The 288,358-nt window shown below is 35.5% G+C and overlaps 3 long non-coding RNA genes across 6 annotated transcripts; 1 reads left to right on the top strand and 2 right to left on the bottom strand.

Moving 5' to 3' along the window:
* Window positions 1–86,796: 86,796 nt before the first annotated feature.
* LOC105472827 (uncharacterized) lies at window positions 86,797–135,976 on the bottom strand. Its single transcript, XR_981844.2, has 3 exons — window positions 135,888–135,976; window positions 107,262–107,553; window positions 86,797–87,025 (listed from the first exon to the last, which is right to left on the bottom strand). It is a non-coding gene; the product is annotated as an uncharacterized lncRNA (long non-coding RNA).
* A 14,275-nt stretch (window positions 135,977–150,251) lies between these two features.
* On the bottom strand, window positions 150,252–225,663 carry LOC105472828 (uncharacterized). Of its 4 annotated transcripts, none has more exons than XR_011621759.1 (5): window positions 225,507–225,663; window positions 167,922–167,978; window positions 161,984–162,254; window positions 160,070–160,203; window positions 150,252–150,377 (listed from the first exon to the last, which is right to left on the bottom strand). It is a non-coding gene; the product is annotated as an uncharacterized lncRNA (long non-coding RNA). The 4 variants fall into 4 exon arrangements; XR_011621761.1 differs by lacking the exon at window positions 150,252–150,377 and adding an exon at window positions 150,780–150,974; XR_011621758.1 differs by lacking the exon at window positions 150,252–150,377 and adding an exon at window positions 154,393–154,545.
* A 15,518-nt stretch (window positions 225,664–241,181) lies between these two features.
* Window positions 241,182–287,178, top strand: LOC139362597 (uncharacterized). The gene is made up of 4 exons (XR_011621757.1): window positions 241,182–241,258; window positions 246,846–246,941; window positions 262,889–263,004; window positions 287,094–287,178. It is a non-coding gene; the product is annotated as an uncharacterized lncRNA (long non-coding RNA).
* The last annotated feature ends 1,180 nt before the right edge of the window (window positions 287,179–288,358 follow it).

The following is a 288,358-nucleotide window of genomic DNA, read 5'->3' as shown; positions in this document are numbered from 1 at the left end:
ACATCAATTATATTTTCAGAATACTCTAAGATATAGTTTGAATGTGAAATGAGAAAGCACATATTATATCTTCCATATTTTATCATATATAATATGATATATGATATATCATATCATCCATAGAATAAATTATGAAAAATTTAAACAGTGGATAGTTAATATAGTAACTGTGAAGTGCAAATCTGATATGCAATAAATCAAGTAATCTCAATCTAAAAGTTGATTTTTACATGCATATTAGTCCATTTGTCTTTCTTTTGGTACTATGACTAGCAAACACTTCCTAAGCTCTTCTTAGGTGGAGAACACTGGGCATGATGAAAATCTATTATGCATTTTGCAATATAAGAATCTCAAATAATAAAGTTTACTTCAGCATCCCTAGTAGACACGGAAGGGACTGCAAGCAGGGGCTGAACTTCATTTGACAATTTTCAGGGTAGGAAGGAAATGAAATGTCAAGGCTAAAGGAAAATAATTATTCTTGCAACTTCCAGAAAAATATTGTTTCTTCTTATCAATTCTTATTTCCTTATTTCTAATTACATATGAAGTGTGTACACAAACTAATGTTTACCAAAGAAAACCCTTAAGTATAAGGCCAGTTTCATGTTTTTTTATTTTGTTAATTATTTTTTGATAATCTATTTAATCTACTTTTATGAGTGCTCCCTTGAAAAACAGGATATCTCATCCCACCCCTTTTATATTCATGTTCTTTTCATAAAGTGATGTTAGGTGATTTCTACTTCATTTCACAGCAACAGTCTTAGTTTCAGTTTTCAAAGGTTTTTTTTTTTTTTTTTTTTTTTTTTTTTAATTTGGTACCATTAATCCTCATAGCATCCGCCTTTTTTTTTTTTTTTTTCTTTTTTTTAGACATAATTTCACTCTGTCACCAGGCTGGAGTGCAGTGGCTCAATCTTGGCTCACTGCAATCTCTGCCTCCTGGGTTCAAGCGATTCTCTTGCCTCAGCTTCCCGAGTAGCTGGGATTACAGGCATGCACCACCATGCCAGGCTAATTTTCCTATTTTTAGTAGAGACAGTGTTTCACCATGTTGGCCAGGCTGGTCTCAATCTCCTGACCTCGTGATCTGCCCGCCTTGGTCTCCCAAAGTGCTGGGATTACAGGCATGAGCCACCGCGCTCTGCCCATAAGCATCCACTTCTATGACACATAATTTGAACATTTAGAAGTCAGTCATGATATTAAAGACTTTACATTATCTCACAATCTATACTTTACATTATCTATTTCTGTTTTGTTAAAGTAATTAGAATGTTGTTGCCTATTTTAAAGGCATGGTATGATTTTTTTTTCATAAAATTTTGTAACCTCTTTAAACCACATTTTGGTTGACAAATTACTCTAGGGAGCACAGGGTCTGAGTGAATAGAAAATATCAATTAGCAAAAGTTGTAACTCATTTGTTATCCTTATATTTCAACTAAGCAATTATACTTCATTGAATTATTGTCTATTCACTTAGAATACGACTAAATGATATAGGTGCCACATTTTGAAGCAAATTCTGGTTCAACTTGTACCGAAGTTTTATTTTTGAGACAGGAGTTTCTGTTTAAATAAAAATACACTTTGCATAGTTCAAGCATCTATGTCTTATTCAAATCTCTTATAGTTAACAGGTATCCATTTCTAAACAATAGTTTTACAAAATAAATGCTCTTCAGGTGACACCATTTCATTTCAGGATCTTCACTAATGAATTTGTCAGTTGTTGTTTGTAATTATTTATGAGCCATTAGCTCAATGTTGTTATTACATCCTGACAATAGTGTCATTTTAAAGAGCTTTGGATAATAAAATACACTTCTTGTATACAATGCAATGTATTCTCCATTATCTTTATAAAAACATGTCTCTAAAAACCAGAATTTCCAGTGTCTCCCAATAAAATCGTTTGCCATGAAGCAGTGGTTCTTTCTCAAAGTGTTGTGCCCCAACCAGTAGCACCAGCATAACCTGGGAAATTGCTAAAAATAAAACATTATCAGACACCCCTTTTACTGAATTAATCAGAAGCATTGGCAATGGAGCTCAGCAATCCATATTTTAATACTTCGTCCAGATGACTATGATGCACATGGCAATTTAATAGCTATTGTTATATATTTAAAAGAGAGGTGAATAGTGTTTAATTATTATGTTATAAATGTAAGCTTTATGAGATACTCAAAGTTTTCACTTTAAATTACAAAGGATCTATTAAGTCTATGAATAATTAACCTGTAGGTTCAACTGTCCAGTATTAGCCCAAATGCTCAAATGTAGACAATAATAGCGCAGGGGGTGTCACCATACTGCTTCTTCCAGAAACACAGCACATAGTTGATGCATGTAATAGAGACATATGTTTGAATTTCAGTTTTTTATTAAATGAGAAACATTCTAGGGTTTTCTAGAAAACCATTCAGAGTAGATTAATTTTTTTTTCCCCAAGACAGCTATGCCTGAAGACATTCATAAGTAAAAGCAATAACCTTCTGATAATGATTTACCAGGTTCTCCTTGGCAGGGCAGTCTGTTGGCCACATTTCAATGAGGACTTGGTGGTATAGTCACAATGTATCTTTAAGGAGATCATTGACTTAAGGAGAAATAAATGTCACCTGTAGCCTTACCAGTCCTCACTTCCAAATAGCCTCAATTCTTACTATCTAAGTAAGATAGTCTGCCTTCCATCAATGGCAGTCTTCTAACAGCCTTCATTCTTTCCAGGGGTGCCCAATCTTTTGGCTTTCCTGGGCCACCTTGGAAGAAGAATTGTCTTGGGCTACACATAAAATACACTAACACTAATGATAGGTGATAAGCAAAAGAAAAATGCAGACTAATTTCATAATGTTTTAAGAAAGTTTACGAATTTGTGTTGGGCTGCATTCAAAGCCCTCACGAGCCGCATGTGGTCTGTGGGTCACGGGTTGGACAAGCTTGTTTTAAATCTTCCTCAAGCTGTTTACTTGGTGTTTTCAAAGGTACTGGACTGTCCCTCAAAGAATGCATTACTTCTCTATATGCGCATATTTCTAAAGTTGTTAAGGCTCCTTAATGATTCACGATCACATAACCAGGGAAAAAAGATGACAACATGTTTTGTTTTAGTATTAAAAACCTGTTGTATCTTGACCCCTCTTAGTGTGAAAGAACAAAGCTTCTACCGTATGAAAGGGCACCTGAACATGCTGCTGCTGCCTGGGGTGGCCAGCTTTTATTCCTTTGTTTGTTCCTGCCCACATCTTACTGATTGGTCCATTTTACAGAGCGCTGATTGGTCCATTTTACAGAGTGCTGATTGATGCATTTACAATCGTTTAGCTAGACACAGAAAAGTTCTCCAAGTCCCCACTAGACCCAGGAAGTCCAGCTGGCTTTACCTCTCATTAGGATTTATAGAACACTGAAATCTAAATAATTATATATGTTTAAAATGGAAGTTAGAGACTTAGAAATCTAGTTATTGACCATGTGATGATTTTGTAACAGTTTACAGAACAATATTTAACTTTGATCAGTAGAAAGATTTCTACCTGTAAAATTAGAGTACTCACAATAGTTTCTACTGAAGAGCAGGCTATCCCATGGGGAAAATTTCTATATATCTGGAGACAGTTCTGTCAAAACTACTGCAAGTGATTCTCTTTCTTTCTCTTCTTCTCTCAAAATAACAGTCAACAAATAACTGAGCCATAAATCAGATCGCTCTATTTGTTAAATCATCTGAAGCAAGCTGGGTGACTGCTTTGTGAACCATTTATTTTAGTGGAATTCTACTCAGTTCTTCATATGCCCTAAATTTCACATGTGTAATGGGTTAGTGGAGTTTTTGGAGTGTTCTGACAAGAGATCTAAATATATATGTTTGTTAAAATTCAAAGATGCGTGCTAATATGTAAAATATTTTGATGACCTTACTGCTTAGAAAAAAAACTTACTTGCTCATAATTTATTTAACAACCAGTCAGTATTATAGTATGGCATAAATAGTTGTTCTTTACAATGCACTGTGGTACAAGAGCCTTAAAGATAAGGTATACAAAATCCTTTCTTTCCATGCATTTAAGTAGAGGCATAAACATGATAATACCATGTGAGAGATGACAAGAACCTTAAGATATTAGAGTGAGCAAAGAACTGAGAAAATATCTATAAACATGCAGAGGTAAAATACGTAGAGGTAAAATATTGTAGAAGTTTTCTTCTACAATATCCTGCTAGAGGCTGGAGTCTAGAACTTGTAACACTACTGAAACACTATGAAAGTATTCTGAACTACATTGCAATTCACATGTCTTTCCTGAAGTTGTTGAAGTTATTTCCAGAGTAGCCATGAGGTAGTACAAATAACACAATTTGAAGTGATATCTGAAGGTAGAGTTGCTGGATATACATTTCTTACACCATGCTATATTACTGAGGTAGGGAGGGGCACTGATATTCGTAAGCATAATGAGCAGGGCATTTTTTTTTTTTTGGTCACAAAAAATAGTCTGATTTTCTTTGAAGTGAAATAGAAGTAGGAAGTAGGATGAGATCTGTGAAAAACATACCTAATAACTGGAAATAAGGGAAGAAATGTTCATAGGAATCTAGTCTCCAAGTAATTGAGGGAATGTTTACAGTTATCTCTTTAGATATCAAACCTTATTTTACTCATAAAATTAAATTGTGGTAATAGGGAGAGGGCATAGGTGAATGGAACAATATTCAGTATAACCACTTTTCTTTTCGTCCTCGCTTGAAGGTCTTACTAAAAATACCTCAAGTCTGTGAGTATAGATAAAAATAATATGTCACAAGCATGCAGAATAAAATTTATGGCCGGCCGCAGTGGCTCACACCTGTAATCCCGGCACTTTGGGAGGCCAAGGCGGGAGGATCACGAGCTCAGGAAATCAAGACCATCCTGGCTAACATGGTGAAACCCTGTCTCTACTAAAAAATAAAGAAATTAGCTGGGCATGGTGGTGGGCACCTGTAATCCCAACTACTGGGGAGGTTGAGGCAGGAGAATGGCCTGAACCCGGGGTACAGAGCTTGCAGTGAGCCGAGATGGCACCACTGCACTTCAGCCTGGGCAACAGAGTGAGACTCCATCTCAAAAAAACATAAATAAAATAAAATTTATGTATCAATGAGAAAGTACCACTGCCAGGATGAAGAACAAAAAATAATTCAGAATAAAATGATGTATTAAGTAGACAAATTTAATCTCAGCAAGATGTCTATCTTGGGTTTCACAGCTTTTACTATCCTAATTAGGTGATAGAGTTGAAAGGATTAGGTAGAAACTCAATATAAACTTTAAAAACTCAACTCTACTAGCAGAATAATGACCCTCCAATGATGTTCACATCCAAATCCTCAGAACTGGTGAATATGTTACCCTATATGGCAAAAGGACTATAAATATGTGATTCAGTTAAGGAAATTGGGATACAGAGACTTTTCTGGATTTTCTGTGTAGGCCTGATGTGATCAAAAGAGTGCTTTTAAGAGGACTTAGCCAAGAGCCCAGTCAGGAAACAACTCCCATTCACAATGCCACAAAAAGAATAAAATATCTAGGAATACAGCTAATTAGGGAGGTGAAAGATCTCTATGAAAAGAACCACTAAACAATACTCAAAGAAATCAGAGATGACACAAACAAATGGAAAACCATCCCATGCTCATAGATAGGAAGAATCAACATCATTAAAATGACCATACTGCCCGATGCAATTTATGGATTCAATGCTATTCCTATTAAAATACCTTTGAGATTCTTCATGGCACTAGAAAAAACTATTTTAAAACTCATATGGAAGCAAAAAGAGCCTGAATAGATGAGGCAATCTTAAGTGAAAAGAACAAAGCTGGAGATATCATGTTACCTGACGTTAAACTATACTACAGGGATACAATAATCAAAACAACATGATACTGGTATAAGAACAGACACGTAGACCAGTGCAACAGAATAGAGAACCCAGAAATAAGACCACACACCAACAACTATCTGATCTTTGACAACCTTGACAAAAAACAAGCAATGGGGAAAGGATTCACTATTTAATAAATGGTGTTGGAATAACTGGCTAGCCACATGAGAGAAATTGAAACTGGACCTCTTCCTTACACCACATACAAAAATTAACTCAAGATGGATTAAAGACTTAAATGTAAAACCCAAAGTATAAAAACCCTGGAAGACAACCTAGGCAATACCATCCAAGACATAACCGTGGACAAAAATATCATAACACAAATGCCGAAAGCAATTGCAGCAAAAGCAAAAATTGACAATTGGGATCTAATTAAACTAAAGAGCTTCTGCACAGCAAAATAAACTATCAAAAGAAGAAACAGACAACCTACAGAATGGGACAATTTTTTTTGCAAACTATGCATCTAACAAAGATCTAATATTCAGCATCTATAAGAAACTGAAACAAATTCACAAGAAAAAAATCAACTTGATTTAAAAGTGGGTAAAGGATATGAACAGACACTTTTATTTTATTTTATTTTATTTTATTTTATTTTTGAGACAGAGTCTCGCTCTGTCCCCCAGGCTGGAATGCAGTGGCGCAATCTCAGCTCACTGCAAGCTCCGCCTCCTGGGTTCACGTCATTCTCCTGCCTCAGCCTCCTGAGCAGCTGGGACTACAGGCGCCCACCACCAAGCCCCGCTAATTTTTGGTATTTTTAGTAGAGACAGGGTTTCACCGTGGTCTCGATTTCCTGACCTTATGATCTGCCCGCCTCCGCCTCCCAAAGTGCTGGGATTACAGGCGTGAGCCACCATGCCCGGCCGAGCAGACACTTTTTAAAAGAAGATATTCATGTAGCCAACAAACATGAAAAAAAGCTCAACATCACTGATCATTAAAGAAATGCAAATGAAAATCACAATGAGATACCATCTCACACCAGTCAGAATGGCTATTACTAAAATGTCAAAAAATAACAGATGCTGGTGAGATTGTGGAGAAAAAGGAACACTTATACATTGTTGGTGGGGTTGTAAATTAGTTCAACCATTCTGGAAGACAGTATGGCAATTCTTCAAAGACCTAAAGACAGAAATACCATGGAACTGGAGGCCATTATCCTTAGCAAAATAATGTGGTAATAGAAAACCAAACACCACATATTTTCACTTAAAAGTGGGAAGTTAATGATGAGAACACATGGATACATATAAGGGAGCAACACATATTGGGGCATACTGGAGGGTTAAGGATGGGAAAAGGGAGAGGATTATGACAAAGAACTAATGGGTACTATGTTTAATATCTTGGTTATGAAAATCTGTACAACAAACCCTCATGACACAAGTTTATCTATGTAACAAACTTGTGCACATACCCCTGAACAAAAAAAATAAGAATTAATAAACAAGAACAAAACAAGAAAAAAAGACTGAGGCAGGAGACAGAGTTAGAGAAGGAGATGAGACCATGGAAAAGTGGTCAGAATGATGGCACTGCTGGAAGGGGGCCACAAGCCAAGGAGTATGAACAATCTGTAGAAGCTGGAAAAGACCCTAGAATCTTTCTAAAAAAAAAAAAAAAAAAAAACAACTCTGCAGACATCTTGATTTTAACCCTGTAAAACCCAATTTTGAATTCTGACCAAAAAGTACTATAATAAATTTGCATTGTTTTAAGGCCCTAAGTGTTTGGCAATTTGTTACAGCATCAGGAATCTAATATATCTGCTTCAAAATAAGTGTAATAAAAATCTCCATAGAATTTTAGAAGGAATCAGAATCTCATAACAATATACTGAGGATAAAAACCAAATTAATCTGGCATATAAGGAACCAGGAAAATGTCAACTTGCATGGTAGAAGAAATCAATAAGATATAAAGCCTAGACGGATGCGTGGCTGACGCCTGTAATCCCAGCACTTTGGGAAGCCAAGGCAGGTGGATCACGAGGTCAGGAGATCAAGACCATCCTGGCTAACACGGTGAAACTCTGTCTCTACTAAAAATACAAAAAAAGTATCTAGGCATGGTGGCGGGCGCCTGTAGTCCCAGCTACTTGGGAGGCTGAGGCAGGAGAATGGCGCGAACCCAGGAGGTGGAGCTTGCAGTGAGCCGAGACAGCACCACTGCACTCCAGCCTGGGTGACAGAGACAAACAAACAAACAAACAAACAACAACAACAACAAAAAGATATAAAGCCAAGATGTAACAAATTGACTTATCAGAAATTAGATTAAAACCTATTACTCAAATGTTCCAAGGAATAAGAGCAGTTCTTCTTGAAATAAATGAACACCTAGAAAGACTAAGGAAAGAAATATAAGTTATTAAGACAAAACAACCAAAAAAAAAAAAAAAAGACAACTGAAAAATGTAACAAAAATTAGAAATTCAAATGGTATGCATAGCAGAATAAAGATAAGTCACTGAATTTGAAGACACATTTAAACAAACTACAACTATCAATTTAAATAATAGAGGACAAAAGATTGGAAAAATATTGGCAAAACATCAAGAACCTGTGTGACAATTACAACATATCTAATATCCATGTCATCAGAATCATCGAAATAGAGAGGAAAGTGTGAGATGCATAAATACTATTTGAATAAATAGTGGATGAAAATTCCTAAATGTATTGAAATATATGTAACTAAAGAATCAGGAAACTCCATTATCCCCAAACAATATAAGCACACACACACAAAATCTATTCTCAGACACTTAAAAATCAAACTTAAAAGGAAAAAGTCTCGAAAACAGCCAGAACACAATGATTCATTGCTTTGGGGGGGCAATAATTTTAAATACTGAGCATATCTCATAAGGAACTATGGAAGCAAGCAAGACATGGAACCTCGTTTAAATATTGAAAGAACTGTCGACCCAGAAATTGATATCCACCAACAATATATTTTAGGAATGAATGTAGAATATAGACATTCTATGGTAAAAAAAAAAAAAAAGCTAAGATAATTTTTCTCCAGCAGTTCTGCTCTAAAAAATTCTATAGAAACTTCTCCTGACAGGAAGGGAATGATATCAGAAGGAAACAAAGAGCATCAGAATTAAGAAAAAAAAATCATAAATAATAGTTACCTGAAAAAATATAATTGACCATTCTTCCTCTCTTAAGTTCTTTAAGATATGCTTTATAGTTGAAAATAGAATCATAAACCTGTCTGATGGGATTTTCAACATATGTAGAGTCAATGTGTAAAGAGGCAACTACATCCTGAACATCATGAAGAAGAGAAGTAGGCATGCCAGTATGGTGATAAAGTTTCCATGTTACCTAAATAAAGCGATAAAACATTGATTCTAATTAGAATGTAAACCTTAGCTGTGTATATTTTAATTTTCAGAAAAACCACTAAAAATAAAACTAAAATATAGGTGAAATAAAAAGAAACAAAATAGACAAAACAAAAAGGAGACAATAAAATATGCACAAATAATCTCAAAATAGGATATATTGAGAATTAAAAAGCAGAGAAAACTGACAGCATAACAAATAATAATATGGTAGACATGAATTCAAACATATATATAATTGCATTACATTTAAATAGTTTTGATACTACTAAGAAGATATTGAGATTGACAGAACTGACAAAAAAGACACAATTATATACTGTCTACCAGAAATTCATTTAAAAAATAAAATAATTAAAATTAAAGAAATGGAGATACATGATATAAAACCTAGTTTTAAAAATGTCTATAATGGTGATACTAATATCAAAGTAGAATTCAGAGCAAAGTACTAGGAATAAAGAGAAACATTAGATAATTATAATATTGTCTATTTACAAAGGACACCTAGTAATCCTAAATAGGTAGTAGGGTGCCTTAAGTTATATGAAGCAAAAACGTTAAAACTGAAAATAGACATGAAAAATCCAGAATTTTAGAAATAACCAGTGAACAGAAAAGTCAGTGAGAAGATGAGAAAATTGAACAACTTGGTCAAAATAAATCCAATTAATATATAGAACACTTATAAAAAAATAGTAGATGCAAATTATTTTCAGATACACATAAAACATTAACCAAAATGGACCCTACCATTAATTATAAGTAAGCAGAAATATGGATGCATACATACATACCATACATAGATATACCATACATATATACATGAATATATAAACAAGCAAGAAAACAAATAAACATTTTTAATAAATCTTCAATTTAAAATACTTAAAGCATATAAAGTATGTACTCTGGCCACTCAAATAGAAATTAATACAAGAAAGATTACAGAAAAATCTACAAGCACTTGGAAATTAAACATTACAATTCTAAATAATCTATGAAAGTATTAAAAGAAAATACGGTCTTGAGGGAGATTGTAAATTATTTTTAACAGACCACAAAATACAATGAAATGCATTAAGTCTCTGTGATACAACTAAAGCAGCTCTTGAAGGGGAATTTATGCTGCTGAATCTGTATCTTAGAAAAGAAATCTTAAATCATTCACCTAAACTTCAATTTGAAGAAACTAAAAAAGACCCCCACACACAAAGAAGAAAATAGCACAACATATGCAGAGGAAAATAAATAAATACAGAAGGAGAAATTAATGAAATGTAAAACTGAAAATCAACAGAAAGTCAATGATACTAAAACCGGTTCCTTGAAAAGATCGAGAATTTTGGTAAACTCTAGCAATAATGACAGAGATAAAAAGGGACACACACAGTGACAATATCAGGAAAGAAACAAAAGATATTAATACAAATCCAACCAGTAATAAAATGATAACAAGCTAAGGCTACAACTGAGCGCCTAAATAAGACAACTTAGATGGAATGGACCAATTCCTAGAAAACCACATTGTCAAACCAGTGTCAAAATTTAACCAAAATGAAAAAGTTACCTTGTGTATACCTGCACTTTAAAAGCTTGAATTTGTAGTTTAAAATTTTCTAATGATTAAATATCTAGTCTCAGCTGGTTTTATGATGAGTTATATCAACCTTTTAAAGCACAAATGACACAAATAAACACAGGTGGGGTGCAGTGGCCCACACCTGTAGTCCTAGTACTTTGGGAGGACTAGGCGGGTGGATCACTTGAGGTCAGGAGTTCAAGACCAGCATGGCCAATATGGTGAAACCCCATCTCTGCTAAAAATACAAAAATTAGCCCAGTATGATGGCACACACCTGTAATCCCAGCTATTCAAGAGGCTGAGGCAGGAGAATCACTTGAACCCAGAAGGTGGAGGTTGCAGTGAGCCGAGATTGTGCCACTGCACTCCAGCCTGGGTGACAGTGTGAGACTCTGTCAGAAAGAAAAAGAAAAGAAAAAGAGGAAGGAAGGAAGGAAGGAAGGAAGGAAGGAAGGAAGGAAGGAAGGAAGGAAGAAAGAAAGAAAGAAAGAAAGAAAGAAAGAAAGAAAGAAAGAAAGAAAGAAAGAAAGAAAGAAAGAGAAAGGAAGGAAGGAAAGAAGGAAGGAAGGAAGAAAGAAAGAAAAAGAGAAAGGAAGGAAGGAAGGAAGCAAGCAAGCAAGCAAGAAAGAAAGAAAGAAAGAAAGAAGGAAAGAAAGAAGGAAAGAAAGAAAGAGAAAGAAAGGAAGGAAGGAAGGAAGAAAGGAAAGAAGGAAGGAAGGAGGGAGGGAAAGAAGGAAAGAGAGAGAGATAGAAAGAGAGAAAGAAAGAAGGAAAAGAAAGGGAAAGGAAGGAAGAAAGTGGGAAGTGAAGGAAGGAAGGAAGGCAAGAGAAAGGAAAGAAGGAAGGAAGGAAGGAAAGAAGGAAAGAAAGAAGGAAGGGAAAGCTCTTCCGAAACATAAAAGAGGTGGACATATTTCTCAACTTATCGACCTATTTCTCAACTTATTTTAGGAGGCCAGAGTTACTCTCATATAAAAAACAAACACATATAGCTCGTGATAATAAAAATACAGACCAACTGCCCTCATGTAATAGACATAAAAATCCATAACAAAATATCCAAAATACGACAGCAATGTACTATTGAAGTGATATTTATCCTGCAAGTGCAACACTGTTTCAGTACTTTCAAATCAATCAAAGTAACAAATAATATTAAGAGCCTAAACAAGAAATAATCACGTGATTATATCAATTAATTCAGTTTAAGTGTTTGATAAAAATCAAATTCACAATCTGTGTGCTGAAAATGACAACATAACACAGATAAAATAATTAAGAGAAGATGTATAAATGAAAATATATATCACAATCATTTATTGAAAAAATAAACATGGTAAAAATGTCAAATCTCCTAAAATTAATCTACAAATTCAGGATGTTTCACTGAAGTTTCCAGTGTATAAGCAATCCCTATTCTGCACAGCCTTGCCAGCATCTGCTATATTTTGTCTTTTTACTAATAGCCATTCTGACTAGTATGAGATGGTATCGCAATCATAGTTTTGATTTTCATTTCTCTGATAATTAGTGATGTTGAGCATGTTTTGTTGACTGCTTGTATGTCTTCTTTCTAGAAGAGTCTCTTCATGTCTTTTGCCTACTTTTTAATGGGGTTCTTTGTTTCTTGCTTGTTGAATTAAGGCGTGAACCACTGTACCCAGGTAAAAGCTCTTTAGTTTAATTAGGTCTTACTTGTCATTTGTTGTTGTTGTTACAGTTGCTTTTGGGGAATTAATCATAAATTTTTTCCCAAGGCTGATGTCTGGCAATCCGATTATTGGATAAATATTCAAAAGAAAATAAATTGTTCTACCAAAAAGATACATGCACGTGTATGTTCATTGCAGCACTATCCACAATGGCAAAGACATGTAATCAATCTAGGTGCCCATCAGTGGTGGACTGAATAAAGAAACTGTGGTACATATACACCATAGAATACTACACAGACATAAAAAATAATAAAATCATGTTCTTTGCAGCAACATGGGTGCTGCTGGAGACCATCATCTAAGCAAACTTACAAGGGAACAGAAAACCAAATACTGCATAGTCTTTTTTTTTTTTTTTTTTTGAGATGGAGTCTCACTCTGTCAACAGGCTGGAGTGCAGTGGCGCCGCCTCGGCTCACTGCAACCTCTGCCTCCTGGGTCCAAGAGATTCTCCTGCCTCAGCCTCCTGAGTAGCTGGGACTACAGATGCATGCCACCATGCCCAGCTAATTTTTGTGTTTTTGGTAGAGATGAGACTTCACCATGTTGGCCAGGATGGTCTTGATCTCTTGACCTCATGATCTGCCCACCTCCGCCTCCTAATGTGCTGGGATTACAAGTGCAAGCCACCATGCCCGGCCTGCATATTCTTATTTAGAAGTGAGTACTAAACATTGGGCAGTCATGGACATAAAGACAGCAATGATAGATACTGGGGACTATTAGAGGGGAGTGGGAGGAATGAAAGCAAGGGTTGAAAAACTACTGGGTTCTATGCTCAATACCTGAGTGACAGGATCACCTATACCCCAAACCTCAGCATCATGGAATATACCCATGTAACATACGCCCATACGTACCCCCACATCTAAAGTAGAAGTTGAAATTATGAAAAAGGTAAATGCAGAAAATGAAAATTGTATTATAAAATAAAGAATACAGCTACTTGGGAGGCTGAGGCAGGAGAATCGCTTGAACCCAGTAGGCAGAGGTTGCAGTGAGCTGAGATCACGCCACTGCAGTCCAGCCTGGGCAACAGAGCGAGACTCCATTTGAAAATAATAATAATAATAATAATAATAAAATAAATAAATAAATAAACATCTACAGACTCTTGAGGAGCTTAGATATTTAGTGTGCTTTATCAGCTTCACCCTTTTGAAGCTGTTTTTCCTCTTTCATGGAATATTTTGATTTTAGAATTATAGGACTAATGAGAAAATTGATAAAACTATGCTAGAATTCAAAATGTAATTAGCAGAAGACAGAGCAAAGAAAATTGAGTAGGGATGGGGAGGAATAGTGTAGTAGAGGCATAGAGAAGAGATGGTCACTATTGAAAAAACACAAAATTATCTCACATGGTAATTCAATACTCTTTTTTAAAAAATTGGAAGATAATTACATGAAAATTTAAAAAATAGAGAATTTTTGTTTTTGTATATTCTTCATTGAATTTTCCTTAATATTAATATTTGATATATGAGACACTATTGAAAAATCTTAACTAAATAAGCACTGGAATAGTACTATTAATTAGACAGATTTATTTACAATTTGCCAATTTTTTCATCTTGTCCTTTTTCTGTCCCAGGTTTAATTCCTGGATATCATACTGCAGTTAGGCACATGATAATTTTAATCATATACATGAGATATCTTCCCCACATCTTAGTTTTATAGAATTCATAAATTAAATTCAACTAAGTGAAAACTTTTTTTTTTTTGAGACGGAGTCTTGCTCTGTCACCCAGGCTGGAGTGCAGTGGTGCGATATTTGCTCACTGCAAGCTCCGCCTCCTGGGTTCACACCATTCTCCTGCCTCAGCCTCCTAAGTAGCTGGGACTACAGGTGCCCGCCACCACGCCAGGCTAATTTTTTTTTGTATTTTTATTAGAGACGGGGTTTCACCGTGTTAACCAGGATGGTCTTGATCTCCTGACCTCGTGATCTGCCCGCCTCGGCCTCCCAAAGTACTGGGATTACAGGCGTGAGCCACCACACCTGGCCCAGTGCAAACTTTTAATTAAGAAGTGATGGCAATTTCCTTTTATGTTAATCTTAGGAACTAACCTGATTCCCAAAAGCTTCCTCAGAGATTATGTCAATGAGCAAATTTATACAACTGGATTCAGGTACAACTAACCAAAGATAAAAAAATAATAATAATTTACATCTGATTTCCATTTATCACAATCTAATAAGATACATTTTTTGCAGAAAACCCCACATTTATTATGTTTCTATAATAAATATGACAAAGAGATTCTATTTGGTTATACATTTTATTTTCTAAATATTTATTCAGATTATTGTAATTAATTTTGGAAAACCTGTTTAGAAGTCAGTAGACTAGACAGATAACCATGCGAGAAGCCTTGGTGGGCATTTGAATAACATTACAAATTTTTTTTTTAAGTTATATAGCTCTTAAAATTCATACAATTTTCTTTTTAGCGCTTACTGGAAAATAGAAAGTGGCTGAAGTCATTGGTTACATTCTGCTTTTATGAAAACAGTGACATCCAATTTTTCTGTGGGCTATATGCAATAAAATTGATTTCAATTATATTGACGAGTTTATGGATAGTGATCTGCTCATTGATGCATAATCTAAACCATCGTATAGAATTTAATTTGGAATGGGTATCAAAATAAAATGCGTATTGAACTACTTTGAAACTTGGATCTCCTAATGTTAAACTATTTTTATTAATCAAAACTCTTAGAAAATAGCTGGAAGTGGTGGTATGCACATGTAGTCCTAGCTGCTCAACAGGCTGAGTTGGGAGTATCGCTGGAGCACAGGAGTTCAAGGCTAAAAGGAGGTATTTTCACATCACTGCACTCCAGCCTGGGTGACAAAGCAAGACTCTGCCTTTAAGTATAGATAGATAGATAGATAGATAGATAGATAGATAGATAGATAGATAAGATATATATATATAAAAGATATATCTTCCCCACACCTTAGTCTTATATATATATGTAATAGATACACATATGTATATACATATGTATATATATTTAATATATATTTAGTATAATTATTAATTAATCATTATGTCATGCCAACATTCTCACATCAAAAGTAAGATCTTTAATGTAGTGGTGAAGTTAGAAGCATAAAGTCGTGATTTGACAAGAGTTTCAAGCTAGCAAGCTCACCTGCCACCGTTTCCTATACAACATACACTGACAGAAAACACAGGACCCTTCCTTAAGAGACAGAGACTGTTCATTAGCCATGATAAAAGCCAGCAGCCACAACAGTATGTTGTGCTGATTCTGTGAGTCCCAATTCCCACAGGGCTACGCAGTAAAGGTCGGAGTTATTTTTCAATTTCTTCGAGAAAATATTTCTAAAACAGCAAAGCACAGTTCAGTAAAACATTATTTTAATTTATAAACGAGGTCTAGAGGTACTTGAGTTCCTCAGAAAAATAAAGAGCTATTCCTGCAATGCTTTGCATTTGTAACTTGTTTTCTTTTTATGAAAGACATGCTTGGGTCTCTAAATACTAAGTGTTTTCAAAAGTTAAGGCCTACTAATGCTTAGCATTTAATAGTATTTTCTTACAGTGCGATGAAGAAATTGATCAAGAAAAGACAGCCTGGAGAGCAGAATTTAAGTTCCCAGATAGGAAAAACAAGATGAATAGAAAATATGAAGAAGTTCAAATGTATACTCATGTCTGATTGTGCGTGTTCTGACCCCTTAGAACATTACTAAGGTATTCTCTTATTCAGTGTATTTACCACATTCTACTACAAATTAGAATATTATGAACTAAAGTATTATACATTTAGCAATTAAAAATCATACAATACCAATATTAATGTATGTGAGAAACGGTTTCCTCATGCCTGGACTCCTGCTTGGTTTTCAAAGAGCATTCTGTTAGTGTAATTTAATCCCTTTTCCTTCCAAACATCTCGCTTCCATTTTTTCTCCCCCTTACTTTCTATTTATTTGCCATTAATATGCTGCTTACAAATGAGCAGGTAAAACCTTTCAAAATTGGCATCTTTTTATGTTTGAAGCATTTTGACGCACTGCTTATTGGGCCTTTCTTAATCTCTATTAGAAAAGCCTAAATCCATCTCAAGATAACTTGTGCATTCTATTTGTATATTTTCAACTACTTTTCAGTTTGCCTTCTAGATAACATAAAAACGTGCATAATCCAAATTGTCATTGTCTTGTTTTCTCAGTCAAACCTCCTGATTTGATTCTATAATCCATTGGTTCTGTCTTTCCAGTCACCAGAACTGCAACTTTCAAGTACCTCCTTTCTTCTTATTTGCCTTTACAGTAAATCTATAATCAAGGTTTAATATTTTGTCATTTTGTTTACATGTTCCTGTCTAGCATACATATCCAGCAACATAATCTGGGGCAATTTTTATCTCATAACTGCATTAGAGAAATTAACTGTAATTTATATATTCTAAATATCCTCTCATTGCCACCTGCAAAAACAACTAGGTTAATTTTCCTGAAGGACTGATTTTATTAAAAAATCCCAAACTCAAAATCTTCTGTAGAAAATAAAGACTAACTGCTGTAATCTGATTTGAGAGTCCTTTATAGCTAGGGTTCCACATTACTATCAAATTTATTTCATCTAAATATAGTATATAAATTTCAATTGACATAGTAATTTTTAAACAGTGAAACAACATCATTTTCTCTAGTTTTTCCTAACTCAAGTTTTTATTCTACGTGAGTGTCAGAACACTCGGAGTAGGTTTGAAATTCCATGCTGCCAGCATCTGTCCTGGAGTTGGAATTAGTTTTAAGTGGCTTATTTACTGCCAAAGCAGAAATGTGGAGGTGGACAAGCCCACAGTCTCAGACACCTGATTGCATTTTTCAACAAAGATACTTCAACTTTTCTTCTCGAGTCTCAGTTATTAGTCCATGTACATTTCTGCTGAGATAACTCTGATTCCCAAGAAGATGTTCCCTTCTGGTCCAGTGGCAATCTCTGTGCCTCATTTTAGTGTGTGAACTGCAGGTCCAATGTCTCACTAAAGCACGGGAATCACTGAAGTTTGTTCAAATATGTGTGTGCTTCGATCGAATGTACAGCCTTTCTTTATTGGACTTCTTGAACTGTTCGGAGTTCGTCTCCTCTCCAATTTTGCAAATTTCTTTTGAGTGCTACCATTTCACTCAAGCCAAGACTAGAAACACCATATATTTTTCCTCCATATATGGTTCGATATATTTAAACTTCTTTGTCATTCCTTCTGTCTTCTTCTCCTGCCCTAGAAATATCTATACTTCTATATCTGTATCTGTATATTATGTTGCTTTTTTATTATTTAGGGAAGGGAAGGTCAAATCTAATCAAACCATATGTTAGCAAACCATTTGTTTAAACTTCTTTATTTCCTTAAGGATATCTACTCATAGAGTTCCAGGGAAAAAATATTTTTGTGATAATCCTTGAAGCAATGAACATAGAATAGCCCTCTTTGTCTATGGGAAATGAGAGAAACACAAAGAAAAGAAATACATGAGGAAACTGAATAAGTAAAAATATATTCCAACATCAATTAATGTACAAGAACCTAGTGCACATTAAATATTTTTCAACTTGACAAACCAGTATATATGATGGTCCACGTAACCTGCATTTAATTTTCCCATTTCTCATTTGTGCTTATGCAAATCCTTTTACCTGTCAGTCTCCTTCAAATTTAAATTATTCTGTAAAAATTTTCATGGCTCCGTCAGACGAAAGTGGTTTCTTTTTGTGGTTGATCCGTGCAATAAGAATGGACACCCAACCAAACATTTAGTTAAGTTGTCGAGACTAATAATACCATACACAGACATCAAGAGGGTATGAAGCAGTTTATTACTCACATAATGAGGCTTTGTGGGATGAACATGGCTAGTTCTTAAGCAGGAAGAAAACAGTTTGAGGTCGCAGAGTTTGGGATGGGGATGTAGCCAGCGGCTTGACTTTTCTTATGGTTAGGGAGAGGAATTAGAGTGAGGGGTCGCACATGCAGGCCTGAATTTGGATCTGCATTTGCCAACAACCAATGTCAAGAGGATGAAACAGACTCACTTATAAGCTCCCACTTTGCACTAAAATATTCCGTAGCATGCGTGGATGATATAACCCCAGAAATAATATATTAAAATAAAATTAAATGTTTGGCACTTAAAATCAGCTTCACAGAACTGGACCTCCTGGGTTTTCCCCTCTGGTCAAAATACTTAATATGGCCACATACAAAGTTAAACAGCGCCTTCAAAGATCAAAACACATCATACAAGAACTATTTAGAGAAGGGGTAATTATCCCCATGGTTTCTCTTTATTTAATAACTGCATTTGGTCTATTCTTAAAACTGGAAATAATGAATAACACTTAATGATGGATTATTGCAACCTTAATGTCATAATCTCACCCATTAAGTCTTCTATACCCGATATTACTTAAATTACTGACTCCATTCAATCCAATCAGCAACGGGTAAGTACTTTGCAGTCACAGATGCAGCTAATCAATTCTGTTCATTGCCTATTTCAACAGCTTCTTAGCTGCAGTTTTTCTTCACCTTCAAAAGACAGTGCATCCTTACGCAAAAACCCAGGGGCATCTCAACATATTTACTGTTGCACGCAGCCTTTGAAGGTAAAAACCTTAATCACATTAACTTTTTTCTAGGAACATATGTATGACATTATATTGATGTCATCCTCCTCCTAGGAGACGCTATTTACACGTTCATTCAGGACAACCAAACATTCACAACAGAGCTCACCAAAATTAGTGGACTATTGACTCACACAAAGCAAAAGGCCTCACCACCTCAGTAAAATTTCTCACTATCATTTAATTAGATAGAGGGTGTTCTGTTCCTGACATTGTAAAGAAACAGTTGTTCACTCTGTCATCACCCAAAATGTTAAAAAAAATTCAACATCTTTTGGATCTTTTGGATGCTGGAAGAAACATACTCCTTATTTACATTTATTTAAGCTCATTTATGTTGTTGCTCACAAATTGACTTACCATGAATGGGTCACCCTGCAACAAAAGACTCTAGAATCTATCAATATTGCAATACAACAGAGACTTAAGTTAGTGTCCCCCAAAGATTGTTCACTGTAGAAGCTTTGGCAACCTCCTCTTATGTCTTTCAGAGGTTTCAGACTACCCATGTGATATGGTTAGGCTGTGTCCCCACCCACTTCTTTTCTTGTAGTTCCCATAATCCCCACATATCTTGGGAGGACTGGTGGGAGGTAACTGAATCATGGGTTTGGGCTTTTCCCACGGTGTTCTTGTGATAGTGAATAAGTCTCACTAGATCTGATCGTTTTATAAAGGGCAGCTCCCCGGCACACTCTCTCTTGCCTGCCACCACGTAAGACGTGCCTTTGCTCCTCCTCTGACTTCTGCCATGACTGTGAGACCTCCCCAGCCATGTGGAAATGTGAGTCCATTAATACACCATGATGGGTGGAAGCACTGCCATTACACACAATAGAGCCCACTGCATAACAGCCACTTTCTGTTGCTTAAACAGAATGTCCCTAATCAAGAATGAGACCCAAGGCTCAGCACAACTGGCCAAACATCATACAGTAATCTTAACAATAAATGCTCTGGCCAAGAATCAGCCACATCTGCATAACTTTACTGAATATTTATCTGTGGACAGTGGTCTGGCCATTTGGGCAGGCCAATAGTAGCAACAAAATTTTCATGTCCAACATTCTCCCGTTTGCAAAAAAATAACTCTGAAATTTTGTGAATTACAAGTACCCACTATATCACCAGGGTTGCATGTCTTTTTATATAATGATGCCACAGTACAAATCTTTATCAAATTATTCCTTTTCCCTTCAGAGTTCTAGACATTAATGATAATGAGCAATTGATTGTGAGCAACAAACACATTTTACTTGACAAAATACACAATGCTGGGCTCATGTACTAGTTGGAGTTTTCCAGAAAAAAATAACAGAACTGAGAGAGGGAGAGAGAGAGAGAGAGAAAGAAAGAGTGAATGAGATTTATTAAGGAAATTAGTAATATCATGGAAGTTCATGGAGGCCAGCAAGTCCCAAGGTTTACAGGACAAGTCACAAAACTGGAGACCCAGGAGAACCAATGAGGTAGTTCCAGTCCAAAGGCTGGCAGGCTCAAATATCAAAAAGAGCTGATCTTTCAGTTTGAGTCTGAAGTCAAAAAAAGAAGCCAATGTCACAGTTCAAAAAGCGTTAGGTAGGAGGATTCTTTCTTACTCTAGGGCGATTCAGACTTTATGTTTTATTCAGATTTCCAGCTGATTAGGTAAGGTCCAACCACTATACGGCAGAGAATCTTCTCTACTCAGTCTACTGATATAAATGTTAATTGCATCCCAAATACCCTCACAGAAACACCCAGAATAATGTTTAAGCAAACACTAGGACATTCCATCACCCAGTTAAATTGACAAATAAAATTAACCATCACATCTGCTAACCAAGGTATTCAATGGAAATTTTATTTCCTTACCATTCTCACGCTGTGAGCCTCATAGGTAACCATAATGGCTTACTATAACAACTTCAAATGCAATTAAATAAATCATAGCACATGTCAATCCTCAAACATTGGAGTGAATTCTAATAAAGAGTCTGGATTGATTTTTATTGTCTTATTGTCAATAATTTTTATGTCTTACCACCTGCCCTTCTCTTTTGTTCTACATCTTGGCAAACCAGTTACATATTTAGATCTCTACCCAGGTGCCAGTGGAAAGTTCAAACCGTGTAAACTTCATCCCAAATGCACAACTCCCAACCCCAAGCAAAATAACAGGCAAGCTACTCATCCCTCCATATTATCTTAAGCCATTTTCAGACCTGTTTTGGAGCTTGCCATGATCTGTCCAGAAAGTCTCATTATGCGAGACATAAATCTTTTCATACTCTCCTGGTGTATGTGTGATATAATCAGCTTTAATATCCCAATTAATTTTGGGTCACAGGTGTATTCTTCCTTCACATAGTACTCACAAATTCTCCCTTTCTTCTGTCTTCCTGTAAAATCACATATATCACTTTCTAATCTAGAATTCTTGCCTTGATATCCCTACCTTTGCAATCAGCGATTAAGGTATGACCTTATAAAATTGGCATGAAGATGCTGTAATGTACCTGAAACCCATGATTCCCAGAGAAAATGAGGTTACCAAAAATGTGATTATTAAGAAATTAAATATGAAGCATATTGAATATGGTATTTGTTTTTTCTGAGAGATATAGTGAAAAGTGTTATATGTGTTATCCAGGTAGGCAGCTTTTTTTGGTGCTACCTGTTAATCAAATTGTCTTGGTGGAAAATGTGTGTCATTGTGCTGTAAACTAATGGTGATTAGTATTTTCCTTATTGCCCACTTTTCTGCCATATTACTAAATTGTATAAAGAAAAAAGCAGAAAAATATAATGGAGCTTATTAAAGAGTATATATAATAGTTATGGTTAATAGTAAAATGGCTCCAGATGAAGCCCTTAAAATATAAAATAACCAAAGATTATAGAGCAGAGCAGTATTGTAGCATTCATTATCAAGTTCAAAAATGTGTTCAAAAGTAGACCACTTATTTTCTTTCCTTAAGAAGCACAGACTGTATAGGTCAGGTAGTCAAGCAAAATCTCCACAGCAGGATACATAAATTTGAAATCTTTCAAAAGGCAATGTTTTTATTCCTTATAATTAGGCAATTAATTCTATTGGCATTTATAGGCTGCCTGTGGTGAGAGAAAAAGAGATAAAGAAAAGTAGTAAAATTAAATATTTCAATTTTACTTTAAAGGTCACTGAATTATATGACCCACCTTAGGAGTATTTAACTTGGAATAAAGAAGTCAGAAAACAAATGAGCTGAAAAACTCAAGTTGTGAAGTTTGCTACTTTAATTAGAACATAAAAGATTTTCTTTTTAAAGAACTCACTGGTGTGTTAGAATACATGATTTCTTTGTGTCTTGAACTAAATCTTATATACTCCCCATTGTTTTACTCTACATATGCATATTCTGTATTCCATATCTCGTTTCTCTTTTATGATACAAAATACAGAATTAAAATAATAGAATTTTATTTCTCTCATATGGCAGAAAAGCATATTTCCACAGAGTATTAATGAGCTAGTGGAAGTTTTGATGTCATGCTCTTGGAGCAGAATGACTTTATCTGCTAATAAATCATCAATATTTACCAAATTTATTTATTATCATTCTTAAAAGTTCAGATAATAGCGTTAATAAATTTGCCTCTTTATTAATGATTTCTCCTTTACTGGAAAAAAGTAAATATTTCCGAAATATAAACTTTGACTCATAAAATAATTCAAGAGAGATATCTACAAAGGTTTTGAATATGATGCCTAATAGTTCTACGTGAAAAACCTTTTCTAAAAGAGATAATATGTTTTCTTTGAAAGTCCCAAGAGGACACACAGAAAATATACATTTATTATGTATTAGGCCATAGTAAAATCTGAATAAATTTTTGAAAGGGAAAAAATATAGTGACAACAAATAACTAATCTTTCATGAGTAATAGTTTATGCGGTAATTACAAATTAGTGCATTTAAAAAATACTTTCCTTTTTCTTGTTTTTTTTTTAAATATAGAGTGTCTATTTATACACAAGAATATAAGGATGCAGCAATCTTTATCCCAGAGATAATACACATAAGTTCTCAATAACTTGATTATCCACATGAGGTGCTCTTTAAATGCTGTCTGTTATTATCATTATTATATTACAAGCTTTAATTTAATGCGCTGAAATTTTACTGAATTAATTTAAAGTAATAACAATAAAAATTCTCACTTTAAATTAGTTCATTTGTTTGGAAAATTATTTAACTGCAAAATAAAAAAATTTAAGAAAATAACTGAAGACTTATGAAGACTCTTTCAAAAATGCTATTATTATAAAGCAATTAAATAGTGATATATGAGAACAAACTGAAAGACTAGCTATAATAAGGACTGTAGTAACAACTCTTATAAGGAATTTAATATATACAAATTTATTGATGGCATTTAAACACTAGACAGCATGTGAACAAAATAAAGTTAAAACTCCTACTTCATTCAATGTTTGCAACTTATGAGATTCACTCAGGAATAAAATTTTCAATAAAAAAGATTTAGAAAAGAAAAATCTATAAGAAAAAATAAGCAATTGGTAAAATATTTTTAAGAGACATACGCCTATGTATCACAAAAGATGAAATCAAATGTTCAATTACACTAATAATCAAGGCAATATAAACAGAAATACTAGATTAATACTTTTCAAGCTACTAGGGGTTTCCTAATACATTATTAGACAGCATCTGGGATTAGGGTGGGATTACCTGAATCAACATTTTCTAATGCAGTTGGGAGACCCCTGTTTGACGCAAGGGGTTGGGGAAAGTTTGCTTTTCCTACATTTTCAATAAAACTCAATTTTTATGTAATAATAATACAGTAGGGCACTCAAGTTTAAACTCCATTTTTAACATTAATTTTATGAAAAAATCGACTTGTCAATTAGTTTCTGCATTTAATTTACTCAAATTCATGGTGTATATGACATCCTTAACATTTGCTGCCAATGTCAATGCTATGTTAAAAAAGTGAAGTGGCTTATCTATGTAGTATTGCTTTAAATGGAACTGATGCTGGCTTGTATTTATTTTCACTTTCTTGACAAAAACTCTACAATTATTTTTAAATTATCCACTCAACAACAATTGAGTAATCTCAAGGTTATTATGCCTTATAACATAGAATTATCATTTTGCCATTTTAAAAGGAAAATAGACAGGACATTACAAACAAAACCCCAAACAGAACACAACCGGATCTGATAAAGTCTTTGACCTTTTGTCTAGATGATAATATGAGCTGCTAAAAATAAATGGAGATGACTAAAAAAGAAGTGAATAGGAACTGACATAATGGGGAATGTGAAAAGGATTGGAGAAGATATATGCAAAGTGGTTGAGAAGTAGATTCAGGACTCTTCTGGCTCTAAAGGGTGTTACTTTGTGAAGCATGCCTAGTTTAGCTGAAGATTCTGATGCTACATGAAATTTAATAAATAAATATCTTTATTTTGGGTTTTGGTTTTTGGACTTTGTTTTAGAGACAAGGTTTCACTCTGTGGGCCAGGGTGGAGTGCAGTAACACGATCGATTGTAGCTCACTGAAACCATGAACTGCTGGGCTAAAGGGATCTTCCCCCCTCAGTCTCCAGAGTAGCTAGGACTATAGGCATGTGCCACCATGCCCAGCTTTTATATATATATATAAAACACACACACATACATACACACACATACACACATACTAGAAATGGGGGTCTCACTATGTTGCTCAGGCTGGTCTCCCACTCCTGGCTTCAAGTGATCTTCCTGCCTTGGCCTCCCAACATTTTGGGATTACAAGGGTGAGCCACCACACCTGGCCTTTTTGTTTGTATTGACCAACTATTTCTATTTAATGCTGCACAAAAATCTACGTTTATAAGTGTGTTCTACATTCTAAGACTATCCTTGTCACATTTGTGTATTTAGGTTACTCTAGCTTCAGAAAATAATTGAAGTAGTATTCTTTTTTTTCATACAGTAGAATAATTTGTACTATATTAGAGTTATTTATCAATAGGACTATCCTATGAATTGATCTATTCTATTCTCATTTCCAATATATTATTAAGTTCATTGCATTGTTGATAATTGTTGTTTTTATGATATACATATAGATTGATATAGATATAGATATAAATATGTAGATATATTTTATGGTATATAAACGGCATATTATGGTATATATGCTTTTGATTCTCATTTTCATGAATTGCTTATTGGCAAATGCACTTACTTGCTAAAATTTGTTTGCAGCTTGAAAATCACTTTCTGTGCTTTCATGGTCATTTATGGATATCTGCATAGAGCCAAAAATACAAGTTGCACAATGCATACATTCCCAAGTGAGGTTAAGATTAAACACAGCAACACTTTGCCTTTCTGTTTCAGCTCACTTACTGCAAGCAAATGTCCTTTCTGTGCTTTATTTAGAGCTGTGTTTTTCACATTTTTGTGCTTTGTTGAAAATTTCACTGTTTAAAATGGCCCCCAAATGTAGTGCTTAAAGTGCTAGCTAATGTCCCTAAGTGCAAAAGGTGGTAATGAGACTTAAAGTAAAATTATGTGTGTTAGATAAGCTGTGTCTAGGTATGAGTTGCAGTGCTGTTGGCTATGAGTTCAATGTTAATGAATCAACAAAATACATTAAATAGGTTGTATTTAAATGGAGGCATATAAAACAAAGGTATGTGTTGATGGATTAACAGAATAATGTGAACAAAGGGTCACAAATCTAACTGTATTTTTGTCTGAGTTCAGTATTAGCTAATTCAGTGTCTGTGGGGACTTACAAAACATAAATACTGCAAATAATAAGAATAAACTATAGGTATGTGTAGCTATATTTTACCTATAAATACAGGGACATAGAGATAGAGATGCAAATAGAGATGTGTGTTGTATGATATATAGTGTGTTTATATTTATATAATTAAATGTATACATATTTTTATGTGTCCAACTTTGATATTCATGTTTCTAGTCTCTGCGCTTTCTTTCTGCATTTATGTTATTATTATTATTTTTTTGTAGAGATGGACTCTTGCTCTGTCACGCAGTCTGCAGTACAATGCCACAATCGTGACTCATTGCAGCCTTGAACTCTGGGCTCAAATAAGCCTCCTGAGAAGCTGGGACTATGGGTGTGTGTCACCATGCCTAGCTAATTTTTTATAGCTATTATCGTAGAGACAGGGTCTCTCTATGTTTCAGAGGCTAGTCTGGAACTCCATGCTTCAAGTGATCCTCCCGCCTTGGCTTCCCAAAATACTGGGAGTATAGGTGTGAGCAACCACACCAAGCCTCTATTCTTAACAATGTGTATTTATGGGTTTTCTTTTTCCCATATGATTCTCACTAAAGATTTATCAGTTTTCTCTCTTCAAAAATTATCTTTTGCTCTTTCTTAATTATATTTCAGATTTATTATATATAAATAATTTCTGATGATAATAAATAGTTTTGTTTGTATTGTGTATTATGTCAATAGTCTTTTTTTTTTTTTTTTTTTTTTGAGACGGAGTCTGTTGCCCAGGCTGGAGTGCAGTGGCGTGATCTTGGCTCACTGCAAGCTCCGCCTCCCAGGTTCATGCCATTCTCCTGCCTCAACCTCCAGAGTAGCTGGTACTATAGGCACCCGCCACCACGCCTGGCTAATTTTTGTATTTTTACTAGAGACAGGGTTTCACTGAGTCTTTCTTTTTTATAGTGTTACCAATTAAATATGTTTTATTTAGGTGCTAGTTTTGATATGTAATATTTATATTTTGCACAATTTTGTGTGTTTTCTGATTATTGTTACAGTAACTTTGGCCCATAAGATGTTTAGAAGTGTCAGGATTTTTTCATAATTTCTACTTATAACGGTTTTTTTTTCTCACTGTTTAACATCTAACTTAATTTTATTGGAATTTTAGAATATATGACCTACATTACATCAATGTTTAAAATTTGAGATTCAATTTCTGATCAATTTTTAGTCAGTTTCCATACATTTTTTAAATAAAAGTAATCAGCAACAAAATCTCTATGAAGTGTTGTTGAATATGGTATTCCATTTATTTCTCTTTAATCACCTAGCTAGTCTTCTACATTCTTACAATAGAGTCTGGTTGATTTATCAATTTTGAAGATAAGCAATTTACATTATATCTCTTAAAATGATAGTGAGTTTTTCCCTTTTTTATTTAATTGTACCAATTTTTCTTTATCTATTTTAACCTAGATTATTAGATACATACAAGTTTATTAGATGCATACAAGTTTTGATGTAATTTTATCAATTACATTCATCATCTACATAGATAGATAGATAGATAGATAGATAGATAGATAGATAGATAGATAGACAGATAGATAGATAGAGGAAGTAGGTAAATCTTAGTAAGATAGAATTATTTAGCATCAGACATTTTTCTCTTACATTAATTTATAGATTTAATAGGAAAAAGGTAGCTATTTAGTTGCCAAAGGAATAACATGTGTATGATAACATTGATGCTTCTTGTTTTTGTTCCTTTTTTCATTATTTTTACTATTTTATTTTATCTTAGAGATGGAGTTTTGCTCTTGTTACCTGGGATGGAGTGCAATGGCACAGTCTCTGCTCACTGCAACCTCCACCTCCTGGATTCAAGCAATTCTCCTGCCTCAGCCTCCTGAGTAGCTGGGATTTCAGGCACACACCACCACGCCTGGCTAATTTTTGCGTTTTTAGTAGAGACAGGCTTTCACCATGTTGGCCAGGCTGGTCTCGAATTCCTGACCTCAGGTGATCCACCCACCTTGGCCTCCCAAAGTGTTGGGATTATAGGCGTGAGCTACTGCACCCAGCCTGTTGCATTATTTTTAAAGGTCAAGAATAGACTGTGTTTCAGAAATGAAGAGAAAGTTACCAGATGAATTTCTGGAGATAAGTAGATACAATTAAGAACAGGAATATAAGTATTGGGTTCGAAATCATTTGTACCAACACATCCATTGCAAATAAGGGATGAAAGGAAAGAGTACTTGCTAATCCAGCTATGTTAGCAGTTCATTTTTCAAAGATAAGATGAATACTCTACATTTTGTTTGTAAAGTCAAAGTGACAATGTAAACTTTGACTTAGATGGGAGAAGGGTAGCAAGTTTAAGAAGAGTAACAAGAGTGACGATAGAAAAGTAAGAAATAGACTGGGCTCGGTGGCTCATGCCTGTAATCTCAGCACTTTGGGAGACCAAGGCAAGCGGATCACCAGGTCAGGAGTTCAAGACCATCCTGGCCAACATGGTGAAACCTCGTCTCTACTAAAAATACAAAAAATTAGCTGGGCATGGTGACGCACAGCTGTAATCCCAGCTACTTGGGAGGCTGAGACAAGAGAATTGCTTGAGCCCAGGAGGCGGAGGCTGCAGTGAGCTGAGATTGCGTCACTGCACTCCAGCCTAGGTGACAGAGCAAGACTCTGTCTCCAAAAAAAAAAAAAAAGTTGAGCTTAAAAAAGGAAAATCTCAAACAGTTGAGGAATTAAGGATGGTCACTTAGTTTAAATAAAAAGGTTCAGGTCACACTGGAAAAAGTCCTTCTGAAAACAAAATAAAGGTTCAGGGAATAGATATGTTTGCATAAAATACAGGTATAGTTATATAATTATAAAAACATGTAGAAGATGATGGTCAAATAATAGGATATCTCAGTGTAATATTGCACATGCTGAAGGTGAAACCTACTAGTAAATTCATGAGGTATGGAGAAACTTCAGTTTGAAGTAGAGGTGAAATTAAAGTATCTGAAAATGTGAGGTAAGGAACTTATCTGGAGCAGTGTTTCTGTAGAAAGAGGAAAAGGAGATTTTTCCTAATTTCAAATTTTTTTCACAGCAGTGCTTTTATCTAAAACTAAACCAATGAATTTGGCAAATTATTATATGCAGGGAAGCTGTGGTTTTAAGGTTTCTAATGTCTTGCTTTCAATTTCTGTGCTTATCTCATAGTGGATGAATTACAGTTTTGTTTTTTTTTTTTTAACTGGAAATCATACTTTCAGTAATACTAAATAGTTAGTTGGAATATCAACATGAAAGATTAGACTAATTGGAATCAAAAGAAAACAAAAATTAAACGCAAAACTCCATTCAGTTGGGCACAAAACTCCATTCAATGGGGCATGAAAATGTTGGTTGAAAACCAGAGGAGAAACAGGGGAAACATGGTAAAGCCAAGATTTTCAAGAGTAAGCATATTTTCTGGAGGTTAGCAAGGTAGCAATGTAACTTATAGGATAACGGACATAGTATAGGATGCAAGAGAGATGATATAATGGAAACACAGTTAGTTTTTAGTTATTTAAAAGCCTCTAAAAATGTTTACGTTTTGTTGATGCTTAAACAAACAAAGTGAAAACAAACAAGTGTTCCAGCAAGAGAACTCGGTATCAAGCTGGTAAGAGGAGAAAACTAATGGAACAGTCGGGGGTGGAGTACAGCGGATGGTTACCCAGAGGGGAAGCAAATACGAGGATGACCAAAGACATGGTTGTACTGATGGGGTTACTTGATGCTACATCGTCACAAGAATTTTGATTGAGCTGATGAATGACTCGGGAAGGAGGGGCAGGCAGGGTTTAGGGTAACTCTGGTAAAACCCTATTACATGGCCTTGTTTCAAAGAGTGCCAGGAAAATGTTCTTTTCTTACTAAGATATTATTTTTCTGCATTTTAAAATTTTATTGTTCTTTCATTTTTTTCTCCCCTGGTCTCTTAATGCAGACTTATGCTAAAACTGATTATAAATGAGATCAGATCAATGACCTACAAAATTAAAATTAAATATTATACCGTTGTTGAATGGATTAATTCTATTTAATGTTAATGAAAGATTATTAACTCTTTTGTAAGGTAGAACAAAAATGTGTAGAGTAAATAATATCTAAAAATGTAGCTGATGAATTACTTGGTTATCTTAGTATCTACTTTTGATTCCTGTTTCACTAAAATGTATTTTTTTTGGGAGATAGGTTTCTAGGTCAATGTTCAAATTAAAGAGTTTATTGTTATATTTGCTTACAAAATGTACCCGGTTTAGCTCCGAATTCTAACTTTGCAAGTGATTCTGAATTACTATTGCCACTAATAATCATGTCTATTTTTAAGGTGACAGATTTCTTCACGAGATCTTTATCTTTCAGTTTTTATTTTAGATTTCTTTTATGTAAAAGGTATTGGAAATTTTTGATTGTGTAGGGAGGAATAGAGGATTGGCAAGAAAACTGCATACAATAAAGTTTATAAACATTCAGCATGCAAAAATCTTCCTGGCTAACGCAGTGAAAACCCATCTCTACTAAAAATACAAAAAAATTAGCTGGGCGTGGTGATGGGCGCCTGTAGTCCCAGCTACTCGGGAGGCTGAGGCAGGAGAATGGCGTGAACCTGGGGGGCAGAGCTTGCAGTGAGCCGAGATCGTGCCACTGCACTCCAGCCTGGGTGACAGAGCAAGACTCCGTCTCAAAAAAAAAAAAAAAAAAATAAAATAAAATAAAACAAAAATCTGTTTCTGGAGTGCATGCTTGTGTTATTTCCATGTGAAAATTACTCTGGGTGGGGGAAAATAAGCTTTTGTTTTTATACATCTCAGGAAATGTGATTGGTGAAGATAAAAGTGTTGTATGATTGATAAACAAAAAACTCCACACACTTAATATATACTATTTGGTGAGTTTTGACATATACATATACCCATGAAACTATCATTAAAATCAAGATGATAGACATATCCAAAACATAACATATTCAGCACCTCCAAAATTGCATGCTTCGTGTGTGTGTGCATGTGTGTGCATTTTGTGGTAAAAACACGTAATATGACATCCACTCTCATAATACATTTTTAAGCACACAGTATAGCATTGTTAACTGTAGGCACTATGTTGCAGGGCAGATCTCAGGAACTTATTCATCTCACATAAATGAAACTTTATACTCATTAAACAGCTTCCCATTTTCCCCTCTCCCCAATTCCTGGCAGCCACCATTCCTCTTTCTGCTTTTATGAGCTTAACTCTTTTAGATACTTTGGTAAGTAGGATCATGTAATATTTGTCCTTCTGTGACTGACTTATTTCACCTACACAATGTCCTCCAGGTTCATCATGTTGTCCCATATGGCAGGATTTTCTTCTTTTTTAAGGTTGAATAATATTCCATCAGATGCATATACTGCATTTTTAAATCTATTTTTTCATGGGTGGATATTTAGGTTAGTTCCATATCTTAGCTATGGTGGATAATTTAAATTCTTTAAACAATCATAAATGCTGATGGCTTAGAGTGTGTTATTTAATGTTAATTGAAGATTACAAAACAGAAAAATAGTAATGAAGAGCTTCATTAAAAGCTACCACATTTTCAACTAAGAAAACTCGACTGAAATTTATTGTTTTGCATCAGTTAAATGATGATGATTTTACATGGCAGAAATAGTCCATACTTTTAAATGTTATCCATTAATAATATTTTATTTATATAATAAAATGAGAAAAAATATAACTATCGTTCAAAATTTCCTATAATTCATTGGCTTGATATATACCAAAAGAAAAACCTGGTTTTAATTGTTAGTAGGCACTGACTGGGTTGGCTATTTTCCCTTATCTCTCAGTTCCATACTAACCTTTCTCTGCTCAATCACAACATTTGCAGATTACACTTTTCAGGCTCTTTTTTACAATACATATAATTTCTGTTTTATTCTGTCAGTAGGATGTGTGTAGGCATACAGAAGATAATATCTCTGTAATTCTGGCTTGAACACCCAGGCGGTTACTGGTAGTTGCTGAAGGTTGAAGAAGGAGTAGCAGTTAGGTGATTCTGGAATCCAGCAGCCCAGCAAATGTAATATTATTTTGACAGTTCTAGCTTTGGTTGAAAAAGCACCTCTTCTTCATCTCTATATAAAATGCAGCAGCTGGTGTAGGCTTATGACTTCCAAACTGGGGGCTTTAGATGCTTCAAATCTCCGATATTAAAACATTTTTCCTTTTGTTCCTCCATTTCTTTTCACATAAACGATTCCCTGTTTCTCTTTTAACTAACTGCTTTGTAAGATTACTCTACATTAAATTGTCTCTATTTGAAAAAAAAGAAATTCTGTATTCTATTTTTTAAAAAAGAAAAATGAGAATATATTTTCTTAAAACATATTTTAGAGCATTTTCTATAGTATTTCTTCCATACAAAATAATATTGAGATATATACCTCATATGTTCCAGAAATTATTTGATGCCCTTAGGAGATTAAAACATCAACAAATAAGAAACAGAAGGGTCTTTTCAATGATAGTGCTTGAATTATAGCAGCACAAAATAAACAATAAATATGAGAAGCATGTTATCTAATATATCAGGTATTAAATGTTATTCATACAATGAAAACACAGAGATGGCTCAAGGAAATGGGAGGGCTAACTAGAAAGAGAAACCTAATGATTATCATTGGACATCCAAGAAAGAGACCTCATTGTGAAGGTGACATTTGAGCAGATTTCAAGGAAATGTGAGTGAATACTGGGAAGAACCAGTGCAAATGCTGCAATGCCGGATGGTGCTTGGTTCACTGATATCTGGAAGGATCTCATGTGGCTGTAGTGTGGTGTGAAGGGAAAAGCAATACAGAGATGAGCTCACTGACAAAGTGAGTGGAGAACAAATCACAGAGAGTGAAACTGTGTAAAGACTTTGTCTTATCTCTGATAAAATGCAGGACTACTTTTGGATGATGAGCTGGGTATTGATGTGATCATATATTCACTTTAAAAGGATCTTTCTATATAAGAGAGCACATGAAGAGGTGGAGAAACTTAGGAGGCTTTTGCAGTAATACCAGTGAAGGTAGCGAAAGAGGCTGCAATAGAGATGGGAGCAATGGATGTAATCTAAAGCAATCAATTTTTGAATATATTTTGATGAAATCAAAAAGAGAGTATTCTATTCCTCAGTCATGGTAGTAAAGACCTGGAGTTCCTCCTAATTTTAAAGATATATCCAACTTTGATCTGATGAGTATAACAAAAACAAGGTCCAAGGATAAAAAGAGTGCCTCTCATTTTGCATATTTTCTTTTTTTTTTTTTTTTAAATTATACTTTAAGTTCTAGGGTACATGTGCACAACGTGTAGGTTTGTTACATATGTATACATGTGACGTGTTCGTTTGCTGCACCTATGAACTCATCATTTACATTAGCTATATCTCTTAATGCTATCCCTCCCCCATCTCCCCACCCCAGGACAGGCCCCAGAGTGATGCTCCCTGCCCTGTGTCCAAGTGTTCTCATTTTTCAATTCCCACCTATGAGTGAGAACATGAGGTGTTTGGTTTTCTGTCCTTGCAATAGTTTGCTCAGAATGATGGTTTCCAGCTTCATTCATGCTGCTACAAAGGACGTGAACTCATGCTTTTTTATGGCTGCATAGTATTCCATGGTGTATATATGCCACATTTTCTTAATCCAGTCTATCATTGATGGACATTTGGGTTGGTTCCAAGTCTTTGCTATTGTGAATAGTGCCACAATAAACATACATGTGCATGTGTCTTTATAGCAGCATGATTTATATTCCTTTGGGTATATACCCAGTAATGAGATCGCTGGGTCAAGTGGTATTTCTAGTTCTAGATCCTTGAGGAATCGCCACACTGTCTTCCTCAATGGTTGAACTAGTTTACACTCCCACCAACAGTGTAAAAGCGTTCCTATTTCTCCACATCCTCTCCAGCACCTGTTGTTTCCTGACTTTCTAATGATTGCCATTCTAACTGGTGTGAGATGGTATCTCATTGTGGTTTTGATTTGCATTTCTCTGATGACCAGTGATGATGAGCATGTTTTCATGTGTCTGTTGGCTGCACAAATGTCTTCTTTTGAAAAGAGTCTGTTCATATCCTTTGCCCACTTTTTGATGGGGTTGTTTCATTTTTTCTTGTAAATTTGTTTAAGTTCTTTGTAGATTCTGGATAATAGCCCTTTGTCAGATGAGTAGATTGCAAAAATTTTCTCCCATTCTGTAGTTTGCCTATTCACTCTGATGGTAGTTTCTTTAGCTGTGCAGAAGTTCTTTAATTTAATTAGGTCCCATTTGTCAATTTTGGCTTTTGTTGCCATTGCTTTTGGTGTTTTAGTCATGAAGTCCTTGTCCATGCCTATGTCCTGAATGGTATTGCCTAAGTTTTCTTCTAGGGTTTTTATGGTTTTAGGCCTAATATTTAAGTTTTTAATCCATCTTGAATTAATTTTTGTATAAGGTGTAAGAAAGGGGTCCAGTTTCAGCTTTCTACATATGGCTAGCCAGTTTTCCCAGCACCATTAATTAAATAGTAAATCCTTTCCCCATTTCTTGTTTTTGTCAGGTTTGTCAAAGATCAGATGGTTGTAGATGTGTGGTGTTATTTCTGAGGCCTCTGTTCTGTTCCATTGGTCTATATCTCTGTTTTGGTACCAGTACCATGCTGTTTTGGTTACTGTAGCCTTGTAGTATAGTTTGAAGTCAGGTAGCATGATGCCTCCAGCTTTGTTCTTTTTGCTTAGGATTGTCTTGGCAATGTGGGGTCTTTTTTGGTTCCATATGAAATTTAGTTTTTTCCACTTCTGTGAAGAAAGTCATTGGTAGCTTGATGGGGATGGCATTGAATCTATAAATTACCTTGGGCAATATGGCCTTTATCATGATAATTGATTCTTCCTATCCATGAGCATGGAATGTTCTTCCATTTGTTTGTGTCCTCTTTTATTTCATTGAGCAGTGGTTTGTAGTTCTCCTTGAAGAGGCCCTTCACATCCCTTGTAAGTTGGATTCCTAGATATTTTATTCTCTTTGCAGCAGTTATGAATGTGAGTTCACTCATCATTTGACTCTCTGTTTGCCTGTTATTGGTGTATAAGAATTCTTGTGATTTTTGCAGATTGATTTTGTATCCTGAGACTTTGCTGAAGTTGCTTATCTGCTTAAGGAGATTTTGGGCTGAGACAATGGGGTTTTCTAAATATACAATCATGTCATCTGCAAACAGGGACAATTTGACTTCCTCTTTTCCTAATTGAATACTTTTATTTATTTCTCTTGCCCGATTGCCCTGGCCAGAACTTCCAACACTATGTTGAATAGGAGTGGTGAGAGAGGGTATCCCTGTCTTGTGCCAGTTTTCAAAGGGAATGCTTCCAGTTTGCATATTTTCTATAGATCACTAACCCTGCTTGGATCCTTCTTTCAGAGCACTTTAACTCAACTTACTCAACACTTCAATGCATTTAAATTGACACATTGATTACATTTGACAGCACTTTTTCTTGGCAATTGTGTTTTTAAATATGTAAAGTTATAGTAGACTGTATGTATAAGTAATATAAACTGTAGCTTTGGGAAAGTGGATTACATATTTTAAAGAAGACATTTTGTAGAGTATATTCTAGTCTATTGTTTGTATAAGTAAAGTAACATGGACAATCTTCTATTATGAGTCACTACTATCACATTTATGACTAACTGTGATTAGCTGAAGGAATCCAACATGTTCTAATGTTTATTCTAAGTAAAATAATGGCTAATGTAATTGAGTTTTGCATGTAAAAATTTAATAAAAAATACTTGAGCATAACAGACTTTTCTGATTACAATATATAATGCTTTACATTTCAAATGCCAAATTTATGAGAATTGTAAAGGGACGACTGAAAGAAATAAAACTAGAAAAATTATGTCAATAATTTAACATTTTCTACCTCAAAGAAGAAGATTGGTGTAAAAATTAAATGGTTTTATGTGTCACACATAATTCAGTAGAAATAAACTGCCATCTGTTTCATTTAAGATCATTATAAAACATAAGGCATAGAGTGCATCTCGTTTTGTGATCTTACTTAGACGATTGAGAAGAATTTGTTCCCAATACTTCATAGATTGAACAGTCTGCATAAATAGCAGCCCTCTTCATTCCTTATTTAAAATAAATGGAGCCATTTAAGTAAGATGAAAAAGATTACGGAGCGAACTAGTTTGATTTAATAATATATATTAGCATCCAAATGTAATGTTTCTTAGTATTGTTCTAAGCTATGAAATGGTGCGTATTTATATCATTTTTCTTGCATACATTTTAAAGCATTTATTCTTCATTAGTTATGAAAGTGCAAAATCAAAATAAAGCACACCTCTAACAATTTATGTAAGAAACCCACACATCCATATGCACACACACACATACTCATATATTAAAGGGCGTCTGTATAGTATATTCATATTTTAAATAAACTGTTCAGGCATACATATGATTATATCCGAGTACACACATGCATATGCAATGAAAAAAAATATTCCCTTGAAGTCCTACATTAAGAATGTACAGCCAGGGTTAGCCAGGGCATGAGTACCTATTCTGCTCAAGAGAAAGATAATTTTAAAATAAGTTGAGCAGAGTGATCAGAAATGCAAATGACCTAAGTAAATGCAAAGTCTGGATAACAGGTGGCACATCTTTAAATTCCAAGGGGCACTCAGACTGATGAGGTGGTGAAGTATGTCAAATTAAGTAAAGTACATTTTAAGTGTGGAGGGAGGTTGTGTGGTGTGTTTTTCTAGACAGCGGTCTATGGCAGGCCAGATTTGCCTGTAAACTTAAGACCTGGTATCTCTGATTCCACATTTGGCATAATCCGAATCTTTACACCCTGCCAGATATTAGTCCAAGCCTGTGTGGTTTAGCCAAGGCAAGCTTAAAAACAAGCTTGACTGGATAAATAGCTAAGTCATTTAGCAAAAGAATGAAAACATGGTGGAGACTTAGCTCCAGGACCCTGAATCTTTATAGCTGTTTTTATTACAAGTTTAGATTCTAAAATCAGGTGAAAACAAAGCTATGCAGCATAACATTTTTCAAAGGCATTGTCAATTATAAGCAGTTAATTTCTATTTAATGATAGAAATGCATCATTAGACTTACTATTAATTCATCTGTTGATTATGCAATTAGCAGTATTCTTCATACTTTGCAAAGATAGTCACTCTTTTCAGCCTTCTATAATGTCATAAATTATGTTCCCAAGTTAATGAAGAACTGTCATTTATTAGAAATAGATAACTAAAAAAGTACAACATTATTACAAGGTATCACTTCCTATAGTTAGAGGGTACACATTCAATTTTTGTTCTTTCATTTGAGTGCTGCAAAAATATTTAGTCTTGAAACTTATTCTGAGTTCTGAAACTTAGAAATTTAGCATTCTTCAGCTGCTTACATTAGGTTATAGCAGGTTATCTAGAAACAATCCTGGAGCAACACATTTATTTGAAAATATTTATTCCATTCCCATTAAAAGAAGTATTTTATATAAATATCCAAAGCAAATAAACTTCTTTAAGGTGAAATTTAATGTTTGCATCTTATAAGAAAAAAATATATTTGAAATAATTACACCTGGCACACGCAATCTTTACATTCATTTTCTTAATCATTTGTCATTATATAAATAGAATTTGATGGCACCTAAAAACATAAATACTAATAATGTATAAAACAGTTATTAAATGATGTATTTCAAAGGCAGTGACATAATAAGATTTCTGTGAATTATCATTTAGTATAGCTATCTTATATAACTACCTTATAAAATCATCATTTACCTGAAATAATGAAATCAAACCTTTCCCAAAATATCATGACAGAAATGTTACTGTGAAGACTGATATTAGTTGATGTTTAGATTTTCTGGTTAATCCAGATATTGAATAAAATAACAATTTCACATTTGAATTTAAAAGATAAAATGTTCCTTTAATGTGTTATGCATGATTGCTTAACAAGCTGATTTTTAAATCCATCTCACACCAATCAGAATGGCCATTAATAAAAAGTTTAAAAAAAAAAAACGGTTGTTAGCTGATAGGAATGTATATTAGTTCAGCAACTTTGGAAAGTAGTTTGGAGATTTCTCAAAGAACTTAAAACAGAATTGACCCAGCAATCTCATTACTAAGTATCTACCCAAAGGAGTATAAGTTATTCCACCAAAAAGATACAGGCACTTCTACGTTCATAGCAGTACTATTCACAAGAACAAAGACTGGAATCAACCTAGATGCCCATCATGGTGAACCGGATTAAGAAAATGTGGTACATGTTCACCACGGAATTCTATGCATCCATTTAAAAGAAAAGAAATCATGTCCTTTGTAGCAACATGAATAGAGCTGGAGGCCACTATCTTAAGCAAATGAATACACAAACAGAAAACCAAATACTGTGTGTTCTCACTTATAAGTGGGAGCTAAACACTGAGTACACATGGATATAAAGGTAGGAACAATAGACATGGGGTCTACTTGAAGGCAGAGGGCTGGAGAAGTGGGAGAGTAGAAAAACTACCTATCAGGTACTATGCTCACTACCTGGGTGATGGGACCATTTGTACATCAACCTCCAGGGACAGACAATTTATCCCAGTAACAAATCTGCACATGTAACCCTCTAGACTTAAAAGTTAAAAAAAAAAAAAAAATCCAGTTTTTAGAGATAGCTAAATCGTCATTGGATCTAACAAATTACAGATGTTTAAAATCAAAATCTCTGATTTTAATATTATGTAGTTGAATAATTTGGATCTAAACTCATTTTACATTGTCCTAAGCTTCTATAAGTCACCTTGATAGGTGAAGGGGAGAACAAAGGTTGATTTTCTAGTTCTCCAAACCATGCTTCCTTCTCTTTTCCTGGTCAGAGGAACCTAAAGAGAATGTTAAGAGGAATCGATTTTAAATAATAAATGAATCAACAGCAAAACTGGAGGAAAATCAAAGATTGCTAGCTTCATCCCTTGTATTATAAACACCTGATGTCTTTCTCAAAAAGCCTCTTAATATTCTCTTGGACTTAATTTGAGATCCCTTGAAGCCCAGTTATTTCTGTCTTAGTTGCTACTCTTTGCCCTAAATCCATCCATGACTTCACATGGCACATACAGGTTTTTCAAATTCTTTTACTTAACCAATTCTCTTATTTCACTCAAAACACAAGCTAGCTGTTATATCAGCAAATAATGTTGAGATTAATACTTTTTATTGATCGTGACAACAGGTTTACAAAGAACACAGAGCTTAGAGTTTGTTCAAAAGCTTCGTAGAACAATAAATAGAATTCAGCAAAAATTTACCACACAGTCTTAGATTGTGTGGTTATAATTCACCAGTAGGTTCAAATACTAGCCTATTTGACCAGGTAATCATGCCAATACAATAATATATATTATTAATATTCATTAGTCACACTCGAATTCATCAAATATCAAAAAATTGATCCTGTGCATTTAATACACAAGATTGGAAGAGTTGATAAGCTGAAAATAATTAAAAGTAGAAATTGCACAAAAGACGTGAAAAGAAATAAATAAGAAGAGATATCATATGCCAAATTATAGAACAGTAAAATTTAGAAAATGACATTTTTCAGCTAACAACTTGGAAAAAATGTTCACCATCTTCATTACAAGCTTTTTGCAGTATTGGGGGAGAGGCAGGTGTAAAGTGAAGTTGTTTTTTGTGGCCTCAATGGCTTCCTGAGTGCCAGCACCTGCCATTCTTGCTTTGAACTATTACACACTTATTGCCCATTTCTGGGTACCCATCTCCAACATGTGCCTTCAAGTGCCAAGCCTCATGATGACTTCCCCATTTTATCAGTTCCTCCTTTCCATGTTGACCCAGCTACATTCAAATTACTCACATACAGTGCCCGCCATGTGCCATAAACTACCCCTGCTATGAGCCTCGATAAGGGAACTAGCTCAGGGGTCCTTACTCCATTTTCTCTCTGCTTGCTGTGGTTTTGTGTGTCCCCCTGGACTTGCCGTGCTGCCCTCCCTCGGACCGGTGAGTATAATAAATCCTTCAATTTCATATGCCTCTTGGAGTGTAATTTCTGCAGTTACATTGAAGTGATTCTTAAAGACCCTGCAAGACAGACTAGCTCTCCCACTGACAACACAGTGGGCAAGTATAAATGCTACACTATTTACAGGAATATGAAATAACTAATAAATGACATAGCTGATAACACAATTGTTAAAAATTTTTGGAGGAAAATGTGAGTGTTAATTTAAAAGGTTATGCACACGTTACGTTTCTTTCACAAATTCCAACCTTAGGACTCTTCAGGAGGACTTGAGAAAAATTTAGGTTATAGGTATAATGTATTTACTATTGGTTACATTTGAAATAAAATAGTAGGAAATGTCATTTATATTCATTAGTAGGAAATTATTTTAATATGTGGTTATTCATCCACAAGATGAAATAATTTGTAGCCATTAAAAATGAATGAAATACACTGGCATGCCATACATGGAAAGTTCTCCAACACATATTTTTAAGTTAATTAAAGCAAAATTCAAAGAAAATATATGTGAAGCCTCTGAAGAAGGACTGTCTGAAATTGATATCCTCTTTTTTGAGGGTTATGTTACACTATCTCTATATCTATTACACAAAAAAGTTTCAAGACAGTTCTCATAGAGTTATTTCTGATCGTTCTCTAATGATACTTTATTTTCCTTCTATTCACTACAATTAATGTAAATATTTGGTGAAATTATTGTTTAGTAAATTCTATATTTTCATTTATATTGGTTTCCAACTTTGGACTTTTTGGGAGAATGGATCTGAATCACAGAAAACATTGTTCTTTGAAGTAGTAAATCTGTTAGTTCTCAGAGTTCTCACAAATTACATTTTATTCTGAAATTTATCTATGAACATTTGTTAGATCAATAAAATAAACAGTGTTTCAAATATCTACACCATCATTTTTAGCAAAATGTACCATGAATTTACATGTAAATCAAATTTTTTGATGGTGGCATTTTTTTCCCACACATTGTCCATAAAATGTAGTTTCAGCCCCCACCTACTTGTCATTCAAGAGACTTTTTTCCAAAATTCCCACAGTTTTCATTTCCACGGGCAATATATTAAAGGTCCTTATTTTTCACATCCTCACCAATATTTGTTATTTCTGATTTCTGTGTGTTTTTTTTTTAACTATTAATACTATTAAGTTGGTGCAAAAGTGATTGCGGTTTTTACCATTGAAAGTAATGGCAAAAAAACCTCAATTACTTTTGCACCAACCTAAGAGTATGTATGAAATGGTATCCGTGTTTGAAATTTGCATTTCCTTGATGACTAAAGATGCTTTCACTGGTAATATAACTATCTTGTTAGTAATTTATATATCTTGATTAATAAAATGTCTACTTTTATATTTGTCCATTCTAAACTTAGGTTGGTTATTTTCTCATGGAGTTGCAAGAGTTTGTTTTATATCCTAGATAAAAGTCCTTTGTCAGATATATATATCTCTGTACTTCACAAACGTAGTCTCCTAGCCTTTTGCTTATAGTTTTATTTTCTTAACACTGTCTTTCGAGATGGGAAGGTTTTCAATTTTGATAAGGTCCAAATTATGTTTTGTTTAATGGATCACGTTCTCAGTAACAGATTTAAGAAATGATTACCTAGCCCAAATCTGAAAGATGTCTTTCCACATTTTCTCCTAAAATTTTTAGTTTAAGCTCTCACATTTAAATGTATCACCCATTTTGGGTTAGTTTCTGTGTGTTGTGTGAGATAAGGGTTTAAGTTCATCTTTCCGCATGCAGATAATCAAATGTCCCAACACCATTTATCAAAAATGACATTAAACGTGAACGCTCACATATCCTGATTTTGTGACTGTGAGCAGGTTACTCAAGTTCCTTTGTTCCTGCAATTTTTTTTTTTTTTTTGATGGAGTCTTGTTCTGTCACCCAGGCTGGGGTGCAGTAGCAAGATCTCGACTCACTGCAACCTTCATCTCCCCGTTTCAAGCAATTCTCCTGTCTCAGCCTCCTGAGTAGCTGGGATTACAGGTGCCCACCACCACGTATGGCTAATTTTTTGTATTTTTAGTAGCGATGGGGTTTCAGTAGGTTGGGAAGGCTGGTCTCTTAACTCCTAACCTCAAATGATCTGCTGCCTTGGCCTCCCAAAGTGCTGGGATTACGGGTGTGAGTTACCAAACCCGGCCCTTTTTTCTTAATGAAAGGGTTGAAAAACCCCAAATATACTCTGGAAGCACACACATGTGAAAGCACATGTGAAGAATCTTACTGGGTACTGACTAAAAAATGGTGATATTTTGCTGTTTTAACAGAGCCCTGATAAATATAATCCAGTTTTGTAATCAAAAATTAAATATTCTTCAGACTTGTATATATGTTGGTAGACAGATAAAACATTTTCTCCTAGAATAAAAAGCCCACTAGTAACTATGATTAATCTGGGGAAGAAAAATTTGGAGATAGGGCTGAGAAGAGCTTTTAATTTTATTTTATATTTTCATCTACATTTTGAATTTTTAATTAAGTTTTTTATCCTCAGCACTTTTGTAGTTTGAGTTTTTTACCCATTTCTCTATTTTTTTATATGTTACTGTGTTTTTACAGTGTACCAATCAAATTTTAAAAAGTATATTTAAATATGTACCTTGTTAAAAGGTGAATCAGTTATTTCTAGACTGTTAATAACTTAATGTATGATTTCTCATGAATTATGCTAATTTTGATTTTAAATGGCATAATGGTAATTTTAATATCAGCCTAAGTGTAAATCAGCTATTTGTTTATACTTTGTGATCTGCATATAAAACACAATACTCACACATTCAACAAGCCTTCTGGATTAGAAGATACATTTTCCAAGTACAAACTTTTATACAAATCTTGTAAATATGTATTGTTGGACGAAAAATATTATTATTATTATTATTATTATTATTATTATTTTGCGACAGAGTCTTGCTCTGTCGTCTGGGCTGGAGTGCAGTGGCACGATCTCGGCTCACTGCAAGCTCCGCCTCCCGGGTTCACGCCATTCTCCTGCCTCAGCCTCCCGAGTAGCTGGGACTACAGGCGCCGCCACCATGCCCGTCTAATTTTTGTATTTTTTAGTAGAGACGGGGTTTCCCCGTGTTAGCCTGGATGGTCTCGATCTCCTGACCTCATGATCTGCCCTGCTTGACCTCCCAAAGTGCTGGGATTACAGGTGTGGGCCACCGTGCCCAGCCAAAAAACATTATTTTTTTCGTGGTCAAATCATCAATTGCTTCATAAGTTGAATATGAAACTGTCAAACTAGTTATTTTTGTTCAAAATCTTGGCATTTCTGCTGTCATCGAGCCAACTGAGAAAATTTTAAACAAAAACCAAATAGTACCATTGAGAAAGCTAGTGAAAATAGCCGTATACTTCCACTTTTCTAGAATTGAAAACAGTTTAATACATCAGCAAAATGCATCATATACATCATATACTAATCTTAGATAAAGATGAAGTGTTGATGTGGAACTTTAAAAAATATTCAACTTCTAGACATATGGAAAGAGACTTGTTAGCAATAAATAAAACATAAAACAGGCTGTGGGTTGAATATAAGAGATTTTTTTTGACATTCCCTGAAATACACCAGGGGGTTCTTTTTTTCATATTGTGCCTTAGAATTCTTAATAGATCTGTAAGGGCCTCTGAGTGAAGGTAAAATGGGCTCTGTAGGTCCTTGTGCCTCTATCAGTTAGAAAAGACCAAGGTTTTAGGTTATAAACAGTCATGTGTTTTATAATATTCCACTTGAGATAAAATTATACTAGATAGAATAAAAACCTATAAAAAGACATCTATATGCAAACAATAAGTCTGAACCTTATATTCAAACTCTCAACGACAACAATAATGAATGAAAAAGAAAGTTTGGGTGGGAGATTTCATTAGGGTAAAGGATGCCCACAAAATTAGAATCTTAATATTTAGAATGCCAAATTGACCCCACTTTTAAATGTTGTCACTCCTCGAGTTTTACTGTTTAGCTCTGCATGCTCTTCATATTTCACCCAAAGGCCAGTCTCTTTCAGGAGTATTTTTGTAGCTATGCCTGGATCATTAATATCACATCAGATTTATGGTCATGCTCCCATATGCATTTGATTGTGCCTATGACCACGTTTGTCCCTATAGATAAAGTATCTTCTTAAACATAACTCAATTTCTACTTTCTTTGTGTATCCTGGTAATTGATATTGATTCACCAAGTGTTTGTTGTTGTTGTTGTTATTGTTGTTTTATGTCATGGTTATGTGTCCATTACTTTACTAATGAAAATATGAGTGAGAGAACCAGTATTTTTATTAGTTATCTGTCTTAAAGGGGAAGACAACTGAGTGACAAGTATGTATACAAATAATTACATCAAAAGAGTGGTAAAGCTTAACAACAACACATATGGAAAGCTGTAGGGCCATGAGTTGATTTAAAAAGGTTTTAACATTTAGAATCACACTGATGTGGGAGCAATTTGATCAGTAAGCACACTCAACTTATATGTGATATACATACAAGTATGTACTTTCTACTTTCAGGGCCAGTGGAAGAGTAGATAACTACTAGAAATCTGAGGGGCATAAGCAGCATTCTTTCACCTTACTAGAATTCTAAATCAGTTAAAAAATGAAGACAAAATAACTTATACATGTAGAACAAAAGTATCTCTTTAGTATTGTCAAACACTAGGGTAAAAGGTATAGCTCGATTAAGAGACAAAAACAGTTTGTAGATGCTTTAATCCTGGAACACCTTGGGACATCCCACTGCAGGGAAACTTGGAGCTCTTATTCTATCACATCATCAGGCTGCAAATTTTCCAAACTTTTGTGGTTTGCTTCCCTTTTAAACATAAGTTCCAATTTCAGATCATCTCTCTCAAGTTCAATGTTCCACAGATTTCTGGGGCAAGGGCAAAATAACAAGAGTCTCTTTGCTAAAGCACAGCAAAAGTAACCTTTACCAACAAGTTCGCCTTCTCCATCTGAGATCACCTCAGCCTGGATTTCATTGTCCATATTAATATCAGAATGTTGGTCAAAATCATTCAACACATCTCCAGGAAGTTCCAAATTTTCCCACATTCTCCCTATGTCTTCTGTGCCTTTCAAATGGTTTAATCTCTGCCTGTTACCCAGTTCCAAAGTCACTTCCACATTTTTTGGTATCTTTATAGCAGTACCCTACTCTCTGCAGTACCAATTTACTATATTAGTCTATTCTCATACTGCTATAAAGATACTATCTGAGACTGGGTAACTATAAAGAAAAGAGGTTTAATTGACTCAGTTCCGCATGGCTGGGAGGCCTCAGGAAACTTACAATCATGGCAGAAAGGGAAACAGGCACGTCTTACCTAGCAGGAGGTGCAAGAGTGTGTTTGAAGAGTGAAGGGGAAAAAAGCCCCTTATAAAACCATCAGATCTTGTGAGAACGCACGCACTATCATGAGAACAGCATGGGGGAATCACCCAGGATCCAATCACCTCCCTCCCTCAACACATGGGGATTACCATTCAAGATGAGATTTCCGTGAGAACACAGAGAGCCAAACTGTATCATCCGTAGTCATAAGTCTCTTCATTTGGCCAGGCACAATGGCTCATGCCTATAATCCCAGCACGTTGGGAGGGCAAGGCGGGCAGATCACCTGAGTCCAGGAGTTCGAGACCATCCTGGCCGACATGGTGAAACACCATCTCTACTAAAAATACAAAAATTTGCTGAGCGTAGTGGTGGGCACCTGTAATCCCAGCTACTCAGGAGGCTGAGGCAGGAGAATTGCTTGAACCCAGGAGGCAGAGGTTAAAGTGAGCCAAGATCACACCATTGCACTCCAGCCTGGGTGGCAGAGCGAGATTCCATCTCAAAAAAGAATCTTCATTCATTCTCTATCACCAAAATTAGCATCGCTAAAAATTATTAAAGAATACGTTACTTTCCTCTCTCACTGTTACCTTGTCCTCTTACACCCAGTGCTGTGCTAAAGTCATGAAAGCACCCTGCTTCCGGAATAGATGTATACATACAAACTCATATACATAGAGTTTGGTTACTTCCTCAGATTTTATATTTGATTAATAAGTTATATACCACCATTTTTGTTTCTTTATTTCCAATATATGACTATCTGTGTCTTTGTAGAATTAGGCAATGTTTAATGAATTACAAGCTTGGGATTTTGAACAAAAAGTATTTGTTTCAGTATGGCTTACTACATGCTCATAGATACACGTTTACTTTTGAAATATAATCTGAAATTTCCCTGTTTTTCCAAGCTCATACAACCTTATCCTTGCTAGGCAATGTTTGCTAGGTTGTTTCCATTGTCAGACAAAATTCTAAAATGCTCAGCTTTACTTCAGTAATTATGACTTTATTAAACCATACAGGAAGAGCAGTAAAAAGACCATAAAACATTAACAAAAACCCTGCATCCTTGTATCATACAGAATAAATCATCATGCAGAAACTAGAATAACCTTCAGGATATAACACAATTCTTTTCCTAGGGTCTTTATATTAATATACCTTGCTAGGAAAAGAATTTAGCGATATCTCTCCTATTTGCACGTCCATTTATAGGCTCTCCGCAAGAAGAAAAATATGGCTCTTTTTGCCCAACCCTGCAGGCAGTCAGACCTTATTGTTGTCTTCCCTTGTTCCCTAAAATTGCTGTTATTCTGTTCTTTTTCAGGGTGCACTGATTTCATATTGTTCAAACACACATGTTTTACAATCAATTTGTACAGTTAATGCAATCATCACAGTGGACCTGAGGTGATGTACATCCTCAGCTTACAAAGATAACAGGATTAAGAGATTAGTAAAACAGGCATAACAAATTATAAGAGTATTATTAAGGAAGTGATAAATGTCCATGAAATCTTCACAATTTATGTTCCTTTGTCGCAGCTCCAGCTGGTCACTCTGTTCAGGGTCCCTGACTTCCCACAATAGACAGACCCCAGACTCTCATAAAAGTATTAAGATAACTCAAGGATACGGAAGGTGCTCAGCCATTGTTGGATGTATGGACTAAAGAGGAAAGTACACCAAGAGCTAAAGTTTGTGAGCTCCAAGGATCAGGGAGTCTTTGCAGGAGTTTTATGTTCATTCATTTTCACTTCTATCACATTTCCTGTTTTATTTTATTTCACTAAGTTTAATTTTAGGATTTTTCTTTGAGAATGCTAATACATGGAAATGATTTAAAAATGCAAACTATAAAATATTTACAATTGAAGTAATTTGAGGGTTTATACAAAAAAAGCAGCCATCTGTTTGTATCATTCTCATAGCTCATGTTCTCACTTCCTTTAAGTCTATTTCAGTGTTGGAACACCTTAGATAAAACAGCACCCACCACCATTTCTCTGTCCTCCTTATATTGCATTATTCTTTTTCGTAAATGCATCTCTTACTTGCAACACCAGTATTGATTACATATTAGCATCTGTCTCTCTACAGTGAAAATTATGTTTACAGATATCAATATGTCAAGATTAATGAAGGGTCTGAAAATTTACTTTATGTGTAAGCTTGTGTCACAGTTTTGTAGATGCTGGCAAAAGACACAGATTCCTGCTTTAGAGACAAAGGCATTTTTTTTCTCACAGCACAGTAGGTAGCACATATTTGCAACTATTCCCCTTTCCCTGAGGACCGCGAGGCTGATGTGAAGTAGCACAGGATGATACTGAAAACACAATGAATTTATGTCACAGTTGAGCAACCTTAGCTTGGGAAGCCCATAGCCTTTTAACTGTGTTGCTGGAAAACTGGCTCAATTTTTTCCCTGAACAGGAGTATCCTCTTCATTGTCCTGGTCAGGAAACAAAGCTGCCCTCCTGAAAGACACAAGTAAAGAAAATTTTACTTATATCTTTCAAAACTGTTTGATATACAAAATATTCTTAAAAAGACAATCTGGAATAAAGTTGTCAATGCTCCTTGCTCAGAAGACATGCAGTAGTGTGAGAGACCCATGGAAAATGTCCACACCCCTCCAAATTTTCTCCCTTATTTCCCTACTGTTTTGGCTTCTGGAAAGTTTTCTCATGAATACATCATTTCATCAGCTAATCTGACTGATGTGTAATGAGATAACTTTGTTAAATTTGACTCATGCGTCATTTAACTGAGGCCACCATTGACATACTGCAAATAGCAGAATGATGCAAAACTTCAACGATGACTTAGTCATGCCCAGACCTCACCAGCGCCAGTTGCCCAGTTTAACTAATCCAATAAAGTATCATAACCTACCTTAGAAAGTTGGGTATCTTTATTTTTAGGCTTCCATATTCCACTTGGCAAAATGCAAATATTACTTCTTCCCCTTGCAAAATGGTACAGTCATTTTTTGTTTTGTTTTGATTTTAATTTAAATCTTCAATTACCAAATGACTAAGTATTTCTACTCTAGGTGTACACTCAAGAGAAATAAAACTGTATGTCCACACACACTTGTAAATTAATACTCATAGAAACTTTATTCATGAGAGTCCCAAAAGGAATAAGCTAAAATGTCCAGATGATGAATGGGTAAACAAACTGTGGTGTATGCATGCAATGAAATACTACCCAGCAAATAAAAAATAAGCAAGATACTGATACAGCAACCTGGAAACATCTAAAAGTAAACTAATGATAAGTAAAAGAAACAAGTCTCAAAAATGACATACTGTATAATTCCATTTATAGGAAATTATTTAAGAGGCATACCTGTAGTGTCAGGAATCTGGTCATTGCCAGTGGTCAAGGATCAGAGGACAAATTGAAAGGAAAACAACATGAGAGAACATCTGGGCGAGACAGAAAGTTTTCTAAAGCTATATAGTGGTAGTGGTTACATTTCTTATAGCTTTACCAAAACTCATCCAACTGGATAAATAACATGAGTGGATTTCCTTGTATGTAAATTATACCACAATAAAGCTAAAGAAAATAACCTTAGATGAAGGCATATACATTGATTTATTTTGAAACGTAACTATGAAATTGATGATAGTAGTTGCCTTGAGGAGAGAAATGGATTAGACATTAGGGCTGGTTTCTTCTCTATGCAACTGATGAAGTAACTAGGGCTTAGTGGTGGCTTGAGTACCATTAGTTACACTCTCAACTCCATGAGTATACATATGATAAGTAGAGAATCTAAGTAAAATACTGTGCTTACTCAGTCTATAACTACTTCCATAAAATTCCTTAGACCTTTGTTTATTCATTCATGCTTGCAATACATACATTTATTAAGACCCTATTGTGCATCTTGTGGTCTTACACTTCTCATATCCATATTCCTTCATCTGCATCCTAAATTTGAATTAGATCTATCTAATAAATATGGCATTATCATATTTTTAACTTCAAATTGTCTTTAATTTTATTTGGTTTCAGTGAGATTTTCTACCAGTTCACTTATTTTAAGCATATATTACTTTAATTCTATTAATTAATATATTTAGGAAATCTATGAAGTATTTGTTTGCTAAGTCTGATAATCTCAGTCTAACTGAAGTCATTTTATGCTGAATGCTTTTTTCAGAACAAGAATCACATTTTCTTATTGTTTTGCATAGTTACTAATTCTTTTATTGAAGACTGGACGTTTTAAAAATACATTTTAGTGACTATACATTTTGGTTTGTTCTTTGAAGGTAATTGGATTTTAATTTTTCAATGCAGTTAAAATGCCCAGACTCAAATTTTCAAACTGGCATCCCCTGCTGCGTACAATTGATGGTCAACGTCTCCACAGAGATATATCCTGCACTCGTGTGGTTTAAAGGCCAGAAAATGATTTCCAAAGGCTGTGCTTAGACTCTTCAAGCCAATTAGGCTTCTTGCCATTTGAGATGCATGAGGATTAAAGAATGCTCTCATAGGCACAGCAAGTTTTCAAGTCTCTCAGGCTTTAAATTTTCACGTGGGTTCTGGCTTCTCCATGTTTATATAGTTAAAGTAGTTCAGTCATCCCAGAATATGTAGAATGCTTATTATCTTAGTGCTTCTACAGTTATCTCATTTAAAATATTTCCTAGTTAGTTTTAAGTTCCTCTTCCATATTCTCAGTCAAAAAGTTTATATACTTACCATTCTTATCTCAAAAGGTAGTTGTTTTTTAATGGATCACTTTGGAAGTCTTCAAATTTGTTGGAGTTGTTATTTTTAAATGTTATTTTATTTTTTATAAATAATCGTTTTTATTTTATATGTTTTTTTTTTCTGGACTGAAATTAATTAGTTTCCCAAGCTGTCATTACTGAAAGTAGTCTTAAATGTGTTTCTGTAAGTTACCTTTGTTAGAACAATTATTCGTATCTCAAATTATGTTCTTTTGCTTTCGGTTTCTCAGAATCATTTTTTTAGAGATTACTAACATCATGCAACCAGAATAATTTGAAAATTTATTTAGCATACATAGCAAGAAAATTTTGTAAGAGTTTTATGTTTATATCACAGGCTAACATAACAAGTATGGTCTAATTGTGCAATGTTTAGCAGAATCAACCTTGTAGCTTTTATTTCCTCTGTGTAGATCATTTTTTCTTAAGAAGTAATAAGACTTTCTATATGTCATTTGCTTCAGATTAAATAATCTAATTTACTTCAGATAACATGTCCCCTTAGAAGATACTAATATATCATGTAAGATTATTGTTTTCACTGACATCCAAGTTTTCAAAGGTATCCAATATTAAATTATTTCATTTTAGATATTTATTGAACTATTATCTTAATAGGATATAGGAAGCTATTGCAATTTGTACTGTCAACTAAAAATCTTATTTAATTATTCAGGAAAAAATAATATGTGTTCCATTTTATTACTCATAGATTTATTGTTACTGAGAATAATTAATGGCCCATTGTGATGCTGGAACTAAAGCCAGGCTAAAGTTAACTAAAAGAGATAAAGAGTTTTAAAATGATACTGCAACAGCTATTTATTATCACATTTTTGGCAAATCAAAAATAATTTTACATAGTGTCATAATACCTCAAAACTTGATCAGGCTTTCTGAAAACATACATTACATCTTAATTCAAAGTTTGAATTAATTTTAAAAGCATAATTTTAATAAATTTAATTAAACATATTTTAGAATATACTCTTAATAACTAAAGTGAAATATATTGAGTAAAATAAATGTTAATTGTATGGATATTAGTAAACTTTTGACACTAATGATATATTTTACAGATGTCTAATTATTTGTCCGTTAATGATGGCATTCTTTTTGTAAATCTGGTTTATGCCAATGCCTTACTAATATAAAGCTATCATACTCAGTTTATGTTATGTGGTACCATTTATAATATAGAGTAGATTTACTTATCAACCCAGCAGGTATATTTTAAATCAACCTGTATGCCTAAATAAAAATTCCTCTACTAGGTAGCTACAGATATTGATTGATTTACAGAGAAGACTGATTTACAGAGAATCGACTTTCAGTACTCAATATTAATTCTATTTCATATTTTATTACTTAAAATTTGAACACTTCTTATTTCTGAAATGTCACTATTGTGACAACTTGTAGGTGAAAAAGATAAATATTAAAATTTTCATTTATAAAATTTTACATGATCATACATAAGTTGTTCCACTCACATATTTTAAACAGCCTTGTGTTAATAATTAATATTGTAATTCAAGAACTGGTTGTTTTATATGTTAATATGCCTTAATAATATTCATTGGAACCTTATCATCAAAAGCTTACTGATATTATAAACTGTTTTTAAGATACTTGTGCAATAACATTTCTTATTACTCAAAACTTTTATAGTGATTAATAAAATCTATCACTTTTTTGATCCTTGTGTCTGGTAATTTTCTGCATCAGGAGACACTGATAAGCTGTCATGCGGGAGAGGGTCATAACACCAGACTAATATCTCATTTGAAAGGTTGATTCTGCTTCATGTCTATTCTTTTAATTTTTTCAGGGGAATATTTTCTTTATTATTATTTTTTGCCTACATTTCTGTCTGTTTCTCAATGTGTCTTTCTCAGTGAAATTTCAAGAATCTTGAGCCTAGACAGTGAGTGGTTATGTCAACTGTTTATCGGGTATCTTGTGTTTATTTGGATCTTTTTTGGGAGATACCTCATTCCACTCAAAAGTCTTTAACAATAGGTTTGGGAGGCAGAATATTTTCTTTTGACTATTGTTTCAAAATATAATAATTACTCTTTATTGCTCAAAGACCTCAGTTTCTACATAACCTTTAGGGTTGAGAAGCGGATTTCCTTTACAGTCCTGAAAGTCCTTGAATTCCTCGATTCCCTTTATTTCTTTTCACTGTTGTTCAAAGAACAGTCAGTTCTTTCCTAAGTTCATGTACTTATTATTGTACTTTGCCAAATAGAGCTATCTTTTTCTTTTCTATCTCCTTCCAGTAAGGCTATGTAAGTTGGTTACACTCTCTTCCAATTACTGCAGGTCAAAATGTCCCCTAATATTTCACTGGCACTTACCATGGTTCTTCCAAACTCTGAAACAGCATCATTGCTGCTATTCAGCAAACTACCAAGCCAATACCAAATATTTTTATCTTATGTTAGTTCACCACTCACTTTTGAGTGTCAAATCAACTGGACTGTAGTACAGAACAAAGAAATGTTTTATTTCATACTATGCTATAGTAACAAAAAAGTTTTATTTCTCACTGATTCAACTGGTTCATTGGGAGGCGGCTGGAACCGTGAGGAGTCCTCTCATTCTGAAATTAAATATGGCGGACCTTGCTCAGTCTGGAACACAGCAATTCATCACGACAGTAAAGGCAGAAGGTGGTAACGTGTGCTGTTTCTTAATTCTCTCTAGAAGTGTAATGTTACTTTTATTAACCTTTGCTTGGCCCAACCAAGATTAATAACAATGTCTACTTTGAGAGTAGATTGAGAAGAGCATTACTAACATTTTAACTTTTTTTTAAAGGAGAGGCAAAGAAAAATATTTGTGAATGGCCCAACTTTATAAAATATAAGTTTTTAAAATAATAAACACTATCTTTGCTGAAATTATATTTTCTTCTGTTAGCATCTCCTCCTTTAAAATCCTCGACAAATAAGTTAGTCCTCAAAGAGTAAGTCCTTAGGTTTCAGAGTATGACCTATCTGTGGGTAAGTAAATCAACCACATAACTTGCAATGTGGCTTACTTTTTAATTAATGTATATTAGAAGAAAATTGAATGGGATTGAAAACATCTGATATCACTGTATTTAGTATTGCTTTGTAAAACCTTGCTTTAATACATATGTGGGTGTGTTTGTGTGTATGTGTATATAAATGTATTATTTATATAATATATAAATGTATTATATACAATCTATAAATATATTATGTAAAATATATTAATGTATTATATAACTATATTTAAATGTATTATATATAATATATATATGCCTTGAGACTGTAGCAGGTTGAAGGTTTACAATTTGAATAATTTGAGCCACCATTTGTGTGCTACGCTGATTTGCAAAGCATATTCACATTATCTTTTAATTCCTCCTCATTGAAACATTATAAAGTTTGCATAATTTCTCTATTTTTATGTAAGTAGAAACTAAAGCTCATGAATATTGTGAGTCAAAGGCATAATTGGCACATGACAAGAGCATGAAGTAGGCTACTAACTTTCCTTAAAAAATCATTCTTCTTCCAGTACATAATAACGATTTGGCAGTATAGTTATGGACTGTTGCTATTTGAACATGCATTTTCTGAATTCCAAGATTCACTTTTTTCACTTTATAATTTTTACATATCATAATTTTACAGGAATCTTAATTTTTATGTATTCAATAATGTGTGAGTGATATTTTCATGAAATGAGAATTCCTCATGCTGTCTGGAACCTCTGGGTCTTCAAAGAGTATAGGAATTTAGAAGCCAGCAGTAGAATCAGACACTACTTACTACAGCTAGTGCACATTTCACCAAGATTTTCCTTGGTGAATATATAATGTTTCTAGAACTGTCATATTCAATTACATAAATTATTTCAGTTTTAGAGATAAGAAAACTGAGAGTTTGAATAAGTAAGTGATTCTCAGAAGACTCAGAGTGAGCAAATGGTGGACACAGCACTCTAATGGATTTCTACTTAATAACATATTAGGCAGGACACAATACGTTTTGTGCTAAAAATAAAAATATGCAATTATTAACAACATATCATATATCTTGAAGTCCAATGAAAGCTTTGGCCAGGCATACAACATGTATAGGTAACAGTTAATTAATGTGAGATTATTCGTGTCACATAAGAAACATAAATTTTAAAATTATGATTAATATTAATATTTAAGTATATCAAAGTTATTATATTTAAAAGTAGTTGTTCTTTGACATTGTTATTCAAACATATTTTATTATCAATTAACTTAGAATTCACAAAGTTAAATATTAGAATGCTCTTAAGGGCAAGGAGTTCTTTTGTACTAAAAGTTTTCATAATCTCTTATTTAAATTTATATAAAATAATTTTAAGAAATAAGATTAGTATTTTACTTACTAAAGTTGTTTTGCAGCATCATCTAAAATATTTTAGAACTGTTACATAGCTATGGTAAAAAATGAAATGTATTGTAAATTTAAACTATGAATGTAAAAATATCCTTGGCAAAATCATGACATATTTTAAGTGGAATGAATAAAAAAGAAGTCATTAATATACCTTCATTAATATCATTGAAATAGTTTAAGTATACATATGTATATGAGCAAAAAATGAAGCAATTTTTGGGTTTGGGAAATTATAGTTTCAGATTTTAAAAAATAATATTATATGGCTTTTCAATAAAATAAAAGTGAACTACATTCTATCTAACCCTATTAAATTTTTTTTCAGTTGCCTCATGTTAATCAGGTTCTTCTCAAACAGAGGGAAAAGAAGACTGTAGAGGTAACAAATTTGAAAAAAAAATGTGAATGTATGTTAATAATATGGACTAAAATTATTGAAAATCTGTTAACTGCTTCCCAACACATCTATTAGGGCTATTAGGGAATATGAGTGCATTTCAAAATATTTTATCATAAATATCATCATTAATAGCATAATGACAGAATGCATATATTCTAGCTTCTCATTGGCCACAGATCATTGATAACCAGAGTTCTCTCACCTCAATTCATTGTTACTTCTTTTTTGTTTGCTTGCTTGATTATTTTCTAGAGCAACAACTCTGTGGCCTTAGAATTTCCTGACCAAATATCTCTTACTTGTGCCACAGAAGTTTCTATTTCCATGTTGACAAATAATAACTAATCAATTGTGAACTAAAATTAATGATTTACATTTGGAGCAATGGGAAACAAGCTTTTGTAAATCTTTCAAACAAAAAATATTAAAATTATAAAACACATTATTTCTTCCAAATGATGTCAGTGGTTGGCCTGTGTACAGCACCCACCACCCTGATATTGGCTGCAGTTGGGGAGGTGTGGTTGTAATTCCTTGCGCTCCATAGAGCCAGTGTGGGCCAGGAGCAGGCAGGAGCCCAGCTCTCCCAGGTAGAGTTGCAGCTGCCCAAGCCGAGGCTGTGAACCTGGCATCTCTGCAGTTTCAAGGGCCCAAGAAGGCCCCCCACTTCCCCAAAAGCCCTGGAGGTGTCTTCTTCCACTTGCCTGGCCTCTGCCCACTCCCAGCTTCCACTCCAATCTTGGAGCAAGATTGAGGCCGAGTCCAGATATTGTGGCAATCTGGCTGGGTGTGGAAACACTTGAGGCAGTGTTGACATTGCAGCCCCGTGCCACCTCAACTCCTCTAGACTTTGGATGTCAATGAGCAATGGAGGGAGGCCAAAATGGGGGTAAGGGAAGCTTGGCAATGGTCTGCAGGCACCCCATGACACAAATAGCCTGGGTGCCATGAACTGTAGCAAGAGGCTGACAGGCTTCTGGGCAGAAGGTGGAGGATCCCCAGTGGAGCTCTACCTTCAAGCCAGGGAGAGCCTGAAGCCTGTGAGCCAGGTGGCAGGCTCTGCACTCTGGAGCAGAAACTTGTGGTCCTTTTTGCTGACCACCCCGTGGCCACCCATGGACCAATGGGCACTCACTTCCTCCCCTCTGAGGCCCATAAAAGCCCAGAACTCAACCAGACTCAGAGAGTTGATGGGATGGCAAACTGTGGGGAGGAGCTACCCACTCCAGGGTTTCCTCTCTGCTGAAAGCTGAGCAGACCATGGAATGACTTGACTGCAGATAGCAGCTACCCACTCCATGGTCTCCTGTTTGCTGAGAACTGAGAGCAGCTACCTGCTCCATGGTCTCCTCTTTCCTGAGAGCCAAACATTTGTTGGGACAACCTGTCTGCAGAGAGGACCTACTCACTGTGGGTCTCCTCCGAGCTATTCTGTAGCTCAATAAAACTCTTTGCCTTGCTCACCATCCACTTGTCCACATACCTTCTTCTTCCTGGATGCAGGACAAGAACTCAGGACCCACCAAATGCTGGGAGTAAAAGAGCTGTAACACAAACAGGGCTAAAATACAACCCCTCTTTGCTCACCACAAGGTTGTGGGAGACAAGAAGGAGAGAAGAGACAAGACGGGAGAAAAGAAGGAGAGAAGAGAGAAGGAGAGAGGAGCTATAGCCCGTTGGGGAGCCTAGACCTGGGAGCTCCCCAAGCCAGGGCTATACCCTCTTTGAGACTTTGTGGTCCCTGGCTTCTCCAAGCTTCACCACATTCAACAGTGCCAGCCATAGAAGCTGCTTGTGGGACACCTGCTCCAGCTGCAACTTCACAGTTAGCCAGTGCCCATGCCAGAGCCTGATGCTACCCACCCTGCCACACCCAGCATGCCTGGCTGTGTGTAGTGACCAGACCCCATGCTTGCTTACACAACCCTCGCCACTTTGCACTTGGCTTGCCTTTGGCAGGCATGGGATCCAGGCCAGTAGCACAAGCTGAGCACAAAGTGCCATGCCGAGTGAGCAGAACAAGCCCAAAAGAGGAGCAAAACTCAAGCAATGGTGCCACTGACCACAGAGGTTTCTGACTGGTGAAGCAATACCGAGATTCCTGTGACACAGATATGAATGTTTTGTTAAGATACCATTCTGGCCGGGCGCGGTGTCTCACACCTGTAATCCCAACACTTTGGGAGGCTGAGGCGGGCGGATCACGAGGTCAGGAGATCGAGACCATCCTGGCTAACACGGTGAAACCCTGTCTCCACTAAAAATACAAAAAATTAGCTAGGCGTGGTGGTGGGCGCCTGTAGTCCCAGCTACTTGGGAGGCTGAGGCAGGAGAATGGTGTGAACCCGGGAGGCAGAGCTTGCAGTGAGCCAAGATTGCGCCACTGCACTCCAGCCTGGGCGACAGAGCGAGACTCTGTCTCCAAAACAAACAAACAACAACAACAACAAAAAAGATACCATTCCAGAAAATTCTGGAGTGCAGTTACTGGTAATTATGGCTATTCTAAAATGAAGTTAACAATAGAAGAAAAAATTAAGGAGAGGCCAGCTTTTGTGTGTAAAGAGAATGTAAGCATTCTAACCTGAGGGATTCAAGCAAGAGGCTCCCAATTATGTTAATCAGAATATCAGGAATATTTAGAATAATAAAGATCCAGATAATACTTCACATAGGTTTACAACATTATATGATTTAGTAGTGAGATATTTTATCTTGAATTTGTCACCTTAATCAGATATAGTGGTAAACTCACAATTACATGTGCATCATATTTATTCTACTTGTTAACTCATGAGCAAATGCTGCTCATGACCAGATACTGTCTTCCAAAAGGTGATTGCTGCATTGGAGTAACTGATATATTTTGCAACCACCAAACATTACGCAGTAGTATAATTTTTAAGTAAACTTACCATAGGAAGAGTCTACACTTGCTTTTAAAAAATGTGCACTAAATTGCTCTAGTGCCTTTTGAATTCTTCTTATTATGAACATTATTTCTAATAATAAACATTATTAATGACAGTATGTGCTAAAATAATATTTTAAGTCACTAACTGTACAAAATATGTCACATAAAATTGGCAAATGAGTCTTTTCTGTAGGTAAAGATTAAGGTTGCTATTCTGATTAAGTGAAAAAGCATAATTATGTCTTTAATTAAATTCACCATGGTGTGACTCTTCTGATTGCATGACAGTTAGCCCAAGTGAGCCTCATTTAAAATAATGATCTAGTGTAAAACTGGAATTCTAGTCATCTGTTTGAAGAATGAGGAAAGAAACATTCCTGATGGTTATAATTCCACCTATTAACACAGTGGCATTTAGTAACCTAAAAATGAGACAATCCATTTTACAGTCTGAGTATAAATAAAAATTCCAGTATTGATTATCTTTCTATTCATTCAAAATTAAGTTGAATGTAAATAAATGTATCTAGATCTTATGTTTTACCCTAATTAATTCAAATGATCTAGAAAGTAAGTCTGGTAAAAGATCTGTCAATATGCTCTAGTTCTGACTTTATTTATATCAAGTTTTTAAATACCACACTAATGTTAGGTCACTTTTGTAATAAAACAAGCAATACTCTTAAACCCTTTTCCAAATATAGAATAAATCCTCTGCAGGCTTCTCTGGGGTTAATATAAAAAGAATGAGTTTGAGCAATTTAATTAATTATGAGAGGTCATGTGTTCATAGGCAAAGTAATTTAACATCTGATGTATTCATTAAATTTACCAAGCAGAAATTTAATTTTTTAATAATTATTACTAGAATTTATTTTTAAATACAAAAAGGAAGCAATCAATAAAATTGCATTTAGAGGGCATCTATTACAGGGAAACTACCTAGAATCGTGGTGTAATTTTTTGTTGCATCCCGGAGTTTTGTAATTACTTGTTTGCCAGTTTTCAATCAAATTTTCCTAAAGGTAAAGAGCTATAACAATTGATTACACAACTGCTTTAAGAGCGCTAAAAATGTCTAGCAAATTTAAAAAATGGGGTAACAGCAATGGAAAGCTTAAAAATCAGAATTTGCTTGAACTGTGTTCTATGAAAAACAAAAGTGAATGTTTGAGGAGAATAAATCACGCATGTTATTTTTACTGAGTGAAAAAAGATCTAGAAAGTTTCTTATGGACAACTGCCGTACTATTGTCTTATGTAAGTCTCCTGGATAAAATAGTTCTGTCTGATTCAACATGCTTTTTCTTAATATCTGAATTTAGACATATTAGATATATTTGTCTCAATTTAGATCATTTGAAATTGGAATCATAAGGTAGAAAAAATGGTCTCAGAAATGTAATAGATTGTAAGAGAATAAGAGTAATTCTAATATTTAGGTCAAAACTTATGAACTGTAACAATACTGGGGTAGGCAGGGATTTAGTGGACTCAAATTTACAAATCAGCAGACACACTGTGATTAGAAGTGTAGTGTTCAGAAACAATAGAGCTCTACTCCTCAGATCACACCTTACCTAGTCTGTTTATTTTTAAGATCAATTTTCAGTGAGGGATATTGACAAATTGAAGGATAACCAAAAGGATTACACATTCGAAAATTAATGTGTTGTATAGTGGAGTTTGTTATCCTTCAGTGTGGGAAATTGCAAACCATAATAAGTTAAATTGTTTTTTATGTAAAAGATTGTCTCATGAGGAGGAATGCATCCCACAGCATACAGTTCAAAGATCAAAACCAGGACTAAAGGAAAGATGTCACAGAAGTTTCTTGATCATATCAGCACTTTTGCAATGATGAAAGCTATTATCATACTGTGATAAAATGAGTTCTCATAATGGTGAATGCTAAATTAAAGGATTGATGACCCTATGACCTTTCAAGCAGCAGCAATTACTTCTAATTTTGGTATAGGATTGTGCTGAATGATCTCTATTATCTATTTATAATTTAAGACTGTAATTAATTTCATCTACTATGCTACATTATTCTGGTTGGTGGAAGCATATTTGTATACAGCTTCCTGTTGATGTCTCACTAGGATGTTTGTAGAATATATTATGATATATCCTATACAGAGTATATCATGCAGTAAAATGCATAGATTAGTGTACAGCTCAATTATTTTTAGTGTACAGCTCAGTGACAAATATATTTGTTTCTGTACTCACCATTTCAACAAAGATACAGACCATTATCATCACCTTAGGAAGATCCTATTTTTCCTTTTAGGAAATCTCTTTCATGTCTTATTCAAAGCAAACATTGATCTGACCTTCACTATCATAATTGTGCCTGTTCTAGAACTTCTTATAAGTGAAATTGTACAATATTTTCTGTTTGACTTCTTTCATTCAACATAAACTGAGATTCTTCCATATTGTTGCATTATTAGCAATGAATATCAGCAACATTTATTTTTGTTGTTGTTGAGTAATATTCCATTGCATGGCTATACTATTACTGGGGTTTTTCACAGTATTAGATTTTTTAAAAATCAGAGCTCCATGAACATTAGTATAAATTCTTTCTGTGCTTATATACTCTCATTTATCTTCAGTAAATAACTATAAGTTACATTTCTTGGTGAAAGAATGAATGTGTGGCCAGGGGCGGTGGCTCAAGCCTGTAATCCCAGCACTTTGGGAGGCCGAGACGGGTGGATAACGAGGTCAGGAGATCGAGACCATCCTGGCTAATACGGTGAAACCCCGTCTCTACTAAACATATAAAATTAGCCAGGCGTGGTGGCAGGCACCTGTAGTCCCAGCTACTCAGGAGGCTGAGGCAGGAGAATGGTGTGAACCTGGGAGGCAGAGCTTGCAGTAAGCGGGAGATCATGCCACTGCACTCCAGCCTGGGCTAGTGAGTGAGACTCTGTCTCAAAAAAAAAAAAAAAAAAAAGAAAGAAAGAATGAGTGAAAGTGTGTTTAGCTTGATAAGAAACTGTCATACAGATTGTAAAATGGATATACCATTATATGGTCTTTTCAGTATAATGGATTCCAGTTGCTTGATGTCCTCAGCAACATTTGGTATTGTTCTTTCAAATTTAAGCCATGCTAGTGCACTGAATAATAGTGGTATCTTGTTGTTCTTCATTTACATTCCCTTAATGACTAATGATATTGGGTATTGTTTTATCCGCTGGTTTTCCATTTACATAACTTTTGTTGTGAATCGCCTGTTCCAGTCTTTTTGTCTATTATTTAATTTTAATATCTTCTCATTATTGAGTTGTAGGAGTGGTTTTTTTGTATTCTATTTAATGTTTTTTAGTTATGAATATGTTTCTATATTTTTGGGTTAATTTATGTATTAGTGCCATTTCTTTGTCTACAAAAAAAATTGTAACGAATATATATTTTTAACTTTGATATAACCCATTTGTCCTATTACTATTTCATGTGTAATGCTTTCATGTTCTGGCCAAGAAACATTACCTCCCCTAGGTTTACAAATATTTTTGTACTTTTAAAATATTTTTTCTATGATTGATTTGCAAGTTAATTTTTGTACAACGTGAGGTTGTGATCAAGGTCTTTTGGTATTATTGTTATTTTATTTTTTTAAAATACAGATAATAGGTTATCCTAGCACTAACCAACAAGTTAAAGGGTAATTTTATTCTGTAACTTATTTGATTAATGCTTTCTTTTCAGGAGAAAGTGAAATATTATCTGTATCCCTGTGGGGTTGATTTCAATACATGTTTATTTTCACCCCCCAAAATATTAAAATTATATTTCTTATCGCCACAACCTGAGAAGGGTTTAGATTTTTATTTAAAATATTGTCTTTCATTATGTTTATGATATAATATTGATTTCTTCCTGGACTCGCCATTTGACAACTGGGGGTTAACTAATACATAGCTGGTTAAAATACTGGGACAGCAAAATGGTGAAGTCATGAGGAATTACCTTGGGCCATAGATACGAGAGCTCTTACACACACACACACAAACGCACAAACACAAACAAATACAAATTATTCTCTGCAAGTTCAAAATCCAAAAAAGTTCACAAGACTAATTGGATCTTTGGTTTCTAGAGAAATTTCATACTATATTGAGGAATATACTAACCTATTATTCAAACAATTTTTTTTTGTTTGTTTTGTTTTCACCAATTTATTTTTCTGAATATTAATTTTCATGGGACTCTGAGCAAAAACCATCTCTCGGAGCTTCAAACAGTCATAACCCAGTAAATTCCTCTGAGAATGCAAAACAGGTTCAACGGTATTTGAAATGTCAGCCACTATACTCACATTACTAGGAATTTTGGATTAAGTTCTTAACTGCCACCGATGACTGTTAAGATTTTACTAGAAAGTGACTTGAGCCTGCTTCTAAATACACTTCTTTGAAAGGCAACTGTTCTTCTGGGCTTTATTTAAAACTGCTTTTATTATTATTGTTTTAAAAATTCATTATAAGAACGCATAAATTATTATTTGATATCATATACCCATCATGAAACGGACTGTGTCAGAACAACATTCCAGTAGGGAGGGAAATGTGCAAACATGTTTCCACATCATATGCTCAAGCACCTGTGTGAGAGGACCCCTGGAGGCATATATTGCCTACATGAAGACTTTCTTCCATGTCTTTGAGTCCTGTTATGTTGGTTCTTCCTGAGGAGTTGCCCTGACTTCACTGCCAAATGAGTTCCTATATATGGTCAGTTACTGGAGTTTGCTAAACACGCAGCAGGGTAGCTGGGCGTGGTGGCTCGTGCCTGTAATCCCAGCACTGTGGGAGGCTGAGGCGGGCAGATCACCTGAGGTCAGAAGTTTGAGACAAGCCTGGCCAACATGGTGAAACCCCGTCTCTACCATAAAATACAAAACATTAGCTGGGTGTCATGGCGCCCACCTGTAATCCCAGCTACTGGGAGGCTGAGGCAGGAGAATCACTTGAACCCAGGAGGCGAAGGTTGCAGTGAGCCAAGATTGTGCCACTGCACTCCAGCCTGGGGGACAAAGTGAGACTCCATCTCAAAAAATAAAAAATAAAAACAAGCAAAAAAACAACAGCAGCGTTTACTGTTCAAGGGTGGAGAGCTGGCCTTCAATCTGGAAGCAGCTGTATTACAACTGGTGGATAATTGCACTTGCTTCATAAAGGGTAAAGATAAATCCACTCATTGGGAAGAAAATGTTTTTGCCCATGCTATCAGAGAAACTAGGGAGTGATATTAATAATAGTGTATGGGTTTGTATCAGTTTTGGACAGTAATCAATCAAGTGGTTATGTGGTCAAAAAACAGGCCTTAAATGACTGGAAACTAAAAGGAATCACAGGTCGAGTGCTTATTATGAAAAATTACCATGCAGTTAGAGAAGAAAAAAACATACTTCTTACTTCAGCAGGATAACAGAATAAACAAACTGATGACCTTATTCTTTCATTGGAAGTAGCCTCTTAGGGAGACATGATGAGAGGTAATGAAGTCATTTGAGCAATGCAACAATTAGCAGAATAAAAGGAGAATACTCCACTTTCTTTTTCAAAAATTGAACTTTGAATAACCCTTGGCCTTTTGTCAACAGAAATATAAGCCTAAAAACAGTTATGTTTCATATTATCAAGAGGATCAGGCTGGCCCATAAGTGACAAATCTATCACATTTACCCACCTTCCAGGATTATAACTGAATAATTAAGGGATACTGACTTAAATTATATTGATTCTCGATTTGGACTTGCATATCTGATATCTGGTACCTGAACAAGATGCCATAAAGATATTGGGGGTCTTTGGCTAAAAACATTATTTCAATTTGGATCCACTGCTTTGTCAAATGATGAAGAGATCATTTTTCTGCAGTTGCACCATAAACTTGCTTAAGATTAAGAAACATGTACAATGAAGTTATCATTTTCCTTACAAGTCACAAGATAGTGGACTGATTTTTAAAAATAATGGACAATTGAAACACCTGTTTGAAAAACTGACGTTTCAGAAAAGACTGAAGAGATGAGTCACATGATTGAACAAATGTATGTGGAAGTGAAGAGGTCACCATCGAATCAATGGTTGAGATAAGGTAAGGAATAAAGGAAAGAGATAACGGGGCATGACATAAGAATTTACATACATTTTCACTTCCCCTGCCTAAAATTGCAGTGGCAGGAAATGGATTAAATTTATGAGATCCTAAGAAAAGCTTGGTCACTAAAGATGACATCATGATCATACCTTTAAATGTTGCTGTGAAAAAGAGACTTAAATATAATTGACATAAAAATAGGATTCCTAGAAAAAGGATAAGTGAATCTAAAAAAGAGTTACATTGAGGAAATAAACATTGATTGTATTGGCTAATTAGAAGGGATGATATTTAAAAAGTGTCAAGAACTTTGAACAGATAATACAGATTAAAAATTACAACAAACTGAGATTACACAAACTCAGCAAACAGTTGGACAGCATGTCAGAGGAGATCAAATTGGGGAAAGATCATGAACACTGATTCAAGATGAAAAAATAAACATATTCCTGCAGATATTCAAACAGACAATTGAAGCCTCTTATCAGTAAAAGTACAATAATTCGATGTACAGGACAACTGTTATATCACCGTCTATGAGAATTTAAAGAGGCAGAACATAATTGACATTTGGTTCATCTGCCAGCGCCCAATGCCCAAATTAAAAATTGGCTGTGGGATCTCCCCCAAAATGACATCTATCTGTTAATATCTTATACTGATATTACTTTACATTGCATATGGAACTTTGCGGATGTGATTAGTTGAGGATCTTTAGATGGAGAGGTTACCCTGCATTATCTGAATGGGCCCAATGTGATCACAAGGTCCATATAGGATGGAGTCAGAGGATGAGAGTCAGAGAAAGAGATGTAATGAGAAGTAGTAGAGGTTGGAGGGATGTGGAGACACGTGCTCAAACATGCTGGTGGCCTCTAGAACCTGGAAAAGTCAAGGAAATGGTTCTTCCCTACCTCTCCCAGAAGGAATGCAAACTTTCCAATCCATTCTGTACAGAATATACACAGAATGCATGTTTGCATGTGGTGACTGTTTCGACCTATTTCTGCTATTGGATATGGCCATGCATCCAGAGGGGTATAAAATATAAAAAATAAAAAACACCCCCTTGAGTATGAATGAGTTGTGCCGGACCCGGTGGCTCACGCCTGTAGTCCCAACACTTTGGGAGGTTGAGGCGGGTGGATCCCCTGAGGTTGAGAATTCAAGACCAGCCTGACCAACATGGAGAAACCCCATCTGTACTAAAAATACAAAAATTAGCCAGGCGTGGTGGCGCATGCCTGTAATCCCAGCTACTCGGGAGGCTAAGGCAGGAGAATGGCTTGAACCTGGGAAGCAGTGGTCGCAGTGAGCCCAGATCATGCCATTGCACTCCAGCCTGGGCAACAAGAGCAAAACTCTGCCTAAAAATAAAGAAAAAAAAAAAAAGAGTATGAATATGAATGAGTCTTCCTCAATCCAAGATATTATACATTTTTGGCAGTTCATGATCTGGAGACAAATTACATCCTATGTGATTGACAGTTAACCCTGGAAGATATGCCTCAATGACTCAATCGTCTTGGATGTTTGTCTGTATTTTATTTCTACTGCTGTATTTTGTAATTTGATCATCATAAAAATATACAGTAATATACCTTGTTAATATCTTGACTAATTGCTGTAACTAAAACCCTGTGTTGTCTCGAAATGCAGACACTTTGCAGTACCTGAATCTTGAGTGGGGATCTGCTTATTCATGTGATTCGAGTTTAATTTTCATTGGTGCTTTTTAATCACAAACAAGCTGCTGTTGTCCTGCAGATCCCGAAGAACTCAGATTTGCTAAAATCTATATTTTCAGCTTATTTGTATAGTTTTTTTAATTTGTAGAAAATACTGATTTATTCTAAGTTTTCTATATTGCTTTAAATGTATACATCATGCTTATAAATTTAAAATACCCACATGGAACATATACAAATTGAAAGTACATTTAGTTAATAATATGGAACATATACAAATTGAAAGTACATTTAGTTAATAATATGATTAATTTTTTAAACTTTTTTTGCCTTGCAATTATGTGCCATCTTTTTAACGTCTGAGAAACTATAGGGATAAACATGTGTTACTACTTTTTTAAAGAAGTAGAAATAATACTATATATTCTAAAAATTACTTATCCACGGTTTTATATGTAACATACATTACTGTATATGAATAACCTGCGAAGTAAGAACCTTTTTGGGACAAAATGAAAATTTAACAAGTAACCAATTAATGTCAATGTTTTTTGAGAACTTATGCCATGCTTAATGCTAAGTACTAGATATATAAAGAAGTCCAAACCAAAATTCCACCAAGCATACACATTTGAGGGTTAAATGCACAAAACCAAGTTCAATAAAATCTGAAGAATTCTAAGATTATGATAACTATAGATTGCCATGAAAGTGCTGGTTTCATGGTTATATTTAACACATTTAATCAAAACGGGTGGAGTGGGGTAGTGGTCAAAAAATATATTCTGGAAAAAAATTGATAACCAACTAACATGCCAAGAATAGGTGTTAACCAGAAATCTCTGGGCCTAGGGAAACTGCACTGGGTAAGTGAGAGTGAATGAACATTACATAGCAATAAGGAAAACAGGTGAAAATGTCTTTTTTGAAGAAGAAAAATATTTCTTGTCAGCAAATAGCAGAGTAATTGGAGTGGTAGAGTGATATGGTTTGATTCTGGGTCCCCACTCGAGTTTTATCTGGAATTGTTTCTCCCACATGTCGAGGGAGAGACCTGTAATCCCAAAGTGTCAAGGGAGGGAGGTGATTGGATCATGGGGATGGTTTTCTCCATGCTGTTCTCATGATAGTGAGTGAGTTATCATGAGATCTAATGAATTTATAACTGTTTAGAAGTGTCTCCTTCAGTCTTCTCTTTCCTGCCCACTTGTGAAGAAGTTGCCTGCTTCCCCTTCCACCATAATTGTAAGTTTCCTGAGATCTCCCCAACCATGCTGAACTGTGAGTCAATTAAACTTCTTTCCTTAATAAATTACCCACTCTTGTTCCATGGATGTGAGATATGGAGTCAAAAGGGATCATTTTGGAGCTTGAAGATTTAATGACTGTCCCACTGGATTTTGGATTTACATGGGGGTCTGCAGCCTCTTTGTTTTGGCCAATTTTCCCAAATGGGAGTATTTGTGCAATGCCTGAATCCCCATGGTATAAAAGTAACTAACTTGGTTTTGATTTTACGGACTCACAGGTGGAAGGCACTTGCCTTGTCTCAGGTGAGACTTCAGACTGCAGACTTTTGAGTTAATGCTGGAATGAGTTAAGACTTTGGGGGACTGTTGGGAAAGGATGATTGGTTTTGAAGCGTGAAAAGACATAGGATTGTGAAGGGCAAGGGGCAGAATGATATGGTTTGGCTCTGTTTTCCCACCCAAATCTCATCTTGAATTTAATCCCCATGTGTCAAGGGAGGGACCTGCAATCCCCAGGTGTTGTGAGAGGGAGGTAATGGATTACAGGGGCAGCTTCCCCCATGCTGTTCTTATGATAATGAGTTCTCAAGAGATCTGATGGGTTTTTATGTGTTTGAAAGTTCCTCCTTTGCTCTTCTTTTTCCTGCCAACTTGTGAAGAAAGTGTCTGCTTCCTGTTCCACCATAATTGTAAGTTTCCTGAGGCTTCCTCAGCCATGCCGAACTGTTACTTAATTAAACCTCTTTCTTTTACAAATTACCCAGTCCTGGGTATTTAAAGCAGTGTGTACGTGGACTAATACATGGAGGATTGTAGAAATGATATCAGATCACATCTCAGAGGTGCAAGAACACAAGTTTACATAGTTAGCAGTGGGGAAGAGACCCATAAGGTAGAATTCCAATGGCCTCTCATGCCCATGAAGCCTTTAAATGGAGAAATCATTCAATGTAACGATTTCCTGTTTCCTGATAATATGCTCCACCTATTGATCAATATTGGCTTCGCAATGTCATTTTAGGTTTTACACTTGCTTTTCCATTTGAAATCTTTTGAAATCGTAATCTCCAGGTGATATCCCATTTATTTCTTTAAAATGAGGTGTTATATGGAAATTAAATGTGTAAACCTTTTCATCTTCCTTTTTATTGGTGGATATTTTAAATAATAAAATAAAATATGCATCAGATATGTGTACCACTTATTCTGCCTGAATTGGAACCAGTGCTGAAATATTTTTATGAATTGTTTTGCAGTCTTCAGTATTAATGAGGTTCTTAAATAGTACATTTGAGAAAATGAATATATGTACACACACACAAACACAAACACACATATGACCACTTTTGCATTCCTGGAGTTTCCTGTAGAATTTCAGATAATTGCAAAATGATCACTGATATTTTAGAAGTAAAATGTTTGCTTCATGTACAGAATTGAATAAAAAGTTATTGAAAACAAAACCTGTGCATTGTTTCCTATCTTTCTGAAAATCCATCAGTTTTCTTCGTTCTGGGATTCAAGCCAGAAGGATGGTGATATTCAAATAATGTTGTTTCCCTATTGTGATATTTATTATTCAATTAATTTTTGATGCTTCCATCTCCTAGATGCAAGAGTAATAAGAATTCCCCTAATTACTTTGCATTGCACATAAAGCTGTTTTGAGTGTTCAGGGAAAGCAAATTCTAATTAAGAAACTTAGAAAAAAACTGGGAAGTAATTTTACCTTGTGATTTTCAGTGACTGTTGAAATTAAGGGTCAATATAGCAACAGTCAAGATTATAAACAAAACAAAGCTCAAGTCTGTATCAAATCCTTTTTATTTTTTATAGTTTACAGAATTTTTAATGTACTTTTTACATTTATTATCTAGATTAAGTCTATGATAATGAGGTATGAGATTCAGAATTATTTACAATGAAGTAAAATTTAATAAATATTCTGAAATGGTTATAACGTTACATTACCTGGATTTTTTTTTCTGTTTTTGATATTTTTATGACTGTGCTGAATGTTTGCACAGTGGTTATTTTATAGCTGATGAGAACTCTCCATTTTAGTCTGACGTTGTTATAAACATGAACAAATATGGTCACAAATACATTACTCAAAAGTCTTTATAGCAGAAATACTTCTTCATTTCATCATATAAGCCATTTTAGAGGCTGGCATCACTATGAATTAAGTATACAATCAAGTATTCAGTCCAGTTGTGCACATATATCTGTAATCCTTCAGTCCGATAAAATGGCTATGTGGGAAAAAAGAAAGATAGCTAGAAATCAGATCTAGATTCTAGTCAAGAAAGTGGGAAAGTCCAGGTAAGCACACAGGCTCTAAGTCAAACTACTTGGTTCTAGTCTCAGCTCTGCAATTTACCAGCCCTGTGACACTTTGCTTCTCTGCTCTTCTTTTTCATCTGTATAATAGGCTTAATGATATCTCCTTTTCCATAGATTTTTTTTTTTTTTTTTTTTTTTGAGACGGAGTCTCGCTCTGTCACCCAGGCTGGAGTGCAGTGGCCGGATCTCAGTTCACTGCAAGCTCCACCTCCCGGGTTCACACCATTCTCCTGCCTCAGCCTCCCGAGTAGCTGGGACTACAGGCGCCCGCCACCTCGCCCGGCTAGTTTTTTCTATTTTTTAGTAGAGACGGGGTTTCACCGTGTTAGCCAGGATGGTCTCGATCTCCTGACCTCGTGATCCGCCCGTCTCGGCCTCCCAAAGTGCTGGGATTACAGAGTTGTTTTAAATGTCAATTATTTAATCAATAAAATCACAAAGAATAGTCTCCAAAATAGTATGTGCTCAATTAATTCTTGTTTTTACTATTGTCACTGGTTACAGAAAACTGGCACATAACTTTACTTCTTGTAACTTTAACTAAAAAATGAGATGGTAAAATAAGCAAGTACAAATATAAATAGACAAATTTTATTTCCAGACAATAGTTGATTATTATCTCAGAATTCTGTGGTATCAACCTTCTGCCTTAATAATGTTTCCTTTTATTTGCTCTCCTTCACAATGTCCTATTTAATTGCCTTGTCCAAACCATAGTTTGTACTACCTTTTTACTCTCTAACCACCAAATGCTCTCACTTTCCATTTTACTAAACTTAAATTCTGTAGCCTATCATCATAATCTTCACCTTTCACATACCCACAAATCCCATTAGTATCTTCATTTTATGCAAGTAGGAAAAGCACAGGTTAAATCCAATTATTTACTTGTTCACATCTTCTCATCATGCGGGCATGAGATACTGAGGACTGGTGAAAAACAATCATTATGAATGAATCATTTTGATTTCATTACCAATGACCTCCAGTAGGCCCTATACCTCCGTGGAATCCTATAATCTTTCCCTGGATTAATCACTCTTCAATAATCTTAAATAAATATTTAAATATCCTATTTTCTCAAACTTCCAATGTATAGTACTGCCTCCAGACATATGTAGAAGTAAAGAATTAAATGAGGCGTGGCGCAGTGGCTCACGCCTGTAATCCCAGCACTTTGGGGGACCGAGGTGGGCGGATCACGAGGTCAGGAGGTCGAGACCATCCAGGCTAACACGGTGAAACCCCGTCTCTACTAAAAATACAAAAAAATCAGCCAGGCGTGGTGGCAGTGCCTGTAGTCCCAGCTACTCGGGAGGCTGAGGCAGGAGAACGGCATGAACCTGGGAGGCGGAGCTTGCAGTGAGCCAAGATCGCACCACTGCACTCCAGCCTGGGCGACAGAGCCAGACTCCGTCGCAAAAAAAAAAAACAAAAAAAACAAAAAAAACAAAAAAACTACTAATAATAGTATTTTACATCCAACAATACATATTTACAAGATTTGTGTGTTTGTACTTGGAAAATGTATCTTCTAATCCAGAAGGCTTATGGAATGTGTAAGTATTGTGTTTTACATGCAGATCACAAAGCATAAACGAATAGCTGATTTACACTTAGGCTGATATTAATATTACCATTATGCCATTTACAATGAAAATTAGCAAATCCACTGCACTCCAGCCTGGGCGACAGAGCAAGAGTCCGTCTCAAAAAACAAACAAACAAAAAAAGGATTAAAAGGTTTCAACATCATAGATAGGGATTAAAATACATTTTTTAGACTGGGTTTCCAAATATGGGCTCCAGAACAACAGACACATTCATAGAAGCACATAATTCAACCATCTTTGAGACTATGTTGGAATCATCAGTCCTCTTTTGCAACTCTGGCTGCACCAACACCATTATTACTTGAAACCAAAGATTTTGATAAATGGCATCTGTACATCATAGAATATCTGAAGTCATTGTTTTCTGCACCTGCAGAAGCAATCCTTGAGTGTCAGAAAAATGGCTGCTGTTTTGCTTCACCTTTCCAAGTTTGTTTCAAGTTTATTTAATGATCAGAATCTCATTTGAAGTCCCCGCACACACACACACACACACACACACACACACACACACACACACACACCCCTCGACTTTCCGTCCGCCTTACTTCTATGTCCGTGAAACTTACTACATCAAATGATGTGTTGTATGCTTCGTTTACCTTTGAATCCTAGTGCCTCAGAAGATGCAGCCTGAGACGCCTCATCTTCTGCCTTCACTGTGCAATTTGTCTTGACTTATGGTTTCCTTCTTGACCCTGGTGTGGGAACTTGCTCTTATGAAGGCAAAAGGCTATGTGGACAGGAAGTGTGGGATAGTTAATTCTTCATAGTGTGAACTTTTACCGACTGGAAGCCAACTAGCTTTATTTTCCTGCAATCATACTTTCTGAATTTCACCAACTCTGCATTGTACAGGTCGAGTATTGTGAATATTTTTTCATCTTTCTCCACAAACATCTATAAATACATACAATTTTATTTTGTTCTTCAGTTTAATAGCATGTACTCACAGTTAAATGTTGTGCTTAGATTCATCAAAATTCAAAATTGAAAGAATCTTTGTGGGCAGTAGAATTTATTCCTCCTTCTTTCTAACTTTGAATAAGTCTCAAGAGATTACACAAGAAACATGTTGCTCCTTTGATGGTGTCAGCAGTCTCAGAAATTCATTGTCTTGGTCCATTTTGTGCTTCTATAACAAAATACTTGAAACTGGGTAGCTAATAACAATCAGAAAATTATTTCTCATAGTTTTGAAGGCTGAGAAGTTCAAGACCCAGGCTCTAGCAGGTTCGGTTGTCTAGAAAATGGTTGCTCTCGGCTTCCAAGATGGTTCCTTGTTGCTAAATCCTCCAGAGGGAGAAATGCTGTGACCTTGCATGGCAGGAGGCAAAAGCACAGCTAGAACCAAATGGTGTGTGAAGCCTCTTGTATAAGGACTTTAGTCCAACTAATGAGGGAAGAAGCCCTCATGACCTAATCACCTCTTTAAAGCACCACCTCTTAATATCATTGCATTGGACCAGGCATGGTGGCTTATGTCTATAATCTCAGCACTTTGGGAAGCCAAGGCAGGCAGATTACTTGAGGTCATGAGTTCAAGACCAGCCTGTCCAATATGGTGAAACCCCATCTCTACCAAAAACTACAAAAATTAGCTGGGTTTTGTGGCATGTGCCTGTAGTCTCAGCTACTCGGGAGGCTGAGGCAGGAGAATTGCTTGAACCTGGGAGGTGGAGGTTGCGGTGAGCCGAGATGGCGCCAGTATACTCCAACCTGGGTAACAAAGCAAGACTCTGTCTCAAAAAAACAAAACAAAACAAATCATCACACTGGCAACACCTGAATTTTGGAAGGAACACATTCAAACCATAGCATTCGTCTAACATTCATTGTTGCGAAAGACCCATAGAAAGTTCTATTTCTTTTTTTTTTTTTTTTTAGAGGTTTAACCTTTAATAAATGACATTAAATGGCACTTAACATTAGTGATTTTAGCTATTTATGAAAAATTTTGAAGGTCTAAGACACAGAATATCACAAAAGCATAATTAGAATTCAGCATCGAGAAGCAGCTGTTTAAGAGTGAGGTATTTAACCATGTTGATGTTTCTAGCTATATTCATCCATGCTGTGTATTAGTTGACGCTATAAATATTATTAATTTTAGGTCTATACTCTCATTGAACATTTTCAGTGTCTGGTTTCCATTTTTTGTGGGGGAATCACTGTTTTGGATATAATTACAGATAATGCTGCTATGAACACTTTTTTTTTTTTTAAAAATGAGACAGGATTTTACTGTGACCTAGCCTGGAGTGCAGTGGCACAGTGGCATGATCACGGCTCACTGCAGCCTCGACCTCCCAGACTCAGGTAATCCTCATACCTCAGCCTCCTGAGTAGCTGTGACTACAGGCACCCACCACCATACCCTGCTAATTTTTGTATTTTTCTGTAGAGACAGGGTTTTGCCATGTTGCCCAGGCTGGTCTCAAAATCCTGGGCTCAAGGGATTCGTCCATCTCAGCCTCTCAAAGTGCCTAGATTACAAGCTATATTATCCGGGCTGCTATCGAACTCCTGGCTTCAAGCAATCCTGCCTCAGGCTCCTAAAGCCCTGGGATTATAGGTGTGGGCTACCATGCTTGCCTTTAACCATTTTTTTTTTTTTAATTGTTTATCTTTAAAATTTTTTTTTTTAATTTATTTATTATTATTTTACTTTAAGTTGTAGGGTACATGTGCATAACGTGCAGGTTTGTTACATATGTATACTTGTGCCATGTTGGTGTGCTGCACCCATCAACTCGTCATTTACATCAGGTATAACTCCCAATGCAATCCCTCCCCCCTCCCCCCTCCCCCCTCCCCATGATAGGCCCCGGTGTGTGATGTTCCCCTTCCTGAGTCCAAGTGATCTCATTGTTCAGTTCCCACCTATGAGTGAGAACATGCGGTGTTTGGTTTTCTGTTCTTGTGATAGTTTGCTAAGAATGATGGTTTCCAGCTGCATCCATGTCCCTACAAAGGACACAAACTCATCCTTTTTGATGGCTGCATAGTATTCCATGGTGTATATGTGCCACATTTTCTTAATCCAATCTGTCACTGATGGACATTTGGGTTGATTCCAAGTCTTTGCTATTGTGAATAGTGCTGCAATAAACATACGTGTGCATGTGTCTTTATAGCAGCATAATTTATAATCCTTTGGGTATATACCCAGGAATGGGATGGCTGGGTCATATGGTACATCTAGTTCTAGATCCTTGAGGAATCGCCATACTGTTTTCCATAATGGTTGAACTAGTTTACAATCCCACCAACAGTGTAAAAGTGTTCCTATTTCTCCACATCCTCTCCAGCACCTGTTGTTTCCTGACTTTTTAATGATCGCCATTCTAACTGGTGTGAGATGGTATCTCATTGTGGTTTTGATTTGCATTTCTCTGATGGCCAGTGATGATGAGCATTTTTTCATGTGTCTGTTGGCTGTATGAATGTCTTCTTTTGAGAAATGTCTGTTCATATCCTTTGCCCACTTTTTGATGGGGTTGTTTGTTTTTTTCTTGTACATTTGTTTGAGTTCTTTGTAGGTTCTGGATATTAGCCCTTTGTCAGATGAGTAGATTGCAAAAATTTTCTCCCATTCTGTAGGTTGCCTGTTCACTCTGATGGTAGTTTCTTTTGCTGTGCAGAAGCTCTTTAGTTTAATGAGATCCCATTTGTCAATTTTGGCTTTTGCTGCCGTTGCTTTTGGTGTTTTAGACATAAAGTCCTTGCCCATGCCTATGTCCTGAATGGTACTACCTAGGTTTTCCTCTAGGGTTTTTATGGTATTAGGTCTAACATTTAAGTCTCTAATCCATCTTGAATTAATTTTCGTATAAGGAGTAAGGAAAGGATCCAGTTTCAGCTTTCTACTTATGGCTAGCCAATTTTCCCAGCACCATTTATTAAATAGGGAATCCTTTCCCCATTTCTTGTTTCTCTCAGGTTTGTCAAAGATCAGATGGCTGTAGATGTGTGGTATTATTTCTGAGGGCTCTGTTCTGTTCCATTGGTCTATATCTCTGTTTTGGTACCAGTATCATGCTGTTTTGGTTACTGTAGCCTTGTAGTATAGTTTGAAGTCAGGTAGCGTGATGCCTCCAGCTTTGTTCTTTTGACTTAGGATTGCCTTGGAGATGCGGGCTCTTTTTTGGTTCCATATGAACTTTAAAGCAGTTTTTTCCAATTCTGTGAAGAAACTCATTGGTAGCTTGATGGGGATGGCATTGAATCTATAAATTACCTTGGGCAGTATGGCCATTTTCACGATATTGATTCTTCCTATCCATGAGCATGGTATGTTCTTCCATTTGTTTGTGTCCTCTTTGATTTCACTGAGCAGTGGTTTGTAGTTCTCCTTGAAGAGGTCCTTTACATCCCTTGTCAGTTGGATTCCTAGGTATTTTATTCTCTTTGAAGCAATTGTGAATGGAAGTTCATTCCTGATTTGGCTCTCTGTTTGTCTGTTACTGGTGTATAAGAATGCTTGTGATTTTTGCACATTAATTTTGTATCCTGAGACTTTGCTGAAGTTGCTTATCAGCTTAAGGAGATTTTGGGCTGAGACAATGGGGTTTCCTAAATATACAATCATGTCATCTGCAAACAGGGACAATTTGACTTCTTCTTTTCCTAACTGAATACCCTTGATTTCTTTCTCTTGCCTAATTGCCCTAGCCAGAACTTCCAACACTATGTTGAATAGGAGTGGTGAGAGAGGGCATCCCTGTCTTGTGCCAGTTTTCAAAGGGAATTTTTCCAGTTTTTGCCCATTCAGTATGATATTGGCTGTGGGTTTGTCATAAATAGCTCTTATGATTTTGAGGTACGTTCCATCAATACCGAATTTATTGAGCGTTTTTAGCATGAAGGGCTGTTGAATTTTGTCAAAAGCCTTTTCTGCATCTATTGAGATAATCATGTGGTTCTTGTCTTTGGTTCTGTTTATATGCTGGATTATGTTTATTGATTTGCGAATGTTGAACCAGTCTTGCATCCCAGGGATGAAGCCCACTTGATCATGGTGGATAAGCTTGTTGATGTGTTGCTGAATCCGGTTTGCCAGTATTTTATTGAGGATTTTTGCATCGATGTTCATCAGGGATATTGGTCTAAAATTCTCTTTTTTTGTTGTGTCTCTGCCAGGCTTTGGTATCAGGATGATGTTGGCCTCATAAAATGAGTTAGGGAGGATTCACTCTTTTTCTATTGATTGGAATAGTTTCAGAAGGAATGGTACCAGGTCCTCCTTGTACCTCTGGTAGAATTCAGCTGTGAATCCATCTGGTCCTGGACTTTTTTTGGTTGGTAGGCTATTAATTATTGCCTCAATTTCAGAGCCTGCTATTGGTCTATTCAGGGATTCAACTTCTTCCTGGTTTAGTCTTGGAAGAGTGTAAGTGTCCAGGAAATTACTCATTTCTTCTAGATTTTCCAGTTTATTTGCGTAGAGGTGTTTATAGTATTCTCTGATGGTAGTTTGTATTTCTGTGGGGTCGGTGGTGATATCCCCTTTATCATTTTTAATTGCGTCGATTTGATTCTTCTCTCTTTTCTTCTTTATTAGTCTTGCTAGTGGTCTGTCAATTTTGTTGATCTTTTCAAAAAACCAACTCCTGGATTCATTGATTTTTTGGAGAGTTTTTTGTGTCTCTATCTCCTTCAGTTCTGCTCTGATCTTAGTTATTTCTTTCCTTCTGCTAGCTTTCGAATGTGTTTGCTCTTGCTTCTCTAGTTCTTTTAATTGCGATGTTAGAGTGTCAATTTTAGATCTTTCCTGCTTTCTCTTGTGGGCATTTAGTGCTATAAATTTCCCTCTACACACTGCTTTAAATGTGTCCCAGAGATTCTGGTATGTTGTATCTTTGTTCTCATTGGTTTCAAAGAACATCTTTATTTCTGCCTTCATTTCGTGATGTACCCAGTAGTCATTCAGGAGCAGGTTGTTCAGTTTCCATGTAGTTGAGCGGTTTTGATTGAGTTTCTTAGTCCTGAGTTCTAGTTTGATTGCACTGTGGTCTGAGAGACAGTTTGTTGTAATTTCTGTTCTTGTACATTTGCTGAGGTGTGCTTTACTTCCAATTACGTGGTCGATTTTGGAGTAAGTACGATGTGGTGCTGAGAAGAATGTATATTCTGTTGATTTGGGGTGGAGAGTTCTACAGATGTCTATTAGGTCTGCTTGCTGCAGAGATGAGTTCAATTCCTGGATATCCTTGTTAACTTTCTGTCTCGTTGATCTGTCTAATGTTGACAGTGGAGTGTTGAAGTCTCCCATTATTATTGTATGGGAGTCTAAGTCTCTTTGTAAGTCCCTAAGGACTTGCTTGATGAATCTGGGTGCTCCTGTATTGGGTGCATATATATTTAGGATAGTTAGCTCTTCCTGTTGAATTGATCCTTTACCATTATGTAATGGCCTTCTTTGTCTCTTTTGATCTTTGATGGTTTAAAGTCTGTTTTATCAGAGACTAGCATTGCAACCCCCGCTTTTTTTTTGTTCTCCATTTGCTTGGTAAATCTTCCTCCATCCCTTTATTTTGAGCCTATGTATGTCTCTGCGTGTGAGATGGGTCTCCTGAATACAGCAGACTGATGGGTCTTGACTCTTGATCCAGTTTGCCAGTCTGTGTCTTTTAATTGGAGCATTTAGTCCATTTACATTTAAGGTTAAGATTGTTATGTGTGAACTTGATCCTGCCATTATGATATTAACTGGTTATTTTGCTCGTTAGTTGATGCAGTTTCTTCCTAGCATCAATGGTCTTTACATTTTGGCATGTTTTTGCAATGGCTGGTACCGGTTGTTCCTTTCCATGTTTAGTGCTTCCTTCAGGGTCTCTTGTAAGGCAGGCCCAGTGGTGACAAAATCTCTAAGCATTTGCTTATCTGTAAAGGATTTTATTTCTCCTTCACTTATGAAACTTAGTTTGGCTGGATATGAAATTCTGGTTTTAAAATTCTTTTCTTTAAGAATGTTGAATATTGGCCCCCATTCTCTTCTTGCTTGGAGAGTTTCTGCTGAGAGATCTGCTGTTAGTCTGATGGGCTTCCCTTTGTGGGTGACCCGACCTTTCTCTCTGGCTGCCCTTAAGATTTTTTCCTTCACTTCAACTTTGGTGAATCTGGCAATTATGTGTCTTGGAGTTGCTCTTCTCGAGGAGTATCTTTGTGGCGTTCTCTGTATTTCCCGGATTTGAATGTTGGCCTGCCCTTCTAGGTTGGGGAAGTTCTCCTGGATGATATCCTGAAGAGTGTTTTCCAACTTGGTTCCATTTTCCCCCTCACTTTCAGGCACCCCAATCAGACGTTGATTTGGTCTTTTTACATAATCCCTTACTTCTTGCAGGCTTTGTTCATTTCTTTTTCTTCTTTTTTCTTTTGGTTTCTCTTCTCACTTCATTTCATTCGTTTGATCCTCAATCGCAGATACTCTTTCTTCCAGTTGATCGAGTCGGTTACTGAAGCTTGTGCATTTGTCACGTATTTCTCGTGTCATGGTTTTCATCTCTTTCATTTCGTTTATGACCTTCTCTGCATTAATTACTCTAGCTATCAATTCTTCCACTTTTTTTTCAAGATTTTTAGTTTCTTTACCCTGGGTACGTAATTCCTCCTTTAGCCTTGAGAAATTTGATGGACTGAAGCCTTCTTCTCTCATCTCGTCAAAGTCATTCTCCGTCCAGCTTTGATCCGTTGCTGGCGATGAGCTGTGCTCCTTTGCCGGGGGAGATGCGCTCTTATTTTTTGAAATTCCAGCTTTTCTGCCCTGCTTTTTCCCCATCTTTGTGGTTTTATCTGCCTCTGGTCTTTGATGATGGTGATGTACTGATGGGGTTTTGGTGTAGGTGTCCTTCCTGTTTGATAGTTTTCCTTCTAACAGTCAGGACCCTCAGCTGTAGGTCTGTTGGAGATTGCTTGAGGTCCACTCCAGGCCCTGTTTGCCTGGGTATCAGCAGCAGAGGCTGCAGAAGATAGAATATTTCTGAACAGCGAGTGTACCTGTCTGATTCTTGCTTTGGAAGCTTCCTCTCAGGGGTGTACTCCACCCTGTGAGGTGTGGGGTGTCAGACTGCCCCTAGTGGGGGATATCTCCCAGTTAGGCTACTCAGGGGTCAGGGATCCCCTTGAGCAGGGAGTCTGTCCCTTCTCAGATCTCAACCTCCGTGTTGGGAGATCCACTGCTCTCTTCAAAGCTGTCAGACAGAGTCGTTTGCGTCTGCTGAGGTTTCGGCTGTGTTTGTTATTGTTTACTGTGCCCTGTCCTCAGAGGTGGAGTCTACAGAGACAGGCAGGTTTCCTTGAGCTGCTGTGAGCTCCACCCAGTTCGAGCTTCCCAGCGGCTTTGTTTACCTACTTAAGCCTCAGCAATGGCGGGCGCCCCTCCCCCAGCCTCGCTGCTGCCTTGCCGGTAGATCACAGACTGCTGTGCTAGCAATGAGGGAGGCTCCGTGGGTGTGGGACCGTCCCGGCCAGGTGTGGGATATGATCTCCTGGTGTGCCTGTTTGCTTAAAGCGCAGTATTGGGGTGGGAGTTACCCGATTTTCCAGGTGTTGTGTGTCTCAGTTGCCCTGGCTAGGAAAAGGGATTCCCTTCCCCCTTGCGCTTCCCAGGTGAGGCAATGCCTCGCCCTGCTTCAGCTCTCGCTGGTCGGGCTGCAGCAGCTGACCAGCACTGATCGTCCGGCACTCCCCAGTGAGATGAACCCAGTACCTCAGTTGAAAATGCAGAAATCACCGGTCTTCTGTGTCGCTCGCACTGGGAGTTGGAGACTGGAGCTGTTCCTATTCGGCCGTCTTGCTCCGCCCCCAGAAAGTTATATTTTTATGAGATGCACAACACAAGTGCTATGAGTTGAATTGTATCCCTCCCCCCAAAATTAATATGTTGAAGTCCTAACCTGTAGTACTTCAGGATGTAACTGTATTTGGAGATAAAATATTTAAAGAGCTAATTAAATTAAATTAGGGTTATTAGGGTACAGTTTTAATTTAATATGACTGGTATCCCTATAAGAAGAGGAGATTAGATTGTAGAGCACAGACAGAGGGGGACAGTGTGAGGATAAAATGAGAAAGCACACAACTGCAAGCCAAGTGGAGAAGCCTCAGGAGGAGTCGAACCTGCTGACACCATGATCTTAAACTTCTGGCCTCCAGAATTGTGTATAAATAGTTTATGTTGTTCAAGCCATTTAATGTGTGTTATTTTGTTATGGCAGCCTCAGCAGAGTAATGCAATTAGGTATTCACTAAAATACTTAGCAATCATTTAAAATATTTTCCAATATTATTTCTGCATTTTACTAAGTATGTTTGCCTCGTTTCCATTTAAAAAAAAATAACAAATAGCGAGTCTCATCAAATAAAACATTATAATTAAGTACTTTAAAAATATCTCACCACATATATCAAACAATGCACATTTGGGTCATTTTTAGAAATGCAACCAAGAAAATTCACTTTTGTTTAACACTTTCCAAGTAAATAATTTTAAGAATCCTTTTCTCTATTTAATGTGTTAGACTTTGGACATGAAAAATACAATCATGCACTTCTAGTATTTTCTAACACAGTAGTTTACCTACCTCTCTAGAAATCTAAGTATGCAGATGTTGGATAACAGCTACTAGACAGAGGTGATTGTACAATTATATTATTTCTTCATCACGTTGCCTTGTCCAAATTATATATAAGCTGTTCAGAGCCTATAACAACAGGGCCTCAATAAAATACAAACATAAAGTGATTGTATGAAGAATATGTTAACCAATAATTTATTTAAAGGTTAAATTATAATCATCAATAGAATATATCCATTCTCTATAAATTTTGTATTTGGAGAAATTCAAGTTAAAATAAAATATGTTTTATTGGAAAATGTGTTCAGTATACTATCGCTTAAAATTTTTAATTGAGCTGTGTATCCTCTGTAAAAAGGTTTGAGATGCAGAACTCTTGACAATACAACCATGAAATGGGAGTTTACAAAGAAGTCTATGCAGCCACCTCATCTGGCTGCCGTGAGTTTCTACCTCTAGTCCCAGTGCTTGCCTGAGAATATTGGAATTTATTTTTCTCTCCCTTTCAACATTCACACGATTAAATCCCATTGGTAAACTCTAACCTGGAAAGAGATTCTTGGACATGTAGTTTCTGCATTCTTCTCTTGATTACAGAGGGGACCTTGGATGCAAACGGTAGTCGTGTAACTCACAAAACACAATTTCTCTTTCAAGTGTTTCAATATTGTAGATTTGCCTTCAAGAGACCAGATAGTCTTTGAGAAATGGTGATATATGACATTGATCCCTGTTAAATATGCAAGGATTGTGAACATTAGTAAATAAATTGGTCTCGGTAAGTATAAAAGTCTGTTCTTGGAAGCATGCTTAACGCCATCTCTGCACTGTTATGACTCTTCATATTGGTATGACCTGGGGTGTCCAAAAAGAAGCACAGTCAGAGGCTGAGTCAGGAGAATTGCTTGAACCCAAGAGGCAGAGGCTGCAGTGAGCCAAGATCGTGCCACTGCACTCCAGTCTGGCTGAGAGCGATACTCCGTCTCAAAACAAACAAACAAACAAACAAACAAACCAACCAAATACAGGCAGCATGTGGACAATATGTTGTCCACTTTGTTATGTATGCTGACTCCATATGCCTCTAACACAGTACTCATTGTCCTTGAAGTTCCAGTATTTGTACTTACAGGCCCTGTCATCCCCATTAAGATGCTAATATATTCCCAGTCCTTCCTGCTACCATAGCTCTTACTGTTGGCTACTCTAACTGCTAAGAACATCAATCTCTGCAGCGCACCTACTGGACCTCATTTATTATATGGTCCCTGTAATTCCAGACTGTAAAAGGGGGTCCACAATGAGACTTTGGGTACCCAAATTGTAGCTGGTCCAGGAATAGAGCAAAGAACCACGATTTTTATTGGGATGACTCTCATCCCCCTCTTACCCTCTTCTGACTGTAGATATTAATCAAAACCTTATTTTTTACTTCTAAAGAAGGCAGCTTCCACTGTCACTACAACTCCCAGTGTCTGACTTTCTGACTTTGCCAATTCTTATGAATTCTGTGGTTATGTGCCACCATCTGGTCTCTGTTGATCCAGGATCTCATGTTCTCGATCACTATTAACAAACTAAACCCTGTGACTACCTCTTCTACCATCAATCCTGATATGCAAAAGATAGCTCATCTTTTGTGATGCTAGTGCCCTAATTAACAGCATGTTTCTGATGGTCTTAGTGAATAGTGTGTCTTCTGGGACCTCTCCTGTATGACAATCATCTGGTAGGTTTCATGGCCTCATACAACCTTCACTTTATCACAGCTACTTTTCTGAGCTTTTAAAAAATTCCTTCCTCTACCATCTGGCATAGAAACATATATTTAAACTTCATGCAGCACAGACTATTACATTTTCTAGGCTTCTACTTAACTATGCAGTGAATTTGCCCTACACCCTAAGGTTCTAAACCAAATGTTAAATTGGTTTATAAACCAAACTGTGTTTCATAAAGTGCCTCTAGTTAGTGATTTATTACTTATCCACTTTACATTCTAGGTTCCTTGATGAAGAAGTCTCAAAATATACTTTAGTCATATTTCTCTTTTAGGCCCAGCATATTGCCAGATGGCTTATACTGGAAATTCATGGTAATTATTGGTTAACAGCTAGGGCACGAGGTAGGCCACGTTCCTATAGGAAACATCTATTGCCTCATGAGGAAGTGAATTGTAAAGGGTCTTTTCACATGTGATACGGTTTGGCTCTGTGTCCCCACCCAAATCTCGTTTGGAATTGTAATCCCCACATGTCTACAGAGGAACCTCATGGGAGGTGATTGGATCATGGGAGTGGTTTCCCATGCTCTTCTCATGATAGTGAACAAGTTCTCACAAGATCTGATGGTTTAAAAGTGGCAGTTTCCCCTGCGTTCTCTGTCTCTGTCTCTCTTTTGACACTGTATGAAGACAGTGTCTGCCTCCCCTTTGCCTTCTACCATGATTGTACGTTTCCTGAGGCCTCCCCTTGCAGAACTTTGAGAAAAATAACCTCTTTTGTTTATAAATTACCCAGTCTTAGGTAGTATGTTTATAGCAGTGTGAAAACAGACTAATACAACATGGTAGGAACATGAACTCTTACTTAAGAAGGATGGGCCAAAAACATGTTGCACATATTAAATATAAACTTTTTGTTTTTTGAGACAGAGTCTTGCTCTGTTACCCAGGCTGAAGTGCATTGGCGTGATCTTGGCTCACTGCAACCTCTGCCTTTCAGGTTCAAGTGATTCTTCGGCTTCAGCATCCTGAGTAGCTGGGATTACAGGCACCCACGAACACATCTGGCTAATTTTTGAAATTTTAATAGAGACAAGGTTTCACCATGTTGACCAGACTGGTCTCGAACTCCTGACCTCAAGTGATCCGCTCGCCTGAGCTTCCCAAAGTCCTGGGATTTCAGACATGAGCCACGATGCCCAACCAACAATTTTATTTTAAAGGGTGAGTTCATGTTGCAAGCTGGCATAGATATAGCATACCATATTTTAGAGTTTCAGATTTTCTCAATTAGGACCTGATTACAGCATGACAGATCTAATTTGGCTAATCATTTCAACATATTTGGAGCTCTGTGACTCTACTAAGTCCTGTGCTTGCTTCTCAGCTGTATACTTTCTTACACTCCATATAAGCTGTATAAGAGGCCAACTTTCACTTTTAAATATTATTTATGCAACGGCATCAGTTTTTTAAATCATTTATTTGTGGTATCTCAATACACCTTAGCCTTTACAAGTTAATATCATTATCCTAACATGCATACCCCATTAATTGCCCTGGTCCTTTCAAATGTCTAAATCATCTCACTGGGAAGAGCTTTCTCTTATATCAGACTGTTTTCCTAGGTCACCACTGGTGAAATATTTGTAAGTTGGGTCACCACCTAGTTTCAAAAACTGTCTGCACCCAACCCAACATGCTACTTAGGATGCAATGTTGATTGCCATTCAGAAGGTGGCAATGCAATTATTTTACCTAATCTTACCACCAGCTTTTTCAAGCAACTTCAATTTCCAGTTGTGTCAGCTTATGTCCTGTGGGATGCACACTCCAGGATAAAATTAGAAGAGTGGTGATTTGGAGGGAGCAATGCCTATGAAATTTGAAAGAGGAGAGAGTGCAAAAATAGGCATATCAAGTCTCAGGCTCTGATGTAAGTCTGATACCTGTGAAAGGAGAGAGAAAAGGAAGAAAGATTGAAGTAAGAAGAGCAGGGCAGCTCTGAGAGGTTTTGCCAGGTCTCCAAAGAGGTTAAGAGAAGAAAATACCCATTAGAAGAACTCCACTTTTGACAAAAATATTTTAATTCTTTCAGTCTTGCTATACTGAGGCATTGGTTAATGGCATTTCCACTAAGAACGCGTTCTTTTTTTTTTTTTTTTTTTTTGAGACAGAGTCTTACTCTGTCGCCCAGGCTGGAGTGCAGTGGCACGATCTCAGCCCACTGCAACTTCCAACTCCTGGGTTCAAGAGATTCTGCCTCAACCTTCCCAGTAGCTGGGATTACAGGTGCATGCCACCATTCTCAGGTAATTTTTTTTTTTTGTATTCTTTTAGTAGAAACAGGGTTTAACCATATTGGCCAGACTGGTCTTAAACTCCTGACCTCAAGTGATCTGCCCTCCTCAACCTCCCAAAGTGCTGGGATTCCATGTGTGAGCCACCGCGCCGGTCCTAAGAGCAAGTTCTTGACATCAATGGTGCAGTAGGTCCCCAAAGGTGCAGCAGCTAAAGGACTTCAGAATGTGCAGTTTTTTGTTTTTTTTGTTTTTGTTTTTGTTTTTGTTTTTAAGAAACGAGGTTTTCCTGTGTTACCCTGGCTGGAATGCAGTGGTGCAATCACAGCTCACTGCAGTGTCAAACTCCTGAACTCAAGCAATTGAGCTGCCCACTGCATTCAGCAGAGTGTGCTCGCTTGATGGGAGGTACAAGAAGCATGTTCCACGACTGCCACACCATTAATAATATATTTTCACTGTTAGGGGATACCATAGCAACTTTACACTTTTGATACAGCATTTGTTAAAATATCACTTTTAGTCCAATATCTCTTTCTTATAAACCACCCCTCTCCGGTATTTGTTCTCCAGTAATTTGTGTTCCCTAAGAGAAATACGCTGTTTTATATGCTGTTTGATTTATATCTGTGCTCCCTTCATTTCACATGCAAACACCTAGCATAGTAAATTGTATATATGTATATATTTAGTATTATTATCCATTTGTGGAAGGATGGAAGAAAAGAAAGAAGAAAACTAGGAAACAAGTAAAGCAGAAAGAACAAACAATGAATAAAGGCAAGAGTGTAGGTTAACCTATTTTCAGGAATAAATAATGTATCTTAAGGGAGGACAAAGCTTTCTATTTTGTTCTTACTCAATAATCAGTACCACACAAATCACAAATATAATCATTATTGAGCAGTACCCATCCAGAAACTTAGGGAGGTCAGGGTGAATGATGAACAGGCACAAATGAACGTGAAAGAAAGTTTAATAATCACAGTGTAATCATCAAAGGAATTCTCCACACAGGAGGGCTCCTACTCAAGCTAGAACAAAACAAAGGAGGCTGAAGTGATGATGGCAGCTCTTTTGCATGGGTGTGTGCGGTTCGAGGGTGGGGTTAGAATGATATTTTGCTAAGGCATCGTTTGTATGTGAGTTTACCTGCTTTCAATCTACCTGTGGGTGCCATGCCAGGGAGTTGGGCTTTCTTATTGTCTTCCTTAGACGTGGAGCAGAAAAACAGAGGCCGGGCGCGGTGGCTCAAGCCTGTAATCCCAGCACTTTGGGAGGCTGAGACGGGTGGATCACGAGGTCAGGAGATCGAGACCATCCTGGCTAACACGGTGAAATCCCGTCTCTACTAAAATACAAAAAAAAATTAGCCGGGCGAGGTGGCGGGCGCCTGTAGTCCCAGCTACTCGAGAGGCTGAAGCAGGAGAATGGCGTGAACCCGGGAGGCGGAGCTTGCAGTGAGCTGAGATCCGGCCGCTGCACTCCAGCCTGGGTGACAGAGCGAGACTCTGTCTCAAAAAAAAAAAAAAAAAAAGAAAAACAGAAAGCAGTCATCAATCAAACAGAAAAAATGGAATCATCTACTTTAGTACTCATAAGTAGGGCATATTACACAATAATCTGACATTTAACTGTATATTAAATGAATTATATTCATAAGCATAAAACTAATTACACAAACTCCATTCGTAATTATGTGTACCAATTGCACCAAGAACAGAAAAACGTACTTTTAAAGAGCCTTTAAATATGTTACTTATATATACAACTCTATGTCATCATGAATTAGATATACTTTATTAAACTCTTTGTAGTAAGTATAATTACATAAAGAAAACTAATAATTTTTTGTATTTTTTTGTATTTTGGCCCCTCAGAGCCAGAAAGGACGTGCAGAGGTGGCCTAAATGATGAAGGAATTTTGCACAGTTAACATGAGAGCTAGTGGATGCTTTTTTCCCCCATGAAAGAGTTTTCCCTGAAAAAAAGAGACAATCTTTACCATTACACTATTTTGAAATATATCCAGAATATTATAGTATATGATCAATAGATGATTGAAATATTATAACTATGTTTTAATGGGCATCTTGGCAAAATGCTAGGGAAGAATCCTCACTGTTGAACAAGATTTTACTTTCCTTCTTAGTAACAATTTTAAGACCGTACTTTCAATGCTTATAATTATGTAATAATGGTTAATAATTGGAGATGTTTATAATATTGCATGGCTGTTTCTTGTTGTGTCTTCTTTTTTTTGAATCATTTTTAAAGATTGAAGAGAATTCCATGCTTCTTGTCTTCTTATATCAGTGGATCCTGCCAAAAAAAAGAAAGTTTTATCTATTCCAATTCAAAATTTATTGACATAAACTGATCCCAGATTCACACCTTTGAACAGAAAATAATTAGGACTCATTTTTAATCGAATCATGCAAGTAGAAAGACTATACTGTTTAAAACAAGATGTGGGCTGGGTGCGGTGTCTCACGCCTGTAATCCCAGCACTTTGGGAAGCTAAGGTGGGTGGATCACAAGGTCAGGAGATAGAGACCATCCTGGCCAACATGATGAGACCACGTCTCTACTAAAAATACAAAAATTAGCTGGGCGTGTTGGCACACACCTGTGGTCCCAGCTACTTGGGAGGCTGAGGCAGGAGAATCGCTTCAACCCACGAGGCAGAGGTTGCAGTGAGCCAAGATCGTGCCATTACACTGCAGCCTGGCAACAGAGCAAGACTCCATCTCAAAAAAAAAAAAAAAAAAAAAAAACCACACACACACACAAACACAAAAAAACAAAAAAACAAAAAACAAGATATGAATAGCGTGTTTTAATATCTCATGCATTTATTTGTACTTACTTCTCATTTATAAAAATGAATTAACTTTATTTTTATTGAGCAGTTTTAAGTTTACAGAAAAATCGTGTGTAGAGTACAGAGCTCCCATAATTCCCTCACACTCATCCCAGCTTTTCCTAGTACAAAACCTTGCTTAAGTGTGGTACATTTGTTACAATTGATGAGCCAAGTTTGATACATTATTAAGGATAGAATTCACTCTTTATCTTGTACATTCTATGAATTTTGACAAATATATAATGAAAGATATTCACTGTTACAATATCATACAGCATAGTTTTACTGCCCTAAAAAAATCTCCTGTGTTCCCCTTATTCCTTCTTTCCTCCTCCCAAAGCTGGGCAACCCCTGATCTTTTTACTGTCGCCATAGTTTTCCACCTCCAGAGTGTCATGTAGTTGGAATCAAACAGTATGTAGCCTCTTCAGATTGTTTTCGTTCACTTAGCAAGATGCACTTAATTTTCCTTTATGTTTTTTCATGGCTTCATAACATTATTTATTTTTAATTCTGAGTAATTCACTGTTTGTATGTACCAAAGATTATTTATTCATTGACCTATTGAGAGGCATCTTGGTTGCTCCTACATTTTTGAATTTATAAATAAGGGTGTTGTATATATTTGTGTGAGTGTAAGTTTGCAGTTCAGTTAGCTAAACACCGTGTAGCAGGAATGCAGGATACTGTGGTAAGAATATGCTTAGTTGTGTAACTGCTAGACTGTCTTCCAAAGTGACTACCAGCTTGCGTTTAAACTGGCAATGAAGGAGAATTCCTGTTGCTCCACATCGTCATCACCATTTTCTGCCATTCATTTTTGTTTATATAAACTATGTCTTAAGTGTGGCTCTGTTCAAGTGTTAGAGTTGCTATGTTTTACACTGTTTTAAGAATAGGAAAGTATTTTCACAGGACAAACATCAAGATTTTCTAGGAATCCCCTGTGTACCCACTATTGCTGGTGTGGTCTTTTGTGTTAAAGATTATTTTCTAAAACACCCCACAATTCTCACATTTATCATTCCTTTCTGAGTCCAAATCTAGAAAATGTAACCGCCAATTTATATAAAAATAAGCCAAAAACTGTAATAATCTTTGAGACACTAATTTATTTCCTGGTGTCAGCAATCAAAATATCATTTCTTTATAAATACTTCCAGACTATTGTCAATTCATTGCTGTGATGTTTTAAAAGTTTCCTTTGTAAAATTACTAAAATTAACCTTTAATAAATTGACTAGATTTCCAGTGTTTTATGCACATGTAGAAATTTGATAATAAAGGCTCTGAGAAGTATGGTTATAATTACATGTATGCAGAGAGGAGACTGCTACCTTAACTGAGCAAGGTAGAATATGCCTGGTACACCAGAATTCAAAACAAAGCTAATCTCAGCTTTCAGGGGATTTACATTCAGTGCAGAAAAAAGAGAAAACATTATTCACAAAACACATAACTAAAAATAAATTAGCAAAATCATAAATTACAAATTCTTAAGGGTTGCGGAGGAATCCAAAACTAGTAATTTAAAAAATGAATTACTTTTTTAAAAATCTGGACCCAGTGAAGTTACTTTTTCTAGGTTTTTTTTTTTTCAGAAATTCTTCTTTTATCATCATTATTGCCTTTGGAATGTCACAGGTCTGAGGAATCATTGGCAAGAAACCATATCTCATCTGATGCCCACTTAGCCTAATATTCTTTTCTGCTTGTTAAATTCCTCTCATATAATTTCAATTCTAGAACAAATATTATTCTAATGACATTTCTCCTAAAGTTCAATTTTTGGCTGATGGATCAGAGAAAATGCATTTGAGAAAATAATGCTCATTTTGGTGAATAGTGTGTGTAAATATAAAAATATAATCACAAGTGATTCTCCAGGGAATTAAAAAAAAGTGATTCTGCCAAGGCTTTGGGAGGAGGAAAGGAGGAACAAATCTGTGAAACACAGGAGTTTTTTTTAGAGCAGTTGACTCAAAATATCTTTATATTGTATTTTCAAATAGAAGACTCCAAGGCTCACTGCTTTACTGTTGAATATTGGAATATTTTCCTTAAAAGTTTAGATTTTTTTCAAATGACTGAATATACTCACTAGGCTTTTAAGGCAAATATTTTAATAGCTATATTTGACAGCAAAGCAGTACGCCTGGTTCAGATTATTCTTTTAAAACATAGCCTAACATGGAATCTATATTTATGTATAATATTTATAGAGTATTTATAAAGAAATAATGTTGTCCAATTCTTCTATATTTCATTTATCTGTTCCCACAGAAGTGTCCTAAACTTTAAAAATAAAGCCTGGAAAAGCTTTTTAATATAAAGACTGGTTTCAAACACACACAGTGGATCAGAAAAGTTACTGAGACATGATCTTGTCCAGTTGCCTCCTATTATGTTAAAATACACTGGATAAAGGGTAAACAAGTTATTTCCTCATAAATGCATCTCAATACTAGTGAGAAAAATTGTTTCCCCTAATCAACCCATTACTACCTCTGTCATTCCCATCTGTGGGTCACTAGACAAGTTGTATAACCGAACCTCATTCTTCTTTCACAATATCAAGAGACTTTGGCAATTCTATGAATATCAATGATCTTCTTCGTATAAAGGAAAGACATCTATGTTGAATAATATTATTTTGCGTCTTGTGTTTAAAAATATCCTATCAACCAAGGTACCATATACCTAGGAAGAACTTCATTTTTATATGTTGTAACAAAAATAAATGTGGTCATTTTGCCTAAGATAGTCTTAAATTAGATATCATATCATTACAATTAATTTTAATACAAGTAAACATTAAATTTCATTTTAAATGGGTGAGAAAACACTCTTGTGCACATATCTAGATGTAAAAAGTCCAACTGTTTCCACTTTTAGCATGACATTTGAAAAAAGAAACTCTTCCATCAAAAAGAAGTTGAATAGAAATAAGAGTCACATAATATACAGAATTAGGATCCTTTTTCCCTTCCATTAATCTAATTTAGTTTTATTGGGCAAAGTTCTCTAATAAATGTATCTCTGCTCTGTGAAAATGTCAATGAATGTGATAAAGGAACTTCTTTGGAGATTTATCATAGTATGTAACTTCTGAATTTTCCATTTTGTCTTACTGTGCAGTGTCACAGATAAAAACGCTTGTGAAATTGCTGTTTGCTGGATGATTCTGAAAAACTTGAAAGGTCATGAGACTCCCTTCTGTAACTGTTAGATAACAAGCAAGGTAATATCTTACAAACTATAATTAAACCACCGCATAAGATCATCACTAACATTAATGCATGTTTTCTTTTGTGTTTTTATCCCAATACATTTAAATGTGTAAGGCTCCTTTGACATAAATCTTTATTTAATAGCTTATATTTATTTAGAAGCATAGATTAAAGCAAGTGTGGATAAATCAATCTGCTTAATCTAAACTTCAAGCAGTTGGTTAAAAATATGAGGTTTATGAATAGCAATTTCCATATCTAGAATAGAGGAACCAGTCATACTGCCCCAGATACTTTGCTATTTAATTGAACATAGTAAATAAATGAATGTAAATGGTATGTATAATCAAATAGTATAGCAAAATATTTATTTGTGTCTACTTACTGTTCAGTTTAATTGAGTTGTAGAATTATGAAACACAAGTGAGAATAAAAGGACTGGGACATTTTAAATTTTGTTAATATTTTCACCTGACTAAATTTGACAACACTAACAATATTCAACTAATATTCAATTTAATTTAATATTGAGTTCAAATAGGTTTGATTCTGGGTATATAAATTTAACAATCTATAAAGACTTTAAGGTTGAGCTTTCACCTACGTAAGCTGGATACATGGTGGAATCTCAGTAAGAATTAACTTCAAATGTTGCTATAATAAATACCAACCAAAAAAGTAATAAACCTGCCTTCCCAAAAGGCGTTTCCCAAAGAACTGATTTTCTCACAGAGATTGGTTACAGGAACTGATAATTAAATATTATAAAATCTCGGTAAAATTTTGGAAAATTGTATGAGATGATTTTTTTGTATTTACTCTGTTAAGGCCTGATCTCTTGCTTTAGGAATACATCCAAGGAGTTTTTTCGTAGAGTACTTAAAATATATTTATCAAGATAAGCACCAAAAAATATAAAGGGGTCTTATAAATGCTTGCTTGATCATAACTTAAAAGTGAAATCCACTGATGACTTTGTTGACATAATGGTGATCTTATCTGTTCTGTTGATGAATTTTGTAGACAATACCAAAGAAAGTTATGCACTTAATTTATAGCAATACTGTGAATAAAATAAATACATACCACTATTGCCGCTGAGTAAAAGAAACTCATGAATATTAATGCTCACAAAAAGAGGTGGGCAATTTGCCATGGGGGCCCTAAAGGCTGTGAATCTAGGAATTGTAGTCAACTGAAACAATCCATTTTAAATCATCTTCTCACTACCCATATTGCGTTTTGCAATTCCAGCCTAACGCTGCATATAAAATAGGCAATGTGAACTTGCTCTCAGTGGATAAGAATAAGCCCTGAAGAACTACTTTTCAAACAGTCCATTTCTCCTCAGAATCCGGACTTCAAAAATATTCCAAACACACCACAAAGTTTCAAACTTCAGTGCCCTTAAAAGCTGCACGTGGTTCCCATTGACATCAATCAGAATTTTATGTGCATGGATTGGGGGCAAAGGATAACCGTTTATATAATCAACAATATGTTTGAAGACTAAAAAAATTGTCTGAAATTTCACTGCTGTGCTGACTTTAGTTTCTGAGACTCTTAGTCTCAAAAGCTCAACAGCTCTCTAAATACGACAGTCAATGCTATTTTCATCTTAAAATGTAGAAGTTAAAATAAATACTTTATTTGTAATTGAAAACTTAGAGTTAAATCAACTGAAATATATTGAAGAGACAGACTTAAAGTGGTATAAATATTTTCATAACTGAAATATTTCTTTTCATACAAAGCATCAGCTTATTAATACTATAAATTTATAGGTACAAAAGCAAATATGATGTTTTATCAATTAAATTGAATATCAATAATGAACTGCAGGAAATTACCACCTAGTAAGCAGGAAATTTTTCTTCAATTACAATTTCAACATTAAATAAAAAATATCTCAAAATATATTAAAAAAATGAATGCTTCAAACCTTATTCACTAATTACAATTGAGATTAAGCTTTATGTAGTTTCAATGTCTTTAGTTTCCTGGGTTATAGTTTTGTGCTTATTCATTAGAAATTATAAACCTCACAGACTGACTTTTTCCTACTAAGATATTTTTTAGTGTTGTCTGGTTCTCTGAAATAATGTGGAATTTCTTCTTTGCTTTCAGGCTGAATGATTAAAGCTAACTCTAGAGCAGCTGTTCTCTTAACTTGGCATTGACGTATTTGGCAACCTACCCCCTGCTGTGGTGGTCTGTCCTGTGCATTGTGGAATGCTGGGTAAAATCTCTAGCCTCCGCCCTCAGCGGCTAGTAGTATTCCCACACCAGTTTTGTCACCCAAAAATTTCTCTAGATAATGCCACATCCTCCACTGATATAGAATAATTCATTTCTAGCATTGTGTTCATTGTCCATCTCAGTGGATAGAATTTCATTTTTAGTAATCATTAACTTAGTCCAAAGAACTTTTTAAAACCTTAATAAGTGTCTTTAAAATACAGGCATGACTGAGAAAGCATGCAAGTACGTTGTTACTAGCTAACTTCTTAGCGAAGATTAGTAGGTCACAAATTAAAAAAAAAAAAACAAAAAACAATAAGACATAATATAAGGACTGGAACATAATATAGAACAGAAAGAGCCAGATAATGAAAACTGTGGAGAAAAGTTGGGAAAAGTGAAATAAGAAGCTGTGAAATTTGAACTTCAACTACCTCACTACCTGGGCTTTTTTTTGTTATACTCCAAGTAAGAGTTTATTATATTACAAAGGATACAGATTAAAATCAGCAAAGGTAAAATGTGCAAGGAACAGAGCACAGGAGAAACCGGGTTCAAGTTTGCAATTGTCTTCTCTCAGTGGAGTCTTAGAGACACCGCTTAATTCTGCCAGCAACAATGTGTGACAATACACAAAAGGTATTGCCAACCAGAGAAGTTCACTGGGCTCTTGGTGTTCCGCATTTTTATTGGGGATTGGTCATATAGAAAAGGCACACTCTCATGGCTGACATTAGTTACTCAATCTCCATTCTCTCTTTAGGTCAATGAATACTGCATGATCCAAGGCCCTCACCACAATTCCCAATGTTATCCTAGACTATCTGGCCTGGCACAAGGTCACAGAGAAACAAAGACATTCTTCTCAGGTAGGATATGCCAAGAGTTTGGAGATCATCTCCAAGAACCTGATAAAAGAACCAATTTTCTTTGGAATGTGCTGAATTTGGACAACACAGGCCTGCTCAGTAATTCTTTACATATGCCTTTTCCTCACAACATCTAATAAGTCTGTGATGTACAACTACAGGAATGTTATGATGTTCTCTTGCCTTTCAAGATTAACTTTATTCATGTCATATTGTCTATATAGTTATGAATATTATTATTACTTATATTCACATGAATATCTGATACTAATAGAATAAAGCATCCTTTCTTGCACTGAAAAAGGAATTCAGGGAGTGCTAATATGTATTATTTTTGTGTGCTAAACACTTTGCTAAGGGCTTTACACAGTTTAATAATTTAAAGTTCACAACAATCGTATGCAATGATGTATTAGAACTAGCTTCTACTTGTATATAAGGGCCAATTGTTAGATTTCAGAAATGTTGCAAGCCATTAACATCACATTGATAGCTTGATACTGGTCATTTTGGTAATATTTCCATGGAAATTGACAAATAATACAAATCAGCTTTCCCCCATCCAAAAACCCAGTAGTTAAATATTTTAACTACCACTTCACCTCATGTGGAGGGTAATTGTTGTTCTCCAGTAAGTGACAGAGTCATGGGGAACTTCTTTTCCCCAATGCTTTCTAGCCCATGTAACTGAATCCCTTTGAAAAACACTTGACTTTGTTATTTCATTTTCTACTCAGACCTCAAAGGAAAATCACCAATTTGTGCTCCTCGTGCTCCTCCTCTGGAAATTTGGCAACTGATCATAGGCTTTTCCCACTGTCCACCTCTTTTGCCCCTTTTATTGGATAATCACTGGCTCCCTTTTGGAAGCTATGTAACTTCATCTATGTTCAACAAATCCTTTTGTCTCCTTTCACGTTTGCCTCCATTTGCCTATATGGGATCTTTACACATGAATTCCAGCACTTCCTGCACAAAAACACCCAACAAATCCGTTTCCCATACACAGGAAAGCTTACCTGCTATTAAATGATGTTGAAAAACTTCACTTGTAGCCGGGCACGGTGGCTCAAGCCTGTAATCCCAGCACTTTGGGAGGCTGAGACGGGCGGATCACAAGGTCAGGAGATCGAGACCATCCTGGCTAACACGGTGAAACCCCGTCTCTACTAAAAAATACAAAAAACTAGCCGGGCGAGGTGGCGGGCGCCTGTGGTCCCAGCTACTCCGGAGGCTGAGGCAGGAGAATGGCGTAAACCCGGGAGGCGGAGCTTGCAGTGAGCTGAGATCCGGCCACTGCACTCCAGCCTGGGCAACAGAGCCAGACTCAGTCTCAAAAAAAAAAAAAAAAAAGAAAAGAAAAACTTCACTTGTTTTTTTCCATTGCTCAAATAATTAAAATAGAGTATTTTAAATTGCAAAGATTTCACTTATATTTTTCAGTTTAAAGTTGCATAAAAGACATCTTTCAATTTCTTCAGTAAGACACCAATTGAGGGAAAGTATGTTAAAACAGTGAAGTACAACTGGATCCTGGACTTCTCATATCATTTTATTTAATTATGAAGTTAAATAAATATTACTAAGTTCAATGCTTTCATGTAGAACAGTGGGAAAAACCCTGTCGTATATTTTAAAGTCAATATTATGTCATTCTTATTTTCCATCCAAGCATATTGAAATATTCCCTATGTCATGGTTATAATAATTGTAACCATATGACATCTACCTTCTGGGAAGATGCACATTTCAAATTTAAATATTTTGTACAATTGAATTTAAGAGACTGGCAGGATATTCACCCAATATTTTAATCTGTTTGCAGTGGTTATTATAATATAATGTACCTGTGATGCTCTTATTAAATAGGTTTACCTTAGTATGTCAATTTACACTGTGCATCTCTTCTGATTGGCTGGTGTCTAAACCATATAGCTTAATCAGTGTTTTGAATATCCTCTTGCAACATGAAAGTAACTATTAAATGGTGAGAGGAAAAAAACCCAAAACAACAAGAAAATGCATTCAATAAATTTGAAATAATGTAATAAAATAAGTTAGCTTGTCAGAATATTTCAGAGATATTTCCTGTCTGGCCTATATGTTCATGAATGTTTTCCATCTCAGATGCACAGGGTTGAATTAACACTGCTACCCAATTGATGGCATGTTACTATCAACAATCTGTACAATGCAGTCCTTCATTTGTTTATTCTCTTTCATCTTCATACCACATACTTGTTTCTCTCAACATCATAGATACAATTAAATGTCCTTTCTGCATGTTATTTTTATTTAAATGTGTTTTCTAAAATATGGAATATTGCATGTACATATGTTAACATATACATAATTATATATGCATGTACATACATTGTCACATTTATGTGAGGGGTGTATGTGGCATGTCCATGTATATATTTTGGTTCCCTATACACTATGGTACTAAAGTCCATCAAGTAACTCTGTGAATACCTAATCAATTGCATCTAACTGTTGCATCATACTCCATACATAGTTTTCCTCCAAAATATCTTATTCCCTGCCAACGATGCCTCCAAATATTATATCTGACCTCAAATATCACCATCAAATACAGTATTATTATGAACATTTTAGTTCACACAAGTTTATAGACTAATGTGAAACTTTTATTTTCTGGCTGTGACATGGCTGAGTTCCTTGCACATTTCTATACTCTATTTGACTTTGAGATGTTGAATGGTTCTTTGGTATGGCTATGCCACTCTACCCTTCTACCAGCAAGGCCTGGACATCCTTTTTGCCTCAAATTTCCATCAATGCTTGACTTTATTTGAATACCTAAGCATCTCATTGTTGTTGTTGGAATTTTTCTATTGCTAGTAACTTCTGGACATCTATCCCAGTGTTTCTTGTTTGGGCTCCCCTTCCGTAGTAGGCTAAACAAAGCTGCTTTCTCCCTAAAGACGTCCATGCCTTATCTCTGGAACCAGGTCTGTGTTACCTTAGGTGGTACAGGGAACTCTAATGATGTAGTTAAATTAAGGACTTTGAGGTAGGGAGATGATCCAGGCTCATCTGGTTGTGCTTGGTGTAATCCCAAGGGTCTTCATAAGAGGCAGACAGGAAGATCAGAATCAGAAGCAGCAGATGTGATTGCAGAAGCAAGAGATTGGAGGGATACGAGAAAGGACCACAAGCCAGAAAATGCAGGAGGCCTGTAGAGGCTGAAAAAGACAAGGAAATGGATTTTCCCTTCAGAGCCTCAGAAGGAAGCAGGCCTGCTCACACCTTCACTTGGATTTTCCCTTCAGAGCCTCAGAAGGAAGCAGGCCTGCTCATACCTTCACTTCAGCCAGTGGAGAGTAATTTTTTTTTTTTTTTTTTTTTTTTTTTTTTTTTTTTGAGATGGAGTCTTACTCTGTCGCTCAGGCTGGAGTGCAGTGGCCGGATCTCGGCTCACTGCAAACCCCGCCTCCCATGTTCACGTCATTCTCCTGCCTCAGCCTCCCGAGTAGCTGGGACTACAGGCGCCCGCCACCACACCTGGCTAGTTTTTTTGTATTTTTTAGTAGAGACGGGGTTTCAGCTTGTTAGCCAGGATGGTCTCGATCTTGGAGAGTAATTTTAAACTTCTGAACTCCACAACTATAAAAGAATACGTTTTTATTGTTTTAAATCACTAAGTTCGTGGTCATTTTCATAGCGGTAAAAAAGAACTAATATTCCTCACCTTTTAAATTTCCCCTTTATATTTTTAGAAAATTGCATGTTGTGTTTTTGCCTTGTTGATTTGTGAAGTTTATGTCCTAGATATGATTCTCAGAAACAATTTTAGACATGACGAATACCTTCTTTTCTGTTGTCAGCTGTCAGTAACTTTTATTTATGGTATTCTTTATTGAATATGACTTCCAATGTAATCATTATTTTTGCTCTTTGAATTATACTTTTGAACACAATTTTCATGAAGTCCTTTTACTTAGTTCACACAGTCTCCATTTTCCTCTGCTAAATAAATAGTTTTACTTTGTCGTCGAGGTCCGTAACCATTTAGAAACCAATTATCCTGATTTGCTCATTACACATTGCATTCTTGTATCAAAATATCACATGTATCTAATAAATATTGCAACTTTTATGTATCCATAAAAACTAAAAATTAAAAATAAATAAATAAACTAAAGGTAACTGCACTATTGGAATGAATATATCATGCTCTGTTAGATCTTTTGTTCCCAGGCATTCAGGTTTAGACCGGAAGAAAGTGGTGTTCCAGAGAAAGAAGAAAATACCAGAGTCTCATACATGCTCCTTGCTTTGTATTGGAGGTGTGAGCTGTTATAAAAGCAGTTAGATTATTTGCATATTTATACATTATCTTTGTTATACTGAGAAATAAATGAACCAACTTGTCATAGATGGAGGAGAAGGGAGTGACCTGCGAGGAGACTGTTGATCCGACAGCAGGCACGGTGGCTGCTGGTGTCTCCAACGAGCATTGAAATATGGCCACCTTGGAGCAGGAAGCAGTCCTCAGTTTCTCTAAGCTCAGGCACCTTGTTTACATGTCAATAATAGTTGATGTGGGTGTGAGGTAGGTGGCAAAATGGGTAAGTTTACTTATTGTTATTTTCTATTTTATTTCATTTTCTTTTTTTTTTTTTTTTTTTGAGACGGAGTCTCGCTCTGTCTCCCAGGCTGGAGTGCAGTGGTGCGATCTCGGCTCACTGCAAGCTCCGTTGCCTCCCGGGTTCCCGCCATTCTCCTGCCTCAGCCTCCCCAGTGGCTGGGACTACAGGCGCCCGCCACCACGCCTGGCTAATTTTTTTTTTGTATTTTTAGTAGAGACGGAGTTTCACCGTTTTCGCCAGGATGGTCTCGATCTCATGACCTCATGATCTGCCCACCTCGGCCTCCCAAAGTGCTGGGATTACAGGCGTGAGCCACCGCACCCGGCCTATTTTATTTCATTTTCAAGCTGCAATGCAAGATACATTTCTTTTTGGATGTGAATGTTTCAACCTTAGCGAGAAGCATGTGTGTGTTTGTGCGTGCGTGTGTATGTGTGCCTAGATTGTACCCATCCACGCAGTATTTTTTTCTCTTTATGGACATGGTGTGCTAGAATTGATTCTGTAAGCCTCAAGCTTACATTTACTATAGCTACATTCTGAATGTAAACAGCCTGTCCAATTGATGCCTGTGTGTTAGAAATAAAGGCAGTAGAGTAGAAATTCTTAGTAAAATTTCACGGTATATGTTTTCCCTCCCAGGAAAGTGAACACATTTCAGTACCACTGAATCTGACATGAAAATGGCCATGGTGATCATGTGTGCCATTTTTAAAAATAATCCTTTCCAGCTTTCCTGTCTTTTAACATTTCATAGTGGGAGGTGGCCATCTTACCCCAATGAATGGGGAGAAATATCTTTCTAAATTGTTGACATAGTTATTAAATATTAATATTTAATAATAAAATATTTTATTAATAAAATATTTTAAAAGTATTTTGGTGCATAATTTTTGCCTAAAAACTGTTTAGTAGGACTTACTTGTTAAACAGAATTTCTGAGTTATTCCAAAAAATGTCTTGAAGCAAGATATTATCACACAACTGAAAAAAAGTTTCACAGTGACATCCCACAACAGAATAGTACACTGGGAAAGATTTTATTGAGCAATGCTTTTTAAAATATACCATTTTAGTGAGCTTGGTTAGACACTGCCCTGAAGCATGCCAATGATTTTCATTTGTCATAAAAACATTCTGGTTACTGAGAAGCAGTTTAGTCACGGAAGATATATTTTTAAAATATATTAGTAACAGAACATTGTTAATTTCTCCCATAATTTTGCTTGTTTTTGCCTCAGACATGAGAAATTGTATTGTTTGGAAATAAGATAGTGTTTTTGCCCTTACATTTTGGTAATTTTTCACTAGAAATCACAGTTTGCCATTCAAGTAGACATTATAAACATTATGGTTTTATATAATTAATATCATTAGAGACTATTTTATTCAAATAATTTATAGAAAACAAATAAAATGAGGGTTTTATTAATAACATTAATTGATAGTTCTATTATGAATCTATCAATCATCTATTTATCTATATCTAGGTATACTTGTATTTTTTTGAGTAGTATCTTCATCTGAATCTGTCAGTTTCCTCCATTTCAACTGATTTTACTCTCATGCAACACACTACTATTCTTCTATTTACTCTATTATATTATTTAGTTTAATATCTTTTCTCCCTAAATCAGTGTTTCATGCTTCCTTCCCTAAATCTTCCTCGTGTGTTCTCCATCCAAATAATATTACCTCTAGTAAAACACAAACCTGATAATATCACCAAGGAACTTCAGACTATCTTTGTGCTTCCCATTGCTCTTAGTCTAAAGATCTACATTTTTTATAGTCTTACAAAAACCCTGCACATCCTGGTTTCTCATGCTGACTTTCATTTTATTCCACACGTCCCCTTTTCTTAGTGATTTTGCTACTTGTCTACCTGTAGTTCCTGGAACAAGAAAAGCATTTACCCAGTGCTGTCCCTCCACTGTATGCACATCAGTAAGGTGCTCACATGTAGAGGTTGCACAGTTGTGACTAGAGCGTTCCTGCAGCCGTAGCATACCTAAACATCAGGGAGAACTGATGGGAAAAAAGTACAAACCACGGCCTCAGGTATGGCACTATTGGGTTGCAACAGTGTTAGTGAGACTTGAAAAAGTCTCTGACACAAAAGTGGGTGCTTTAGCAGGGGCTGACGTAAACAAGCATGGAGCAGAAAAATTGTATGTGGTACCAGAGGTGTCCCAAACAATGGGGATAATAACAGTACTTACCTCATAGTTCAGTGTGAGGAATAGCTCAGTTGATACAAGATATAATAACAATCGATAATAAGATATAATTTAAAACGGAATATCTTGCCTTATTGTTAATGTTAAGTCAGTGTCAGATATTTTAATTATATAATTTGTAATTTCTACTAATTTGTTTATCAACTTCTTTTTGATTTATAATTGACTTTATGTTCTGGACATTAAAACAGTGATTATTTTAGATGATGGAAGTATTTTTCATAAGTTGTTAATTTCTGCTACAAATTTTTATATGATTTATTTTACATTATGATATAAATGCATCCATCCTTTACTGATTGAACTTTTTAGAATGTTTTCTAATATTTTAGACATGTACTGTGTTTTAAAAATATGCCTGTAATTTTCCTCTCTTTTTTTATTAGTATTTCATTTATAATTTATTCTTATGATATAAAGTGAGTAATAATTTAATTTTTTTATATGGAAATGGAATTTGGGCAATACCAGTTCTTGAAGAATACATTTTTATCAATTAATGTTGAATGTGATTTATATTCTTTAGCAACGTGTCAGAGACTTTGGTTTATACGGAAGTATCTATTTTGCTCCATTGATGCCTATATATTAGTCCTGCTCCAATGTCAGTTTGCAAAATATTGTCTCCTTTTTAAAATAATTACCATGTTCCCTCAGCCGTAAGCTTTTGAAGATATTCTAAACCAGTTTATCGGGTACCATTGTTTGAAATGCTTGGATTACAGATTTATTTCTGGATAATTGGTATTTTGCCATTACTGACCCTTTTCATTCTTAAACATAGCATATCCTTCAATTTATTTGAATGATTTTTAACTTGCTACAAAGAACTTGACTTTTTGATCCTGACTAGTGCTTATCTAATTCACATGCATGTTGTCACTGCAATGCTAAAAGCTTACCTTGAGGGTTCTGATTTCAAGACAACTGGGAAATCTGGTATGTACACTACAATTTTGATTGAAACACTTAACTTTATTTGTTCTGAATAGTAAGCGTCCCCTGATGATCTTTATTATTGTCATTAAAAGAATAAAATCCACTGCACATCATTGATTTCCTTTTTGTATGTTTTACTTTCAAGGCATAGGTTTAACTGAACTGTCTCTTAAATTTACTAATGTAACCGGCTAAATTTAATGCCTTTTCCTCCTCATATTAAATACATTCCTCCTGTGATCAATACTTTTCTCAGTAGTAATCTTCCGTTTTAGAGGGTTACTTTAGCCTACTTTTTATTATAGTTTGGAAAAAGAATTTTGTCCTGCAGTTCAGAACAGTGTGGGATAAGTGTGTAGAGGCTGAAGAGAGAAATGAAGAGAAAGGAAGATAACTCTCTTCTGTAGGTTTCATCTGTCTCTTTTCCTACAATTTCCAAGTTGAGCCAAGTTTCTAAGTTTTTAGGACTGACTTATTAGTGGTATAAGTTAATAACCTTAGTTAGTTTCTTTAGCTGTATTGAAAGGTGGTTGAAGAGCTTCTTACCTGAAACAGTTTATTCTACTGGGTTTTTATTTTTGGTTCAGTTAGGGAAACTAGGACACAGAGTAAAAGTACGTCTTAGCAAAGGAATATTTAGAGGCTTCCTTATATCATATTTCCTCAAACCTAGAGTTTCAAAATCATGGCTCAATTTCATAGTTTAGCCTTCTACAGGGAACAGTTCTGATAAGATTCAGTGCTACCAAAGTCTGAATTCTTTTTGAGAGTAAAGCATGTCAAAAATAATTGTTTTCCAGCGTGCCTCTTTCATTTTCAATATAAAATCAAAACAATTTTTTTTCTCCAGGGAAAAAGAGGACAGAAATGGATAACACTTTATTTGAAAAGCGAAAAGAAAAGATATATATTTTCTATGACCACTCAAAGTTTGATTCTTAAGACTTTGTCAATAAGCTCTAGTTAATCTGTTAAATGGAACTATTAACTTTTTGGATAAAGTTACCATTCATATGTGTATCAGGCCTTATACAATTTTTGTCAAATGTCTACATTACTGAAGAACAATTTCTGCTTTCTTTTACATCTTAATAGATTTATACCCATAAGAATCATCATTTAATTATTATAAAAGGTTTTAAGGTCTATTCGATAATGACATAGAAAAAAAGTTATACATTTATTTATGATTGCTTATTTTCTTGGATACGATTAGCTAAGTAAGGTGTCTCAGGCAGAGTTTAGTAAGGGATTTGTAGGGGGATTTAACCCCAGGCAATTGTGAGAGCCAGTTAAGCAGTCTTTGTAAGGATGTTGTCTTCCTGCCTGATTGATGGTAAAGCTCAAATATCATAGGACAAGCATTTGGGACAGGAAGATAACACATATGGATGGCCAGAGCAAGAACAAGCTGGTACCCACAAGTGTGAGCTGCAGCCCACAGATGTAGGTGAACACTCCTTTAATTCTCATCTCATTGCCTCTGACCTGAGTAGGGTGGGGGCCCTGAATAAGCTCAACGCCATTTATCATGGAGCCAATGCATGCACACAGACACACACAGACACACACACACACACACACACACACACACGGTCCAGGATTTGAAGAAGCTGAAGAAGAATCCAGTAAAGACTTAGAAACTAATGATAAAATATTGTGACCAGCCTCAGATCATATTTTAGCATCCATTTGCTAAGTGAATGGAATGATTATAAAACAAATGTCTCATTTGCCACTAGAAAAGGAGTTAGTTGTATAAAAATAGACTCAATGATATTGCTTGTCTCAGTCTTCCCATTTTCCATTTGGGCAGCATCTCATATATTTTATTTATTTTATTTGTATCCTCTTCCGGTATGCAAAATAGATTGATATGCTAGCATTGTGATCTCTGTGTTGTTTATATTTACAATTGAGCTTTTCATCATCCATCAAAGGCAAAAAAGGAGGCATAAAAGCAGAGGTTAGAAAATGTGTTTTCCTTAGATATTGGTTTTCACATTTACTGTTTGTTTTTCAGTTTAATGGAGTGTTTCCTTTTTAATGATTCAATTCATTGTTGCTTCAAAGAACACCATTTATAAAATCAGTAAGAATGTTTTATTTTTCCTATCAACAATTGATGTAAAGGGCTAGGGTTTAGTTTCTATCATATGTATTATGATTTGTCTTTTATACTTCTTGGTTTCATAATCTACTGGCATTAAAATCAAATTTTTAAAATTATTTAAAAATACTTGCTTAGAATATCTGCAGTAGAAATGAAATTGGAAAAAAATGTATTATATATGAATCAAAGACCAAAGGGAGTATTTCTCCAGCTTTTTGGATAGTTATCCGATTTTTTTCTAACAGTGATAAGAAAGCATATATAGGGTGTGAAAAGAGAAAGTGTATTGGCAGGGTTGAGAGTTGTTTAATGAAATAGAAAAACAAAGTGCATTTATATACTCTGAAAGTTATAAAGGAAAGATTTTCTGTAATTGCATTTAGAGATACAAAATATAGTGGTGTTCTTTGTATACTATGAAATCTGCTTTAATCCTCACAATTAACTGAATCACATATTATCATCATAATAATTTTAGAGTTGAATAAAATGTAGACATAATACTTTTCAGAATTGAGTTAAATCTGTCAGACTACAAAGCCTGTACTCCTTTCTGTACCATGCAGGCTGCACACTGTAGGTTTCAGTGAATTATATAGGTGGATGCAAATAACATTCCATTATATGTCATGGAATCATTTTTAAAAATTGTATTTACAATTGTGGCAACATATAATATTTTGGTTTATATTGAATAAAGGACATAAAAGATCTTTAACTGAAAACTGCACAGTATTGTTGATAGGAATTGAAGAAGTCCCAAAGAAATGATGAAATAAACCATGTTCATGGATTGAAATATTTAAGATAATTAAAATGGCAATTTCCACAAAAGTGATCAATTGATAACAGATTCAAAGCAATACTGAAAAACAAAAAATAGGTTGTTTTGGATGTGAGTGATAATACAGCTACCTAGAGCAAATTTTTAAATGAAGAAAGATATTGGAGGATTTACTACTTGCAATAGTGTTCCAGTAATCAAGACATCATAATATCCAGAACACAATAGAGAATATAGAAATGGACTCACACAAAATGGCCAACTGTTTTTCAACAAAGGTGCCAGTTAAAGGGAAAAGAAAATATTTCTGAACATACTTTTTGGATAACTCTGTATCTTCATAGGATCTATCTATGTGAAATATAAAGAACATTGACCTTCCTTTCACATCCTATACAACATTAACTCAAAATGTATCATAATCGTCAATGAAAAAGCTAAAACAATAAAACTGCTAGACAAATTTAAGAAAATACAAACGCAAGATACATAATGGGAAAATATTTTCAACACAGATATCTAAGAAATAACTCAGAAGCAGAATATATAAAGGACTTTTACAATTCAATCATAAAATGGAAAACAACTGACTAAAATAGGCAATTTCAACAGGCTCTAGATAAAACAAATGCAAAGCTGTCCATTCAGCACCGAAAACAATGCTCAGCAAAAATTAAAATAATAAGTATTTAAATTAAAACCAAAAACAAGATTCTACCGAAAAGATCACTCTAGAATGATCATATATTTTGTGAGCAACTGAAATGTTCATACATTAGTAGCGATATGAAATTGAACAACCACTTTGCTAAAGGTTTGTCAGATTCTTAAGTAATTTAAATATACTGCTACCACATGATACAGCCTTTCTACTCCTAGATACTTACCCAAAATAAATGAAAACATGTGTCCACACAAAGACATATACATGAGTATTAATAGCAGCAAAATTTACAATAGCAAAATATGGGAAAAAGCCGAAATGTTCATGAACACATAAACAGATGAATAAAATACATTATGTCCTTTCAATGGAATATTTCTCATCAATGAAAAGAAACAAACTGCTGATACCCATCACAGCATGGATGAATCCTTAAATTACATGGAATAAAGGAAACCAGACACAAAATAGTACACGGAGAATGCAATTAACCTATAGTGACAAGAAGCAGATCAGCCGTTGCCTGAGTCCAAGGATTTTGGAAGAGATGCATTGCAAAATGGTGTGCAAAATTCATGGAAGAGGGAAGAGTGACAGAAATGCACTGGATTTTGATCATTAAGGTGATTGCAGAGGTTTATAAAATTACCACAGGACACTGAGTTGTACAGTTTCAATGGATAAAATTGACTGTACATAAATTATTCTTTAGTGAAATTGTTGAGAAATAAGTAAAAATTATGACTAAACATAGTATGATAAGTAAGCTAGCCTGAGCTAGTGATGGGATTTCTGTTAAGTAGCCACAATTCTGGTATTAGTATATTATAATTCATAAATGCATTTGATTGACTTACTAGGAGGTACAGTAGCACTTAGCAAGAATCAATGGAATAGCAAGCTGTATTAATATTTAAATTCTAAAGATTGCTTTAATGCTCAATTGATTTAGAAAGTATAAATATACTGCAGTATTTTTTAATCATTAGAGAATAAGTTGAATATAAGTTGAAAAAAGTACTCGAAGAATATAATGGAATCATTTCTTTAAAAAGAAGCAATACTGTTAATACAAATGGGAAAGAAATTCACTTGAATAGTTTTGCAGCACTCAAAAGGCATCAGAAGTTTTGTGACAAAAAGGAGAAAAATTACTAAAGACTTGTAGATACTGGCATCACTTAGGTTTTTAAAACAAAATGACTGGTTAGTTCCTACTATTTGCTATTACATTTGATTAAAATTTTATATAATAATTACCTTTTTGTCATTTCTCTATTTTATATTTTTTCCATCCCATGAAGTATGTATGGGAGTTTTAATATGTGGTCAACTATAAATTACTTGCCTTCATAGTAATAGAAATAAGAGATGTGTTTTCTACTTCCCAGAATATTGCTTCCCAGAATATTGCTATAATATTGAATGTAAATTGAGCGTTCTCTGAATTTTTAAAATGAACTAAAATTTATAAAATTAATGATAGTGTAAAATCTTTTAATTAAATGGAAGATAATATGAAGGTAAAGAACTAACTAAATTCGCTGGACTCTAAAGGAAAAAGGTTAGTAACCTCCAAATTTTAATAAGCATTTCTGCATATATTACAATGTTTTAATAAGAAAAAGATAACTTCCAAAATGTCTAGTCATTCTGAAATAGCCATGAGCAATAAAAAATTCAATGAAAAATAATAAAATGGGCAAAACAGAGAACAAAACGCTTAGCACTATGTCATTTATGTTGTATAAGTTATTTATATTTTACAAGATGGTGTCATATCCAGAGAAATATACACTGTGATAAACACATTCAATTACATTACATCTATATAGAGGTGAAAAAAATCTGGAATCTCAAAGGAGGATTGTATTAGATTCCTGGGACTATCATAACTAAGTAGCACATACTGGGTAGTGTAAACAGTAGAAAAATGCATTGTTTCATTGTTCTGAAGGCTGGAAGTCTGAAATCAAGGCGTAGGTAGGATTAGTACCTTCTGAGGATGGTGAGGGAGAATCTGGTCCAGGCCTTTTCCACATTCTGGTAGTTTCTGGCATTGTTTGGCTTGTTATTGTTTTTCTCTGTATGTCTTCACATTCTTCCCCCTTTCGTGTCTGTCTCCGTGTCCAAGTTTGTCTGTTTCAGAAGGACACCAGTGACATTGGGTTGGTTATCTTGATTAGCTGCAAAGATCCTGTTTCCATAAAAGGTTATATGTACAGGTACAGGGAATACGCACTTCAAGATCTTTTGGGAGGACACAATTTAATCTATAACAAGTTTCACTGCAAAAAAATAATTCAAAAATCTATTCAGGGAATAATGTAATAGAGATTATTTAACTATCTTAGTATATTGTTTTCTGTAGCCAAGTTACGTTACATCCTCAGGTTTTAAAATAATATATGTGAGCACAGTATCTGGAATGTGGGAAAGCTGGTCAAAAATGGAGAGGGGATCATGCTCCCAGAAAATAAAACAAGGGGATTTCCTTATCTTAAAGCTCAACTGGCTGGATAATGACTTGGGCATAAAAAAATTAATAATAATGAAAAAAGGTGATTACTAAGATGCAGCAAAGTTTCAACAACTATAAATGGTTTTATTAAATATGGTTATTGGTTAATCAGGAAAATATATACAACTTTTTATCTTAAATACCAGACACAGTTCACAGTGTTTATTGTGTTAAAAATAGATAAAATTGTGTTGATTGTTGAAAATTTCCTCTGTATTTTACCTAGTAGATAATATCTATTAGGTAGGTATCTAATATTATCTAAGTATACGCTATTTCCTAAGTATTAGCTATGTATCTAGTAGATAATACTTAAATATTATCACTGGAAGAATGTAAACTTCGATAACTGACCTAAACCACTTCTGAACTATGAGTTCCCAAGCATCATATTTTGAATTTACGAAGAAAATGAGATGAATTTCCTAACAGTTGCTAGAATAGAATTTAAAATAAATAATAAGCACCACAAATGAAAGGCAAAAAAATTCCTTCTGATGTGAGAGGTGTGTTCACTTAATAAGATCTTGGAAATGACATTTTACATCTTTACTAAAGATAAAATGTTAGCTAAAAAATAATAGAACCATAATGTCATCTGTTATGTAAAGTTTAGTCCATTTCATTCTTTACTTTCTTGTTCAATTATTTATATCATATATACATATTTATATCATATATACATATTTATATACATATATTGCAAATCAGAATGACATATAAATATATACATATATTGCAAATCAGAATGACATATAAATATATATTTGAAAGAACTTGCTAAATTATAACGTTAACTGAATCAAATGTTTAGATATCTATTTTTGGAATATTTTGAATATTATAAAAACCTGACTTGCATAACTCCAGAGATAATTAAAATCAATTAAATTATAAATATAAACAAATTCTGCTCAATGTAAATAATATATACCTGGTCCTGGTACAATTTTAACTGTTAAGAGGTAAAATTGGCCTGGTGCTGTGGCTCACACCAGTAATCCCAGCACTTTGGGAGGCTGAGGTGGGTGGATCACGAGATTAGGAGTTCCACACCAGCCTCCCCAAGATGGTGAAACCCCATCTCTACTGAAAATACAAAAGTTAGCCAGGTGCGATGATGGGCACCTGTAATCCCAGCTACTGGAGAAGCTGAGGCAGGAGAATCAGTTGAACCAGGGAGGGGGAGGTTGCAGTGAGCCGAGATTGTGCCGCCTCACTCTAGCCTGGGTGACAGAGTAAGACTCCATCTCAAAAAAAAAAAAAAAAAAAAAAGGTAAAATGGACAATTATGTTATTCTTTGCTCAGGATCTCTATTTTCTTGGATGAGCATTTCACCTTATTCCAAAATGACGTGAATGGTAGCAACTATCTTTGTACAGACTTTTGACCATTAACATCTTTTGCTCCAGGTATAGGCACTGAATTTAATTTGCACCAATCAGCATATCGAGCTCTTTACATTGGCTTGGCAATGCTTTTGCAATCCCTGTTCTTTAGCCACAGTTCATTTACTTGTCTTGTAGTAGAGATTCAAGTAATTTAGGCTAATAAAAATCTTCCATAGAAACTTTTTTACTGGAAATAATGATGTCCTTCCATTTCTCTGCAATCGTAATCATCATCATTTATAGATATTGGAAGCTGTCATTTTCTTCACTTTCTAGGACAGTACGTACATAATGAGTAAGAATTAAACAATGTGATAAATAAGAAAAAGAGGGCTTCTGAATCCAAGAGGTCTTTGAAAGTCAGCTTCACGTGTGTACATCCTGAAACTCGGTGTTTGAACTATTTGTTTTATGTACCATATTCCTACTTTCAAATAGAGTCTTATTTTCTCTAGGTGTGTTCAAATAAGATTTAGTTTACTTCTTTCTGAACAGCACAGAAAGTCCAATGGGGAAGCCAGCAATCTTTCCTAGTGATATTTTAAAGTGTATTTCTCAACTTCTTGGTTATGTCATGAAGACTTGGTTAACTATAAGATTCAGAGAGTGTGATTCTAATGATTTTAAAAATAATTTCTGAGGTTTACAAATACGGTCATTCAATTTCTTTACTAGGGTTTTTATTTAAGTACAAATGTTTTACTTCACCTTAAATTTTTATTTGTGATTGATACATTCACTTCTCCCACAGTTTTTGCAGGACTCTAGAGAAATAGGAATGTTGAAAAGATAATTCATGCCTAATGTTTAGGATGTTAGCCTTGATTCATAGTAATGAGCTACACACTGATACCATACGTAGGCTTATATCATTAATAATAGAATAACAGAACAGAAAGGCGTAACACTTAGAAAGAATTGCGAGGCAAACTTGAATGTTTTCAATGGAAGTTTCATAGAAGCACACCATTAATCTTGAGACTGGAGAACTGATTTGGTAAGTTAAACATGGTTCAAATTCTGTTCCCCTGTCACATAATTTAAAAACACACAGGAGGCCAGGTGCAGTGGCTCACGCCTATAATCCCAGCACTTTGGGAGGCCAAGGCAGGTGGATCATCTGAGGTCGAGACCAGCCTGACCAACATGGAGAAATCCTGTCTCTACTAAAAATACAAAATTAGCCAGGTGTGGTGGCACATGCCTGTAATCTCAGCTGCTCGAGAGGCTGAGGCAGGAGAATTGCTTGAACCCGGGAGGCAGAGGTTGCGGTGAGCCAAGATCGTGCCATTGCACTCCAGTTTGGACAACAAGAGCGAAACTCCATCTCAAAAAACAAACAACAACAACAACAACAACAGGAATTGAATCAGACACTACTTGGAAATGAACATTTAGCAATCAAGCATTGTAGAAACTGATATAAAATCAGAAGTTATTTTATTCATTTAAAATGAAAACGATACTTGTTAAGCGGGGTCAACTTGGGTGCCCTTTGGCCAGTTGGTTCTCTGTTTTGGATTAGAATATATGTGGACACAAATTACAATTAATAGACTAGAGAGCCTATGAGAGAATAATTTGTGCAATTTAGTTTTCTGATGGTGGTGCACAAATTTATTTATGTGCTCAGTCCCACGATAAGCTGATATTACCAAAAATAGTAGAAATGACCCACTTGCATTTTCAAGAGTGTTCATATTTAGATAAAAATCTTTACAGTCACCCTAAGGTTAAGTGACATAAACAAGATTACACAGGTGGTTAATTGAGTGAATAGGGATACTAGGATCAGAGACCACCTGTGGTCATTTTTAGCAAAATGAGTTCTCAGTAAGGCCAGAGGTGAAATTTATCCTTGAAGGAGTCTTAAATCTAAGAACATTTTATTACTTTATAATAATACTTTACTTTGTGTGCATTTCATCCATCATTAAGTTCCAAGTAGCTCTGCAAATAAAAGCACTTTCTTAATTTTCAGCTGAGCTGCAATCAGTAGAGCATATTTTTGTAATCTTTAACAAAACTAACATGACTTGATCTATGTTTAATTATTTTCTCAAAATCATTCTCTTCAAAATACACTAAAAGTAAAAAATGCACAAAGTAACAACCATAAAAATAAAATTGATTACTGGTATTCATTCTCAATGGGGGACAATATGACCTCAGTAGATTTTTGGAGATGGTAAAAAAAAAAATCTTAAAATTTTTATTATAAAAATACAAAGTAGATAAAATGAACATACAGTACATTTGTGGCATTAAATCTCATTAGCAGAGTTAACTCTGGGAAAAAAATCTTAAAAGATATCTTGGTAGGATAAAAATTAAAAACACGTGCTAAACACTGATCTATACAATTTATTGAAACATTCTTTACTTATTAAAACAAAAGCCAAGTGGCTTTATGAAAGTCAGATGAAATGATTAGCTCTCTTATAGGAAGATCCTTGAAGATTATCTAAATGCAAAAATCCTTTCATTCTTTTTATTTCTTTACACCCAATGTCCTTCTTCATTTTAGTTTTTATTTCCTCTGTAGTCAAATCCTCATTTGAAGTCTTCCTGGTCTTGTCAGGATCCCTTTCTTTCACAACGCACCCTTCACAAAATTCATGTGAAATTCAGATACCCTTTGTTAGAAATCCTCTTGTCTGGCATTATAAGTCCTGGTTCAGAAATACAAAGCACTATTTTTTACAAATGCTGTTAAAACAACTCATAACTATTCTAGAATGTTCATTTTTACTTGTAAGAAACATCATTCCTTTTCAAATATTTATTCTCTAAATAAAAAATATTTGTTAATATTTCTAAAATAAGATTTTCAGTAGAAAATCTCATGTATGCTCAGATTAGAAATTTTTTTTCTATAAATCTAGTGATTATTTTGAGCTTCATTTCCACCTGGAAAAAGAAAATGTAATCTTAAGCATCTGATATAGTTTGAATGCATTATGTTGGTGTAAAAGTAATTGTATTTTTGCCATTGAAAGTGATAACAGAAACCACAACTACTTTTGCATCAGCTTAATATCTACCACAAGTTTGTGTTTTGGAAACTTGTTCCCCAGTGCAGGAAGTGGCACTTTTGGGAGGTGGTCAGGTTATGAGTGCTCTACCCTCAGGAATGGATTAGTCCATTTATATATTGATGGATTGAAAGAATAATAAGTTATCAGGGGAGTGGGTTAGTTAGCACAACAGTGGATCTGTTATAAAAGCCAGTTTTTCTGTCCTGAGCCCTCTCACCATGTGATATCCTGCCCTGCCTCAAGACTCTGCAGGGAGTCTCCACTGCAAGAAGGCCATCATCAGATGTGGCCCTTCGACCTGTCTCCACAACTGTAAGAAACATATTTCTATTCTTTATAAATTACCCAGTCTCAGGTATTCAGTTACAGCAACATAAAACAAACTGACAGTATCTTTAGTTAAACTCAGATACTCTAGGGAGATTTTTCTTCTCCTCCCCTCTTCAGAGTTGATGTTAAATTGGAGAGTTGATGACATCCTGTGGTGATTATGAAGGGGCTGATTACTTCTGCAAATTGTCTGCTCCTGAGTTATACTATTCACATATTTTCTTAAGCAATATCATCAGAAATACGGCACATTTGGAATCTAGTGAGAGATTTACATCTTAAATTGATTACAGGACCCAAAACTAAAGTCAGTGAATCATCTAGAACACAAAATAGAAGGTGCACTCACTCACACTTGGGTGATCTGAGTACTCTCCTCTGATGTAAATATACGCTTACACTATATTAAGTTGAGGCCTCTCATTTTCTTTCTTTCTTTTTTTTTTCTCTTTTTTTTTTTTTGAGATGGAGTCTTGCTCTTGTTGCTCAGGCTGGAGTGCACTGGTGCGATCTCAGTTCATCACAACCTTTGCCTCCTGGGTTCTAGCGATTCTCCTGACTCAGCTTCCCGAGTAGCTAGGACTACAGGCACCTGCCACCACACCCAGCTAATTTTGTATTTTTAATAGAGATGGGATTTCTCCACGTAGATCAGGCTGGTCTCGAACTCCCGATCTCAGATGATCCGCCTGCCTTGGCCTCCCAAAGTGCTGGAATTACAGGTGTGAGCCACCGCGCCTGGTGAGGTGTCTCATTTTCAAAATTAGAAAAAAAATTAAATCAGGCCTTAATCTCTCTCGTGCTCAGTGAACTATTGATTCCTTTAATGACAAAGGTAAGTTCCATTACTTTCTTATGATTTTATTTAAGCTAAACTCTAGTGAATCTCTTCCAAACACATACACACACACACACACACACACACACACACACACACACACACACACAGACAGACAAACTTTCTACTATAATGCAATCTACCCTGGTGGCTTGAAAACATCTGCAAGCTTGCCATCTCTTTAAAAGAAGCTAGAACACATATTTCTAGCCTCACAACAAAAATTCAAACTGTCACCCTAAAATTCTATACTATGCATAAATAGTTTTCAAAACTAAAGGTGAATTACAGACATTTCCAGACATTTAAAAGCTAGAATAATTCATCAGCAGCAGCCCTATATTACAATACAATCTTACGTTAAGACAATCAAGGAGAAGCAAATTGTTGTCAGGTTCAAATCTAAATCTATGGGAAAAAAATGATGAGAATCCAAAAGTAACTGCAACAAAAGCAAAAATTGACAAATGGGATCTAATTAAACTAAGGAGCTTCTGCACAGCAAAATAAACTATTAACAGAGTAAAGAGACAAACTACAGAATGGGAGAAAAATTTTGTAAAATATGCATCTGACAAAGGTCTAATATTCAGCATCTATAAGGAACTTAAACAAATTTATGAAAACAAAAAACCCCATTAAAATTGGACAAAGGGCATAAACAGATAATTCTCAAAAGAAGACATACATGTGGCCAACAATCATATGTACAAAAGCTCAGCATCACTGATCATTAGAGAAATGCAAATCAAAACCACAATGAGATAACATCTCACACCAGTCAGAATGGCTGTTATTAAAAAGTCAAAAAATAACAGATGCTAGTGAGATTGTGGAGAAAAAGAAATGCTTTTACACTGTTGGTGGGAGTGTAAATTAGTTCAACCATTGTGGAAGACAATATGGCAATTCCTCTAAAACCTACAGACAGAAGTACCATTCAACCCAGTAATCCCATTACTGTGTATATACTCCAAGGATTATAAATTGTTCTATTATAAAGACACATGCACATGTTTACTCACTGCAGCAATATTCACAAGAGCAAAGACATGGAATCAACCTAAATGCCCATCAATGATAGACTGAACAAAGAGAATGTGGTAAGTAGACACCATTGAACACTGTGGAGCCATTTAAAAAAGCATTAGATCATTTCCTTTGCAGGGATGTGGATGGAGCTGGAGGACATTATCCTTAGCAAACTAAGACAGGAACAAAAAAGTCAAATACCACATGTTCTTACTTATAAGTGGGAGCTGAATGATGAGAACACATGGGCATATGGGGGGAACAATGCGTACTGGGAACTATGGGAGGGCAAAGGATGGGAGAAGGGAGAGGATGAGGAAAAACAACTAATGGACACTAGGCTTAATACCAGGGTGATGAAATAATCTGTACAACAAACCCCCATGACACATGTTTACCCATGTAATAAACCTGCACATCCTGCACATCCTGCACATGTGCCCCTGAACTTAAAAGTTAAAATAAAGAGAGAATCAAAAGCAGCAAATATGTGGGCAAATATAAAATATGTATTCTGTTTGGACTTTCCCTGGCCAGAGATCAGAGGACCAAAACTAAAGAATCACCATCTTGGCACTATAATTAACCACGACAGGCAGTAAGAAATAGAGTTGCTATTAACATTATGGGCCCAGGCAGGAATGTCTTTTGGACTCAGATTGTCCTGTTGCATTACTCTTTTTACTCTCTCTCTCTCTGTGTCATAATTGTGAATGTGAATGGATATGTGCAGTAACCTTTCTAAGAAATGCATAGTTAACAGGGCTCTGATGTCTCTGGAATGAGAATTTTTACACCACAAGTCAAATATTATGAGTAGCAGGTGTGGTTTTGTAGGAAAATGATCAGTATCAATCTTGAAGTTATCCTCATTGATAAGAGCTGTAGTTAATTCCACTAACCTCTATCTTACGTTGGTTTCCTACCAGCCTCAGAGAAAAAGGACCACAGGAATCTTGGACCTCACATATATGTGAAAAAGAAGTTTTATGGTGTGCAAATTATGGATGGTGAGAGTAATTTGTACAGTTCAGATAACTGTTCACAAACAAACATACTAATTCACAAAAGAACATGTAAGGAGTGTAGCTAGCTGGCAGTCTTCAGTTCTTACAGACTTCTGGATCAGACACACCTTTCAAACTGAGGCCACACTCCTTCAAGGAAGCTCCAGCCAATGATTGAGCTGGTACTGGGTCTGTCCATTACTTTTTAACATGGGACTCCTCTAATAGGCAGTCTTTGCTCTGGAACTCCGAGTTGTACCTCTGCACTGTGGTCTGAGTCTCTCTTTGCCTTTTCTTCTCTTCTTCCTTTCCTTACATGTATCATATATGCATTGCGGTCGAAGAATTTCTTTCTCCAGCTCCAATTTGTCCTCATTTTATCTTTCACAGGTATTAACCCCTAATAAGCCTCTTGGACACCTCACTCAATCCCAGCATTTACTACTCATAGAATTAATTACATATATCCAAAAAGTCAATAATTCATTATCTGCAAATGTAGACTTTTAAATATATAGGTTGAACAACTATCCCATTAATTTGATGAATGTAAAACATAATTATAGCTGATTGAAACTTTAAACAGTTTGTTGTTGTTGTTGTTGCTTTGTTTTGCTTTTTTTCTAGTGGATGCATACAAATTGTTTTATTTCAATTATTTGGACCATTTTCTTCTGTTACCTTTTAACATTACATTTGAAGGAATTTAACCAATTCCAAAAGTGAGTCTTTTAAATAAAGTCCTGTCTATTTTGGACTTTAAACTTGGTTCTTAAAATATGATCATAGGGTATGTAAATAAATACCTTAATAATACTATCTTTAATTGAAGTTTTTTTGTTTTTTTTTTTTTCAAATGTGCTATTTACTGTAACATCCTTTCTGCTTGGATTCTAAATGATCCATTCTTGGATATTTTTACTAGTATCTTCCTTTCTGTCTTTTCTTTGTCTATTTATCTTTTAGATGCTGATACTTTAAAGTGTAAGTATTAAAGGGGACTTTCCATCATATCCCCAATTCTGTTATATATTACTACAGAGGATTTATTCTGCCTTCTGCTAATTGCTCATATATTATGATTATTTACTCATCCACAAGTTTCATAATAATATGTATCTCAACAAGGACTATCACTTTAAAGTTTAAATGTATTTCTTAAATCTGTGTATTTACATTAATGACTTTAAGCTTCTGTATTTGTTTTAAAAACATCTGTATGTATTTTTAAATTTTTTTTAAGGGGTGGGGTCTCGTATTGTTGTCCAGGCTGATCACGAACTTCTAGGCTCAAGCAATCCTCCAGCGTTGGCCTCCCAGAGTGCTGGAGTTACAGGCATGAGCCATTGTGCCTAACCATAGAATATTTGTATGTTTTTGTTATGAACGATTAGGGTGACTATAAATAAATAAATTGTATGGTTGTAGTTCAAGTTAGTGTTACTGACTGTGGTAAGCAGAGTTCTGAAGATTCCCATTTTCAGGTAATTAATCCAAACACAAATCTCAGTACTGCTGTCAGGGGACTTTGCAGATGTAACTAAAGTGATTAATCAGCTCCCCTTAAAATAATGACATTATTCTGAATTATTCAGACATGTTCAACATAATCACAGAAGTCATAAAAGACAGATAATTTTTCTTTGGTGAGGGGCTGAGAGATGTGTCAGAAGATGAAGTCAGAAGACAAGAGGAAGAAAGGAAGGTGAGAGAGTTTTGAAGTGTGAGGAGGTGGGAGGTCTCTGTAGGCTAAGATTGACCGCTGGCCATTAAGGAAACAGGGACTGCAGTTTTACAACCACTGGGCACTGGATTTGAGCAACAACTTGCATGAGCATAGGAGCCAGTTCTTCCAAGAGTCTCCTGACAAAGAGCCAAGTCAGCCAACAGCTTGATTTTGCCCTCGTGAAACCGAGACCAAAGAAACCAGCTGAGCCAGCTTGGATGTCTGGCCTACAGAACTGAGAGATGATAAATCTACATTCTTTAAAGTTATTACATTTGTGGCAACCTGTTATAAGAGAAAGAGGAAACTTGCAAACTGATAGAGGATTTTTTTCTTAGATTTTATATTGTAAATTTGCATAGAATATGAATATACCAAGCCTTTATAATATCACATTGGTGGAAAAGTAATTACGGTTTTTGCAATGAAAGGTAATAGCGAAAATCACAATTACCTTTGCACCAACCTAATAGAATACCCAGATTCAGTCTGAAGTTTCCACTGGGCTTCAAAGACATTTTATATTCTTTCTTCTCTTTCTGTGGTGACCATGGGGGTCACATGCTGGAAACAGTGGCATCAAAGGGGTAGGGAGACTGTAAAACCAGGTTATTACTTCGGGGATTGCCACTCATGTGAAATATACAATCTTCGTTGAAGTGTGCCATGAATGAGAAATAAAACATATAGTGTTAAACCACTGAGATGTTTTTGTTCTCTTGTGTATGTGTGTGGGATGGATGTGGAGAAAATCATATAAGCAACATGTTTCATTATTCTGCTTCTGAGATGTTGGGAGGCACTTCATCCCTCCTAAGGAGCTCAGTGAATGCATTTGATGAAAAGAGTATGCAAGGAAAGTTTTGACTTACAGTAATTTTGACTTATTTTCAGATGATGGAAATATATATGAGACAGTTAACCAGAAGCAGGCATCATTGTTTTTTTCAGTAGTGATATTAAATATTGTATTAGTCCATTTTCCTGCCACTGATATAGGCATACCTGAGACTGGGTAATTTATAAAGATAAAGAGGTTTAATGGACTCACAGTTCCACGTGGCTGAGGAGGCCTCACAATCAGGGCAGAAGGCGAAAGGCGCATCTTACATGGTGGCAGCCAAGACAGAATGAGAGCCAAATGAATGGGGAAACTCCTTATAAAACCATGAGATCTTGCGAGACTTACTATCATGAGAACAGTTTCATGGAAACTGCCCCCATGATTCAATTATTTCCCACCAGGTCCCTCCCACAACCTGTGGGAATTATGGGAGCTAAAATACAAGATGAGATTTGGGTAGGGACACAGCCAAACGATATCAAGTATTTTTGTTTGTTGGTTGGTTTTTTGAGATGGAGTGTTGGTCTCTCTCCCAGGCTGGAGTACAACGGTGTAAGCTCAGCTCACTGTAACCTCCACCTCCCAGGTTCATGTGATTCTCCTGCCTCAGCCTCCCTAGTAGCTTGGATTACAGGCGTGCACCACCATGCTCAGCTAATTTTTGTATTTTTAGTAGAGATGGGGTTTCACTATGTTGGCCAGGCTGATCTTGAACTCCTGACCTCATGTGATCTGCCCGCCTCGGGCTCCAAAAGTGCTGGAATTACAGGCATGAGCCACTACGCCTGGCCCATATCAAATATTAATATGAGTTTCTCCTGGATCCTACAATCTCATCAGGTATAAAATTAAATATGCTGGTGCAAGATCTTTGCCTTTCCATGTATTCTCCTTGATATGCAGAACTAGGGTTGATAATGGTCACAACCTGAGCAATATTAACACCTATTATGATGGGAAAACCATGCAGCCATAAAAAAAATGAGATCATGTCTTTTGAGGGAACGTGGATGGAGCTGGAGGCTATTATCCTTAGCAAACTAATTCAGGAAGAGAAAACCAAATACCACATGTCCTCACTTATAAGTTGGAGCTAAATGATAAGAACTTAAGAACACAAAGAAGGAAACAACAGAAACTGGGGTCTATTTGACGGTGGTGGGTGGGAGGAGGGAGAGGAACAGAAAGGATACCTATTGGGTACTGGGCTTACTACGTGGGTGATGCAATAATACGTACAGCAAACCCCTGTGACAAGTGTTTACCTATGTAACAAACATTCACATGTACCCCTAAACTTAAAACAAAAGTTAAAAAAAAAGAAACGCAATGCTTGTAAGAAATATATCTGAGGACAGAAAACAAAGGGATCAAGGCTTGGAGATGGCACTAAGCATGGGGAGTTAGCCTAAAATCGGAAGGTTACTAGAGGTCCTTTGAACGAGGGTATGACCTGGTGAAGAGGATATTATCAACAGTGTGAAAGATGAATGTGAGCGACCTGACACTGGAGGTAGAAACTGACCCATAGTGAGCCAGCAGTGTTGGAGAGAAGGAGACAGATGTGAGAACTATTTTAGAAACAGGATGTGGCAAATTGTAGAAGTATGGAGTGCTGCAGGAAATAAGGAAAGGGGAGTCTACAGTAACGAACAGTTCCTGTCTTTGATGTTTTGATGATTTGTATAACCATAATCTTACTGAAAGTGTTCAAGAGGAAAAAATATTTCCTATGCATTTTTTTATTTTTATTTTTGTAGACAGGGTCTCGCTCTGTCATCCAAGCTACAGTGCAGTGACATAATAGCTCGCTGTAACCTGGAACTCCTGGGCTTAAGCAAGCCTCTCACCTCAGCTTCTTGAGTAGCTAGGATAACAGGTGCGCCACCATGCCCAGCTAATTTTATTATTTATTTATTTATTTATTTATTTTTGATAGGGACAGTATCTCACTATATTGCTCAGGCTGATCCCGAACTCTTGGCCTCAAGCAATCTTCCCATTCTGGCCTCTTGATGTTCTGGGATTACATGCATGAGCCACCACATATGTTTTATGCATATATTTTTCTCTGCATTTCTTCAAAGGTGGTTTCATGTTCATAATCTAAATCTTAGTAGAGATGAATGGAATTGCTGTCATGTATTACCCAATACAACAGTTCATTCGGTTATTGTTCTAATTATGTGAATGAACAGGTTAATGTACCATAAAATCCCAGTCTATAGAGAAAAGCATCACCAGGTCTGAGATCCAAATAGGATTTTTAGAGTGGTTTTACCTATGGCTTTTAAATTAAAAACCTAATGTGCTTTCACCTTCAATTAAGCACAATTGCCAAGTATAATTGACCATAGTAATATAACTAGTAATTTGAGGACACTCAACATGCACATGCTGTACACACTTAAAAATGAGTTTAGCTTATTTCATGGAGCTTTAGGCCTAGAAATCACTTCATGAAGAATCTAATTTAAACCTTTCTCTGTAAGGAGGAGAAATAATTATGAACTGCAGTTGCTCAGCAAGTGTAAGGTACATCCAAAGGAAAAACCAGGCCTAACCCTTGCATGAAACAAAGCCAGGTCAAAGCATTCTCTATTTGTCATTGTTTCCAGAATTCATGTTTATTAACTAGAATTAACATTCGCATCTATCTCCTTCCTCCCTACTCACTGTCCACCAATCAATTAATAACTTTTTTTTCATTCTCCTATCTGGCTTCCAGGCATTAGTGGCTCAGATAGGATACATCACCAGTGCATTTTTAAAATGAGAAGGTTTCAGGCACAAAACAGTGCCAGTTCCATTTAGAAAACATAGGTATTGGTGAGATAGAAAAAGACAGGGTTAGAAAACATAGGTATTGGAGAGATAGAAAGAGACAGAGGGAGGGAGAAAGAGAATCTTGTCACTAATTTAATCCCATGAAAGAAAAACCTCAGATGTGTTCTTTCTGAAGGAAAAAAATGGGAGGTAAAAGTGTGGTTATATTTAACCACACCAGATTTTTATACATTTAAAAACCATTCCAAATAACTATTTTTTTTTGTTTGTTTTATTCATTCTCTCCATTGTGTGCTTTGTGTTTTCCTGTTTCTTTACTTTGCTTTCATCGTTATCATTTCCTTCTTTCTGCATTCTACAGGTCAATTTTTTAAATCCTAACTTTCTGAGATAGATGGGATAGATTAATGTTCTCATTTATGCTGCATACATATTACTGGTCATTACTGCTATGTATTTTTGTCTTTATACTGCTTTTGTGCATTCCTCAAGTCATCACCTGTATTACTTTGGCATAATTCAGTTAAAGATATTTTCTAATTCTATTGTGAATTTATAGGTAATGGATTGTTTAGTGTTTGATTTCCAAGTTTGTAAGGACAATCTAGTTATCTTTTATTACTGATTTATCATTAACTTATGAACAAAAACCATACATTGACATTTTGAAATTTGTTACTATTTTATTATTTTATTAGCTATTAAGAAATATTTTGCTGAAATTGTAGATTTGTCTATTTTCCCTTGGTTTTCTGAAAATTAGTGAGTCTGCATTTTAAAATAGTATTATAAACTTCTTATATATTTCTTACAATCTTTTAGGAATTGATTTCATTACCAATATTAAACATTTCATTCATCTCTAGCAATGTATTTTGTTCTTAAAATTAGTTCATCTGGCATTAATATAGGTTAATGTTTGATTGGAATATACTTTTACATTGTTTTTATTTGCAAATTTCCTGTGGTTGTGATTAAGTGTTTCTCTTCTAAATAACTTTTTTCCATTTTTTTCCATTTTTTTCCATTTTGAAAGTATTTTTCATTGGCCAATTAATGTATTTATATATATATATGTGTGTGTGTATATATACATGTATATTTATGCATATATGTATATAACATAATTCTATATAAACATAAGTGCTCTCTATTTGTTTCTCTAATGATATATTTTTTCTCTCTTTGATTTCCTTATTCTGTATCTTTTTTTGTTTTTTCTGCTTCTATTCTATTTGTTTCAATGTTATACACAGTATTTTATTACCGTTTAATAGTAAGGGTTCCATGAGGAACTTCAACACATTAAAGTATCTCAGACTTATAAGAATCTTACATTGCTGACTACTTTTTATTCTTCTCTAAACAACGAACTGCCCTTTTAGTCTCCTTTTCCCCCTCCACAAGAATATTCTATTACTTTGCTGTGCCTTAATAAGGTCTATGTTATAAATTTTAAATAATATTGCTCTTTTGGTTTTATATAGTCAAAATTTATTTAAACATAGAATATTTATCTTTAACTTTTCATCTGCCTGAACAGTACATTCTAGTATTTCCTTCAGTATAATTATGATGGTTACTAATTTTCTCTCCCTCCTTCTCCTTCTTATCCTCTCTCTCTGTTCTCTTCCCTCTCTCTTTTGGCTTTCAAACGTATACATTTTATCATAATTACAAAAGGGTATTATTATAGGTAGTATTTTTTTTATTACGTGGAAGACTCCACTCAGTATACAGCATTTTCAGCATTAGAATTATTTATCTTTTTGTTTCTGGCTTTTAAAATATCTCCCATTTGCCTTTGCTTTCTGCAGAAATAACAGTGGTAGATTTACATGTTTCATGCTGCTTAGAGTTTTGTGGATTTCTTATATTTTTATCGTTTTCATTTATTTCATTAGTATAGAAACATTCTGAACCTTTATCTATTCATTAACTATAAATTATTCTACATTCTGTATTTTTCTTCTGGTCATCCAGACATTAGATTTCTCTTACTATCCCCTGTATCTTTGATTTGTCAAAAAGATACACTTATTTTTCACAACGTGATAACTGCAGTCTGTTCCATTTGCCTGAAATTATCCCCACAAGCATTTTGTGCAGATGACTGACTCGAAAGTTCAGAAATCAGTTTAAATATCACTGCTTTAGAAAAATGTCTGCCTATTACATCTGTTGACTTACCCAGTCTTTCCAAAACACTATTTTCTCCATGTCCTCATTTACTATTTTTGTGTGTTTTTGCTCACTTTTAAACCTGAATAAACTCTACAACTCCAAGGAGCTTACTGGTTTAATTTATGATAGCTGTACTATCTATAAAATTGCAGACCAAATTGACTTAATAATATCACTTAAATTCATAAATAAAAGCGTGATATAGTAGTTATAACTACATCCTAAGATTGTTAGAATTACATAAAATAATGCTCCTATCTTATTAGCACCATGCATGGCATCAAGCAAGGTTTCTATTTTGGCCATCACCATTATCATATTACTTATACACACAGTAAGATAAAATGCTATTCAATGAACTTGGGATCACAACCAAATTAATCTTCTAACTTTGGTGTTCTGTGATAGTTTTAGAAATGAATATCACTAACAAGTGAATTCCAAGCTCATATCTATTTAAGAAGATGACACACAGAACAGCAACCGCTTTGACAAGTTCTATCTCTACACTGCCATGAGCTTTTACTTTCCACTTGTATGATATTCTATGGTCAGCTCAATCACCTGTTCCCTTGTTTTCCTTCTTTTTGTATTAGAACATTATGATTCTTAAGTTTGATTTCTATGGCATGATTTTAATCGTAATTTTTGAAATAACAATAATAAACTTAGAAATCTTGAAATTTCATTTTAAGAAGAAATTACCTTCTCATATACACTGAAAATGTTATAAAGCAAAATTTAAATTGGTATTAAATTAATATTGTTTTACCTTGACTATCTTCCAGGGAATAAAGAGTTTGAGTACAATAAAGATGCAAGGAAAGCCCATACTTCTTAGCTCTGTGAGTTATTAATAGGTCCAAATAGAAGCAATGAACACATCATATTGAAACAAATCAGTTGGTAATGGGATTTATCAGTTCAGTAGGCATTTGAAGCCTGTTTAGTGTTAATGAAATATCTTAAATTCTAAAAATTGTAATTTGTAGTAATATTTGTAATTACTGTATTATGATCACGCTCTATCCATTTCCAAATATCTTATCAACAGCTATTTTGTACCTTAAATGGTTAGCGATATGTCACATTAGATCTCTGACAATTTTATTATGTTTACCACTATAATCACCACATCATTTTTATGCTAAGAAGGCAGTAATGGGAAATTCCATTTATGACAATTTGTACATTTTCATGTGATACCCTGGGCATCACATGCAGAGAACAATGATATATTCATTCACCTTAGTGTGAATGATCATGTGAATTGACTTTTCATGTGTGTAATACGTGCACATTACATGTTATTGAAATCTAAGATAATGTTATTTTAATAGAATAATTGAAAAGTAATGCTATATTCATAAGCAACTACTTGACTTTCTACATATATATGTAGAAAATGCCCTCAACTCAGGAAATCACATTAAAATAAACTGAAACAATTTTTCTCATTTCAGTGGTCCATTTTGTGAACCAGATTTCAGTGAGAACAAAATAATTGAAACCAGTTGTTTCAATAACTCTTTCAACAAACTTAATAAAATTAATCCGTCATATATCCATACACAAACTGTCAGACTAAAAACTATAATCTGATGTAACTGAAACCTATTCTATTTGCCAAGTGTTTAAAAGCTATTTCCATATATCTCTTCCCCAAATTTTTATGAGGTGTCCGAAAGGACACGTTACTATTTTTAATATTTTTCTGGGCTCCGGATATGGCCAATTTAAAAAACAATGTGTTTGTTTTAGTTTTACTTTAAAGTGTTGTAAGATGCTAACCTCAGAGCTCAACCAACAGACCAGAATAATAGTAAAAAAAAAAAACAAAAAAACTCTCACCTCTTTATATTCAAAGCTTTTGAAATCCTTGATCCTCAATGTCAGCTTATGCAGCTTCTCAAAAGAGTTTCTCATGTTCTTCCTGCCCTTAACCTTCCAAATTGGGAAGGACATAGCTGTGAACTGGTAAGTTCATTTTCCATTCATCTAAACCCACAGTCACTTCCTCTATCTGTGACTTCCTTCGGGCGTCTTTCTCTGGGGCTCTTGCTCTCAGACTCGCCCTTTTGCTTTGAGGACTGGATTTACTTCTTTTAAGGAGTTATTTACTATTGCCCGAAATATACTCATTTCTCCTAAGAACTTAGCTTTTTGAGGATTTTCAGTTTTTTTCGGATTGCCCATTTGTAGATCTATTTCTGTACATTAATAAGATGCATAATTTGTGCATCTCTGAAAGCGAGATTTTTTTTGTAGGTACCCAGAAATGTGGCATTTGCTTACTCATTAAATACTCCAGTTGGTATTTCTAGTGATGGTATTTCCAGGGGTTATTCTAAAACACTTAAAAAATGCCTCATTACATCTGACCATTAAAGGGAGCTTTTCCATGCCGAATACTTTCTGACTTTTGCCAACTTTAATCGATCAGATATTGGGAGAGTTCAATAATTCTTTAAATTTTAATTAAAGTGTACTTTACTGAAGTATAGTGTTTCTGACTTTAGTTGAAACGTTGAAACCAGAGTACAGTGTTTCCCCATAAATGTTTTACTTGGCTGTCTTTATGAAAATTGCAAATATAACCTAGTCAAGATCTCTGAGCATAAAAAGTTTTAGGCAAAATAAGAGTACTTTTCTATTGATAAATCTTGGTCACAAACATGAAGTGTAATAAGTAATCTTTGCCAATATTGTCCTTTTAAATTCTGATTCTCTTTTTCATGAATGTGCTATAATAGCTCTATGGTAAACTTTCTTGTTGTCCCCTCAGTTTTAAAAATATAAGATGATCTATCAGCTCTTTATCGTTACAAATTAATAGTACCTTTCTCATAGAACCTTTGCTTAATAGTCATTATTTTTGAATTGAGTGAATGTTTCCATGTAATATTTCTTTCTTCCTTCTCAAACTAGGGTTCTTCAAGATGTTCATAAAAAACAGATATTATTTAAAAAGTATCAATTTTAAACATTTTTTGTACCAAAATAAACTTATACTAACTTGTTGCAACTTTTCTTTTTCTTTTTCTTTTTGAGATGGAGTCTCTCTCTGTCGCCCTGGATGGAGTGCAGTGGCGTGATCTCGGCTCACTGCAAGCTCCGCCTCCTGGGTTCAAGCAATTCTCCTGCCTCAGCCTCCCAAGTAGCTGGGATTACAGGTACCTGCCACCATGCCCGGCTAATTTTTTATATTTTAGTAGAGACGGAATTTCACCATGTTACCCAGGCTGTTTTCAAACTCCTGAGCTCAGACAATCTGCCCCCCTCAGCCTCCCAAAGTGCTGGGATTATAGGCGTGAGCCACCGCACCCGGCTGGTTGCAACTTTTCCTAACTTGTCTCAATATGATCTAGTTTGAGGCACCAAGGAGAGGACACCGGTTTGAAAAAAAGCCCTATCAGAGCAACATGAATTCTGTGAAAATTGAAGAAAGAACAAACACAAATTTATAGTAATCCTTAGGTGGAAGAATGATGACATCATTAATACTTTATATAAGGTTTCTGGGTAATGTCCATCACAGTTTCCCTTTTATAAATTGGTACATTTGATGTCTTCATATTTTATGTAGGATTTTACATGCATTCATTAATAAAATTGGCTTGTAATTTTCCTGAATTGTAAAGTCCCCATAAAGTTGATTCCAAAGTTATAAAAGTCTCATAAAGTGAGTGGGAAATTTTCCCATATTTTCTATCCTGCGGAAGAAAAAAAAGAGAGAGAAAATTTTATAGAAAAAATGCCCCCAATAAATCAGCAGTTTACAACAGATAGCTAACTTTAAGAAGAGAAGAGATGATGTTGAAGATGAAGCTTGCAGTGGCAGAACATCTACATCAATTTGCAAGGAAAAAAATTAATCCCTTTTTGGTCCTAATTGAAGCAGACAGATGACCAAAAACAGAAAAAATAGCCGACACCATAGATATCTCAACTTGTTCAGCTTACATAATTCTGACTGAAAAATTGAAATTGAGAACATTTTCTACTTGATAGGTGCCAAAATAATTACACCGAGATCAGCTGCCGACCAGAGAAGAGCTTTCAGTGGAAATTTTAAACCAAGTGGGACCAAGATCTTGAAGCAATTATTTTAACCATATAACAAGAGATGAAACAAAGCTTCGCCAGTACAATCCTAAAGACAAAGTCCAATCAAAACAATGGCTACCAACAAGTAGAAGTGGTTCAGTCAAAGCAAAAACAGACTGGTCAAGAGCAAAGGTCATCGCAACAGGTTTTCAGCATGCTCAAGGCATTTTACTTGTTGAGTTTCCAGAGGGCCAAGGATAATGACATCTGCATATTATAAGAATGTTTTGAGAAAGTTAGCCAAAGCTTTAGCAGAGAAACACTCAACAAAGCTTCACTACCATGACAATATTCCTGCTTATTCTTCTCCTAAAGCAAGGGCAATACTGTGAGAATTTCGACAAGAAATTATTAGGCATCCACTTTACAGTCCTGATTTGGTTCCTTCTGACAATTTTTGTGTTTCCTAAAATTTTAAAATTATGTAAAGAACAGCCATCTATTTATTTAATAATATTTTAAGAAGACTGCATTGACACGGTTAAATTCCAAGGATTCTCATTTCTTTATTGAGGGACTAAATATATGGAATCACTTATAAAAGTGTTTTGAATTTAATGGAGCTTCTGTTGAGAAATAAAGTTTATATTTTTTATTTTTATATTTTATGTCAATTTTTCCATGAATTTTTGAAGTCTCCTTATAGCTTCACCTTTAAATTAGGACATGGAAGTTGACTCTAGGCTTTTGATTATTTATTACTCTTATTAATTCTTTAAAAGTATTATTACTTAGGTGATGGCTCAGTTTTTCACATAGTTATGGTTCTTACCCTTCCTGTGAAGGCATTTGAATTTGTTAAAAACAAAGTATGAATTTAAAAGCACGAATTATTTTTAAAAGTCTGTGATCTCTAGACATGTGGTCTTGTATATTTTATTCTTTCTTTGTGAATATAACATTACTTTAAACTCCTACTCTCAAATTCTCAGCACATCACTGCATCCTCAGGACATCTTCCATAATGATTCTGCCAAGGTCAAATAATTAGTAATTCAAAATATCCACAGCTCAAATTCATTAAGCTCTCACTATGCTTCACAGAATGTTGTTTCAGAGCATTTTACATAAACTTCACATGCATCATCGTTATCATCCTTAGACTGGCTAAAATTTTTTATAAACCCAATTGCCATCTACATGAAACATTCCCTTTATATTCTTTTAAAACAGAAGCTCAAATTTTCAAAGTTTGTGTAACTTACCTAATGTTATATGGCTTTGAAATTTCAGAAAGTGATGGAACTTTTTTTAGGCACTATATTACACAGCCATATTTCCCTTATTATTATTTTAATTTATGATACTTCTTTATTACCTGTTATACAAGTTGGAATGTAACACTCATATCTGAAACTTTTTAAATAATAATCTCTTCACGTATGTGAGTATAAGATCCATTGGGGTAAGAGAGATTCTGGTTTGACTTACAGCTGAATCACAGACACCCTGTAAAGTGCCTGACATGTAGAAGTGGATGAATCATATGTGGGAGAAAATGAGGAAAGAGTAAAGGAAGAAGAAAAGAGGAAGGAAGAGGGAGAGGATTGAAAAAGAAAGGTGAAAAGGAGGAAGGCAGGAAAAGAGAAAGCAGGAGCACTTGCAATTTTGTGTTTTAGATTCAGTGTGGTGGACAATTTTGAGGAACAGGCCATTCCATTTGTCTCAAGCTTACTTAATTCTACATACTTGCCTTTTGTGATAATGTAGCTATATCCACACCTAATTATAGAAAAGGGAGAGACATGTATTCTAGTTGGGCAGTCATGTTAATTGTCTCTGCTAATTATCTCTGCTGAAGATAAAAAGGGTAAAATTTGGTAATATCTTAGGGATTTTAGCCGCAGAGATTTTGTCTAAATTTCTATGCAATCCTTACTCTCTATATAAAATGTATTTTTTTAAATGGAAGGAATCCAATTTCCAATCCCTCCATGATACCTTTCCTAATTTTACTGCATAACATATGCAATATATTAGCATTCAATTATATATTAAATTAATTTACTTAGTGACTTGACTGTGAATATTCTCTATCATAGCCAGTCTCTCTTCTACTTTCTCTGTCCTCGCTATGCCATTATCCTTGTGGTTTCTTGAATAGCCAAACATGATCCCAGCTTAAGGCTTTTGCTTTCACTGGTCCTGCTCCCTAATCGTCTTCTCTCTGTCATTGTCAAGGTTCACACTCTCCTTTTTAGATTCTTCATTCAGGTACTATCTTCTCATTAATGTGAACTTCTCTGAACATCCTCTCGAAAATCCCAAAGTCCCCATGATTTCAATGTTTCTTTGATTATTTTTTCCCTTGGCTTTTATTATTAAGTTACCATTTGTTTTGCTTATTTCTTTTCCCCATGTCTAGAAGGCAAAGATATTTTCCCTACCTTGTTTACTGCCTTATCCTGTATATTAGCATTACTACATATTTAATAATTATGTACTGAGAAAATCATTATTTGCCATAAATATAACACCATCAGTATAGAGATCAATTTGTGCTAAAATAAAATGTGACTGTTTTTACATTTTTGCATGATCATGACTTTCTAGGCAAAATGTACTGGCAACCCAAGTTAAAAAAAAAATGAGGAAGAGACAAACAAGTCTTGGAAATTAAAGATAAAAACCCTAGGGAAATTTACAAATTCATCATCTCTAGAGCCATTCATTTACATAACAACAGGTAATCAATTTCTGACCCATTCATTTACATTTTAAAGAGTTGAGGCAACTTAGGGACCTTTTTGTACACTTTCCAGAGGGGATTTGTTTACATTAGAGAACAGAGCTTTCTCTTCTTTCTCAAGAAGGGAAGGAAAAATATGTACAAATTGCTCCATATAAGTTTGGAGATTTTGTAAGTGTGGAGCTCCAATCCTGTACTGCAGATGCCTTCTATATGTGCAGGTTACTTCTGTAGAAATGAAACATGCAGAACCTATGTTAAGATATTCTATAAGTAAATAATATATTTAACCTCTGATTCATAAACTTTGTTTTTACTGTCAGATTTTAAAAAATAAATATAAATATAAAAAAATCAATTTAGGTAAAGAAGGTGGAATCTTGTCATAAAAAAAACAAGGGCCCGTTAGCTAATAGATATTGGTAGCAAGCATACTGACTAAATCATTTAGCCAATTGGTAATATGTAGTTCTCCTCCTTTTTCTTTAAGGAGGAATTGAGAAGATGTTTGTTATGTGGGAAGTAGCATTAATACAAGGAGCTGAATTGTTGCTGCTGGTTTTCACTTTCTCCTCCAAAGAGAAGTGAAAGATTATTTAATTTCTACAGCTGGAACATGGTTTTGGGAAGCTCAGCTGCTGTTCTTCAACCTGAAAGGAAATGTGTCTCATTCACTGACACAGATACAAGTTTTTCCATGTTCACTTGATCTCTCACTACTCTTCTACAGAGGACTTCACTACTTTAAAAATTAGGGGTGAGTCCAGTGTCTCACTGTGGATATCATAGCCCATATTTGGAAATTTCAAGCAAAGGAGGAGTTTAATTCTTATGGCTCTTTTGGATACTGGCACACGAATGTCCATTCTCTTATGGGTAGTGGGTACAGAGGTGGCTAAAGGTGCCAAGAAATGTAGGCTGGAACCATGGTAGGATCTGACCGGGCACAGTAAATAATCCCTTGGGCCCTGGTTACTCCAGATGCACAGGGATAAAAACTCTGTGTCAAGTAGTCAAAAAGGAGAGAAAGAGAGCATGTGTGCCCAAGACAGTGTACAAGCACAGTCACTCTTCTGTTGCTTAAGTGATCTCTTGGAGAGCTTCTGCCACTTCAGTTCCACCTTTGCATTACAAATTTTCCAGCCAGGAAAATAACAGGATCACAGGATCTTGTGGCAGCTGTGAGTTTATCTCTAAAACAATAAAATAATGGCTTTGAGCAAAACTTGTTGTGGAGAAAAAAAATAATTAAATGTTTTATTGTAGTGTTTCATTGCTTCTGTCTTTGAGTATATGTTAGGAATTGATGTGTTATGTTATTTGCTTGTTATTTTCCATCTCATAAGCTCCAGAGTAGACTATCCCAATAAAGCAATAGGGGAAAGTTGTAATTACACAAGTGAGACACACTCCTCTGCCCTTTACAAGCAGCAGGTAGTTTGGATTTAATACAAGTGCCTCTAGTCTCTAAGGTCTGGCAGTCTCGCAGTTCAAATTCTATCTCTTTTGCTCCTAACCAAGAAAAATGGAAGCAGCTCTAGATACCCCCTTTTGGAGTTCTGAACTTGAGGTCTGACTAACTGAGAGACATATCCGTTTTCAAAGAACAGCTATTGGGTTGATAATGAGCCTTTGTTGAAATCCAGTGCCTAACTCATCCAGGCTTAATTATTCTCCAGTCTGAGATACCCCCATTTGATTATGTAATTGGCATGGTGGAATGGTCTCAGCAGAGTCTTCCTATTCAATTGGATATGCTATGATAAATAATATCGCTGCCTGACCCCATAAGCGTCTCAGTTTTACATTAGAATTTAGCAGCTATTACTTTTCTCCTTTCCTACATGTGACTGTGATCTTTTGACATTAAAATTATGTACTAAATGATTGGAAACAAAAGATGATTACCCAGTAAGGTAAAATAAAATAAATTTTATAAAAATTCATATGGCAACTGTCCTCAAAGTCAGCAATATTTTTTTAGTTTCTTCTTTTCCATTTAGATTAAAAACTTGGAATACAAAATAAATATGGTTGGCTTAACATTTTCTAAGTTATTCTAAAATAAATGCAATTTGAAATGTTGCTTGTAAAATAAAAAGAAAAATGCAATTGTAATCAGTGTTAAATATTGACCAAAGCTTTAAAGGCTTGTTAGTAGACAAAATGACATGGCAATAACTTTATTGATTGGCAATCATTCATACCTCCACCCACTCAACTATTCAAGGAGCATCTGTAATGTGCAACATAATCATTAATGTGCCAGCCTTGACAAACATGGAGATGGATAAGTTATAGCCATTATTTCAAGGAACTCACAACCAAATAAGAAATACAGAATTGAAAAAAGTACTGGATAATTAAACATAAATTTGGTGAAATTTGTCTTACCATACACATGAAAATCAATATTAACAAAATTAAAACCATCAAATACAGCAAAAGAAATTATATTTAATTATACCAAAAAGAGATGGGAGAAAAATAATGAATAGTTAAGGTCAATGACTCTTTCAAAGACAGTCTTTTCAATTTTCCATGAATTGTGACATTGTGTGAGAATCATCCACTGTTTTTCCTTTATCTCCTCCCTTTTCCTTCTTTCACTCCTAGGATTTGCCAGGAAACAAAAAAAAAAAAAAAAAAAAACCTGACTTCATATTCTAATCACCTTGAAAACTGTTCTTAACTACAAATGCAAATAAGGATTTCATCAATTTGCAAGAAATGCAAGTTCTAATCCTCAAATTCATGAATATATTAGCTTACACGGTGAAGAGAAATTAAGGTTTTAGATAAAATTAAGGTTGTTAACCAGTTGACCTTAACTAGAGAGATCATCCTTTCTTATTTAACTGAGTTCAATGTAAACTCAGAAGTCCTGAAAAGTGGAAGTGAAAGTCAGAGGAGTTGTGACTGCACAAGAATGGTCACAGAAAGGCAGTGCTGCAGACTTTGAAGATAAAATAATGGGGTCATGAGCCAAACAATGTGTGAGACCTCTAGAAACTGTAAAATACAAGATAATGCATGCCCCACTAAATTCTACAAAAAGTAATAAGTCTTCCCAAGACCTTGATTTAAGCCCATGGAGACACTACAGAATTGTGAGATAATCCATTTGTATTTTTTAGACACTAAATTCATGGTAATTAAAGCAGCCAGAAAAAAATCATTCAAAAGAAGAGAGTTTCATAAGATTCATTTAAAGAGAATAATCTTAATCTTTGTGGCAAGTAAGTATAAAATAACTCAGAAAACTCTTGAGAATGTTGCTTTTGTATATTAAGAGACTACAGGAAAAAGAAGAGTTCTTTCAGAGAAATCTCTCTAATAAAATAATCCATTCTGTTCCAAATAACACACTGATTTTTATTCAAAGCTGATTTAGGGGGAGTCCATAAAGTGAAAGCAAGTTTATTAGGAAAGTAAAGGACTAAAAGAATGGCTACTCCCTAGGCAGAGAAGCCCTGAGAACTGCTGGTTGCCCATTTTTATGGTTGTTTTCTTGATGATATGCTAAACAAGGGCTGGATTATTCATGACTCCCCTTTTAAGGCCATGTAGAGTAACCTCCTGACATTGCCATGGGATATGGTTCGGCTGTGTTCCCACAAAAATCTCATCTTGAATTCCCACATGTTGTGGGAGGGACCTGGTGGGAGGTAATTGAATCATGGGTCCAGGTCTTTCTCATGCTGTTCTCATGATAGCTAATAAGTCTCACAAGATCTGATGGCTTTATAAGGCAGAGTTTCCCTGGAAAAGCTCTCTCTTTGCCTGCTGCTATCAATGCAGGACATGACTTGCTCTACCTTACCTTTCACCATGATTGTGAGACTTCCCCAGCCATGTGGAACTGTAAGTCCAATAAACCCTTTTTCCTGTATAAATTACCCAGTCTCAGGTATGCCTTTATAAGCAGCATGAAAACAGACTAATACAGTAAATTGGTACCAGGAGTGGGGTGCTGCTGAAAATATACCCAAAAATGTGGAAGCAACTTTGGAACTAGGTAACAGGCAGAGGTGGGAGCAGTTTGGAGGGTTCAGAAGAAGACAGGAAAATGTGGGAAAGTTTGGAACTCCCTAGAGACTTGTTGAATGGGTTTGACCAAAATGCTGATAGCAATATGGACAATAACACCCAGGTTGAGAAGGTCTCAGATGGAGATGAGAAACTTGTTGGGAACTGGAGCAAAGATGAATCTTGTTATGTTTTAGCGAAAAGATTGGCAATATTTTGCCCCTGCTCTAAAGACTTGTGGAACTTTGGACTTGAGAAAGATTGTTTAGGGTATCTGGTGAAGAAATTTCTAACCAGCAAAGCATTAAAGAGGTGTCTTGGGTGCTGTTAAAAACATTCAGTTTCAAAAGGGAAACAGATCATAAAAGTTTGAACAATTTGCAGACCGACAATGCAATAGAAAAGAAAATCCCATTTTCTGAGGAGAAATCCAAGCCAGCTGCAGAAATTTGCATAAGTAACAAAGAGACATATGTTAATCTCTGAGAAAATGAATGGGGAAAATGTCTCCAGGGCATGTCAGAGGTCTTCATGGCAGCCCCTCCCATCACAAGTCCAGAGGCCTAGGAGGAAAAGATGGTTTCATGGGCCGGGCCCAGGATCCCATTGCTAAGTTCAGCTTAGGAATGTGGTGCCCTGAATCCCAGCTGTTCCAGCCATGGCTGAAAAAGGCCAAAATAGAGCTCAGACTGGGTAGAAGTCTCAAGCCTTGGCATTGAGCCTGTGAGTGCCCAGAAGTCAAGAACTGGGCTTTAGGAACCCCCACCTAGATTTCAAAGAATATATGGAAATGCCTGAATGTCCAGGCAGAAGTTTGCTGCAGGGGCAGTGCCCTCACGAAGAACCTCTGCTAGGACAGTGTGGAAGGGAAATGTGGGGTCAGTGCCCACACAGAGTCCCTACTGGGGCACCACCTAGTGGAGCTGTGAGAAAAGGGCCATCATCCTCCAGACCTCAGAATGGCAGATCCACCAATGGTTTTCACTGTGCACCTGGAAAGGCCACAGACACTCATCACCAGCCCATGAAAGCAGCTGGGAGGAAGCCTGTACCCTGCAAAGCCCCTGGGGCAGAGTTGCCCGAGACCATGGGAACCCACCTCCTGCATCAGCATGACCTGTATGTGAGTTATGAATTCAAAAGAGATCATTTTGGAGCTTTACGATTTGACTGCCCTGCTGGATTTTGGACTTGTGTGGAGCCTGTAGCCTCTTTGTTTTGGCCAATTTCTCCCATTTGGAATAGCTGTGTTTACCCAATGCCTGTACCCCCATTGCATCTAGGAGGTAACTAACTCGCTTTTGGTTTTACAGACTCATAGGCAGAAGGGACTTGCCTTGTCTTGGATATGACTTTGGACTGTGAACTTTTGAGTTAATGCTGAAATGGGTTATTACTTTGGGGGACTATTGGGAAGACATGATTGGTTTTGAAATGTGAGGACATGATATTTGGGAGGGGCTATGGGTGGAATGATATGGTTTGGCTCTGCCCCCAAGCAAATCTGATCTTGAATGCCCTTATGTTGCGGTAGGGACCTGGTAGGAGCTAATTGAATCATGGACAGGTCTTTCTCGTGCCATTCTCACGAAGTGAATAAGTCTCGTGAGATCTGATGGATTTATAAGGCGAAGCTTCCTTGTACAAGCTCTCGCCAGGACAAGGATACACCAGGCAGAAGTGCAGAAAAGTGTTGCCTCTAGAATAGCTAGGGGCCTGGCTAACTCCATATGTCCCTGGACTTATTTAGAACCTCATGCTCCAAAGTAGATAAATTGAACAATTTTCAAAAGTCAAACAAGTAGTTTATGACCATAAAGCATTTAGTGAACTTAATATCTGACCCAATTTAGACCAATTGTTGACGTTTTTGAAGATATTATTTTATCAATAATCTTTCAAACTCTTTATATCCCACAGATTACTTAAGTAACATGAACTAAAAGACATTACACTTTTTACTTTCTGACAAAATGTTTGATTTAAACACTTATTTTTAAACCAATTAATCAAAGCTCTTTTATATCACACACACAACACATATGAATACACAGACAGAATAAGATAAAGGACTTATCTCCTAAGCAAGGAACTGAACTCTGAGCCTTGGTCTCCGTTGTGAAAAGAGAAAACACTGACACATGGTTACAAGTTCAAGCTCCCAAGTACGTGACTGACCAATTTGCTGGCCTGTCTTGAAAAGCAGGCTTACAGGTGTCCCAAGCCCATGTTCTGTCCTAAGGTACCCCTCATTATGATGGAACAATACAGGAAGACACACAAAGCACACGAATTGGCTACAGTTCGAGATTACCCTCACAAATCCTTTTTTCTGATTAAAACTTTATGGAGTAGACAAATGGTGATTTTTACCATTTAACCAGTTTGCACAGGGAGACAGACAGACAGAAAGGAAGCAAGGTCTTCATGACCTGTATTTTGTGCTGACCTCCTATCTCATCCTGTGAGTTGGATTGCCTTAACCATCTGGGAATGCAGCCCAGGAGGTCTCAGCCTCATTTTACCTAGCTCCTCTTTAACATGGAGTTGCTCTGGTTCATGTGCCCCCTCACAGACATAGCTGAATCCTAGTCAGAACCTTAGAAATGGAAAAAAAGAGATCTTGAGACCAAGGCCTAGGATACACCCTCAACTCATTTTCTATTGATTCTATGTGTAGAGCTTGGACCTGTATTGCTAGCAACACTGTAGCTTGCTGAAAGGGAGGCAGTTCTAGGTGTTGAGACTTGAAGGAGGCAACCCCACTAACATTAATTTTTGTCATTTATATAAAAACAATTTTTGCTGTCATGAAATCTTGTCATATCTGTTGTAAAATACATTTACGTAATCCAAATGCCTTGCTTTCTAAGTGTGAATCTTAGTAATTTATTAACTTTTCATCCCTAATCCGTTCTACAATGTGTTTCTGGATGACTTTGTGTACAGAAACATTACTACTATTGTAGCAAATGAGACTATGTTATCAAATACAGTACGTATGAGTCTTTGCTGTAATATTATTTTCTTTTTTTTTTTTTTTTTTTTTTTGAGATGGAGTCTGGCTCTGTCACCCAGGCTGGAGTGCAGTGGCCGGATCTCAGCTCACTGCAAGCTCCGCCTCCCAGGTTTACGCCATTCTCCTGCCTCAGCCTCCCGAGTAGCTGGGACTACAGGCGCCCGCCACCTCGCCCGGCTAGTTTTTTGTATTTTTTAGTAGAGACGGGGTTTCACCGGGTTAGCCAGGATGGTCTCGATCTCCTGACCTTGTGATCCGCCCGTCTCAGCCTCCCAAAGTGCTGGGATTACAGGCTTGAGCCACCGCGCCCGGCCAGTAATATTATTTTCATGAGTATTATGGCAATGATAATTACTATAGCTAACCAAATTTGAAATGTGCCTGGGAATAATGATTCAAACTCTGGTTAATGCAATTGCTGGTTGTGGCTTTTGAAGCTCATGACATGGAATTCTATTGTTGTTAGATTTACAAGGAATAGTTACTATGCCAAATCATTCCAAAATAAACAAATATCTCCTGTTATCTCCTACTCAGCAACAAACTGACTAACAATGTGCAGAAAGAGGCAGAAAATTAAGCCTTTGAGAGTGTGAAATTAAGTATCCTCCATCCTACCTTTACTTAGTGACCAGTTACAAGGTGACTTTTAAAAGATCAAATCCACAGACAGATTTTGAATCAGTAAATGTTGATATTTCAGTATTTTCGAAGACAACCAGAAGAGTAAAGCAGTTACCATATTTGGTTCACTTTACTCTCAAAATGATCCTTCCTCCGATATTGTAAACCAGTCAAATGTGTGAAGAATAAAGGAGTAGGAAATAAAGAGGGGATGAAAATGAATTTTTCAGGTGCAGGGAACAAGGAAAATTATCTTCCACAGAGAACAAATTAAATAATTGTATGCTTTTTCCATAATTTTGAGTTATACTTCTGCTTGTTGGTCAGATATATATGTTTTGCACACAGGATAAAAGTAGAAAGAAGAAAGTAAAATGGCAAATGAAAGAGGGGCTGAGAAAATGAAGTCATCATAGCTTCTATGTCTTTCTCTTCTAAACAAAATCACATTGCAATTTAATTATTAAAGGTTCCTTCTTAGCACTAAAAACAGCCATCGTTTTGCAACCCAAATTCATGCACTTCAGGGTACTACGAAGGCTCTGAAAATGAAATACAGTTTAAATTCTTCTAAATAAAATAAATTATTATTTGTTTTGTTTTATTAAGGCATTTATGATTAAAATACAATTTTCATATTTATAGTATCGATATCATTAGGGAAACACAATTTGCCATAATTTGTGTTTGCATATATAATTATGTGACAGAAAGAATAATTTGTGTTTAAATTATCCACAGAGAAACTTTGTTGTACTCTTATTTCTTGATCTGACAACAGTCTTAGACACAGTAGACCAAACCCTGTTTATTTATCTTCTCTTGAATCCCACATCATCTCAGTCTCTTGGCTCTCCTTCCGTGTCACTGTCCAAACATTCCAAATCGTTTTCACTGGCTGCTTCTTCTCTTTGAAATTCTTAAATGCCCATTTCTGAAGGGCTCATTCCTAAGTTGTATGTAATCGCTTGCACACATGATATTCCTACATTCCAATGACTAAAACATGTACATTGCTGACCCTTCTTCACTGAACTACAGATTTTTACATATTACAGAACATCTCCACATGACTGTTATATACACAATGCAAACCTCACAATAAGATGATGGTATTTACCAGTAAAACCTATTCATTCCACGTTCCTCAGAACATGACATGAACCTTTACTCAGTGTTTAATTTTAAAGCAAGAAATTAGCCTTCTTCTCTGTCTTCCAATTCTCTATTGAATACACTAACATTCCCTTGCACGTCCCTCTACCTGTACATCCTAAATAGGTCTACTTCTTTTTCCCTCCGTTTTAACCATGATTACCCAAGTAGCCTGAAAACTATCCTTACTGATTTCTACTTTTTGATACTTCTGAAATGTATTTATTCACACAGTAGTAATAAACATAAAGAATGTGCTTAAATAACCAAATTAAACCACCTAGTGATTTTTTAATGCATTTAAAATAAAATCCAAAATCCTTATCTTGATGCAAAAGTTCTTATGTGGTTGGCCCAGGCCTCCATTTCTGACATTATTCTCTACCCTTCTCTTTCTAATTTATAGTCTCCAGACTGGTAGATTTTGCTGTTGTTGTTGTTGATTTGTTTTTGTTTTCCTGATCCACGATAATATCAAGATTGTTTTCAGATCACCATATATAAAGTTACCTCCAGGCTACTCATTTTTATTCTTTATTACACTTATAATAGTTAATATTTTCTTGCTTGATCAATTCTAATTAATGTCATTGTAAAAGTAACCATTTTAGTGCTCTATTGGCCTTCAGAGGCTGATGGAGAACTGGGGGTGGGTAAAGTTAAAATTGTAATGCATCTGACAGTATTCCTGTGTTATCTAACAAAAAAATATGAATTACATCTCCTTTATTTAGTGGAGTCTGCATGCTTAATTCAACAATATTTATTTTAAGAATGTATCTGCACTGGACTGTGTTTAGGCATTGTTAATACAATGGTAGATAAGACTTGGGGAACTCAATTGTGAAACAGATGTAAACCACATATAGGGAGCATTTTCATCTCAGTTGACAATTAAAGATATAACTTTGTGTCAAAAAGACCAAAACATTGCTTATACTATATGGTTATTTTCCACTATCATACTTATCCTATAATTATCAGTAACATTTTCTGTTTTTTTATACTTGTAACATAGGAATAAAATCAAACTTTATATAATAAAAATAGTTATTTTGATTAAATCTAGTTAATGTTATTGACATGGTGGAGTTCAATGAGTACAGCCAAAGAAACTTACAAATTGTACATAACATCATCTTATCTGGTTTTATATGCTGTATTCTCCCCAGTGGATACATAATAGAATAATATCCCACTGTGAAAATAATTGTTTATAACAAAGCATCATAGCAATCTGTAAAATGACTATGAATAAATGTAAACTCTGTCATATAAAATCTCATCTAGTTTAAGAGAGTCACATATTATAATATATATATATGTATATATGTATACATACATATGTACCTGTATGTATATGTATTAGTCTGTTCTCACACTACTAGTAAAGATATACCTGAGACTGGGTAACTTATAAGGGAAAGAGGTTTAATTGACTCACAGTTCTGCAGGGCTGGGGCAGCCTCAAGAAACTTACAATCAAGGCAGAAGGGAAAGCAAGCACGTCTTACATGGCAGCAGGCAAGAGAGTGTTTTTGAAGAGCAAAGGAAGAAGCCCCTTATAAAACCATCAGATCTTGTGAGAACTCAATATCACAAAAACAGCATGGGGGAAACCACCTCCATGATTCAATTATCACCACCTGGTCCCACTCTTGACACATGGGGATCATTACAATTCAAGGTGAGATTTGGCTCTGTAGCCAAACCATATCAGTACATATACACTGTACCTATATGCATACATGTATGATATGTGTACATATATACATGTGTATGATACAGTGTTATAAATAAAAGCTGATATCTGATGAGGGCAGAGATTTAAAAAATACTTTAAATCTAAAAGGAGGGTTCATTTAGATTAATGTTGAAATCTTGATAGGTTTTCAACTAAACTATTTTATTTGTTAAGAAGAAGAATTTGAGTAGGAAATTCTTAAAAAAATCATTTTTTATGTTTCTATTTGTACAATTGTTCTAAGTAACATTGTAGTAAGTTGTTCACATATGGATCATTCAGCGAACCAGCTACATTAAATTATACAAGTTTTCACTCTCTTATCCAAGAGTTTATTTTTATGACCAATTATAAATTTCAAAGTTTTATGAGCCATTACACATTTCAAGATATTTTTCAGTCTTGGATACATATTTACAAGGGTAAGTTAATGCTCACATTTCATTTTTATAATTGAGAATATTTAGGAATATGTGCTTGCCAAATATTAAAAATATGTATACGAAACTTAGAATTCTGCTCTTTTAATCTTACCACTCTTACCACAGATACCTTTTAAAGAGGCAAGCACTGCCTTGAGGAATCCTGTATTTTGTGAGATAACCAACCATAGAAATGGGTCAGAAAAAAATCTCTTTTTTGTCTATTTCTGTTCACTGTGGAAGATCCTTTATACTTTGAAGGTCTGATGACATTTTAAAATACCAACCTTAACAAATGCAGTTAGCTAGGCATGTTTACCATGTTAAGAAAATGAAACTACAAGTCGAAAGAAGACTTCTCTCTGAAGCCTATGAGCATTATAACTTCTGTGACAGGACAAAGGGGCAGGGAGTATGACACGAGTGCACGTCTCTCTGACTTCATATTAGGATGAAAAATCTTCAAAAGAAACTGAGACTTGGAATGGTGTCTCCTGTGACCCAGGTTCACATCCCAGTCTTACATGAACAGCATTTGTGAGATTGAGGTGATAACCCAGCAAAAAATTGAAGCAACAATAACAGAAGCCTTGAAAGGTATACTGAGACACTTCCTTCACTTTAAATGTGCTTGCATTTTTAAAAATAAACATTGTGTTTGGTTGATTTCTGAATTAAGTATAATGTATAAACATTGTACATAACTTGAAAAATATAAATATATAAGAAATATTCATCCCTAAGTCTGTAATACAGCAAGTAACACTATATTTTATTCATCTATTTCCTTCAGTCACATCTAGTGATGTAAGTATGAGCAAAAACATTTTTTTCTACTACAAACAATTGCAAATTACATCAAACTCTCTTGTATTTCCTTTTCTTGGATAGAAAAGAGAAGAATTGAAATGTGTGACAGGGTGTTAAATTGGGAGTATCTATTGAATAGCTGAGCTAACATAGAGTAGTCTGTGGTTATTTGTAAGATGGAAAAGATGAGAGGGAAGGATAGGCTGAAGAGAGAGACTCTGAATGAGAGTTGGTGCTGCTTTGTAAATAACTGCAAACCCCTCCATGAAACCGTGGGACCAGACTTGGACTCCAGGGAGCAATGTTAGACTGGGATAATTTAAAACGGATACTTTAAAAGATTTGCTTGATAAATACTACACCAAAACAGTGAGAGTTTACATGGATTAGGATGCCCAAAAATAATTAAAAATTGAGACAGGGACAGAAACTGCCACCTGAAGCCAAGTACTGCCCATCAAAGGAGTCACACATGGAAAGGCCAGGCTGGAAGCAGCTATAAAAATACCCCCTAGGGAGTAGCCTCACTTCATTACAGCAGGGATTAAAGAGGAGTTGACCTTTCCGCTACCTTTCCTATCCTTAAATTTTGTAAGTTCCGTTACAGCAGCTTTGGGAGAAGGAGATGGTGGGAAGAATGTGGGAAGAGGGACAAAACCTGCTTCCTCAAGACTAGACAAGGATCTGCTGCCAAGCTCTTGCTGGTGGGGGGAGAAGGCAGGAATGAGTATCATTTTTAAAAAATTATGATTGAAGTTCTGAATAAATATATTTGGATGAGCATTCTAATTTCATAAGCCAGACTATGTTTTTCCAGTTTAAAGTGAACATGAAATTTTACCTTTCCTAGGAATAACCCTTGAACCATCTGAAATTTTTATTTAATGGCAAGGGGAAAAGATAATACTACACTGAATATTGAAGGGACTGTAGGAGACAATATAAAACTATTTTTAATTGCATTATTTGTACCATCCTTATACAGCATGTTATTTGTGATTTCCATAACAGTTTGGCAATACAGCTTTATTTAACCTATGTATTTGAGATTACAAAGAAAAAAGAAAAAAATTATTTATAATTACACATTAGGTGTTAGAAGTCAACAATGTTCCTGAAATAAGTATGTTCAATGGTGATCCAAATTATTTAATTTGTTTCTAACTTTCTTGCCTACTTTTTTGAAACTCAACTAAAGACATCATCGTTTGGAATTATTTAATTTTAAGCACAATTAAGAACTGGGACCTGTATGTCTGTTTTGCAGATTGAAATGAAAAACAGTAATACAGTAAAATAACAAATTTGTTTAGGGCAGGAGAATATTAACATTAAAAAGAACTTGCTTTCATATTAAAAGTACCTGTAAACAGGCTATTGGTTAATGATTAGTAGTGAAGATGCTTTATCAAAAATTGTTTGTGAAGTCATAGAATAAATAAAGAGACTTGTTTTGCCTGAAATATATGAGAGACAGCAAATTCTCCAAATGCTGAACTGGAAACTCTGATACGCCCTTCAGTCAAACTTCTTGTTATGGATAGTTAGATAGGCTTGGGTGGGGGGCAGGAGCGGTCTTTTCTCCCCACACGATTAAGAATGTCAGGTGACGGTTCAGCATTTATCACACTGCCTCTCTAAAAATAATTCACAGCCGGTGCCAGGGAGAGACAACCTCCTCATGATCCACAGCTATAAACATTAAAGGGTTAATTAAACGCAGATGCCAGGGAGAAGCAACATCCTGCCCACGCGCATTAAGAGACAAAATGGTGGAGTAGGAGCACCTAGGTGCACTCTGCCGGAAAAGAAAAGAAAGCCTCAGATGCGCATGCATAGAACTTCCTAAACACACTCTGTGTGCTCAACTTCCACGGGTAAGAAGGGCACTGCGCATGCAGGAAGACCACTTTAAGAATCATGGGAAAGAGTTTGGGAGGCCGAGGTGGGTACATCACCTGAGGTCAGGAGTTCGAGACCAGCCTGGCCAACATGGTGAAACCCCGTCTCTACTAAAAATACAAAAAATTAGCCGGGCGTCATGACGGGGGCCAGTAATCCCAGCTACTCTGGAACCTGAGGCAGGATAATCACTTGAACCCAGAGGCGGAGGTTGCAGTGAGCTGAGATCTTGCCACTGCACTCCAGCCTGGGTGACAGAGCAAAAATTCCTTCTCAAAAAAAAAAAAAAAAAAAAAAAATGGGAAAAAGGTGAAGCTATAAAACCCTAGGATCAAGGTTAAACATGGCCCTTAGCCTTCACGTGCACACTTGGGTCTCTTCCGAGAGAATTTTCCTTTCTTTCCTGTTCTAAAGCCTTTTAAAATAAATATCCACTCCTGCTCTGAAATTTGTCTCAGTCTCTTGTCTCTTTTTCTGCTTTATGTCCCCCAATTGAATTCTTTCTTCTGAGCAGGCAAGAACTGAAGTTGCTGCAGACCTCTATGGATTCATCGCTGGTAACTGAGGATAACTCAGATCTTCCACCAGTAACATTCTGACAGTATTTCCTAAAGTTCTGTAGAATAAATCTAAAAGACACTATACTATAAAGCAATACACTATTCTGGACAAAGCTTCCTGGAAAGAGTGAGAGGAAAGAGAAATTCGTGGACATAGGTAAGTCTTATTTATGATGATGCTTTAAAAGTTTTTCCGTGTGCTAGATGCCTGAGTATTTGTTTGCTATCACTTCGTATTATCAAACGATTAGATTAAAACACCACATACAAATTCTCTCCATGTATATGTGGGTCATACCACCAGGTATGGTTTAGCTATAGCTTCTGCTCAGGGTCTCATAGGGCTGCAATTAAAGTGTCCGTGGTAACTGTCCTGTCATCTGAAGCTTATAGTTCTCATTCTACCTCATGGTTGTTGGCAAAATGTATTTCCTTTCAGTGATAGAATGCATTGTGCATTCTATAGGTCTCTTCAAACCTAGCAGAAAGTGAGGGAGTGATATTGTGTCTGGCATTGGTGGGTTCCTGATCTCGCTGACTTCAATCATGAGGCCACAGACCCTTGTGGTGAGTGTTATAGTTCTTAAAGATGGTAATCCAGAGTTTGTTCCTTCAGATGTTGCCATGTGTCCGCAGTTTCTTCCTTCCGGTGGGTTCGTGGTTTTGCTAACTTCAAGAGTGAAGCTGCAGACCTTCCCGGGGAGTGTTACAGCTCTTAAGGGCAGCATGTCTGGGTTTGTGGTATCACTTGCTTGAGAAGTGAAACTGAAGACCCTAGAGGTGAGTGTTACAGCTCTTAAGGGCAGCATGTCTAGGTTTGTGGTATCACTTGCTTGAGAAGTGAAACTGAAGACCTTAGTGGTGAGTGTTACAGCTCATAAGGGCGGCAATGGATCCAAAAAGTGAGCAACAGCAAGATTTATTGTAAAAAGCAAAACAACTAATTTTCCACAGCATGGAAGCAAACCTGAAGGGATTATGGCTGGCTGGCTGGCTGGCTGGGGCAGCCTGCTTTTATTCCCTTATCTGGCCCCACCCACATCCTGCTGATTGGTCCATTTTACAGAGAACTGATTGGTCCATTTTACAGAGAGTTGATTGGTCCATTTTGACAGGGCGCTGATTGGTGTATTTACAATCCCTGAGCTAGACACAGAGTGCTGATTGGTGCATTTACAGTCCACTAGCTAGACCTAAAAGTTCTCCAAGTCTCCACTAGATTAGCTAGACACAGAGCACTGATTGGTGTGTGTGTTTACAAACCTTGAGCTAGATACAGAGTACTGACTGGTGTATTTACAAACCCTGAGCTAGACAGAGTGGTGATTGGTGCGTTTACAAACCCTGAGTTAGACACAGAGTACTGATTGGTGCGTTTACAATCCTTTAGCGAGACACAGAGTGCTAGACAGAAAAGTTCTCCAAGTCCCCACTAGGTTAGCTAGATACAGAGTACTGATTGGTGTATTTACAAACCTTGAGCTAGACACAGGGTGCTGATTGGTGTATTTACAATCTCTTAGTAGACATAAAGTTTCTCCAAGTCCCTACTAGGCTCAGGAGCCCAGCTGGCTTCACCTAGTGGATCCCAAACCGGGAGCTGCCCACCAGTCTTGTGCTGTGCACCCACACTCCTCAGCCCTTGGGCGGTCAATGGGACCAGGCGTAGCAGTGCAGGTGGCGGCCCTAGTTGGGGAGCCTGGGGAGCCTTGGGTAGCGCAGGAGGAGGGGGGAAGGGGCAGAGGTGGGGGTTGGGATAAAGGGGGCAGGGTGTCGGGGTATGGGGAAGGCTCGGGCATGGAGGGCTGCAGGTCCCAAGCCCTGCCCTGTGGGGAGGCAGCTGAAGCCCAGCGAGAATTTGAGCACAGGACCGGTGGGCCAGCACTGCTGGGGGACCCTGCACGCACCCTGCAGCTGCTGGCCTGGGTGCTAAGCCCCTCACTGCCCAGGCCATTTGGAATGTGGGGCCTGCTGAGCCCACGCCCACCTGGAACTCACGCTGGCCCGTGAGCGCTGCACACAGCCCTGGTTCCTGCCCATGCCTCTCCCTCCACACCTCCCCACAAGCAGAGGGAGTGGGCTCCGGCCTCGGGCAGCCCAGAGAGGGGCTCCCACAGTGCCCTGGCAGGCTGAAGGGCTCCTCAAGCGCCAGGAGAGTGGACCCCGAGGCCAAGGATGCGCCAAGAGCTAAGGTTGCTAGCACATTGTCACCTCTCAATATTAAGAGTAAGAGACAGAAGAATGGGGAAAGAAGTCTGTTGCTTCCAGTCTTTTACATTCAGTCCTTATTGTATTTTATTTCATTTCATTTATTTATTTACTTTTTGAGATAAGGGTCTCACTCTGTCACCAGGCTGGAGTGAAGTGGTGTGAACACAGCTCCAGGAAGCTTCAAGCCCGCAGGCTGAAGTGACCCTTCCTCTTCAGTTCCCCAGGAAGCTGGGACTACGGGCATGCATCACCACTTCCGGCTAACTTTTGTGTTTTTTGTAGAGACTGGGTTTCATCATGTTGCCCAGGCTGACATTGAACTCCTGAGGTCAAGCAATCCTCCTACCTCAGCCAGCAAAGTGCTGAGATTACAGTCATGAGCCACTGAGCCCAGCCTAGACCCTATTTCAAAGGACTTGTCTGATTTAATCAGACCTAGTTAGGGTAATTTCTCTTTTGATTAGAAACCTTAACTAAATCTGTAAAATATTTTTGCCATACAGTTTACCATAAACATAGGAATGACATCTCATCATACTCAGGGTTATTGCTCACACTTAAGGGGGAAGAATTACATATGATGTGTATTTCAGAGGCAGAAATTTGAGAACGATCTTCTTTCCATTTGTGCTTTCCAATGGAGTTTAATATTTTTCCTTACGGTGATGTGTAGGAAGGTAATAATCTGTATCCTCTAGGTTTTGCATCTAAAATTGGTCTTTTTATGACATAGGGGTTTATACTTAGAGGTATCAGAAGCCACAAAATAAAATTGGAGCCTCTGATTTAAGTGTCAGTTTTAGAAAAAAGTTGAAGAAATGCTAACTCTATGCTAAAACAGTGGAAAATGATAGCATGGGACATTTTTCACCTGAATCCTACGATTTGAGGGATTCAAACTTTTCTGTTCTAAAAGAGCTTCAGTGATTTTCCCTCCCCTGCCAGGTACCTCAGGGCTGAACATTTACTGATCTTTGCCTTTATGACTATGTTAGCAGAAGAGGGTTAAACTCATTGTACTATATGGGTAGAATAGCCATATGAGAGATCTGAAACTGTGGTATCTACATAATCATAAAATAGAAAATTTAATGAGGAAACACTATTATTAAGGGAAAACCGCTAAAAATTATCCATAATTTTCAGAAAACATTAAAGAAAATTTGAGTAATTATTTTTAACAAACATTTAGTAGTCAAAAATTTCTAGACAATTATGTCTAGAAAGTAATAGCTATCTTGTTGCAACAAAAAATTCAATTGAATCACTTAAAGAAATAAAAATTCCAATTTGTATGCTAAGTCACTGTTATGTCTCATGGGCCTTTTATATATCATTTCAGAGATGAGCCCTTAGGTATCATCAAAAGGCAAAGCAATAATATTTGAGCCTGAATCCTGAGCATTGCAATGTTTAACTTTGTTGATAATATTAATATACTATCCTTCTAATATGAGTATTTTCATCAATACATATGAATTGCAATAGCTTTATTCTAAATGTTTATGTTTACAGGCAAGAAGATTCATTCAAAAACAACCAAAAAATTCTAAAATACTTTGGCTGGCTCATGTCTTTTCAATTCACATTTCCTAAATTGCTAGGTGTCTTAATCCAGCTACATTATGACATCTGTGGTCCTCAGAACTGAATTTGGTCCTTTTTTTTCCCATAATTAGCAGATTTTGTTGTTTATTTCTCAATGTAGTTGGCACAATATTTCAGCAAATCCTATCAGGCAACTTCTGAATGAAGACGTCACTGATGAAATCCATGGGTTGATATATACCAATGCTTAATTACATGGGAAGAGCTAAACATAATTGCCTATCAAAACTTAACAACCCAAAGTAAGAAAATAATCTGATGTTTGCAGTATAAAATTTATTCACTCTTAGGCTCTGCCATTGCCTTTATTTGTCCAGAATTTAAGAATATAAAATTGAGAAAAATAAAGTTAAATTTTCTCCTATTAAGCTAATAAAAATTATGATATATTTTTCATATATCAAAATCTCATACATGAACAGATTTTATCTATTATATCAAGCAAAAATTATAATATTTAAAACATAGTATTTTTATTAATTTTAATCTATGTATTTTATTCTAAAATAAATTTCAAAATTAGACATAGATCAAATATCAGAAGTTAAATACCAAGGATATATTAAATGTACAACCCAAATTCTAAAAATTATTATTTTAAATATTGCTACTAATTACTTTGCATATAATAGCTTCAATTTGTGGCTTCATTAAAGAAAATTAAAGAAGAGGTTTCCTCAAATGTATTTCATTACAGTTCATAGTGGATATTGTCAATCATTTCAAGGCTGACTGGCTCTGCCACTTTTAATTTGAAAAAATAAAAAAATAAAACTTTTTTTAAACATCTGCGTGAATGACCTCAACCAATTAAAATATCTTGAGGCAAATCCATAACCCAAGCATGTGCACACACACACTCACACACACACACACGTATGTTGCAAGCAAATTTCCAGTGCATATCTCATAAATCATTCGATTTCAAAAACTAAACATTATATCTATTTTTAGGTTAATCTGCAAATGGAGAATATATGTTCAATTGAAATTTTATGTGTTATTAACAATTTCTGGGTTTGAATTAATGAAAATGAATTAAGTAAATATACTAGAAGGTAGTTAGACTTTAAACTATTTGCATACAATATTTGTTGAACTAGGCTTATACATGTGGTTGAAATGTTGTATATTAAAAAATGATTATCAAATATATCCATACGTTATATTTATTCTTAAATAACAACCTTAAATAATAATGGTGAGATTTTGCAAAAATTTCTATCAGAAATTTGTAACCTTGCTGTGCAATTATATTACATATGTTTTAAAAACTAATCAAATATATTTTAGCTAGTTTATGCATGAGTATGCTTGTACCTGCTGTACATTTATAAAGTCAAGCTTATTTTTTGTGTCTGAATAAGTGTTTATAAATAAGTCATAGTAAAAATTAAAGACAGTATCCATTACATTTGCATTTATCTGCTATATACTACCTAGAAATCGCTACAATTAGATGACAACCTGCTGGTTAGTGTTTGGTCCATCAGTACTTAATGTGACTATTGATATTATATGGTTTTTGTAAGCCATTTTATCACTTGTTTTCTATTTGCTTGCTCTTTTAAGATCTCTCCCTTCTGCTCTATATTCTTGATTATTTGAATATTTTTAGTTATACTTCTCTAATGTTACACTTTGCTGGGAACTTTAGATTTCTGTCAGAGATTTGCTTCTTTTCATGGTTATTTCTACTACAAAAGAAGAGAAAGCAGGCTGGATACTGCTACTTGTTAAGTATCTTATCATCCAGTAAACCTACAATATAGAAATTTCCCCTAATATCCACATAAATAAAAGACATTTTAACCTCTGAAAATAATTTTAAGACATTTTTAACAGTTTTTGATTTACAGGTTATTTCTAATATAATACAGAGGGGTCTTAAATACACATTTAGTGTTCCCTTTTATTAATATCCTACCTTAATACTGTATACTTGTTATAATTAATGAACCAATTTTGATAAATTATTATTGAATAAAGGACATCCTTAATTTGGATTTTCTTAGTTTTTACCTAATCTCTTTTGCTCTTTCAGGATACCACATTGCATTGAGATGTCATGCCTTTTTTTTTTTTTTTTTTTTTTGAGACGGAGTCTCGCTCTGTCGCCCAGGCTGGAGTGCAGTGGCCGGATCTCAGCTCACTGCAAGCTCCACCTCCCGGGTTTACGCCATTCTCCTGCCTCAGCCTCCCGAGTAGCTGGGACTACAGGCGCCCGCCACCTCGCCCGGCTGTTTTCGTATTTTTTAGTAGAGATGGGGTTTCACCGTGTCAGCCAGGATGGTCTCGTTCTCCTGACCTCGTGATCCGCCCGTCTCGGCCTCCCAAAGTGCTGGGATTACAGGCTTGAGCCACCGCGCCCGGCCCAAGATGTCATGCCTTTTTAGGCTCCGTTTTCTGCAGTATTTTCTCAGACTTTGACTGTTTCTGATAACCATGACAGTTTTGAAGAGTGCTGGTCAGATAATTAGAATGTCCCACATTAGCATTTGTATGAAGTTTTTCTCACGACAAGACCAGGGTTCTGGAAATATGGGAGAAAAATCACAAAGTAAAGTACCATTTTACTGACATCCTATCGAGGATATATTGTATCCACATCATTTAGCATAGTTGAAGATGATTTTTATCACCTGCCTGCAGTAAGCTTTATCAGCTTTATTTTGGAAGAAAGTTACTATGCATAGCCCACACTTAAGGGGTGAGGAGTCACACTTCACCTCTTTGAGGAGAAGGTATCCACATAAATAAGTTGGAAATTTTCTGCATGGAAACTTTTCTCCCCTGAATCTATGTATGTATTTATTCAATCCTTAATTGATGACAGCATGAATTCATGGATATGTATTTTATTCTTTAGATTAGAATACAATATTGCTTTATTTATTGTTACTCAAATCTTTCCAGGTTTGACCACTGGGCGCTCTTTAATTTGGCTCCTGTTTGTTTGTTGTTGTTTTTTTAGCATACTCCATAGTTGTGTGAAGAGAGTTTTTTGTTTGTTTGTTTGTGCACCATTTCCTTAATTTCTGACACTGCAAAATGCTCCAGATTCCTCTTGAAACTTCCCTGCCCAAATATTAAAGTCAGTCATTTCTCCAGACTCTTGGTTCCTTGGTCCCTTTTATTAAAGAATATTAGAAATCAAGAACAGGTTAGGTATTAATATATTTATTGCTGCTGGGATATCCTGCTTCTCATCTCTCTTAGGTGTCAGAACAAGAAAATACATGCATGTATATACTAACCAATGGATTTATACATATCTCTATAAATATTTATATATGTAACCAACCATTTCTATATTAAGTAACATCTGTTCAGACTGATGTTTTTAATTCTAATCCATTACTATATGGATCATTCTTCCCTCCTTCCCTCGTTTATCTATAAATTCCCATTCCAATAGGGAGAAATCTGGCTCCCAACATTTCTCATCTGTCTACTTGGTTGTTCAATTCCAGTATACACGAATAGTACTATCAGAATTTTTAACTTGTATCACGATGGAATAAAACTTTAACAACGAAGCTTCAGTGGTTATGTATAATTTCTTGCCATTGGTTTTATGGACCTCCACTCATTTCCAAAGTTATTTTGAGGTCGACACCTTTTTCTCCTACCTCCCTTACTGAGATTGTTTTACATATTTGCAGTATGTAATTACAATATGGATGACATATGTTATTTTATATTCAATCTTGTGATTTCTCCAACCTTGTAAAAAATGTTTATAATTTTCATGCATTAAAGTTCATTGTGTGCTATAAATCTTAATGTGTTTTGACATAGGAATAGTCTCACATATCCACAATTAAAGTGTGATACATAATATAATCACTACCCTAAAATATTTCACTTCACATATTTAATCCTCTATCTTCCCCATACCCTTGACAGCCACTCATCTTTTTGTGTCTCTGTAGTTTGCTTTTTCTAGAATGAGATATAATTAGAACCACACAGTACAAAGCCTTTTCAGACTGGCTTTTTTCATTTTGCTCCATGAATTTAAGATGCTTTCATGTTATTTTGTGCTTGAGAGTTTATTTCTTTTTATCTCAGAATAATATTCATTGCTTTGGGGTACCCTGGTTTGCCTATACTTTCCCTTATTGAAGAAAATCTTGGTTGCTTCCAATCATTTTTAGTGCTCATAAATAAATCTGCTATAAATATTCAAGTGCAGGTTTTTGGACATTTTTCAAATTAGCTAGTAAATATGGAGTAGCACAGTACTGGATCATATGGTAAAACCATGTTTACTTTAGTAAGAAACTGCCAGATTGTCTTCCAATGTGGTATTGTTTTGCATCCCCACCAGCAATGAGGAAGGATTCTGGCTTTTCCACATTCTCATTTGCAGTGGGTATTGCCAGCTTTTGTTTTTATTTTTGTTTAGTCATCCTAAAATGTGTATAGTGATATCACATTGTTATTATAATTTGTGACTCCCTAATGACAAATGATGTTGAAAATATCTTCATATGCTTATTTGCCAACTATATTTTCTTCGATGAGGTGTTTGTTTAGGTATTTTGCCCATTTTTAATTCTTGAAACAGTTTTAGATTTAAAAAAAAAATTGAGTGGAAAATACAGAGAGCTCTCATATAGCCCGTGTCCCCACACGTGCAAAGCCTCCCCACTTTTGCCTATTTTTAAACTGGCCTGTTAGTTTTTTTCTTTTGGGTCATAAGGATTCCTTGAGTGTTTTGGATACAAAGTTACTTATTAGATATGTTCTTCTGCAAATATTTTATCTGAGCTCTGTCTTGCCATTTCTTTTTTCTCTCTCTTTCTCTTAGAGATGAAGTCTCCCCATATTGCCCAGGGTAGTCTCAAACTCTTGGGCTCAAATGATCCTCCTACCTCAGCCTCCAAAGTAGCTGAGTCAACAGGCACGGACCGCCACACCTGACTTGTTATTTCATTCTTGTCTCAGGGTTTTTCACAGAAGTATTAGTTTAGTAAAGTTCAAATTATCTAACTGTTTTCCTTGCGCCATGGTTTTGGTATTGTATCTAAAAATACCTTGACAAATACAAGGTCAGCTAGATTTGTTCTTATGATGCTTCTAGGAGATTTTTAGTTTTGTATGCTTACATTTATGTCTCTGATCTATTTTGAGTTAATTCACCTGAAATGTGTAATATATATGTCTACGTTGATTTTTCTTTTACATATGGACAGCCAGATTTTCCAGTCAATTGGTGAGAAGACTATCCTTTCTCTGTTCAATTGCCTTTGCTCCTATCAAAGATCAGTTTACTATATTTGTGGGGGTCAATTTTTGGCCTCCCTAATCTGGTCAGTTAATTTCTATGTGTATCCATTTTCCAATATTATGCTGTCTTGATTGTTGTAGCTTTAGAGTAAATCTTGAATCAAGAGTGTCAATCCCCTTCGTCTTTCTGCAGTATCGTGTTGGTGCTTCTAGACCTTGCGCCTTTACATATAAACTTTCTAACCACTTTGTGGATATCTACAAAACATCAATGGCATCATTATACTAGCTTAAGTCATTACAGGCATTGTTGCTGTTGTTCCTCATTCTTTGGAATTTTCTACATAGATAATCATATCATCTGCAAACAAAGACTGTTTCCCCCTTGATCATTTGCATCTTTTTCTTGTCTTGTTGCATTAGCTAAGACTTCCAACAGGATGTCAAACAAAAGTGGTAAGAGAACATCGCTTCCTTTTTCAAAATCTGACAAGGAAAATGTCAAGTGTCCTGCCATTCAGCATGACGTTAGCAGTAAGCTGTTAGTAGATGTTCTTTATAGAGTTGACAAAGTCCCCCTTCGTCCTAGTTTGAACGATTTTATCATGACAGGGCGTTGCATTTTGATAAGTGCCTTCTTATTTTATACATCAAATGATATATGATTTTTCCTCTTTAGCTTGTTGATAAGATGAATTACTTTAATAGATATTATAATGTTGAACTGTACTGAAATATTTCTGTTGAACATTATTGCATCTACATTCACCAGAGATGATGATACATAGTTTTTCTTTCCTGTAATGTTTTTATCTGATTGTGACATTAGGATAATTAGGAAGTATTCTTTCTGCTTCTATTTTATGGAAGAGTTTGTGGATAACTGATAGTATTTGTTTTTTAAATGTTTGGTAGAATTTACTGGTAAAATCTTTAGCACCTTGTGCTTTTTCTTTATAAGATCATTAATTACTTATTCCAATCCTTTAAAATAGACCTACTTAGATGATCTGTTTCCTCTTTTGTGGGTTTTGGAAACGTGTGTCTTTTAAAGAATTAGTTCCTTTCATCTAAGTTATAAATGTCATAGTGTTACTCGTATTTCTTTACTATCCCAGTTAACTAATAACTATCAGACTCCTGTATTCTTTATTCTAAATTCTATAAAGATTTCAAATTTTCATCATTTCTCACTTTTTAAACTGAAAGTAATAAGCTGGGGCCCATCTTCCTTCGTATGATTATTCTCTTGTTTTTTTTAAAGTAAGAAATAGGAGATAATTAAAAATGTTGGTGGCATCCATAATCTTTATTTCAAATTTCAGTGAAGAGATGAAATGCTCTTGACATAATGTCATACTAAGTTTGAAATGTAGTATATTTCCTATGCAAGACATGATTTGAACACCACATTGCTTCACGACTGAAGAATAGCACAACTTCTATTATATATGGCCTCTGCCACTCTGTAAAAATAAAGAAAGCTGTAGCTTAATAAAAGTAGTAGTAACATAATAATATTTGATACTGATGAAGTAATGTACACTTTTATAGATTTTCCGATGTGTTCTGTGAAAGGGTCATATTTACAAAACAACCTCCAAATGCAGAAAGATGTGACAAACCAAAGAAGGAGACAGAGAAATCCAGATTGTTTACTGGGGTAGCTTACTGATAGAAGCATGGTCTCAGGTGGCAGCAAGACAGGTAGATCCCCAAACTGTTACTCCCCAGACTCAGGGCTTATATACCACTGCGAATGGTATACAATTAAAGGCAACCCTCCAGGACAGGTAAGAATACTGTATGCTGATGATTTGTATCAAGATTGACAGGTTCTTATGCTAAGCACAGCAAATCAAGTAGAAATCTGGAGGCATTCATGGAACTGGAGTTAATCCAAAGTGAACAAGATGGATTAGCAACCAAGATTAAGTCACTTTTGTTTCCACAGCATGCATTGTCTCATTTGACATAATTTGTTTAGTGGGCATACTCTACAAGAGATAAGAATGTTATATAAAAATGTAACTTGAAAATTTGACATAGTCTAAGCTAGGAATTTTCTTATAAATGTATGTATTTACCCTCATATTTACAAATGGTAAAAAGTATCTTATTTAAGGGTAATTAACTAGGAACAGATAATTTCCCATGTTACTCATATTCTGGGTTGATTTTCATTGAAGGCAGTTACTCAGGTATTAGTTTTCATGGAATTACAGAAGGAATAAGAATATGCATTAACTTAAAGTAATCTTATCAAGCTTTACCATTTCTAATTTATATGAAGGAATTCACTCACTTGAATATTTGTTCAAGAAGTTATTGCTATTCAATATAATACAATTTTTCTTACTGTATGCAGAAAATCCTGAGTCATGTGCTGAAGGTTTAAATGTACAAAGTTAATTATATCATAATTTTAAAAACTAAATCACAATCAAATAGCTTTACAAGGATGTCGGAATAAAATATATTTTGCATAGTATAAATAAAAACTCTGCATAGACCTGTGTTTAGGAATATAAATTCAAGGTTTTGAGGTCATGATAAATGAAAATTATAGCATTTAGAATAGTTTTTTGCATATTAAAACATTTATGGAAAAATATTTTAGAAGAAATAGAGCATATTTTAATTAACTTACAATTATAAAAGATGTAACTTCGTGTGCTCATAGTTTTAGTGTTATCTAGTTCTGACAGATTGATTTCCTGATGTTCTAAAAGATAACTTTCTAAGTGAATACTTAGCCAAAAGTCAAACCTAATTATGGATAATTGCTTTGTGTTTTATTTTCCTCATCAGTACAATGGAAAAATGAAATTATGTACTCCATTGAGTTAGTGTAAGGTCTAATGGAGTTAATAGATTTTGCCCCTTTGAGGAAGGCTTAACAAATTGTAAAGCCTCAGGAATTGAGAGTTGATACTAATTTTGAGGATCAAATACTTACTCCTTTAAGTCTCTATCCAAGTATACTCTTTTCCTAATCAATTGACTTACAACATTTTTATTAGAATTAGTGTTTTAGATTTTTTAATGTTTTATTCCATATTTAAATATAACAGGTTACTACATGATAACCAACAATTCATCATACTATTTAAGGAACAGATTAGCCATTGTAGCTCTTCCAAATCACATTCTCATAGATCTTTGACCAATATTAATGAATATCCTGATAATTTTCTTTATAATCCCCATTCATTTCTGAAGATGTTTTGTAGTATCATTTTGTATATTCCCTTAATCTTTGCTTCTTATAAGTAGCCTGCCTTTTTTCTTTTAACATTTTCTTTATCTTCTTTGATGTTCTAAATTTTCAGTATAATTTGTCCAAGTGAAGATTTTCTTTTTTTAAATTTATTTTCTTGGTTTCAGTATGATTCCTTAAAATACAGAGGCATGCTTTTTATCAATTTGGGAAAATTCACAGCCTTTTATTGTGTTAAATCTTGTTTCTGGCCAGGTGCTGTGGCTCACGCCTGCAATCCCAGCACGTTGGGAGGCCGAGGTGGGCAGATCACGAGGTCAGGAGATTGAGATCATCCTCGTTAACATAGTGAAACCTCGTCTCTACTAAAAAAATACAAAAAAAAAATTAGCCGGGCGCGGTGGTGGGCACCTGTAGTCCCAGCTACTCGGGATGCTGAGGCAGGAGAATGATGAGAACCTGGGAGGCGGAGCTTGCAGTGAGCAGAAGCCGAGATCGTGCCACTGCACTCCAGCCTGGGTGACAGAGCGAGACTCCATCTTGTTTCTTCCCTCTTCCATTTTCTGTATTGTCTCTTTTCAGAATGCCAATTGGATGCATACTATACCTTCTCATTCTATCCATAATCTATGCCTCTCAACTCTTCCCAGCTTTCAGAATTTTCATTCTTTGCCTGTCATCTCTTAACATGCATGCCCAGCTATATCTTCCAACTCATTGCTTATCTCTCAGCTGTGTCTAATCTTCATATTAAACCATCCATTGAACTTTTAAATTCAGTGAAGACATTTTTCATTTCTACAAATTCTTACTGTTAATTTTAAAACTGTCTTTTGATATTTTCTCATTTCTTATTCCTTGCTCGTATTTTCAATTCTTTCATTAAAAAATTGCATGTGTTTTATAGTGTGTATATATATAAATTTACACATCTGAAATACCTAGTTGTCTAATTTTGTTTTATTAAAACTAATGTACGCCGGGCGCGGTGGCTCAAGCCTGTAATCCCAGCACTTTGGGAGGCCGAGGCAGGCGGATCACGAGGTCAGGAGATCGAGACCATCCTGGCTAACACGGTGAAACCCCGTCTCTACTAAAAATACAAAAAACTAGCCGGGCGCGGTGGCGGGCGCCTGTAGTCCCAGCTACTCGGGAGGCTGAGGCAGGAGAATGGCGTAAACCCGGGAGGCGGAGCTTGCAGTGAGCTGAGATCCCGCCACTGCACTCCAGCCTGGGTGACAGAGCAAGACTCCGTCTCAAAAACAAACAAACAAACAAACAAACAAACAAACAAAAAAACTAATGTATGATAATTTCTTTATTCTATGTTGAAATTTAGGTTTGTAAACATATATTTGAATGGTCTTAATCAGTAGTGTTGAAATTTAGGTTTGCAAACATATATTTGAATGGTCTTAATCAGTAGTAGTTCTTAGGGCTTAGGTTAATAGTCATTTTCTTTAGTGAGAATTTGTGTTTGCTGCTGCCAGGTGCCCCAGTTACTACCAACTCGAAAACACTTTAAAGCTATTTGTTGTCTTATAATGTTGCGGTAAAAATTCAAATCCCAAATATAATTAAGAACATGGCTAAAGTATCCTGTCCTCTTGGGAGGATAGTTTCCACTACCTGGAGCTAAAACTAATAAAGAACTTATCTTTTCCTTGTAGAAAGGTTGGACTTTGTAAAGTTTACCATTTCATTGAGTGTGTATCTCTTTGTGGTCCACAAATTCTGAGGCGCTATTGTTTCAGCTTCTTACTTTATGATGTTACAAGGCCTTGTATCCCTTATACTGGGCTGCTGTTCAGACTCTGTCATTGACAAACATTTTTAGAAGAATCTACATTTTATTTTATGCCTACCATTTTTTTGTGTTTGTTTTTATTTTTTGGGCTTTCCTTTATTGCAATCTTTGATAAGTTGTTTGTTTTATTTTGCCCAGCCTATCTAATAGGTTTAGGGAAGAGTTTTTTTTTTTTAGATTAAGTAAATACCCATGAAATAAAAACCAGAATTTATTAATAAAGATTTATTCCATTCTGTCTAAAAGTACAAGTCAAATACATAATAGTAAGGTTGAAGATTTATGGGTCTTATTTATTAACATAATTTTTCTAATAGAAATGATTTTAAATGGTAAAGCTTATTTTTTAAGAGATCTTACAGTCAAAGAATTAGATTCCATTGTAATAATGTAATTACAAGGGAATAGAAAATATTAATTTGTTGTTAAGGCATTGATAGAAAGTGTCAAAATACTGCAATAAAATGAATTTGAAGGGAAAATCTTAATTTGGCTTAACATTTCATTTTTATTGTTGTAAAATATGTCATTCCAGAGGGCAACATATGCACATTAAAAAATTCCTCTTTATAGTGGATCAATAACATTTAGAATCCATCCTGATGTAGCATTTTTCTATTAGCTGGTGTTGAAGTAAGACATTGTTTTCCCCGTTTCAAATGTTATAGTCATTACGTTAAGTGAAATAAGCCAGGCAAACATCACATAGTAATGATGCTTTGCATTTACATAATAATTTGCAATTTATGAAACATTTTACTTTTAGTTTTTATTTACTCTTCATCATCTCAAAGGGAAACAGAAATAAAAAGTTTATCTTCAATTTTTTAAAGGAGCCAATACTCAGAAATTATATATCATATATGACACCTCATGAATAGTAAACAAAAGAGCTCAGATTTCAGTTGGTTCTTTTTATTCTGGTCAAACATTTTTCCGATGCTAATTTCATTTTTAATGGAATTTAAGAATATGTTAAAGAGTCTTTTTAGCATACAACACTCACTTATTTTTGCATTATGTATTTCAGTCAGTGGGCTGCCTGAAGTAAAAGTACTTCCTTTATCCTTAACAATATAGTCATATTTACAGCACTGTGAGTCTGCTCTGATAAGGGGTGTTTCATCAATACAATAGCACTCTCTATTTCAGCGTGCTTTGATTGTGAACGTTTGAGCTACATTTTATCTTTCTTCCAGACGTGGTTCTTATAAAAATAAATTATTCTGAACATAAATAAAATGTCAGGGTATTTGCTCTTTCTTTTGTCAGGGTATCTGATATTTCTTTAACTGTGGCAAGTGTTTCAGTAACAAAGTGTAAAAGACTTGGACAATTTTAGTTTTCTTCATCTGAAGCACTGCTTTTTCTTCCAATACAGGAATTGTGTGCACCTGCTCACACAGTAGTAACCTCAGGCTCTGACAAAGCAGCTTCCTGGTGAGGAAAGTTGCAAAGAACATTCACTCTACTTAACTAAGAGGCCAGAGCAAATGAGCCCCTCAAAAGCCACAGACAAAGTCTTAACCACAGTTAACACATTCACTGTACAGAGACACCCAACTATTTTTTAAAAGAATCTGACAAGAACATTTATTTTTTGAGAAAAGTGGCTCCAAGAAGGAAACAGAAACGGTGACTCAGCAGTTATACAACTTTGCCAATTAATTAAAAGAAAAATCCAGCAACATTGGTATAACTTGCTCGAAATTTGTGATCTTTGACCTCGCCATACATCCAGTAAATCAGAATCTTTATTTCCACCTATGGACATTAAAGTTTTGAGAGCATTGCTATAGGATTTTTGGGGGGTATGGATTTAATAATTAGTAAGTAATTTTCAATCACTCTAATGTATATTAAATAAGTTTATCTCCTAAAAAAGTAGTATTAGTAATCATTTCAATTAAATTACTCTTATCTGATAATGGAGAGGTATAGTTAATTCTAAATCGATACTCACTTTCCTCCATGTAATTCTGCTACCTTAAGTTGAACAAGAATTCATCACTTTAGTTATATCTTCTTTGAATGTCAAGCTCGCGGGAGGCAGTGATTCTCATGTTACTATTGTATCCCAGCTGCATAGCATATTGCCTGTTCCAAAATACATGGTCAGTAAATATTAGTATAAGTGAGTAAAAGACTGGAGTTAAAATGAATATAGTATCATTTATTATTACAATTGTTTCCTTAGAAACAGTTGAGGAAGTGTTATAAACCCTTTAAAATCTTTTCACATAACTTGTATGTTTAAATTTTTGTATTATAAAATCTTGTTGCACACAATTATTAAGGTATGTTTCTTATACAGTTATAACTATTCCATTTCATGTTTGCCTGTTTGAATACAACATTATCTTAAATATTTATGTTCTTAGTTCACATAGAAAAATATTAGTTTTATTTCAGATGGTATATCTTTTATGTATTTTAATGGTAAATTGAATTTATATTTCAACACTAGAGAATCAAGACAATAGTGCAACAATATGGCTCCCTTTCTGTGTTTATGCTAGTTTTCATGTGGTTCCAATTTAATAATAGCTTATTGACATATAGTGCGGTTTGGGATCTTGAAGTCTTTCAGGAATATACTTTAGGTATTACTCAGATGTGTAATAGTTTTAGTCACAGAGGAACCCAAACCTCTTATTCAACCTCCTGTTAGTTAAAGAAGAATTTTGCTTTATGGTATGTTAAATGCACACTTTGATGACAGCTTTTAATTACATACCTTTTTCTGGGTCTTTCGTTTCCTCTGTTGAGAACAACTGGAGTTTTAAGATGTAAATAATAATGTAACTAAAGACTGTTTACTCAATAACAATGATCAAGTTTATTTCACATCAGTTAAATCCAGTAGGTACTCTCTACAATTTTTTAACAAGTTACCTTACTGTAAAAGTTGTTTGATATTGAATTAGCTTGAATTATGAAATTGACTAAGTGAGCACCAGTAGTGTTCAGACCTGTATACATCAGGATAGTTAAGAGTAATGCAAATTTCACCTGGAGACACTGTTAACCTGTTTATTCCTATTCAAAATGCCTGTGATAAGTCCTGAGATTCTGAGGTGATGCTGATGCTGCTATTCTGCAGTCCACATTTCGAATAGCAAGGTTTTAGGGCAGATTTAAACAAAATATTAAAATAAAATCTGTTCCTTGGTCTTTTTTGCCTTCATCTGTTGTTATGATTTGAATGTCTGTCCTCACCAAAACACATGTTGAAATTTAATTGCCAATGTATAGATATTGAGAGCTGAGGTTTTTTTAAAAGGTGATTAGGCCATGATGACTCCACCCTCATGGGTGGAGTTAATGCATTAATCAAATTAATCAAAGGGATCTTATGAGCAGGCTCCCTCTCTTGGCTCTTCTGCTACATGAGAAACAGTGGTCTCCCCTTCCTGAGGATGCAGCACACAAGGCACCATCTTGAGAATAGAGACTGGTCCCTTCCTCCACACCAAAATTGCATGTGCCTTGATATTGGACTTCTCAGCCTCCAGAATCATAAGCCAATATATTTCTCTTCATTAGAAATGACCCAGTTTGTTACATTCTATTATAGCAGCACAAATGATCTGAGACACTGGGACTAAGACACCTGTTGTTAATTTCTTAGGCTTATATACCCCACTGCACACCCCGCAAAATATGTTGTGCTTTCTTCTCTTTCTACCTAATCATTTCACAATATTTAATTGTTTAATCATATGGCCCTACTCACCCAATCTTAAACTAAAGGTAGACCACTCACATTTACTTTTAAACTATGACAAAATGACTTCTAGCTTCAAAAAATTTCCAAAACTGGTCTTAAAAATATTTATTCTCAAGTATAAAATTGAATAAATATGTTTATACTTACAGTGCTTGATTTTTTTTTTTCTTCTGACATCCATATGTGACATATTGACAGCTTCCTTCCTGAAACTGCCTTGATCTCTTATACTCCACTAGCTCCTTGTTCTCTGCCTTGGTCTCTTATATTCCATTATTTCCTTTTTCTCCTCCTCATTTTTTGATATTTCCTACTCAGTAGCTTTCAGTGGAATTCTAAAAGTGGTCATTTCATATAAATTCTTCCACAGAATATGATACTCGTTCATATGGTTTTGCCGGTCTTCTGCATGCTGATGCTTTTCAAATAAAAAACAAAAAATATCCAAGCCTAAATATTTTGCCTTGCTCCTCAATCTTTAACAAATGAATTCTCCTAAATTCCCTTTTAGTGTATTTTCAGACAATTTGCTTAATTCATATAGTTCCAAATCAGTGACTCATCTTCTTTTTAAATTGTATAACACATTCTATCAATACCTCCTAAAAATCCCAGAAGGCATTTCTCCTACCTTATAATTACTGATATTTTCCAACATATATGTTCATTATATCACTTGATCTATTTTAGTAAACTCCTGATTTTCCTATGTTCTATCATTCAAAGCTAATTATTTTTATATTATCAACTCTATGATGTTTTTAATTAAAAATAATTTTAGATATCTTTCAGAAAGTAGCCTCCCAACTAATTCAGGGTAGAATATCCTTAATGTAACATGCAAAAACCTTTATAATTAAAAAAATTCCCACTCAAAATCTCTTCCTTTTGATTTTACTGCTTTTTTTTCATGTTTAACCTAAGTATTGCATGCTTTGATTAAATGTACCTTGGTATTTTCTTCCTTCTGCCATCTGAGATATCACTTATGATTTAAGCCTTTTATATCTGTTTCCTTCTTTTACTTATAATCATATTCAGAGTTTATATTTAGTTCAAAAATAATATTGTACATGTAAAAATTTACTTAAAAGTTTTCATTGATTAATATACAAAGGATATATATTTAGTTGTATATATTATATATTATATTCATAATATATATTATAAATAATATGTTTTTTATATATATCCTTTTTTACTTATGGAAAGGTTTACATTTCTAAAATGACTTTTTGAATGAAGAAATATGAAAACACTTAATTTGATAAGAAAATGACCTCTATTTTTAACCTTTTATGGTAATTTAATCCAGTACTTTTTGATTCATTTTCTATTTCTATCTAAGTATAATAATATATTGCTATCAATGTTCATCTACTTTTAAAAAATATTTTATTGATAGGAAACTATGATTCCTAATCAGTGGAAGTGCTAGCAAGAGAAACCAATAGTTACTTAAAAAAATACAGAATAAAAGACCAAGAGTTTGACCATAAAATAAAGAAGCATTATCAGTTTACACATACATGAATGCAGCTTAAATGCCATTAGTTCTATGCCCACCCACACCAACATGGACCTCTCTCTCATCTCTCCTTCTCTCTCCCACTCCAAACACACATGTTTCTCGCCACCCTTTTTTTTTTTTTTTTTTTTGAGACAGAGTCTCGCTCTGTTACTCAGGCTAGAGTGCAGTGGCTGGATCTCAGCTCACTGCAAGCTCTGCCTCCTGGGTTTAGGCCATTCTCCTGCCTCAGCCACCCGAGTAGCTGGGACTACAGGCGCCCGCCACCTCGCCCGGCTAGTTTTTTTGTATTTTTTAGTAAAGACGGGGTTTCACCATGTTAGCCAGGATGGTCTTGATCTCCTGACCTCGTGATCCATCCGTCTCGGTCTCGCCACTCTTAGTCTTGCTTTCCAAAATTTGTGTGCCATGAAAACACTCTTAAGTTGCCTCCTTCATGGTCTCTCCCCTAGTATTTACTCCTTTGTGTAATATCCTCTTCTTGCATGGCAGAACCCGTGACTTACTTCTAATTAATAGAATAAGGCAACAAGAATAAGATATGGAGATTATATGTACATGATTACATTATGTAATATTATAATGCCCATTATGTAAGGAGACCCTTCCCTGTTGTCTTGATGAATCAAACAGCTGTGCTTTGGGGAACAACAGGCAAGAAACTGAGACTGGGCTCTGGGAGTTCAGGGTGGCCTCAATAGCCAGCAAGAAAATAAGAGCCTACTGCTACCCTAAAGAATTCATTTTCACCATCAGTAACATAAACGTGAAATATAGCCTTCTTTAGTCAAATTTCAAGAATAGAATCCAACCCTGGTGGACATGTTGATGGAAGCCTTGCAAATAATCCAGACAAAATTGCTGGAGTCCTTGGAAACTGCAAGATAATAAATATTCATTGTTTTAAACTGCTGAATTTATGGCAATATTTTGATATAGCAGTAGAAAATGAATACATCCTCATTCCCAAGTATTTTACATTTGAAATAGGGAAAATTCTAAAATGGCCACCTTAATGTTTCCATGACTAATTCCTAGCTAGGACTGTGATTATGATGAGATATCCAGTCCATGACTGTATTAATTTAAATGCAATCAGTATTTTGATGATGTAATTAAGTTTACTAATCAGTTGACTTTGCTTGATAAACTTTCAGAACAGAAATGAATTTAATAAGCATAATTTAATCTCTAGTCTTTCAAAGGAGTTTTGTTTGTTTGTTTGTTTGTTTGGTTTGTTTTTCCTTGGCTGGTAGAAGTTAAGGAAGTCAAAATCAACCAAGCATGAGGAGAATTTGATGGTGCAGTACTCATTTAAAGAGGTAGGAGTTCGCTAGAAGATACAGTGAATCCACTCTGACAATGAACAAGGAAATGAAGTCTTCCTTCCTACAACCACAAGAAACCAAATTCTGTCAACTATCTGAATAAACTTAAAACAATTTCCTCCCTGGGCCTCAGGGCAAAAGCCCACCCTGACCAACACCTTGATTTTACTTTTGGGAGACCACAGGCAGAAAACCCCCTTAAGACTGCCCAAAAAGAAGTAATAAAATAAGATTGTGTAAGGTCATAAGTAAAGATTGTCAGCATACTGAGTATTCGTTGTGAATGGTATGGGTACATATTGGAGTATTCTCAGCCAAGTACTGGCATAATTTAATTCATGCAGAAGAAGCAAATCTCTGAGTGTGATGAAGTATCTGGAGGAGAGACAGTGCTAGAAGTAGTAAGAACAGCTTGACTTCCATTGCAATGATAAGAAAAAAAAAGATAATGTCTTGACCCAAAGAGAAATCTCTTAAAGGTGGTGAGAAGCAGGGATGATATGAAAAACCTTAATGCCTAGTGTGTCATGGATAATGACAATTTGGTAGATAACATAATCATTAGAGTTGCTAGGCTGGTCACCATGCTGGAAAATACAGAATGAATAGACTTATTGTCAGGATGTATTTTGAAAATACACCTCATACATTTTGCTTATACATTTGACAGAAGATGTGTTGTTATGCCAGATCATGTTAAAGAACAATTTTAGCAAATATGGTTTGTCAAGGGCAAGGCAATTCAAAATTTAAAATCAGAGTAATTTCACTAGGAAAGGTATTTGTACCAGCTACAGTGAGAAATCTGAAATGGAAGATGGAGAAAGGATTAATAAACACCAGATAACAACCATACTATCCTGAGAAAATCAGGGGAATTCTTAATCGTTGTTTATTCATGTACCCCTTTCTTAGAGCAGATTTGTGAATTCATGAAATTAAAAGCATTTTATAAGAAATCTATACTTATACAAACATTCAATAGATAATATATTAATACATGTATTTATTGAGATATCTGGATATTGAGATATTGAGATATCCAGATATTGAGATATCTGGAACAACTGTTGGTTTATATGAAAAATACGTGATTTATATTGGTGACAAGTAATACAAGTTCATTATGCCTCATCTGAAAATATGACACCCAAAATGCTCCAAACTTTAAAATTTATTGAGCACCAACATGACACCAAAAGTAGAATATTTCACACCTGACCTCCTGTGACAATTCACAGTCAAAACACAGTCACAGCTGTGTTTCATACTCAAAATCATTTAAAACATTGTATAAAATTATCTTCAGGCTATGTGTATAAGGTGAATATGAAGCATAAATGAATTTTGTATTTAGACTTGGTTCCCATCATTAAGATATCTCATTTTGTGTATGAGAATATTCCAAAATTGTTTAAAAAATTTAAAATCTGAAGTATCTGTGGTCCTAAGCATTTCAGATAAGGGATATTCAACCTGAAGTTAACCCTCATAGTTTTATAATTTGTTGTACATCTTCATGTAGAAGTGTTAATTTCAATTAGAATTTAGTGAACAGAAATATTTTTTTCCATCAGCCAAGTTTACGCTGTCTCTGAATTCCATTGATGGTCAACTCTAGTGCTTGCTCTGCTGTACAACTTGATACTGTCTGGCTTCTCTTTCTCATTCTATCATGTTTCAAAATATTTTAATATTAAAGATTGTAATAAGGAATTCACAGATCAACAACCTGAGAACTTTCAACGTAAAGTAAGATAGAAGTCACAAAACATAGTGGAGGAACCAACTTTTCCAAAGGACATTAAATGAGATTTCGTATTTGTTAAATTTCATGAGTAACAAGAATAATTTTACTTATAGTAATTAAGTCTCCTCTAAGCTATTATTTTAGAAACTTACCTAAAAATACTTTAGTTGCAAAAGACAAAAGAATGTTGTAATATTCTTTTTGTCATTGAGTTTAAGAGATATAAAGATTTAACAGCCTTGACATTGTGCATAATAGACATATCTTTGTATTTTTTCTAGACATACAAACTTACTGGCAATTTTATAAAATTATGTTGTAGTAAGACAGAATCTTCTTAGACCAGATATAAGTCAGCCATATGTCTCATTCCTTGGAAAGTTATTCAGTCAGTATGCCAAGAAAAATATTGAATAAAATTAATGTTTTCATGGTTTGTGAACCAGTGAAATGGAGTGAATTAAGCACAAAATCGTAGGAACTACTTCTGCTGAATAAAGCAATATGAATACTTGAGATGGTCAGTTGCCCTAATGTTTCTGGCTCATTAATTTAGTTAAGCTACTAAAATGACTTTATCTTGAAAGAAAATGCTTGAAGGGCAAAAGATATCTGTGTAAATGTATCTTTGTATGATTATAAGAACATTAAAAGCAATATTTTAAGAGTATTATAAAATGTAATAGAAGGAAAAATACATATTGAGTAAACATGTAAAGGAAAATGTAATTTCTCTTTACTGAAATAATTGAAATGTTTTTAATTTTTCAAAAGCTTGCTTTCAATTTTCTAGATTTTAAATTATTAAAATGTTAATGTTAGTAACAGGTAAACTTTATTATTTTATTTTTTAAAAAACAATCCAAAGGAAATAGGACCAGCTATAATTACACACACACACACACACACACACACACACACACACACATACGTACACACACACACACACACACATATTTTAGTTTTTAATTTAAAAATGTTTGGCTTCTATGTCAAATTCTCTAAAGATAAGATAGGTATACAACAGAGTTATGCACGGGGAAATATTTTTTAATGACATTGAGCCAAATAACTTTCTGATTTTCAAGTAATCAAAACAAGTAAAAAGAAATTTGAAAACAAGTTGGAAAATGTGTTTGATATTTTTCCAGTTAGACCCAAATTAATGGGTACTAGGCTCAACACCTGGGTGATGAAATAATTTGTATAACACAACCCCATGAAACAAGTTTAGCTATGTGACAAACCTGCACTTGTACTCATGAACTTAAAATAAAACTTTAAAAAAGAATTTTCTCAATAATATGTCTTCTTCCTGAGTGCACACTTAATTCATTTCAAGAAATAGAGCTTATTTTTTCCTCCTGTTCAACATATACCATCCTTGAGACTGGTTTTGACCAATAGATGTATCAGAAATCATGATTTGGGATTTCTGATCTCAGGCATTGTGACAGTGTAGCAAGCTCGACTTCTTACCTTGTGGAACCCAGCTGGTGTGCTGCAAAATGCCCAAAAAGTCACCTAAGAGACCAACTGGGGAAGAAACAAGCAGAGAGTGAGAAATGAGGTCCTAGACCTATGCACCAAATTGAATCGTTCCATCCATCTATCCCCCAGGCATTTCAGCTACCCTAAGATACTGGACATATGAGGAAAGAAGTCATCTTGAATGTTGTAGTTCAAAAGACATCGTGTAGAGCAGAGGTTAATTGTTACCACTGGACTCCCAGAATTTTGAGATATGGTAAAATGATTGTTATGTCACTACATTTTGGTGCAATTTATTCTAAAACAATTGATACCTGAAATAAGAGTGAAATACCACAACTTGCAGTCTTATTCAAAGATTAAACTTTCATGTTCCATAGTTGTTTGTAGTCCATGTGTGTTAATTACAAACCTTAGAAAACATTGACACCAATCCCCTTTACCAAACTTAACTTTGCAGTAAATAATTTATTAGTATCCACCAGTAAACATTGGGATCCAGTAAGAGAGATGATAGGGTTTGGGGCTGTGTCCTCACCCAAATCTCATGTTGAGTCCTAATTCCCAACGTTGGAGGTAGAGCCTGGTGGGAGGTGATTGGATTATGAGGGTGGTTTCTAATGGTTAAGCCCCATCCCTCAAGTATTGTCTCATCAAAGAGTTCTCATGAGATCTGGTTGTTTAAAAGTGTGTAGCACTTCCCCTTTCTCTCTCTCCTATTTCCACCATGAAGATGTGCTTGCTTCCCCTTTTCCTTCCACCATGATGGTAAGTTTCCTGAGGAATCTTCCCCACTCTTTTGAACCTAAGGAGAGAGCCTTATGATCTCTTAGTATTTTTCTGGGTCATCGTTCCCTTGTCTTGAAGAGTATAGCAGTGTTGACAGCCAAATAGCTCCATGGTCCCAGCCTATAAAACCTAAGAAGTCTGACCTTTCTTCATTCCTTTCCATCTCTTTCCCCTTCGGTTGGAACTGGCAATTTTCCTGCTAGGGTAGCTGATTAAGTCCATGGTTTACTCCTGTATTTATCTCTTTATCAAAGGGTAAATTGAACACAGCCTCAGTGTTCTTTCTCAAACATGCTTTCTTATTTATTGCAATATTTATAGAATAAGAACTTGCCATGTCTTTAATCTCTAGTTCCTTTTGATTAATCTGTCTTCGAGTTATTTTCTCTTCTTGTGTTTTTCTATAAGCAGTTAGGAGGAACCAAGTCTACTATTTTAGCACTTTGATTAGAAATCTCTTCAGCTAGGTATCCAATTATATGTAGCAAGTTCTACCATTCATAAAACACTAAAATAAGAACAATGTCACTTTATAACAAGGATGACCTTTTCTCTAATCAATGCTTTTGATTTCCATCTGAGTCTTCATCAGAATGGGCTTTATCATCCATATTTCTATGAAAATTCTGTTTATATTATTTTTGTCTTCTCTAAGAATATGGACACTTGCCCTCCCACCTTCCTCCTTTTTTTTCTGAGCCTTTACCAAAATAACCTTAAAAATCCTTTCATGACAATCTCAGCCTCTTCTAGCATGCACTTCAAAACTCTTTAAGCATCTTTTCATTACCTTGTTCCAAAGCTGCTTCCACATTTTTAGGTATTTGTTACAGCAACACCCCACTTTTGGCACCAAAATCTATATTAGACTTCTCCTGAGAAATAGAGCCCATAGCATATTTTATACTTGTGTATATAGAGGAGAGGTATTACAAGATTATTGACTCACATAATTTTGAAAGCTGAGAGTTCCATAATGCAGTGTCTATAAACTGGAAACCCATGAAGACTGGTACTGTGGCACAAAGGACTGAGGGCCAGAGATGCAGTGGTATAGATTCCAGTTCAAATCTGAAGGCCTTGGAACCAGGAGTACCAAGGGCAGGGCAGGAGAATTTCCCCCAGATCCAGTAGTAAGGCAGAAAGAGAATCCAACTTTCTTCCACCATTTGTTCTATTCAGGCCTTTGATTAATTGGATAATGACACCCCCTTCCACATCAAGGAGGGTAATATGCTTTACTCAATCCAACTATTCAAATGCTAATCTCTTCCAGAAACACCTTCATAGGTAAACCCAAAAATAATGTTTAAGCAGATATCTGGGCATCCTGTGGCTCAGTCAGGTTGACACATAAAATTAACCATCACAGTAAGATTCAGAAAAGATTAGAAAGGAATAAGAATGGCTGAATAAATTTGGAAGAAAAATGGACTGAATAAAGCTGTTGAAACAAAATTTTCAATGGATAGATTGTAGAGAAGATAAATCATAGTTGAAGACAAAGTCAAGGAAATAGATCTGTCTGTAAGATTCAACCAGAAAGAAGAAGAAAGAGTCAAGTAAGTGAAAACTACTGAAGATAGTTTTGAGAAATAAATCAAATGTGAAGTTCTACCATGATATTAATTAAAGTCACAAGAAAAAGAAAATTTATGAAAGGAGATAATGACAGTATTCACAAAAATGATTGAAACGTTAATGAATCAGGGAATTGTTTTTCTAGAGAAGAGGTATGAAAAATATCTTCACTCTGGGTAGTGAAATTTCAGAACACCAAAGAGAAAAACTGCAATGCACTGAATTTGCTTACCCCAAATTCATACATTGAACCTTAATCCCAATGTGATGGTATTTGGAGGTGAAGCCTTTAAAATGTAATGGGGTAATGAGGATAGAGACCTCGTAAAAGGCATTGGTGCCTTTATGAGAAGAATGTAGAGAGCTAGGTGACTGTCATCTGCCATGTGAATATACAAAAAGACTTCAGCTCTCTGCAGCCTGAAAGAGAGCCCTCAGCAGAACCCAACTGTGCTGGACCCTGATCTAAAACTTCCAGCCCTCACAGAACTGTGAGAAGTAAGTTTCTGCTGTTTATAAGACATCTAGTTTACAGTAATTTGTTAAAGTTGCCCCAAATTACTAAGACTGAAACAATTTGACATCAAATATAGATTTACATATTATCAACAGAAGGCTAAAACCTTCTGTAGAAATACAGTGAGTGTCAGTATATTTCTCAACAACAATGGAAGCCTGAAGATGATGGGATAATATCTTCAAAATATTGAAATAAAATAAAGTGTCAGTCTAGAATTTTGCTTCAATGAAAGTATAAAAAATGTTAAACAAAATATTTCTAGTAAAGAACACATATCTTATATATAAAAGCCTTTATTAATAGAATAGAATACAAAAAGAAGAAAAAAAAGTCCAGAATCTATCTGATATGCAGAAGAGTGTTTGAGAAAATTTATGGTAAATACAGAGCTATATATATATATAGGGGTTGAAAAGGTTGAAAAATGACAAAACCAAAATGCTGGAGGAAAGTAACTTAGATGGACTATGGACTTTTGAGTTAATGCTGAAATGAGTTAAAACTTTAAGGGAGTGTTGGGAAGGTATGATTGGTTTTGAAATGTGAGGACATGAGATCTGGGGGGGACCAAGGGTGGAATGATATGGTTTGACTGCATCCATACCCAAATCTCATCTTGAATTGTAGTTCCCATGATTACCATGTGTCATGTGAGGAACCCAGTGAGAGGTAATTAAATCATGGGAGTTGGTCTTTCCTGTGCTGTTCTCATGATGGTGAATAGGTCTCATGAGATCTGATGATTTTATAAAGGGGGAATTCTCCTGTGCCTGCTCCCTTTGCCGGCTGCCATGTAAGATGTGACTTTGCTCCTCATTTGCCTTCAACCATGACTGTGAGGCCTCCCCAGTCACGTGGAACTGTGAGTCAATTAAACCTCTTTCTTTTGTAAATTACCCAGTCTTGGGTATGTCCTTATTAGTGTGAGAACAGATTAATATAGTAACATATAAATTGTACAGAAATAATCAGAGTTAAAGTGTTCTGAAATATCTGCATTGTTCAAGAAGGCAGATAAATATAGTTTAAATTTTAAAATATTTATAAAATATTTAGGTAAAATAATATTTTAAGTACACAAATACAAGGAGATTTCATATACTAAAACTGTTGAGTCAAAAATAAAATATAAAAGAATCAATCAGAAAGAAAAGACAAGATGAAAATCAGGAAAGAAAATCACATTTAATAAAAGATATTGATAGGATTTCAAATGTATTAATAGTATTCAAAAGTTATGTTAATTAACTGAATTCATCAATTTTTATTAAAAGACTTTGAGACATTTTATTTACTTATTTATTTATTTGTGTTTGAGACAGAGTTTTGCTCTTGCCTCACAGACTGGAGTGCGATGGCACAATCTCGACTCACTGCTAACTCTGCCTCCTGGGTTCAAGAGATTCTCCTGCCTCAACCTCTGCGGTAGCTAGGACTACAGGCATGTGTCACTATGCCTGGCAAATTTTTATATTTTTAGTAGAGATGGGGTTTCACCATGTTGGCCAGGATGGTTTCAAACTCCTGACCTTAGGTAATACACCGGCCGCAGCCTCCCAGTTCCTGGGATTATGGGCGTGAGTCACTACGCCCAGCCAGTGAGATTTTATTTTAAAATATTAACCCAATATTATTTTGAAAATAACCATTCCTATTCATTTGTCTTAAAATTAATCTTTATTAGGTAAGATGGCCATATCATGGTAGGCTAATAGTTCAATTCCAACAAGAAAAAATCCTAAATAAATTGCAATCATTGTGTTTTATATGGTATCGAACACCTGAAAAAGAAGCAGGGACTGTACAAACTAAAATTCTAGAGAAGAAAGATTCTTCCTTGATAAAGTGATAATCCCTGACTATTCCCCCTACCCCTGGAGGATTTTACTAAATACAGACATGTCCTAAGGAATGGAGATCTTCCTAAATAATAGAAAATTGTGAGGAAACAGAGACCAGTGGATGTTTTCCTGTCATGCAAGGCACTTGCAGTGAACTAGAGCTCCAATTAAAGGCTTATGAAGTGGTATAAGAGACTGGGTTACAAAGCTAGAAAAGCAGAGTAAAATTTCCTGAAATCTCATTGTACTTGGAAAACAAATCCTCATTATAGACCATGGGGCTTCCTAATGCCACATGAAGAAAGTATGACAACTTGAAGACGTATAGTATAAGCCCTAAATCATAGAAGAGATTAAAAGGTATCAACTAATTACTCGATGCAAAAGGAGTTGAAAAAAGGCAGAGAGGAACAAATAATAGATGGTTCAAATGGAAAATATATCAAATGGTCAGTTAAACAAAAGCATATCAACACTCACATTAAATATATGGAGTGGAAACATTCCAATACAAACCAGATTGTCATTTTCGAATAAACACTGAGACTAAACTGTTTGCTAACTACAAGAATTCCATTTTCAATATAAAGAAACAAATTTTTTAAAAGTAAAATGTTAGTGAATAAGCACATATACCATGGCAATACTAATAAAAATTAAATTGGAGTACCTATGGTAATATCATACAAAATCAATTTCAGAACAAAGAATATCACTAGGGCTAGGGGGAGTCATTATATTCTGAAAAAGATATTCAATATTCAAATATTGAAATATTACTAGAACTGCAAAGTATAAGAATTAAAAACTGATAAAACTGCAAGAAAGAATAGTGAAATTTACAGTCAAGGCTTCAAGATTTTTCTCTCAGTAATTAACAGAATATATGGAAAATGCATAAGCCTAAATTAGAGTACCAACAAACTTGACCTAATTGACATTTATAAACAATCCAAAAACCAGCAAAGTACACTTTTTTTTTTTTTTTTTTTTTTTTTTTTTGAGACGGGGTCTCGCTCTGTCGCCCAGGCTGGAGTGCGGTGGCCGGATCTCAGCTCACTGCAAGCTCCGCCTCCCGAGTTCACGCCATTCTCCTGCCTCAGCCTCCCTAGAAGCTGGGACTGCAGGTGCCCGCCACCACGCCTGGTTAATTTTTTTGTATTTTTAGTAGAGACGGGGTTTCACCGAGTTCGCCAAGACGGTCTCTATCTCCTGACCTCGTGATCCGCCCAAAAGTGCCTCCCAAAGTGCTGGGATTGCAGACGTGAGCCACCACGCCCGGCCACAAAGTACACTTCTGTTTAGGCATGCATGGAACATTTACAAGCATAAGACTCTATTCTGTGCTAAAATTCAAGTCATAAAAAATATTGTCTCTTATTATGAATTATAAATCTATGACACAAAAATATCCAGAAAATTCATCAACATTTAGAAGTAAGTGCCAACGAAAAAATTTTAAAAAATAAAATTAAAAAGTTTGAATTATAATAAAAGTAAAACATCAAAATGTGTAAAATGCATTCATCCTGAAATTACAAGAATGTTATGGTACAAAATATCCATATTCAAAAATAAAAGCCTCATCTCAGTGACCTCTGTTGCCACTTTAGAAAGTAGAAATAGAAAAGTAGAGAAAATCCAAGTAAGCAGACATAAGAAAATGATGAAACTCAGGGTAGAGTGGGTTAAAATTGAAAAAAATAAAATAAAATAAAACAATTGAAAGAACTAATGAAAATAAAATCTTTCTTTGAGAAGATCGATAAAATTAATAAGTATCCACAAGACTAACCAGGAAAAATAGTGATAAGATACAGACTATCTGTCAGTAGCGAGAGGAAGGACATCACTCTATATTTCACAGGTATTAAAAGGATAATAAGAAAGTATTATGAATGACTTTATAATGATAAATTTTAAAATTCTGGTAATATTGACAAGTCCTTTAAAAAACAAAAACTGAAATGAAATTTTCTTTTTTTGTTTTGTCTCTGCCAGGTTTTGGTATTAGGAGGATGCTGGCCTCACAAAATGAGTTAGGGAGGAGTCCCTCTTTTTCTATTGTTTGAAATAGTTTCAGAAGGAATGGTATCAGCTCCTCTTTGTATCTCTGGTAGAATTCGACTGTGAATCCATCTGGTCCTGGGCCTTCTTTGGTTGGTAGGCTATTAATTACTGCCTCAATTTCAGAACTTGTTATTGATCTATTCAGGGATTTTACTTCTTCCTGGTTTAATCTTGGGAGGGTGTATGTGTATAGGAGTTTATCCATTTCTTCTAGATTTTCTAATTTATTTGCATAGAGGTGTTTATAGTATTCTCTGATGGTAGTTTGTATTTCTGTGGGATCAGTGGTGACATCCCCTTAATCATTTTTTATTGTGTCTATTTGTTTCTTCTCTCTTTTCTTCTTAGCAGTCTATCTATTTTGTTAATCTTTAAAAAAAAAACCAGCTACTGGATTCATTAATTTTTTAAGGCTTTTTTTGTGTCTCTATCTCTTTCAGTTCTGCTCTGATCTTAGTTATTTCTTGTCTCCTGTAGCTTCTGAATTTCTTTGCTCTTGCTTCTCTAGTTCTTTTAATTGTGATATTAGGGTTATTTTTAGATCTCTCCCACTTTCCAATGTGGGCATTTAGTGCTATAAATTTCCCTCTTAACATTGCTTTAGCTGTGTCCCAGAGATTCTGGAACCTTGTGTCTTTGTTCTCACTGGTTTCAAAGAATTTATTTACTTCTGCCTTAATTTTGTTATTTACCCAGTAGTCATTCAGGAGCAGGTTGTTCAGTTGCCATGTAGTTGTGCAGTTTTGAGTGAGTTTCTTAATCCTGAGTTCTAATTTGATTGCACTGTGATTTGAGAGACTGTTTGTTATGATTTACATTCTTTTGCATTTGCCGAGGAGTGTTTTACTTCTAATTATGTGGTCCATTTTAGAATAAGTGCTATGTGGTGTTGAGAAGTATGTATGTTCTGTTGATCTGGGGTGGAGACTTCTGCAGATATCTATCAGGTCCACTTGGTCCATAGCTGAGTTCAAGTCCTGAATATCCTTGTTAATTTTCTGTCACGTTGATCTGTCCAATATTGATAGTGGGTTGTTAAAGTCTCCCACTATTATTGTGTGGGAGTATAAGTCTCTTTGTAGGTCTCTAAGAACTTGTTTTATGAATCTGGGTGTTCTTGTATTGGGTGCATATATATTTAGGATAGTTAGCTCTTCTTGTTGCATTGATCCCTTTATCATATGTAATGCCCTTTTTTGTCTTTTTTGAGCTTTGTTGGTTTTAAATGTTTTATTAGAGACTAGGATTGCAACCCTTGATTTTTTTTTCTTTCCATTTGCTTGGTAAATATTCCTCCATCCCTATGTGTCTTTGCACATGAGATGGTTCTCCTGAATACAGCACACCAATGGGTCTTGACTTTATCCAATTTGCGAGTTAGTGTATTTTAATTGGGGCATTTAGCCCATTTACATTTAAGGTCAATATTGTTGTGTGTGAATTTGATCCTGTCATCATGATGCTAGCTGATTATTTTGCATATTAGTTGATGCAGTTTCTTCTTTGTGTTGATGGTCTTTACAATTTGGTATGTTTATGCAGTGTCTGGTCCCCATTTTTCCTTGCCATATTTAGTGCTTCCTTCAGGAGCTCTTGTAAGGCAGGCCTGGTGGTGACGAAATCTCTTAGCATTTGCTTGTCTGTAAAAGATTATATTTTCCTTTGCATATGTAGCTTAGTTTGGCTGGATATGAAATTCTGGGTTGAAAATTCTTTTTTTTAAGAATGTTGAATATTGGCCCACACTCTCTTCCGGCGTGTAGGGTTTCTAACGAGAAATCTGTTGTTAGTCTGATCTCTACGAAGGGCTTCCCTTTGTAGATAACTTGACCTTTCTCTCTTCTCTGACTGCCCTTAACATTTTTTCCTTCATTTCAACCTTGGAGAATCTGACTATTATGTGTCTTGGGATTGCTCTTCTTGTGGTGTTCTGTGTATTTCCTGAATTTTAATGTTGGCCTGTCTTGCTAGGTTGGGGAAGTTCTCCTGGATAATATCCTGAAGTGTGTTTTCCAACTTGGTTCCATTCTTCCCATTACTTTCAGGGATGCCAATCGATTGTAGATTTGATCTTTTCACATAGTCGCATATTTCTTGGAGGCTTTGTTCATTCCTTTTCTTTTTTCCTCTAATCTTGTTTTTATCCCTTATTTCAGTAAGTTGATCTTCAAACTCTGATATTCTTTCTTCCACTTGATCGATTTGGATACTGACACTTGTGTATGCTTCATGAAGTTCTTGTGCTGTGTTTTTCAGCTCTATCCAGTCATTTATGTTTTTCTCTAAACTGGTTATTTTAGTTAGCAGTTCCTTTAACCTTCTGTCAATGTTCTTAGCTTCCTTGCGTTGGGTTAGAACATGCTCCTTTAACTCAGAGGAGTTATTACCCACCTTCTGAAGCCTACTTCTGTCAATTCATCAAACTCATTCTTTATCCAGTTTTGTGCTGTTGCTGGAGAGTTGTTGTGATCATTTGGAGAGGAGGCATTCTGGTTTTTGGAATTTTCAGCATTTTTGCACTTTTTATTTTCATCTTTGTGGATTTATCTTCCTTTGATTTTTGAGGCTGATGACCTTTGGATGAGGTTTTTGCATGGGGGTCCTTTTTGTTGATGTTGATATCGCTCTCTGTTAGTTTTTCTTCTAACAATCAGGACCCTCATCTGCAGGTCTGCTACAGTTTGCTGGAAGTCCACTGCAGACCCTATTTGCTTTAGTATCACCAGCAGAGGCTGCAAAGCAGCAAAGATTGTGGCCTCCTCCTTCCTCTGGAAGCTTCGTCCCATAGGGGCACCAGCGTGATACCAGCCGGAGCTCTCCTGTGTAAGGTGTCTATCAACCCCTGTTGGGACGTCTCTCCCAGTCAAAAGGCATGGAGGTCAGGGACCCACTTGAGGCCAATATCCCTGATGAACATCGATGCTAAAATCCTCAATAAAATACTGTCAAACTGAATCCAGCAGCACATCAAAAAGTTTACCCAGCCCCTGGGATGCAAGGCTGGTGCAACATACACAAAGCAATAGACATAATCCATCACATAAACAGAACCAATGACAAAAACCACATGATTATCTCAATAGATGCAGAAAAGGCCTTTGATAAAATTCAACACCCCTTCATGCTAAAAATTCTCAATAAACTAAGTATTGATGGAACATATATCAAAATAGTAAGAGCTATTTATGACAAACCCATAGCCCATATCATACTGAATGGGAAAAAGCTGGAAGCATTCCCTTTGAAAACCAGCACAAGACAAGGATGCTCTCTTTCACCACTCCTATTCAACATCATATTGGAAGTTCTAGCTAGGGCAATCAGGCAAGAGAAAGAAATAAAGAGTATTCAAATCGGAAGAGAGGAAGTCAAATTGTCGCTGTTTACAGATGACATGATTGTATATTTAGAAAACTCCATCATCTCAGCCCAAAAACTCCTTAAGCTGATCAGCAACTTCTGCAAAGTCTCAGGATACAAAATCAATGTGCAAAAATCACAAGCATTTGTATACACCAATAACAGACAAATGGGGAGTCAAATCATGAGTGAACTCCCATTCACAATTGCTACAAAGAGGATAAAATACCTAGGAATACAACTTACAAGGGACATGAGGGACCTCTTCAAGGAGAACTACAAGCCACTGCTCAAGGAAATAACAGAGGACACAAACATATGAAAAAAAAAAAAAAATCCATGCTCATGGATAGGAAGAATCAATATCGTGAAAATGGCCATACTGCCCAAAGTAATTTATAGGTGCAGTGCTATTCCCATCAAGCTACCATTGACTTTCTTCACAGAACTAGAAAAAACTACTTTAAATTTCATATGAAATCAAAAAAGCACCCATATAGCCAAGAAATTCCTAAGCAAAAAGAACAAAGCTGGAGGCATCACACTACCTGACTTCAAACTATACTACAAAGCTACAGTAACCAAAACTGCATGGTACTGGTACCAAAACAGATATATGGACCAATGGAACAGAACAGAGGCCTCAGCCTCAGAAATAACACCACACATATACAACCATCTGATCTTCAACAAACCTGACAAAAACAAGCGATGGGGAAAGGATTCCCTATTTAATAAATGGAATGGGAAAACTGGCTAGCTGTATGCAGAAAACAAAAACTGGGCCTATTCCTTACAACTTATACAAAAATTATCTCAAAATGGATTAAAGACTTATACATAAAACCTAAAACCATAAAAACCCTAGAAGAACACCTAGGCAGTACCATTCAGGACAGGCATGTGCAAAGCTTCATGACTAAAACACCAAAAGCAATTGCAACAAAAGCCAAAATTGACAAATGGTATCTAATTAAACTAAAGAGCTTCTGCTCAGCAAAAGAAACTACCACGAGAGTTAACAGACAACCTACAAAATGGGAGAAAATTTTTGCTATCTATCCATGTGACAAAGGTCTAATATCCAGAACAACAAAGAACTTAAACAAATTTACAAGCAAAAGTATAAAAACAACCTTTCAAAAAATGGGTGAAGGATATGAACAGACACTTCTCTAAAGAAGACATTTATGCGGCCAATAAACATATGTAAAAAAGCTCATCATTGGGATTTCATTAGATAAATCCCAATCAAAATCACAATGAGATACCATCTCACACCAATCAGAATGGTGATAATTAAAAAGGCAGAAAACAACAGATGCTGGCAAGGATGTGGAGAAATAGGAACACTTTTACATTGTTGGTGGAAGTGTAAATTAGGTCAACCATTGTGGAAGACAATGTGGTGATTCCTCAAGGATCTAGAACCAGAAATACCACTTGACCCAGCAATCCCATTACTGGGTATATACCCAAAGGATTATAAGCCATTCTGCTATAAAGACACATGCACACATATGTTTATTGCCACAATATTTACAATAGTAAGTCTTGGAACCAACCCAAATACCCATCAATAATAGACTGGATAAAGAAAATGTGGCACATATGCCATGGAATACTATGCAGCCATAAATAACAATGAGTTCATGTCCTTTGCAGGGACATGGATGAAGCTGGAAATCATCATTCTCAGCAAACTAACACGGGGACAGAAAACCAAACACCGCATGTTCTCACTCATAAGTGGGAGCTGAACAATGAGAATACACAGTCACAGGGAGGGGAACATCATACACCGGGGACTGTCACGGGGGCCTGAGAGGGGATGGAGAGCATTAGGACAAATACCTAATGCATGTGGGGCTTAAAACCTAGTTGCAAACCTGGTTGATAGTTGCAGCAAACTACCTGGGCATATGCATAACTATGTAAAAAACCTGCACGTTCAGCACATGTATCCCAAAACTTAAAGTACAACAACAATAATAATAATAATAATAATAAACTACTAAACATAATCAAGAAAATATAGTAAGGAGGTATATAAATTGATCGAGGTAGTTCAATTTATTAGCACATGTTTAAAAATAAATACCTCAACACATGCAGAAAGCATTTGATCAAATTCAATATTCTTGATAAAACAGTCAGTAAATCAGCAATAAAAGTACAGCAATTGAATCTTTATCTTGTCACAGAAAAAGGTTAAGAGAGAAGACTCCAGAAGGTAATTGTAATTGGGTGAATCTTTGTTTTTTGGGTTTTTTTTTTTTTTTTTTTTTTTTTGAGACAGAGTCTTGCTCTGTCGCCAGGCTGGAGTAAAGTGGTGCAATCTCGGCTCACTGCAATCTCTGCTTACTGGGTTCAAGAGATTCCCCTGCCTCAGTCTCCCGAGTAGCTGGGACTAGAGATGCACACCACCATGCCCGGCTAACTTTTTGTATTTTAGTAGAGACAGGGTTTCACCATTTTAGCCAGGATGGTCTCAACCTCCTGACCTCGTGATCTACTGGAATTACAGGCGTGAGCCACCACGCCCAGCTGAGGTGAATCTGGAAGCTGAGTGGTATTTCCAAGTAGATGAAAAGTAAATTAGGCACACACAATAGGCTCGTAGCCTTCAACAAAGTCACAGAATTATTTTTAAAGGCATACAATTACACTTGGAATATAAGGCATTGGAGAAGTAGCATGAGAAACATATAAGATCACACAATAAATATAGATTTTGTTTTGTTTACTTCTATTTGGTTTCCCTTCGATGCCTAGTTTGCTGAGAATTTCTGTCAGGAATAGCTATTGGATTTGTTGGATGATTTTTCTGCATCAATTAAGATCATTCAAAAAAATTTTGAAAACATAAAATTTTTCCTTGTAACTATTTTTAAATGTACAAGTCAGTGCCATTAAACATATTCACATTGTTCTTCAAACACCCTGATGCATCTTCAGAACATTTTCCTCAACTAAAACTGGATCCCCTAATCAATAACTCCCCATTACCGATTCTCCCAGGTCCTGGTAACCACTGTTCTACTTTTTGTCTTTATGAATTTGACCACTGTAGGTACCTCACTTAAGTGGAATCATACAATATTTGTCCTCTCATGTCTGGCTTATTGTTATTATTTTTTACTTAGCATGATATATTCAAGGTTCATTATGTTATAACATGTGGTTGAATTTCATTTCTTTTTAAAGCTGAGTAACATTTCATTTTGTATAGATATCAAATTTTATTTATCCAATCATTCATCGAAGGACATTTGGATTCTATAAACATGGATGCAAAAACAGCTGTTTGAATAGCTGTTTCCATTCTTTTGTGTATGCACTCAAATGTAGAATTGCAGAGTCATAGGGTAATTTTACGTTTAGTTTTAAATTGTTATATTTTCTATAGCAGGACTATTTTACTTTCCCACCAGTAAGGCAGAAAGTTCTCTCTCTTCACACATACCTGTTTGTTTGTTTGTTTTTAAATATATGATAGCCATCCTGATGGGTATGAAATGCTGAGATAACCATTTTTAATTTACTCTGTTAATAGGCTGAATTACATTGCTTTTACTTTGCTAAGAACAGGAACATTTGGAATAAAAGTTTTGAATGACATTAAAATTGCAGATTTTACAGATTTTGAATTTATTTCTTAGTAGATTTGTTTAATTTCTTCATAAATGTAAGATTGTGGGTTGCATTGGGAATTGTAATGTGGGCTTTTAATTTAGAAAGGCCCTAAAAAAGTACCAAATTAATCCACCATTATTTTCTCCAGAGTAAAGAATCTCTTTTAAATCTTAGATTTAGTTATATATGTATAATAGGGTATTTTATATAAATTTCTACTGGGAACTACTGTATATATTTCTTAATATATAATTTCTAACAAATATAAAAAAGTCATAGCTAGGTTAATAACATACTACAGGTAATTGAATAAATCACATTTTAATACTTAAGAGTCAATGAGGTTTTATTTTGTAGTTTATTGGTTTATTAAATTTGGTTTAATTTTATTTCTTAATAATATTGTATGATTTTGGATATATTAAGGTGTTTCTATTTCTTCATCATAATGCTTTGTGTCAGAGAAGCAGATGTGTGTCTGAGACTATCCATAGATCCATCAGTAGCTGAGTGACTAATGCAAGGCGAGAGAGAGGAGAATGGGAGTTAATGTTTTGTTGTTAATTTAGGTATCAGTTCATTATTTACATCTTAATGTATTGAATGGATTCATTGAAAAGAAATGGTATAATGAACACTCATAATATAGAGGTAGTTTGCAGTGGCACTGAAGCTATAAAAGTAATCTGTGAGGTTAATATTTATCCCTTTTTCTCTAGTTTAATGACCCTTTGTGTACTGAAAGCAGATATGAACACCTTTAATTATACCGAAACCGAAAAACTGATTAATTGGGTTTCCAAATCATGCAAGCATTATTGCATACCATGGCCTGAGAATAAATGGTTATTAAATGGAAAATTGTCTTTTCAGCTTCAGAAATAAAACATGTTTCCATTTAGGTAATTATAAGGTTTAAATGGTAATACAAAGCCAATATTGGCACATGGATTTTTATGATGTATCTTTTTTATGTCTGTGATATATGATCAGGCAGAATTTTGTTTCATTGGTGGTTTAAAACGCTCCCCCTGAAGGTTGTATACTTACATTCTAAAGGTAGTTGCCACACACATTCCTCGGTCTTCCACTTACCTCTATCTTTAAATTATTTTCATAATAATAATTATGCATTAAATGTTTTAAATAATTGAATTACACTGATGCAAAAAGACTTTACAGAAAATAAAGAGCAATAGAAAAGTACATGATTGAGAAAATATAAGCATAAAATTAATGTCCCAAATTACAGTTTTCTAGTCCTGTGATTATATAAAAACTATCTCTTTATGAACACTAGCTGGATTCTTTTCTGCCATTTGATTTCACATTTTAATGTTTAGTTTATGCCTTGCCCCTGGGATCTCTTTCCTGGATATTTAGTGTCTAACCTAGACCAAGGCCAAATAAATCAGCTTTCATTATTTCAGCTTACTAAGGCCTTCCCATTAGCTATGATTTGAAGTAGGCAAAAAAGAAGGTCACGGCTGTCAAAAGGAAGCATATTGTTGGTTAACATTTATCAATCTCAATCAGATGTCAAACTCTCCCAAATTTAGGTTATTTCTGTGTCAAACTCCAGGGCATTAATGACCTAAGGAATGTATTTATTGCTGGCTTAAATACTGTTAATGAAGAAAACCAACAACTGAAGTGTATCTTAAAGACAACCTTATTTCTAAAATCTACTATTTATATGCAAAATATTTTATTGCAACTGGAGTTATAAATCACCTTAAATGCACAAAATCGACACTAAAGCATTTTACTTTTGATTGCCTAGGAATATCCTCTAGTAGAAATCTAGATGAGTTTGAACACATTATTTAAAAAGTATTGCATTAAAACACGAGGAAAAATGGGGGATAGCAGAGGGATAAGGATGGGTTCTTGAAACAAATTCTGAAAAAGAATAAAGCATAGCACTAGAATAAAGCAAAGCAAAGCAAAGCATAGAACTTTACTAGGCAACCCATTACTCAAATTTGGCCTGAATCACATGTGTTTGATATTCTGTGACAAAAGCCACACATGATCCCCTTATTGTATTGCATTAATATGCCTTTGTCATTCCATCTTGTTGCATCCAAGATATAACCACTGAAGTTAAGACAATAAATTATTACAGGAACGAAATACCCTTCTATTTCTTTTCATAAAGGATTATTTCTCAGTAAAAGCATGAGAAACGTTGATACTTTTGCATACTACAGTATATATTTATAGTAATTTAAAGCTTTCTGATTTATTATTAGTAGTAATAGAATTCTATTTTTTATTGTTTTAATTTTTAAAAATAAGTTATATCAAAAGATCAGCAGTGCAATTAATAAGACTATCAAGAATTAAACATACTGAAATAGAAACAATCTCATATTTACAAAGCTCTTTTTTCTCGAGGAGAATTACTTACGCTACTATTATTGTCTGCCAACTGTCTCATATTATTTCAAACCAATGAATCAATAGTCACCTACAGAAAGCAGGAAGGTGATTATCAACTGACTGAAAAATACTTGATCTTTAATATGTAAACGTTCTCGTCCAACAGCTCACATTTGAGATGATTAGCTACATTAGGTCTACAAAAAATGAAGTAGAATGTTTTCTCTACAGGAAAAGTCTCGCTGTGTCGCCCAGGCTGGAGTGCAGTGGAGGGATCTCCACTCACTGCAAGCCCCGCCTCCCGGGTTCCCGCCATTCTCCTGCCTCAGCCTCCCGAGTTGCTGGGACTACAGGCGCCCACCACCGCGCCAGGCTAATTTTTTTTATTTTTAGTAGAGACGGGGTTTCACCGTGTTAGCCAGGATGGTCACAATCTCCTGACCTCGTGATCCACTCGCTTCGGCCTCCCAAAGAGCTGGGATTACAGGCGTAAGCCACCGCGCCCGGCCAAGATTTTTATTAAAACAGTAATCCTCATGTATAAGGAATTGAGCAAACACTATTACTAATTTGTTCCCTCTCAGTCAGAAGACTTAACTTTATTCCTGCCTGCCAGTTTATGTTGGAATTTAGGTGAGTACTGGAAATAACAATTATTTTCTACCTTCAGTATTTTGAATAAGAAACCACTACTGAGGCATACCTTGAATTAATCCAGACAAAATAATAAAAAAATTCATGGCCCACAACCTTATCATTTTGTTTGGTTTTGTTTGGTACGTATAAAGTTTATTTAAATAGCCAATTGCAATGAAGTACCATAGTGAATAGTAAAGTAAAAGTTGTGAATTATAAAAATCAATAGTAATCAAGAAAATAACAATGAAAGATGGGAATGCTTTCACAGTGATCTTTATACAAAAAAAAGATATCTTAAAATATTTTTGTATAGTCTTGTACAATTTAGTTCTTCATTACACTGATATTAGAAAACAAAATATCTTGCAAATAAATGTTTATTTGTCTTTAGCTAATGTAACCCACAGAGATTGATCTGTAAAATAAATTACACTCATTTAATTCCATTATTGTTATAGCTATTATTTTATGAGTAGTCTGTGTTTTTTTAAATCAGTCATAACGTTCCTATTTTCTTTATCTCAGATGTAAATGTGACTTCAACTGCAGTTGTTTTATTAAAGTGTTAATGTTTTTTTAAAGGACCTTCCCGATAATGCATTAGTCACCTCCCTACATATGTTAACTCTTTCGGGTCTTTGGACTTGAAATTTCAAATTAGTATCGCAAACATTTTTTAAATGGTATAACAATTTTGAAATCATTTGTTAAAAATAATAATTTCTTCCATCTCCTAAATTTTCTGTATCCAATTTTCTATTAATGGTTACTTTCATAGTCAGTGCAATTGCAGTTGTACAGGCAGCTCCACCCCTATTCTTTTCTCTAAAGCCCTGCTCATTTTTCTCCAATTTTTGTTCCAATATGTTTACTCTGTAAAGTGTTTTCAGATTTCATACAAACACCTTTTAATAGACTTATCAATGACTAAGCTTCATGTTTTTTTTTTTTTTTTGTGACTAACTAATCAGCATCAATAATGGCTCGTTAACGATCTGTTCTTTCTACATAACCAATTTGTCACTAGATTTCCTGGCATAGCCAGGGGTTCATTATTAATTACTCTTTCATAAGCTTTTTAAAATCTGCTCTCCTTTAACTGCTAATATAATATTAGAATTGGTCTACCTATCTGTCTGCTTATCTATCTACCTATCCATCTAGAAAGAGAGAGATGGAAAGGGAGGCAGGGAAGGAAAGAATAAGTATACAAATACATACATATAAACATACAGAATAGATCCCAAAATTTAGCTTGTAGAGAAAAGACACAAATATCTGGAGAATTATTTTTGTATATTAATAAATTTGCTTCAGAATTAAAACTAAACTAATATTTAATGTGTAGCTAATACTGGCTGATGTGTAGTTATATTTGCAATTATATTTTCTGCTTCCTCTTTACTGGATTTATGTTTAGAATTCTAGAAACCTGACAGAAATCTTTTTTACTCAAGATTTTCGATGAGTTTGAACAAATTATTTAAGCTTTTTAAATTATAAATCAATATATAAAATGAAAACAATAACACTATCTTCACAAGATCTTTGTGTTTATTTGATGAAGGAGAGCTATATGCTGGCCTAGTTTGTGCTCGATAAACACTAACACAATTTTTATTATTATCATCATGCATAATAAACACATTTATTTTATTGGTGCACTGGAATTTTATTTCAGATCTGTGCATGCTGGGATGTCCTATTTATTCCATACATTTTCTATGAGAATAAAGTAAAGCAAATGAAATTCTTAGTGGTGACAAATGTGCTCTATTTCAGGGAAAATAAACATTTCTAACTTTTAAATGCAAAGTTTAATACATAGCTACCACAATCAAACAATTATGAATGAACTAAAAGAAGCTTCCAAAAAGCTGGGAGAATGAGTTTTAGAAAATGTTTAAATTTTACTTTTGGCAATCATTACAGATAAAGCAATTGACAGTACAAAAAAGTAGTCATTTTATTTCCTGTATTATCTCTATAAATTTAATTTTCCAATTGGGTAAGCAGTTAAATTTTACATACATGCATACATGCACACATATGCTCCATGTTTACCTTTGTACATGTGTGTGCATGTTTTTAGGTTTAGTTTATTTTGTGTTGCAGCATATCTATATATCAAACAAATTAAGTAAAGTGGACATTTGGGCAGGTATATAAACCTGCAAGATTTACTTTGCTCAAAAAAAAAAAAAATCAAATAAATACTTCCACTTACCAGTTATATATTTCAAATAAGAGACCATTAAAAAAATGAAAACTTCAGGCCAATATACCCGATGAACATAGATGCAAAAATCCTCAATTAAATGCTAAGAAACCAAATCCAGCAGCACACATCTTAAAGATAATTCACCATAATCATGTAGGGAGGATGATGATGATCTTTATTCTCAGAATGCAAAGTTGGTTCAATATATGTGAATCCGTGAAAGTGATTCACCACATACACAGAACTAAAAACAAAAACCCCATGATCATCTCAATACACACAGAAATGGCTTTTGATAAATTTCAACATCCATTCATATTAGAAACCCTCAAAAACCTAGGCATTGAAGGAACATGTCTCAAAATAATAAGAGCCATCTATGACAAACCTATAGCCAACATCATACTCAATAGGCAAAAGCTGGAAACATTCCCCTTGAGAACCAGAACAAAATCAGGATGCCCATGCTCAACACTCTCATTCAACATAGTACTGGAGGTCCTATCTGGAGCAATCAGGCAAAAAAAGAAAGAAAAGGCATCCAAAGGAAAAGAGGAAGACCTCAGCAAAGTTTCAGAATACAAAATCAATATACAAAAATCTGTAGCATTTCTATACGTCAAACTTAGAGCCAAATCAAAAACACAATTCCATTCATAATAGCCCCCAAAATAATAATAAAATACCTAGAAATATAGCTAAGAAGGGAGATGAAAGATCTCTACAATACGTCAGAGATGATGTAAAGAAATAAAAAATAATTACATGCTCATGAATAGGAAGATTCAATATTGTTAAAATGGCAACACTGCTCAAAGCAATTTACAGATTTAATGTTAATCCTATCAAACTACTAATGTCACTTTTGACAAAATTAGAAAAAAAAAAACTATTATAAAATGCATATGGAGCCAAAATTCCTGAACAGCCAAAACAATACTATGTAAAAAGAACAAACGTGGAGGCATCCCACTACCTGACTTCGAATTATACTCTAGGGCTAATGTAACCAAAACAGCATAGTACTGGTACGAAAACAGACACATAGACCAAATGGAACAGGCTAGAAAACCCAGAATTAACATTACAAATTTGTCGTAGCTCATGCCTGTAATCCAAGCACTTTGAGAGGCTGAGGAAGGTGGAGCACTTGAGTTCAGGAATTCGAGACCAGCATGGGCAACACTCTACTAAAAATACAAAAATTAGCCGGGTGTGGTTACAGGTGCCTGTTTAATACCAGCTGCTTGGGAGGCTGAGGCATGAGAATCGCTTTAACCCGGGAGACAGAGGTTGCAGTGAGCCAAGATTGCTCCACTGCACTCCAGCCTGTGCGACAGAGTGAGACTCTATCTTAAAAAACAAACAAAAAACAAATTTACAACCATCTGATCTTTGACAAAGTTGACAATAATAAACAATGGAGAAAGACTCCCTCTTCTATTAATGGTGCTGGGATAACTGGCTAGCTATATGCAGAAGATTGAGACTTGGCTCTTCTTTTCACCATATACAAAAATCAAATATGGATTAAATACTTAAATGTAAAACCTAAAACTATAAAAGCTCTAGAAGAAAACCTAGAAAATACCATTCTGGACATCGGTCCTGGAAAAGATTTCATGATGAAGACTCCGAAAACAATTGCACAAAAATATTGACAAGTGGGACCTAATTAAGCTAAAACTTTTCTGCACAGCAAAGGAAGTTATCAACAGAGTTGATAATGAATGGACAGACAACCCATGGAATGGGAGAAAATATTTTCAAATTATGCATCTGACAAGGATCTAAAATTCAGATCTATAAGAAACTTAAACAAATTAACAATTTAAAATAATCAAACAACCCCATTAAAAATTGGCAAAGGACATGAACAGATACTTTTCAAAAGAAGACATACAAGCAGCCAACAAGCATATGAAAAATGCTCAACATCACCAATTACAGAAATGCAAATTCAAACCACAATAAGATACCATCTCATGCCAGTTAGAATGGCTATTATTAAAAAGTAAAAAAAAACAAACAGATGTTGGTGATGCAGGAAATACATATACACTGTTGGTGGGAATGTCAATTATTTCAGCTACTGTGGAAAGCAGTTTGGAGATTTCTCAAAGAACTTAAAACAGAACTACCATTCAATCCAGCAATCTTATTGCTGGGTATATACAAAAAAGAGTATAACTTGTTCTATTATAAAAACATATACATACTTATGTTTATCACAATACTTTTCATAATAGCAAAGACACAAAATCAACCTAGATGCTCATCAATTGTGGACTGGATAAAGAAAATATGGTACATATACACCATGAAATACTATGCATCCATACAAAAAAAAAAAGTAATCATGTCCTTTGCAGTGACCTGCATGGAACTGGGGGCCATTATCCTAAGCGAATAAACACAGGAACAGGAAATAAAATGCCACATGTTCTCACTTATAAGTGAAAGCTAAACATTGAGTAGACATGGACACAAATAATAGAATAGACACCTTGGCCTACTTGAGAACGGAAAGTGAGAGGAGGGTAATGAATGAAAAATTACCTATTGGGTACTTTACTCATTACCTGGGTGATGAAATAATCTGTACATCAAACCCCCATGACATACAGTTTACCCAAGAAACAAACCTGCACATGTAGCCCCTGGAAATTAAAAACAAATCCAGTATGTTAGAATTATATTTTTTAAAGCAGTATCTCACCTTTTGGGAAAAATAATGCTGTACTATTAACTATTAATGATGTTCTTACTATCACAAATCTGACTGTTATCAAAATTATCCTCTCCCATTTTTTTGATATTTAATATCCAGATCCTATCTCAATCCATGTTTCAGGCATAAAATTTTATAACATTAATTTAAATATTCTACATCTAGAAGCAAAATTAATGTTGTTTCTAGTAACGCACTTTGCAAATGATATTGTTTATTATTTTAGCCTAAAAATAAAGGGCAAACATTTTGTGTTATGTACAACACGACTAAAAGGCATGTATAATACAAATAACTAAAACATGTATTAAATTATATCATGCTTAGACATTTAATATTGTAACATATAAACCAAAATTTATATTCAATGTTTTAATAATAAAATCTATAAAAAATAAAAATTTTACAAAATATGCATTAGTCTAAATGTATTTTATTAAATATGTGCTGTTTTTAGTACAATATAAAAGAGAGATTAATCATCAATTAAATAATAAAATGAGTTTTAATGAAATGGCATAACACTTTGACATCAATTATTTGGATAGTAAAACTGGGATGTAGGATTATTTGGAAAAAATGAGTACTAAAAGGCTCCGGTGATTCACATACTACCAGCTGTCCATGATATATCCATCTGGAATGCTCACCCAGTTTTCACCCACCTCCTCCTTCAAACAAAGAAACCATTCCTCATTAGCCTTGACCTATTCTTCCTCTGTGCCATACAGTACCACTTAATACAGATTCATACTGTACTTTCATTTAAATTTGTATTTACTTTCTCATATTTTTAGTTTCACAATTCAATGGCAAATTTTTTGAGAAAAGGGAGCCTATTCTTTATTGATTTATCACATACATTGCATCTGAGCCATCCCCAGAAGAGTTGGCAACTGCAAAAAATCAAATAGTGCTGGTTGCTCAAGATAAATGAATTTGAAAAAAAAAAAGTGGTTCTGGACCCTCTGGATATAATTAAGGTTGAAACTGTGAATGAACTTCCATTTCAATAATGTTCATAAAACAGAGTAAAGTTCAGAACCGACTGGCCTCCCTTCCCAAGCAGAGATCACTGATAAGTAATCCCATTTTCCCTTCCCAAAAGACTCATCTAATTAGCCAAGTTTGAGACTCAAATTTAGTATTTGTTGAGTTGAAATGAAAGAATTAAAAATCTATTATTTAATAGTTTGCACCAATCACCTTTTATGAAAGTCATATTAAATGTGTTTTTTAAAAATTTTTTATTTTATTGTATTATACTTTAAGTTCTAGGGTACATGTGCACAATGTGCAGGTTTGTTTCGTATTCTAGGGTACATGCGCACAATGTGCAGGTTTGTTAAATTTGAATTTTACTTATGTCTTAGGCATTTCCTTTCCTGGGAACTCTGCACATACTCGGCAAAAAATTATGCTCCAATCCCAAATCCTCTTGTAGATGTTGTGTGATTTTATATTCAGCTAAAACTTCAAAAGTGCAGTTGATCTATTGAAACAATGAAAATTAAAATTATGTAATTTGCTTGTCATAGAAAAGCCATATATGATTACAAGGTGTATAATTATCATTTAAATGTTATTGAATACTTTGTATTTTTAATTTAGTACCCTGACTACCTAGAATGTTAGATTGATTTTTGGTTAAATTATTGAGACAGTTGCTGGAGAACTCTTTACTTTGAGGGAAAAATATGCCATTTTATTTTCGGAGATTCCAAAAAAAGCCTGTAATTTCTTTCCATAAAAGTTGCACCTGTCTTAATATAGCATAAATGCGAAATGGAAACAGCTGTATAAGGAAGACAATGCAGCCGTCATGCAGCTTCCCTTACTCATGTGAAATATCATATGTATCATTTGGGGGAATTATCTGGAATAAAGTAGTAAAAATTCACAGCAAGTCATACAGGTCTGTTGCCTGAGGTTAAACCATATGCTTCTCATCCTCTTTCTTCTGGTATTTTAGATTGCACATCAATAACTGATAATTTGACAAGAGTAACAACTGCTTTTTTGTAACATCACCTTTCCTGGGTAATATATTTGCCACCGAAATAATGAATCTACATCTAGTTAGAAGAGTGGATAAAAAAAATTCTACTTATATTGTTTGTTATTTTTACTTGCATGTCACTTCTATTTACCACCAAAACTGAAAATTGAAATGAATTGATTGTATTTCTATTCCTACTACTTGTCAAGAATGTGTAAAATAAGATATAAGAAATCTATATAAACAAATACAGTTATTTGACCATTATGGGAAAAAAAAAACTGCTAAATAATCCTGCATATTGATTAGCCATGGACTTAATTAAAGCAATTTTTACTTTGGATCCTTTATTCTTAGAACAGTAGTGGTTAATATTCCGGGGGATTCTATGAGACACAATTACAAATAAACTCTTATACAAAAAATCTTCACTGGTTTTATTCTAAAAATTATCCCAGGAGCAACATATTAGTACTAGGAAAATGTTACAGATGAAAAAACTGAGACAAAGGGGTTTAAAATAACTTCCAGAGTCAGATCAGTGAACAATAAGTTGTATTGACAGGCTTCAAACCAAAAATAGTCATTTCACTATCAGAAATTTTGGAAATGTCAATAGTTAATAATAGGTCAAAATTCTGATACTAAATCTCCCATTAAAAGTTATCTGTAAGACTTTAGTCACTCAACTGGCCTTTTGAATCTCAAGCATATTCTGAAATTGATGCCCATCCAAAACCTCATCTTTCTACTCAATGCAGAATCTCTCTCTGGTCAAACCTGTCTCCTTAGTTGTCATTATACATCCATGTCTTGAAATATATTATGGCTTTCATCTTAATAATAATTATCACCTAGCATTGAGATTAGATGTAAAGTAATGATAAATGCACAATTTAGCACATTTTTTGGCCAGAATGAACACTTAATAAATCATACGTAATATTACTGCTACTATGTTATTATTTATTAATGCTCCCATCTCTAATGCTACATTAATACTATAACTAATGAAATTAAACCCTATTTTTAAAAAGCAAATAATTTTAACATTTTGATAAAATATTTTATTGTGATTTAAAGGTTAGTAGGGGACTTAAAATCCATATACACACACACACACACACACATATATCACCAACAGTGAATTTTAAGGTAAAACATGGACTTTGGGTGAACGTGACCTGTCAATGTAGGTTCATCTGTTGTAACATGTACTCTCTAGTAAGGGATGTTGATCATGGGGGCTAGTCATGTGTGGGGTGGAAGGTATATGGGAAATCTCTATGCCTTCCTTTCTATTTTGCTGTGAATCTAAAGCTGCTATGCTTTACATAGTTTAAAATGGAAAAACATCTCAAGCTCATGGGCAGGAAGAATTAATATTAAAATGGCCTTATTGCCCAAAGGAATTTACCAATTCAATGCTGTTCCTATTATACTACAAATCACATTTTTCATAGAACTAGAAAAAACTATTTTAAGATTCATATGGAACCAAAAAAAGGGTCAAATAGCAAACACAATCCTAAGCAAAAAGAACAGAGTTGAACAGACCACATTACCAGACTTAAAAGAATACTACAAGGCTACCATAACCAAAACAGTATGATATGGGTACAAAAAAAGGCACATAGATGAATGGAAGAGAATAGAGAGCCCTATTAAGGCTGCACACGTAAGATCATCTGATCTCTGACAAAGCTGATGAAAACAAGCAAAAATAAAAATTTAAAAACACTCCCCATTCAATAAATGGTGCTGGCTAGCCATATGCAGAAGATTGAAGCTGGACCCCTTCTTTACATCATATGCAAAAATCAACTCAAGGTGGATTAAAGGCTTAAATGTAAAAGTCAAAACTATAAAAATCCTGGAAGACAACCTAGGCAATACCATCCTGGACATAGGAATGGGCCAACAGTTTATGACAGAGACACCAAACGTAATCCCAACAAAAGCAAAAATGAACAAATGTGACCTAATTAAACTAAAGAGCTTCTGCACCACAAAAGAAACTATCAACAAAGGAAACAGACCACCTACTGAACGTGAGAAAATTTTTGCAAACTATGCATCTGACAAAGGTCTAATATTCAGCATCTATAAGGAAGTTAAAGAAATTTACAAGAGAGAAACAACTTCATAAAAAAATGGGCAAAGGACATGCACAGACACTTTCAAAAGAAGACATACATGCAGCTAGCAAGCATATAAAAAAGCTCAATATCATGAGCATTAGAGAAATGTAAGTTAAAATCACAACGAGAAACCATCTCATACCACTCAGAATGGCAATTATTAAAATGTCAAAAAAATAACACGCTGGTGAGGTTGTGGAGAAAAGGGAACAATTACACACTGTCGGTGGGGGTGTAAATTAATTCAACCATTGCAGAAAGCAGTAGGGTGATTCCTCAAAGAGCTAAAAGCAGAACTTCCATTTGACCCAGAAATCCCATTGCTGGTTACATACCCAAAGGAATATAAATTATTTTACTCTAAAGACTCATGCATGCATATATTCATTGCAGCACTATTCACTATAGCAAACACATAGAATCAGCCGAAATGCCCATCAATGACAGATCGGATAAAGAAAATGTAGTACATATATACCATGGAATACTATGCATCTATAAAAAAGAGTGAGATCATGTCTTTTGTGGGAACATGGATGGATCTGGAGGATGTTATCCTTAGCCAACTAACGCAGAAACAGAAAACCAAATACCACATGTTCTCACTTATAAGTGGGAGCTGAATGATGAGAACTCATGAACACAAAAAGGGGAACAGCAGACACTAGGGTCTAGTTGAGAGTGGAGGTTGGTAGGAGGGAGAGGAGCAGAAAAAATAACTATTGGGTACTAGGGTTAATACCTGGTGATGAAATAATTGGCACAACAAACCCTCATGATAGGAGTTTACCTGTATAACAAATCTTCACAGGTACCTCCAAAGCTAACATGAAAGTTAACATAAAACATGGATTTTAAAACATCTATACATAAAAATTTAGAGTCTTGAACATAGTATTAGCAAAGACACCAAAGAAATGATGAGATAGTACTGAAATGGGAGAAGAGAGTTTGTCACACTGTCTTTCATCCCCATCAGTTTTCTCTCCACCTGATTTTACTCAGTCACTACTATTGGGTTCTTTCATTTAATTTTATCCCACTCTCCACCTCCACTGTTTTAATATCCCTGAACCCAAGAGAAAAGTTAAGGCTCAGGGATAATGTCTGGGAAATTATGTGGGTAATTCATTGTATATCAAACATATGTGAAAACAATTACTAGGTGATTATAGACTTACAGGTACATTGATTGGAAAAGACAATTTGACATCTTAGGAATTTCCTTATGTAGTAAATGATACAGACTCCTACAGAAGAATTTCTTTAAAAATTATCTTACTCAGGGTCAGTTATCAGGTCTATTTTTTTAAAAAGAAAAATTATTTAGCAAAAAATTATCAATATTGCAGTAGCCACTGATGACTGTTTATTACCAGAATTATTTGTAACATTTTACTTCCTTTTTCTAGACAATCAAGATAACAAAACACCATTAATATTTAGTATTTCTCAGTTGAAAATAATGTTTCTATTTAAGTTTTAAATTGTTATGTTATTTTGCAAAGGCAAATCAACCAGTAAGTAGAACGAAAGTCCTTGGAGTATTTTTGCATGTGAAAATCCAATCCACCTTATTCTCTGTTGTGTTTAGTACTTGACACTATGTCTGGTACCTACTGTATACATGTCAAATTAAGTAATGGAGCATTTTGCTTGAAATTATGTAATGTTTGCTAGATATATTCAATCTCTATTGACATATTCTCAATTAAATAGTCACTACAAATAATTTAGTTTGTGTTAATGATCAGCCTTCCTAAGTAATTCAAAAATTAAATATTAAAGGCAATTTCCACTTCCTACAATCTTTTAAATATAGGTGCTTTCTAATTTACTAGCTCATGAAACATTCTCTGTTAATGGCAATTTTACAGTTCCTTCTGGAAAGTTAAATAAACACTTCAGTCTATAATTGGTAAAACGATCCCACTAAGTATGCAATTAAGCTTGGGATCAATATTATTTTTATTTCCACAAGATTAAAGCATAGATTATTTAAAATATATTAAAAATAATTTCACTTTTGGATACAAATTTCTCATGAAGTAGGGAGAAGAATTTGAAGAAGAAACTCTAAAGCCAGATAGGCAAATCAGTTAAATTAAATTTAAAGAATGTTTTCACGTAGGCCTAGATGATAGACAATACTTCATTATGCCTAGGCAAAATATGAAACCCAGCCAAGTGAAAAAGTGAATGGAGAAAGTTAAAGGACAAATCTGTTTATAATCAAACCTAATTTTTTTGGACAACCTCTATATTTTCCTATACATCCTTCTACGTGCTGACAGGAAAATGTCTTGCTAAATCTGAATCATAAATATTTGTCAATTAATAGATATTTCAAGACATAAATTAATCTTGACACAATTGAATAGAGTGATTAGAAAATCTACTAATAGAATATGAGAGTATAGTAGGTATTTTATTGTTTCTATAAAGCTAATACTTTAGGGAAAGAAACTGAAATTTTTATCCAGTTTTTAACCTATTTTCTTCCCAATTTTCTATCTTGCTCTTATATTTGTAACCAAAGTGATGTGTTTGTCAAACAGCCAGTTGATAAATTGATATACATTGCAAAGGCATGAGACTGTCTCTGTTAGAAGACAGCTGTTTTGCCTAGGGTTTGAAGCATACCTTGACCTCATTAGCAAAAGGATTTATATAGTCTTGTTAGAATCATTAATAAAAGTTTTACAGATTGCTTAAAGTTAATTTAGGTCACACAGTAAAATGCTGTGCCAGTAGCACTATGAAATAAATAGATCAAACATAGAAGCTAAAAAATGAGAACCTTCAATTCTAGCTATAGGTATATTTTAACTGCCGTACATTGCAAACAAATTTTTGTTGTTATTTTTTTCTTTGTTTGTTTGTTTTTTGAGACGGGGTCACGCTTTGCAGCCCAGGCTGGAGTGCAGTGGTGCAATCAGACCTCACCGCAGCCTCAGCCTCCTGGGCTCAAGGGATCCTCCCACTTCAGCCCTCCAAGTAGCTGGGACTGCAGGCATGTACCACCATGCCAGGCTAATTTTTGTATGTTTTGTAGAGACGTGATTTCACCATGCTGTCCAGGCTGGTCTCGAACTCCTGAGCTCAAGGCATCCACTCGCCTCAGCCTCCCAAAATGCTAGTATTACAGGCATGAGCCACCAGGCCCATCCACAAACTGATTTTTAAGGCCTTAAAAATACTGTCCAAGTTAGCTTTCCTTTTGATTTATCTTTATGTATATTTTCACCAAAACTGCAGCCTTAAAAACACTTTCAAAACCTCACGGAATTGCCCTGATAAAACATAGTTTAGTTTCAGCTCAGTTACTCCATTTTATGTGTCACGTTTCCAATTACTATGCAATATCTACCTGAGAATTCAACTACTACACCTTAGATGAAAGACCTCAAGTATCTTTGATAAGAATCTTAAGCATACAAGAAACTTATTTCATTCAATCTATTCAACAAATATACATCGAGCAACCTGCCATGTACTATAGGCAATGTTCTGTGAGCCAAGCATACATGAATAAAGAGCAGACATTCAATACGTGCCTCTGGAGAGTTAAGGCTTACTTTTTAAGTTCAGTCATCTGAGTTGCAAGTGATCTGTATGGAGTAGATGTGAGAAAGTGTTACATGTAAAAAACAAATCCAAGAGTAATGTCAAATTGGAGGGATTGTTATTTTTCCCACCCTTTTATATAAATTATTGTAACTTCAATAATTTTTAAATTAACTCATTAAGCACCACATAGATCACTTTATTTATATACAGCATGTCATTGAATAACTTCGTTTCATTTGATGCCATTTTGTTATATGTTGATGAGAATAAAAAAGAAAAGCAATTCCCTACTGTTTGTGTGGAATTCACATTTTCTCCCCACATCTAGATGGATTTCCTCTGGGTACTCCAATTTCCTCCCACGTCCCAAAGACGTGCACATGAGGTGACTTGGTGTGTCTACTTGGTCCCATCTCAGTGAGTGTGGGTGTGTGGTTGAGTGCATGCTGAGAGGGAATGGCATCTGTCCAAAGTTGATTCCAGCCTTGGCCCTGAGCTGCTGAGATCGATTCCTGCCACCCATGACTCTGAACTGGAATAATTGGCTAAGTAGTGATCTTGTCTTTATTAATCTTTCTTAAATGTATGTATAGCTTACATTTATCTCAATGTTTAATACTGAAATAAATATTAAATATTAAAATGTTTTGTTTTTATTCAGAAATTTGCTGATGTTTTTGTGACCAGAAATATGTTGTAGGAACTCAACTCTTATTTACATCAATTAGCCTATGGTAAAATGGGTTTCCTGTTAGGTCATTTTTCTTAGCATCACAGTTTTCAAGAACCTCTCTACAACAATATGTGAGAACTTACTCTATGTTGTTTATTTTATATTTTATATATGTTAAATATATATTGGCAATATAATACAAATACATATGTTATATGTAATAAAAGTCATGTTGTATACTATCTACAGTATAAATATATATTTATATTTATTTATATGTTTTATATTTAAAATATTATTTATTCCAGTGGTCAGACCAAGAAGACAATTAGTGAAATTTTCAAAGATACAAAAACAAACACCCGTATTTTATTAGATTAGCTTTGTCACAAATTCATAAAACATATGAAGTGAATACTTATCCAAAATAAAACTACTTAAACAAATAGTTTTGCAGTATTGAAAGTATGATGTCTTTTAGATGAAAACAAACAGAAAGATGACCCTTAAGGATGACCATTCAGATTAATCTGAAGTTTGTAGAATTTTTCTCTATGAATATTGACGGTTTCCATCAAGAATTCTCCAGAATTCTTTTTTAAATAATTTTATTATCAGGATTAAAAGATTTTAAACCTACTTTAGTGAGGTTGTAATATTGGATCACTTTACATCTGTTAGTAACTGATATGGATTCGCTCCCCAATCCGTATCATTTGTTCCCATCAAAATCTCTTCAAATATAATCCCTGTAATCTCCACGAGTCATGAGTGGGACCAGGTGGAGGTAATTGAATCATGGGGGCGGTTTCCTCTATGTTGTTCTCATGATAATGAGTGAGTCTTATGAGTTCTGATGGTTTTATAAGCATCTGGCGTTCCCCCTGGTTGCACTTACTCCATCCTGCCGCCCTGGGAAGAAGGTGCCTGCTTGTCCTTTGTCTTCCACCATGATTATGTTTCCTGAGGCCTCCCCAGCCATAAAAAACTGTGAGTCAACTAACCCTCTTTCCTTTATAAATTAATCAGTCTCTGGCATTTCTTCATAGCAGAGTGAGAACAGACTAATACAGTAATGAACATCTGAATGTGTCCATTTTAATAAATAGCATGAATATCCATTTATTCAAAAATAAAAAAATAAAAAATCATTTAATTTTAGATAAAATAGTTCAAATTTAATAATTAATAAATATCATGCTTATTTTAGCCTTAGACCAGAAATTTGACTGAATATGAGCAGATCTCTCTACGGATTCATGGCTCTTGTCAGTTAGTGCTGTGGTGGTGTCTATCCTTGACCCTGAGTAGCATAATCAATCATTTACTCAAACTGACAAGCTCTTAGAGAAGACAGATGTTCTACCCACTGAGTCAGAGTCACATCAGGATTCAGCCTGATGCTCCTTCTTTTACTGATGCTTGAAACCCAGAAAATCACTGATAAGATTTTTTTAAGTTGAAATAGTGATTAATGTTTAGTATTATTTATTTTCTGAAACTTATTCAGAATTGAGAAGAACTGCACACTTCTAGCTTTGATAGTGTTTGTTGACTGTGAATATTTCAAAATTTCACTACTCACTTATTTCTACTTACACTTTGCAATCTAACAGTTCTCTATTTCTTTAGAAAAAAAAAAAAGTAGTGGGTTGATGTGGTACTCTAACATGATAAAAGTATCCCAAACAGAAAGACATATTTAAGCATATTTACTTTTACAAAGGTGATTATTTTGATTTTATATTCATTATAAGCTGCTTTCAGCTAAATCTAAAAGAGTTGTTTTTCTCTAAAGCTTAGTTTTTCTATACTAGAAATCTCTAAATTTCTTCATTGAGTTCTAAAATCATGTGAGTTTCAATGTTGAATGTCTCTTGAAGTGTATTTACATTTCAAAGGACAAATGTGAGTTTTATCCTTATTAGAGTAGTGCTCCCTTATCCACAGTTTTACCTTCCCTGGTTACCCAGTCAACTACAGTGTGAAAATATTAAATAAAAAATTCTAGAAATAATAATTCATGTTTCAAATTGCCTGCCCTTCTGAGTAGTGTGATGACATCTCTCAACATCCCACTCCATCCATCCTGGAGCATAAAATAGCCATTTGTTCAAAGTATCCTTGTTTCATATGCTACCTGCCCGTTACTTCGTAGCCATCTCAATTATTGGATGGCAACTGAAATCTTGCAGTGCTTTTGTTCAGGTAACCATTATTTTACTTAATAGTGGCTGCAAGAACGGTAAGGCTTACATATTGTTATAATAACTCACTTTATTATTATTGTTTTTAATCTCTTACTGTGACTAATTTATAAATTCAATTGTATTTTAGGTATGTATGTATAAAAAGTAGAGTATATGTTGGGTTCCGTATTATCTGCAGTTTCAGATATCCAGTGGGGCCTTGGAAGATATCCTCTGTAGTCAAAGGGGAGGCTACTGTATTAGGTTTCAATGCTTGTAATTGTGGTGAAGATCCTGTCTGCCAGCAATCAGGCTGTTAGGGTAAAGAGTCTACAGAACTCTTCAATGCCACATGTAACTTAAGTCACACTAGGTAAGTTACTTAATTTGTCTGAACTTCAGTTATATTACTTAGGAAATGGATTTAAATTATTGGCATTGATAAGAAAGTTGACTGAGTGAATGTAAGTATAGTCTCAGGAAAATGTTATAATGAACTGATAAACATTGATTATTTTTATGTTATCACGGTTACTACATGGTCCTAATTTGTTCCCTTGCTTGCGGTAAAATTTAAATAAAACTCATGAGTATATCAAGTTAACATTTCGTTCTCCGTTAAGGAAATAGCAAAGTAACTTCCTGTCTTAAAATTACTGCTTATAAGAAGCAGAAGAGGATATTGTAAGTTGTTGGAATAGTTTGTTATTGTTGTTGTTTGATAACTATAGGATTTATGGGTGAATATCTCTACTCTTTCTTTCTAGATACATTGCCTTTCCCACTGTACCTGGCCCCCTCCATTCTTCCTTTTTTTTTTTTTTTTTCTGTGTGGAAAGCGTCAAACAGCTTCGCTGTAATAAGGCTTAGATCTCTTTCATAGAGTTTGACAAATATATACAGCCTGACCTAAGAAAACACATGCACTGATCATCTCTATGCATTTCTGTTATATTCCCTTCAGATCGAGTTGAAAAGAACACTTACAACCAATTATGAATTAAATTTTCTAATAGTTTCTGTAATATCATACAGCTAAGATATAGCAATTAGGTAATACCTAATTAGGTAATACAGTGGCAAGAGAGTTTCTGGCACAGACTATGCCAAGAGAATTTGACACAAATAATAAAAGTTCTTAAGAAAGAAAATTGAAATTATCAGTTTATGAGTAGTATAACTCTGGATTTTATAAAACAGTGATGTTTCTGACACCAGAATTACAAAGCAAGATGGATGGTCATGGTTGTTACTTTTTTATTTAGTCATAAATGACATCCAGACTTTGTCATAAAAGGCATGAGCAGAAATAAATATTTGCTATAGCAAACTTTTTAATATATATATTCAGTGGGTACATGTGCACGCTTGTTACATGGATATATTATGTAATGATAAGGTTTGAGTTTCTAGTGTATGCATCACATGAACTGTGGACATTATAACCAATAGGTAATTTTTCAACCCTCACTCCTCTCCCACCCTTCCCTTTTTGTAGTACTCTCTGTAGGTTCATGTGTACCCATTGTTTAGCTCCCACTTATAATGGAGAACATGTGGTATTTGACTTTTTGTTTCTTAGTTATTTCACTTGAAATACTGTCCTTTACTAAAAGATGTGATTCTGTTTTTTATGGCTCCATAATATTCCATGTTGCATATACACCATGTTTTCTTTATTCAGTCATCTGTTGATGGACACTTAGGTTGATTCCATAACTTTACTATTGTAAATAGTGCTGGGATCAACATACGAGTGCAGGTATCTTTTTGATATAATGATTTATTTTCCTTTGCACAGATAACCAGTAGTGGGATTGCTGGGTGAAATGGTAGTTCTATTTTTACTTCTTAGAGAAATTTCTACATTGTTTTGGAACCTCAGCAACATCAGGTTTTAAAAAAAAATCTTTTAATAATAAGCATTCTGACTTGAGATGGTATCTTCTTGTTTTAATTTGCACTTCTCTGATGATTAGTGGTGTTGAGTCTTTTTCATGTTTGTCAGTTGCATTTCTATACAGTAACAGCAAACTCTTTGAACAGGAAATTCAGAAAATAATCCCATTTTGTACAGCATCAAAAAGAATAATACACTTAGGAAGAAAGTTAACCAGGGAAGTGAAAGACTTGTACACTGAAAACTACAAAATATTGCCAAAGAAAATTAGTGAAGACACAAATAAATGAAAAAATTCCATGTTCATGAGTTAGAAGAGAGAGCTAATATTGTTAAATTACCAAAAGTCATCTGTAGATTCAATGCAATCTCTATCAAAATTCCAATGAAATTTTTTACATAAATAGAAAAAAAATTCTAAAATTTGTATAAACCATAAAAGAGCCAGAATAGTCAAGGCAGTCTTGAGAAAGAACACATTTGAAGGCATTACACTTCCTGATTTCAAATATATTACAAGCCTACATTAATCAAAACAATATGGTACTCACATAGCTGTGTACATATTGACCAACAGAAAAAAAAATAAAGAGCCCAGTAATAAACACATGCTTATGTATGGTGAGCAGATCTACAAGGATGCCAAAAAGACACAGTGAAGAAAGAATAGGTTCTTCAACAAATGGTGTTCAGAAAATTGGATATTGACATGAAAAAGCATAAAAATATACTTGGTGTATGTTGTAAACAAGAATCAGCTCACAATGATTTAAAGTCTTAAACATAAGACCTGAACTGTAATACTCCTAGAGGAAAAGAGGGAGAAAGCTTCATGACACTGGTCTTGGCAATGGTTTCTTATATATGACAATAAAAGCACAAGCAACAAAAGCAAAAAATGAGGCTACATAAAACTAAAATGCTTCTTCACAGCAAAAGAAACAACAGAGAAAAGACAACCTGCTGGATGAGTGAAAATATTTACAAACCACACATATGATGAGGTGCTAATATCCAAAATATATAAAGAACTTCAAATAAATGGCAAAAAAAAAAACCTCAAAAAATGGGCAAAGGAGTTGAATAGATGTTTTTCCAAAAAAGACATACCAATGGCAAACAGGTGTATGAAAACGTGCTCAACATCACTCATCATCAGAGAAATGCAAATCAAAACCATAATGAGATGTCACCTCACACCTATTAGAATGACCAATATTATAAACAAACAACAATAAAAAAAACAAATTATTGCTGAGGATATTGAGAAATTGTAATCCTTATATGCATCATTGATGGGAATGTAAAATGGTGCAATCACTATGGAAAATGCTATAGAGGTTTCTCAAAAAATTAAAAATAAAATTACCATATGATCCAGCAATTCCACTACCAAGTATATATCGAAAAAAATGAAATTGATTTCTGGAAGAGATTTCTGCACTCCTACATTCACTGCAGCATCATTCATAGTAGCCAAGATGTAGAAACAACCTAAATGTCTATCAGTGGATGATTGGATAAAGAAAATATTGTATGTGTACACAGTATAATATTGTTTGTCACAAAAGAAGGAAATCCTGCCATATGTGACAATGTGGATGAACCTGGACGAAATTGTACTAAGTGAATTAAGCCAGTCATGGAAGGAAAATACTTCAGGTTTTCTCTTATATTGCATATTTACAACAGTGAAACTCTTAGAAACAGAAAACAGAATGGTGTTTGCCAGGGGCTGGAAGAAGGGAAAATGGGAAGTTACTAATCAACAGGTAAAAAGTTTCAGTTATGCAACATTAGTATATTCTAGAGATCTGCTGTATCACACTGTGCTATAGTTAACAATATTGTATTGTGTCCCTAGAAAACTTGTTAAGAGGGTGGATCTCACATTAAGTGTTCCTAACACACACACACACACACACATACACACACACAAATTGTGCACACTACAGGGAACCGCCATAAAGTCTGACTCTTTGAAACAAAGATAACATCTTGCATCATTGTCACACAGAGCTCCAATTCCTGAATAAATTTGTGTTTAAAGCACATATTTTAAGCATACGGATATTAAACCATATATCTTTTAAAAAGTATTATTGATTGGGGAGGGTTGGGGAGGTGGCAGAGTAGTGCATTAGCATTCTCAGTGACAACAAATTCCAAAAATAAATTTTGTTAACTTCCATGACTTATAATCTATTGACTTCTTTTAGAGAAAACTTTATTAATTTCAAGTCACTTGTTCAGGCTAGAAAGTACAAACATTTCTCTGTATTGTGTTATAAAGGGCAGAGTGAGTCTTTTCTATTCAGTAGACTACTTTGAAAATGTCATAAAACGGCCAATAAGAAAACCTGGAGGCTAAAAGAAACATGCTTTGTGTATTTAATTACTAAAGAGAAAACATTAATTTGCCAAGGCATTGCAGCTAACACCAATTTCTATTTAAAATATGCATTCATACGTAATTTGCATGGCATGGCTAAATAACCATATTTTATTACCTATCACAGACATCATGCTTAAGACTGAATACGAACAGAAACACTATGCTAAGTGAGGCAATGTGCATAACTTCAGGCTCTTTATCACAGAAAATGACAGAGTTGATTTAATTATGATTAGTAATTTTAGAATCATTTTAGTACTATTTCTTTTCTCTTGTAGCTTAAATTGTTCTTTATTGTGTAGACAGAAGATATTTGCTAGAATTAAAATTAGATATGCACAGAGTCACTAATTTTGCTACTCATGAGTTACAGAAACCTTAATTTTGTATTGTCCAATGACATCATTCAAAATCTGAATTTTTGGTTAAACTATATCCTTTAGAAAAAAAGATTTTAAAGTTTTCAATTATGTATAATTATATTTTGATTCAGATAAATAAATATTATGTACCTAATAAACTATATGTATTGATATAAAGCAAGATCTGAAATTATCACCAATATTTCTTTTACAATTATCAATTATAGATATTTAAATCAATATCATATACAAATGCATTGCATTACATATAACTTCATTGAAATATGTGAATTAACAATCCTACTCATAGATAAAATATTTCAAAACAGCTGATTAGATGAAAACGAACAATAAGAGACTTCAGCAGCCAATTTTCCAGAGGGCAGTTCTAGCATTTAGTACCTATTATTTCTCACTAAAACAAATACTCATTTTGTACACAAAAAGAAGACACTAAAATGTATGTATTAGTAGCACTATCGTTTTCAGATGCATTAGGCTGTTTCCCTCTTTATATCTAGTTTATAGTAATCTAGTAATTAGTGCTCATAACACTGAGCACTGCACTGAAAAAAATTTAAAGATCTTAATAAATTTTCAGAGAAATATTCATGAATTGTCCCATGATATTAGACACATTTTAAAGATTGGCAATTTATTAGTTCCTTCTGACCTAAAGCATTTATTGTAAATGTACTTTCATCTAAAGTTAACTTTCATAGACTATTCTAGATTAGTAATGTCTCTTCCTATTTCTTTTCACAAGTAGAACTGGAAAATAGCTAAATAAATAATAATTAGCATCATCCAAGTGAAAGACAGCTGAGATAGATGATAGATAAATAGAGAGATGATAGACAGATGATAGATAGATAGATAGATAGATAGATAGATTTAATAAAGGAGGCTCCATAACATTCATAGTTTTTCTTTTGCAGATTCATCTGTATTCAGTTATTTTTCCCCAAAGAAACTTTCAAATCATATTTTTTTACACACTTTTGAAAGCCCCTTTGGGAATTGAGGCTATACTAGAGGGATAGAAATTATAAAAAATATTTTAAGTTAGGCCCTAGAGCAGGGGTTCCCATGTTCTGGGTTTATACTGTCCCATGGCATTTTAGGCACTGGCTACACAACAGAAAGTGAGCCAGGGGCGAGCAAGCCTGACCGCCTGAGCTCTGCCTCCTGTCAGATCAGTGGTAGCGTTAGGTTCTCATAGGAATGTCAACCCCATTGTGAACTGTGCACGGGAGGGATCTAGGCTGTGTTCTTTTTATGAGAATCTAATGGTAAATGTAATGGCTTGAATAATACCAAAACCATCCTCCCACATTCCCCCATCTGTGAAAAATTGTCTTCCGTGAAGCTTGTCCCTGGTGTCAAAAAGGTTGGGAACCACTGCCTTCGAGAATAAATGCAAAGTTGCCAATAAATCCTATAAATAATATTCTTTTTGTCACTAGCAATGCACAAATTTCCTATTTTAGGATCGAGTTGAGAATACAAAATACGGTTCAGTATCAGGCTGGAACCCTGCTGGTCTTTGTGTTGTTGTTATTCATTTATTTTTATTTGTATTTTTGGTTTTGAGGCACATGTGCAGGTTTGTTACATAGGTAAACAAATGTCATGAGATTTGCTGTACATATTATTTCATCACCCAGTTATTAAGCCTAGTACCCAGTAGTTGTTTTATCTGCTCCTCTCCCTCATCCCACTTCCCCCAGCCCCACTCAAGTAGACCCCATTGTCTGCTGTTTTCAATGGACACATTTCCCAGAGGGCCTCAAAAAATTATGGAGTTCAATTTAAAATGTATCTGGATCAGGCAGCACACAGCAGAGTCACCCAGCCTGGAATCAGTTCTTACTTTGTGTGGACTGCTCAGCCTGCTGCTGTTTCTGTAGCTTGAACCACATACCTCCTCCTGTTTGACCACTTGACATTCTGTCCTGAGCAATTCCTGAAGTGTCTCCATTGGAGGTGAGCTCTGTCCTTGCTAGACATAATTTTTTAGTCTTTTCTTCTTCATATCCTGATCTGTTTTATAGAAATCAGGCAAATCATATAAATGGATATGGAAAGGTACAAAAAAAAAAGGAGAGGAAGTGGTAGTATAATCAAACATGAATCAGCAATGGCACTGGAAAAGTCAGGGTATCAAGAGGGCTGAAATCAGTTTTTTCTTAAATAGAAATATGGTAACTTGTGTTAACAATTTTATCAGAACAGAGTCAATCCTTTGTCACTGAGCCACTCCTGGAAATACATTTATGTTCCTGAGAACTGTAGACACATTTATCATTCTGATGTTATTGCTTCCTAAGCATTCACTGACCAAACTTATCATGCTGTTCCTTCTGATTAGTCTTGATGGCCACTTAATTAGCAGTATGATTTTATATTGTGTTCAAGTTTCAAAAGCCATTCTTATAATGTTTCACTGAGGAGTGAAATACTTTCTTTTTCTAAGAGGATTCTTAAATTATGCCACAAAGTATTGAATACCTTAATGTAAGTTAGACCCTGCAACTGTCATTTTCACTTTTATTACCTCTTTTATTCCTTATAGCAACCCTCTTTCAACAGTTTTATTATCCTTCTTTTATCGATGGGAAAACTGAGGATCATAGATATTATTTAACAGCAGGAATATTACCTATGACCTCTGACTTTAAATTCAATTTTTAAAGATATTAAACCCATAATATGTTAGTTACATTTAACCATAATTTTGAAGTATATAAAAATTATCATCTGAATTGATTACAATAAAAAAAGGTCACTAGTATTTGATTTAATTTTTTCTTCCAAGTGCATGAACATATTTTGTTTTGCTTTAGTTTTTGAATTTTTCAGTGCTTAAGTTAATATTGCCATGAGATAAATAATAAGATGAGAAATAATTTTAGATCATATAACAATTTTCCATTGTTATTATTTTTATTACTGTAGAGACTCTTAATTTTTATGAAAAACTGCTACCTATTTAAATATTTTAAACTTTTTTTCAAATGTTTGAAACTTGCCTTTGCTTCAAACTCAGTTTTTCATTTTTATTTTTCTATAACTAGACTATTGATTATATTACTGTATTTGGTATTCTGCAATTGAATATAAATGTTAAAATGTAAAATTGAATATAAATACAAAAATAAAAGAAAGCTTAAAGGAAAAAACAATGGTTACAAATATAAGCACCATGGATTAAGAAATATATTTCCAATGTTCTCGATATCTTCTGCATGCCTTTTTCTGATCCTATTCAGTCCTCACTGCCTATGTGGCCAGTTTTTTGAATTTATATTAATTTGAATTGCATTGATTCACAATTTATACATACACATCTCCCAAAATAGCATGGAAAGTTTTACTACACATAAAATGAGTTCTTCGGGAAAGAGCAAGTGAGGCTTCCATGCAGGTCTGAAAATGACTTGAGAAAAGAGTAGAAACTGGCTTTAATTATTATTATGATGATTAGAGGTGGTACCAGAGTGAGCGTTCCTGGGCCAGTGACTTGCATGATTTAAACTTCCTGCTGGTACCAAAGGAGGAAGCAGCTGGGCTTTATTTTTGTCTTGCTTAGATACAGGCGAAGAAGGAGGAGTGGGACTTGAGACATTAAAGTTTGTCTTTGTAAGCTATATGTCTGACATTCTATGAGAGCTGTAGCCTAGGCCGGTAAGAAAGTTTAGTTTCACTGAATGCTTTGTCTAAGAGCCCAGCACTGGGCATTTTTGAGAAGTGAGATGTACCTTGGCCACTATGAAAGCTATCTTGAAATCCAAGGGGTATAAATGCTTTGATGAGAACTTACATTGTGGCTTTACTATGTACAGAGACATATAGAACTGTGGTTTATATTGTTTACCCCATATGTTCTTTACCACAGACAGAGAAACCTTGGATAAAGAATTGTTGCTTTGGCCATTGGCTGGATCAGATGACCAGAATATTGGCAATAGCTCAATAATCTGTAAAAATGTGCAGATGGGGCTGTTGTTGGCCAGGGCATCCAGTACTAAGAATGAATGCCCAAAGCTGGGCCAATTGTGGTGACCCTTTTTTGTGTGTCTTTGATCTGTGATATCATGATCGAAAGGTAGATGGCAAGAACTCTCCTGGGGACTTCATCATATGTAATATGGTGCTGCCATCTTTAAAATTTAGAAATGCCCTTTGCTATTTATTCACTTGATCACAAGGAGCTGCCCAGGTGGCCAAGGGGTCTGGGAGAGGGATAACTTCATTCAGCACCATGGCATCTGGCAAAGGAATGGGGAGAGGAGGAAGCCAACACCTCTTGTATATGGGATATACCAGAGAGGCCAAGTTCTACTCTTAAAGGTCGTGTTTTTATTTATACTAAGCAGTATTAACTATTTTAACTGGTGGGGATGGAATAAGTCCTATTATGTCAATAGCATTTTAAGGGCTAGAGATTTGAATGCAATTTAATTTAACTTAATTTCATTACTAACTAATTTTATTTAGTTACTATTTATGAATATTTAATTTAAGTTTTTACTTGTGTGGTAAGAGTTTCTGTCTTTGATGGACTATTTTAGGGCAATGGGCGCTATGACTATGGGGAATTTGGGCAGCGCAGTAGTTCTGGTGAGGAATACTTGTTTTCTTCTGTCTTCGTTGGTAATTCCCCCTAGATTAAACAGGATATCTTGTTTAAAATTATTTCGATTCCCAGATGTAACTGTAATTTGAGACCTAATGTTGATAAACGCCTTTAAATTTTTCTGATTGGTACATTTTAGCATCTGCTAAAGTTAATCAGAAGTTTCCTCTCTTGTAGCAGCACAAAAATCATCAAAGTTCTTTTATTTTTCTTCTTTCGTAAATTATTTTAGTAAATTTTGGATTTCTAATTGTGTCAAGTTGCAGATGTCTGATTTACTTTTTGTTTGTTTTTATCTTCTCCTTCAGGTTTTTCATTGTTTTTGTTTTTTGATGGCTACTGGATATGCAATAGGGGTTTGACTGAGTTTCCTCTACCTTGCTTATATTTATACACTACCTTTTGCCTAGAATTTCAAATAAGCCTCACGTGAGTGAGTTAGAGACCTCTTCCATGGTGATGGTAGCTTTATTGAGATTAAGGACTTGGGCTTAACTCCGTTTAAAATTAATATCTTGTCTGTGCCAGAGAGGTATCTTGGACTTTTTTCCTGTACCTCCAAGAATCACTACCTCGTTTAATGAAAGGCACATAGGCAACAATAGCAGCAAAGGCATTTGTGAGGTACTAGTGAGCCCTCTGCTTTTATGAATGTGGGCCCAACATACCAAATGGTGACTATTCTTTCTCCACAGGAGTGGCCACGTGGTGAATCCATATATTACGCAGGGCATCAGTCTTTCCCAGAAGTCGTCTATAGGATGGAAATAATAGCCTGATTAAGACATAAAACTGACAGTCACCGGGCAAGTCTTTATCCTAAGCTTACTACATACAGTGATGTTATGGTCTGAATATATGTGTTCCCCCAAAATTTATATGTTAAAATATTAATTCCCAAGGTGATAATATTAGGAGATGAGGGCTTTTGAGAGATGATTAGATTGTGAGGGCAGAGCTCTCATGAATGGTACTAGTGCCCACATAAAGGAGGCCCCAGAGAGCTAGCTAGCCCCATCCATCATGTGAGAACACAAGAAGATGACCATTAATGAACCAGAAAGCAGTCCCTCACCAGGCATTGAACCTGCCAGCACCTTGTTCATGAACTTCCCAGACTTCAGAACTATGAGAAAGAAATTTCTTTATAACCTACTCAGTTTTTGGTATATTTTATAGAAGGCTGAAAAAACTAGACAGAATCAAGACACGTGCCTTCATCTGAAATACAGATAAATCCAGGTTATGATGCATGAGCCAGGGCCCCTTTAAGGAAGGTCCCAATTTCATAATCCTTTCTTCACATGGCAGTAAGGATACTTCCGATATTGATCAGTTAAGTCTATAACAGATGCATGGCAGAACTCAGCAAATGCAGCACAAAGTAACTCAACTCAAAGTGCAACTTTGCCTATAGGCAGCCACACAACTCAAAGAGTATGCAGGGGGCAGGCCCGGTGGCTCACGCCTGTGATCCCAGCACTTTGGGCGGCCAAGGTGGCAGATCACCTGAGGCTAGGAGTTCAAGACCAGCCTGGCCTGGAACCCCATCTCTACTAAAAATATGAAGATTAGCTGGGCGTGTTGGCACATGGCTGTAGTCCTAGCTACTCAGGAGACTGAGGCATGAGAATCTCTTGAACCCAAGAAGTGGTGGTTGCAGTGAGCCAAGATTGCGCCATTGCACTCCAGCCAGGGCAAGAGAACAAGACTCCATCTCAAAAAAAAAAAGAAAAAAAAAAAAGGGTATGCAGCCAGCAGGTTACACACCATTTACGAAGCCAAAGCAAGAGAAGACAAACACCCTTTCAGCACTGATCATCACCTACACACGCTGCTTTGTGGCTGTTGTCTTGTGGTCTCTATATGGAGGCAAGACAGAATTCCTCATATGAAATCCACCTCAGTTGCTGAGGTGCCACACATATACCAACAGGGTATATGAATGTGTATGCTCATAATAAGGCTTTCTAGAAGAGGAAGACAGCTAACAAGCAGGTCTAAAACCGGGTTGAAAGAGCAAGGAGGAAGAACTGGCATTGTCTGTTGTTGTGGCTGGAGGATGAGAGTACAGTGAGGGCTCCCATGGCTCATCTGGTGTTCGCACAGTACAGAGATTCTAACTGGCACCAAAGAAGAAAGTAATCGGGTTTTCTTATTGGTTTTCACAGATATAAAAAGCAGAGAAGAGAAAAGAGTGGGAATTAAAAGCTGTCAGCAGTCAGATTTAAAAAATGGAATCAGAACTTTACATTCCTGATAATTTTCAGGTTTATTTATTTTCTTTACTGTAGAATATTCTTTTGTACAAAAGTAACATAATTTATTCATTTCACTAGTAATGTAAATGAGAGATGTTTTCATATTTTTCTTTTAGAAAAACCAGTTACTGTCAAACCAGACATGCTGTTTCTTGAACTTTTCAGGTGATCATGTTACCTATTCTTTGCACATGCTGTTTCCTATGCCTGAAATCCTCATCCTCAAATATGCAGAGCTGTCTCCTTTATCTCATTTAAATCTTTTTCCCAAATTGTCATTTCTGGGGAAAACGTCTCAGGTCAATTTCCACTACTTATTGCCTGCCCTGACTGCTTTCCTTTTCTTAGCAACATCTGAAGTATTTTGCAGGTTTATTTGTTTGTTTGTTTGTTTTTTTGAAACAGAGTCTGGCTCTGTCGCCCAGGCTGGAGCACAGTGGCACAGTGTTGGCTCACTGCAAACAACTCTGTCTCCGGGTTCAAACGATTCTCCTGCCTCAGCCTCCCGAGTAGCTGGGATTACAGGTGCACGCCATCCCACCCAGCTAATTTTTGTATTTTTAGTAGAGACGGGGTTTCATCATGTTGGTCAGGCTGGTCTCAAACTCCTGACCTCGTGATCTGCCCACTTCAGCATCCCAAAGTGCTGGGATTACAGGCGTGAGCCACTGTGCCTGGTCTGAAGTATTTTATAGAGGTGTGTTAATATTTATTTCTCCCAATGGAATTAAACTTCAAGAAACCAGGGAGCTGCATTTTGCTCACTGCTGCATTTTTAATGTCTTGATCAGTTCCTGATGCAAGGCTGAAACTTGAATATTTTTAATTTAAAAAAACCCTTCTTTATAAATGAAGATGAGTTTCTCTAGAATATATACTTAGCAAAACATTTTCTCTGTTGTAGGATGCACTCAGTCATGTTATACTTTAATAGTTGATGCCAACCAGTAAGTGGTTCTACTAAGTAATACTTCTTCATGATAACAAATACTGGTAATATCTTTTTTTTCTTTTATTTTCTACCTTCTCTTCCTTCTCCTCCTCGTCTTCCTGCTCCTCCTCTTCCTCTTCCTCCTTCTCTTCTACTTCTCCCTCTTTTTGATGAAGATTATAAAATTGCACCTGCAATTTAATTTGTATTCTCCTACATAATAACACGCTTCTTCACGAATGAAATTCTAGTTCATATATTTTGCTCTTTTTTTGCAAATGTTGAATTTTCTTAGTGGCTCATTGTAATTCTTACATATTCTGAATATTAAATTTATAGGTATCATTGTTATTAAAAATATATCTTACAAATTTCTTCAAAGTCTTAAAATTTTTACCATTAAGATTTTAGACAACTTTAGTTGTATTTATTCCTGTAGATGTCATACTTCAATGATATTTTAAATGGAATATTCTTAAAAGTACACAGCTACATTGCTAATCTATAATGTGCCTTTTTTTGTACACTGACAAACTTTTACTCTAATAAATGAATAAAGTTAATATAGATATTTTGGTATATTATCTTAAAATACTGACGACCTTTTTGTCTTCTTTGCAAATCGTGTCATTTTAAATTTTCTGATAATTATGTACTGGTTGCTATTTAGTTCAGGGCTGAACTGAATTCATAGCAATTGGCACAGTACCACTGAGTATGATGTTTTTATGCTTTTGGTTCATTTGTTTTAATGTTCAATAGGTTAAGGAAATTCCCTTCTCTTATTTCATATGAATTGTTTGTGTCTATTAAGTCAATCAATTTTTACATGTATTTTTATGTTCATATGAGTCACTACAAATACAAATATAATAGAATATAAACAAATCTTTATTAATCTTAAATATTGTTGCCCAGTTTTTTCTTTTCTAAAAATCTCCCCTCCCTCAGCCACCCTCCGTCACATATGTTCATCTAGATGTGTGGCTTAATTGGGAGGAACTGGAACTTTCTTAGGAGCATTTGCCTTTTTCTGATTAGTGTATTACATCTGGTATTCTGTGATGTAATGATAATTGTCCTTGGTTTTCAGATTTATAGCACTTGTTGTTCAAAAACCTTCCTTGACAGTGTGAAGTATTTTTTGAAGAAAGCTAGTAATTTTAAGGCACTTGTCATAGTTAGTAATTTAGGATTACATTGTAATAGTAGTGCACACATCTATGTTTGTGTCTTTATGAAGATTTTCTATGAAATATTTTCCCCAAACAATATTCAATTATTGGATTTTTGACAAGAAAAAAATGATAGGTAAATGATTGCTGTTGGGGAAAAGTCCCATATTCTTCATATGAACACTGTTGAGTCTCTGTTCTTGCCTCATTGTATTCTTAATAGAAGAGTTTTCCTGAAACCTAACTACTTTTACACAGAGGCAGTTTACTTAATGTGTGGGGATCACTAATAAACAATCTGATAATTATGCTTTTTACCATTTTTATCCCACCATGGTCTTTGCAAATGTTTGGTCAGAATTCCCTTTTTCATCCTTGGTATACACATCTTACATAATATATAGTTTTCTAGAACCTTTTAGCTTAAGTTTGATTTCATGGTCAGTATGATAGACCAATCCAATCTAAACCAAAACTAATTTGCATTCAATTGTAAGTTCTCCCATCCTGTAGGCCAGGCTTCGTGCACAGTTTGGAGGGGGAGTTGGGCAATGAGATGTTCTCATTACTCACTTTCTTCCACCCCCTCACCTTTCTATCCTGCTGGCTATGGACACTCCAGGCTCAGAGGAGGAGAGAGAAGGCAGGAGAGGAAAGTAAAAACAGTATTTCAGTTCATTGGTTTTGTGCTGTCTGAGCACAACTTCATCAGGGAACATACTCAAAATTAGGATGCCCTGCTGTGTATGTTTTGGAGAAGTAAATGAAAAGCAGACAGAAGTCTCTGTTCTTCCCAAATTCCGGAGGACTTGTGAGGGTTTCCCAAAGCTCTTGAGTGCCCTACCAAGTGTCTAGGTTCTTGTAACAGTACATACAACCCACATGATGTTTAACTCAGCAGTATTCAGGTAAAGAGTGAGAGAGATGCTTTTCCCATTTTCTTACAAATACCTTCAAAATATGTCTTGAGGGCTAAAACTGACGGCATTCTTTATAGAATCCTTCATTCTAATGAATGTTTAGCTTTCTTTTTATAAAGGCTAAAAAGGAGAAACTCATACAGTCATTTTTAAGAAGACATTAATCCTTTCTTTCTGAGATGGAGGCTCGCTCTGTCGCCCAGGCTGGAGTGCAGTGGTGTGATCTTGGCTCACTGCAACCTCCGCCTCCCAGGTTCAAGCAGTTCTCCTGCCTCAGTCTCCCACCTAGCTGGGATTACAGGTGCCTGCCACCACACCCGACTAACTTTTTTTTGTATTTTTAGTAGAGACAGGGTTTAACCATTTTGGCCAGGCTGGTCTTGAACTCCTGACCTTGTGATCTGCCTGCCTGGTACATGTCTCCATTCCGCCACTCTACTCATTTTAAGGATGTAGCCAAATTCTGGGAGACCAAAAATTAAATGAATAAATAAACTAAATCGGGGCAAAAGAAGTCTATTTGAAATCCTGTTTCATAGTTATTGAGGGTGTATATATAGACTAATTTTATTGGGCAAGCAATTTATTTGGTAATTCAGATATCTGCCACAGGGGTGCCTTTATAGAAAAGCTTACCTTTTTGCAGTACAGGTATAAAGAAAGAAGTGTAAGAGGTACAGCATTCATGAAAATTTTATTTTTGCTATCCCAAACATAGAAAGTGAAGATGATCGCTTATACAGGAACATCTTGAGAATTATTGCCTCTGTATTGTTTAATTTTTAATATGATAGCCAAAATTAAAATACTAGGATTTGCTTCCAGAAGAAAACTGTATCTTTATGAAAATGCACTGTTCTATGGTGCTAGAAGTTATATAAATACTGACACATAGAGTCAAACATATATAATTTTATATTAATGGGTAAACTTGCAAATATGCATGTGATTATATTTATACATGTGTGGCATATCTGGGTATTATATTGAACTCCAGCGAAGAACTAAGACTGTTACTCATTTATCTTCCACCTGCCATTATTAGAAAAATTTAACTATTAAATCTGTGGGCCAGAAAGTTAATTATTATATTGTGTTTTATATTTGTGAATTGATTACTTAATTACAAAGGAAATTCTACAATAGATCTGACAAACATATTTCTTTCTTTCCTTCTTCTTCCTTTTTCTAACATCAATGTTTCTATGGTAGAGTTAATTTAATTAGTGCTTTAGTGACTTACTTCCCAAATAATCCTATCCAATCTCTTCCATATATGCTTTTATTTCTAAAGTGAAATTTGTCTCAGACTTTATAGACATTTTAAATACATTTCCAGCTAACCACGTGATATAATGTTGAAAGAAAATGAAGAATTTGAAAGAATGTGAAAAGAAAATGAAGAGTGAATGAAAGTAATACAATCTTTAGCTCTATGGACAAAATGTAGAAATATATTTAAAACTAATGGTTTTCCCATTGCCTATGTGTGAAACTTGCATTTTTACATAGATATTATATGTTACTGGGTTCAGGGAATCAATAATTATTCAACTCCTTCAAACAATTTTCAATGAATTCTTCATTTGGGAAGCTAATTCTGTAGAAATGGACTAACAATTTGTTTTGTTCATTTTTAAAAATCAGGAAAAATAAATAAAAGTATGTTATTTCATAGAAATAATTTTATGTTATTGTGCCAGCCACTATTACATGAGAGATTTTTATAAACAGAGGAAAAATGTCTGTGTGGATGTGTGTCCACTGCGTCTGTATTAAATAAAGATGAAACTCTGACTAACATAGATCTCACAGGTTAATGATGTCTTTTTTCCATAAGCTCTTTCGTTGCAAATGTTATGTATTGCTTTATTTGACAAGAATCAAGCAACATTTTCAAATCTTAAAATAGACAGTAAATTTAAATGTGACTGACTTTTAATATTTGCAATGTACCCAAAGCTACCATGACCCACATAACATTGGCTGAGAAGTTAATGAGCAATAGTGACAAGATCTACTGTTCAGAAAGAACCTTTAAATGTTTAAAAGGCATTGTCATTATGTTGTACAAAGAGGAATTGATTTCTAGCCCTATCTCTAATTAGGAAATTATTCTGCCTGCTTATGTAACTTGTAATCGTCTTACAATCACCCCATTAAACAGAGTGTAGACATACACAGAACCTTCTTGGATGCAACAAACAGCCATTCCCAAGGTTAATGGGCAAAGACTGAGCACCTTCTGTGCCTGCTTAGAACATACTGTGTGGTGTGACAACTAGTCCAAGACAGAACTATATGCTTACACTGACGAGTTAAACAGGACTGAGACTTCAGTCAGAACATATCAGTAGTTTGTATTTCTGAGTAGATGTGGTGATGAGCAGCACAAGATCTGAAGTTGTACTGACTGGATAAGAATACAGTAATAAGATGAGACAAGAGAGGCATGGAGATGAAATGAGAAAAGGAGTGGGCATGTCATTAAAGATATCCTAATTTTTGTTTTATTTCAATTGTTAATACACTATTAAAATACCCAAGGCAATCAGTAGCAGGTAATATTGCGTGAGCTGTTTTGATCTATGACAACATTATCATAAGAGATTAAAAACTGCAGAAATATTATTAACATGTATTACTTTATTAAAACAAGAATTACATAGTGAAATGAAAGATCTTAGTGTAGTTGGAGAAGAAATGCCCAGAACAATTATTTCATGGGGTATAAAAAATGAGGCAATTGAGCTAATTAGGTAAAGGCACATGACCGAAAAAAGTCAGAGTCTCTATATTTTTTGCTTTTACAAATTTTACTAAAGTTTCATGGTTTTACATGTGAGAAAAAATCCAAACTCACCACTAGAAATCTCCTTTCTAACACACTTCCCTCATCCTTTCTGACATGGTGCATCACTATCAAACTACTGCCAGGCAAATTTTGATCCAGTAGAGGAGCAATAATCTTGTTAATATGTCAGTCTTAAAGCTATTCAAACTTCTGGAATTGAAGTCACGCCTGAAATTTTGAATAAGATTTTTAATTTTTTTTTTAAAGAAACAGAAACTCACTATATTGCCAGGTTGGACTCAAACTCCTGGGCTCAAGATATCCTCTGGCCACAGTACCTGGAATTACAGGCATGCAGCATCATACCCAGCCTGAGATTTCTTTATTTAAGAATTTCCTCCACACGTTATTAAAAACAGCAGGGAAGTTTCTCAGAAAACTAAAAATGGAACTATCATATGATCCAGCAATCCCATTAGTGGGTATTTATCTAAAGGAAGGAGTATCGGTACATAAAAGTGATGCCTGCACCCCTATGTTTATTGCAGCACTATTCACAAAACCCAAGATGGAATCAACCTAAGTGTCCACCAGTGGATGAATGGATAAAGAAAATGTTATATATAAATACAATGGAATGTGATTTGGCCATAAAAAATAAAATGAAATCCTGTCATGTGCAGCACCCTGTTTGGAACCAAAGGTGATTGTGTTAAGTGAAAAAAGGCAGGCACAGAAAGACAAACATTGCATGTTCTGACTTATATCGAGAGCTATAAAAGTTGATCTCACAGAGGTAAAGGGTAGAATGATAGTCACTACAGTGGGGGAAAGAGGGTGGGGAGCAGGATTTAAAAAGTTTGGATAATGGGTACAAACATGCAGCTAAATAGAATAAGTTCTAGTGTCTGATAGCACCATAGGGTGACTATAGTTAACAATTATTTGTTGTATTTTCAAAATAGCTAGAAGAATCTAGTTGTTCTCAACGAAAAAAAAAAAAAGAAAAAAAGATAAATGTTTGGCCGGGCACGGTGGCTCATGCCTGTAATCCCAGCACTTTGGGAGGCTGAGGCAGGTGGATCACTTGAGGTCAGGAGTTCGAGACCAGCCTGATACATCTCCACTAAAAATACAAAATTAGCCAGGCGTGGTGGCACATGCCTGTAATCCCAGCTAGTTAGGAGGCTGAAGCAGGATAATCCCTTGAATCTGGGAGCGGGAGGTGAAGGTTGAGATTGCGCCATCACACTCCAGCCTGGACAACAAGAGCGAAACTTCTCAAAAAAAAAAAAAAAAAAAGATAAATGTTTGGCCTGGTGCGGTGGCTCCTGCCTGTAATCCCAGCACTTTGGGAGGCTGAGGCGGGTGGATTCCTTGAGGTAAGGAGTTGAGACCAGCCTTGCCAACATGGTGAAACCTTGTCGCTACTAAAAATACAAAAATTAGCTGGGCGTGGTGGCATACACCTGTAATCCCAGCTAGTCAGGAGGCTGAGGCACAAGAATCGCTTGAATCCAGGAGGTGGAGGTTTCAGTGAGCCGAGATTGTACCACTATACTCCAGCCTGGGCAACAGAGGCAGACCCTGACTCAAAAAAAATTTATGTATATATATATATATATATATATATTTAAACTGTTGCAAGAAAAAAACAAAAACAAAAAACTAGAATTCCATATCTAGTGAAATTATCTTTCAGAAATGAAAAAGACATAAAAATTTTGTCAAACAAAAACTAAGGATATAAATCATCAGCAGACATGCCCTTCAAAATATGTTAAATAAGTTCACACAACTGCCTGCGAAATGGTTCACTAATAGAGTAGCCTTAGTGGCCAAGATAGAGGCTAGGCATGGCTCCAACAGTCTGTTTTCTTTTAAGGAGTATTCATCTGGAATGCCACTGCTAAACGCCCACTGTGTCAGCAACAGAATCTGACATAGAGCCTGAGAGATAGCACCATTACTCGAGGTGATCAGCCAACCACATGGTAGAAAGCTGATTTTTTACATATTTTCTGTCTTGTTGATACATACTGGAAAACAACTATCCCAGATATAAGATTTTCATTCTTGCTTTGATTTCCTCTGCTAGTATGCAAAGGTCTTACGAAATATGATAATTACCCATGCAATCCCAACCTAAAAACATTTCAAACCAAAGGTCTCATTTTGTGATGGAGAAGTTAAAAACAGCACAGAATACTCTTATATTATTGTATACTGTATAACAGGAAACAGTTGGCCCGATTATTTGAGTGGCCTATTAAAAGTTCAACTCAAATGCCAGGATGAAGATGGTAACCTGTGGATTGGGGCTCTGTTCTCCCAGCTGTGTTATATATATTTAACTAATGGAGAGACAGCCAGGTGGGAAGGGCTCCCTGAGAGAGCCTCCCACCGACCTGTGCACTGGGAGGAATGCACACTGGGATGGAGCCTTGGGAAGTTCATGCCATTTGCAGTGGGGAGGAGCCTGGCCCCTCCTCTTCCTGGGTGGTACCTGGGATTCAATCTGCCTGGTGGGAAGTGCGTGAGCAGGGACTCTGGCCTTATGGAGAGTCCCTGTTTCTCTGTTTTCATTTTCACCCAATAAACCCTGCCCTCCTCACCCTTCAAATTGTCTGCAAGTTAAATTTTTTGTCACTGTGTGAAGGACTTCACTCTTTAGCTGAACTAAGGAAAGAATCCTATAACAGTGGCTGTTATATAACGTTGTGTTATATGTATTTAACTAAGAGCTGTTATATAATATTAGGATAATGAAACCAGCCTTCAACTGACTTTGATCACTTTGGGATCTTTATGCCAAATAACCAGTAAAAAACGAAACAAGATATTATTCTTGTAAAGATCCTTGACCTAGATTATTACAAGGAGCTAGAATATAATGGCAAAAGGCAGAAGTCTATGTGGATGGAACTCATGGAATTCACTGGGCACCTGTCCTCACCTCCATGCTGGGAGATAACAGTACAATGTAATGATGTCAATGAGCTAAGGGCTCACACTTTTCAGGAAAAAAATTGCTGATTACCTCAACAGCCCAACAACTTGGACAAACTGAATTTCTAGCTGAGAATAAAGAAAATTAAGAGTTGATACTAAAATAGGGAGAAGATGGATATTGGAAAATAAAAATGACATCCCAAGCCCTCCAACTGACCAAAGAGACCCCTCTTAGGCAAGGGGAACTCAGAGAAGCATTGAAAACTGAATTCCTGGCCATGACCAGATAAGAGGCTGGACATGCCCCATTAAACACCCTTCCTCACTAACAGCCATAGGCTTGTTTCCCTAAGGGCTAAACAGAAACCAGCCCCTTGGAAAGACTCACTCCACCTCAGTAGACTTCCTAACGCTGCCCTTCTCTTTTCTAGTGTCTACACACCAAATGACCAGCATTCCTCCTTAATAAGAGACCACACACAAGGGATGTGCAATGAGGTTTTTCATGTCCTGTGTCTCACTTTTTGATATCAGAGGGCTGAAAACTCCACCCTCCGATCATGTTGACATTGACATTTTTAGAACACGTGAAGAGAGGCATGGAGCTCAAATGCACATGTGCATGTGTTTCCTTTCATAAATATTCATGACTCCTATAGTGTATTGAATATGTATATTCAGCTAACTCACTCAGCAAAGATTCCTGTTCCCTTTGCTTCACCCTTGAAGTGTTGTTTCTGGCTTCTGACCAGAGGCTGTGCTTCCCAGCCTGTCTGAATGGCCACCCTGCAGGCTGCAGCCCTTTATGAGAAATAAAGTTCTCCTTTCCAAATGTATGAACCTCCTTATCCTGCAAGGGACAGTATCAATAAGGATTCAGGATCCACTGCAGCAGGTTCCTATTCCACTAACCCATAAGGCTGCTTTAGAGATTGTTACTGGCAGCTGCATTGAAGAGTCAGAAAATGGAATTAATGTGGAGCCTGAGAGGAGGGCAGTAGTACAGGGGGTCAGTAGTAGCAGAGGCTTTTAGGGCCCTGTGCTCCGCATCCCCAGCCCACCTCTGGCTTCATCTCCAGCTGAGAGAGGGGGCCCTAGTGCACACCAATAGTGCTCCACTTCAAGCTCCTCTCATTCTCTTTTCTTCCAGGGGCTCTCCCCCATCCCCACTCCAGCACACAATATTATTGGAATTTGCTAAGAGTTAACTAACACTCTCTGGAAACAACTCTCAACTAGTGTAGGACAGGTGTCACTGAATAAATATTTCTGTTTTCTCTCCTCCAAAGGGATAATTCTGAGGCACGTGCTATGTAATTGCTCAGCAGATTCTCAGTGGGACTGAATTCCAGTTGCCTACCACAATGGTCAGCTTAATAATACAGGATTCATCAGCTCTTTTTTCTTCCCTGTCTCTATTTACTAAGACCTTCTGGAATCACCTCTCAAATAGTTGTTGAGACCTGGTTTCAGAGTGAATTCCATTTACAAAAGTCTATAATTTATTATTTGAGTCATGGGATACCAAATGAGATTTAGGATTCAGCTATAAAGGAATGATCATAGCCTAGAGATTAATACGAGATTTCAGTAACTATGTTTTCTCTCTAGAGAGATTATGACCATGTTTTAATTGACTAATAAGTAGTGTTCTCATTAGATAGAGCAGTAAGATTTATTTTTATTCTTATTCAGAGGTTTAAAATTGGCCGATCATGATTTGACAGTAGGGCCAACTTCACTATAGAATCTGTCCTAAACTCAGCATTAACACCTCCTAAATTCTCTTCTGAATCTCATAGGAAAAGTTGATGACTCAATTTCTCAGATCGTCTTTCTTATATGCTTCCTGGTTAGACTCTACCATTAGAGGCAGTCACTCAAGATTTAGAAGATAAAAGAGTGAGAGAGGCCATTATTCCAGGGAGGCTGTTATGTATGTATGCATGAGCAAATAATTTATATGAAGAGCAATTCAGTGACTTGTCAAGCATGTTAAGAGTTATTTTTGCTAGTGTTGCATGCTGAGATAGGAGTAAATGCCCAGACATATCTGAGTTCTGCAGCACCTTCTAGAATAATTATTAAGTATCACCCCTTTAGTGTTGCACTCTGAGGACATCATTGTTGGCCTTAGGATCCTTTTTCTATCGGTGATTGCGTGTTCCACTCTTTTCCTCAATTAAAGCTTTTCCTGCTGGAACAAATATAAGCTGTATTTTCTTATCTAAACCCTAAAAATCACAGAAGATTGCTTGATCGTTTTGGTAAGAAATAAATACCAGCCAAATGTATGGGAATGTTAGTAAGAAAAATGTGTGTGTAGATTTGCAAATAGAATTGATAAGAATCACTGTCATATTTTTATAACCAGGCCTGTTTCTCTAGGCCTATGCTTGGTGTACGTGTGCGTGTGTTTGTGTTTGTATGTGTGTGCACTTATCATTATTAAATAACAAGTCATGTTTAATGAGGGCCATTTTTCTGCAGTTGTTTAATGTGTTCAGAGGTAATGTGTTATCGAAAAGTGAAGCCGAGGACACAAAAACCCTTACTGCATATCTTCCAGGGCCTGGAAGGAATGCTGATCAGTTGTTTAAAACAAAATTTTAAACTCACTGTCTCCTTTAACAATGCTCTAGCCATTCATATTAATGTTCTTTAGTGTCAGTGAAAATATTAACAATATAATCAAGCATACAGTGAAATTTGTCACTGATAATTTATTGAGTTTGCATTGTTAATACTTATTTATCTCTTCTGTATCTATGCCAACTTCAAAATAAAACTAAACCAAAAAAAACAAGTAAAGCAATCAAAACACACAATCACACAGATATAGTAAAAAAAAAATAAAATAAAATACCAGAAATAGTTCTCATGATCACTTATAAATATTGTTTGTAACAATAGAGACTGGACTTTGAAAAATAATGTCCTTGAGGAAGAGTATGATTACTGGGAAGAGAAGATAGTTTCATCTATTTGGCACAAATATGTGGTTTTAACAGATGCGGCAATAACAGCAGTGGAGAATGTCTGAAAGCATTCTTGAGAGTCACCACTGGGAGCAGGGGATGCTACTAGAATCTAGTAGGTAGAGGCCAGGGATACTTCTAAACATCCTACAATGCTCAGGACAGCCTCCCACAAGAAAAAGTTACCTGGTTCAATATGTCAACATTGACTGTTAAGAAACTTTATTTTAGAAGAGTAAGAGTAAATGGAAATGTGGGAGGGTGATTCCATTTGTTATTTTTGTGCCATTTCTACAACGGGGTAAGTTGCTTTCTTATATTGAGTTCCCTTATTCATGAAACATAAAGGGAAATTCAACCTTAGGGATGGAATTTAAAAGTATCTGTCTGTCAAATCATGTGTGCTATAAATAGAACAAGGAAAGTAAATGATTCTTCCAGAATAAGACTTTTCTCCTAAGTAAAGTCTTTTAAACAAGTCTCACAAAATCTACAAAAGTGTGGGAAATATGCCTAAGACTAGAAATCTAAAGTGAAAAAAAAAAAAAAAAGATTGGTGGATTTAAAAGGTGTTCATGTCTAGAAGAAGAAAGTGTGATTTACAGGCTAAGGCATTTCAGGGAGTGTGACAGCCAAATAAGGAGGTAGCTCCTACAGCCTTCTCTACCCTCTCCCAGCCAAGAATAGTAATTATGCATGTGCAGAATTCTCAGTCACCAGTGGCTTGATGTTAATGATGATCATGTGAGTTTATTCATCAGGCTTAGCTATTACAGTGTGAGCTCCCTTCCTCATTCTAATCATTGACTTCCAAAATGCATTAAGCCTAATGGGGAAAAGACAAATCACCACGTCTTATTTTAATAATTTAAGGATTTTGAATTGTTGGCATTCTATTAAGTCAGTGAATGCTGCTTAGAGATACTCCACAGAAGGATTCTTGCTCACTGTTTTTCTGTTACTATTGTGGGTGGTTTCACTGATATTACACATGACTTATGATCAGGAGCAGTGCAAGTATGCCCATTGAGCTTCCAAAATTGCAAAAATTACAAAATGATGGAAATTGTATATAACTGATAAAAAGAGAGCAAAATAATATATATATTCCAAATAAGTCTTCAAATATGAACCTTTTCAATTATTTATTAAAATCATCTTGTTTCCCATAACATATTGATTTTTAATAAATAATTGAAAAGGTTCATATTTGAAGTCTTATTCGGAACAACCCAAAAAACATGTAAGTGTTCATGTGAGGTAATCAGAGGAAGACTTACTCTAGACTCAACCTTCCAAATACATTACAAGTTAGAGCATAGAAACAATTAACTCAGAACTTTTGAGACCATTTCTCAAGGAAAATTAGGAGAAGAGAATGAAACATTAATTTTCGTGTTGAGTTATTACAGATATCATCAATATGGACCAAACACCCATGAGATAGAGTCCTGAACTGGGCACCAAAAGAGGTGGGAAATGTATTAATACCTACAACTCCCTGATCTCTGGAAACTCCTATCAGTAGTTTTAGAAATAGGTATCCTGAAACCAACTGCAAAACAGTACAGTAAGAAACCCCAAAGAGGTGGGAAGTTTAGAAGTAGGCTTTAGAAACAAATAAATCTTTTAAAAAGAGTACAGTATATATTTTTCCTGAGAAACAATCAGTATGGTATCATTCTTCTCCACAGACAACAGGAATATAGATTTTATATTTGAATTTTGAACAAATTAAGTTCCAAGTTACTTTCTTGTAATACCTATCGATAATGTATATTTTCCAGTAATATGCTGTCTAATTAAACAATATGTTCCGTTGCAGTGCCTTTGAATTACATGTCTCTGTACTACAGATGATAAGAGTAAAAAATATTTTGTTAATCTCTTATATCTTACTCAGGTTGTCATAGAAACATACCATGGAAAGGGTGACTTAAACAATAGAAATGGATTTTCTCACAGTTCTGCAGGCTGGAGGTCCGAGATCAGGATGCCAGTAGAGTCGAGTTCTGGCAAGAACACTCCCCTCTGGCTTGCAAATGGCTACCTTCCTGGTGCATAATCATGGAGAGAGAAACATAACTCTCTTTCTTCCTCCTTTTATAAGGCCACTAGTCCTGTTAGATTAGGGGGGCACCTTTATGACATCATAAAAGCTTAATCTCCAAATTGTTGGGGGCTAAAATTTTAACATAGGAATTTTAGGATACGTAATTCAGTCTAGAGCATCTTAACAATAGAAAAAAAATTCTGCAAAAACATAGACATTATAATTTTATTTATTTATTTATTCAGTTTTATTTACAGGTTATTTAGAACAAAAAAATTAAAATAGAGACTTAAAAAATTATCCTTGAAAATCTACTCTACAACTTTCTGAGAAACAAAGTGGCATTAAGCATATTGACTGCAATACATGAAATACTTCTGTTTCTTTTATCTAACCTACTTAAATCGTGAAGAAAATAAGAATGATACTTGAGTAGGAAAGTTTGACTCAAGCGGTGTTTTTTTGTTGCGATTACTCTTGTTTTTGCTTTTTAAAAAAAATTTGAAAACATGGGGAGTAACCATGTGATAAATATCATGATTTCTGAGTTTTTCTGTGAATTGAATTAAAAAACAGAAAAAACACTTTCAAAATAGCAGAATAAATATAGAATTATTGAAACAACTACCCTAACAGATTGTATCAACAAGGTCACTAGATTAAAGGAAGACAAGAACAAATGCTGTGTTCCAAAATCCTTTGAGTAATCCCAGGGAGATCAGACCTCACTATCTCAGTCAGCATCAGTTGTTCCAAAGAAAATAATATCATATGCAATCAAGCACAATTAATCTCTGGAATGAGGATCAACAGAAGTTCAATGATGCTTGCTGCCAATGACCTTTTAGCAAGAATTGCCTATGCAGAGTACTGGCATCATTAGCATTTTGTTGTGTACGATAAAATAACTGAACTCCTGGTTGTTCTTGTCTAATCCTGCCCAGGTGCTTTACTGGCAAACAAAAATGTACAAACCAAAAACAGCACATGGAGTCCAGGGATCTATCAAAGACTACCTTTCAAATGTGGGTTGTTTTGCTGCTTAATTCACCCACAGTGTGTTGCTTTTAGTTTTGAACACATTCTTAATCTCTTTACTACTTTACATATAATTATTTTAAAAATAATTTGAATTGAGCAATAATTAAAATGAATGAGCAAAATCTCTACTAAGAGAAAATAATAGATATTTTAATTTTAATTTTTACTTTCTATTTTTCTAAGTACATTTCTACTTTTAGCTAAGGTCAAATTTTATGTAGACATTTGAATACTAAGATTTTATATTACATTTCAGTATTATTTTCAATGTTATTTAAATGTTCATCCATCTTAGCATTATTAGTACTCCTTTACTAATGAATAATTCATTAGTTAAACCACAGCCAGTTTTGGCAGAGGAATCTTTGCATCACGTATCTTAGTTCAGGCTGCTATAACAGAATAGCATAGACTGGTGGCTTATAAGCAACAGAAATTTATTCTTCATAGTTCTGGAGGCTGGAAGACCAAGATCGAGGTGCCAGGGTGGTCATGTTTTGGTGAGGGGTCTCTTTTGGGTTGCAATCTGCCGATTTATCCTCACGTGGCAGCAAAAGCAAGACAACATTTTGGGGATCCCTTTTATGAATATTAATCTTATTCATGAGAGTTCCACCCTTTTGACCTAATTATCTCCCAAAGGACCCATCTTCTAATGCCAACATACTGGGGCATTAGAATTCATCACATGAATTTTGGGTGGGTGAACACAACATAGGTATTCAGTCTATAACAACCACTTAATTTCATTTGGATTTTTACATATATTAACATGAGATAATTGACTTTATTATTACTTTTTTTAAAATTTCTGGAATAACTGTCAGGATTAAAAATCTAATACAAGCCTCCTAAATGAATCCGATGGCTATCCAACTATTTAAAAATTATTTTAGAATTATATATCAATGGATCCATCTGCTTTTCAAAAAAGCTATTCCACTAAGTAGTTTTTAAGTTAACTTAGGTCAAATCCCATAATGTTTGTTGTTTTTCTTAACTATATTATTTGCACATGCTCTAAAATATATTACATTATTTGTTTTTATCAATACTTCCTAATTATAAACTTTCCTGATTTACATATTTTGATGCGACATATAGTTGTGCTTATAAATACATTTTTGTCATTTAAATAGTAGCTATAACTTTCAGATAAAGTAGATTACCCCTTTTGCTTCAGTTCATGTTTTTATTACTAATAAATTATATCCTATATTTTTCTCATTTTGATAAGCATTTGTTTCACTTTTAAGGGACATATATTTGGTCATTCTTTGTTTCCAGCATTTTGTTTATGTTGGGTTACTTAAATATTTTATAAGAAATAAATATTTATAACTTTGTTGACTCAATGTAAATAGTCTTGCCTTTAAAATATGAAGTTTAGACTCTTTGAATCTATTAAAATGTCTGTACCATTTAATGTCTTTTATCATTTTACTTTCTTCTGCTAGCCATATAGATAATATGTTATTTTGTCTGATATTTTCTTATTCTGTGATATGGAAGATAGACCTTTTTTTTCTATTATCATGTATTAAGGTGTTTCTCACAAAAAACAAAAAATTTAAAAATTAATAAACTATATTTTCCTCTGTTTTGAATTCTCTGAGTGAATTAAGCAGGGCTGTAATCCTTAGAATTTTACATTTAAAACACTTCTGTAGCATTTTCCAAACAAAAATGTGGTCATTTATATACAAATTTAATTCAAATATTACATTTATATCTATATATTTATCCATTTTAATGCTGTAGACAATTATACTGTAAAATTTTCTGCTCATAAGTGCTAATTTTTACTGCATTTACATTTACTGTAAGATTATCAGAAGGTGCTATATTTTTACAAAATTTATATATTTATGTGCTTATTTCTCAGCTCTGATATGTATGTAAATACTATAATTTGCTTTTACACAGTAAGGAAAATATGTCATTGTTTCCTAATACTTATTTAGTGAAGGTGAGATAAGAGGCAGGACTTAACTCTGGACCAGACTGAAGACTGGCTGAAATAGGGAAGAGGCACAGAAATTACCTCTTCCTAAAATATGCCCACCATCATCCTGACAGTGGACCATTGCCATAACAACACTCAGAAGTGACCGCCCATTTCCATGGCAACAATCCAGAAGTTACCACCCCTTTTCTATAATTTCCGAATAACTCACCTCTTAATTTGCACATAAGTAAAGGTAGATAGAGTTTGACTGCAGCACTGAGCTTGAGCCGCTGCTGTCCACACACCACCTAGGGGGCAGCCCGTTCTGCAGCAGCAGTCACTGTGCTGTAATGCTGCTGCCTCAGTGAAGCTGTTTTCTTTCACCACCTGCTCGCTCTTGAAAGCTTTCCTGGGCAAAGCCAAGAACTTTCCCTGGTTAAGACACAATTTTGTGGCTTGCCTGCCCTGTATCACACGGAGATTTTAGATGAACCTGATATCTCTCCATTGTTGTTATTTGAGAGAAGGGGCTAGATAATTTTAAGAGTTTCTTTTGATTTATAAAGTTTGAATATACGAAAGGATTGGACAATTATGATTTTTTTCCCTTTAGTGTACCCTCTCACTTTCCTTACTTTAAAAATGGAGAGTTTTTATTATAAAAATATATCTGGTATATTCTCATTAGGATGAAAATTCTTCCTGTGTTCAGGTTTCTAGGTTTTATCCATGTCTTTCTTAGTTTGTCATTGTTTTAAAACTCTTCTTCCTTTTTTCTCCTATGCTGTAAGGTTTAATCCCAACAGGCTTCTATAGTAATTCTCATTCATGTGTTGCTCAAGTACCTGTACGTGCACATAGCATGAAATATACTGAAATTCTATTAATAATGCTACTAATCATCTTGCTTTGTAACCATGTGTCTGTCCCTGGAGATTTGGAGGCAGATTGTGCCAGCATGTCAACACTAGTTATTAATAGCAGTGAGACTGGTGATTAGACCTCTGAAACACAAGGCAAATCTAGATTTAGCCAAGGAAAGACTTTACTCCAAAGGACAATTGCTATGGGAAAAGAGGATAACTCCAATTAGGAAAGGGAGTCTATCAGAATAAGGACAACATTCAGATCATAAGATCTGAAAACGCCTCAGAGGCCAAGCAGGAAGAAATTTTCTCTCATGCAGGAGTAAACAGGTCTAGAAAAAACCAGGTGTGGAGCAGTGGGATGAATGGGGAGCATGATCAGACACTTAAGCAGGGAAGGTTTTTCTCTGAGAGCAATAGATTCTCAAAAAAGGGTCATTGGTAAGGGGTCGTTCTGTTTGCCCAGTCTTAAAGGGTCAAAGTTTAGGAGTTTAGAAATTTGTGATAAACAGAAGAATTTAGCAAAAAGTTTGGTAATGATGAGTTAGCAGGTATTTTGTCCAGATTCGTCAATGGGTACAAACAGTTCAGCAAATCAATCATTACTGAGGCAAAGAATGAGAATTTGGAGGGTCTGCGTCTGGCCTTGTCTTAAACAGAGCATCATCCACAAATCTTATCTAAGTCAAGTGGAGAAGGGTGGTACTGAGGTGAGGGGGAGAACTTGATTCCGGAGATAGGATTCGGACACCAGACCAAATTGAAGACTAGCAAAAACAAGGACACGGCAGAAGCAGCTTTCTATTAAGACACACGCACCAGTGTGCCATGCTAGTTTACAATTGTCATGGCAACACTCAAAAGTTATCACCACTTTCCATGGCAAGAACCTGATGATCCAGACATTATCACTGATTTCCTAGAAATTTATATATAATCTGCCCCTTAATTTGCATGTGATTAAGAGTAGGTATGAATATGACTGCAGAACTGCCTCTGAGCTGCTGCTCTGGGCACAGTGCCTATGGATTAGCCCTGCTCCACAAGCAGCGTCTCTGTTGTAGCTGGACGCTGCCGCTTCAATAAAAGTTGTCTAACACCTCTGGCTAGCCCTTGAATTCTTTCCTGGGCAAACCAAGAACCCTCCTGGGCTAAGCTCCAATTTGAGAGCTCACTTGCCCTGCGTCAGCTCTTTGCTGTAAGTCTTTTCTTGGAACCACAAAGAGTGGGTTATTCCCTAACTTCAGCTGTTTCCCAGGAGCACAGAGCTCAGGTAAAGTTTAACATTGTCAGCACCTGGTTTCCATAAGCTTCTTAGAGGGATCTGACTTTTGTGCTGGTTACATAGCAAGAATATGCCTACAGGATAAACCGTGTATAAGAAACTGCTGTTGAGACTCCGTTCTGGGCAACTGGTTTTGAGGTGCTCCCTGCAGATATCAGTGGTCCACTGTTCTAGCCATAAGGTATAGGCTGGGCACGGTGGCTCACATCTGTAATCCCAGCACTTGAGGCCAAGGTGGGCAGATGGCTTGAGGTCAGGAGTTCAAGGCCAGCCTGATCAACATGGTGAAACCCTGTCTCTACTAAAAATACAAAAATTAGCTGGGCGTGATGTTGTGTCCTGTAATCCCTGCTACTTGGGAGGCTAAGACAGGGGAATCGCATGAACCCAGGAGGTGGAGGTTGTAGTGAGCCAAGATGGCGCCACTGCACTCCAGTCTGGGCCACAGAGTGAGACTTCGTCTGGGAAAAAAAAAACAAAAAACAAAAACCACGAGAGAGAGAGAGATAAGGTATATACTGGGGGAGTCCTGGAGGGGCGCTATAGAGAATACTTGGATGTGGCCCAGGCCTTTTCAGACCCCTTGCTGTGAGACAGCTTTTATCTTAGGTGTATATATTTTTACTATAATGTTGTGTCATGTCCTTGTCCTGCAATAAGCCATAGATTGGTAAGCATTGACATTTTGGGTCACGTGTATTTTCCTTACCATTCAAACCTGAACTGCGACTGCAACTCCTTGGTTCTTGAAAGATTTATCTTTTTTTCGCAATTGTGATTATGTATTATAGAAAAATATTTTTTTCACTGCTTCCCCAAAGTCAACTTAATACCTCCATAATGTTTTCCTTGCCACAATAATTCTTCTTGATCTCCCACTGCTTTTTCTTCAAGATGACTCATTCTTGCCATCTAGATGCACTAGAATTAAAAAAAAAAAAAAAAAAAAAAAGAACCCAAAGGTCAGAAATTCAGAACCTCTGTGGTAGGGGAAGATGGAGTACTAGCAATATCTGTAGGGGGTCACAATGGCAAATTACTCTGTATGGGGAAGATCATCAGTATCTTTTGATCATTGCCTCAGATTCCAGTCTTCTCTTCTGATAGTGGAAGGGCTACTTGCAACAGAGGAAATGTAAGACTTTCTATATGCCACTGCATGTATTTAAATGCCATCAATTCAGGAAAGCTAGAATGGCAATATTTGCTGGCTCCTTGTTCACCTCTCTTTAAATTAAGATTTCAGCATATAAATTTTAGAAGAACACATTTCAGCCCATAACAGCCCCCAGTGCCTCTCCAAATTATTTCCACATAAAAGCCACAAAAACACCTCACACTTTCCAGCTTGGGAAATCCATTCATTTATATTTTCTGCCTTATACAGCCTGATGATTATTTACTAGACTATAACATTAGGACTATTATTACTTGCTACTCAACAGTCATTAGCTTGGTGTCAGGGGCATAGTATGATGGGGGCTTCTCTGTGATTCTGATTAAATCTCAGTCTCAAGCAAGCACTGCTTCCCTGAGTCACGGATGTCGAGACTTCTCGGGGATCCTGTCCGGCACTCAGCTGCGGGTCAGGGCCCGGGACTTATTCCTGCCACTCCCATGAAGTCAGAGGGGTTTGTTTGTTTGTGTGTGTGTTTTCTCTTGGTCACTTTCTCCGCTTGCAATAGGTTTTCACCAGTGCCCCACAGATGACAAGATAGTTGTCTTTCACCTAGTGGTTTAAGATTTTCCAGGCAGGAGAATAGATTGAACCCGGAAGGCGGAGGTTGCGGTGAGCCGACATAGCGCGATTGCACTCCAGTCTGGGCAACCGGAGCAAAACTCCATCTCAAAAAAAAAAAAAAATAAATAATAATAATAATAATAATAATAATTGCCCCATAGGAGAGGAGTGGGAAAGGATATTGTGTTGGCTTTCTGCCCTCCTTGAAGCAGCCTCTCATTTAAGTCAGCATCTTCACACCCCTAATCTTTTTTTGAGAGTTCTAGAAAAGTCAATAGAAAAGAATCTATGAATAAGTGCAAATTGCCCTTGTGTCCTCCGCCCCCAGAGGTTCATATTTTCTTGCTACTCCACATGTAGCTTGAGTAATTCATTAAAAATTCAGCTAACTTCTTTTCACCATTGCTGAAATGCCATCTGCTACAAGTAAGCTAAGGTTCCTCTCATCTCATTTTGGAGTCACGTATCTTACGCTTAGGGTTAACTGTCTTCCCAGCAACTTCAGCTTTCTGTGAATTCAACAAAAATTATGAATAGGAAGAATTTCCTTGCCTTGTTGCTGTTTTGGAAAGAGCAAGATATATACTTTCCAGGTCTCCACATCCTGGAAGTCTGGCTCACCTGTTCTTTTTTGTTTTGTTTTGTTTTTGTTTTTGTCTTTAATTGGTAGGCTTTATTTTTAGAACAGTTTTGTATTTATAGGAAACATAATAGAAAAGTTCAGAGAATTCTTGTATTCCCCATTTCCACCCATTGCACAGCTTTCCCTATTAACATCTTGTTTTAGTTTAGTACATTGGTTAAAATTGCTGAATCACATTGATAAATTATTATTACATAAAGTCCAAGTCTTTCATAGTAATAGTATGACAGCTTTTTTTTTTCTTTTCTTTTCTTTTTTTTTTTTAGATGGAATCTCACTCTGTCGCCCAGGCTGGAGTGCAGTGGTGTAATGTCGGCTCACTGCAAGCTCCGCCTCCTGGGTTCCCGCCATTCTCCTGTCTCAGCCTCCTGTGTAGCCGGGACTACAGGCACCTGCCACCATGCCCGGCTAACTTTTTGGATTTTTTTAGTAGAGACAGGGTTGTAGTTTTAGTAGAGATGGAGTTTCACCGTGTTAGCCAGGATGATCTTGTTCTCCTGACCTCGTGATCCGCCTGCCTTGGCCTGCCAAAGTGCTGGGATTACAGGCGTGAGCCACCTCGCCAGGCCGACAGCTCATTTCTTAGCGCTGAATAATCTTTCATTTTATGGATCTATCACAGTTTCCTTATCCATTCACCTATTGAAGGACATCATGGTTGTTTCCAAATTTTGCCAATTACAAATAAAAATCGTATGAACATTTGTATGCAGGTTTTTGCGTTGACATGTTTTTGATTCCTTTTGGTAGGTACCAGGAAGTGTGCTTGCTATATCATCTAGTAAGCAAATGTTATTTTTTGAAGAAACTGCCAAACTGTCTTCCAATATGTCTGCATTATTTTGCATTCCCACAATCCATTAATAGGAGTTCCCTTTGCTCTTCATCCTCACAAGCATTTGGTGTTGTCAGTGTTTTCATTTTATTCATTCTAACAGGTGTGTGGTTGTATCTCACTTGTTTTTTTAATTGGCAACTCCCTGAGGACATATGACATCAAGTATCTCTTTATATTTTTATTTGACATTGTATACCTCCTTTGGTGAGGATGTCCATCCAGATATTTTGTCATTTTTAAAAATTCGGATTGTTTCTTTTCTTACTGTTGAGTTTTAACAGTTCTTTGTATATTTGTATGTCAGTCGTTGTTCTAGTATATGTTTTGCAAATATTCTATTCCAGTCTGCAGCTGGTAATTTCATTCTCTTGATAGTGTCTTTGGAAAAACTATTTTTTTTCTTTTTTAATTTTAAGGAATTCTTGCTGATTTTTTAAATGGATTTTGCTTTTGGAGTTGTAATCTAAAAATCCACCAAAACTATGGTCACCCTGATTTTTTCAATATGTTATGTTTTAGGAGTTTTATATTTTTGCATTTTACCTTAGGACTGTGAACCATTTTGGACTAAATTTTGTGACAAGTGTAATGTTTGTGTCTAGATTTACTTATTTATTTTATTTATTTATTGCATGTGGAAGTCAGGCTGTTCTAGCACCATTTATTTAGAAGACAATCCTTTCTCTACAGAATTATCTTTGCATTTTTGCCAAGGATTAGTTGACTATATTTATGTGAGCCTATTTCTGGGATCTCTACTGTGTTCCATTGAACATTTGTTCAATTTTTAAAAATATAACATTTATTCTGTTTGTCTAGTTTTTCATTAATACCACTGTCTTGATTACTGTAGCTTTATATTAAGTCTGGAAATCAAATTGCGCTAGTTCTCCAACTTTGTTATTCTTCAATACTGAACTGGCTACTTTGGGTCTTTTACCTCTCTATATAAAGTTTAGAACCATTTGTTGACATCCACAAAATAATTTGCTGGGATTTTGATTTGAATTGCCTTGAATGTACAGATAAATTTGGAAAAACTGAATATATCTATGATAGTCTTTCTACCCATGAACCTGGAATATCTCTCTACTTAGTTAGAAGCTTTGATTTCTTTCATCAGTATTTTGTAGTTTTTCTCACATAGATTTTATAGATACTTATTTTCAGATAGATACCTTAAGTATTTTATTTTATTGGTTCTAATGTAAGTGATGTTTTATTTTTTATTTCAGATTTTCATCTCCAGTATATAAGACAGCAATTGACCTTAAAATATTAATCTTGTATTCTACAACATTGCCATAATCATTTACTAGTTCCAGCAGTTATTTTGTTGATTCTTTGCCATTTTCTACATAAACCACCATGTCATCTATAAACAAAGACAATTTTATTTTACTCTTTCTCATATTTATACTTTTTATTTCCTTTTCTTCACCTATTCTTAAGTCTTTATGACACCTCTTCCATCTCAGGTACTTTTTCGTTCCATTCTTTTTTCTTCACCAAGTAGCCTCTGTGATATTTCTAGTCCAAAGGATGTTGCAGTAATCTGTGTATTTCCTTCTCTTTCTTTAGACATAGCTTTGTGTTTTCTTCTTATGAACTGAGTCCCCAATTATACTAATGTGCTTGAATTCTGGAACTGTGTCTTACTTTATGTCTATCTCTGCTACCTGAGACAAGTAGCTGGACACAATGCAGACATAGCGTTTGTTAGGAGAACAAAATTCTAAAGGAAGAAAGGACACTTTGTATTTTGAACAAACGAATTGCCAAGGCCCAGGTGAGTAGAAAATATTATTTTAAAATAATAGAAGCCATTCAAGTCTCTAATAGCATTCACTAAATTTCTTTAACCTCAATTTTCTTCTCAGGCATATTAAGAAAAATTGAGAGAGGATATACAACTAAATAGGTAAAATATTGAAAGCCATCATTTTCAATTTAATATACATAAGATTTTAAAACTAAATTGGGTATTTAAACAAACCTCACCAAAGGTTTGCAAACTTTGGGTCACATATGTATTTCTTTCATGTTTAGGATAATCTGACACAGCAGCCAGTTAATTTGAAACATATAACATGGCATAGAGTTAGCCAGTTGGGATAGCATATTCCTTATCAAGCTTATATTTTGATTAATGTGAGACATGTCCACACTAAATTAGTCAAACACATGACTTGACCTTTTTTAGTTAATAAAGCAATTTGTTTACACATGTTTACCAGAGACAGGCATTTGGATTTAAGTCCTGGGAAATATCCACAAGTAGAATCCGTTGTAAGTTTTTTTTATCATTCTGTTCAACTGAGTAGCAACAAATTAAAAAATATATATGATTGTGGCTACCAGCAAGGAATATTTACATCAACATTGCACTCTGAAAAACACATCCAGTTTGCACAAATAAAATACATTTTTAAAAAATACTTATTTCAAGATTTTTCTTTTTTTTTTTTTTTTTTTTGGAGATAGTGGCTCACTCCATCACTCAGTGTAGCGGTGTGATCACAGCTCACTTCAGCCTCGACTTCCTGGACTCAAGCCATCCTCCCACTTCAGCCTCCTGAATAGCTTGGACTATAGGTGCAGACTACAATGTCCAGGTAATTTTTAAATTTTTTGTGGCGATATGATCTTGCTATTTTGCCTAGCCTGGCCCGGAACTCCTGGGCTCAAGAGATCCTCCTTCCTTGGCTTCCCAAAGTGCTAGGATTACAAGCGTAAGCCATCGTGTGCAGCCATTTCAAGATTTTTGAAGTTATATGTTTTGGTTGCTAGAATTAATAAACTTGAACTACTACTATCAGTGTAAAACAGAAATAGTTTCATGCTGTGGTTGAGATAGAGCAACTCCTTTAGAGACCATCTAAACACATATGGAGACATTGTACTGCCATCTACATATAATAATGTAATCATGGGGTTTAATGTTGGCTAGTGTTGGGATGCTGGTGTTATAATAAGGTTCATGCGAATTCCTTGTGTAGAAGCCTTTCTGGGCAGGTCAAAGACATATCTCATGTACAGGAAATCTAACAAACTGTTGTTTGAGTTATAGTAATTTTCTACTATAGTTAGACTAATTTGTGAGCCTCCCAGTCATGAAAATTGATATTAATTTCTTACATTAAGTGTAATCCAACTATTCTGAAGAACTTACCTTTGTTTTGGTCAAGAGAAACAAGTATAATAAATGCATTAAGAAGTAAACATAGTGTTATTACCATATCTAGTTATGTCTAAATTATAAATCTATGAGGTTGAATTGCCCATTATTATCACACACTCATTGAACTAAATAATCTCATGTGTCTCATAGCAGATTTTATCCATCAAGTTCCTGGCAGCCAAGCTGACATCATTATTGTATCCATTGCTTCTTAAGCTCTTCCATTTATTGCAGTATGCATATACAGGGTCTCCATCATAATAAGAGATTAATAATACAATTATAAATAAAATAAAATGAGATCATATGGTTTTTCTTTCATAGTATCAAAAATGTTTCACATAACATTATGAAATTAGAAAATAAGGATGAGTTACATAGAAAAAAATAAACTTATTAAAAATAGTTTTCCTTTTTATACTGTCACATTTTTCTTTGCTTTTAACTTCTCTTGTGAATGTTTAAATCCCCATTAAGCTCAGATGGAACAAGAACAATTATGCCAGGAGGTATAAGGTGCTCTCATCAGGCTTATATAAAGAAGTAAGACATCCACACTGCATGACAGTTATCACTGGATTTACTGTCAGCAGATGCTCACTGAAATGAAAATGTACCCTGAATTCATCTCATGCCTACAATCTTCATCTTTACTCCCCAGTTCCTTTCCTGGGGGATTTACAGGGATAAGTATCTCTGCTTTTTATAATGAACGCTTTAAAGCTCACAGAGAAGCATGTCTTTTGCCTCCTCCCTCGGGAGTCATCTATCTCCTCCGCAGCACATTTTCACTGTTTTGTTTTAAAGAGCAAGGTTTGGCTGCACTTAACTCAGTCAATTAGCAGGGTCAGATGCAATTGTTTCTGTATTCTGGAGTCTGTGCCTTCCCTGCGTGATGAGTGGCTTATAAATTCCACATTCTTGTTTCATGCCTTTGCTACCTATCTCCTTAGAGGAAACCATTAATTTGTTCAAAAGCACACTACAGGCATTGTAAAAATATGGCGAAAATCATTTTTATTGGCAATACTTGAACTATGTGAACTGAAAAGATGAGAAATTGGGTGAACCATGCACTTATTAAAACTTACTGCTGACTATAATCCCAGCACTTTGGGAGGCCGAGGCAGGTGGATCACGAGGTCAGGAGAACGAGATCATCCTGGCTAACACGGCGAAACCCCATCTCTGCTAAAAATACAACCCTGTCTCTACTAAAAAAATACAAAAATTAGCCGGGCGCGGTGGTCCGCCCCTGTAGTCCCGGCCACTTGAGAGGCTGAGGCAGGAGAATGGCGTGAACCCGGGAGGCGGAGCTTGCAACGAGGCGAGATCCCGCCACTGCACTCCAGCCTGGACAGGGGGCGGGGGCGAGGGCGAGAGCGAGGGCGAGGGCGAGAGCGAGGGCGAGGGCGAGAGCGAGGGCGAGGGCGAGAGCGAGGGCGAGGGCGAGAGCGAGGGCGAGGGCGAGAGCGAGGGCGAGGGCGAGAGCGAGGGCGAGGGCGAGAGCGAGGGCGAGGGCGAGAGCGAGAGCGAGAGCACAACAAAAACTTTATTGCTATAGTTTACTGTGTTTGACCTTTCCATACCTCTTGTTGAAATCAGATCCTTAACGTTGAAGATGGAGCCTAATGGGAGGTGTTTGGTTCATCGGGGTGGACCTCCCTTGAATGGTTTTGGTGCCATCCTCAGTAATGAGTAAGTTCTTGTTCTATTAGTTCTGTGAGAGCGGTTGTTTGCACCTCCCCCATTGCTCTCTTGCTTCCTGTCTGTCTATGTGATCTCTGCACATGCTGGTTCTCTTCACCTTCTGCCGTGAGTAGAGGCAGCCTGAGGCCCCCACCTGAAGCAGATGCTGGTGCCGTGCCTCTTGTACGGCCTGAATAGCTGTGAGAAAAACAAATGTCTTTTCTTTATAAATTACCCAGCCTCAGGTATTCCTTTGTAGCAACACTAACAGGACTAAGACAGAAGATTGGTACTAAAGAGTGGGATGTTGCTATAAATATACCAGAAAATGTGGAAATGGTTTTGGAACTTGGCAAAGGATAGACAGATATGGAGGTCTGAGAAAAGACAAGAAGATTAGAGAAAGTTTGGAGCTTCTTCAAGATTGGTTAAGTGGTGGAGACCAAATGCTTGTAGAAATACAGACTGTAAAGGCCACGCTGACAGGATCTCACATGGAACTGATTGGAAACTAGAGCAAAGCTTACCCTTGTTAACCATAGAAAAGAACTTGGTTGCATTGTTTTCAAGCTCTAGGTCTTCATGGAAGGCCAAGCTTAAAAGGCATCACCTAAAGTATCTAGTGGAAGAAATTTCTAAGCAGAAAATCCTTCAAAGAGTGTCAGATACAGGAGCAAAGGAATGGCCTAAGGTTGTAATTTATAATTAAAAATAAAGGAAAGCCTAAACATTTGGAAAATATGCAGCCTGGACATATGATAGAGAAGGAAAGAGTATTTTTGAGAGAGGGATCCAGTGGTGCTGCAGAGCAACCACTTGTTAAAAGGATTAGCATGACTAAATAGGAGTCAGGGGCTAAAAGCCAAGATAATGGGGAAGAGGCCCCAAAGGCATTTCAGAAATTTCCAAAGCTGCTCCTCCCATCACAGCCCCAGATACCAGGGGAGGACAAAATTATTTCATGGTCTGGGACTGGAGCATCATTTCCCTGTACCACCTTGGGATGCTGCGCCCTACATCCCAGCTGCTCTACCTCCAACCATTGCTCAATGGCCCCAGGTACTGCTTGGTCCTCTGCTGTAAAGTATAAACTGAAAGCCTTGGCAGTGTCCATATGGTGTTAAGTCTGCAGTCACTCAGAATGCAAGAGTGGAGGAGGCTTGGCCACTTCCACTTAGATTTCATAGGATATATCCCAAAGCCTGGGTAACCATGCACAATTCTGCTCAGGGGCCGAGTCCTTGCAGAGATAATCTACTAAGTTCATATTGAGTAGAAGTGTGCAGTTGGAGCACCCTCAGAGTCCCCACTAGGGCACTGCTTAGTGGAACTGTGGGAGCAGGACTGTGTAGATCGACCAGCAGCATGCACCATCGGCCTAGAAAAGCAGCAGACATTCAACTCAAACCCAAGAAAGCACCCATGTAGGCTGTGCCCAACAAAGCCATGGGGACAGAACCACCCGAGGCCTTTCGAGTTGACCCCTCACACCATCAAAGGATATTATTTTGGAGTTTTAAGATTTAATGTCTGCCCTGCTGGGTTTCAGACTTGCGTGGAGTCTGTTACTCCTTTATTTTGGCCAATTTCTCCCTTTTGGGATAGAAATGTTTATTTAGTGCTTACACAACCATTGTATCTTGGAAGTAAAAACATTGTTATTGATTTTACAGGGTCACAGCTATAAGGAATTTGCCTTGAGTCTCAGATGAAACTTTGAATATTGGACATTAGTGTTGATGCTGGAATAAGTTATGAGTTCTAAAGCCTATGGGATGGAATGACTATATTCTATATATAAGAAAGGTATAAAATTTAGAGGGCCAGGGGTAGAACTGCTATAGTTTGGATTATGTGATGCCTCCAGACCTTATGTTGAAATTTGATCCTCAGTGTTTTAGGTGGGGTCTAAAAGGAAGTGTTGAGGTCATGGAGGCAGATCCTTCAGGAATAGCTTGTTGCTATCTTCACAGTAATGAGCCCTCTTGCTCTATTAATTCCTGTAAGAGCAGGTTGTTATAAAGAGCTTGGTACCTGCTCTCACCACCTTGCTCTCTTGCTTTCTCTCTCACTGCGTGCTCTGTGCACATGCCTGCTCCTCTTTGCCTTCTGTCATGAGTGAGGACAGCCTGCAGCCTTCCCCAGAAGCAGATGCTGGTGCCATGCCTCTTGTACAGCCTGCATAACTGTGAGTCAAATAGATCTCTTTTCTTTAGCATTTACTACAACTCCAGTTTTCCTTGACAGCAACACTGAAAGGACTAAGACAATGGCTCTTCCAAAGGAAGAAGGATTAACCTGTCCTGGCTATCCTGGCTGTCACCTACATTCCAGGATGAAGAAATATGGTGATATACTCAGGCCACTGGAATGGACTCTAGGACAGCAGTAAGTCTTAGAATCTAGCCATCCTCTTGCCTGCAAAGCTGCTACCTTGATAAACAAAAAACAAACAAACAAACAATAAAAAAATAACTTTCCACAGACATGCTAAGCTATTCCAGTAAAATGGGAAAATGCTCGGGATCTCATTCCTGTTCTTTTTACACAATTTGCTTATTGAAATTTATCTATTTTCATTTATACTTATGTGCTCATTCATTTTTCTTTCTGTTTCTCTGTTTCTCTCTCTTTCTCACTCCTCCATATCTTACTCTCTCTCTCTCTTTCCTGCCTCCCCATCTCTCACTATTATTCATTCTCCCTAGTTTCATTGTGTATCCTCTACTGGACACTATCCTTGAGATCATTTTATTCCGAAGACTCTGATCTCAAAAAAAATTATTATATATCTGCTATCTATAACTTCTTACAGTAATAATTAAAATAAAATAAAAAACAGATAAGTATTGAGCTATCAGACACCATGTCATTTTAATCTTTTCACAGTAATTTTTTTTTTTTTTTGGTAACATACTTAGGAATTTTTGCTTAGTTACTTTGATTAATAAAAATAGCTTTTTAAAAAATTTTTTATTTTTTTATTATTATACTTTAAGTTCTAGGGTACATGTGCATAACGTGCAGGTTTGTTACATATGTATACTTGTGCCATGTTGGTGTGCTGCACGCATCAACTCATTAGCACCCATCAACTTGTCATTTACATCAGGTATAACTTCCAATGCAATCCCTCCCCACTCCCCGTCCCCATAATAGGCCCCGGTGTGTGATGTTCCCCTTCCCGAGTCCAAGTGATCTCATTGTTCAGTTCCCACCTATGAGTGAGAGCATGTGGTGTTTGGTTTTCTGTTCTTGCGATAGTTTGCTGAGAATGTTGGTTTCCAGCTGCATCCATGTCCCTACAAAGGACACAAACTCATCCTTTTTTATGGCTGCATAGTATTCCATGGTGTATATGTGCCACATTTTCTTAATCCAGTCTGTCACTGATGGACATTTGGGTTGATTCCAAGTCTTTGCTATTGTGAATAGTGCTGCAATGAACATATGTGTGCATGTGTCTTTATAGCAGCATGATTTATAATCTTTTGGGTATATACCCAGTAATGGGATGGCTGGATCATATGGTACTTCTAGTTCTAGATCCTTGAGGAATCGCCATACTGTTCTACATAATGGTTGAACTAGTTTACAATCCCACCAACAGTGTAAAAGTGTTCCTATTTCTGCACATCCTCTCTAGCATCTGTTGTTTCCTGACTTTTTAATGATTGCCATTCTAACTGGTGTGAGTTGGTATCTCATTGTGGTTTTGATTTGCATTTCTCTGATGGCCAGTGATGATGAGCATTTTTTCATGTGTCTGTTGGCTGTATGCATGTCTTCTTTTGAGAACATAGGCATGGGCAAGGACTTCATGTCTAAAACACCAAAAGCAACGGCAACAAAAGCCAAAATTGACAGATGGAATCTCATTAAACTAAAGAGCTTCTGCACAGAAAAGAAACTACCATCAGAGTGAACAGGCAACCTACAGAATGGGAGAAAATTTTTGCAATCTACTCATCTGACAAAGGGCTAATATCCAGAACCTACAAAGAACTCAAACAAATTTACAAGAAAAAAACAAACAACCCCATCAAAAAGTGGGCAAAGGATATGAACAGACATTTCTCAAAAGACAATAAAATTAACTTTTTAAAGACAATTCTATCAAGCTCTGCAATCTGGTCAACAATAGTCACTGAATTTATCAGCTCACCAGCATATTTTCTTCAGCTTTGAGAAATTAAATGTGACCATGTTCCTGGATGGTGGTACAGTTCAGTGTGAAACCAACTTATCAGTTGCCTGAAAAGGAAGGGAAAATTTGACTGAAGATAATTAAGTCACAGAAATGTGTGTGCTTAATTTCTAAATATGTAGCATCTGATGCAGTGGGCTGGCTTTGCCCTTTTACAGGACTTATACTTTTCATTACAGATTAACCACAGATATGAGTATAGTTCCTATTCTATACTAAACAACTACATTGGTGAGAAACTGATGTAGAGTGGCCCACAGTGCTTACTGTCTTTGTATTTGTGGGGTATTCCAAGGCTATTTTTCTCTGACAGCGGAGACACACACCCTCTTGCATACCATCACCGCAGTCCTCCGCTATAAAGCAAGCTTGTCTTCATACCATTTGCTTTTCTTTTTCAGGATATCAAATCAAAACACACAAACAAAAAAATCTTTTGGATGATTGACTTCTTCACCTTCAGTCAGGGCTGCTCTGCGATTTTCAAAATATTAATAAGGGAGTCCTTCAATATCTCTTCTATGTGCTGATAAGAACATGGCACTCCACTTCCAGACAGTCATTTGTTAGCTCCTGGTATCCTCTATGAGCTTGTTCCAGATTTCATTATACACATAGGTATTTCATAATCTGTAGGATATCAGAAAGTCCTTTTCCAGTTTTAGTCTGGATAAAATTTTCATCTCTTTGTTCAGCAGTTTTATTAATTTAAGTACATTAAAAGAGAAGAGATTTGGACATGTGATCTAACTCTCCGTCTTCTCAAGTAATACTCAGTGCAGTTAGTATTTATTACAGGTGAATGCCAGTGGAATGCAACTTCTTTTGCTTTAAAAGATAAGCTCTTAACAATGTCAAGTTTCCAGGTACAACTGAGAGATATTTAACATATTATTATTTCCACTAAGATGGGAAACATTTCCCAGAGGTTATTTCTCTTTGACAGCAGAGAAGTATCCAAGTTATTCTAGATAATAAAGCAACGTTTTCCTCAAGTCCTGTATTATATGAGACTGCTGTTTCTGAAAAGTATAGTTCCACAGCAACCTAGAAAGTTTAGAGATCGATATTTGATTTTTCCATCTTGCTAAATATTCTTCAAATCAAATATTAGTTGTCCCTGTCACTCAGAATGAAGAAAAACTGTGTTAAAGAGGACCTGGATAAGTAAACTGACTGCTGACTTACCAGACCTCAGAATTATAACAAGTAAATTTCTGTTGTGTATAAGTTACCCAGATTATGGGGTTTTGTTTCAGCAGCCCAGGTGGACTAAGGCAAGGGTACTTTTAGCTTTTTCCATGTATTTCTGTTTGTATATATGTATATGTGAGGCAGAAAAAAAGAGTTTGTTATTATTCATCATAGAGTTAAAATATTTTAAGAATATAAACTTTTCTACAAAAATGTAATTCAAGTTTTAGTAAGAAAGTTAAATAAAATGTATGTGTATAAAACAACTCTTCATAGAGGACACCTGTTCTGGCAGGTGAGAAACTGATAGCCATGTGCTGCACTGAGAAGATAAACGTAACCAGCACATTCAGTAGCATCTTCATATACTGCTTTTGGAGGAAGCTCATCAAACTAAAATGTGGCTTCCCCACTCAGGCCTTTGTTGGCGATCCAGCCTCACTTTTCTTTCTTTGTGTTGTTACTTTTCCAGGTAACCCTCTGCTTTTTATTACTAGGGTTTTCTTTTCCATCTCTTTATTTCCTTGGTAGAAGAGACAGCATGAACAGAGTTGGAATCCAGTCTTTACAGACTTTTGTACTGAAAATATGTAAGTGTCCTCCAACACTATGTGTTATATAAAAAATTATTAACCATAAAATAATTGTCAGGAAAACCCAACCTTCCCATTAAGTGATAGTTTTACCAAAGCATCAAAAATAAATGTATTTCCAATGAAATGCTTGATCCTTATGCATGCATGCAGGGCAACTACTGAATCTCCAATGAGTGACCATGAATAATACTTTTGTTTTCTGGCCTTGAACCTGTTGCATGTGTTCTAGCCACTGCCTCTTCCTATGGAAATACTGATTTTTCTCATGAAAAACTAACAGCTTTCCAATCAGGAAATGGTATGTGCCTTATTAAGAAATACTTTGGTCTGAATGTTTGTGACCCCTCTAAATTTATGGGTTGAAATCCTAACCCCCAAGATGATGTATTAGGAGATGGAGATTTGGGGGAGATGATTTGGTAATGAGGATGGAACCCTCATGAATGGAATTAGTATCCTTATAAATGAGGAACCAGAGAACTACCTTGTCCCTTTCACTATATGGGGACACAGCTAGAAGACACCTTCTATGAATCCGGAAATGGATCCTCAACAGACACTTCATCAGCAGATTCCTTGATCTTGGACTTCCCAGCCTCCAGAATTATAACAAATCAATTTCTGTTGTTTATAAGCTACCCAGATTGTGAGGTTTTGTTATAGCAGCATGGATGGACTAAGCCAAGGGTACTTTTAGCTTTTTCCAGATCTTTGTGTTTATATGTGTGTGTATGGGACACAGAAAATAATGAATTTATTATTATTCATCATAAAGTTAAAATATTTTAACAATTTAAACTTTTCTACAAAATGTTATTCAAGTTTCTGTGAGAAGATTTGGGGTATTGAAGAAAATATAAAGAAAAAATCCTTAAAAATTATATTATTTTTTATTTATTTATTGTCTCTCTTAGGATCTCTCTTCTCCTGCTCATTACATACATATTAAATACATAATAAAAATCCTGACTATTACTTATTCTTCTCAAGCTTAATTTAATGACTGAATATTCTGTATTAAAATAACCAAAATATTAATTTTCAAATGTTTTTTGTTTTAGATATTTCAGCTTTAAAAATTGTGAATGTAAAATGGATTTGGATAGACAAATTAGAAGTTACTCTAGATATGAACATAATCATTTTATGTTTGTATAAACGCAATATTTAGAAATCCAACTCCTCTCTAAGCCAGGATGTTAACCAAAACAAGTTTAATTAAGTATTCATATGCAACTTGATTAAATATATCTGATTAAATAGGTAAATTTAAATAAGTGAACGGCAATGTTAAGTCTTATGCTAATTAATATTCTTTAGACTGAAAGAATATTATGTTTTGAAAATTAAAGTGTCCCATGTAATTTTTGCAATACTGTATCAAATATATTTAATTTGACAGTAATTTGCTTTATAAAGAAAGCTAAAGTAATTTAATGCAAATCTTGCATTTCAATAAATTCTTAAGTATCCTGATTTAGTGAGATGAATGCAAATTTTTTATTCTGGACGAAATAATTTTTAATTGCAGCACTACACTTTCCAATAGATGATTTGATCAAACTTCTTCTAAGAATCAGCTTCCTCATTGGATTGTCTAATTGAATTTTTTCCATGAGAAAACAACAACAACAAACCCTAAATACTTAAAAGAGGAATTCTTCATTGACTATGTATTTAGTTTATTCACTCAAACAAAAAATATTATGACTTACAGGAAAATGATGCTACTGTAACTTCTGTTTTATTTAGTCATTGATATTCAAATAAAATAACTATTTTGGGCTAAATTAAGCAGATCAATCTTGTAAGGTTTCCATTTGGTTTTATGTGTATATACATGGCCTCTATAGCTCTCTACCTTTGAAAACATTTTACCATATTTGTTGATTCAAGAACTAATTGGTGTCATGAATAATGTACACACTTGCCATATTTTCCACTCGGATAAGTACCTTTATTTTTCATCTGGCTTCAGATCGTGTTCTGCTTGTATGCCCCCGGGGAAACAATAATGCCAGCTGCTTATGTCTAGAAAAGGACATGACTTTGATAAATGAAAAGAAAGTTCATGGTAAGTAGTTTTTATGTACCGTATTTTAGAAAGTGTTTTCTTTTGGTGTTTTTTAGATATGATATCAGCAAGAGTTGATATACTTTGAAATGTAATGCTGAATACAATGTTCTCAAAACAATTAGTAGTTTTCTAATAATAGCTATTGTTAGCTTGAGAGTGCAGGGATTTTCATACTTAAAAAGACATAAAAGAGATCATCATTTCCAGCAATATTCTGAAATCTTACTAATCAATGTGCTGCTACTCACTGTTATGCTACAAATGGAATACAAGTGTACAAAATATAGACACACTCAGGTTTTTGGCCAGCTAAGTAGGTCCCAAGATCCCATTGCATTTCCTTTGTTTTTTGCATATATACATACAAATATATTCAAAAGGATATATACACACACACACAGATATATACATATATATACACACACACGCAGACACACACATATACGGGAGGAGAGAGAGGAGAGAAAGAGAGAGAGAGTCTATTTTCATTATTTGTGAAACTTACATTCTACGAAGTTGCCATGAACGTTGGATTAGCAAACATTGAGCCACTTCTCTTAGGAGAAATACAGAGTTAGTTTTCCATGAGCCTCCAATCACAAAGGTTTCATCAACTGATTAATACATAACTTATGTGTGTTTCTCTTTAAAGACACCTTATCTAATATATATTGTTGGATTATTAACATTAAACTCATGACCAACAACTTATCATGCCTGAACCAAGCTTATGTAACATATTTTCTCCATAAGGCACACACAGCTTTCTTGCCTTTGGGAACACTAGACATACTTCCTATTTATGTTTGGGTCATGTTAAACAGAGAAATCAGCAACAAAAGGCATAAAACTGTAAAAATATTGCCACTAACTAGAACATAAACAAAACACTTTTTTACAATATGAGTTGGAACAGGAAGGCAGACAGTCACCTAGTTCAAACTCTGGTGGGAATGCACACATTGAACATGTCAAATTTTTCACTGATCTGCAAATGTCTGCAAATGACCATGAAGAAACAATGAAGAATAATTTTAGGGTTACAAATAAGTTTTAGTAAGTGAATTCACAAATACTGGAGTCACAAGTTATGAAAATTGACTATACTTATAATATGTACAAACATGGTCATATAAACAGTTATTATATATATTTGTAATTATGCATTTAAATTAAGATTATATATCAAAGAAAATAAAATTTCAAGCTATATCAGGAAGAAGATAGCTGCATCAAATATGACCAAAAGATAATTAACATTGAGAATAAAATAAAATATCCTACAAATGAAAAAAGACTACTCACATTTTTAAAATGTATAAATAGTATGAATAGGCACTTTTACATCTGATATAATCAAATAAATATAAGCTCAACTTAAATCAGTAATAGAGAAATTCAAGTAAAGTCAGTGAAATTCCATTACATAATCTACGAAAGTGAAAAAAATTACAGGTCTAACCCTACCACATGATTAGTGAGGTAATGCAGTAACGGACACTCTCAATCACTTTGTAAAATACAAAGAAAAAACCTTGGAAACCAAAATGTTATTAAATGTAAACATGCCATTATCCCACATTCAGAAATGTTTCTCCTTAGCATATTCATTCAAGAACTCTAAGCACTACGAACTAATGTATTATGTTTATTCATAGCAGAATGATTGGATATGTTATGTTGGAATGGAATACTATATAGTTCAGAAAATGAAAGTGTAATTGAACATGGATTTTTCTCTGTAGATAATATTGAACAAACATATCAAGTCAAAAAATAAATACTATATGTTTCCATTTATATAAAGTCCTAAAACAAACATATCTCTATTTTAACAACACAAACATTAATGTTTAAAATGTAAGAAAGAGAAGAATATGCTTAACATATAATTCAGGGCAATGTTAACCTTTGTGTGACTGGAATGGGAATATAGGAAGAAAGGGCTTCTGGTGTTGAATTGTTTCTAAACAGTAATTAAAATATTCTGTTTTTTGAGGTAGTTAGTAATAATTATGTTGGTATTATTATATCCCAACCATTATGATATATGTCATAATAAAAATGTACAGGTAATATTTCTCATATAGGAAAATTTTCCACTGAGTCATATTACTTTCTTTCCCTGCCACCCCAGCCATTAACTTGGCTGAAAGCTCAGGTATGCCTAAGTACACTCTAATATCTATGCCACAATATGATTGGAGAAACTTAGTGAAACTAGCTCTCTTTTTCTCTAAAATTAAACCCCAAAGAATCACATGATATCAAATGGTTGCTATCTTGCCCAGGTGTGTAGACTCTTCCAACTGGAAGTGTAACTAGCCTATAATTTCCTTTTTTTAAGCTCTTCAACAGAAGACAGAACAATAGGAAATCTTATTTCATCCTAGTATTTACTCTTTGTAGTTGCTTACCCTTAGCTTATCACTGGTGAAAATAGCATGAATTGTCACCTGTGATCTGTATTCACAGGCCCACAGATTTACTCTACCATGCTTTACATTTTAACATTAAAACATATTCATGTAAAAAGTCTGAATACCACTTGTATTATGTTGGACAGTTTTACCTATTACCATTATAAAAATGCAATGGAAATGTTCACTTTAATATTGTAAACCTATTTTATTCAACTTCTATGGTTTCTATCTTCATTAGTAGGTAAAAACATATTTCTGTATTTACAGTCTATTAAGAGGCATTACTAATTACCTGGATTATCTAAGTAGTTCCATTGTCCCCATTTTTATAAAAATAGTCGGACATAAGATATAGTAACACAGTAGACAATGTTGTGGTGGACATCCTATTGATCAAATTAGTTTGGCAATCCGCTACTATAATGGAATTCTATCCACGTATCATGTATAAAAGTGATATTTCAGAATGACAACCTGGGCCCATTATGGTGGTTCGTGCCTATAATCCTTAGAAGGGTGCTAAACTGAGCATTTATGACTATTGATTCAATGATGGCATAGCTACACAAACTCTACTGTATTTGCTATTATTTGTCTATGCCCCAGATTTATATAGGTTGTTCATTGTTTTCAAATATACAAATATTCACAGTGATTACTTCCTCTCCAAAAATGCCAGATCTAAAAGACAGGAATTATTTTTGTTATTTTCTTTTATGTCATTACCTTACACTTTTCTCATGGTTTCTCTTCTATTTCCCCAATTTTCCTGCCTTTCTTACCATTGAGCTCTCCAACTTGAATTTTTACTGTTTTGATTTTTAATTTGTGTTGACCATTCTTCACAATATTCCCAATGTTTTGTTCATCCTGATTTTCAGTTATTATTGAGTCCATTAGATCTTCATATTCTAGGAACTGCACGATTATGTCTGTACTGCTTGACTCCCTCTAAAAGCAGTCATCTAGTTTAAGTTCCAGTTAAACCAGAGCAGGTTTTCTGGTGGAGAAAAACAGAAGACTCTTCCGTCATCTTGCTATGTTCTCAGTTTATAATATGCAAATAGAGAGGTCCCACAACACCTATATAAAATGAAACATAGTGTCTTAGTGAAGCCCCATACAGTTTAATATGCAATATATATTTTTATTATAAATTAAATAATCATACATGGTATATATATAAATTTATATTAAATATTCAACATATATAATATATAATAAATATCAGAATTTTCTAATGTGGCGTTATTAACATTGTGGACAAGGTAATATTTTCTCTTCAGTGGCTGTCCCGTGCGTTGTAGAATATTTAAAAGCATCCCTTGCGTTTGCCCAGCGGATACTGATAGTGTCTTATCCCCCTCAAGGTGTGTCAATGAAAGATATCGCCATATAGTGGTGTATGTCTATTGAGTGAGCAAAATTGCGCAGAATTCAGAAGGTTTAGAGTCGTTGATGTATATTGTATCAATAAATATATAATATAAATATTGTTTAACATAAATATACATTATATATACATATACACAAAATAAGGTACTCTGATGCTTAAAAGGATGGCTTTGGTTTGTGTTTCAGTTTTGGTTCAATACATGCTCAGTGTCAGGGTCATTATTAAAATATTTCTGGTAAATGTGAATTCAGAACTATCCTTGATGTCTATCTGATTTATTTTCCTTTTTTCCCAATGTAAATGCCTTGAAATAATGAGATATGAAGATAATTTCAGCATATACTTTGATGGTAGTTTCAGAGTAAGTATTAGACTTTTGAATTTTTTTATTATACTTTAAGTTCTAGGGTACATGTGCACAATGTGCAGGTTTGTTACATATATATACGTGTGCCATGTTGGTGTGCTGCTCCCGTTAACTCGTCATTTACATTAGGTATATCTCCTAATGCTATCCCTTCCCTCTCCCCCGACCCCACAATAGGCCCCAGTGTGTGATCTTCCCCTTGCTGTGTCCCTGTGTTCTCATTGTTCAGTTCCCACCTATGAGTGAAAACATGCGGTGTTTGGTGTTCTGTTCTTGCGATAGTTTGCTCAGAATGGTTGATTTTGAGTTGAATCCTTTTCTTTTTCCGTTACAAATGCTTAGGAACACATAAACTGCAGATTTTCTTGGCTCTTCTTTAGCTTTTGTCGGAAGCTTATTAAATGTAAGCATGGAGAAAGGAAATTCAGTTAAGGGAAGAGTACTTTGACATCTTTTCAGCTGCAGATTATTTTTGACACTTAGGTCAATCGGTTATTTGTTTCTACAAGCTGGTGAAATTCCCTAATGTTTCACACGCACTCACAGTGTTTACGAACCTTACATTTTATTTATAAACGCTGAATTGAAGGAAGGAAATAATTTGCTTCTACTGGTGTTTATAAGCAAGTTACTTCAATTTTTAAAATAGATTTTAAACATATTTATTTCCATAAATAATGAGATGTCTATCCAAGAATTGAAAGATTATTGGAATAAAACAGTTAATATTTAATATAATATTTTGCATCTGCCCTAATGGAGGTTTAAAAATCTATAGCTGAAGGGGAAGGACTTTCAAATTCAAAAGGATATAATTTAAGCTGTATTATTTCCTAGTTTTTATGTGTTGTATTTCTTTAAATTTATTAAGGATTGTGAAAAGAGTCATACAGCATAGTAGGAAAAAAATGTATCTTTTCTTAAGAAAGCATTATATTTTGAGAAAGAAAGCATGCATTGCACAATAGTAGTTCTTGTTGATTTTATCCTTTTTCTGTTGCATTTTGGAAATTTTCTTTTATGGTGGTATTCATCATAATTTATACTGAAATTTCCTAAATATTTATTCATAGCTATATTTTACATTGTGTTTTAACCCTAAATATTAGAATTGTGGAATCAAATCTCTTGTCTGTTTAAATTTTTGCCTATGGGAGTTTCATAAGATGCTGGGTAAAATTTGCTTCACCTCTGACATCTGTATTCCCATTCCTTTTAGAAAAAATTTTTGATCAATGCCATATTTTTCCTTCATCTTATAAATTAATCTTATAAATTTAATTCACCAACAATTGCTGAGACTCTTTTCTATACTTTTCAAATAATCTTTCCTTCACTAGTGGCATTAGGTAAAACATTAAATTAAAATTAAGTATACATGGATCTGGATCCTAAATCCTACCTCTATTAGCTAAGTGACCACAGTCACCTAATTCCCTTTTATGTAAAATGCAGATATTAATGGTGTCTATTTTATATTATAATCCAGTAATATTCATAATCTTCCAATATATAGTAATTCAATTGTGCCTATGTATTCTTTATTAATTTTTAAGCATCTAATGAGTGCCTTAGTTTTTAAAATTTATGCTTTCCTTTAGGAAACCAAGAGAAAAATCATGATTTAAAAAGTTAGAACAATGTACATTTACCCAGCTACCTTCTGTCAAGTGTAAAAAGAATCTTCTGCAGGCTGGCTTGTAGAAGGCAACAGTTGTTCTTGTGAAATTCTAATTCCCTTATCAAACAAGCTATGTAACTCATGACCACACATGCTGGTTCATGGATTGCTAAGGAATTTTGAGCCGATGTCATATACCTGACTGAATTTCAGAAATAGATCTGGGTAAACACTGTTGTGTTATTGAATATAGTCCTTAATACCTTACTGGAAAGTGATTTCACAAATAAAAGAGCAGAGAGTATTACTGGAAGATCTATGCTGCAACTCAGAAACGTGTTTTTATGGAAATAGTGACTTAACTAAATTAATGCTTTGTTTTTAATCTCCCTGTTTCAGTTTCCACATCGGTAAAATAGTTTAAAAAATCACACCAGGGCCTGTGGGGGTGGTAGGGGTAGACGAGGGATAGCGTTAGGAGAAATACCTAATGTAGAGCATGGGTTGATGAGTACAGCAAACCACCATGGCAAATGTATAACTATGTAACAAACCTGCACGTTCTGTACATGTACCCCAAAACTTAAAGTATAACAATAAAACAAGAAAAAATCTAAAAAAAAAAAATTCTTCAAAACAAGTTGTGAGGGTTAGATGTAATTAGTGCAGGTTAACTTTAGCTGTTATTGTTATTAATATTATCAGTATTAACATTTTGATTATTACAAAACATAAAATAAATACCTTTTTAAAATCCCAGTGGTCCTCCAGACTAACAACGTGCATTTGCTTCTTACCAGCTTTCACCATAAGGTCATGCTTTAGAACACTGAGCAAAGTAGCTTCCTACAAAAACACCCTGAGGATTTGTCAAAGACCTTCTTGTACTTCCAGAGACTTCACGCTTCCAATATATCTGGCAGGTCATGAAAGTGCCTTGGTTAATGTATAGTTTAAAACATGTCCAGTTGAATCAGATGTTGAGAATATATTTGCCATGGCATTTGTCATTTTGTTTGCTTTTCAAAGAAAATTGCTGCCGATAAGTGAAACAGGCAAGGAAGACCTTATTCAAAACAATTTCAATAAAAGAGGTTGAATTCAATTCTGCTGGAACAAAAGCAGGAAGAATATTTAAATGCTGGAAAGAGGCTGGATGTGGTGGCTCATGCCTATAATCCCAGCACTTTAGGAGGCTGAGGCGGGTGGCTCACTTGAGGTCAGGAGTTTGAGACCAGCCTGGCCAACATGGTGAAACCCCATCTCTACTGAAAATACAAAAATTAGCTGGGTGTCTTGGCACACACCTGTAGTCCCAACTACTCAGGAGGCTGAGGCAGGAGAATCGCTTGAACCTGGGAAGTGGAGGTTGAAGTGAGCAGAGATCTTATCTTCCCCTGGGTGACAGAGCAAGACTCTGTCTCAAAAAAAAAAAAAAAAAAAAAAAAAAGAATGGGAAAGAGCTAATGGAAACAGAGTAGGAGATTGGCAGGACTTATTTCCTGGTCCTGACAGAATGGAAAAAAGAAACTGGAACCAGCGAAATGGCACAGAAGGCAAACTCTAGTTGCTCTCACTGCACATAAGACCCTCCCATCAAAGTCATGACAGTTTACAAATGCCACAGCAACACCCAGAAGTTACTGCTTCATCTCTAGAGATTTCTGAATAACTTGCTCCTTAATTTGCATATAATTATAAATGAGTGTAAATACTGCTGGCCAACAGCTTGTATGCTGCTACTCTGGGCACATCACCTATGGGTTTGCCCTGCTCTATAAGGAGCAGTCAGTGTGTACTGCAGTGCTTCAAAATACCTGCTTTCTTTTACCAACGGCTCACTCATAAATTCTTTCCTGAGCGAAGTAAAGAACCCTCCCAGGCGAAGCTCCAATTTTGGAGGGGGGCAGAGGGGACACTCACCCGTCCATCTGTGTCTGATTTGACTTTATGCAAAGAGACATTTGTCCAGTTTTTGGAGGATCCAGAAAAGTTTATAGAGGAGTTTGTTAGGTTGACTGTGTTCTTTGATTTAACTTGGTATGACTTACAGATACTATTGTTTCATTGCTATACCATAAAGAAGAAACAAAGGTTTTTGTTTACTCTCCATGAACATGTAGATGAAACAGCTGCTCAAACCAAGGCCATGCTATTTATCTTAAGGAGGCAGATGCAATTCCAGACCCCCAGTGGGATTACCAGAGAGGTCCCCAAGATCTTATTTTTATTTTTATTTATTTATTTATTTATTTTTGAGTCAGAGTCACGCTGTGTCACCAGGCTGGAATGCAGTGGCACGATCTCAGCTCACTGCAACTTCCGCCTCCCAAGTTCAAGTGATTCTCCTGCCTCAGATTCCCAAGTAGCTAGGACTACAGACATGCGCTGCCACACCCAGTTAATATTTGTATTTTTAAAGTAGAGATGGGATTTCACCATGTTGGGCAGAATGATCTTGATGTCTTGACCTCATGATCTGCCCACCTCGGCCTCCCTAAGTGCTGAGATTATAGATGTGAGCCATTGCACCCAGCCCCCAAGATCTTGAATGCAGAACTCACATGCTAATTTATTTAATAGAAGGTATAAATGGTGTGTGGTTAAGTCAGTTAATTATGACAAGATTAGAATATCACTTAGGGAAAAGATAAAAATATCACTGTGTTTCAGGGCCTGATGGTTTGAATCTGTGTTTCCACCCAAATCTCATGTTGAATTGTAATCTGCAGTGTTGGAGGCAGGGCCTGAGGGAAGGTGATTAAATCATGGTAACGAATTTCCCATGAATGGTTCAGTACCATCCCCTTGGTACTCTCCTCAGGATAGTGAGTGAGTTCTCACAAGATCTGGTCATTTAAAAGTGTGTGGCACTCCCCATCTCTCCTGCCCCTGCTTTCACCATGTGAAGTACCTGCTCCCACTTTACTTTTCACTGTGAATAACAGCTCCCTATGTCCTCCCCAGGAGCAGAGGCTGCCATGCTTCCTGTACAGTCTGCAGAACCCTGAGCCAATTAAACTTCTTTTCTTATAAATTTCCCAGTCTCAAGTATTTTTTTATAGCAATGAAAGAATGGTCTAATACAGGGTCGCTTGGTTGAGGCACTGAGACAGTCTTCTAATGCAGGCCACAACTGCCCAGAAGGACAAGCTCTCCTTGGCATATATTTTATTACAAAGTCTGCTGCTGACATTAGGAGAAAATTATAAAAGGCAGCAGTGGCACAATAAACCCCGATGAGACAACTTTTAACATAGTCTTTGTGGTTTGCAACAGTAAGGATGGGCAGAGGAAGAGAAAAATAATAGCCCAAGAGTGCAAATGTAGCCAAAAAAAAAAAAAGCCAAAGAGTAAAATTGTTAGCAGTTGCTTTAAATCCCCTACAGATTCAGTGTTACCCATCCTATGAAAGTGTGGTGAGAGTGACATACATGTAGGATGTCTAGACAAAAGCCCCCAGCTCGTCAGCCCTTGGGCCAGAATCAGAGTGCCTTCTGGAACAAGAGAGCCACTCGAGGGAGGATTGCCTCAGGCTCCAGAGGGAGCCTTGGTACCCAAACTCATACTGGCAGAGAAAACAGGACTGACAGGGCCTGATGTTCCCCACAGCTCTCACTGGATACCAAACCCTCTTCAAAGAAGAGCATCAGGTAACCCTTGATGTGGCAGGTAAAAATATTGAGTTCTTATTGGAAATGGGAGAAACCTTCTCAGGTCTAATCCATTTCTCAGGGCCACTGTCTTCCTGCTCCTATACCACAAGGAAGATTAATGGACAGCCAAAATTTCGGAGAGTCACCACCCCCTTGGTTTCATCATGGAGGGCTATACATTTTACCAAAAGTTCTTGTGTATGCCTGAGTGCCCTATTCATTTACTGGGAAGAGATTTACTTTCCCAATTATAAGCCACAGTTCAATTTTGAAAGCCTAGTGAAAAGGCAACAGGGCAGGAGGCAACACTTCTACCTCTAAGCTCATGCCTTCCCACAGGAAAAGACCTATCTTTCTCCACATGTTGCCTTTCAAGTAGACTCCTCTGTTTGGGACATGGAAGTTTCTGGTAGAGCTGTTAATGTACCCTAATCCAGGTTATTTTAAAACCCAGTGTTAATTATCCATGGAAAAACAATATCCTTTGAGACCTGAGATTTGGAGGGGCATCCAGGTCCTGATAATAAAGTTTTGTAAAGTATAAATTACTACAATCCTGTCAGTCTTCATGAAACACCCCCATTTTGCCTGTAAAGAAGCCAAATAGGGAATATAGATTTGTTCAGAATCTGAGAGCAGGTAATAAAGCGGTAGTTCCAGTACACCAAATAGGTTGTAATTCTTACATGATATTAACCCATGTCCCTGAAGGTGCTTGTATGTTCACAGTATTAGATTTAAAGGATGCTTTCTTTTGCATACCTTTACACCCAGGGCTCCAGTGCATGTTTGCTTTTGAATGAACTGATCCAGATACTTATGCTGCATCTCAGCCTACCTGGACTGTTCTTCCCCAAGGTTTTAGAGACAGTCCCCATATTTTCCACAATGCATTGGCAAAAGAGTTAAGGTAACTATAGTTAATTAATGGATCCTTCTTACAACATGTAGCTGACCTATTAATTTCCAGCCCTACTAGGGAAGACTCCAATAAAAATACAATTCAGGTTCTTAGTTTTTCGGGAAAATGAGGATATTGGGTATCACCCCACAAGGCCCAAATTTATTTCCAAAGTGTTGCATATAGGACCCGAATGTTGGACTAAGAATATTCTTAATCCCTCAGACTAAGAAACAATTAAAAGCCTTTTGGGGAATAGCCATATTCTGATAGATTCAGATTCTCTGGTTGGGCTCATAGCAGAACCACTATTTGAAACTCTAAAATGAAATTAAGTAATTGTGAGCCTTTGAATTGGGACAGAACCTGTTCATAGGCATTCTTTTTTATTTTTTATTTTTATTTTTGTGAGACAGAGTCTCACTCTGTCACCCAGCCTGAAGTGCAATGGTGCAATCTCCGCTCACTGCAACCTCCGCCTCCTGGGCTCAAGCAGTTCTCCTGTGTCAGCCTCCCAAGTAGCTGGGATTACAGGCACGTGCCACCACGCCCAGCTAATTTTTGTATTTTTAGTAGAGACAGGATTTCACCATGTTGTCCAGGCCGGTCTTGAACTCCTGGCCTCAAGCCATCTCTTTCCTCTTTTTCTCCTTTAATGTCTTAGTGTTTCTCATCTAAAATTATATAATGTATTTATTTTTCTTATCTACTGCCTTAGTCACTGGAATGTAAACTCCATGAAGACTTTGGCATTGTCTACATTTTTTACTCTGTTGCTAGAACCAATAAAGATGCCTTGTTAGCAATATTAAGTTCAGGCACTCTTCTCAGATTTCCAGAAATGATATCAACCAGCACATATAACCATAAATTTATATGGTTCGTTTTGATTACATAAATACATTATTTGTTAGAAAATATAATCTCCAAATGTATCTCTTATGACAGTTGAAGAAATAATATTAAGGAAAGTTTTTTGAATGAAACAAAGCAAAAACATTCCATCACATATGCAAAAGTATATACTTATATATGGTGAATGACTTCAAACTTCAAGACCTACTGTGGTTGGACTGGAATGCAGAATATACAACAGTAGGTAGTAAGTGAATTTGAGGACTTATGCGTTATTTAAGGGGAAAAGTAGTTGTTCATACACTGAATGTGGTGGTTGTGCATAAATATAGGCTAAATGTTGCCATGTCTTCCAATTTTTTGAGGAAAGCTGAGAATATAAATATTTATGTGAAATTATGTGATATTTATGTGCCATCAAATAAAAAAAATGTTCATAAGTGGACTGCAGCATACATCCCTATGGTTAGAGTCTCTCTATTGAGTCGATGAGATAGTTATGTACTTCCACTTTCAGGGGCTTTTTAGATTTATCTTCATCTTACTCACACTTTACCATTGTGCCATTGGCCTGTTTCAAGCACATCATGAGAAATACAGCTATAAAACTCTCTATCGTATTTATTATAAGGAAACTTATTGAACTTAGTATGTCTTCTTTAAGAAAATTCTCAGACCACACTGCATTTTTAATTCCAGTTAACAGGTTTACACTGAGAATCAGGAAATGAAAAGTGTTATTATTTTTTTTGAGAGCTGTAAAGAAGTCATTTCATTTTATCCCATGCAAATATATGAAATCATTTGGCATATATTTTTAGCAGTATTTTATATGTATTACATCAATGAGTTCTAGTTGAACTTAGGAAATACTCCCTAAACATCGAAGATAATATTCTACTTTACTCTGATGACTACCTTAATAATGTTAATGATAGCATAATAATATTAATAACATGTTAAAGTATTTGTATAGTGTGTGCATTCAATGGGCATGGGCATCATCTGTGTTCTTCACTGCTACATCCCTGGGAACTGGAAGAGAGCCTGACATACGATAGGTTCTCAGCAAATATTTGTCGTATGAATACAAAATCCATTATAACTTATAACTCATTATAACTTAAATACCAAATAAATATCCTAAATATTGTTAAGAACCCAAGCAGCCAAGTGATACACAAACCTTCTAAAAGTATGACAAATATAGCTCTCGTCTTATATATGAGGAAATTGAGACTCAATATAATTAAACCATTAACCCAGGGAACACGCATCCCGATAAAATAATGCCAGTTTCAAAAATCTGTGCATATTTTAAAAATTGTTTTATGTTGTCAGATGATCTTAGTTTTATAACTTATATAATATATGTTTATAAAATAATTACAACCACTTCACAAATCAGCTTTCCTGCAAAGCATTATCATAAAATAGGAAAGAAATAAAGAGAGAGACAAAGTAAGGAACAAAGGAAAGAAAAGAAAACCCATGTGTCTTATGTTCAGAATGATACTTTCTGGTGAGCACATACACTAAGCAAGATAATAAAGCAAAAACCAGTGCTTTGGTGCCAGGACTTATAGTAATAATTAGAAATTGAGCATTCAGGAAACACATAATTAAAACTGCATATTTTATTTTTCAGTAGCCATTTACTTTTTATTGACTACATTCTTCAATTTAAATTTTTTAAAGAGGAAGAACTATTTGAGCAGAGCCTCCAAGTGTTACTTTCACATCCTCAGCTATTTTTCTGTTTAATATGGAATTCCTATTCAGAAGCATAGAAGCTTGATGTAATCATGTTCTAGTAATTTCTAGACAACCAACATTGAGTTTCAGATTTAAATTAAAAGAAGACTGTCTTTAATATACTTTGATTCTAATCTTAAATAAGGCTTTCACTGTACATGCATATTTCTAATAACCAGGTATCTTTGGTATTACTGTAAATTTTTCCCCAAATATGCAATAAGAAATTATCAGACTGTGATTAACTCAAAAGATATTCTGTGATATATTTCTGAAAATAAAAAATAATAACTATTTCCTTCTACATATGTAATAAATATTTATAATTTACTAATTTAAAAAACAATGTAAAATACATAGAAGATGAAAAGCATCCATGGTCAAACCAAATGGAATAACCACTAGTAATACAGTCCATTTCCTTCTAAAACAATACATATGCATTTATTTGCATAGAGGGGCACCATAGTCCATACAAGCTTTTATATTCTCATTTAATTCATGATTGTAATTTGAGCTCTGTCTTTAGTTAAAGGTATCCCATATTTATTGTTAAATATTTGGATGGTATTCAATGTATTAGGCATATAAACTAATAATTTATAGAAAATATAATGCTATTTTCATATTTAATTATTGTATAATTTGATATCTTTGAAACTGTTTTCAAGTCTGTCATGTAATATTACAATATCACAATAAACTTCTGTATGAATATCTTTGTGAATGTTTTTGATTATTGTATTAGAATCATTTCCAAAATTAAGAATATGTAAAAAGTGTGAACATTACACAAGTTCTTGATGTGTATTTCCAAAGTGTCCCCCAGAAGGCTTAAGTGAATTAACAGAAATAGAAAACGAAATACTGCATGTTCTCTTAAAAATGGGTAAGTGGGAGCTGATCATTGGGTACACATGGACATAAACATGGGAGCAACCGACACTGCAGACTCGAAAGGCAGGCAGGGAGAGAGAAGCAAGGGTTAAAAAGAATCTGATACTATTTTCACCATTTGGGTGATAAGCTCAACTGAAACCCAAACCTCAGCATCACACACTCTATCCATGTAACAAATTTGCACATGTATTCACTGAATATAAAATTAAAAAAAAAAAAATTTGACACCATTTTTGATGTTTGACTTGAAACAACATTCAAGCCCTTCCTCACACCTTATGATATTTGGCATCACACCTGAAGCTGACTGGCAAGCAACCCAGGCAGGAAAACCACCCTGGCTGCAGCACCTAACCACAGTAAAAATCAGAGCCTCCTGCCCCTACTCATTCTTGTTTCACTTCAGATCTAACCTGAGCACTTTTTCTTGGGGAAGTGGTTTGCAGTTACTCTGGAAACAACAAACTCTGACATCTGTTGGTGCCTATGTATCATTCTTCCAGACATCTATGTATTTCTGAGGAAGGTGGAGGGCATTGAGAGACTCACAGCTTCCAGCAGGGGATGCCAGGAGCCCAGATAAAACATTCATATTCTAATTAATGGTGTAAGAGTATATACTCATTTTACTACCCTCTGGTAAATTTGGTGGGTGTAGTTTTTAAAATTTTTATTATAATAACTACACTCACTAAGTGTACAAAGGGGTAGTAAAATCTAAATTAATGAACAGATTAATTTAAACTAATTAAATGTAAGTTATAACTACTGCTTCCATTTAACATTTTAAATAAACTCATCTGTAAGGGAAGGTGTAGACTTTTAAAATAAATGCAAAGAAGAAACAATCTATTTTCATATGCCTTATATGAGGAACATAGCCTTTAAGCTACAATTTTTATCCACACCATCTGCTCTTATTTAATGAGAGCATATTTGATCTGAATGATGTGGATAATTGCTTCAATCTTTCATTTCACTTGCCATTTGCAAGCACAGCTCTAAAAAGACAAAATGAAAGTAAATAAGCCCTATTTAGGAAAAAGAATGGAGGCCTTTATTTCTTCAACAACTTTCAATTATAGCAACAGTTTTGCTTCCAGTAACCAATGTTTATTTTATTTAAAAAAAAAACCCAAAATCCAGTTCTGATTTTCAAAATGTAACAAATTATAATTTTTGACATTTTAAAATTTGGAATATGTGTGTAAGTCTCTTTTCAAAGTTTAAACGGTACTTATTTTTAATTGTATTTAAAGGGTAAAATAGAAGGTTGTCTTTAGTTTTGAAAATACATACGTCATCAGAAGTAAAGAATAAAAATTATCAGGACAAACTGAAACAAAGTTTAAGTTGCGCGGTGGCTCAAGCCTGTAATCCCAGCACTTTGGGAGGCCGAGGCGGGCGGATCACAAGGTCAGGAGATCGAGACCACAGTGAAACCCCGTCTCTACTAAAAATACAAAAAATTAGCCGGGCGCGGTGGCGGGCGCCTGTAGTCCCAGCTACTCAGGAGGCTGAGGCAGGAGAATGGCGTGAACCCAGGAGGCGGAGCTTGCAGTGAGCCGAGATCGCGCCACTGCACTCCAGCCTGGGCAACAGCATGAGACTCCGTCTCAACAAAACAAAACAAAACAAACAAAAAAAAAAAAAAAAAAAAGAGATTTCTCAAAATAAGAGTGACTCCTCAGGGGAAAAGGAGGGACGCTCTATAATTACAAGCAGGGTCTTAGATCCATCAAGTATAAGATATGTTTAGCAGTGATTTAAAAAGGATTGAGATTAAGTAAGCTCCTGAAACTAATGGGTTATTCCTAATTCTCTACCTTTATAATGCATTAAAATACAGAAAGAGATCATGAAGCTTTAGAGATCTGTTATGTACTGAATGGTTGTGTTCCCCTGAAATTCATGTTAATGTCCTAACCCCCGCTGCACTATTCTAAGGAGACAGAGCCTTTGAGAGATAATTAGGATTAGATGAGCTTCATGAGAGTGAGCCCCTATTGATGGGATTCGTGCCCTAATATGAGACACCAGAGTACTTCCTCTTTTTGTTTCTCTCAATAGCATGTGAAGACACAGCAAGAATATAATGGTCTGGAAGCCAGGAAGAGAACTTTCACCAAAATAGAACCATGCTGGCACCTTGATCTTGGACTTTCAGGCTTCAGGACTGTAAGAAAGTAAGTCTTTGTTATTTAAGCCACCTGGTCTATGGTATTTTGTTATGGCAGCTAGAGTTGACCAATGTAAGCCATAAATAGGTTTTGTCACCTCCATTTTTGTTTTGAATATTGGGAAAGAGACAAAGATATCATCATAGATTTCAGGGTCTTCAAGACTGGAGAATATTGAAAGAAATAAAAAGTTATTCTAAATTAATTTTGTAGAATTGGATGGAGGTATGGATCATTATACATAAATATATAGGAAATAATTTCATTGTTTCTAGAAATTGTAATATAGAATTTATTTCACAATATTTAATTACAAACATCATGAAGTTTATTATATCATATTTCCTAGAAAATGTATAAAAATCTAAACTATAACTTCAGTTGTGTTTATTATATAAATAAATATTGTTGCTTCAACTTTAAACCTTTAACTCATCAGATATGTATTAGGATTTTCAGAACTTGACCTTAAGTTTCCACATGTTCTATTTACTTCTTTTAGCAAAAAGCTAACGATTAGACACTGATTTTGTAGAAGTATTTTAACATTTCTATATAAGGCAAACTAAAGTTATTCAAATAAGCAATAACATAGTTTGTAGCTGTACTTTTACATTTTGTGAAAATGCTTAAAACTCACAGGTTACAGAATTTTGAAAAACAATTGAACTCATTCAATTTATCAAAGAAAAAGCCCAATGAGCAGTAAATAGCTCATATTAACATGAAAAAAAAAAATGCCAGTACCATGGGTAACACAGAAATATTCAGAAACATTAGTAATAAAGCACAACAAATCATAATTATCGATAATGACATTATTTTCACTGCAGTGTTGGAGAAGACTTTTGAAGAGATAATAACAATATTATTGTCTGAATCATTATGAATAAATTACCGAATAAATCACATACCCTCAGGAATACTGTAATGTACTGAATGTGTTTTCCCAAAATTTACATGTTGAAATATATGATAAATTATTTTTTACTATAGTCATCCTGTTGTGCTAGCAAATAGATGATATTATTTATGCTATCTAACTCTATCTATTATTATAAAATATCTAAAAGAGTAGAATCGAAATGTTTCTAAAACAAAAAAATGATAAGTGCTTGGGGTGATGGATACTCCAGTTACCTAGATATGATTATTACACATTGTATGGCCGTATCGAAGCATTATATGTACCCCATAACTATATATACCTACTATGTAATTATCAAAATTAAAAATCTAAAAATTTAAAAATATCTAATGTGGTGGTATTAGGATGTGAACCCTTTATGAGGTAATTAGATCAGTAGGATAGAGCCCCCATGAATGGAATTAGTACCTTTATATAGGGGAATGCAGAGAACTTTCTCACCTTCTTTTTAAAATGTGAGAACACAATGAGAAGACTGCCATCTATGAACCAAAAAGTGAACCCTCACCAGATCCAGAATCTGCCAGTGTCTTGATCTTGGAGTTTTCAGCCCCCAGAACTGTAAGAAATAAATGCGTGTTGTTGAACCATCCAATCTACATTATTCTGTTATATTAGTCTGAACAGAGTAAGAAGAATACTAAAAGTATGTAAAGAAAAACAAAAAACACTATGCAGTCATTTGATAAAATCTTTTCTAATTTGGAAGACTTTCCAAAGATTCACTCAGACGTCTTGAGGCAAGGCTTTAAATGATTTTCCCCTTATTTATGAAATTACTAACAAAATAGCCTCCTAAAAAACTAAAGAATGGCCGGGCGTGGTGGCTCACGCCTGTAATCCCAGCACTTTGGGAGGCCGAGGCGGGCGGATCACAAGGTCAGGAGATCGAGACCACGGTGAAACCCCGTCTCTACTAAAAATACAAAAAATTAGCCGGGCGCGGTGGCGGGCGCCTGTAGTCCCAGCTACTCAGGAGGCTGAGGCAGGAGAATGGCGTGAACCCGGGAGGCGGAGCTTGCAGTGAGCCGAGATCGCGCCACTGCACTCCAGCCTGGGCGACAGAGCGAGACTCCGTCTCAAAAAAAAAAAAAAAAAAACTAAAGAGAAGATTTTCATAATGCATCAAATATATTTTATTATGAATAGATATTATAACAAAAGATAACTTTTAATAGGATGACTGTTTTTGTTGAGATTAGGCATTGTAACAGAGTATTATATGCCGAAAAACATTTGACCTTTTATTTGTGGAAATGGCCTCTATATTTCTGGAAGTACAGCTATAAAATATTAAAAGTAAATTGAGCTAAAGGTATTACTTTCCAGTACTTATGCTGCCGAAGCATTTAGTAGCATATTAAATCATAGTATGAATAATTTATGCATGGCAATTGTCATGATGTGATGTGTTCTTTGTGATTACAGCCAGCTTTTTTCATTAGGTTTTCAGGTATAATTTCAGTAAATAAACCCAAGTTTGAAGCTCAGGGCACCCAGTTCATATCGAAACCTTAAGCCCATAAAATCAGCCACACTGTTTTTGTTGAGTCAAGTGCTACTGGCCTTCGTCAGCATTTTACAACTGCAGTTCCTCATTCTAAGTGGCCTGGTTTGTTTGAGACACTGTATACATTCAGTGTATTTAAGTTCTCCTTTTATTGCATATTTCTGTGTCATTTAATCTGAAAAAGATACAGATCTAAGTAACTTCATAAAAGTCAAAGATTTTGTTTCAAGATGATTGTCAGAAATAAAAGATAAAGTCATGACTCATACAGATATAAAAATGAATAAGCATTAAAGATTTTATTTAACTCATTCAGTGAGGGAAGAAGTTCAATATTGTAAGCGGGCACAGAGTGAATGAAAAGATTGGGCATATTTATACAGAGTTGTAAAGTAGCTCAGGAAAATAAACAGAGTTAGTATCAGATAACCCAGCAGGGTGTGCTGGATGTAGAAAAGGTATAGTTGAAAATCAGCTCAAAGGCAGTCAAATACTAGAATCAGATGATTTGGAGAGAATGTCCTCTGGAAAATGCATAGTTCCCACAGAAACATGTATTTTTCCTACATTCTTTTGTCACTAACACCAAAATAATGTTTGTGATTTTTATCTACCTAACTGGGGTGCTTTGGTTGTTCAAATTAAGGAGCCCCTCATTGCTCATGTTCCGAATGTTGCAGTGGTTGATTAGAACAGGTTTAAATCTGCTGGGCAAGGGGGCTCATGCCTGTAGTCCCAGAGTTTCGGGAGGCCAAGGCAGAAGGAGCTCTTGTGGCCAGGAATTCAAGACCAGCTTAGCTAATACAGGAAGATCTCATCTTTACAAATAATAATAATAGAAATAATAGAAAACAGATGTAAACCAGTTCAAATTAGGCCAGACTAAATGTCACAATAAAACTCTGACTTACAAATTCTATAGTAACCAGTCCAGGAAGCCAAACTGCAACCTCTGAAGCAATCAACCAAGAGTCAGAATTAATCTTTATTGCCATGTAGTGCCACCCTTTTTTTTTTTTTTTTTGAGATGGAGTTTTGCTCTTGTTGCCCAGGATGGAGTGCAATGGCGCCATCTCGGCTCACCGCAACCTACAAAGGATTCTCCTGTGTCAGCCTCCCAAGTAGCTTGGATTACAGGCATGTGCCACCAAGCCTGGATAATTTTTTTGTATTTAGTACAGACAGGGTTTCACCATGTTAGTCAGGCTGGTCATGAACTCCTGAGCTCAGGTGATCCACCCACCCTGGCCTCCCAAAGTGCTGGGATTACAGGCATAAGCCACTGTGCCCAGCCTGTATTTCTACCTTCTATACTTTCTGGTCTTACTCCCAATTCATAACCAAATGAAGTATCCCAAATATGCTCCTCAAGCCAATTGCATAGGATGGTCTACTTCTAGTTAGCCTGCCTCTGGCTTCCACATTCCAACAGCCTACAATATGAGCATACCTGGAGCCTTACCTTCTCTCACTCTGAAGCTTTCTGACTTCCCTGCCTCCTCTGAGGAGTGGCCAAATGCAAATGATGGTGGCTGACTCCCTGGCTACAGCAAGCTTTGAATAAACAGCCTCTGTTCTCATGTGGATAGGCTTTGCTTATTTCCACACCTCCCAACTATGAATAATAGTCAATAATAGTAACTTAGAAGGAGAAGAAAACTGAAACAGTTTAACATTTTTTCAAACACTCACCTTTGAGGCAGATTGCTTACAATCTGTGTATTGTAATACACATAGGCTGTCATTCAAGATTCATGTAGATGTGTACAGAATATATCTATGTATATTCTGATCATTAAGAAATTTTCAAACGAAACAAGTATTACCTAAATATTGCTTCTTTGCAAAGAGAGGATAGTTTTTATCAATCTTATTGTATTAGTTCATCCTCACACTGCTATAAAGATACTACCTGAGACTGGACAATTTATAAACAAAATAGGTTTCATTGACTCACAGTTCCACATGACTAGAGAGGCCTCAGGAAACTTACAATCATGGTAGAAGGTGAAGGGGAAGCACAGAAAGTCTGACATGATGGCAGGTGAGAGAGAGCACACAGGGGAAACTGCCACTTTTAAAACCATCGGATCTCACAAGAACTCCCTCACTGCCATGAGAACAGCATGGGGGAAACCTCTCCCATGATCACATCACCTCCTACCAGTTCCCTGCCTTGACACCTGGGGATTATAATTCAAGGTGAGATTTGGGAAGGGACACAGCCAAACCACGTCATTGATCACTGTACAATACTTCAATAGAATATTATAGTTCGCTAATATTTATGCTTTTATTTTTACTAATACCATACACATTTGTATATAAAAGTAAAATACTTTCATTAATACTGTATATACTTAATTTCATTCTAAATATTATTTTTGTTGTGCTTGTGGTCATTTATGTTTTATCATTCTATATTTTGTTTATCTTACCTTGTTATTTTCTTATTCATTTATTTCAAAGGTCTGTTAAAAGTAATATATTTTTCAAAGAACCAAATTTTTGGTTTTATTCATTTCTAATTTTGTCTATGTATTACAGTGTCGTGGCAACCTAATTCCACCTATTTTTACAATTAGAAATGTTTTTTAAACACTAATGTTAATGTAATAATCTCACAGTCATTATCTAACATTGAGTACAATTTCATGAGGTAAAGATCATGTTGATTAGTGATATCACATGTATCTTTGGAGACCTGGGTGCAGAGATATTCTGCTGAGTGCTGCCCTTCCAGTCTGGTCTTATTTTCATAAGTCCTTCTTCACTTAGACTGCCACATTTAGTGATAACCAGAGGTTAGACTCTGGTAAGAAGCCAGGCCTTTGTCTTGAATGCCTTAGTTATGATTCACACGACCGAAGTATACACAATTCTGGGCATATACATAAACACACATATATATATAGTGCTGAGCATAAAAAGAATATGTAGTTATCCCTTTTTTCTGTTAAATGTAATCTAGCTGATGAGATCAAAGACTACCTAATCACTTATATTAAAATTCAAATATGTTAAACAACTTTAAAGAGGAAAAATAAAATGCTGTGGAGGCCAAAAGAAAGGAGAAACCTTAACAGGTTGCAAAAATCATCAAAGCTCTTATGGAAAAAGCGATGTTGAGTTTGAACTTGATGGATGAATAAAATGTCAACAGGTGAGAAGAGTAGTGAGAGATGACAAGGCAGAAGTATAAACTGTGAGCAAAAAGTCTAGATGTTGGAAGAAGTGGAGATATTTGGAAAACAAATAAGTATGTCTGGACTGAAAGTCAGCATGGAGGAATAATATACATTAGAGCTGGAAAATATTTTAGAGTGATATTATTGGGACACTTGAAAGACAGTGTGAGTTTTAAAATTTTTATTAGCAATTATAATTCTTTCCCTGTGTGTCATTGAGAAATTGGTATAACTGCAAATTAGAAAATAGTTCATTGGGTAACGTACATTGCAGGACCTCAATCAGGATAGTGGCAGTAACAAGAGAAGAATGAGTGACAGTAGGAATTTTGGAGGTAGAAGCCATGGGAGTTTAAAAATAACTGGGTATGAGAAATAAGAAAGAAAATGAAACCAACACTGAACAAAGAAAATGTGGTACATATACACCATGGAATACTATGCAGTCATAAAAAGGAATGAGATTGTGTCCTTTGCAGGGACATGGACAGAGCTGGAATCCGTTATCCTTAGCAATTTAACACAGGAACAGAAAACCAAACACTGCATGTTGTCACTTATAAGTGGGAACTGAAGGATGAGAATACATGGACACATAGAGGGCAGAAACACACTCTGGGGCATTTTGTGGGGGGAGGGGGAGGGAGAGCATCAGCATAGCTAATGGATGCTGCTTTTAATACCTAGGTGATGGGTTGATCTGTGTAGCAAACCACTATGGCACACTTTTACCTGTGTAACAAACCTACGCATCCTGCACATGTACCTCAGAACTTAAAAGTTGAAAAGAAAAAAGACAGAAGGCAAGAAGATATGTTGATATGAAGAAATAGAAGTCCAGTTTTGTAAATGTTGCATATTAATTAGATGACACCAGGGAGTCGATCGTCCACATTCTCTGAATAACAAATGGAGGAGAATGAAAAACAAATATATATGTATGTGTGTGTATGTGTGTGTGTATATATATATATATTTCTGAATGTTTATTAGAATAGGAATATTAATTGATCCAGTGAAAGCAGATGTGATTTTCGCAACCCTAAAGGGAAAGTTAAACATACTTAGGGCCCTTTCCCACTTAGAGATACCTTGAATTTTGAACTTTATTTTCCCCAGTTATGTTATCTTTTTTTTTATTCAGAGTAAACTGATTATCAAGACAAGTGTCTCTTTCGCTGATAAATGCGGCAAGACTGCCAAATACTCATCAAAAATATTTTCTCCTTTCTTAGCACAAAGTTCTGCTTTTACTTGTAAAGTTAGGAAGGCCAGCTTTTAAATAATAATTGTTCTCTCACTTTCTCTTATCATATATCACATTTTGGCCCATAAAGTGAAGGCAGAAGTCAGAAAGAAATGCACACGGGCTCAGTCATCCCCTACTTTTGCTCATGCCCTTCTTCCTGCCTGAAACACTGATGTGATGGCTGGAGTTTTTGCAGCCATCTAAACAGCATAGAAATGAGACTTACATTAAAATTAAGAAAAAGCATGATGTTAAAGAGTTAGCATTCTCTTTGATGGCATCCTGGCCCTCTAATCTGGAACTCTGTACTCTGAATTTCTTGTACTTGAGAAAACATTACATTTATAATTCATGTAAGGCAGCTTTTTGTTGCTACTTGAATACAATTCCTAACTGATTAAATTAATTCAACGTTTTCCTGTGCCAATCTGCCATAATATGATTACGAGGATCTATTTGTCATCACCATGAGCAGTGTATCAATTTTAAGGAAAAGCAATATAAATATACCATGCTAAGCTACATAATCAATGTGGCCTAGTAATATGCATTAAACTAAAAAAAAAGACAAAAAAATAAGACATGCTTTTTGGATGACAGTGTCATTTATCACCTTGAAATGACTACAGTTTCTTATTGCAATCACCTTGGTTAATGAGTAGGAACAAACATATATACATCTAAATAAACATTCCACCAATCAGATACCCGCTGAGAAAGCATAACATCTTGATGTTTTTTCATTTTCTATTCCTAGCATGCTAGCCTCGTGCGGTATGAAATATATGCAGATACAGTCGAGGAAGGTAGAAAGCAATTTGATCAACTACTGGCTTGTTTCTTTTGAGATAAGCAGCGTGTGGAAAACAGTGACAAGGAAAATGGAGGTGCGCGCGCGCACACACACACACACAAAGGAAAACATAGAAAGCAGAAACCTGATACCTTATCTTGAATAATTTATCCTTTTTGTTATTTATATTTCCTGCACAGTAATTGGTAATGTTAAAAAAGGAAAATTTTGAATTTATGCTATTAAAGCAAAAACCAAAAAATGCAAATGCAAGTTTAAATATTAACGACAGTCTGAAATTCCCAAAGAAGTAACTCATCTTTTTTCTTATTTGATCACTGATGATAAATAAATATTGTTCATATTTACTAAATCTTTTCTTTATTCATATATTTAATATATGTTCTATTTTTTTGTGTATTATAGAATGAACAGAAGGAATAGAGAAAAATTCAAAATGTCTCACTTGTATTTCAAACATATTTGTTCTACCTATTCAACGAAACAAATCAGAAAGCTACTCTCTTTTTAATGTGTTATACTTCACCAGGGGAAAACAGAATATACCCACAAAAAATACTTGGTAAAATAAGAGACGCTAGCAGAAAATTTGTATGGCTTACTTTTGAGATATTCTTCTTTTTAGTTTCATTCAGAGCTCTTTTTTTTTTTTTTTTAACAGAAGTTCACACTTCACAACAGGTCTTAGGCGTGGTCCCTCATCCTCAGCTCTAGTTATCAAACCTGATCAGTTTAAAACAATAATTAGGATTCATAATCATTTTCAGTGATTGAGTTAGTCATAGACTTTAAAGAAGTTTTAACCAATAAGATCATTACAGATATCTGCTAGAAAGTTGTATGGAAGTTTACTCCAAAGGGAAGGAGGGAGAGGGGGAGGGAGGAAGGGTGGAAGAAGGGGGAGAGAGGGAGGGAAGAAGGGAAGAAGGGAGAGGAAGAAGGGAGAGCCAACGAAACAGTGAGAGAGAGATTTCTGCTGTTTATTGCAAATTGTAGATCTGGGACTACTGTAGCATCATAATCATCTGAGCTGAAAAATTCAGATCCCTGGATTCCTCTCCTGAGCTATTGATTCAGAATCTCTGGGGACTAGTGATCTGAAATCTTAAAATGTAATGTGCAATTTAGTTGCATCTTAGCTGTACAGCTAATAGACATACAATACACTTTTTGATATGCAAAAAGTCTTCTCTCCTTTGCATTAACAGGATACATGATCTCAATTCATTTAATATTATCAAAATGGCTAAGATACATAATCCCAATTCATTTAATATTATCAAAATGGCGAATTCGCCAACATTCAAAATCTTGCTTGTGACTCAAATCTAGATATTTTTACAATAATTATCTCTCTTCAACCACACACAACTTGTCTCACACACCTAAAATCCTGAAAATAATTAGCATCAGCAAATGCCAATTTCTAAGAATTCAAATAAGTTACTTCTGGTCATTGTAGTCAATTCTAGAATATTCCCCATTAAAAGTTTGGATTTGTTATTAACTTTATTTCAACAAATAAATGTTATTTAAGAACTTGTGACGGGAATGAGATTGTTAGTAATCAGTGCAAGTTCTATAGTTTGTAGAATAATCATTCTGCTAGCATAAGGAAATCAACTCAATTCTAATAATGTTAATTTAGTGTAGATTTGGATGATCACAATTGTTTCACCAAGTCTGTTGTCTTAATGACCAACAGAGCAGATGCTCCTCCTTCTCTTAAGCAATACTCATGGAGATAATTATTAGATTCAACACAGACAAAAGGAATGTGCTCTCAGCTGGGACTTGTTCCCAATAACTGGGCTGCAGCATCTGCCTGCTGATCAGTAGAACAAACAAGTGTGAGTTACAGAAAATAACCCACAGCTTTTAATATACCTGGTACAGTTTATTTGCATTCCGTGCTGATACAACGGCGAAGTGGGTTTGGAAATATACTACTGATAACATACTGTCATTTGTACCAGCAATGAAGCTGGTGATTAAACTAGCTTCATTTCTGAATATAGTTACTGAAAGATAATTACAGAAGATGCAAGCATCTAGAAATTAAAAATGTCAGCCACGCCCTCTGTTGAGATATTCTGCAGCAATATGACTTTTTCTTATGAAGCAAGTTGCTTTATTTCATCCTATGATGTCTTTGTTTAAATCAGTTCTAAAAAGCAGATTATATGCAAATGAACCAGAATGATTGGGAATACCTCACAATCTTAATGTTAAATATGCAGACCTAAGAATGTGTCCATGTTTCAGTGTATTGTGGTTCAGGATTATATTTGCATATTCATAATTTACATCTTTAATTTTTTAAAAAATACAAATGTAGGAGCACTTCTCTGCAGGTTCGATATCTTAGGCATTCTGATTTGAGGAAGTCCTTTTTTTCCCTGACAAAGTAAGATAACATTACTTTTCGCTGACATGACTAAAGTAACAGATTATGTTCAAGCACGATTTAGGTAAAATTACCAGAACACCATGTATTTAAAATTTTCCATCAGGATTTTTAACATATTATACATACTTAGCAACTTATGAAAAATAAGTGTCTTAATAGCTATTCATTCATAAACAAATGTATTTGTTCAAATTATTTCAATTTACATTAACAATTTAGTTTAAGTTTTGGGAAAGATAACATTCATGATGTCAAACAAGTATCTCTAGTTTCTAATGGTTCTGCAAGAGAAATTCTCTAATAATTGGTGTTTATAAAGAAAATGATTTTAACTGGAAATATCCAAAAAACTTTTTATTTAATAAACGGGCTTATGTGCTTTGTGCTTTGTAATGTGTATGTGTTTTGCTTCCTTAATTGAAAATGTTACACGTTTCTTAAGTGAAACTACTATGATCGGTTATACACCTGAAAAATATATACACTGTGATATACCACCGCATAGTTGCATTTAACATAAGCAACTACCTAAAAATCAGAGAAAGTCTTGCTAATTAAATTATCTTTTGATGGTCCCAAACTGGTCCTTAACTTTGTTTCCAGTTTCTAGACTATTGACATTTAAATATTCTTTCGGTAACTCCAATTACAAAACTCCTTTTCTATTTAAAATGTTTTGAGTTAAACCATCTTTAGTTTTTAGCCAACTTTAAGATATCTGATGTTAAAATTAAAATTAAATCGCTCTCTTAGCACATCAATACATTTGACATTATAAGATATGGGCACTTGCTACATAGCTAAACTTCTCAGATCAATTATAATCAAAATGGACTATGAAGCTGGACATAGTGTCCCCAATTATAATCAAAATGGACTATGAAGCTGGACCTAGTGTCCCATGCCCATAATCCCAGCACTTTGGGAGTCTGAGGCAGGAGGATCACTTGAGAGGACCACCCGAGTCTGAGACAAACCTGGGCAACAAGGCAAGACCCCAACTCTTCAAAAAATAAAATTAAAAGAAGTAGCCAGGTGTGATAGTATGTATCTATACTCCCCACTACTTGGGAGGCTGGAGTGGGAGGATTGGTTGAGGTCAGTAGGTCAAGGCTGCAGTGAACCATGATCACACCATTGCACTTCCGCCTGGATGACAGAGCAAGAACTTGTCAAAAAAAAAAAAAAAAAAAAAAAAAGAAAGAAAAAAAAAGAAAAAAGAGAGACAGAGAAATGGACTGTGATGACCAGAAGTAAGAACATTATTGGACATAAGACCATTATGCTATTAAAAAAATAAGTGACCATTGCAAACACATGAAAGTCCTATTCACTGAACAGCTAATTTAATTACAAGAAATTCAGAGTAAAATGTATCAAAGTCTTTGTCTATGGCAAACATTAGTACAACTTTTGTGCCTGTTTTCTTTCATATTACCTGCTCTCTCTTCCTCATCTTCACCCTACTCCACTAAACTCACTCTTTCTAGCCACAGTTTACTAATTCTTTACTGATCAGTTAACCTTACCTACTCCCTAAATCCACTCTCATGTTCTAGCCAATTCCATCTTTTTGAGATTCTAGAATGCCTATGGTTGTTTCATTCACTCTGGCAGCTAGTCACGTTTGCTCTTATTATTATCCTCTCAAAAAATAGCTGAGCATCTGTTATGGGTCAGAGATGATGGAATATAAATATATCGAGACAGGTTTCATGGATCTGTGCTTTCTGTCTAGTTTATTTTCAGTAACTGACATTTGACATAAGGTTATACATCAAATAAAAGTCAACATCCATTCCTAATGGTACTGAGAAAAATAGTTAAGATTTACTAAATTCTTAGTATCTGCTTAACACTACCCTAAGGATTTTACATGTGTTTTCTTCTCCTAAATGAACTTAATTTAAGAAGGTGTTAGCATTAAACAACTTTTCTTTTTCCTCACTGCCCCTTTAAACTAAGTCTGAAGATTCATTACTTCTACAAAGCCATTAGATGAACATTTGGGCTGGTGTAAAAACATTCTCAATCACTCTCGACAAATAAACATTCCTCCAGGTATTTTAAGTCCCAAACAATCCATGTCAGTCATTAAACTATTCATTCTAATGTAAAATAAAATTAAAATTCTTACATAATTTAGAACTTCTTATCTCCTCCAGCTAGATACTACTTCACACTTAGTGATTGGGGATGAAAGAGGAAATATGGCCAATTTCTTTGTTGTTGTTGTTGTTTTGTTTTTTTTTTGAGACAGAGTCTTGCTCTGTTGCCCAGGCTGGAGTGCAGGGGCGCAATCTCGGCTCACTGCAACTTCCACCTCCTGGGTTCAAGCGATTCTCCTGCCTCAGCCACTTGAGTAGCTGGGATTACAGGCGCCCACCACCACGCCCAGCTAATTTTTGTATTTTTAGTAGAGATGGGGTTTCACCATGTTGGTCAGGCTGGTCTCGAACTCCTGACCTCGTGATTCCCCTGCCTCAGCCTCCCAAAGTGCTGGGATTACAGGTGTGAGCCACTGTGCCAGGCCACAATATGGCTAATTTCTGAACTCTATCCTAGTTATACTTCTTCTGTATCCAAACATTTATGAGTTTCCCTACCCTTTCAGGATTTGAGCTAAGGAACAGGTAATTACCGGCAAGGAGAATTTGTTTTTGGCAAGTGTTATTGTCATCTGGTATCAGGACAAGGTGTGTGATTGTGAAACAGGCCTCGTTGTCTGGGGTACCTACTACCCAAAGCTCTTGGTCTTATGACCAAGGAAATCAAGGAATGGGGACACACCAAGGGTGAGACTGGAGCAGAGGTTTAATAAGCGGAAGGAAGAGAGAAAGCTCTCTGAGATAGAGAGGGGTCCTGTAGAAGGGTAGCCATTCTACAGTGAAATACAATAATTTTTACAAATGAGCTAGTGGGGAGGGGATTCTTTATCTACATAAGGCAAGAAAACCAGGTTAGGACTGGGTGTGTTAATTGCATAAGATGCAAATTCCTGACAGCCCCCACCCAGTCCTTCCAATGCACATGGGGGATCTTAGCCTAAGTTACTCCATGTTGCTTAATTTCCCTTAGTGCACATATGTTAGGGGGCAGGGGGCAGAATCTTCCCTTGTGGATGTGCCTGGCCCAGTGTAACTCTCCTTATCTGTGCAGCTTCAGGCATGTTCCAAGCAAGCCCTCCTGTGCAATCGTCCTTATCTGAGTATATCCAAAAAAAGATAAGAATGTGCTCACTGGGTTCTCTGTATGTATATAAAACTTGCTGATTACCCAGAAGGCCCTCTTTGGTGCTGGGTCTTGCTTCCCTTATCTATGCTTGCAGCTTGATCTTTTATGCTGCTCCTTTTCTTTTGTTAAGAGTTCTGCCAAGGTCCTTCCCCTAACTGCCTAGCTGATTTCTTTCTTTCTCCTCTCTCAAAGGGAGTTGATTCTTTTCTTCCATAGGCACTTTCTAGGGTTTTGTTTTTGTTTTTTATTTTTGTTTAGATTTCCCTTCCACTCACAACCTCTGATTTCCATTTCCTGGAGTCTCTTCCACGGCTGCTGCTCACCACTTTCTCCTCAGCAACTGCACTGCTTGTGCTAACCAGAGGTTTACCATTTCTAATAGAGTCAGCTGCACAGCACACTAAAAACTACCCCCTCACCCAACCAAAGACACTCCCTTCTAGTTTAGACTCTTGAACCTCTTCCAATTTTGATGTGGATGATGGGCTAAAGGCCTCTAAATCAGTTTTAAGCATCTCTCAACAATCTAACCCAAGTGCATTAATAAGATCAACAAATATTTACTGAGTGCTCAGGCACTGTTCTGGTCAGTGAGAAAACTTTAGTAAACAATCGGACAACAACCCCTGTCTTCATGGAACATAGATTTTTAATGGGAGACACAGAAAATAAATGAGTTTGAAAAAAGAAAAATATATACTATGTGCGATGGTTAAATTTTATGTGTCACTATGACTAGGCTATGGTGCCCAGTTATTAGCTCAAATATGAGTTAAGATTTTTTTCTGTGAAGGTATTTTATAGATGTGATTAACATCTACAATCAGTGGAATTTAAGAAAATTACATAGGTCTCATCCAATCAGTTGATTACAAAGTAATCAACTGAAATCATGATTGAATATACAGCCTGCTGGACTGCCCTTTAAATTTCAGACTCAAGATTACAACATCAATTCCTGTCTGAGTTTTCAGCCTGCCAGTCTGCTCTGTGGATTTCAAACTTGCCATCTCTCACAACCACGTGAGAAAATTTCTTAAAATAAATCTCTTAATAGATACCAAACCAAAACATATATCTCTTTCTCTATCATCTGTCTACTGTCTATGTATGTATGTATGTATCCATCTATCTATCTATCTATCTATCTATCTATCTATCTATCTATCTATCTATCATCTGTCTATTTCTTTATCTTATTGGTTATGTTTCTCTGAGAAACACTGATATTCTTTGGTGGATAATGATAAGTGCATAGTAGAAAAATAAAAACTGAAAGGAGCTTGCAGTCTATGGATATGTGTGTGTGGGGGCAGTGAATAATTGTTAGGTATTGTGTTTCAGAAAGGCCTCACCGGGAAGGGGACTTTGGAGGAAAGATAAGGAAAGGGGAGCCGTCTTGGGACTATGTACAGAGAACAGCCTTTCAGACAAAGTAAACAGCATTTGCAAATGGCTCTCAGCTAAGATCCTGCCTAGCTTGTTTAAGAAGCAGTGAAACCTATGGCAGTGAGCGAAGTGAGATAGAGAAAAGTAGGAAATGAAGTCAGACAAGTTACAGAGGCCAGATCAAAACGTGGAGAACGTGGTCAAAACTCTGACTATTAACTTAAAGAGATAGGACACTGACTGCAGGAAAATTTCCAGGAGAGGACTGGAGTGACTTTGGTTGTTCCCTTGAGAGTAGACAAAGGAGGGTAAAGGAAGGAGTAGGGAGAACAATTGGGAGGCTAATGTGTTAACCTAGGTGAGGGATGCCAGTGGCTTAGAACAGACTGGTCGCTATGAAGTGGTAAGAAGTGATCTGATTCTGGGAATATATTGAAAGTGGAGTCAGGACAATAGACTTGTGACAAGAGCTGGATTAGAACAAAAACAAAAGTCCAGGATGACAGCCACCATTTTGGCCTGAGCAATTTGAACAAAAGAATAGCCGTAGGCCAGGCGCGGTGGCTCAAGCCTGTAATCCCAGCACTTTGGGAGGCCGAGGCGGGTGGATCACGAGGTCAGGAGATCGAGACTATCCTGGCTAACATGGTGAAACCCCGTCTCTACTAAAAAAATACAAAAAACTAGCCGGGCGTGGTGGCGGGCGCCTGTAGTCTCAGCTACTTGGGAGGCTGAGGCGGGAGAATGGCGTGAACCCGGGAGGCGGAGCTTGCAGTGAGCCGAGATCACGCCACTGCACTCCAGCCTGGGAGACACAGCGAGACTCCGTCTCAAAAAAAAAAAAAAAAAAAAAAAAAAAAAAAAAAAAAAAAAAAAAAGAATAGCCGTTAGTTGAGATGAAAGAGATGCAGAAGCGGGTGGGGAATGGGGAACTGATGGTTCTACTTTGCTTCAAAAAACAGCAATTACAAATGTTTTAACATTTTATTCTGTTATAGGAATGTTAACTTATTTGATCATTATAAAAGCCATGAGGCTAATAATATTATCCCAATTTCACAGAATAGAACAGAGAGATTATAACATTTTATATGTATATGGTATTCTTCTCAAATTACAAACAGAATTATTGAGTATATTTGATTAACAACCAATCTTTGTGCGCGGGTTGGCTTGGGTCATGACGCTCAGTAGGCAAGGCAATGTCTAGAAGAAAGATCTAGAAACTTCCTCTTTGTACTCAGAGGGGTTGTTGTTGTTTGTCTCAACCAGAGGACTGCCTTTCATTTTAGGTTTTAATGTTCACATACACCTAAGTACTAAAGGAAACATTTCTCCAAATTTTATCCATGGATTGTTTAGCCCTATCTAGATTTTCTGATTATTTATACATATTTCCAGACAAATATCCAATAGCAGCACCTCTGCATTTCCACTGCTTTTAATGTTTCACTTACTCTTACTTTTTACTGTGGTAAGAAATGGCACCAAAACTTAGAAAATGACAACAAACACAGATTACTTGCATGTGTTACTTGAGGGCTATGTGTAAGTTGAGCTAAGTGGGTTGTGTCTGATAGGCTAAGTTCAATTAAGCTCTATAACTTCTTATTCTTGAATCCAAAGTCAGAGGTAAATAGGGGAAATATAACTACACCCCAGGCCCCTGCAAGATTGAAAGATATGTTGATAATACCCAATGCATGTGGGATGGGAGTTAAATCCAAGTTCCATTTAATCTCAAATGATAGGGTGACTTGCGTTCATATCTGGGTTAAATATTCCCTAATAAAAAACAAACAACAAACAAAACTGTTCTGAATCCTAATAATAGTATAGGATATGAGCAGTACAGCTGTGGAGGAAAATCTGGAAGATGGGAAATTTCTAATGTAAGATTAATATTGTAAATCAAGAATTGTCTTCACTTTCTCTCATCCTCTATTTCTTCTCTATTCTGATTTATACTAGTTTAATAAACCACTTTGGGGCTATATTACATTTCATGTACTATTTACCAAATTTATATTGTTCCTGCAGTTTTTCTTTTGCCACAGACTGTGAAGCCATGGAAGACCTAGAGTTACTGAAACTATATATATGTACTTTGGGAGTGTGAATTCAGTAACGTGTGTATGAGTTAGTTGAGCCAAATAACTTGCACCTAGGACTTCTGATAATCAATTCAAGTATCTTTCTACTGTTATTTTCTTTTACCAAATACTTAGTTACTGTTGATGAATTGGGAAATAACATTTTTGGATATTCACTTAAATTAATCTAAAATAGAAAGTTAACAAAAAGCCCTTAAGTTGTTAAAATACACTTTCTACTTAACCTTGAAGAACATGTTGAATACAACATCCAGAGTGTCACTATCAAAGTGTCACTACTCAATATCCTCTCTTTCACCCTCAGCAAATATTTCCTTGTGATGCACCCAGAAACCAAAAATTAACCTCCAGATTCGTATAATCCAGGTTCTCTTCTTTTTAAGCATATCAGGCCATATCAGGGATATAAATTATCTTCTGATACTTCAGCTAATGATCTGATCAAAATATCATGATTTCTTATAACTGTACTACATTATAATGATTTCATAAACTGGAGCTTGTTTTGCTAGGAAAAGCCAAGAAAAGAGCAAGCAGCAATTAAACATGAGCTCCTTTCCACACAGACCAAGGACTTAGGGTGGTGGAAAATAAGAGCAACTGTTGAAAAAATTACTTGCCTTTTTGTTTATAATCTTTTCTCCAAAAGACTTCAGTATATGCTTAAGGTAGGCTAAGGGTCTAATTATCCATTAAACTTTCTGGAACTCAACTTGTGATTTTTAAATAAAACATATTTTTTAGAGTTTCTTTGTAATTATTAAATAATTACATTTCTGGGGCTTGACGTTTCTCCAAGTCATGAGGGTACCAAGATCATTAACTGTTCATGTGAAAATACTACCTAACCTCTCTTTGTGTATTAATAAGTTTTATTTTATTTTATCGCTTAAATATCGATTCAGAATAAATGTTATTCTGAACTAAGTACTTATACCTGATTCGCAGAGGCCTTTATAACCTAAATTCTTTGAGAAATTGTATTGCCTGCCAGCTCTATACTCTGTCACAATATTCCATGTGTCATTCTGGCACATTAGAGCTTTTACCACAATATAGAAGCTTTGCTTTCAGCTTTCGTAACATTTAAAATTTGCACATTTATTATACTTAGTTTACACATAACCCACCCAGTAATTATTTCTTTAGGATTTACTATGGGGGAAAAATAAATAAATGAATATCCTATGCCACATGACCCTACCTACATTCAGCATATTTCCTCAGGTGTATTTAAATAAATATGTAAAATGTTCATGACAGAATCAGGTTAATGTTAGCAGGAGGCATTTAATGCAACAGAAATGAATAGGCAATTACTTTTGGTTGTAGCAATAGTTTAAGACTCTTAACAGTGGTACCTTTGAACCATAAGATCTTTGCAAAAAAGGAGATGTTAATATTCTCTAAGGATGAGATACATGTATGTTTAGATAATTTTAACTTTTAACATTATCACTTGCACGTTTCTACAAATGACTTACAATAATTGAATGACCTCAATTCTACGAATTTTAGGCTGCATAAATACATGCACATGCACACGTGCACAGACACACGCACGATGCTATGTTCTAGCACATTATTTAGATCCTCAAAATATTATTGTCATTGACCTTATTATTTTGAACATATTCTACACGTTAACAAGTAAACTGGCCAGGCGCCGTGGCTCACGCCTGTAATCCCAGCACTTTGGGAGGCCGAGGTGGGCGGATCACGAGGTCAGGAGATCGAGACCATCCTGGCTAACACGGTGAAACCCCGTCTCTACTAAAAATGCAAAAAATTAGCCGGGCCTGGTGGCGGGCGCCTGTAGTCCCAGCTACACGGGAGGCTGAGGCAGGAGAATGGCGGGAACCCGGGAGGCGGAGCTTGCAGTGAGCCGAGATCACACCACTGCACTCCAGCCTGGGCGACAGAGCTAGAATCTGTCTCAACAACAAGAACAACAACAACAAAAAAACAATGTAAACTCCCAAATATGTACGACTCTTACACATCACATCAATCAAAAGTATCCAAATCTGGCCGGGTCCCGCTCACGCCTGTAATCCCAGCACTTTGGGAGGCTGAGGTGGACGGATCATGAGGTCAGGAGATTGAGACCATCCTGATTAACATGGTGTAACCCCGTTTCTACTAAAAAAATACAAAAAATTAGCCGGGCGTGGAGGCGGGCGCCTGTAGTCCCAGATACTTGGGAGGCTGAGGCAGAAGAATGGCGTGAACCCGGGAGGCGGAGCTGGCATTGAGCTGAGATCGTGCCACTGCACTCCAGCCTGGGATACAGAGCCAGACTCCATCTCACAAAAAAAAAAAAGGTATCCAAATCCCCTTTGGGAGGTGAATACATAAGTTAACTGTGGTATATTCAGACAGCAAAATATCTTTCAGCACTAAAAACAAATGAGCTATGAAGCCATGAAAGACACAGAGGAAGCTTAAATGCATATTACTAAGTGAAATAAGATAATCTGAAATGTCCAATTATACGACATTCTGGAAAAGGCAAAACTAAGGAGACAGTAGAAAGATCGGTGGTTGCCGGGGATTAGATTGGAAAAGAAATGAATAGGCAGAGCACAGAGGACTTCTAGGGCAGTGAAAGTATCTGAGACTGTAATGGTAGATGCACGTTATTATACATTTGTCCAAACCCATATGAATACAACACCAAGAGTGAACCGTAATGTAAATTATGGACTTTTTGTGACTATTATGTGTCAATGTAAGTTTATCAATTGCAGCTAATGTGCCACATTGGTGGTGCATATGGATAATAGTGGAGGCTATGCATATGTGTGGGAGGTGGGGTTAGACGATATGTAAGAAATCTCTGTACCTTTCTCTCAATTTTACTGTAAACTAAAACACCTCTAAAAATTAACGTCTTTAAAAAATAATAATAAATATAACATGAGCAGAGAAAGGCTTAAGTTTCTTTTTCAACATCTTGGAATAAATGAAAGGTGTTTTTTATTTTGAGACGGAGTTCTGCTCTTGTTGCCCAGGCTGGAGTGCAATAGTGCCGTCTCGGCTCACTGCAACCTCCACCTCCCAGGTTCAAGCGATTCTCCTGCCTCAGCCTCCCGAGTAGCTGGGGTTACAGGCATGCGTCATCACGCCGGGCTAATTTTGTATTTTTAGTAGAGACGGGGTTTCTCCATGTTGGTCAGGCTGGTCTCGAACTCCTGACCTCAGGTGATCCACCCGCCTTGGCCTCCCGAAGTGCTGGGATTACAGGCATGAGCCACTGCGCCCCGCCAAAAGATGTTTCTTAAACATAATTTCAGAATATATGCATTATCTATGGGAACCTAATTAGCATCACACTGGCTAAGGGAGTTTAACTTCTCTAATGTGTATGGAAAATGCAAAGACTTTTCTGTAAATTATTTTCTTATGCTGGGAGGAAATTTATAATCCCAAGGTAGAGGCAAACATATACTATACATATAATATATATTTGTTACATCACATATACATTATATTGTATGAAATGTTAATATATATAATAGGCATCATATATTGATTTAATATGTAAGCATAATATATTACATATTTTATAAATATAATATAATTCTATATTTAATAATATTACCTAAATATATCTTCTGATTCAGTGTCTTCACCCTACTGCCTCCTTCTTCCAAATTTGCCTTGTGCCTTTAAATCACGACGTCTAGGGTGTCTCCAACCCAACAGCACTTGAGTCTCTAATATCCTATTTTCTAGTCTAGTGCTTCACTGTTTTATGGTCCTCGATGCTGGTCCTCTTTAGATTATTTTTTATGTAACTGTACTGTGGTCAATGCCTCCATTTGCACTGATCACATCTGGCGCCACTCACTCCACTGACATTAAATTACTATGGATGTTTTAATACACAGTGCAGCTAACAGATCTGCCATTATCACTAACAGTCTTGATTCTTTTATCACAACTAGTGGTACAGCTTTTGTCTAATTGTTTCTGTTGAGTTAGCTACTGCTGTTGTTGGGTTTTTGTTTGTTGGTTTTTGTTTTTGATTTTGTTACCACCATTCTCGTACTTAAATTCTAACAGTAAACTTTCTGCCACTTTTAATTACCATTGTTCAGGTCAGTCAATTCAACAGATATTTCTTAAGCATCTAGACTAACCACCCAGGATTAGTACTATGTATGAGGGAAACACACACAGTCCCAGCCCTCAGGACATTAATAATTCTCAGGTAGAGGCAAACAGATATCATATCTCAGTAAGCATTTTACAAATGAGTGTTCATGATTTTACAGTTGCTTCTGCTCATGCCTTCTGGCACTCAGTCACTGCTCCATATCCTAAAAATGTTGCTGTGGACAATATAGGGATTAGAAACACATTATTTATTAACTAAAATAGGTCCTTACTTAGGGTTCTTCAAAAAGCTATCACTGCCTCATATTAAAATACTTCTACCTTTATTTTCTATCTTGATGCTTTATCTGTGTTTTCCACACAGTTATTTATAATGTCTCTCCTTTCTTTTTCATTTTCTGGCACACTTACACTTATGAGTGTAAATGCCAGAAAATGCCAGAAAACACTATAAATAGTAAAGCAAACTTTTAAGTTTTTTGTTTGTTTGTTTTACTTTTTTACCTCTGCCAGTACATAACAACTTTTAAGCTTTTGTACACACCATTTTAAAATGTAAAAATCCCCAAAATGTTTTCTCTCTGTTATCGCCATGTAATACATTTAATAAAATTCACCTAGATTTTTAAAAACATTACAATCCATTAGCAAAATTATAATTTTGTGTTAAATAATATAGAAATTCAATATAGAAGTTATAGTACTGGACTGTTATATTCCTTTTTATGCCTCGATTGAAGACCAATCCATAGAAGAAATTTTATTTTAAAATTAAATTTCACAAGTTATTTAAATACAAATCTCAAAATATAAGAATGTATAGGCTTTGTGTCATAATAAGTTAAAAATGGCATCTTTATATCTTTACTCAATTGTAATACATCACAAATATTTATAACTTAGCTTCAAAGTAACAAACGTAAAAAACTAGTAGTCAAATGAGGACATTTCAACAATTTTTGTCTTAATTATTTTTATTATCCTGTTTATAAAATAACTGTTTTTCATACTCTCCTGTGAAAGAAATTTAAAATTACATTACATATAAATCTATACATGGAAAATAACATGAAGAATTACCGCAATAACAGAATTAATGTAAAATATGTAACTCCTTCATCTAAATAAGTTGGTTCAAAGCTGTTCAGTGGCTTTCGCCTGTAACCCCAGCACTTTAGGAGGCTGAGGCATTCAGATCACTTGAGACCAGGAATTCAAGACCAGCCTGGCCATCATGGTGAAAACTCGTCTCTACTAAAAATACAAAAATTAGCCAGACATGGTGGCACATGGCTGCAATCCCAGCTATTCAGGAGACTGAGGCACGAGAATTACTTCAATCTGGCAGGGGGAGGTTGCAGTGAGCCGAAAATACGCCACTGCACTCCAGCCTGAGTGAGAGAGCAAGACTCTGTCTCGAAATAAAATAAGCTGGATAAATATCTTCTTGGCTTGAATTTCCAGGTATCTTTCCAATTTTATGTGTGTTACCAGAGTCCTAATTATATCTCATTTTATCCTTATTGTATCTGATGCCAGTGCATTTTGTTATCTAGTATTTAAACATGGATGCTACAGCATTCATACATGGCAACACAATTAATATGAAAAGAATAAAAATGTGACAATCAGTGACTAATGGCTTGAGATTTATAACACCATTGAGAGATTTTATTGATTTAAAGTTCATCTAGGATACAGATTAAAATTATCATCTAAGTTCAAAATAGAAATATCCACAGTGATACAATCTGCTTTTCTTCAAAGTTTATTATTTTTATATAGTGACACTTAGTAAAATTATTTATGTTCTCATTTCAGTGTGCATGAATAAGAGAATGTCTGTGTTACTTCAGAATATGTTTGTAAGGGCTGGGCGCGGTGGCTCACTGCAGTAATCCCAGCACTTTGGGAGGCCAAGGCGGGCGGATCATGAGGTCAGGAGACCAAGACCATCCTGGCTAACACAGTGAAACCTCGTCTCTACTAAATATACAAAAAATTAGCTGGGAGAGGTGGCGGGCGGCTGAGGCAGGAGAATGGAGTGAACCTGGGAGGCGGAGCTTGAAGTGAGCCAAGATCACGCCACTGCACTCCAGCCTGGGCAACAGAGCAAGACTCTGTCTCAAAAAAAAAAAAAAAATTGTACGTAAGAAGGGAGTAGAATATGTAGGACATATTTTATATTTTGAAGAAAAATTATTATTTGATTTTTACATTTATAAATGACCTTTTGTATAAAAATATTCAACAGCCAGCCTGAAGATGAATTTGTATTTCTTTAATATTTAATTTAGTGAAATAAAGTCCAGGACTGAGTATTCTAAGATAACTTTCTGTAATCATGGAAATGTTCTATATTAACACTGTGTACAAAAACAGTAGCCACAAGCAATACATGGTTCGCTAAGTTCAAATGCACATTAATTAAAGCTTAATACGTTTAAATATTGAGCTCCTGAGTAACACTTGCCACGTCTCACATGATCAAAAGTGACTTATGACTACCATCTTGGGCAGTGGGGATATGTATTTCCATCATTATAGATATTTTTCTTTGAGTACTGTGTTGTGGATCATTTCATGTAGTGCATCTAAATATTAAATGAATTCAAGTTAATCTTCAGGCTGGCTATTGAATATTTGTATACCAAAGATAATTTTCAGATTCAGAAAGGAAAGAATGATTTTGCAGAATGTAAATATATATCTTAGCACATACATAGAAGTGTGTTAAAACTGGTCAATTTAATATGCTTTGGTTCCCAGAAAAGGAAGTCAACCTACCTCAAATATAACCCTGTTTCTAATCTCTTATTTGAAGGAATAGTAATTCTAAATAATATCAGAGCTCTAAGATGATAAAGATTTATAGAATGAGATCTGTGGAACATTAAACATACTCTTGAAGTAATTAAAGAAACTATAACACAGTGAAGTAAAATTCTCCATATAGACTTCTGCTTCTATACAAACTAACTGTTTGGATTTGCCTTCTCACACAGAATATATATGCTCTAACTATTTTCAGAAATTGAACATAGGCAGCACAAGACTATTCCTTGAAAGAAGAGAAATACATAAATGAGCCCTGTGATTTTCCTTGGTATCTTCCTTGAAGCAGTTTTCTTTTGCAGCACAGTGAAGTGAATCTCAGACAAAAGAGTCATCTCCGTGAGCAGAGAAAGGAAGGCGTGTAGTTCTGGACTGCTGAAGTGGATCAGATTAGTAAGGCAGCTTACCCAAGAAGAGGAAATCATGAAAGGTAAAAGGTGGGCAGAAATCTGCATAAGAATTCACTATGTGTTCTAATCTGAAGCCTAAACTGTGCCGGCCCAGTGGCAAAAACTCCATGAGGACTAATAGTTATCACTGACAAAGCCTAAATGTTGAGCAGTAATACCATTGGTCATGCTGTACTGATGTACCCTGGAGTTCCAGCTCAGTCAGAGTGAAGAGACCTCACTGAGTAAATGAGTGATCAGCTAAGAGTCGATTAAGATCAAACATAGAGAAAATTACCACCCTACAAGAACAAACTACCATGAATTTGAAGTTAAAATATTTCTGCAAGAGAAATATAAGGCCAGTCACTTTGCTGGTAAATTTCACTAAGGAAGGAAAAACCCACCAATTTTATAAAACGCTATTAAGAAATAGAAAAGGAAGGATCACACCTCAGTTTGATTTGTTAGGCCAGAATAACACTGCTATCAAAATCTGTCAAAGGCAATGTAAGAGTATACTTCTACAGATCAATATCCCTCATAAATATTGACACAAAAATATCTAACAAAATTTCAGCAAACTGAATCCAAGTACGTGAATTACTAAGTGGTGTTGATCCACAGCATTTAAGAGTTTTTGTTTGTTTATATTCATTCTGTAGTCAGTTTAATCTCTTAAGGTAAAAGAGAGATAAAAAAAATCAGATCAAATTAACAGATGATTTTTAAATTAAAACTCAACAAAAACTCTTGTTAAAAACTCTTGGTAATGTAGAAATATGCAAAAATTTTCAATCTGATAATGCAGATTAAAACTTGGCATTAACATGCTACTTTGTGTTGAAATAAAGAACAATTTCCTTTTAAAATCTAGAAAAAGTTGTGATGATCAGTCTGACAATTTCTATTCAGCATTGTCCTGATGGTCCCAGCGAGTAAGTGAAGTAATAGAAGAAAATATTAATAAAATGTTTAAAGACTGGAAATAAAACTGACCTGTTCATATATACAAAAATATTTTATATAGAAAGTCCTGAAATCTACAATATCTATTGTACCATTAAGTTTGTCTTTTTTGAACTTCAAACCAACAAAGATCAGGAAAGACAAAGAAGGGCATTACATAATGGTAAAGTGTTCAATTAAACTGTTTTGTATTATTTTTAAATTTTTAC

Source organism: Macaca nemestrina, chromosome 4 (genome assembly GCF_043159975.1).
Source record: "Macaca nemestrina isolate mMacNem1 chromosome 4, mMacNem.hap1, whole genome shotgun sequence".
In the NCBI taxonomy this organism is placed as follows: Eukaryota; Metazoa; Chordata; class Mammalia; order Primates; family Cercopithecidae; genus Macaca; species Macaca nemestrina.
Note: the sequence above shows the minus strand (reverse complement) of the source record. Positions and strands in the feature narration are given on the sequence as shown.